The sequence below is a fragment of the Triturus cristatus genome, chromosome 3_1 (assembly GCF_964204655.1).
Source record: "Triturus cristatus chromosome 3_1, aTriCri1.1, whole genome shotgun sequence".
Classification (NCBI taxonomy): Eukaryota; Metazoa; Chordata; class Amphibia; order Caudata; family Salamandridae; genus Triturus; species Triturus cristatus.
This window is the reverse complement of record NC_140583.1, coordinates 785,684,768-785,962,389: the sequence shown is the minus strand read 5'-3', so window position 1 is coordinate 785,962,389 and position 277,622 is coordinate 785,684,768. Positions and strand designations below refer to the sequence as shown.

The 277,622-nt window shown below is 45.7% G+C and overlaps 1 protein-coding gene across 2 annotated transcripts; it reads right to left on the bottom strand.

Annotated features, from left to right (window-relative positions):
* Positions 1-44,387: 44,387 nt before the first annotated feature.
* LOC146861032 (putative methyltransferase DDB_G0268948) lies at positions 44,388-190,181 on the bottom strand. Of its 2 annotated transcripts, none has more exons than XM_085645037.1 (7): positions 190,145-190,181; positions 55,346-55,474; positions 52,553-52,713; positions 51,932-52,145; positions 50,668-50,768; positions 49,954-50,091; positions 44,388-44,885 (listed from the first exon to the last, which is right to left on the bottom strand). In XM_085645037.1, the coding sequence occupies exons 2-7, from the start codon at positions 55,370-55,372 to the stop codon at positions 44,795-44,797; spliced, it is 732 nt and encodes a 243-aa protein (XP_085501163.1). In that variant the 5' UTR covers positions 55,373-55,474; positions 190,145-190,181; the 3' UTR covers positions 44,388-44,794. The 2 variants fall into 2 exon arrangements, with proteins under 2 accessions (XP_085501163.1, XP_085501162.1); XM_085645036.1 differs by lacking the exon at positions 190,145-190,181 and adding an exon at positions 56,280-56,405.
* Between the last annotated feature and the right edge of the window lie 87,441 nt (positions 190,182-277,622).

The following is a 277,622-nucleotide window of genomic DNA, read 5'->3' as shown; positions in this document are numbered from 1 at the left end:
TATTTGGTCGGTGGACTTGAAAATAGAAGAAAAACTTCACTATTTACCCAGCCTCTTTCTAAATTATATAGATTCTGCACTGTTTGGCTGGTGGTCGTGCAAGTAGCAAAAAAACTTCACTGTTTACCCACTGTTAGCTAAATAGTTGAGATCCTGTACAATTTGGCTGATAGTTGTGCAAATAGCAGAAAGGTTTCACTATTTACCCTACCGTTTAACCAGCCACTGACTAAATATTAGTGATTCTGTACTGTTTGTCCAGCAGCTGTGCAAACAACAAGGAGACTTCACTATTTTCATGGCAACTGGCTAAATAGCAGGGGTTTTCTACTATTTGGCCAGCAGTCAAGCAAACAAAAAATCTTCACTCATTGCCCAGTTGCTGGCAAAACACCAGGCATGTACAATTAGGCCAGCAGTCATGCAAATAGCAAATAATCGTAATTATGTATGTGGCTGCTTGTTATATAGCAGAAATGATATATTATTTGACCAGTAGCCTGGCAAGTACCAAAGAAATTTCAATATTTACCCGGCAGCTGGCTAAATAGCAGAAATTATGTATTGTATTGCCATTGGTCTTGCTAATAACTTGAAAAGATACTTAATTATTCACCAGGTGGCTGATTAAATAGTAGACAGTAGGCACAACTTGGCCTGTAGTCAGGCAAATAGCAAAGCTACTTCACTATTTACCCTGCTGCAGTCTAAACAGCATACATTTCATTTTATTATGCAAATGCAGATTTCAACAGGCCCTTACACCAGGTAAAACTGCAAACAAGGACTAAACCATCTCTTCATGAATGTGAGTGTCCTGATGTATTATTTTCTGCACAAAAAGTGGTTGCAAATTCAGCACATACTTTTTGCGAATTGACTAGTATTTTGCAAAGCGACCAATGTACTGTCCGGTCGGTTCACAAAATACTGAATCACAGGAGGTTGTAGAACAATGTGGCTAATTACTAGTCATTAGGCAAGTGTCAATTTGTGACCCTTTGTGATTGGCTGTAATCACGTGGATGGTGGCTTGCAAGGGACAGCACACCACCATCTCTATTACTGCATTAAACAAGCATTGGTAATGCATCGGTTTCACCTATGTAGTGAATAAAGAGCTGTTTTCATCAATCATCGTCTGGCAGAAGGAAAGAGTTCCCTGACAGAAAACACAAAAGTGGGGAGGATGTGGCGCAGAGGGCAAAGCTGCTGACTTGAGAGCTGGGAATTCTGGTTTGAGTCTCAGTCCTGCCACGCAACATCCTGTGATTCTATGCAAATCGTCTAATCTCTCCGGGCGATACATTGTTATATAAATATGCTACAAGAGTAAAAGGCAAAACTTTATGAAAATATAGTTCCATCAAAGCAGATGTTAACAGTATTTCGGCTGTGGAAAACTGATAAGAGAAGCATACGAGGAACAAGCATTGGTAAATGCAGGAAAATATGCTACAGCCAATAGAAATGGAGAAAAGGTAAGTGACACTCACAGGAACCAATGAGAAGCTAGCAAAGAGAGGAGGAGTGATGTAAATCCCTTTTAAGTTCATATTAAAAACAATAGATTTCTCAAGCACAGCACAGGCGTTGTGCGGGCGAAACCTAAAAATGGAAACCATTCATTTTTCCAAAGCAGCCAATTCCTAAAAAGGAATTGTTAAAAAAAATATATATTTTAAGATTTGGAAACCCCCCTCCCCCCGAGGCAGCCAACATGATTTACACAGGGGCAGGTGTCCTAAAGGGACCTCTTCCACTTTGTAAATTAGTTACCACTCCAACTCAGGGGTCATTAGCTCTAAAATGGTTTGCAACATCGTGGTCGGTTTGAACTTTGAAGTTATCCCGGTCCAGCGTGACCTCTAGTAACCCCAAAGCGCTATTTACTACTACGCACTACTTTATCCTTTAAAAATGCATACCTCCGGTTCTACTTATTGGACATTTGTCATTTTGGCCTTGTTTTAGTCATACAAATATAATCTATTTTCTCACCCTGTATTTTTGTGGTGTTTTCATTGTGTTACTGTATGTGCGGGTTGCACAAATACTTTACACATTGCCTCTTTAAATAGGCCTGACCTCTCTGTGCCAAGCTACCAGACGGTGAGCACAAGTTATCTTTTAGTGTGTATCCAGCTCACCCTGACTAGATTGGTGATTTCTGCTTGGACAAGTTGCATACCTCTGGACCAAGACGCTACAGGAATGCCCAAACAACCGCACAGGGAACATCAATGTCGTTACCAAGTTCTTCAATAAATGGCTCACTGACTGTCCTGACTGCACCAACTGCAACGCTCCCACCAGAAACAAGACCCACAAAAACAACAAACGACCCAGCTGGATCACAAACTACCTCAAGTAGTCCAAACACCACTTGAGAGAAAATGGAGACTTGACAAAAACACCACTGCAATAACCCTATTCATAGCTGCCCTAAACCCCTAAACCTCTACCACCAACAACTATGAGATGCAAAGAAAAAGGCCCTAACTCTCAGATTCGAAGCTGGCTCCAACAACCACAAAAAACTGTTTGGCATTGTGAAGGATCTCCGAACACACAGCTGCCAACAACAACATCAACCCATCCCAAGCACTCTGCAACAACCTCACAAAATTCATCGAACAGAATCTAGAAATCTACAGTACATTTGACACATAGCATATTGATACCAACTCCCCCTACCAGCCGGACACCTCCTTAATTGCCAAACAGCAGCTAAGCAACTCGATGCCCCTCTTGAATGACGAAACCACTGCCTTATGAATACCATCAACTCAGGAGCCCCCTGAGACCCATGCCCTCACTTAATATACAACTTTGAAAGAGCCATCATCTCCTCAGCGCTCACGGCTACCCTCAACACCACCAATACCACCAACACCTTTCCATCTTGCTGGAAAAATGCAGAAACCAGCACCCTATTGAAGAAACCAATAGTGGACCCCAACACTCTCAGCAGCTACAGGCCCATCTCACTTCTGCCTTTTCCAGCTAAAGTCATGGAGAAAGCTATCAATATCAGCTCGCAGACCACCTAGAACTCAATCAACTCCTAGAAACCTTTCAATCAGGCTTTCACACCAACCACAGCACAGGGACAACCCTCATTGTGGCCACCTATGACATCAGAAGCATCCTCGACCGAAGAGAAACAGGTGCACTCATCCTCAACGACCTCTCAGTTTTCAATACGGTCTCCCACAAGTGACTCATCAGAAAGCTTCGGTACTTGGGTATCTGCAGTCAGCCCTTAAGTGGATATCCTCCTTCCTCAGGGACAGAACTCAATTAGTTGGAATTCCCCCTACACCTCAGAACCAAAGAAACTCATCTGCGGAGTCTCTCAGGGATCTTCGTACAGCCCGACACTCTTCAACATCTACATGTCACTCCTCACGAACATCATCAGAGCAGATGGCATTAAGATAGTTTTCTACATAGTTGGATCACAGGTGATCCTCTCCCTTAACAACTCAACAAGCAACACCAAAGCAAATTTCGCCAACTGCGTAAGCAACAACGCTGCTTTTATGAAAAACAGGTGCCTCCAACTCATCACAGATAAAACTGAAGTCCTAATCTTAGACAACAAGCACTCACCCTGTGACGCCTCTTGGTGGCCCTCCTAACTTGTCCCCCAACCACCTCTGCAGAGGGACAGTGCAATTAGGCATGATGGCCGGCCATTACACTTTAAAAAATGTTTTTGTATTTCCAAAACAAACTCCCAAAGTGGGAATTAATTTTTGCTCTTCAGAGTCTTCTTAAAATCCTGAGTTGCCCTTTGCTGCTTACCATAGCCCTTTGACCTCTTTGTTAGCCATTAACCATTTTTCCTGACGTTAGTCATTGGAGAGTCTCCAACCCCTTCTATCTTCCTTCACAGACCACACTCATTTTAACCCATCCACTCTTTTTTTTTTTTTTTTTTTTTTTTTTTGAAACCGTTTATTACAAAACTCAAAAAATATACAAAGATGGGCCTACAACCTTCCGGCCGGCCGCTAGTAGACAAAAGGAGCATATGATACACATTGTAGAGCGTGTGTTGCGGCTGAGGAAGAGGCACAGGAGTTAGCAGCGTTGATAGCCACACCATCCGGACCCCACTGTACGGTTTCATTTTAAACTGAAAGAACAACCAGAAAAACAAACCCACAAGGCAATCCACAATCAGAAATAGCAGCATGTGCTCCCCTGAGAGGGGGACCCTACCAGTCCATAGGAGTATCAAGAAGGGGAAGAGATCAGGACTAGGGCTGGATAAACTCAATGCCCGGAACAAGGAAGATGGGTCGGCTAAGGGGATGGGGCAGGCGACAACCCATCCACTCTTAAACTCCTCTGCCACGTTTCAGTCCCTATGCCCTCAGATCCACCCTCTGACTACTGTGCCAGAATCAAATAGCTTAAGTCATCTATCACTCCGAGGTCACACTTTGTATGTTCTGCTTTTCCAGCAGATAGTTATCACTTCTACACGTGGGCTGATGAGGTGGAGGTTTCAAGGGGTTGACAGCATAATAACCATGAATAAGAATCATTTATACAAGGGGTAATCCTAATACATGTGGCCTAGAATCACACAGGTGTCCTCCTGCTTCCGTTCTTCTTCCTTCTCTTCCAGGGACTTCTGTGCCTTTAGGTGTTGGTCCTCCTCCCAGTCCTGTTCCAAGTCCTCCTTTTCTGGGTTGGTTTGGTCCTACTGCTCCTTATCCTGACCCTGTTTCAACTAGTTCTGGTCACCCTGGTACTGGTTTCCTGAATCTGGAGCTCCTGGTTGTAGTCCTTCCTGACCCTGGTCTGGTTTCCTGAATCTGGTGCTCCTGGTTGTAGTCCTTCCTGACCCTGGCCTTCTTGGCCGTGCTCCTGGCTCATCCTTGTTTTAGCCCTGACCTCCTGATCCTGGTACTATTGATTTTCACCCTGCTCTTGCTGGTCTGCTGGGTTCTTATCCACCTATCCCCTCTGTCCTGATTCTCCTCGGGTGGGCACTCCTAGTCTTCCTGGTTTGGGTCCTTCTGATTATCCTTGCCATGGTCCTTGTGGTCCACCTGGTTTTTTTGTGCCCACTGGTCCTCCTTTTTAGTTCCTCTTGGGCTGGGCCTGTTCATTTTGGTCCTGGTCCATTCCCATTGGTCCTCATGGCTCTGCTTGTCCTCGTTCCCCTGATCTTTACCAGCTTGATCCTAATACCCGAGTTCCTTGTCCTCCTGTACCACTAAAAACATCAGGTCGTGGACCCCTTGGTTCTGACCTCTCCCGTCCTCCTAGACCTGTTTTTGGTCCTGATGCTTCTAGTCCACCTAATCCTCCCCCTTCTGGTCCCTGGTCTAAATGACCCTAGCCCATCTGCTCCTGACCTGACTAGGTTTCTGCATCTTCCTTCAACTTATCATGATACTCTTGGCCCTGGTCCTCCTTCCTGTTGTAATCCTGGACTAACCTGTCCACTTTGTAATGATACTCCTTGTTCAGGTTATCCTATTCTGCATTTTTTTTTAAATACATACATGTAAGATATTAAAGAGTCCTATAGGTTTTAGTATATGCAAATTCAGGCCCCTGTAGAACTATAAATCTGGCCAGTTATTCAGGTGGGAAGAAAATACAAATAAAGGGGCTTTAACTCATACATGTACTGGACTAAGGTCCATTGTTAAATTCAAGGGGAGAGGCACCACAATATTATTAGCTCTGGTTTATTTACATAAGGTTGTAGCACACCTGATGGAGTAATCGAAGGAGACCCCAACTTATTATTTTTTTTTTTCCAGAGCACCCCACGGCATATCATCATTCAAGCCTTGGTTATATGCGTGGAGGCGAAATACCAAGTGCTGCTTATATTTTAGCAGTGCTTTGATCATATCTGTGTGCCTCTGTTCTAGCTTCTCAGTTACGTACCATTCAATGTCATCTACACTGTGTTGTTGATCGATGCAGTGTCTGGTCAGTTTTGTATTATCCTTTCTACATCTTATTGTGCTTCTTTGCTCTGTAATGCGGCCCCATATTTTCCTAGTGGTCATGCCAATATGCAGAAGCCCGCATGGGCACTTAAGCACGTATATCACATGACTAGAGATACAAATCGTCAGGTGTTTGAGAGGCCATGGGTCCGCCAGGCCCAAGACTACAGATTTGCACTTCTTCGTGAACTTACATACCCCGTTGCCACCACAGGGTTGATGACCCATCGGTGTGGGGGTGTGCCATAGTTTAATTTGGGTTGCTGTTTGTTCTTTCTTTGGGCATGTATGCACCAGAGTACCCTGTAGGTCTTGGCTCTGCCTGAACAAGAACATGGGGTATGTGATCCTCAAATTCCCTGAGCTTTGGAAACGGGAGTAAAGGTTGTAATCCAGATTGGTCTAGTATCCCCTGGTTTCTTATAAGTGCTCAACAGAGCTTCCCTGTTGTGGTTCATGGCTCTCTTTTTTTACCCTGATGATGGTTTTTTCAGGGTAATTCTTTTCCTGTAACTTATTGCTTTCTACATCTTATTGTGCTTCTTTGCTCTGTAATGCGGCCCCATATTTTCCTAGTGGTCATGCCAATATGCAGAAGCCCGCATGGGCACTTAAGCACGTATATCACATGACTAGAGATACAAATCGTCAGGTGTTTGAGAGGCCATGGGTCCGCCAGGCCCAAGTCTACAGATTTGCACTTCTTCGTGAACTTACATACCCCATTGCCACCACAGGGTTGATGACCCATCGGTGTGGGGGTGTGCCATAGTTTAATTTGGGTTGCTGTTTGTTCTTTCTTTGGGCATGTATGCACCAGAGTACCCTGTAGGCCTTGGCCCTGCCTGAACAAGAACATGGGGTATGTAATCCTCAAATTCCCTGAGCTTTGGAAACGGGAGTAAAGGTTGTAATCCAGATTGGTCTAGTATCCCCTGGTTTCTTATAAGTGCTCAACAGAGCTTCCCTGTTGTGGTTCATGGCTCTCTTTTTTTACCCTGATGATGGTAATTCTTTTCCTGTAACTTATTGCTGAGTATTGTCACATGTTCTCTATATTTCGCTACCTCTGTACAATTGTGTCCCAGTCTTAGTAATTATTCTGTGGGTAGACCTTCCATGAGTGCTTGGGGTGGTAGCTCTCAAACTGTAAAAAAAACCTGCCTTTGTCTGTGGGTTTATATAAACCTCTGTCTTTAGAACACCCTCTTTGTGGTTTATTTGTAAATCCAAAACTTCCTATTACATTTTTCAACATAGACCAATGTGCAAAACACTAATGTACAGAATATGCTTAGTATTTCCTGTTGTATGGAAGGTGTAAAAAAAAAACACATCTAGAAAAGACTAAACATTTGTTTTATTCTTTATAATAAGTTAAGTATGTTGAAATCCTATAAAAATATACCCTTGTTAAAAACAGGCACTAACCATGAGGAATAGTATTCAAAAACCTGTTGCATAGTTTCTGTATAACCTATACAGGATCTGCGCAATTTGATAACATAAACTGTGGGATTGGTGGCAGACTAATTCCGTGCACCCCCACCGGATATGTTGGCCTGTCTGTATCAGCTAGTTCACAGTGCCACTAGAATCTCCTCTTATCTGGAGAGAATAGTTCTTGGCAGCCTCAGAACATGACAACCCTGATCCCTCAGAATCGTGAGATCAATATACTACCTTACTCTCAGTCACTCGTGCTCACTTAGTTTGTCTCAGAGAGCTACACAGAATAAACAGGCTGGGCGTTTGCAATAAGAATTTATTGAACAGTTGTTATTCTAGTGTAGAATAGATGAGCTGCAACAACCATTGGACAGTAGCAGAGATATATGATTAGAAGTACTATGAAAGTAAAAGGATGGTACAGTTCTACCATCTTGCAGTAATCATGAATATATACAAGTACATAAAATACATGATAAAAAGTGCCTACTCCTACGATGCCTCCCTAACTAGATGTACCTAAATGTACCTAGCATCTGTGTAGGTGTTATGCCAAGAATCCCTCTAGGATCTAGTCAACCCCTTTACCTGAGAGTGGGAGAATATGGGACCCCTTTCTGATCTCAAGTGGGACACCCCGCGAGGGATGTTAGACCACTGCGAGCTGGAGTGTCTGCATGCAGGAACCTCAGCGTCTCTGGTCAGTGTATCAGCCGGGAAGTCTCGGTCTCCTCTATGCTTGTGAGCAAGCTGTGATGTATATATACCCATAAATCTCCCCAGGGGTCCTACCTTGCTGTGTTACTGTGTCCGCCTAAAGGATGACGTCAGGGCTGAACTTTATTCAGGGATATTATACGGGAGATGGTAGTCCTGCTGTGCTTCCAAGAAACCTCATGCATAATGCATGAGATTAGAACTAGGAAAAACCCGCGTTCTGAATGCAGTGTTGTATCTAGGTAAAAGGTCAGTCCCTAAGAACCGTTATGTATGTAATGTAGGGAAGAATATAGGTGAAAGGTTGCAATGTTACCTGCGCCTATATAGGGTACCTATATGGAATATAACAAACCTTATGCAGGGAAGTCAAGAAAATAATGTAAATGTACAGACATTAGCAACCACTGCCTGAAATTAACTTACTTTCTTCTTCATGGACCAATCCTGATGGGCAAGGAGTTTCCTTCTCTTCATTGCCTGAAAGATATAGCCTGTGACTGTTTGGCACACAACACATTTTTTGAGTTTACATTTAAAGTTATTGAATCTTTATAAAAAACAATTCTTAGTTAAAAAGAGAGGTCAAAAAATGCCTGGCTATGATCTTCATAAAGCCTGCACAAAATCATAAAATGGGCTGTGAACTGGGTAGCTTTCTAGTTGCAGGGGGATTTAGGTATATATCTCTTCCATGCCTCTATTTTTGGGAATGCTACTAAATGGTGTAAGGTGCTCATCCATAGTCTAATCAGGTAAAATCTTTCTTGTACATTTGTTACCCTTATTAAATATTTTTGTACACGTGGTTGAATTGGTCCGGCCATATATCCTGACACACTCATTTTTTTATTTTCTATTCTTTTTCTCTCATTCTCTCTTTTTTTCTAAGATTATCATTTTGTATTATTTTTTGCCATACTATAGAATACTAGCAGGGTTCTTAATGATATGTTTTCATCAAATTCTCTAAGTAAGTCACCCATATACACCAACCAAGGGATCTTGTCGTAATGGTCAGGAGCGAGACAATCCTCAATGATATCCCTGGTAAATGTAGTCCCCTTCTTACTCCAGATGTTATACCAAGAGGTTATTGCCCTTACATATATTATATCCTCAAGATAGGTTACGTTTGTTTCTCTATGTATAAAATATACAGGTACAGACCTAGAAACTGCCAAAAGTCTACAGAGAAAGAAGTTGTCATAAGATTGTAATGTGAAGACATCGGCCATACCCCACACAGTTGCCCTATTAGAGACTAACACAATGCATTTGCTTTTATACAGTTGTACAATGTCACATATGGGTTTATTTCCTATCTTCCAGGCAAATCTAAATATTGTCTACACGGATCTAATAAACTTAGGCTTTGCTATTTCAACATGGGGATCCCAGTTACCATTATGGGAGATAAGTAAATCTTTGAACTTCTTCTAACGTGAAGTCCCTCACATAATGGCTCTTTTTTTGTTTTTCCCCTCCCACAGACCATCACAAAGGTTTTAGTCAAATTAAGCTTTGGTTCCCTCTGCTCCATGTATGTGACAAAACATCAATCAGCTGTTGTAGGCCTTTTGGGGTTTTCGATATTAATACCGCATTCTCTGCATAGAGGAGCTGAGGAGTTGGGTGGGAACTAACATTGGGGACATCAGCATTTATCTGCTGCATTGCTTTATCTACCCCATTATATACAACGAGAAAAGAAAGGGAACAAGGACACAGCCTTGTCTGATACCTCTGGAGACCTCAAAACTTGAAGGCTCCCCTTTAATCTCATATCTTACTCGTGCAGTCACAGATGAATACAGTTGCGACAGGTGGGATATTTTGTCAGCAGCGGCACCCACTTTAATCATGGTTTTCCATAATTTGGCATGATTAACACAATTAAAGGAACTTCTTAAGTATACAAAGCAGAGATGAATGTGTTCCCTCTTAGCTAGTGTGTATTTACCAATAAGGAGATTAAGATCAATACACTGTACCACCGTCCCTATATCCCTCTTAAATCCATATTGGGAGTGTGTTGTCTGCTGTCCAGGTCTCCAATCTATCAAGTGATTATAAACTGTGGTTGGCCTTTCACGGTTGGGAGTCGTGGCGAGTGAAACAGGCCCACGTTGTAGGAGAGTATTCTTGCCAGATTGGGTGTTTTAAAGTTTTGCAAGAGTATAAACAGTGTGAATGAATATTCTGACATCAGACTTGTGGGAGTTTGAAATAAGGACATATAAATTAGTGCATTTGATTATTGTAATATGATTTAATGTGTGTACATTGAATCTGACGATCGCCGTCATCACTGGGACACGTGACCATCTGGCGCGTGATTCCCTGAAGAGTGGGTTGCAGGTACGAGGGATGACAGAAACCACTCGGTAATTATGCACATTCTAGAGCAGTTTTGAGATTACCCTTTAGTGCAGTTGGAAGTAAGGTTGTATTTACTCTTGGCACATTCTTCTTCTTTTTAATGTCATACAACCACAGGTCCGGTGTGAGTCTCAAGTGAGGTGAATACCGGGTTCCCTGGCAGCCTTGGTGAAGTTGCATAAATAGGTGGCAACGAAACATGTCGGCTTTCTGCTTTTGAAAATGGTTCAAAATAGACCATTTAATTCTTTTTTTTTAATTGAGGACGCTCATGGCACCAAATCCAGGAGGGATATAGGGCAGTAACATTTAGCGTCCCCCATCCCCTTTTTTAAAGATTGGGACATTATGCTATCTTTCCAAGTAGGTGAAACACATCATTGAACATCTGCATTGCAGACCTTTGTTAAAATTTGAACCCATTGTGCCATGTATGCTTTGTACGCGTCCACTGGAACCGTGTCGGGCCTGGGTCTTTGCCAAGTGTGGTTTTGTCAATTGCAAGTGTGACCTCCACCATACTAATCTAAAAAAACAACTACCTGAACAAGTCAAGTAAACAAGAACCTAACCAGGGTAAACAGGTGGTGTCAGAAGTCAATTTGATCCTGAAGAACACCGATTGGAAAGAAAGGGAAGGATTATCTCTTTCTTGAGTCCCCTCACTCACCAGGGTTTCCCCACGGTGACATGCTTCATCATAGGGGTCCTCCCAGTCCTCTACGGACTGAGGCGTGCTACAACTTGCGAAGTTACGTAGGAGCACTAAAAAATGAAGTATGTGTAGTGTAAGTGAAAATGTGGTGGAGTGGGAGAATTAAAATAATCAGCTAGTGGGCCAAGAATAAACTTTATTAGTGCTCTAAGCTGAAAAGATTAAAAACGGGGTAATATGCCAGAGAACCCTAACTATAATGGAAAGGTGTGCCTAGCATATGATCTGGTCAACTAGTTTCGAGCTTCCCCAGCTCTTCTTCAGGACTACACTGGGACCAGCCCAGTGTCGAGAAATTTGCCACTCCTAGTTAACCTGAATAAGGTGCAATAAGTGTGATGCCGCAACTATAAGGCAAGGTCCGTGAGGTTTGGTTCCAATTAGGTATCAAAGAATGTGGTGTTCCACGTACAAATGTACGAGATCACCGCACCCCCTCCGTTGACCATGAAGCACATTGTTGCTTTGTACTAAACTATTTGCTGACGTACATTATGTATGTATTTTAAAACGCATGCCTTATAGTTGCGGCATCACACTTATTGCACCTTATTCAGGTTAACTAGGAGTGGCAAATTTCTCGACACTGGGCTGGTCCCAGTGTAGTCCTGAAGAAGAGCTGGGGAAGCTCGAAACTAGTTGACCAGATCATATGCTAGGCACACCTTTCCATTATAGTTAGGGTTCTCTGGCATATTACCTCGTTTTTAATCTTTTCAGCTTAGAGCACTAATAAAGTTTATTCTTGGCCCACTAGCTGATTATTTTAATTATCCCACTCCACCACATTTTCACTTACACTACACATACTTCATTTTTTAGTGCTCCTACGTAACTTCGCAAGTTGTAGCACGCCTCAGTCCGTAGAGGACTGGGAGGACCCCTATGATGAAGCATGTCACCGTGGGGAAACCCTGGTGAGTGAGGGGACTCAAGAAAGAGATAATCCTTCCCTTTCTTTCCAATCGGTGTTCTTCAGGATCAAATTGACTTCTGACACCACCTGTTTACCCTGGTTAAGTTCTTGTTTACTTGACTTGTTCAGGTAGTTGTTTTTTGAGATATGTATTAGTGGAGGGTGAACCTAACCTATAACCTCTACTTCCCCCCGTTTTTTGGTAATCAAACTCCACCCTACTAACCCACTGTAGGGGGATGAGGGCATGATTTGCCTGTGATTAAATCTATGTTTTTACTTCTCGCATTAAAAATATTTTCAAAGTGAGTTATCCAATCCCTTGGAGCAACTAATGTCTCTACTCTTGACTCTGAATCGTGTTTCAGAAAAGGTATATTTATTAACCTCCAGATTAGAGTGGAATCCTTAGTACCCACTGCCTGATTTATGTTAGCCCATTCTTACTCTTTTTGTTTTTCTTTCTCTGGGTTAAGGTCTGTTTATATACAAGTCGGAACCATTTGGCCTCAGTTTTGTCCCTAGGGACCAACTGTTAGTCTTCTCTTAAGTTTTGGTTAGCCCGTGTACATTTGTAGTCAAACCATCCTATGCTCTGCTTCTTAGTCCCCTTATTTACCCTTTTTAGGTTAGACTCTATGGCCAACATGATCTTTCCAAACGATGCCACTACCATGTTGGGGGAGGATTCAACATTGGTACAGACAGTGAAGCTTGCCCTGTTATCTTTTACCACTCCTTCTAGCAGGGACTCTTCATCAAACCCAGTCCATTTAATATTTATTCCATTATTTCCGACTACAGCAATATCGAATACTAATGGGGTAACTTCACGTTTCCTTGTTTTATTGCTGACAGTTAAGAAGCGTGGTAATTAAAACTAGTACATTCTACAGAAAGTGACCTAAAAAGCTACATGCCATACAATGACATTATCATACAAGATACACTTCCATTCCCTTGAAAAGTGGACACTGGTATGCTTTCTTCATCTTTATTTGGCTCCAGTATTTCTAGGTTCTATTTACACAAAAGTTCATTGGTTGATTCCCCATATCTATCATGTGGGAAGTGGACCTGATATTTCCCTAAGGTGTTAGTAAAGTCACACACACTCAGCCCTGAGTAACGGCACTTGCAGGTGTTAAAATCCAAATATAAACACAATCAGAGTTGCATCCCTTTAAAAAATCAGCAAGCTCAGTGCCATGCTCCTCCACAACTGTATATCTTATAGTGTTAAAAATATTGTTATAAAAGTTTATCACTACAAACAATTGCTTATTCTCCATTTCCAAAAGGGCCAATTGGAAAAAAAGTGAATCAGTATAAGCCTTCTTTAGTGAAACTGGAGCTGTTGTGGATGTCAGAATTGCCAGGCCTCCTTTGGGCTAATGGTACTGCTGGTGTTTATATGGTGACAAAACCATCAATACAAAGTGGTTGTGAGTGCCAGGTTTCCTGTAGTCACAACAGTTGCGAAGATTCTATATAACCCTGCCAATCCTTATTATCAATTTTATATTGGATCCCCCCAATGTTCCAAATCTAATTTTTGATAAACTGCCCAGTACCGTTTCTTTCATATTCTGCCCATGGTTTTTACTCGCAATATTTATGTTCCTCATGACTAGAGGTACATCCTCTTCTCCGTTCCCCCCTCTGAAGTCATTCTTGGTCACTGAGACATGGAAGGGGGGGCAAAGCAATTTGAACAGGTTACTGGAAAGCGCCAACTAGGGTTATCCTGCTGGTAGTACCGCAGAATACCCTGTGGTCTTACATTAAATTTTAGTGGTTTATAGAAGAAATCTAGAGAGACAGCAATGATTTTTTTCATCAGGGCCAATCAGACGTTGTTGCCTGGCCTGAATATTGGTTAAAAGGGACTTTACCACATGCAGGTGCCAAAAGTTTATGGTAACACAAGTGGCCTAATTTCTGGGTGGGGCCTAATATTTGGGTGGGCCTCACCCATTTCACCCTTTTGACCATGATAATTTAATGGAAAAGAAGATTAATGTTTAGGGCAAAGTTGGACATCCAGTGGGGCACTTTGTTTCTTAATTCTGTGCAGAGTTTCTATAATGTGCAGTTCAAATTTACAGACTCCTTTCAGGGCAATAACATAGGGAGTAGCATCAGGGGGTAAATGCACTGTTGATGGTCTAGACGACCAGGATCCACCCCTGTTTGATCTATGATGATATCGCTTCCCTTCGCTGTGAGGATGCAAGCAATGGGCCCTCTACGATGCCAGTTTCACCATTACAAAGTCTTGGAGTTGCTGAGGGGCAAGGCGCTTCAGCCAATTTAGTCACTGTAGGATGTTCAACCCTAGTGGGGTCATCTGCTCTGTTCATGGCTTGTTCAACAGGGCGAGTGGCTGCATCCTTCTGTAATATTTTCACTGAATTCCTAGCTGTATTCTCAAGTGCTGCCACCCTCAATTTAATTTCTTTGAGTTCCACAAGGACCTTCCGCTCTACTTTGTCAAATTTCACGTGTACCTTTTTTATGAGTGGCTTCAAATTCCTGGTTATGATTAAATATTGTGATTTCGAGGCCCCCTTGGGGGTATCATTCTTTCCTGCAATACTAGGGGCCTCGGCCTTGGTTGTTTTATTAGAAATTGCAGTCGATGATCCGCGCTGTTGCTTACTATTCTTAGCTGGGGGTGAGTTTGATTCCTGGGTAGGCGGAATGCTTCATTAGGTCTATTGATTGATTAAGTACATATGGGGACTATTTATCTGTAAAATAACTTTACGAAGGTATTAGTACTTTGGATGGCTCTATAGGGATGGTATCCCCTGCAGGGTCCACGGCAGCTTTGCATAAAACCTAATTTACAGCTTGTTTCGATGCAGCAAGCCTTTCTTCCACGTTACATATGTCACTATCAATTAGGCCCTAAGCATCCGTTAGATAGTTGGTAATTTCATTAGTAGTTTTCTTCTGTCTTTTCCTTGTGGGGCCTTCAATTAACTTTTTAACCATTGTCAATTGTAACCCTCATGTTCAACAAGTTAGACATTGCTATATCCAACCTCGGGAATTAATCACTGGTGCAGGTGCTATTACTGAAATTTGGTGAACTTTTATAACTACACAGTTTTGCAAGAGCACATGTTAGGCAACAATTAGTCCTTCCGTCTCCATTCCCTGATGTTTCTAATTCACCACCTCATGGATAACACATTTTAAAATTTTGTGTGGAAACGCAAATATTGTCACAATCCCGCACACACTGCGTCAGCTGTTTGGTTTTCCCAGGGGCTTATACACACCAACTATAACTATACCAGTTATGTTTTCAAAATAATTCACATATGTCTTACCGAAAACTAATGCGGCGGGGGGTTGGGGGGGAGAAAGTAAGGCCCTGCCCTGGCAATGACGGGCCAGTACGGGCAGTCTTTGGACCAGGCTATGTCCATGCACTTCCTGTACGCGTCCCGCAGAGCAGGCTGGTTGACTACGCTTTATAGTGCTTAGAACGAGCAACAGATGCAGGCAATAAAGGGGCCGCCCCATTCTGTAGCCAACAAAGGTGATCGCCCCATCTCAGTGCATGCAGCTGTGGAAGACCATATGGATGAAGATGAAGAGGTAGATGTGTTCATCATCTCTTTCACAGGACGGAGGAATCAGAAATTCCGACCTACCCCCATGTGCTATATAGAAGTTGGTGGAGTCAAAATCAGGGCCCTCATTCACACAGGAGTGTCAGTAAATGTCATTGACGCACAACAATTCCAGAAGCTGAAACCCAAACCTGCCATCATGCCACAAGGGCCAAGATATACACATATGGCGGAACTTATCCCATTCCGCTCCAGGGTGTCGTTGAAGTGGAGGTGGCAAATGGAGACTCTACAACTAAGACTAAATTTCACGTGCCTTGAGACAGTTCCGGCATGCTACTAGGATGTCACACTGTGGAGGACTTAGGCCTGGTGTTCCTCGCCAAGCAGATACACCAGTACCACGCTGATGTTATACTAAACTACTTCCTGGAGCTGTTTGAAGGACTGGGGTGCTTAAAAGGTGTTCAGGTGAAACTCCACATAGATGATACAGTACGTCCCTTTGCCCTCCGCCACAGAAGGGGGCCATTTCATCTCCGGCCCCAAGTGGCATAGGGACTGGAGAAGATGGAACAAGCTGGAGTCATAGAGAAGGTGACTGGTCCTACACTGTGGGTGTTGCTGTTGGTTACTGCCCCTAAACCAAAGTAGCCAGGAAGGACACTCCTATGTGTCGATATGAGATTGCCCAGCAAGGCCATCCGCCGTGAGAGACATATAACCCCAACCATCAAAGAAATTGTCACCGACTTGAACGTGGCTAATTGGTTTTCAAAACTGGATTTAAACTCTGGATACTATCAACTAATGCTAGAGAAATTCAGTCAATACATCATGACTTTTTCTACCCATGTAGGTCTTCAACGTTTCTAGCGCCTGAGTTTTAGGGTGTCATTGGCAGTGGAGGTTTTTCAAGATGCAATAAGTGAGGTGCTATCTGGCCTGGTCGGAGTAAATAATGTAAGCAACAATATTCCCATTTTCTCCAGCACTCTGGAAGAACTCCATGCCAGACTAAGAGCAACAATGCAAAGATTAAGCGGGTCTGGTCTCACTCTTCATTGACAAAAATGCTTGTTCTATGTTGTTGCCAAAGAGTTTTTTGGATATCGGTTTTACCCCAAAACGGCTTGCAGGTGGACCCTAAAAAGGTCAAAGCTATCAAAACGGCAGCTGTCCTGAACAGTCCATCTGAGGTTCGCAGCTTCCTGAGAATGACCAATTACTGCAGTCGCTTCATTCCCAATTTGGACATGTTCTCAGACCCCTGCGGGCTTTGACCAAGAAGGATGACACCTGGAAGGGGAGTAGTATAGGGGCTCAGGAGTTCAAAGACATCAAGAAGGCCCTTTTACAGGATGTCACAATGGCCTACTTTGACTCTACACATGTCACAGAACTCATTGTTGATGCTAACTATGCGGGGTTGGGAGCAGTGCTCATGCAGAGGAAAGGTAGTGGTGAGTGGGTCCCGATTGCGTATACCAGCCAAGCTCTTACGGCACTGTGCACAGATTAAAAGAGAGACCCTGGCCATCTGATGGGCCTGCAAACACTTTTGTTGTAAATAACTTCCAGGAAACAGAAAGAGTAGAAGTGCCAGTTTATTCCTGTGGATCCTACGGCCTCTCACACGAGAATGCCAACATTCTAAGAGGAGCTCCGCTCCAACATTCTAAGGATGGGGCAGCCCATAAAGCGAGGAAGAGGAGGGGGGGGATAGGGGAAGAGGAATGCAGAACTAAATTACAACAACTTTCATCTTTACCTCTGTGGTAAAAGTTTCCAGGTAGTGACTGACCTTAAGCCTCTGGTACCCCTATTTGCCTACACAGCTTGCAAAGCTCCCCAGAGAATTGAGAGATGGGCAGTCCAACCTCAACAATATGCCTTCGATGTGGTTTACCGCCCTAGTATCAATAAACCAGCAGATTACTTATCCCGAAATCACATTGTGAATATGAGCCTAAAATGGAAGGATTCGTGAAAATGGTTACTGAGCTGGTGTGCCCCGGGCATTGTCCTTGCTGCTGATACGTGTCTCAAGGGGCTGATGAGCTCAAGGGTTGATGAGCTCAAGGGGCATCATTGGAAGGTGTAAGGGGTTTAACCACGGAAAAACAAGAAGCATGGACTCAGCTGTGGCAGTGCAGTGGTGAGCTGAGTGAGCAAACAGAAGGACTTCTTTTTTGCTGTCACCAGGTGGTAATACCCAGGAGTCTAGGGGCCCGCACCATAGAAGTGGCTCACCAAGGTCATTAGGGCATTGCCAAGACTAAAGCGCAGTTAAGGAGCAAAGTGTGGTTCCCAGGGATGGATCGGTTAGTTGAAGACTGCGTGAAAAACTGTATGTCATACATCATCACTGGCGGTGATCCACTGGTAGCGCCTGTCATCACTGAAGCCACTAGCCTGGTCATCTGTGAGCATCAACTTTGGGAGCTTTTCGGACAACTGACTCACGCTAGTCACAAAGGACAGCAATACCAAGTTTGCGGTTGTGGAAATAGTCTGATCCCCTGCTTTTGATTATGTGAGGCTAGAATTAGAGAAAGCATTCACCCAATTTGGCCTGCCTGAGGAGATAAAGACTGACAACGACCCTCCATTTCAAGGTAGAGAGCTCAAGGACTATCTGCGGCAGCTGAACATTTGGCACCTCTGCATAACACCTAAAAGACTGCAAGCCAATGGCAAAGTATAAAGATTTAGGGGGACACTTAACCGAGCACGAAGAATTGGGGTGGATAGAGGGGACGATCCAGAATGATGTTTGCACCAATTCTTGAGGTCATATGACAAACTCCTCACAGCACTACCGAGTGTGCCCCAAGCAACCTCCTAATGGGACAACTGTTCGACATCTGTTACCAGCGAAACCAAGCTTGCAACCGGCAGTATTGGAGGAAAATGAACAATGATAAAGCAAGCCGGGGGAGGTGGGCCGTTCAACCAACACTGCAGGAAGGCAACAATGTAGTCATCAAGTATCGCAATCTGGGGTGGAAGTATCACACTCCCTCTGCAAAGGACATATGGAAATTGAAAAAAGTAAAAGGCACCATGATAATGGCCAGAAGAGGAAATGTTGAGGTATCACGAAATGTGTCCTGGTTCTGGCAGATTCCAGGCCAAGACCCCGATTAGGTTCAGGAAGTTGACTTTCACTTGGGAATCCAAAGTCCCCATGAATTATTATGACATAGAGGAAAGGAGAGATAGCGCTGTTGGTGGCCATAGTCTGCTGATTCACAATCTATCGGAAGGTGTCTTCGGAAGAGGAAGCCCTGGTGGTTCCAAGAGTGGGCAACTGTGCCAGTGGCCACCTTCATCATCTGAGTCAACCAGTGCCCGAGTCAGAGGCTTAAGCCGTAACACAAATACACGTTAACGTGACTGTTGGTGACAAGAAAAATTGTGCTAGTCGGCCAAGCATCACACAGTTGCGTCAAGCATGAAAAAAACACAATAATTCAGCTAAGGAGGAAACAAAAAAAAACCTGAATGCAGACTGGAGCAGCCAGGAACCAGAACAACACAGGACAACAACCCCTCCAATCCCACCAACAACCAGGATAACCAGCCAGAGTCCAAGGGGAAGAGGAAGAGGAAATGCAGGTTCAGTGAGGAGGAGAATAAGATCCTGATTGCAGAAGTGACGGAGCATCAACACCAGCTCTATGTCAGCTCCAAAGTGTCATTGAGAACCAAAAAGGCTATATGACAGTCCATAGTGGGCAAGGTGAACTGCATCGCAGAAGTCAGGAGGACAGTGACGGACTGCAAGAAGCTCTGGCAATTTGACAAGTGCAAAACTAAAGAGAAACTGACAAGCAATCGACAGGCAGTTGATCCCTTGTAGGGGCAGGTGTCCTCTGTCATCTGTGTATAGTCGGTGGTTGGAGTAGCGGGACAGCAGAGTGCTGACTATGGCGAACTACATCAGCAACAGGGTAAGTACCAACAAGAGACATTGGGTGGAAATACGTAATGTTGTCCAGTCTTGGTACTATGTGTCAGCACTCTCCCACACTCTGTGCAGGTCAAACGGTAGCCACCTGGGTACTCTATGTGTAGAAATAACATCATTTGAAAACTCATGTGTGTTTTGCTCAAATGTTTGCAAGGGCAGTGTTGCATGTGTCACAGCTGGGCTATACTAACACACATTGTAAGATCAGCCATGTGCATTGTTGACAAGCTAAGGTGCTTTCCTGCAGTAACTGCATAGGCTGGGGCACATATAGCAGATGTACACCAATGCAGGAATACCAGCACCATAGGTCAATTGACACCTGTGTAAGTCCTACACAGCTGATTTTACACCAGCAGAAAGGAAAGCACAGGAATGCATTCTACTGTCCTACACACAGCGTAACCCTGCACTTCCCTATTCACACAGTTTGTGTCTGCATATTCCTTTCATGAGCTGTGCAGCACATTAACACATGTCTATGAATGATGCCCCTCCATCACACCTGGGCATTGCACATCAAGCAAGGCTGGGAATTCATAGCTTACAAATGGTATCTCACTGGATCAACTACACACCTGAGGAATGGGGGGATCTGTGGGCTATGGCCAGTACTTACACATGGGGATATGGACATTGTCACTTCCAAACTCACCTAGAGCTAACTACATGGCACACAACTGTCATGCCATGCATGCGCAGACTACACATGTGTCAGCTGCCATGTCTGCCACATGAACACCTCTCCTAAACACATAAATGACTAGGTGTGGTGATGCATGCAACCTACCTACACCCATGGAACATGGTCAATAGCCAAAAATGCATACATATTGGTTGTGCCAACATGCCTCCTTTCACAAAAGCATGGAAGGGACATAGACACTGGAGTATGTGTCCTCCCTGTACACACCCCAGCGCTGCTGCAAAAACTTCAGCTGTGCACCACTGCAGGCATCCCTGCACCATGGCTCAAGGTTGTCTGTGTTTGTGCTTGCCTGTCTTCATCATTGCCAGCACAGGGGAAAACACAAGGGTAGTGGATACTCCTTCTGTGTGTGGTGCAGTCCTGTGAATGTGCAATGATGCTGGGTTGCATAGTTAAAGTGCGTGATGTGTCATGTTGTGTCAAACTATTGTGAAAAGGTACATCTCAACATCCCTCAAAACACTACCATCTGGGGTTGCTGCATGAAACATGTCAACCTGTAACAGCTTGCCATGTCAACTTGTTCGTGATAGCCACATAGAATGTAGGTGGTGTAGGTACTGGATAATCCACATATCATCATGGTACCATCACTGTGTGGCAGTAATTAAGTTGGCTGCCAGGAACCTTTTTGAAACAACCAGAGGGGCCATTGGACACATACAAGTGTGTGGAACCAATCACTGAAATGCCTGACATCCTGCAGAATATCAACTCAGCATAAGACGAAATGTCATGAACATCAGTGATTCCATTTTGATTTCTAGGATAGGCCTCATTCACTCAGAGCCACTGATCATAAAGCAGAGCTCCTGACATGCAATAATTATAGACAGTGCTATCTGCCATACACAGGATAGTGTAACAGGTGTTCCGTGTATCACAGGAGAATGGAAAGAGTTATTTCATGCACTTTGTTTGTCAACTGCTTAAAAGCATGTCAATATGTAGCAGACAGTAACAATGGCATTTACCCTTTCCATTGCAGAGTATGAACCTTTACCTCCTAGCCAGCACCCAGTCACACATGTTACCGTTGATGGCGACGATGATGACAACCTACCAACCATCGACCACAACACCCTCCAAGAGCTCCAAGACTCCATTGGGACACCATCTTTGGACCCGGGGAGTGTCAGCAGCATCGTGGCATCTCCACATTCTCTGTCAAACACCCAGCAGGTACCACCTACCACCACACCTACACCGCTGGACTCCAAGGACCCACAGATCACCTTCCTACAACAGCGGCAGGAGTCCAGCAGGAGTTTGCAGATTAGGTGTGGGTGATGATGGACACCCTGGCAGCAACTCTAGAGGGTGTATGTGGGTGCCTCAGTCACAATAAGGGCAACTCTGCTGCCTTCAGAGGCACCCACTCTACACTCCATGGCGTCCAGCTGTCCCTGGCAGACATCACTGGTGTAATGAGGCAGAAGCATCAACAACTACCCTGCCAAAGAGGCACCAGCGATGGGGCTAAATGGCTGGGGGCTATCCGAAACATTTTGGAGACCATGGAGCGGAGGCAGGACACTCACATGGCTGCCATGGCTACCACCACAATGTTGTTGCTGTGTTGCAAAACTAGCAGATCCTCCTCGCTGCAGTAATGCCTCATGTTTTGGCACAGATGAATGCTACTGCATGCACAGCATCCACTTTTTCAGCCCATGATGTGTCTGTGATTCCCTCACCTGCCACAACTACAACACCTTCCTCCCAGGAGCCATCACAAACATCAGAGGAGGAAGATGTGAACGGTACATCTTTCCAAAGAAAATGTTTGCGGTCAGATTCATCTGTGTCTTATGTCAGTTTCTACTTAGCTCTGTGCTCATCAACATGCCAGGGAACATCTGCTATCACTCTCCTCATTTTGAATTCGCCCCGTTCACCGTGGATATTTGTGGACTAACAATGTTATGTTGTTATGTTATGTTACTAGGTATTTGTTAAGCGCGCGGCTACTCCCAGGAGTGTCCCGGCGCTGAGCACAAGACCCGTAACAAACCAAAAAAGCTGGCTAAGAAAAGAGCCCTAGAAGAAGTTTAAAACAGCAGTGTCTTGAGTTTGCGGCGAAAGCATAAGAGATCGTTTTCCTGGCGTAGAGTGACAGGGAGCTTGTTCCATAAAGACGATACCAAAACCTGAAAGGAACGGCCGCCCAGTCGTGCACGGTAAAACCTGGGCGTACGGAACAAGTGTGCAGAGGAAGACCGTAGTGAGCGTGTCGGCACGTAGTGAAGGCAGCGGGCTCTAAGATAGGGAGCACCAATGTTATGGGAGGCCTTAAAGGCAAGAACCAGAGCCTTAAAATGAATTCTTTTTCGGATCGGCAGCCAGTGAAGTGTTCTCAGAAGAATGTTACCTATTCTCCCCAATGACACTGCAGTCATCCTCCTAACTGATAAATTCCCAATCCTTAACATGTCCCATGACATGTTACCCACAAGGACTTTGTATGGACATCCACTTGCTTCTATTCACCTCTGGGGTCATCATCCTCTGACCAAAGTAAAATAGCACATGCAAATAAACGAACCATAAATCATTAGTTGTGTGTTTTCTGTCACTATGAGTCAGGACAAGGGTAACCATTTACTAAGCAGTGTGGCCACTACTTCAAATACTGTGAAAAGGGACATAATTGTGTCAGCAGATTCTGGGACAAAGCTAGGCAGTGATAGTTTGAACAAGCATTTACAATGCAATAGGTCTCGCATTTTCAAAACTTTGACCTATTGGTATTGTCAATGACAATATCTTTTATTATTGCAGGTTTTATAAACATAATTAAAAGGCATTGTCATTTACAATGGCAATAGCTAAAAATCTTGCAAATGCAAGACATATTGCATAGCAAATGCTTGTTCTCCTTTTGTCACGGATTTCTCCATTTTCTCTTCCTCCTCCTTTCGCTGCGTTACAGTGGTTCAAAGTTTGCTGATAAAAAAACATAAATCCTGGTGGCGAGAATATGGGTGCTGATGTCTGCCAACTTTAAATACCAGCATAAATGAAGCGCTACTTCCTGTATAAGAAACTGCACGGTTCTAAAATTTGTTTGTGGAGAAGTATGCGGCACAGTGCTGTTATATTCTTAGAGTGAAAGTTGCGTTCTAGTTTTTGATTTTTTATAAAGTTTTATAAAAAAATGTACAAATTATAAAAGTTTTGTCATTATATTATGAGCTGGCTGGTAAAAGAATACACACACCACCTGGTGTCATGCTTCATCATTGACCAGTCCTCGCCCTCTAAAACCTTCGTTTGATAGAGGGCGGGCATACACTTGACGACAAGTTTTTAACCTCACTCACAGTTTCACGGGCCCCCACTCAGCCAATTAGAAAGTGCATCCTTGTCGTCAAGTGTATGCCCGCCCTCTATCAAACGAAGGTTTTAGAGGGCGAGGACTGGTCAATGATGAAGCATGACACCAGGTGGTGTGTGAGACCAGTCCGTAATGTTTTGTGAGATGCCCACACTTACGACGTTCCTGTAACTCGTTTGGGTTATCACACTAGGAGCGGCTCTTTGTGGTAAACAGTTATAGTGGAGGCTGCCAGCTCCTAGTACCCCATGCCTCTCGTTCCCCCTCCACAGATTTAGTGGAGACTTTTTGTGTGTTAATTTTGGTAAAAGAATACACCCATTCAACATCACCTTCGGTAGCTCACTCGACTCCTGCAACGTGGCCTCAGGCCTGCAGCTGAGGGTAAGAACACCTGAGAGGGTGGCATGGGGGCCAACACCACTGGCTCTGGTGCTCTTTTGAATGGAAGTGTGCCAACCTGGGAAAGAGTCTAAAGTGGTTTTCACCCTGCAGGAATAGCAGGCTTTTGTATAGTGCATGCCCAGCACAAGCATCGTTTAATCACGAGTAGGCTGTACAAGATGCCATCCCAGCCCCCACTGCGGAGCATAAGAACATTTTGAATACAAAAGAATGCGTTGCTGCAGAGTACATATTGGGCAGGCCCTAAATACCTGCAGCTTACATGGTGCGCATAGTTTGCAAGTCCTACCTTAACTCATGTATTTCTGCATTAAGGTTACTGCAATGTAGGCCCCAAAGTAAACTTTCATTGTAACAAAGTGTCTCATCTGTGTTTATTCTAACAGTGAGCTCGACGTCATGCATTTCTGCACCAGTGTCAGAGCTGACACTTTATAGTGACCACTGTTTGGAGCCAGGCACCATTACCTCAAAATATTCAGAGCACTTGTCAGAAATGCATCACCGGCCTCCCCTGGCGCGCCTGCTCTGTAAGAGCGTGTGTAAATAAGAAACGCGTTCACTAAACACATGAATGTAAAACGCTTCAGTACATTAGGGCTGAGTTTGCGCTATATACAATTGCAAAAAAACAAAATGACACTTAGAACCGTGAACTGCTGCTGAGTTGAGATATTTTTTTTTCCCGAGGGCGAGGGCAAAAACGGAGACCCCGATCGGCACCCTTCGCAGCACCTGCTTGCACCCAGCCCACTTAAAGCCCTAAGTGCTCGTAATGTTTGAACATGGCGAAGGCATACGCAATAAATGAAGGGCGCTAAAAATCAGTGTTTAGTATAGTTTGCCGCCCAACTGGCATTTTGCTACTCCTTGCAGTGCATCCAGATATATAACACAAGTCAGATTACACCTACAAGAAGCCATGACTACTGGCTTTGTCAATGGTTGTTGCCTGCACAAAATAAGTAACAAACAACTATGGCTTCGTTGTACAAATATTAAAAATGGTTTAGTTTTTGGGGGCAAAGTTGTAGCATAAGGCAAAAGTTGCTGACTTTGGAGTTTGTGGGAGGCAGGTTCGAGTCACAGTGCTGGCTCACAAATCTGTGATTGTGGACAAGCTTGTGATTCCCGTGCCGTTGTCTTTGTGTAATGTAACTAGTGCCTATGTAAAACGCTTTGATACATTAGGGCTGAGTTTGCGCTATATACAATTGAAAAAAATAAAAAATAACACTTAAAACCGTGAACTGCTGCTAAGTTAAGATATGTTTTTTCACCGAGGGTGAGGGCAAAAACAGAGACCCCGATCAGCAACCATTGCACATAGGCATACGCTATAAATAAATTAGGAGAAAAGCAGGGCGAATAAGCCACAGAGGAGAGTCTCCAGTTACAGACGCAGGGTGTGATCTCCAAAATAAATAAACAAACTCGGCGTGAGAAACAGATGGCACACTGCACGCTATTAAAACAAGTGCGAGCGGAGCAGACGAAAACTGTAGTTAGGCACCGCTGCTTCGGGACTACACGGAAGTTACCATAGGCACACAGCCAACAGAAAACAAGACAAGAACAGCAATGCCACAGGTAAACCAATCGCAAGTGGAAAAACAAATTACACGGAGTTTCAGCCAACATACAGATTACTTTATGTCTCACTAAGACAGTGCGCGACCTAAAAATGTTTGACCCACCTATTGTGTGATTAGCATTGACTGCATACTCAAGTTGGCCACAATAATGTGCATCTGGTGTCATGCAGTCAATGTGAAGGGTAATAACATTCAACCCACAAGTGTCGTGTCTATCCACGGTTACTAGTGAAATATACCTCATTGGGTTGTCAAGTACATGTAGCAAGTGTAAGAGATTATGAGGCAGTAATCAGTGTATCAGTCCAAATACCTACTATATGTGCTGCAGTTATAGGTCACAACATCCCTCCAATACAATTAGCAATTTAAACACACATTTATCTTGTATTTGACTACATAATGAGCACCCTGTCATCATGCACTGAGAAAAGCCATATTCCGTGGTCAACATTGTTTGCATGTCAGATCATGTGAATGGGCAGTATTGCAGATCCCTGCCCATAGATTAGGAAACCACTCACACATGTTGACCAACACTGCAAGCTAAGATTAGTGTAAATATTCAGTTTCAGCTGAGCATAATAGATCACTGATACACAGTAAAACTTGCATATACCTTCATGTATCAAAGTAGTACATTTATTTAAAATATAAAGTAATTAAATCTATGCCTATATAACCTATGCTAAAAACCTATTCTAACCTATTCTATACTACCGCATTCTAGCTACACTTGACGCTACCTTGACTAAGCTTATTTTAGCCTACACAGTTAAAAGGACATTTTAAATATCAACCCCCCCACCCCACTTAAGGCACATCTTAAGACAAGACAAATCTAACTATACCTAAACATATACTACCTAAACATTTAACCTGAACAAATATATATTTTTGGGGTTGTTTAAATGTTTTTACATTTTTGGGGTATTTAACACATAAAACACAAATCACCCCCCCCCACCCCCAAACCCCTGAACCACCCAAAGCAATCCCATATAACAACAATAAAACCCACCCTCATGAAACCCCTATGTACACTATCTTAACACTAAACTAAACCTACACTAACCTAACCTATCCTACCCACTACATCAACAACATGGGTGCCTCTCAAACAGGCTGGAACAGGTAGATGGGACATGGTGTTCTAACATTTGCCCTGCCCCACTGCTTGCTTGATGTCTTGTAGTAGGGACAGGGCCTGGTCCACCTTGTTCTTCACCACTACCATCCGTAGTTTAATGTCTGAGACTTCCTTCCGCATGTCTTCCTCAAAATGTGCCTGCCCTCCTGTGGGCTGTTGTGTGGGTGCCATAGTGTGTGGTGGTCTACTCCGAAATGTGCTAGGAGTCGGTGCCTGTGATGGTCCTGCTGTTGATTGTGAATGGCTGGCCACACTTCCTGTGCTTGTTGTTGGTGGCCCCCTGGGTAACACAGACACCTGACCCTAGGCCTTTTCGATCTGGAACCGACGCTTCATGGCACTGTACGATTTTGCAACCCGTTTGATATGCAGGTAGCGCACGTTTCTCTTCTGGAAATTTTTACGGTCCTCTGGGGTCATGTTGTCTGTGGAAAAAGTTTACGTCAAATGTCAGTCATAGGCTGACTAGGTACACATAACATAAGGAAATCTCATATTTTTTATAACCGCTGTCAATTGCCCCAACAGCCAACATACACATTGCTGCTTTGATTGACCACACACACACCTACATTAAGATCTGATGTAGATGGGCCTATTTGCACCATGGGCAGACGTGATAATGACAATCCACCTAGAGGGTATGTTCGGAAACATACTTGTTTCTGTACCCATGGATTGGTACAGAATTTCACATTGACTGTGAATTAGTGTACCCTGGGCATCCTGCAATGGCCGTCATACCACAGGCATTTAACAATTTCAGATGTGTCATACCTTGACAGCACATTGCGTGCATCACAATGTTTTGGAATTGATGGGACAAGGAGCCATTTCAAGACAAATTTCTACCTATACAAATATCCTCATAAGCATGACCTGTTACAATGGATGCAGAAAATGTACACCACATCATACAGTGGCATACGAACAATTCCACATTTTGCATGATGCCACTCTATGGTGGACCATGCCAACACTGAATACATATACACATTTAATTGCCATGTGCAGATTACATGCATACTGGGTCAACATACATGTTTACATTCCACACTGAGATCTCACGGTCCCCTGTAGGATTTCAGTCCCCACACTTTTTCTCACTTCTGCGGGCATCCTCTCCCTTTATAAATTACTTGCTCCGCATTTTGACAAGAGTCTAGGTCAATCTTCCACTGTTGTACGGTTGAACACCATTAAATACTTAGCCTACATACATTTGTATTCATACGTACTGGTCCACAAAGTAACTTGTGTACTCTACCTGTCACTGCTGCTCAGTTTATGTCATCGTACAACATTATTTCCAGGCATCTCTAAGCCTAGTACAACAGATAATAAATAGGGATTAGCTAAACGGAGTAAGCCGTGGGAGACATCAAAGATGCTAGCCAAATCAGAGGTGGTATACCAAGGACACTCGAAGGCACATCACTATGGCACACCTTCATAAGACACAGGATACCTTGAGATGTTGTAAGATGGGAAATGACAGCTGTGCAAGGGCCATGCATGACACTCCCTTTATGTATGAAATAGGCACTGTAATGCATTATTAGAACTGAAAATGAAACATGCCTGCAGCAGAAATTGCTTCTTTGGAGCACACATGCAGTAACAGCCATGTAAACACATGAAGTTTCAGGACATGCATGGCGATGCACATCAACTTCATACTTCCCAGGGACGGAATTCTCTCACCTATGGTTTTAGTGACAATAGTGATGGTGAAACTGTATCGCAGAAACCACTGGTGCAAATAATGTTCATGCACCATAGTCATAGAATCAGTCCATTATGCAAGTGCGCAAGACAATTTAGCACTAAGCATCACAGTGACCCATACTTAATGGCCCCTACATTTTTTATTGATAACGTGAGACACATTACATTGAAGTAATAATATATGTACTTACATATTAGTCCATCAACTGCAATGCCTACATACTGCAGCAGGACGGACTTCCTGCCCACAATATCTGCCCAGCAATGTTTATGTTGTGGGGTCCCTCAGTCCACACCATGTACCCGCAGCATCTGCTGCCTTATGTTCTCCCATCTCACCTTGCGGGCCTTCACAGGGTATCCTGTATGACTCATTCACCAGCTTGCAGCATATTTTGCAGGTAGTGTGCCACCAGCCAGAGAAAAGCGCCAAACTCCTGGGAGTTCATGGGCTGACAACCCTTCTGGTCTGGCATTATCCCACCCACTTATTATTAAACTAACACCAACTAAACCCCAGAAAACACCCTAAAACCCTAAAAACAAAACTACCCCAAAAGACAAACCCCCAAGACTTAACAGTACACTTGACAATAAAATACACATAATACACATTCAAATGGACAAAAGACACACAACAGGGACAGCAGACACAATGCACCAACTCCACAAACTCCAAAATACACTATCCAGCTCCAAACACACTACCACTCACAAGTACAAACAGATAAGCTGTGAGTTATTGTGAAAGTAACTTTAAAGTTCCCGGATTCCAGCGTGCAAAGAGCCATTACATCACTTGCTTTGCTCCATTACATAATTTCCTGTGTGTATGTGGGATGTTTTCAGGCTATGCGTGGTATTTTTACACTAGTACACATTATCTCTATTTCACTAGAGGGCTTGCTATGGTTAATACAGTAGATATTGCGCGTCTGTGAAATAATGTAATTTTTTGGGTAGGGAACAATTTCCAGTTGATCCTTCTAGCATGTTTTTTTTAATCGCAAGAGAAAACGAATTTCTTTTTTCTTATGATCTGCATTTCATGCTCCAATTGACAGTGAATGTTGTGATGTTTGTTGTTGTACTGTTGCCACTATTAGTTCATGTGTGTAATGCGTGTAAATGAATAAAGCTATGTGTGGGATCATCCGTGTCATGTTTCTAAATATGAATCATGCACAAACACAGTGGTCACACTTTGGCGCACGTTCCCATGGGTGGTATGCGTGGCTCTTATGTTATGCCTACCAATTAAACTGTATGTGCTTCCACCAATGATGCAACAGTCAACCTTTGCAATGAGGTCACTGTAATACATGTACGACTACTCTGTGCAAGGGCAATTAGCCCCTTGTAGCACAGTGGGGGCCTCAGGTTGTAGTCCTGAGGTATAAGTGTCCAACTATTGCCTGCACACAAATGAAATGGGGTGTATGGATAGGGCTATGTGAGTGATTACATGAGCACCACATGCATCTAAAGGCCACACCTGAAACAACAGTGACAGTGTGAGCATCTGTGGCCACCAAGATCATTATTTATGGTGATTGTGGTATGGTTTATGCCCATGCATGCCTTGGTATGTTTACAAACTTTTTGATGACAGTATGTCTACTTTTATGAATTTATATCCACAGTATGCAAGAACACAGTGTAGCTGGTGCATTGCAGTGGGAGTACAGATGCAACACAGAGGCACAGGCAACGTTTGATAGTTAGTGTTCGTCTATGTTAATAGAGCTAACTTTCTGATTGTGACATGTCATTATGTTTTCATTAATGGCATATGTAGACTGTAGTTGTGGGTGTGTGTGATTCCATACAGAAGTATGATGCCTAACACATGGCTAGAATCAGGAGTGGCACAATTAGTGCCCACCATCAACGTGACAACATCAAGATCATAGTGGCTACCAATGATGGCTACCAATGGTGACCCATCTGCATCTGGTAGTTGGCATGCACAATATTTTTCTTGAACCAGATGATGTTCTAGTTTGTTGCATAGCCTCTGCCAGATGACTAGTCTGTGTGACAGACATCAGTGGAACAAATATTTTATGCCAGAAGTGTAGTGAGAATGTAGGATACAAATGCTTAGAAGGTGTAAGTGTTTATAACGTTTATTCATAGACAGTGACACATTTGTCACTATACCACATTTTTAAAGATGATTCATGTTAAATATTAATCAAGTGAAGTAATGGTTGATAATATTGTCCCTTCACCTTGCTGCTTCTGGTGTTGTTGCAGGTTGCATAGGCTCCTCATCTCCTTCCTGTCCATCATCTGGCATTTCCTTTTTCACATTGTCCGCTGGCAATGGAACATTGGTACTGACACATATGCTGTGCAGGATGCAGCATACCAATATGATCTTACAGACCACAGGTGGGGACTGTAGTAATCTACCCAAAGATGCATCAAGAGAGCGGAATCGTGACTTGAGGACTTAAAATGTCCACTCAATAATAGACCTGGTGCGGCCTAGAGCTTGGATGTATGTCATCTGTGCTTGGTTTTGCGCAACCTTCATCGGTGATATTCCACACAGCATCAGTGCATACACTTGGGCAGCTGAAAATTAAAGAACTAAGTGTTACATTAGTCAGTACTGATGATGAGGGTGAGTAAAACATTTGTCTCCATTGTGGCCTGTGGCCAGTTTTCTACATTCACCTTGCACACGGTCATGTATATGAAATTACAATGCGTCACTTATAAACAAGTTAGTATTGGTAATGGCAGACACAGAACAACAACATACAAGTGTGTTATTCTCTGTGATTTCTCCATTTATTTACATTCAGCTGAGTGGTAATGCCTTGTAGGTGTTGATTAGTCAACATTGACAATAGTTTCTTTGACATTGATTAAGCAATTGTCTGACAAGCTTTTATTGTGTAAATGTATGGGTACCATGCCAAATCCAAAACCATTATCTTTCTTATTGGATGACTTATGACAGTAGCTGTTGAACTATCTTCCTTTTGGCACGCATCTTTTATACTTTTTGATTGCATCTACATGTTTCTATGTGTCAGGCAATGTTAGAAATGGGGGTCTCCAGTTGGCTGGCTGTTAACCTGTCCAAATATGGACCCTTCTTCCGAGTCAGGATCAGGGAGTTACACTTATGAAATAACCTCTGCTCACCCCTTTGGTAGCTTGGCCTGAGCAGTCAGGCTTATCTCACAGGCACTGTGTAAAGCATTTGCACATAACAAACAGTAATACAGTGAAAACGGCACAAAAGGACACCACACTAGTTTTAGAAGAATAGCCAATATTTATCTGAGTATAGCAAGACCAAAACGATAAGAATCCAACATACAGTTATTCCAAATACTCATAAAGCAAAAATAGACCTTAATAACTGTTCCTTGGAGTTGATAGCTCCATCCCGAGTTATCACAAATTCAACCGTTCTGGCAGACTGTGACATCGCATATCAACTACGGTGTCGGGAAGACCCGCAAACAGTACCTTTCGAAATGCAGGGCATCAATGACCTTGCGGTGAGCTCCAAAGAGCCGTGTCGGCAGGCGTTGGTTCCAGAGGTCGGTGCAGGTGTCATTGCTCCCTTGAAGTCACACACGTTGCAGATCGAACTCTGTGTGGGTGAAGGCGGGAGCGCCAGCATCGGCAGGAGTCGGGGCTGCTGTGCGAAGTGCACCGGTGCGGTGTGCGGTGCCCTCAGGTCATGGTGCAGGCAGCGGCTCAGTGTTATCATCCAGTGGCGTCAGAGAAACCAGGGTTGTGGTGAAAAGTGGGGCGATGCTCGTTGCTGTGCTGGCAGGTCATGGTGGAGGTAGCGTCGTCGTCGTTGCAGAGCTGTCGACGGCTGATGAATTGGAGTTGATGGAGCTGGCATCGGTGGGCCAAGGCTGCGGTGTGGGGAAGGGTGGTGTGTTGCATAACTTACGAGCGGTGCCCCCAAACCATGGTGCAAGCAGCAGCGTTGATGTCAGCATGGAACCATGGAGGCGGTGTGAAGCGAGGTGGTGCGAAGTGAGGTGCCCACAGGTCATGTTGCAATCAGCAGCTTGGTGGCGGCATCAGTAGGCATCGTCGGTGAGACCAGGGTTGCTTTATGAGATGCAGCGGTGCCCTCTGCGGTGCCTTCAGGTCATGGAGCCAGCAGCGGTGTCGTTGACAGCTTCAAGTTGCTTTTTCTTTAGTTGCAGCACAAAACGCACAGTTCCAATTACTGGTAGCAGATGAATTTAAAGTCCTTGCTGTTGCTGAGACTTCTTGAATGGGGTGGCAAGCTCTACCTCAAGCCCGGGGAGAAACTTAGAAAAATAAGATGCAGAAAGTCCAGTCCTTTCTTTACCCAAGACAGAAGCTTCCACTGAAGGCCAACACAGCAAAGCACACAGCAAAGTGGTAGTCTCTCCTCACAGCTTCTCCAGCTCTTCTTCTCAGCAGATTTCTTGATCCAAAAGAGTTCTAAAATCCTGGGGTCTGAGCCCCAATATTTATACCACATTTCCCTTTTTAGTTCTGTGGGGTTGGCACAAACAATATTCTCCTGGCACACATAATCCAGTTCCATCATGCTCAGGCCAGGTTCACTACAGAAGGTGGAGAAAATATTGTGGAAGCCAGACACAGTCCATTCAGGTGCATGTAGCAGCACTTCTGACCACTCTAGATGCAGGACAGACCCATCAGCCAGGCTATGAGTCACCCAGGAAAGGCAGGACATACCACAGCCCCCTTTGTGTCCCCGTCTGGTGTGAATGCACAAACCAGCGCCTGCCAGTCTAAAACCCAGATAGCTAATACACAAACAGGCAGAGGCACATGGATGGTTAAACAAGAAATATCCACTTTCTAAAAGTGGTATTTCCAAACACACAATATCAAAATCATATTTACTAAAACACGCCTTTTTAAATCCTGAATTCAGGCATACCAAACTTCACTTTTCTATCAACCCCCCCTAACAAGCAACATTTGTAAAAGTGTTACAAAGCAGCTCCCATTCTAACCTATGGGAAATATAGCCTTTCAACAGTGAAAACAAAAAGCCCAGTATTTCACCATCAGGACATGTAACAAACACAAGTACATGTCCTACCTTTCCCTCACACTGCATCCTACCCACAAGGGTACCTTGGGCCTACCTTAGGGGTGTCTTATATGAGAGAAAAAGGAATGCTAGGGCCTGACACATGGGTGCACTTGCCAGGTCAACATGGCAGTAAAAACTGCACACAGACACTGCAGACATATAATGCACTGTACTAGGGACTTAGGAGTAAATCAGATAAGCCAATAATGGAAACACCAATCCATAAACACAATTTACAGTAGGAGCACTTGCACTTTAGTACTGATCAGCAGTATTAAAGTGCGCAGAAACACTAAACCAGTAAAAACAAGACCCAGAGTATCACAAAAACCAGGAGGTCAGAAGCAAAAAGACAGGTGATACACACTAAACGATGCCAGGTCGAACAGCCATGGAACTGAAAGTAGATGTATGTGAATATGTGACATGTTAATCTGAACATGGTAGTGTACAGAGTCCACTGTAGGGACAGTACATAGAAGTTAGTAGATGGATTGTGATGTTGAACAGAGCAGTTGAACAAGTAGATTGCGTACACTACAATGCAGCACATCTTGGGGATAGTGTAGGCCATAGCGTTGACATTAATCAGTATCCATTCATTGTGTGTCTGCTCAGGCAGAAGCAGTGCAGCTTTTCTCTATGACCGTATTGATATGTCCCTGGAAACGTAGTTGTTGGCTGTCGTTGGGGGTATACTTTGGTCATGAGGGGGCTGCTTGCTACACAGTCTGGAACCTTGGCTGACAGCTGAAGTGATTATTATGAAATACAATTTTAGAAGTTGTGCACATTGGATGTCCTGTGTGTCTACGATTAATGATGTGATGCTGCATTGTTGAGGGTAACCATTGCAGTGTTGATATATGGCCATGTTTCTCAGTCTCACAGAAGTGTGATTTATCTTCTCTGCTCTTGCCCATGGGATTGACTTGTACTACACAGACTTCACACAGGGAATGCCTTGCTATAGCAATGCGTATTTATGCCCAATCATAGTGATTTAAAGTTATGTGAGTGTCTGTGCAAAAATTGGCATGGTCACATAGGCCCTTGTGTTGTTTTTATGCCACTGTACATAGATGAGTGTGGAAAAGGATGAGCTATCCTGCATCCAAAGCAAAGTGATGGAATGTGCATTTGTTTTACATATAGCACATCCATTGTGTTCTACATTCAACTCATTACATAATGGTGTGTAATGGCAAAACCACCGCCCACCCTTGCACCATGGTACACATGTGTCAGCTTATCCTCCAGACATGACGATATTCTTTATGTAACAGTTTCCAAAACCATCATCATAGTATCTGTGCTATTCCCTCTTACATATGTATGACAGATTGCGGGACAAAATCATATTGGAAATGGAATGAGCCCTGTGCTTATGTATCCTCTTTTCTGGCCCCTGGGGGTGACACACCACTTGTCCACTGTCACACGCAGTGTTGGGGAAGTAGAGGTACCGTGCCATGAGGCTTATAATGGCATCCAGGATGGTGGGGAGGAAACTTGAGAAAGATGCCCAGGATACTCCTGCCAGTCTGGCTGTGGTGGGTTGAAAAGTTACTAACGTCAGTGCTCGAGCGCGGAAACCTGGGTAACGGGAATCAGGACAAAACCCCGTACCTAATATCCTCCCTTCGTCACAGACCAAATATCACATTAACACATTCACTCATACAATCATTGGTGGGGCCCATAACACCAACATTCACACTTCTCTTTTCTGTGGCCTGCACTTACAGGAGAGATAAATGTTCCAAGCGCTGACATGAAAGGAATACCTAATAACCTATAGAGAGAAAATTATTTACACTTCTATGCACTAATACCCTTATCACTACACATCATAAACTTGAACATTAAGATACTCCTCCCACGTGATCAATGGATCAATTAGTTGATTTGGTATTGATGATTTAGTCCAGCTAAAGCATACTCAGAGATCATGATCTACCTCCTTTTCAATAAACAACCAAACACATTTTCTTATTAATCAATATTTTTGTTTATCTAAATAATGCTAGAATTTTTGTTCCATCTAGTAAATTTATTAATCATTACGCAAATCACAGAACACCATATTTACCTATTCTGGCTATCAGTCGTCCTCTAAGTCATCAAATTTAGTCGTCAGCACGCTACAGTCCCAAAGATTGGGTCAAGGACCAGAGACGTGCAAGTATCGATCAGTGCCCATAGATTTTGGAACTCCTTAGTTCATCAAGAAATTGGGAAGCAATTTAGTCTGTCAAAGATTCAGGAGCACAGCCGTCATGTAGCGTCACCGTCGTCTCCATCAGCAAAGGAAACACGCAATCCAACAACAGCCTTATTTCCCTCTCTATTCTACCGTCTTTTATAATAAAAGTAAGGTCTAAAAGATACATTTTTAAAGATTTGGGCATCATCCATTGATCCGTTAAGATCGTCCGGTGAAGTTTCACACAGTTCATGAGGTCATATCGTCAGGCATGATCCATCCGGTCCCTTGCATTAAGTCCTTTGTTTGAATATTTGGCAAGCATCCCATCGTGACCTTGCTAAGGCACATCGAGTCTAGGGTCATGTCGAGGCCACTGGTACATGTGGTTGGCGCAGGCGCACTTTGTCTGAAACCTCGTGGAATGGTGGCCGTCGAGTATGTCAGGCGGCCATCTTGATTTTAGGCCCAAATGACAATTTAAGCGAAACAAACACAAAAAGTAATTAAAACATAGAAATATCCAATAAAATGTTGAACCCTCACTAATTCCCCTATGTGCTTGTAATTATGTAGCATATGGCGACATTTAAAGCGTTCAAATTCACCCATTGATATCATCTGGTGCAACATACGATAACGTCACAAAAGCAACATATATCATGAGTTATTCTATTTTCCTAGTATTAGTCCCTTTGTGTCTCTAATACTGATTTCATTGTCATTGTATGTCGTTCTGCAACATTTGGACCTATAAATGGGTTACTCTAAACATTTGGTTTGATCATACTCATTGTCTGTCTCCATGGATTTTCATTTTGGCTCTGCTTTGTCTTCTCAATCTGTTTATTACTATTATAAGGGACGGTTAAACAATGTTCACTATCTTTCTGTTAATCAAAAATAGGCATCACAGGGCCTATAGTCACTGGAACAGTTACAACTTCTACATTTTTAGTCAATTCTCTTATCTTTTCAGCTAATTCTAAAGTTGATTTTGCTAATTCTGCCGAATTTTCACCACTCATTTTATCATCTGATTTTCTTTCTATCTCTCTGATGGCATTATTTTTCCCTAATTCTTGGGGAACTGGTTCAGTTTTAATGATTCGCAAAGTTTCTCTCATTGCGGCACTTGGTGTCAATATTTCAGATTCTGGTTGATACGGAGGTGGATTTTTATAAAACATGTCGTCAAGAACATCATCCTCTGATTCATTCACTCCATACCCTCTTGATTCTATATTATGTCTTTTTTCCGTACATTTTCTACCTCCAACTTCTTCAGCAGTTCTCACAGGAAACAGACCGTCAGTCAATCTTGCATTCCGCCACCTTCTCATTCTCTCATCATGAGTGTCATGCCCATATCTACCAAACATGTACTTATACCTTCCGCCACTCCTCTGTCTCTCTCTGTCATGCATTTCATCTTCCCATTCGGTCAATGCTTCAAACTGTGTTGGTCTAGGTCTCGGTTCTAGGTTCATCATTCTTCCTCTCAAATTTCTCAAAACCGCTAAATTAAATGAACCATGCTCTGGAAATGCCAAAACTTCGTCATTCTTAGCATATTGTACCCAATTGACCCAACTCAAACTAACACACCAATCCGGAGCGTCTACGTCACTTCTGCAATTTTCCAATCCCAGCGCGATTAACACTAACGCACCAATCCTGAGCGTCTACGTCTCCCTGTAATTCTCCACTCCCAGCGTCGCGTACACTAACGCAACAATCAGGAGCGTCTACGTCTCTAGCTGACTGGCCAATCCCAGCGCGTCTTTCTGACGTCAGCAGCCGCTGCCGCAGCTCCTGCTCCTGTTGACCCTCCTTTACAAAATTCTCTCTGTAAGCTTTTTACTTTCTTCCAATTCACAAATCTGTTAGTAACGACATAAAAACGCCACCATTGTCTGCTTCGCTAACCAAAGAACAGTCAATGACCTTTCTCACAAGAATTCCGTCTTTCCTGAGAGCAGCGCTTACCTGTGCCCTACTACGGAATCGTTACTTCCGTTGATAAAGTAGAACATCCCTCTACCTTACCCTTCTAACAAGCATCAGCTAATCGTTTCTCCAGAATTAAGACACCTAGTTGGAGACCCAATGCTCCTGAGAAATAAAACCAGAGTTTCACAATTAACCTGAATGCTATTTCATTCATGCACTTTCATACGGAAAATGTAGTACATTCACACAGAATTCTGTCTTTCCTGAGAACAGCGAACAGTCTATTCTACTACAGAATTATAACATACGTTAATAAAGTAGCACTTCCCTCTACTTTATCCTTCTAGCAAGCTTAGGGAACACCTATTACCTTTCCAGTGATAAGCGTTATCAGAGCTCCTTCTGGACTTCTGGTACCTAAGACCAAAATTTCACAGGTGACCTTCGCTACCATACACTTCTTTCATACAGGAGATATTTCTAGTGGCAACACACGACTATGTCACCGAACCGAACCAAGGCAATGTGTCGTGCAACTTCACTTGTTACACGTTTCCCCTGTGTACCTACAGGGCAACAACAATTCCGTCTTTCCAGAGAGCAGCGCTTACCTCTGCCCTACTACGGAACTGTTACAAACTTCCGACTTCCTACCTCCCAGAAGCCATGCAAACAACATAGAACTCAACACGACTCAACATAGAGTGTTAATACACAATTCAATACTTTTCAATGATCAATAAGCTATTTACAAGCAATAATCACCAAACCAAAACAATACAAAACCATCATCCTGCTACCAGAAAAACTGCTAGAGCGCGGAAACCTGGGTAATGGGAATCAGGACAAAACCCCGTACCTAATATCCTCCCTTCATCACAGACCAAATATCACATTAACACATTCACTCATACAATCATTGGTGGGGCCCATAACACCAACATTCACACTTCTCTTCTCACTGGCCTGCACTTACAGGAGAGATAAATGTTCCAAGCGCTGACATGAAAGGAATACCTTATAACCTATCGAGAGAAAATTATTTACAATTCTATGCACTAATACCCTAATACCCTTATCACTACACATCGTAAACTTGAACATTAAGATACTCCTCCCACATGATCAATGGATTAATTAGTTGATTTGGTATTGATGATTTAGTCCAGCTAAAGCATACTCAGAGATCCTGATCTACCCCCTTTTCAATAAACAACCAAACACATTTTCTTATTAATCAATATTTTTGTTTATCTAAATAATGCCAGAATTTTAGTTCCATCTAGCAAATTTATGAATCATTACGCAAATCACAGAACACCATATTTACCTATTCTGGCTATCAGTCATCCTCTAAGTCAAATTTAGTCGTCAGCACGCTAAAGTCCCAAAGATTGGGTCAAGGACCAGAGACGTGCAAGTATCGATCAGTGCCCATAGATTTTGGAAGTCCTTAGTTCATCAAGAAATTGGGCAGCAATTTAGTCTGTCAAAGATTCAGGAGCACAACCGTCACGTAGCGTCACCGTTGTCTCCGTCAGCAAAGGAAACACGCAATCCAACAACAGCCTTATTTCCCTCTCTATTCTACCGTCTTTTATAATAAAAGTAAGGTCTAAAAGATACATTTTTAAAGATTTGGGCATCATCCATTGGTCCGTTAAGATCGTCCGGTGAAGTTTCACACAGTTCATGAGGTCATATCGTCAGGCATGATTCATCCGGTTCCTTGCATAAGTCCTTTGTTTGAATATTTGGCAAGCATCCCATCGTGACCTTGCTAAGGCACATCGAGTCTAGGGTCATGTCGAGTCCACTGGTACATGGGGTTGGCGCAGGTGCACTTTGTCTGAAACCTCGTGGAATGGTGGCCATCGCGTCGAGTATGTCAGGCGGCCATCTTGATTTTAGGCCTAAAGGACAACTTAAGCGAAACAAACACAAAAAGTAATTAAAACATAGAAATAATGAATAAAATGTTAAACCCTCACTAATTCCCCTATGTGCTTGCAATTATCTAGCATATGGCGACATTTAAAGTGTTCATATTCACCCATTGATGTCATCTGGTGCAACATACGATAACGTCACAAAAGCAACATATATCATGCAATATTCTATTTTCCTACTATTAGCATGCGTATATATGTTAATTACAAATTATTTTAGCCATGCAAAATGCATATGCCACGTATATTTTGTACATTAGTAATGTTGGTTAAACTTCACACAAACACATTAATAATATTATAATTAATAGATTATTCTAATTAGTATAAACGTGCAGAATAGGGGGGGAATACAAAATGTTGTACTACCCGCTCCATCACCAGCATGGGCAGGACAGTGAGTAGCTTGGTCTGCAGAGGGATGTTGGTGCAGCGCTAAGATGTGGGCTGCAGCCTCGGCGCAATCTGGTGCAGGAGTCGGACCTGCTCTTGAGCCTGTAATGAGCTATGACCTCCTCTTCCCTGAGGTCAATGAGGATGATCCTCTGAGGGTATGTCCATCCCCTTCTCCTGCGTTGCCTCTATGGTGGTGGTGGTGGTGATAGTGGTCTCCTTGGTGCTATAGCAGTAGATCTATGGCGTAGTTGAGCTTCCCAAGGTGATTTGGATCTGTTCTACTTTTATACGAGTGTGTTAGCGTCATTTGTAAGACCAGCTATTTCCTAGAGGTAAAAAACTGCTGCTTAATGGGACCAAGCAGCAGTTTTTTCTTTTTAGCTGCGTTTCAGAAAATCCTTGTTCATATGGCGGGAGTGTGTTTTGCAGGTGTTTTTATGAGGGAAAGCCTACCTTGCACATCATTTTCTGTTAGTGCCGCTAGCCGAACTGGCGCTGTTGTAAATAGCTGCTAGCATTGAAAAAGTGACACTAGAGGAGTCTAGCGTCAGTTTGTAAATAAGGACATAAAAAACAATACAGCATCATAAAAATGACGCTATAACGGTGTGACATCCTTGTAAATATGCCCCTTTGTTTGTTGGACTGTGACACCAGAGTCTAGATAAACGAGAGCAGAACCATTGTGACCCACCGAATCATTGGGTGACCACCCTACTGCAACATGGGTCCTCCGACTTGGCAGTGTGGTCAATTTGGAACTTACATACTCGTTTCTTCGTCATTTGATTTGTTGTTTTTCTTTTTGTTCTGGTTTCTTTTCTTTCTCTTGAAACATTGGAAGGGATGTAGTGAGCCATGAGGCCACTATAATACATTGTTGTGGCACGCACCCCTTATGGCCGGGCACGGCCAGAGGAGATAAATGACGGTGCAAGAGCCACTTGAGGCTAGTGTGTGCCTACCCTCTATATGTGTGTGTGTGTGTCTGTGTCCCCCGCTCAGTGGTAGGCCCTCATGAAGTCAATCCACTGCAGGGATCTGACGCGACAGCTGCCATATTTGTCTCATCATATTTATCCTTGCACGTTCTGATAATGGTTAATTTTGTACTAGAACCAGTTTAGTATGCCTTATATCTCATTATTTTTTGGGGAGTGGTTTATCCATTTACTTTTTCATTTTTTAGTGGTCTTGTGATGGCTTTAAGCTTGAAAGAATTATCATGGCATGAGATTCTCATACCGCACCATTATGGCGCTTTTGAGAAGATGAGTGTGAGTTCAAGAATTAGCAACTTCACGAAAACTTCAACAAACCAACCATACCGCCTCTTAACAAAGTACCCAGTAACTTAAGCATGGTGCTGACGTGGAATGCCATTACAGTTTGGTAAATATATAGCTTAATTACACGTTTTTCACATAATCTGGTGCTGACGTGGAACACCTTGTTAGTTTGATAGTGACGAACTTGAACTTATATGTTTTGTATATAGTGGTGGAGTCGAGTGAGGCTTTGTTGTAACACTGACAGGACACCCTCTACAATGCTATTATTCTTTCTTATGAGATGCTTAAAACTGCTACAATGTGGTGCAGTCATAGATCGCTTTTGGATAAACGCTATAGTACTCTTTCCAGTCAGGTGTTTAAAACCGCATCAACATGGCGCCGCCCTAGAACGCCAATATGGTCTTCGCAGATTCTTTGAGTCCTTCAGGGTCTTGTAGGTATTTCCATGTTGTTGCCGAAGGAATTGTTTACTCCTACTTACATATTTCTGTATATGATTTATAATTTTTGTAATGTTTATAGACTGCTGGTGTCTCTCAATGTAATTACGCTTCAGGTATATTTTCCTTTATAACATACTGACCGCTATAACACTATGGATGTAGAATATTATTATTGATAATTTGCTTTCACGAAGTGTCTTGGTTATTGATTTCTGAGAAAATATTTATATAAATGTAAGTTACTATGTACGGTTAGCTGTATCTGTCCTCAGTTCTCTCAGTTGACACACACACCTATGGAATGTGCAACCGCTAGAGAGTTGGCATTACTTGCTTTTAGGAAATTTGGGCATGTGTTTTGTTAATATTTTATGTTGTCATATGAATAAACTTATAGTTGAGATGGACTATCATCAATAAACATGATCATTACTTTATTTCGTTTGATCATTGAGAATATGGGGGGTCATTAGTATGGCGGATGGACTTCATCCTAGCGGTAACGGGGCCGCCCGCCTGCATCGCCGCCATGGAAAGGCACCTGCAACACCCACATCCTAATATGTCAGACGGTGCCTGGTAGGCCACCATATTAGTGGCCCAGCTCTGCCCGGCAGGCAATCGTGACGATTGCCACCAGTGGAAAAGCGGCGGACGGACTTTCCGTCTGCCGCGATACCCACCGCCATCATAATGTGGCAGGGTAAATCTCAAGACGATGGCGGAACATTCGCCACAGCCGGCCCGGCGGTGGCGATCGTTCCGCCATCGTAATGAGCCCCATGATTTGGGAAACTGTTTCTATCTTCAGGTGAGCTCTGAGTTGAGAAATTACTATTCACTCCTGATGGTTAGTTTCAGGATTTGTTTTATTTTTATATTCACTTTATTCTTCCAGGATTCGTTTGGTTGGTGCCACTTGTTGATGGTGTGTCACCTTGCATAATTGTTTTATCACAATTCATTTGTGGGTTTATTTCATCAATGATTGCAATTGGGTCAAGCTAGTCTCATAGTTGGAATGTTTATTTACTCATATATCTTCATCGGAATGTCCAGTTCTTACTTTGTTTTGTACAAATTGTACTTTATTACGTGCTATTGTCTCAGTAACAGGGACAATGGTGGAGGAATTATATGTATTATCTTGCAGTAAGATAGAATTGCATATTAACTGTTCAACCCAAATGAAGTCTAATGGAATACCAATGTCCAGGGACGAAACACGTGTTGGCTAGTATGTGGTAGAAACTACAAAGACACTTTGAGTGTTGCCTTACACATAAAGAGCATAAGAAGATTAAACGTAGAGGAACTGATAATTGACTGGTGTTAGAGTGCTCGAGATTGGCCTACAACAACAGTCATAATTGCATAATTTTAAGCACTTTTGCATCGAAAGAGTAACATGAAATTCCCGAAATCACATCAATTACTGTGGCATAATTAAATTCTCCCTGGGGCTATTTGGAATCAAGGTCTGACCGTCGAGATCAAAGTTCGCATTCTGTAGACGTCAACCTTATTTCTGCCTTCAGCCTCTCCTTGACTCTCCGCCATCAGCTCTGTACTAATCACAACGGCGTTCATTAAAGAAGAGACCAGTCAGCACACCAATAACCCCAGTTTACGTGTGCACAAATAAAAACAGGAGGCCAAGCATTTGTCATCCGGGTGCCTGATGGTAGGATTACGCACAATGGCCACAAATAATATAGCTCCAAAAGAGGACAAATACCGCTATATCATTATCTGGGAACTCAGCGACACTACTAGGCTTATGCGAGACATACTGCCAGGTTGGGCTTCTGATGGCATCTTCAAGGGAGCGTGTAGCTAGAGGGCAATGGGCCCTCATGCAAGCAAGGGAAATGTATTTCCCAGCAACAGTTACCTAGAAAAATAAAGACAACATTTGAAGGCCAGTGGCCTCTCACACATCTGGACCCCGGGGCCACCGCACCCGCTGCACTAGTGATTGCTATGCCCCTGCTTAGAGCACTGGTTCTTAACCTGTGGTCCGAGGACCCCTTGGGTCAGAGACGCCTACTTAGGAGGTCCACAACTGTTTTACAAAATTACATTATATCAAGGTTAATAAATTTGGCACATAGAAACAAAGAAGCAACATTGACAATTTTAAAACCTGTTCTATATTTGATTATGCATTAAACAAAATATTTCAATAATTATGCTTTTGCTTTGGGTATACTTGTTTTTGTATTTTTCTGTACTATTTTGCGGTTCACAGAAATTGTGGTCCCCCAGCTTACAATAATGACTAAGTGGGGTTCCCCGGGTTCTGGTGGTGATTCACTGGGGATCCACAGAAGTCAAAGAACCGCTGGCTAAGATGGCTTTTGTTTTATTTTGCCAGCAGAGGAAAAGTATAAATAGACACGAGGGTTTATGGTACAAAAATATCCACAGGTATTTTATTCTATAAACAACTGTACAAAACTAATAAACATTAAGAGAAAAAAACAGCAACTGGAGTCACCGGAGGGATTGAAAGTGGGAGGAGCTATACAATTGAGCTTTTCAGTTGCTTTTGCAAGAGTCACAGCGTGGTAGAGTTTTCTGGAGACTAATGGGATCGGATGCTGGGAATCCCAGTATTGGCCCTTCCTGCTGGTGAGTATTCACTCGGTGATTGCAGTTCATCAACGGCACAGACCGCTAAATCAACCTACAGCCATCTGGAGAGCAGCAGCTTATCAAGGCCCTAGTGGGGGCCCAGAGAGGATCCACTTCCGGGTTGCTGAGAAGAGATGGGTTATCACAGTCCAGGCAAAGGGGGGTGATGCGGGGCCTCATGCAGGTTTTCGAGCCAGCACACAGTAGTACTCGGCAACAAAGTCCACCTTCGTGTCCATGGAAGTGACGCCCAAGGTCTCCAGAATCCTGTGAGGAGAAAAGGACACAATTGGCATCAAGATGTGTCTGTTGGGTCAATGGCATTGAGATCAGGCATCAGATCAGACAGACAAAGCTCTTCTGGAGGTAAAATTCAAACAGAATAAGGGGCCCTGCACTGAGAGTTCTTCTTAAGAAAACTCACAATAGAACAGTGGACCCTGCTCCGACAAGTCACGTTAACAGAGCTCATACCTACTAGACTGAGAACCCCTGGAGAACTCTGGCATTGATAGTAGGGGAAATGAACATACATCATAATTAAGGCTCCCAGTTTCCCATTTTTCCAGATTAATACAGACAGACAACCACCTGTTCTTTGTCTGTATTTATTTCTAAATGTGGAAACAGTAAGGGTCTTATATAGAGTTTGGTGGACGGAATACTCTGTCACAAATGAGGTGGATAGTCCATCTGCTGAACAACAAGTGCATTATAGTGACTCTATTACCTAAGCTGGACAAATATAAATCTCAAGTCTAAATGAGGCCATAACTCTTCCTTTGCATTATTCTGATCTGTCAGTTATGATTTCCAGGCCAAGGGCTCTGCAGACTGAGAGGGGAGTATAACAGGTTTTCGAATGCACCTTTAAACAGCCTCAGATAAGCATTTGTACTGCTACGTGTATGTTTTTCTAGGATAATATTGCATATGAGTGATGCAATATATATGTCTTCTTTTATCACTAAAACCCTTCGGGCATTGAAGTGCTACTGTTCCCTCATCAGTTAAATAAAAATAGAAATATACCTACCAGGTGTAACTTCATTTTTTCAAAAATAAAAAATAAATATGAATAAATAAAAGTAAAATTAAATGTAGATAAATACAGACATAAAAGTTTAAAAAATAAATCAATAAAACCGGGAGCCCCAATCATAATAGTAGAGAGACAAAATAATTGAGAGTTTCACAAACGTAGAGAGAGCGCTGGCTGTATCACGCTGGATTGTTCAACTTGCAATCACTAATACAAACCAGCAGCCAATAAAGGTCTCTTTTCTGTTGCTCTAGAACTAGGGGTGTTAGAGGTGCTGCAGCACCCCTATAAAACTTGAAGGAGTTTAGATGGCGAATGAACAATAAAGGGCCCCTTCAAAGATTTTTCTATGGGCAAAATTTTTTTATTATAAAATATGCCACGTATCCCCTGGACCTTTAGTGAGGTGACTTTATTGAACAGTACTTTCACTCTAAATACTTTTCTAGCACCATGCGTCATTTAAAGCATATTTGTGAACATATTTTTTATTCTTTTATTTGAGGTAGTTTGTATAGTGCCATCACGTCGCTTTTCTACCACTTCCCAGCCCTAATAGACCATGGGGAGAGTCAGTGGGCGATGGATGCTTGGTAAGGAGTGGTGCATTTGCACCCAAGCGATGAGAGTGTATGTGCACTTCGGGTTGCTTACTTTGCTTGATGACAAAACTTTATACAGAGCCCAAAGGGCCAATAGGACTACTAAGTTTTCGTGCAGTTGTCTAATATTAACTTTAAATTTAATCTTCAACCTTATTTACCAAAAATGAGTGTCATATGAGACAGCTAATCCCAATCCTCAGATAAAGCATTTGGAAGGCTTTTTAAAAGACTCCTCCGGTATCCCAAAGGCAGAGTGCGCTTAACCTAAATTAGAAAAGAAATGTACTCAGTTTCTCTCAGAGTTAGGAGTTGTCTGCTTAAATGGGCATTTTAAGGGGGTTTCACCGGCAGCCGAAACATATCTGCATGGAAACCAGTATTGCCCAATAGACTATATGATTATACAAGCATGGTTTTTTGACCTCTGTAAAGGTTTTGAGGTGTTAAGATTCCGAGGTAGTGATGATTGGGTTTTGAAAATGATTATTGACCCAGACTTATTAGTAAAGGAGCAGATAATATTGTTGGAAGTTGCCTTCACAAAACGCCTAACACCAAGAATAGACGAAAGGTACATGACCCAACTGTTGCAGTATCAAATCCTTTGAAAGCTGGATCTTGGGAGGGATACAAGGTTTACAGTCTTGGAATGGTATACTGCAACCATTACCAAGGTAGTTAAGCATTTGACCTCAATAGTAAGGCTACGTAATCAGTAAGCAAGAGAGGAAAAGTCTAGGTGGCTCCCAAGACAGCCGTGGTTTGATAAGGAGTGCCTGCAGGTTAGGAAGGAGTTAAGGAAAGCAGGAAGGGCAAGGCGCTCTAAGGACCCCATGATTACTCTTGAGAGCATTAATCATAAAAAGGAGCATATGAGTCACTGGTTAGGGAGAAGAAGCAGGCTTATTACCAGTCAAATTGGGACCTCATGATGAGCACCCTCCAGGGTAAGGACATGAGGACATTTTGGACGTTAGTCAAGAAGGGATGTGGAAATGTGACATCTCCTGTAAGATGCATGGTTCCAGAAACGGTTTGGGTAACCTTCTTAAGTGATATTTACAAGCCCAGGGAGGAAATTGTGAGGGATAACTGGCCGGAATTGGAGGAGGAGGCATTGGAAACCTTCTCCGTCCATTCTATGGTCAAGTTAATAACCTCTCTAAATCTGACTAAAGCAGCCGGGCCAGATAATCTCCATGCAATTGTGATTAAGACTAACTTCTGTGGTGGGCAAGTTTCTTTTAAAAGGTTTTTTAGCCATAACTAAGTCGGGTATATTCCCTCCTAGTTGGAAAGGTGCAGTAATCAGACTGATCCATAAAGAAGGGGAGATGGATGTACCTGGTAACTATCGTTTGATAAGCTTACTAGATGTGGGTGCAAAATTGTATTCAAAGGTCATCCATATCTCTTTAATGAATTGGCCTGATTGCGATTAAAATAATATCAATGGAACAAGGGGGTTTTAAATGCTGGCACTCAACGATAGATAATTGTATTCGTTTGCAGACCCTGGGTCAGAAGGCAATGGAGTCTACAGGGAGCCTCTACAGTTGTTTTGTTGATTTTAGTTTGGCTTTTGATTTGGTAGATCAAAGTTTGCTTTTGTCTAAATTACAACAACAGGGTATCCCGCTATGTTTATTGGCAATCTTGCAGGAACTTCAGAAAGGATGCCTCTAGGTAACGAGCTACGGCAGGGTTGTATTTTTGCCCCCACGCTGTTTTCCTTGTTTCTTGCAGACCTTCCGGGGATGCTGGTCGCTACACAGTAATTCTCACAGAAAATGGGGGGGTACACATGTGCCTTGCCTGCTTTATGCAGATGCTCGGGCGATTCTTGACCTGGCCCAAATTGGCCTACAGAGGAAACAGAATATATTTTACAGCTACTGTAAGGCAAATAAGTTACAGGTGACTATGAGTAAAAGAAATGTAAGCCCTTCTGGGGAAAAAACCTTTAAAGTGGGCTCTGGGAAATAAGATAGTGGAGGTGGTGACTTCATATAAATACTTAGGTATGATGTTTACAAAAAAGCTGAGCTGGACCCTACATAAAGAATTGGTTGAGATCCGGGCAGCTGCAACTGTACGTGGCCTAGTCTACTTTAGGAATACTTTTGCTAGTCTATCCTGGTCTCCCCTCGTAACAGCATATAGTGCAACGGTTCCCATCCAATGTCTTTATGGGGCCGAGTTATTGTCCTTCAGTATGGCAGGAAGTTGGGGGGGATTCGAGAATAAGTGCTTGAAAAAACAGTTTGGTCTACGATGGCCTCGGCAATAAGACTTGAAGGGGATTTGCAGGCCCGGAATTTCTTGGCTCACAAATCAACCCTGAGATTATGGGATAAACTCTAGTCCTCAGAGGTTCAGAAGATAACAGTTCTCTGTGCTACTGAATTAGGAAGAAGTGAGCTAAGATGGGCAGTGCAAGTCAGGAAGAGATTAGGCATCAATGCTGGGGGCTTATAAATTGAAAGATTTAAGGTGACTGATGCTTCACTCCTCTCGAAGGCTGAGGTACACATGGCCAGCATAAGGGAGTCTAAATTGGCTGACATGATGTATGTTGGGAAGAAATCCTCTGCAAGTTATATGTTAAATTCATTGGAAAATAGAAGAGTGTTTCCCTACATAGCTGCTTTACTTGATGCCAATTTACGTTCACTTGTCTTAAAATTTCAGGTGGTATTGAATGTACGGTATCTGAAGGAGGAGATTTTTTTGTATATGGAGAATATTTGTACATGTGCACTGAAATTTCACAATTCTAATGTGCATTTTTTTAATTGATTGTTGTCATTTTTAAAATGCATTTTATAAAGTATTGTATAAAATATCGTAATAATTCACTTGCACTTTTGCTGAATATGGAATTTTTAGATGTCGCTTTTGCCTTGGCAAGATTTGTTTTAAAAATGGTTAGGCTAGAAATGTAGGCACCCTGCAGGAAGAAGTATTTTATTGATGTTTACTTAAATATTGTGACCCAGGCCTAGGGTAGGACATAAAGACTGAATCTGTATTAGAAAATAGCAAATTTTAATGTTGATGTAAATTTAAATTATGTATTTATATTTTAAAGACTTGAGGCTAAACATTAATAAAAATAACTAACTAGCAATATACTTAAATAATGACTAATACCTGCCGCCAAAGCCATTCGTATAGATTTGGGGCATAGAATAGTGTGAATTGTCACTGGCAGCACTGGCTGGGGCAGTGGGTGGTACAAGCTGACAAAACCCTCTGTACATATGTTTTTACAAATCAAGCACAGCATACAGTAGAGCTGAAATCCAGATTCTTACTTTTTTCAAATGTTCAGTGTTTCAAAATATAGTTTTTTAGCCATCCTCAGCAGACTTATGGGTAATTAATTGTATAGTTTGCCTTTACCAGGCAAACTACACCACCATCTAATTTGCAAGTCCATGTCTCTCCATGAAAATTGACCACAAGCAAAAACATAAAACCTTTGTTGCTGAAAGTTATGTGGCACCCAAAGCAGCTTTTTTTCTATAACTTTGAACTCTTTAAGTGATAAATTCGGATTTATTTGTGTAAACAAATATACATGGTGACTACAAAGGTAATCTACTTTATTATTGCTATTTTAAAATTGTTGCATTACTCCAACTCACTACCTAAAAACACAGTTTTTGAATGCTCAATTTCTTACCTTTTTTGTGTTTTTGGCAAGAACTCCTTTGCTCCCTCTGGGTCGAGAGCCTTGTAGGTCTGGTACATGTAAAGAGACTCAAGGAAACCCATCAACTCAGTCACTGTCATAGGAAATGTCTCAGAAATGTCATCAACTCTGCAAGAAAGAAATTCATTAAAGGCTATTGGCTGAGTCAACAAAAGCAGTGTAACAACAATACGTTTGGGCGACACTGAAGAGAAATGGAATGCACAAACTTTCAGTGATATAAATCAGGGTTTGGAAAAGGCAATTATTATTATTTAGAATGTTTTTTCCATACTATATAATTAAACAATTGAAGAAAAATTATATATTCATAGTCATGTATTATGTGATTTAAACAAAAAGGTACTCTTCCTCTTTATTCTTGGTTGAAACAAACAGGACAGGCACAGAATTACAAAATGACTGCTGGGACTGAGTACCATTTCAAAACGGCCTCCATAGTATTGAAGATGGTATCTAAATTTGAGGGCCATTCAAAGATAGCTCATACAGCTGCATTTTTACACTGCTCAATTATTTTGTGACTATCACTGTTCTAAGAATTGACATGCATGCTCCTCGGCAGATGTGCCTAGAATGAACTGGAGAGCACAGTGGTTGCCCGCGGAGAAACGCAAACAGACGCGCACAGACCTAGGCACACTCAGACACACATACATGGGCACACAACGTAAATTCTCTAACCTCTTTTTGTCTGTATATGGTACGGCTTCAAATATCAGCTGGTATTTGTTCCGGATGTGAATGAAGCATTCATGGGCATACTTAAAGAGGAACTCCATGGCCTGTAGAGAAAAAGCAAGGCAGTCAGTGCGCTGCAGCCTTATGGCATTGCATTTCCTCAGCTTTCTCTTTACTTGTAGGTCTACATGTCTAAGTTTACATGTTGTTTCATTTACTATTATAATAAAGTTCAGTGCACATTGTGTGGGAGAACACAGCGTATATTTAATACATTTAGATTTGAAAATGCATTCCATAAATAAAAATAGAAGTAACAGGACAGGTGGAAGCCTCTTAAACAGTTGTAAAGACGGTCACCTGCCATTGACACGGTGATCCAATTTGAAGTTTCTTTTGACATGCATTTTGGAGTAGATTAATATTTTTGTGGGGAAAAGAAGGTCCTTTTTGACTTAAAAAAAGAGTTGAACTGTTGAACTGTATAAAGCAGGATCATCTATGACCCATCTATCTGAAGCTTGGGCCATAATTTGGGTCATGATAGAGTGTATGAGCACAGCATTGTCTGATCTGTCACAATGCCTGGTTTAGTCTAGAAATTAGCTTCATCTGATGACAAATCTTCAAGACCAGATAGTTAAAATCCAAGCAAAGTGGACTGAGACTTTCTTCCAAAACAGTTAACAAATGGTCACTTATTTTTCAAGTCTTCATTAGTAAAGAACTTCATATAACTTTAGTGCTGTCAGCATGAGGGACATGATATTATGCTGTATCATCATTTGTTATTAACCTTTGATTGTACACTTCAGATTCATAAGGCGCTGGGATTTTCATTGGACAGGTGAGTTTGGTTGTATGTAATTTAAATTGAGTAGTGAAGTTTGGGTGAGTCAATATATTATGCAGTAATAGTTCATATATATTGGTATTCAAAATAAAATGTGTCCAAGCCTGTCAGAGAGCTTTGTAGTGTACTAGGTGTATGGATCGATATGCCTAAAGAATTGGCAGTTTATTTTGTGCCATGGTAGGTGAACAGTTGCCTATTGCTCTGCTTGAGAAGAAGGTTCTCCAGACTGGCATTTCAACGCAATACCACAGCCTTAATTCATTGTTGTTCACTTAAGGATGTGACATTGGTAAGCTAACTTGTTTCGAATTATTATACGATGGCAATGGTTGCTCAGAATCCTTCACTACAGACCCTGCCCTACATGTTTGTGAACTATATAGGCAGAATGAGTTATGTTCTAGCCCTCACCTCCTTGAAGACAGCAGATATACGCTCTGATCGGTCCTTATAGTGCAGAGGAATGTACCCTGACAGGGTGTGCAGAGCTAGACATCCATTGGGTTTGAGTACACGGTCCGCCTCCTTCATGAACTTCTCGAATTTGAACCAGTGGACCGCTGTCGTAGACGTGACTACATCCACAGACTCATCTTCAAACGGCAGCTGGTCTGCTATGGAGATGCTGTAAGAAGAGGCAAGAAGCTCAGTATGTGAATACAAGAGCGTTTACACCCATCATTATTTAAAATGTAACAAGACAAACAGAATTCTTGTTTTCACATTTTGGATGGTCTCCAGGGATGGTGAGGTAGAAGTTAGAACTTCCAAGTCTCAGTCTGCATATAAAAAGGTACATGTAGTACAATGAGAGAACTTGGGGTCATATTTAGTGTTTTGTGGAGCAGGACATTCTCCAAAAAGTGGCATGTGTCCTGTCTGTGGTATTTAGAATGCCATGGACAACAATTAACTTGTAAGACAGGAGATCTGCAACTTCTTGGGGGACGTTCTGCATCTGCCCAACTCTAAATAAGCCCCTCACTGTCTTGTTACAGTGCTTTGAGGATTCCATCATAAGACTGAACTTACCAGTAAGAAATGTTGGACTCCAGGGTGTTTTGTTTTGCTTCCGAGATCTGAGCTTTGCTTAAATCAACTCCAACCACTTTCTGAAAGTATGGTGCCAGGCCTCTTGTGCTCTGTCCGGAGCCGCAGCCGACATCAGCAACGAGAGCAAAGGGGGGCTGTCTCTGTGTATGGAAAAAGAACACTCCATTAAGTTTCTTTCCCCTTTGAATGCACTTCAACCTTCATTACACTGCTGGGACAGTTATACACACACTAAATTCTTTTAAACAATTCACAAACTGCATTTTTTAGTTCAACAAGTAGTATTACAGTAGTACTTCTCATGTGCTTTCAAGATGCAAATCACAACCCTATGGCCTGAGAACTGCGCTTCCGCCTATGCTCTCTATTCTGGGTGGAGATTTCCATCACAGTACTTGAGATCTCTGTATGCATAGGTATGTAGGTTGTAATATTATATTAGTTAGGAGACACCAGTGGTAAGGGTGTGAAAATGTAGAATTAGTATTACTAAATGGAAGGGGTTCAGAAGGTTAAGGAGGAGTTTGTGGATAGGGAAGTTTAAGGAGGTGGTTGGGAGGGACATGCTAAGACTAAACCCATATTCAACAAACCGTAAGATAACTGTAGTTCTCAAAAATAACTTCTATAGTTGCTATTGCCCTACCTTGAAGTAAGTCAAGATCAACATATTGTCAATCACTGGTACTTCAGCATCACTCCCATAGAAATCAATGGAAGTGACAAATTAAAATAACATCCCATATATAAGAATGTTAAATACATTAAATTAGATCAGCATTTGAAATAAATATAATTATTCTATATATATTTTTTAATGTAATAATAAAACTAATTTTAAAATGGGTAAATAAAACTTTTTAAGTTTAAAAAAGAAATGTAAAACGTTTTTAAATTAAATATATAACTTTTAACCAAGTCTACTAAATATTAAATGAAAATGTTTATTCATGAGTTAAATGTATTTAGGCAACCGGGGGGAGACGCATTTCGGGGACAATGCCTTTGTCAAATCAGGAATGCAGTGATTCAGCACATAATGAGTAAGTCTATAAAGATTTTGTCCCAGTGGCACGGAATAATCAGGAAACTCTAAATACATTTGGGAATACTGTTGGAAAATTTAAAACAATACACCCCTTTGTTTGAGTTGTGTAATGTGTATGTGAAAATGATCAGCAGAGGCAGAACTTTCGGTATTTTATGGCAATTTCTACGGTGAATTGCAAACATTCCCAAAAGTTATAATCTTCCTGTTGTTCATGAGTCACTGACACCAATGGCCCATTTCCAGCCAAATACCTGCTAGGGATTGTAGTGGTAGTATACTTCAATTACTTCAATTGAACTTTACATCTTATAAAAGGAACGCACAGGCCAGGAGAGAGAGTTCCCTGGTGCCATGGCCCTGCGCATGTAAAGTAACACTTATTCCACAAGGGAGGAAACGTCTGATCCTCTGACTGTGAACTTATCCTTACTGCAGCCACCTCAAAATAGACTGAGCGCTGAAGGAGGTAGCCAATTTTTGTTTGTGTTGGGCATTTCTTTGGGGTTACCAGTGCCTCCGTGTGACTAAGGATGCTATGCTGTAGTTCTGTTTTTTTTAGTACAAATAGGAGTGTTAATTCGATTGAAATTAACCAGGACTACATCTTCCAGACTCCATCAGGCTCTTAAATGAAACCTAAAATGAAGCATTGTGTCCTTCGTGACCAGGAGTCATCTCCTAACATTAACTGCCTGATCATGACACAGACGCGGAAGCAGGACTGCCTGACTAGAAGGTGGCAGTTCTGCTGCCCGCTTTACGATGCGACTACCTTCATGGCAGTCGGAATGTGTATACTTTGCATTGCGACGTGTGCTGTGGGATGCAGCACACACCGCAGTACAAAATATATACATTTTAAACATCCCTGCACTATGTGGCAGACACCGTGCGGTGCCTGCCACATGGTGCAGAGATGTTTTGGGGTGCACCATTGGTGCCCCCCCGGGCCCATAGTGGAGGGCCAGGGGTAAGGGGGCCCAGCTACGGGCCCCCAAAGTCACTGTCTACTTGCCTTTTTATGGCGGGCTAACTGCCATGAAACAGCCGGTGAAAAGGGACATCCTAAACCCTACGGCGGTGCCTGAGCAGGCACTGCCACACTGTAGGTAATAGGAATCCGAGTGCCGCACTGATGAGATCCTTGATCCTGTCGGACATGGCGGTCTTGCCCCCCGTCAGTCGAGATCCAACTGCCTGCATCCTAATGTGGCAGTAGGATCCAATGGGCTGGATGGCGGTGGGACTGCCACCGATGGCCTGACGGTGGCAGTCCCACTGCCATCGTAATCAGGCCCTAAGTTCACTCTTCTCCCCTCTCCATTTGCTGTAAGTACATTAAAGCTTTGGTTAATGTGATAAGCTCATAAGTCAATGACCTGTGCTATTTTGATTGTTTGGAGCCCCATGGGGCACAACACATGTTTTGCAAATCTCTGTGATGTACAGGCACCAAGAGGGCTCATTGGATGAGTTTGAAAGCTTCCACCTGTTGTCACATCATACAGCTGTAGTACCTGTAGAGTGTTTTTTGGGAAGAAAAGGTTCTATAGTTTGCAGTTTGATAGTTCAGTGTTGCCCTCCAATCATTTTAATGGCTGTTGAAAATGAATTGCTTTGGTCTGCTCTACAGGGAAATGTAAAGATTTCCCTCTATGCTTTTTGTCTCAGCCACCTCTTGATTTTCCCCATCTGCCCTTTCGAACTCGTCCTTAGCTCACCTTTTCCTTGAGGTAATTGCAGACCATTTCAGGGATCTCCGGCGAGGAGGCGAACCTGTACTTGCGGTAGAGTTGCGCATGTTCTTCACTCTTGTGTGAGTGGATGCTCGGGTTGGAAATTGCCTGCGCCTGGAAGGGTTCAAATAAATAGTCTTATTTGTGTTTCATGCTTTAATAGTTATAACAAATACTTCATTTATTTTCTGCATTTATCATTTTCTCCCAAAAAATTGAAACAAATTTACAAATATTGTTCTCGACAAAGGAGTATTTAATCTCATTGGTTCCTGCATTGTACGGATGCACAAAGGTATTCACACTAGAACCTGACATTACCCATGGTTATAGTAGCTTTTTAAACTATATAAAGCAGTGCACTTTAGAAGAAGTATCTTACCAAGATGGTTTCTCCACCCTCTGGCAAGATGCATGAGTTCTCGCAAAGGCTTGACATTGATTAATCTTTACTTTTACGTCAGAACTATAACTTCTCAGTGATACACAATTCTTATTATTGGACAATTTAGTCAGTAATGAATGCATTGATCTCCTTCATAGCCTACTAATTCTTGTCAAAATACCAGAGTTGGGAAAACTGTTGAATTGAGTAGACCTGGTTTTGGGTCTTCTTTTGGCTAGTGTAGCTTCGTAACGTATATTTAAATGAAGTACACCCAGTGGAAAATGGATTGATAAAAATATGAGATGACATAATATGACAGACTTTCATCCTTCCAAAGTCAACAAAATTAATAGCATTGCAGTGAGTGACAGTATTATCTACAGTTGAAGCACCTGCTGTGGGAGAGAATAGTTTGGGGTTGCGTGCTGTACAAAACAAGGAGCTATGACACAGCAATAGTTTTGCTCTGTGTGTGATATAAATTATTAGTATTACCTTATTATTTCTTCCAGCATGCGAAGCACAGCTTACCTTTGGTACATAGCTTTCAGGTTGTGGGAAGAAGCGACCTGGGTGTGCTCGGATCTCAGCGCCCAAATTCTGCATTCTGAGGAGAGATAGTGCTTCAAGTGGTGTCTGCCAGGCACTAGAAGGTGAGACTGTGCCATCCTTCCGTTCCTGCAGGTATATATGGGTACGAGAAGGTAGGGCGGGCCCCAGAATGAGTGGGGTTGCTTGGGTGTGGGCCCAGTGGCTCTGGCAAGATCAGCATCAGGCACCCAGCCAGGAAAACAAGCCCTCAAACTGGGTCTTTCCCAACACTCTAACAGGGCTCCTGACAAGAAAGGACAGCTCACATGCTGCGTGTATTCACTTCCGCTGACATGCTTTGCATAAATTTGTGCTAAGGCATTCTATGTCTTTTTTAAAGACACTTTTCCTATGTATTCAATATAGTTATTGTAAATGTACTGAGATGACAGAGTGCAAAAGAAGAGAAAGTCATCAGTGCAGAAGATCATTTTATTTCATGACAATACATTTATGATACCATCAAATTTAACATGCATTTTAATGATGGTAGGGGAAACAATCGGTCCTGGTCCTAAAACGCTGTGATTAGGCTTGTTCTAGGAGAAGACATAACTGAAAGTATTGCATCCTCTTTCACCTCTTTGGGTACTAAGTGCGTTAGAAACATGCTGGAGACATTAGCTAACAGTTACAGAACTCTAGAGAATCTCCTGTTAGTTACTGGCGGTGATGGCAGCCTGGGGGTGAGATACTATTCCTGAGTGACAGAAGGTATTGAATATAGTGCTGTGTATAGGAGCAGCTCTTTTCAAATAAATCTTTCATCACACTGCTGAGGAGTGTCAGTCACACGGCAGCAGGACTACCAAGAGATTGAGAAAGTATAACTGCTTTACCACAAACTCCAAAAACGACACTGACGTCCCCTGCAAACATGAACACCTCAAAGAACTGCTGCACATCCCAAACTCCATGCTTCTAGCAGCTAAATCTTTGATGGTGAAGGACACACAACAAGGCGGACATTGCCAGGCTTGAAGCAAAGAAAGCAATGACCAGAAGGCAGCTCCCCATGCTGCGCTCCAGGACTCTGGAGTTTCATCACAGCATAGACCCGGCATACAGCTTCCCTCCACTTCTGGAAGAGAGTGAAGACCCCTATTCACAGACGCCTCATCCATAAGCAGATCCACTGAGTACCCATCACGGGAAGAGATGATAGCCAGTCTTACCCCACCTCTCCTTCCTTTGTAGGGTGCTCGGTTGCTGTATAGATACTTTCTGACTATATGAACACCCATAAACTCATACAAACTTGTATAGTGAAAACAATAATGTAGTAAAAGGGGTTTCAAAGTCTCAGATGCCAGTTATGTCTGATCACTAGTAGAGGATGCAGAGAGATCCACTGCAGAGAATTGTTATAGCTCATTCGTGAAGGAATTTCAACATGTAAGAAGATGTCATGTATGTTAGAAGGCTCCCATATTTCAAATTGGATTTGACATTTTAAAATGTTAGCAGCCATTTTCAATACATTGGGATACTGTGATATAATGCGGACATGGAACTTTGAAAGTGGATTTTTGACTTCTAGATTGGAGGTGGTAGGAGTGCTGCATCAAAGCATAGGATTGGATAGACACTCAGTAGGTTAAGCCCACACAGTGAAGTGGTTTTCCAGGTCACCCATGCCCTAGGCCATTCTGAGGCCTTCCTTCTTTGTTTCCTGGGACAGTCCCTGGTTTATGAGTAGTATTTGTGATTGGCACTGTCAATTGTCACCAGTGTAGCAGCACAAAAAGATGGTGGACGGAATACTAAACATTGTCAAACATTCACCTCCATTCACGAATCTGGGTTGAACCCATTGTTTTTTTGCGCACCGTTCCACTCCCGTTTGGACCCAGCCACACGCAAATCAGTCTTGACCCTGCTCCCCATGGGAACAGTCCAGACAGAACTGCAAAGTCAAGTCCTCCCTGCAACATCAACCAGAGTTTAAATCTGTTGACACTGTCAAATGCGGTCGACAAGTCCATGGAAAGTCAAATGCTCAAAGAGCGTATTTTGATTTACCAATTGTTGAGCACCAATACCTGCTTGAAGTATGTGACACAGAAGAAGCAATTTATGTGGCAGGATTGAATAAATTATGCAGCACCAAAAATTAAATGGTGTGGTGTAAGGCGGCACGTGTAATAAGTTAGCTTTATTTATTTTTTATATTTACACGTTAACACTGTCTGGGCAAAGGCTTCACTTTCTCAGTACCACTTTAACACCCAAAAACAGTAATAAGCAACTGAAATATAAACAGTCAACCTTTGCGAAGGACCTTCCTCGGCCTGACAGCTCGTGTTGGCCCATTTTGAGTAACTTTTGATCTGTTTTACATAGAAGCTATTTTTTTGTTTTGTTAAAATCTGCAAATTATGCAGCAGATGGTGGAGTATGTGGCAAATGTAGCAAATTCATAACTATGCCTAAAACACCACAGCGACAGAATCACATAATTCGATTTGCCTACATGTGTGCATAATTTTACAGCGGTGGTGCACGCTGAAATAAAACAACTTAAAAAATATCAAACACAAGTGGACGGGGAGATACCAGTCCCCTGCGCAGTGTACAAGGCACTTGGAGACTGACGTACAAAGGCTAACTTCAAAGGCGCCGAGCGAGACTTGCTGTTTGGGAACATGCTCATTGAGGATATGGTAAGCACGAGCCCGGTTACAATATTTCCACCGATGCTACCCCAGATTAATTCTAGAAGGGTCCGGAGACAAGTGGTATTGATGTAGGTGTACAAGGGATGGACTTCATCAGGACAGGTGGTCTGCTGGAGAATAGGGGCATGCTCAGTTGATAAGGTGGGTGGGAATGTCCAAGGGGAGGAATGTGTAACCTGAGGTATTTGCTAATGAAATTGAGTGCAGGGCCGATTGAGTAGTAATGAATGCCTGGGCAAATAACTTGCTTTCCCTGTGCCTAAAAACTTGAATCTGCCCTTGTATAATATAACTGCTGTTCATGTAGAGCTCTCCAATACCCTTCGGCCACGTTTATTTATAATCTATGTTGATAATTGCAACTTGCTAAAAACCTGAACATTGCCTGAACCACATGATAAAACAAGCCACTGAATGTACCTTATTTAAGTAAGCTAAAAACCTGAATATTGCCTAAACCACATGATGAAACAAGCCACTGGATGGTTTTCATGCATGCACAGTCACTTGTATGTACCTTATTTAAGTAAGCTAAAAACCTGAACATTGCCTGAACCACGTGATGAAACAAGCCACTGAATGGTTCTCATGCATGCACAGTCACATGTATGTACCTTATTTAAGTAAGCAATTTAATGTACATCTCTGCAAACGTTTCCTATAAAGCTCAAAGCTTACATGACCTATCCTTGTTGGACTGCCTTCCAACTCAGAGTCCATGACTTCTGAAAGTGTTCATGTCCTTTCCAACCTGCAGTAGCAAGTGCTAAGGGGTAGCATTGGGTTTCCGGAGGTGTAAATGTTTGCTGCGCACTACACTATAATATTTTCTTCTATTCAGTGTTACCATGTCCAGAGGGAGCTCATCTTAGACAGACAAGCTACGATGAAGCTTATCTTTAGGAACAACAACACATTTTAATATCCAGATTATCCTATGACCAAATGAAGTCATTGCTGGGTAAGAGGAGCCCTGCCTGGAACATTTAGCCAAGATATGTCGAACCTACAAGCTCGAATCTCAATTAGAATGACTCGCCATGTGATATGTTGAGGTTGATAAATTGTGCACCATATATGTGAGTAATGATAAAGCATGTTGATTGCAGGATTTTGAAACAACACAAATATGGTGTAAACACTGTGCAAAAAGTGTTCTTTATTTCTTTTAGTTTTATTATTATTATTGGTAGTGGCTAAACCTTGAGCCATTGGGACCAAAAGTGGGGAATTTGGGTTTGTGATGTTATTAAAGTGTGTCTCCTAAAGGTCACACAGAACATCCTCATCCCTTCGAAGAAAAAAATGCAGGAGGTTGAAATCATCTGTTCCCTTCTTGTTTAGAGTCACTCCATCCTCTTTTGGTGTAATTAAGCTACTTTTCATTAAAAAAGCCTATATCCAGCGAGGCGTGATGGCAAGTTAGTTAGTTCTGCTCTCCTGCCTACTTTTACTACACCACACTGGCCTTTATCATGAACAGGGAGCATTAGACAGCTTGTGTAGTGAGAACGACTGGGTCTCTTTAACCTTGCTGGATTCACAATTGCAACCAGATACTTAATCTTAGCTCAACCTGGATGCGCACAGGGTTTGCTTTGGGCATGAACACTCCCAAATCTGATCAGGTGTGGCTGAATTTTCCATGTGCAACTGGCATTTATGACAAGAGATATTCCATAAGTTGGGTAGAACTTGAGTATGCAGTTGCAGTCTGAGTTAAGTAAGTGTTCCAGTTGTGTCCATCTGTAGAAATTGAATTTGATCATCACTAGATGTTTTCTAGGAGTTTCTTACTCTGGAAGTTCAAATAAATGCACTACTCTCAAGGGCAGGGGAGAACGCTTCCAGAGTGCATATGTAGGTTGGGGGAAATGGTTTTCCACGGAGACAAAGGGAGAAGTTCTTTTACAATGGAAAAATATTTTTCTCATGAAGACAGAAATAAAGTTAGGTTACCTAATCTACCCCACATTTGTGTAACATTTCTGCATGAGAATTCTGCGCCTGGTTAAATATACAATTTTATATGCAGAAATGTATTCCAGGAAATTTGGCACTACTGTAGTTTTTAGGGCTCCGTTGATAGTTCAGGCAGTCAGAAACTGTATTGAAACGTTGGAGATACCCCACAGAAGCAATTGTGTGCTTTCCACAGGAGCCTCTTTGTGAATTGGACCATTATTAGTATGTGGTGGCATTCATATGTTATTTAACGTGTTTGGGTAAACACTTTCTATGGGCTCAGGAACTGAGTCTCCTTATGCAAAATAGAGAAAAAACGATTAAAGCCAATGATGTTCACTAACATTTAAGACCCAATCAAAGAATGGATAATGACACTGTTGTGACTGATGAATGGATTGAAGCCAGGCGAGCTTGACCACCTTAAAGAACCCTTTGCATCTATTTATCATTTTATTGATACATCTTGTAGAGACTAGGGAGCAGATTTTGCTGTGGTGAGGATGGATCTGCATGCAGAACATAGCCCTTTAGGATTAATAACGTTATCTATGTTTTTTTTTTTTTCTGGTAAGTCACACTATCTGGAGAGTTCTTATGAGTGCCATGGTGCTGAGGATTTCAATTCAGCTGACCAATTTTCCAATGGAGCATTGAGTTAGCTCTACATTCTTTTTCAGAGCTGAAGAATGTGTTGACATTTGATGGGGTTGAAAGGAGTAGGATTTTGGACAGTGTCGTTTGGGATGTAGAGGTGGAGGAGGGAGAACAGGGTGTAAAAGTGACACACCCAGTTTCTTTTGTGTTTCTGCGCTAAATGTTGGATGTTATAGCCTCCAGGAAGTTAGAGGTGTATTAGAACCATGCCACCATGATGAAAATTGTATATAGGTTGTACTGTGTATGTTTAGAACATCGATGATTGTGGATTGTGCATTAATGAGCAAGAGTTGCAGTGCTTTTACTACAGGTAATATGCATGTGTTGGTGAACGGTATACAGACTAGGGTATTGGTGTTATGTGTGCAGAAGGGTGTTGATTCTTATATTGTCTGTGTGTGAAGATGGGTTTGTTGAGTAATGCAATATATGTGCAGCAAATGGTGCTGATGGATTTCTTCAAAGGATGCCCATTTTGATCTTAGGCCCTTCCTGGCCTAAACAGCCCCAAACTGATATCAACTGTGGCCTTGTTCGCCCTTAGGGAAGAGCAGCAAAGTTTTCTCTAAGTTGCTTTCTCTTCTGTGAGGGGAAATCTGAACCGTCCTGTTTTTGTAGATGCTTTTTGGGCTGGACGCCATCTACCAAGCCTTCAAGTACCCCAGGAAACAGAATTCCACTCAATCTGAGGGTAGAATCATAAACCAAGGATTAAAATTTGAACAATTGACCTTAATTCCGTCCTTTAAAGGTGTGTTGAAATCATGACCTGTCTTTTCTTTTTTTTCTCCAGTATCGAGCTCATCTGAAAAACACCCTTCCTCAGTCCATTCATATTGTGCATTTCTCCACACTTGGTCCCAAAGTGGCTGCTGCTATTTCGAGAGCGGGACACCTAATCTCAAAATCATTCCCAACTGACATCCTGCCCTCCCCAAACAACCGCCATTGTGTCACTCATCATTAGCATCTGTGTTTCTCTGGATCAGTCATTCCAGACTGCAGCATCTCCATTACAGACTGCTCAGTGTGGTATCTGCCTGGTGGCAGTGTGATGCAGGAAGGCTCAGAGAGCCGCAGGCTGATGGAAGCTGGGGAATTGGGAATTTGGGCACACTGGCCACTTCACTGCAGTTTCAGCATTGTCAGCTCTTTGCCTCAGCTGCATCCTGCTACTCTCATGGCTACATCTCCTGGTGGGCCCGTCATATGTGCGTGGCAGTCCACAAGTATACAGATTATCTTGCTCCACAGTATTAACTTACCCATTGATCCAACACTCTATAATATAAAGTATACCATAAATTCATACATCCCACAGTAACTCTAAAGAAGACAAACATGAACAAGGAACTCATTTAGATTTATTTTTCCGGACAATACAGAATTGCGACACATACTTTCTTCTTAATATGAAGCTATCACCTCAGATGCTTTGAGCACTGCCTGGTTCTCTTACACTATTGCACACAAAAATTAGAATTGTAAAACACACATAAGTGGAGGTTTAGGTGATGCACGTCCTTGAGGTTGCTGCAGATGCGGGCGTTGCCTCTTAACTACATGATTTATTTAGAGAGATAATAAATAGTTTTGAAGAAGCAGGTTCGAAATTTCTCTGTTGCTCAATTGGTGCTGGAAATAGAACACGTTTTAAATGTTTCCGGAACATCGGAGATAGAACATCTGTCTAATATCCAACTCTTTCCACAAACATGCCCTTCAAATCGTTTATTATCGAATCTCTGCTTCTAAACCCATGGCAGAAGTAAATATGGAATAGGAAACCTCTCTAAGAGAAGCTCTGCATGGGTCTCGACCAAAATGTGGAGTTGATCTGTGATTGGACTTGAAAGATATTCGCCCAGCAATCCAGCACTCAGGGAGATGGCGCCCTGGTTCACTCATCACATCCACGAGTGCCTGCTACAGTCACATACATTGCTGCTGCAATCAAATTACCCAATAGTTTATCAGCAGATCAGGAAGCAGATGGGCTTCACAAGCACCTTCTATCATGGCATTTTGGCATTTGTCTATTGGACTGTTGATAAAAATGGCCATGTATTCGTATAGTAAATAATCATAATCAATTGTGTAGTATATTTCTGTGATTACCATCAGTGTTCAACACATTAAAGATGGGGTTTGGTATAGTGTATTAAAAAACGAAACAACAGTTTTCACTCACTCAATACTAACATTCGGATTGCATGCAGTCCCAGGAACCCAGCATAAGATGCCATATTTTTGATGCAACATATTGCTGTCCACCAAATCACTGTACTGTAACACATAGACATAGCTTTCATTGGTGAAGAAGGTGCAGTGACACCGGTGTTGTTAACATTTGGAGTTTCTTAATACACTTTTAAGCTGCAATTCCGGATTAGAAAGAAGTTTCATAACTTTGGAAAGGTAATAACAAATCCTCTTTACTGGAAAAGTTGGATTTAACATTACTATTTTAGAAATGCCACTTTTAGAAAGTGGACATTTCTCTGCCCTTATAGCTCTGTGTACCTACAGCTTGTCTTCAACACACATCTGGGTTGGGTGATAGCTACACTTTGTGAATTTCCTCTAGACAGCCACAAACACAGAAGGTTGGGTGTGTCTGAGTACTCATCTGCATTCTGATGGCTCTTCCTGGGCAGGAAGGGAGGGAGGGGCTGACATTTACACCTGAATAGGCAGTACCCTGTCCCTACACAAAGGGCTGATTACCCCCTACTCATCTGGATCCAGGGAAGGGAAGGAAGTACCTTTGTGCACCTCAAAGACCCTTCTTTGAAGTCACCGCCACTTCAAAGTCACAACTGTGTTTAAGTACTCGGTCTCTGACCTCCACCAAATCAGACACTACTGGACCTCTGCCAGGACGAAGGAATAATGTGCTGCCACAGGGAATGCCAGTCTGCTGGACTGCTTCTCTGGAAGAACTGTTTTGCTGCTCTTCAGTGTGCCCTCCTACAACCCTGCAACAGCACCTGGACTCTGCCATTTGTAAGGTCCTGCCCTGCTAAGTGGTGCCAATCCAGATCTGAGCCCCTGGAAGTGAGATTTTCTGTGCTGCAACTCTCAATGCTGGAACATCGCTGCCGTTGCACCGATTGGAACCAGCGCATTTCACCTGATGATGCATTGCCTGCCCTCAGCACTGCTTGACGCCGAAGCTTCCCCGAGTGTGCAGCTTGATGACAATGCTTCACCCATCTTCAGCACTGCTGGATGCAGAAGCTTTCCAAGAGTGCGTCGCTCGACAATGCTTCCGTGTCACTTGACCCCAAAGTTTTTCCCAAGTGACCGGCTCGACGACGACACATCACCTGCAAATCCCTCGAATCAATGATTTGACGTAGCCCCATGCAAAGGTACAGTTTTCAGCAGACCAAGCCTGGTTCCTGCATTTGACCCATGCTTCATCGCGATCGACCTGAACTTTTGCCTTTACCCTGGCCAATCACTGCCAGATATCCTCGGACAGCACTTTAAGACTCTAAGCATGCATTCTCAAATATTCTTTGAAAATGCATAACTCTGGTTCTACTTATTGGATGTTTGTTGCTTTGGTCTTGATTTATTCATAAAATTATTGTCTATCGTTCTAACCTGTTGTGGAGTCCTTATTGTGGTGTTTTCATTGTGTTACTGTGTGTGTGTGTGTGTGTGTGTGTGTGTGTTGCACAAATACTTTACACATTGCCTCTTTAGATAAGTCTGAGTGCTCTGTGCCAAGCTACTAGAGGGTGACCACAGCTCATCTTTTAGTGTGTATCTAGCTTACACTGTCAGCTAGAGAGACCATTTCTAACAGGTGCCTACAGTCCTGGCAGACCCACTGAACCCTGATTAGTGCTGAATTTTATAAATGAAACAGGAGCCAGTGCTTCTATTTCATTCCTTGCACTAAAGTCCATGACACATTGTTGATGCTATTGCTGTGACAATGAAGTTGTTATGATTAGGCTGTTCGGTTTTAGGTTTAAACCTATAATAACTGATAAGACCCCACTGAAAGAGAAATAGCCCACACCAGTGAAAACATATAAACACTGAAAAAACACAGGCAAAACCACAAACTAAATGCCATTCAAAGAAAGGAAAAAGAGAGTGACAGAGTCATTTTTATTCTTCTTGAAGGGGCCAATACAATGTAACTTTGTTATACAAGCTAGCAGGAAGAAAGACTGGGCTAACATTATCCTGCTTGAATTTTGCTGTTTAGGGATGCCACTAAAATATTGCTTCTTCGTCCTTTTGCTTTATTCAGTTTTGTGGTCTTTGGTCTAAAGATGCAGAGTTTAGAAGCATGTTTTAGGTTTTGTTTAATTATTTTATAAACTGATAGGTAAAATGGCTGGTTTCATAAGAATCTTCCCTAATATGTGTCATCACATTTACCCACAGAGAAGGGGTAAAAACCCTTATACATCAGCCCGTAGTTTCTAGTGCTTCAGTATTGATAGTAGGTGAATTGCCAAGACCTTAGGCTTTACACATTCAATGCAAGGTATAGTGACAAGTATATGTGAAAAGAGCACTATCACCAAACATCTGGGATAGGGGTAAAAACATGACACCAGACATTTGGAAAACATGGAACGCAGTGTCACTCGGTGTGCTCTGCAAAAAAGGTTCTTTCCAAGTTCAACAAAGATTGGAGTGATATTGTTTGCATTTGCAGTGATTCAACTACATATATGAAAAAGTTGTGTGATGAGCTGTCAAAATTGATCCCTGAGCTGAAGTGCTTCCTTGTAGTAGATCCTTGCCACTTGCTAGATTAAATGCTGAAAGCATCTTTACAATCTTCAGAGTTAATGAGGAATGCTGGTGACTTTTTAGTCCATTCTGGTGCACTGTTTTCTCATGCACAGGAACTAAAACGCAAATATTTCTCATTTCGTGCTTTGTGTGGCATCAAAGAAAGAGTCATCCCAACTGTGTCCCTTAGCTGATGGTTCTCAGTCCAAGGGGCTATGAATGCTATATTATCCATGTGGCAACCATTTACAGAATTTTTGCTGAGTGATGATGCCAAAGGCAATAAATGTGAGAATCTTTGGTCGCATATTGATAGTGATGTGAAAAAAAGTACACTATATTGCAGTCTTAGATTTTTACAGGAAAACATAACTGCTGTAGTGGATATAATAAAAAAACTAGAGTCTGAAAACACCCTTGCCTGCCAGGTGTAGGCTGGGCGACACCTTTTGTGACTTTGGTACAGCAACATGTTCCATGTTAGAGCGCTTGCCATTTGGTAAGCAAAGTAATTTTGAAGAGCAATTCAGGAACTTTAATTTTACAAGTATGAGAAATGGTTTGCAATGCTAGAAATGTCTCTTCACCAACCATGGCATTTGAAGTCAATGAAACCTCACAGTGGTACTCTGTACAAGTTCTAGATCCCTTCCATAGAGGGGAATTTCCTCTGTAGTTTCAAAAGTGCTGCATCATTTTTTACCATTTCTATAACTCTGAGGGCATAAGCGCCCAGCACAATGCAAATGTTGCAGAACCTGCCATGAGAATCGCAATCTTCAAGTACACCAGTTATGGCATGGAAAGCTATGTCAGTGGCCAGAGTTACCAAATTGTGTACTGGCTGTTTTGGCGTTGCCCATCTCAAGTGCCAATTTTGAGAGGGCCTTTTAATAGAAGTTTTACATGGGAAGGAAAGAGCTAGCGCACATGACCAAAGACTTACTGAAGAAGTATTGTATAGTGTACTACAATAAATTTAATTTTCAAAAATCTATGTGGACCTCATATACACTATACTTACACTATCTATATACCATGCGCTATCAGTGCAGAAAGCAAGCAATAATAGAAGCAAAACATTCCATAAACACTGGAAAAACACTGTTTCTGTTGTTTTTAATGGCGCGAAAATGTGTAACCACTGATAACCACTGTTTTTTTAAGATATTAAAATCACTTGAAAACACACAAAAAACACACCAGAATTTACCAAAAATAGAAACTGATAACAGGAAAGCCTAGTTATGATCCTCCCCGTGTCTTTTATGCATCTCTGTCACTCTCTTTTGGGGGTGCTGTGGTAAGGCCCACAGTGGCGACTTTGAATGAGAGAAGTGTAGCAGGATGAACATGTTAGGAATTCACTTGGTTAGCTCATTTGTGGCTGAACTGATGGTAAAGTTTGTCTTTTGTTTCTTGGAAAGAGATTTGGCACACCTGAAAGACTCTGGCATCACGGAACTTATGTGGTGAGCATTTTGATAATCGTAACTATGAGAAATCCCAATGCCTGAGTGTGCTGCTATCCAGCGCCTTTCCAGCACGGATGCAAGTCTGTAGTCTTGTGAAGACCCTTAGATCTAGGTTGCATGTTGAGTTTCAAACCGTCCATGAAAGCACAAGGATTGTATTTGAATGATTAACAGATGATCATATAGACTTTGGGTGTGAGTCGTAAAAAGGTATAGTGTGAAAAAAAAGCAAAGGTAGATTTCAAACACACAGAAACCTTGGCAATATAATTTTTTACTACTACTTCAGCATGCACCACCATCATGCTTATGCCGTGATGTCTTTCCATGATGTTGAGTGAGGACCAAAGAGGGGCTCTGTAGTCATGTCACCAGATTGACAGTGGTGACGGCTCTATTATTGTAGCAGGGCAGCTTTTTTTACCTTTCATCAGCTATGGAGAGCGGCCTACCAGATTCTTTCATCTTTTTTAAATTGTTCTTCCTGTCCACTGCATGCCTTTCTGGGGCAAGGAAGTCATGAGTGTGTACATCACTTGCATTTGTAGAGAATTGATATGGCTAGCACACAACACATGACTGTGGCCAAATTGGTTTCTTTTTTGTATTGGCTAAACTTTATATGTTGGAGTTTTGGATCGAGCACCTATCGAGCACCTCAGACAGCAGACATGGATTGCATGGCTCCTCTCAGTACATTCCTGGTTATTGTGGGTCATACTGAGGAATTTTAAGGAAGTAGACAGAGATCCCCTTTAACATTAGGGAGGTTTCCCCTACGCTTCCTTGGCCGATTGTACTCTGGAGGAGGCTATCCCCACAAATTAACAGGTAGCTAAATGTGACTGGCTAAGTTTTGGATGTGACTTTTGGATCTGGTTTGCTGTTACCTCCACAGTCATTTGACATTGCCCAAATCCTTATTTTATTTTTAATACCAATAACTATAAATTACGTAATAACAAAAGTGGAGAAAGGGATGGTGTGGATTTCAGTGTGTAGCAGATGCATTTTCTACTATTTATTTAATGATAGGTGAAAAATGGTGCCCAGAAGCAGCCATAACATATCTCTGTTACTAAATTAATATAAGATAAATACCATCATGATTTCAACATATGCATGGACTGGTTTTCGTGCAGTTAAAGTACTCCAGGTATGGTTAGCCATTAGCTTTTTCATCTTCAACACTAAGGGGCCGATTCCGATGGCCGGTCGGACAGCTGTCCGTAGCCTTACCCTGCGACCGAAATTTACCCGGAGCGGTCCGTCCTGTATAGGAAGTAAGATGCGCATAACTGCCAAAAACACGACCGACACGTAGGCCGTGAATCAAGACCCATTCTCCGTCCAAGCCGTAACTCCCAACGAGGAACCGTGTCGCCCGGAAGCAGTATCCATAGCAGTTTCCGGCATGAGAAGTACGATGCGTACTTCCTACACGCCGGACGGGTCGTCACGTACGGCACGTCACAGCATCCGGAAAACAAGCATATCAGCTACGATTCGCCCACAAATCAATGCACGGCTACGAGACGGAACAGCTTGCAACGGGTACGAGACGGAGCAACAAGCAGCGTGTACGACACGAACACATCATGAATCCCATTGCGCAGGTCATACCAGTACTCTACATCTATGACCGGATCAGGGACCGACGCCGAGGGCGCAGACGGTAAGTCAGACACCTACCACATAAACAAACGACACGTACCCGCAAAATGGCACACACACACACATATCCTGGCCACTAACCATAGGGGTTGCATGGCCAGCACCACTAACACCCCCACCCATGGGGGGCCTGTTGCGATTCACCCCTGCCACCCCCACTCACAGGGGACCTGTTGGCCATTACCCCTGCCACCCCCAGCCATAGGATGGGTGATGCGCAACACATCCAGCATACGCAAACATCAGGTATGTCCGCAAAATACATCCCCCACAACATCATGACAACAGTGTGTAGTCTGTGACAAATGCCCACAACAGTGAATATGGCTACGAGCATACAATGTAAGTAACAGCACATGTGTGACCAACACATCAGTGTGACATACACAAGGCAGGCATCACCATAGCACTGTGGCAATATAAAAGAACACCTCCTCACTGTGTAGAACAGAAGTCAAGTGGGGGCTCACAAAATGCAGCAGATGTGGAGCATTGTGGTGATGGGGACCAAACCCCCCTCAACACAGTGACCAAAAGGTAAGTGTCATCATGGTCAAAGCTGCAAATAACAAACAGCATGTATGATCCCTGCTCACAACACATCAAACACTTCTGGGGGGAAATAGTGGTTGTGTCCCATACACACAGAGATGTGTTGAGGCAAACAGTGCTGTGAAAACATAACACTCTCGGCCATGTGCAGACAAGCACCACACATGGGGGCTGACAATGCACACTGCGTACAATGACACAACAGCAGAAGTGACCATCACCAAGCATGCACACATCTCGAAAATAGACACACCAACCAAAACAACATGTGTAGACTGTAGGTGTCAGCTCACTAACTCACATTCCATGCCAGCAATGGCACCCAACAACCAGGATGAATGTGCACAATGATGTGAAATGACTCAAAGGGACAGCATGCAAAATCACAGAAACAGCATCCAGACAAAGGCCCACAACAGCAATACCAATGCACTGGTGCAGAAGCACAAACACAAACAGGCAAACTCACACTGCACATCGGACACAACATGTGTGTGTGTGTGTGTCACAGTATCCACAGGCAACTACACAACACATGAGAGGGGCTGAACCACAGTGACACAGATGTGGACACAGTGCCATACAAAAGTAAACCATCATTGGGACACCCTCAGTGGGCAATCAGGCGTTGGGAGATGAGAGGGAGCACAACAGACACATGTGACACTAGGTGGAATGAACACCAACTAACACAGCAAGAGACTGATACACAACAGCACAATCCCCAGGGACAAGACATTGGTGTGACACAAGCATGCATGACACCTCCACTGTGATGACAAAGGCAGATGTCGTACAAACTGGGAAACCCGGACATGTGTCCTGTGCCACAAACGTACATCACACATACACAAACACAAATCACTCAGCATGGCCCCTCATCCATGGACAACGGGAGCTAAGGGACCATCCATGCAAACATTCACATCAGTCCACCATCAACACCACACACCTAAACTGCAACAATGTGTATCTGTGAAGCCTACATGGACAGGTTACATTGCACATGCCCACATGACAAACACAGGAATGTTGGCAGGAACTAAGGTGCACACACACATCACACAAGGACGGTGTACAACCCTAGGGAATGACAGACACACTGCACAGTATGCGGTACATGAACATGACCTCAAAGCTCATGTGACCTTCACAATGCCAAGGAGGAACACAAGGCACCCATGCTGACACCTGCCAGCATCGCTGCTGTGAACCCGACAAGTGGGAGCAGTCACACACACATACAAATGTCTCAATCACTGAAAACTACCACCTAGGGACAACTACATGATATTGCGAACAAACAAGTGCCTTGAGGAACCCTCACTGTGTCTCATCTGTGTCTGACAACATCATCAACACTCAGAACTGACAAATCACAGTGATGATACACCAATTAACAGTAGTGAGTCATGCACCCACACATCTCGTAGCCCATTGGAAAACTAGTGGGATTAGCCCAGTACCACTCAGCAAGCATCAACAACACGAACATATCAAGGGAACACTGTCTGTGTATGAACAGGGATGTGGACACACACACATGCACATACAACACACACCATGGGCCCAGGCCATGTCACTGGACAACACACTAACATGAAGGAACACAACTCCTGTGGGAGCCCAGCTGTGCCAAACATATTCACCGCAAGTCCCACTCATGTCTGGAGAACACTTGGTCAGTCAGCCATCAGTTACCGCACAATGATGGCTCTGGTAACAAGAGCCTGGGTACATGAGTCTCCCTTAAGTCATCTGCACATACTCAATACATATGTACAGAAAGTTGCAAAGAGGACCCAGTTGCTCCTATACCAATGATGCCCGCACCTGTAGGTTACTAACCAACACTGGGTCCTAGCTCAAAAAAAACTAGCTAAAAAAATACTCAGTAGGACTGAGCCCAATTAACTGAAAAAACAGAACATATTGTCCAAACTGAGAATGACTGCACATTTCACTTTGTGACTCCTATCATGAAAAATAAAACATGAGAGGAGGGCTTTATGAATTTCCTTATTACTCAGGAGAATATTTATTATTTATTTCACATTTCTCTCCTATTGTGCGCTTTAACAATAATTCATTGCGCGTTTATCTTTTATACAAAACAACACAATACAATACATTTCACAACAAAACATAATGATCTTAATCCCCTGAATGAAAAATACATACCACATTCACTCTTCAAGCATTCATGGCCAATATACTCTTCCATACAATACACATGCACTGAACAAAAGAGGTCCTAATGACACCTTTCCTTTTTTTTGGTAGATTGACTCCCGAAAAACTTATAAGTCAAAGTACTTTATCTCTTTTTGGTACAATAAAGGTACAGTAGAACGTTGTTAATAGGAAAATCACATATAGGTGCAATAAAGGACCAAACTGGTCGACGCGTTTCGAACCCCTATCTTTTTAGGTTCTCTTCAGGACCAACCAATTTCTGTAACAAAAAGACAACAAATCCGTTTTAGGTATTTTAACACAACTCAGAATTTTTAAAGAACCGCCAGCAACTAAGCACACCCACCTTCAAAAAGTGCCTCAAAAAATGGAGTCTTAACTGTCTGTAATCGATCCAACTTGCCCCAGGGCCAGTAGTGATGAGCACGAAGTATGTGGAAGTGACAATTTGGACAATGGGAGGCACATCATATGTGCAGGGGTGCAAGCCACAGATGTGACCATGGCAATTAAATGCTCACAGAGAGATGTACACAAATGGTTGATCCAGAAACACCCAGGTAGCTGCAAAGGATGACATGGATACCCACCAGAATAGGATACATATTTCATGGACCATAGGGAGTACCTCACATCAACACATCAGTATGCAACATTGTAAACCAAGCAATACAGGTGCAAGGGCATCTAAAACAACCTCAACATGATGTACAGCTAAATCAAGTTCACAGGGACAAAGTAAAAAGCTTTATTCAGCATATGAAAAGTGAAACGTCTGTTCCAACAAAAAGCCAATGGCCAGTCCATGTCCAAAGGGCAAGGAGTGAACTAGAGTCACAAATTCAGTATATGAAATTCGAAACGTCTGTGCAACCAAAAGGCCAATGGCCAGTCCATGTCAAATTGCCAAGGAGTGAACTAGAGTGACAACTGTCGCACCTTGCTTGCCTGCACTGCTACGGACCGGGGTCATCCCCTCGGAGGGGCATACATGGGGGCAGGCCAGGCACCGCAGGGACATGATCAGGGCTCAGCAGAAGGAGACAGTGAAGAGGTGGGGGATGCAGGCGAGACACTTGCAACTGCAGTGGAGTTGACTGAAGTGGTGGATGCTGTCACAACTGTGGGGCACAAGTCAGATGGGGTGGGTGCCGGCACAACTCCAGTGGGCAGGTCAGATGGAGTGGATTGGCTCACCACTGCAGTGCCCAAGTCAGACGGGGTGGCCGTGGACTCCAAAGCAGTGCCTACATCCATGGGAGCGGAATGGGGGACAGGTGAGGTCTGCAGGGCAGGGGGTGGTGACACGGTCCCCACATCAGTGGCAGCAATTGTCTGACCAGGTGTGGAGGAGCAAGTGCTAGGGAGGGATGGCCTTAGCATTTTGGGGATGGTGTATCTGTGTGTGGGGGAACCCGGGGCAGGGAGTGGCGGGGGAACCTCTGGAGTGGTAGCCTGGGGGATGGAGGATGGAGACTTTGCCTTGGAGCTGCGTGCTGGCGGGGGGTCTTGCTCTTCTTGTGCCGGGGGGACTTGTGGGTGGGCATCTCGGTCTGAGTGCGCCTGGGGGAGGGTGTCTGGGTGTGAGGGGCACTTCCTTCTGTGTGTGGGGACTTCCTCTTCCCCTTGTAATCAGGATCTGCTGGGTCGGTGGGGAAGATGCCAAGGTCACAGAGGAAGAGCTTCTGGGGGGATGGGGTTGCAGGTGAGGCAAGGGAAGGGGGCTGGGAGGGAGAGGTCTCGGAGGACTGTGGAGTGGTTGTGGATGACTGTGTGTGTGTCAGCAAACCAGCCCCTGTGAGTGTGGAATCAGTACCCTGCGCTTGCTTGTGTGCACGTCTAGCCCTTGGTTTGGGGGTTTCTGTGCTTTGGACAGGTAGTGTGCTAGGAATTTGGGTGCTGCAGGGGTAGGAGGGGTGTGGGACTGTTGGAGGAGGGACACTGCTGCCGTCAGGGAGGAGGCCACGGACTGGTTGGTCCTCTGTAGGGCAGACATGCCCGAGGAAATGCCCTCCATGAATGACACCAGTTGTGTCACCAGACCTGTGTGTGCATGGAGGACCTTCAGCATCGACGTCTGCCCCACATGCATCTGTCTAAGTAAGTCCACAGACTCCTCACTCAGGGCAGCAGGGGACACAGGGGCAGGGGGTGCGGTGCCTGGCACAAAGGAGACATGCTCACGAACACAGGAGCCCACAGGGACCTCTGGGATGGGAGCCGATGGGAGGGGGGTTGTGGTGGTGGTGGTGGTGGTGGTGGTGGGGGCTGTGGCAGAGACAGCCTCACTAGCTGGGGTTTGGTGGCTACTGACACCCACCTCCACAGGGGAGTCATCCTCAGAGCTGCTGTGGCCTTCAGCTGGGGGGGACGGTGCTGACAACTCCTCTGTGTGGCTGAAATCGCCCTCCGTGCCACTGGGTCCACCTGACTCCTCTCCTTCTGTCCCTGTAAGGCTCTGTGGCTCCTCCTGTTACGTGGAGCTGTCCCCTACTGTGGCCGTGGATATATCTGGATAAGAATAGGAAGTAACAGAACAACATCAGTCACCTGCACCGACTGCACACACCACAGTGAGTACATCACATCACAGGGCAAGCCCTGGCATCATCAGCTGAACACAGCTCAAAGTGCCAACACTGTTTAGAATAAGACAATTGTCATTTCCAACATCAACCATGGCACACATATCCCTCCTTGACTTGCACACATATGTCTGTTGCATGTTGGATGCTAATACCCCAATGTACCAACATGCACCACCCACACATTAGTTGTACATGCAAGTGAACATGTAGGAGTATGTCACTAGACCCACAGCACATCTCTTGCAACTGACTCAGCACAGGTGTCCGGATGAAGGGATGGGCAGAGACTCATTTCACATGCTTGGGATGCATGCCAGCAACACACACTATGATGTACTCATGTCCTGATGGGCAAGGCCACAATGGGGTGCATGGTGCACACTTGAACACAAAGTAGGCTCACTCATAGCAAGTTCAATGCCATGGCACTGGGATGCCCTGTAAGTCAGTCAACACTGTCTCATGTCACAGGGGCAGGGCATCCAGACAACAACAATATGCACTGACTCCCAATCCTAGCTCAGGGGCAAATCTGACTCTGCAGATGACCGGCGTACTTGCCCATCCCATGCAAAGAACATATCCAGGACCCAGAAGACCCCACATCATGAAAATCAGACATATGAGTCTCAGCAAACACGAATCCATGTACATTAACACATCACAGTCTGCCATACGTATAACCCAGCTGCATGAGGGACAGAGTTGCATACACCATTGTGCGCTGTCAGATGCTCACACACCTATATGTCACACAGGTCTTGTCTCCCACAGTCACATTGCAGATGTCATGCTGACCCTCGGAATCATGGACACCCCAGTTGTACGTAGCAACACGCCACACCCTAATGACACAGAGGCACACACCTGAGGGCACATGTCACGAAGCACAGCCTGCAAATTCACACACAGGAGTGGGATTACAGAGTGTTTCTGAAAGCCCTTGAGGGGACAGGACTGAGCAGGACTAAGTGAAACAGTGTTTTGCCCCGGACAGTAGTCAGGTGGCTACGCAATTGTGGCATACTTGCCATACCTACTCCTGATGCCCAAAAATTGGAGTACCCTGCTGCCTGGTTTTGTATTGAATACCCCAGAAACATGTTGCGAGTCACATCTAAAGGGCACACACAGTTCACATGTCAGATCTCAGGCATTGTGTAAACAATTAACCCACCCATGACACACACAACAGAGTCACGGGAACTGATGCTGACTGGTACCTGATACATAGCTGACTGCAGGGACACAGTGCCCTAGTGACGCAATCCAAAGACTGTAGGTGCCACACCTGTGGAACAGATGAGGAGGGTGCATCACACAGATGAGGGACCTGATTTTGGGAGTACAAGACCTACGTAATGTGGAAGTGTGACCCGGACAAAAGACTGCTATTTGCATGTCAGACATAGTACACAGATCAGGCATGGACTTACCCCCTTCCTGCTGCTGTCTCGCCTTCAGCTGCCTATCCAGGTCCGGGAAGACCACTGCCAGTATCCGGAGCATGTAGGGAGTCAGGGTCCAGTGTCCGCCCCTCCTGCGTGGAGGTGACAGCTTCAGCTGGACTCTAGCTATCCTTCGGGTCCAGCCCCGAAGGTCCTGCCACCTCTTCTGGAAGTTGCGGATGCGGCGCTTGTAGACCGCCACAGAACGAACAGCCCGGGCGATGGTCAGCCAGATCTCCTGCTTCTGGTGGCATCAACCTGTGAGGAGGACAAAGTGAAAAGTACATTAACACACATGCCCCAGATTTGTGCAGCACACAATTAGATATTCATGTCATCATCGCAAAGGGAAATGAATTACACAGGTAGTGCAACCCTGGGGAATGAAAATGTACATGCATGTCTGACATGTTAACAATGCATGGATAGTTTAAGCTAGCAAAACTGCACTTTAGCAGCAGGAAAAATATTCAGTACATGTCCTTACACACTTTGGGGGATGAAAGTAGTCAGTGATAATGCTTGCCACTGCTGTACACACTGCTAGTACTGCTAGTCCGACAACATGCTTAATTAGGAAGGCAGTGGACAGCACACTCACCTGCTCCCCTGGTGTCCCATAGAGCTTTCTGTACTCTGGAAGGAGCCCGTCCAGCAGGGCCTGGTTCTCCTCCTCAGTGAAGGCTGGGGCCCTCTCCAGTGTACGTGCCATAGCAGGAGCCAGAGGATGCAGAGACAGCAGCAGGTGTAGCGGGGATGTGGTCCAGTAGCATGTAGTGCAGGCAAGTGAGCTCCCTGGGGTCCAGCCAGCCTTATATCTGTGCTGCAGAGGCAGACTCTGTGCCATGTATCCAAAGTGATAGGTCCAACACGGTTGCATTCTATGAATCTGGCCAATCCATTTAAAAGTACGACTTGTACACGCCTTCCGCATCATTCAAATCTTCACCTTCATGGAACACTTGAAATTGCAACATTGTTGTAGGCATCCAACAGAATTTCCCGTGCACAACTCGTACAAGTTTTGAATCCGCATCCGTCTCCATGACAGTCCTGAGCCAATGGGTGCGCCCGGCTCGTTTAACTGATTGTACAACGTTTATTTTGAATGTACACATGCACCCGTCTCCATACGATTAAATGGCCAAGGCGTACGCACGGCTCGGACATGACCAGTGCAATGCGTACGCATTGTCACCCGCGTCGGCCCTCATTGCATTCAATGACAAGGCGTACGCACTGCTCAGACATGACCCGTGCAATACGTGCGCATTGTCACCCGCGTCTGTCCTCATTGCATTCAATGACAAGGCGTACGCACGGCTCGGAGATGACCCGTGCAATGCGTACGCATTGTCACCCGCGTCGGACATCATTGCATTCAATGACAAGGCGTACACACAGCTTGGACATGACCCATGCAATGCGTACGCATTGTCACCCGTGTCGGACCGCATTAGTGCTACTATTAGACGGATGCAACACACATATACTGGCCACGGACACCTGCACACACCTGCCACACTATAGCATTGGCCACACAGTGTCCCATGGCATGTGAGGCTGCATTCCCTGGGTGTTTGAGGGGGCCACAGCAGTTTTTTTGTCTGGCACTTTGTGCAGCCACTCCCAGGCTGTTATCTTGTACATGGGGGAGAGTCCTTTGTGTGTTGTGCACATTAGCACTGTGATGTGCAATTGGACAGTAATTGGCATGAGTGAAGGCCACAGTGTCAGGTTGGATATGTTTGGGGCATGTCACATACACCCTGAGTCCTGGGGGTGATGGCATGTACGTCACAGTGAGACCTGTAGCCCCAATACTGATGTGCACCCACAGTCTGTGTGCATGTTGTGTCTCAGATGTGTCTGATCACATGTTACCAATGGGTGACAGTCTCCACATCCATGTGGTATATGCATCAACCTTGATGGGGTGTGTGTCTAAGAGACGTATATGTAGGGCCGGCATGGACAACAGTGGCCACTACCTGTGGGACTTACGCTTGCCTTGTGGTGTGTACATGCTACGCCATGTCCATTGCTGTGTTGATGTGGCAATACAGGGAGCCTGGGTTTCTGCATGGCAAAGATCTGTGATGCCTGGGAGACATGAGTCCTCATTAGTCACTGGGGTGGGTTTTTTGAACCTTGCAGGAGCACATAGGTTGGGTGACACAGCCAGATGATTAGGCCATTGCAATACATGGGACTCATATGGACATGTGGAATTGAGATGTGAGGTGGTGGTCTTGTAGGTGACACATGTGTCCATGACAAACAGCACACACCTCAGTACATTGTGTAATGTCATGAACTAGCATGTGAGAGTGATCGTGGTCATGGCCACATGGGGGGATGTACTGACAATCTTCCTTTGTGCATCTCTGTACTGCAGGGCACCAGCTGTGCATCGGCCGTTCCCAGACCTTGCAAACATTCAGGAACGCGACAGCATCAGACGTTACCGCTTCACCAGGCCACTGATTGAGGAGTTGGTGGAGCAGTTAGCGCCACATCTGCTACCTGGCCAGACATACCCTACAGCACTGACCCCAGAGGTGAAGGTGATGGCAGCCCTGCACTTCTTTGCTACTGGTACCTTCCAGTACTGTTAGACCCGGCCCTCGTAACGTAGTCAGACCTGACCCCTGCACCTCACACCAGCCCCGAGCCCACGGCCTAGCCGACCCGTCCCACCAGAACACACACACCCGACCCGGACTTCCCCCGTCCGCGGCCTTCCTCCTTCGGCCACCCCGGGCCCGCGTGCCCACTTCATGCACCAAGATGGCCGCCCGGCCCCAGCGCGACCCTGGACTAGAGGCGCCACTCCGGCTGGAGGACATCGCGCTCCCCGTGGGATGAGAAAGGGAGGAGCAGTTTCCATCACACCTCTGCGCTTCCCTGGGAAGGTGGGTTTCGATCGACCCGCCGGCCTCCCCGAGGGCTGGCTCCACGCCTGCTGGGTGTCTGGGGCTCCTCCCGACCCGGCCCTGAGAGGATCAAAGGACAATGGCAGGAAACCCCCAACAAGCGACCCCCAGGTGACAAGACCCCTGCCTGCACAGACTCCGGACATCAAAGCGGAGTCGCCCTATAACAAGGGGTGCTCTGGGACTGTCCGGCAGATTCGCCTTGGAACACCTGAGCCCTGCTGAGTGACTCGCGGCTCCTTGAAGATCGTAAGACCTCTGAACTTGTGCTTGAGCCCTGCTGAGTGACTCGCGGCTCCCTGAAGATCGTAAGACCTCCGAACTTGTGCTTGAGCCCTGCTGAGTAACTCGCGGCTCCCTGAAGATCGTAAGACCTCCGAAGTTGTGCTTGAGCCCTGCTGAGTGACTCGCGGCTCCCTGAAGATCGTAAGCCCCCTGAACTTATACTCGAGCCTGCTGAGTGACTCGCGGCTCCCACAGACTCTCTTGGTTCCGCCGGACCCCACGACGACAAGCGTATCCCCCGGCTCGAGGATTGTGAGCTGTGCGCTGGGTACGCTCCTGCATTTGATTCTTATCCCCAAAGACTCTCCCGCTACCTCCAAACCCCCCCTCCGAGATTTTGTGAGCCCGCGCTCTACTTGTATATATTTGCCTTGCTGATCATAAAGATCCTACAACTCCGATCTGATAAAGATTGCTCTTAAGAACTTCTCGTGTACTGTCTCTCTGTCGTGTGGTGCCGAGTGTACGATCCTAGATACGAGGTTCCTCCCCTGAGGAGTCTCCCGCCAGTGCCCGGCTACGATACCTCGAGGGTGGGTCTCAGGGCAGTCAGGGCCCCTTCCGGGCCCCTCTGAGGTCGCCTTCTAACAAGTACACTGTGGCTACTGCTGGTGGGATGTCGCAAACGATGTTTAGTCGGGTGCTACGCGATGTCTTGGAGGGGATGTTGCAATTCCTCGACCTGTATGTCAAGTTCCCGAGCCAAGATTAACTCCCTGAAATTAAGGATGCCTTTTATACACTGGGGAGGATGCCAAACGTTATTGGATCCATTGACGGGACACATGTTGCCCTGATACCACCACAGGCATATGAGCAGGCATACCGTAACAGGAAGCACTACCATTCGATCAATGCTCTGGTGGTCTGTCTTGCTGACATGTTGATCACACATGTGTGTGCACGGTTCCCTGGTTCGGCGCACGATGCCTACATAATGAGGAGTAGTCACATTGCAACGCTGATGTCACAGATGCCAGCTCAGTGTGCCTGGCTTGTCGGTGTGTACTGACTGTTTCTCATTGTGTGTGTTTGTCATTGTTGTATTCCACACTCCTACCAAACTCATCTACTTGTTCATTTTTGTGTGTGTAGGTGACTCCGGATACCCCAACATGCCGTGGTTGCTGACACCCCTCAGGAACCCTGTGACACCAGCCGAGCTGCGCTACAATGAGGCACATGGTCGGAGCAGGAGGGTGATTGAGCGGACATTCGGCCTCCTAAAAAGCCGCTTTCGCTGCCTGAACAAGACCAGAGGGGCCCTCCCATATGAGCCTGCAAAGGTGTGCAAAATAGTACTGGTCTGCTGCATGCTACAAAACATGGCGGTGCGGAAGGAGGTGCCTCTCATCCTGGATGAGGATGACGACGACCAACGTCCGGCACCTGTGGAGGATCCCGGCCTGGTCCAGGATGGCAGTGATGATGAAGATGATGGTGACGTCCGCTCCCAGCTCATCAACAACTTCTTCACCTGAAAGTGAGTTTCCAGGGTTGTTATGTGAATGTATGGAGGTAGCCAGGAATGTGTTGAGCCAGCTCTGTTGCTGTCTGAGTGTGTCTGTGTGCCACTTGACTGGATGCGTGCTGTGATGTTTCCATTCAGGTGGTGTGTACTCTACAATAGGGTAGTACTGCTAACTAGTGTTTGTGTAGGTGTTTTGCAACATGTTTTGTGCATGTGTATTGCATTTCTCTCCTGTTCGTCTGTGCTTTTGACTGTATCTTGTCTGTCCTTCCCAGGGTCCTTTGCCTGTTGTGTGGTCAACACTGACCCCCAACACCCAGAAGCCAACACCAGTGTGGAAGTTGAGAATTCCCATCAACTGATGTACCACACATCCCTGGACTTCCATTCTCCAAAACATTGTGAGCGTGTGTCCACTGTTAAGTAGAATTACCGTGCAACTATTGTGGAATAAACGTGTTGCTGGTGTGTAATGAACCTGTGCTACGCTTTGTTATGTGCGTTGTCTGTCCTCCCACATCTGAGTGATATCTGCTTACCTCACCTGTGGACTTGTTATCACTGACTGTGCTTGGTGTTGTGTCTGTGCATGCCAATGTGTTTCAGGTCAACATCATTGTGTGTGATGAGTCACATGGCCATGGTGAGTATGTTTTGTGTTGCCACAGTGGTATGTCTCCCTCACATGTGTCACATCCCCATGACTGACCTTACGTTGGTCACATTGTTGCAGTATTTGGCATGCACTGTGTTGTGTAGCAGATCGACTTCGCCCTGAACATGACAAGTTTGAATCACAACAGAGGCAAGTATGGTGTACTGGTGAGTTTATTTACAAACATGTGTGAGTGAGGTGCACAGGATGTTGGGTGCTGTACAGTGGTTTGGGAATCCAAGGTTCACATTTGAGTTGGACGTGCTGGTAGATGAAATGACCAGAGTAAAGTCCACAGTCATCTGATACATTGGCCCAACATGAACCCTCCATGTCATGTGGGCGAGTTGTGTGCGATTGGACATGGTGAATGGGTTGCGCACAAAGAACATTGTTCAGAACAGGTTTAGAGGCCCTGGGGGATGTGCTGGGACATCTGCCTCTCACATGTCCTTCTTTGGACGACTCCTCTTCTTCCGGGGGTGGGGATCCTCATGTGCAGGCTTCAGCGGTGCAGGGGACTCTCCGCCAGAGTCCTCCTCCCTCCCTGTGGCGCTGGCAGATGGTGTTGCGACAGATGTTGTGGGCACACAGGGGCGTGGGGACAGGTTGGTGTTGATCTGGCAGAGGCATTGTAGTATGTCCCAATGCACCGCAGTGAGGGCATCCCACTTTGTTTCCATGCGGGCATGGTGGGCGACCTGCTCCTGTTTTATGTCCTTGAGGATCCCCACTACCTGGCTAAATCCTCCGGTGCTATCCTGGTATGCATCTATGATGCGTGCCAGTTGGGGGTCATCATGCAGTCCAGACCCCTCTGCAAGGCGTGCCCTGTGCCTCCCACCCCTCCCAGCACCCCTCTCCACATGGACAGGACCAGCGGCGGTACGCTCAGGTGACCCTGGGACCCATTGGGTGGTGTTGCTGGTGGTGTTGGCTGTAGCTTCCGGGGGGTCCTGTGTCCCTGTGCTGTGGGTGTTGATTGTCCTTGGTCTGTCCCTGTTGGCAGGGGTGCCCTGTCGGAGTCCAGATGGTGGAGGCGTGGGTACAGGGGGGGCAGATGTTGCTGCTGCTGCATGTTGGCTCACACCCAAGGGGCCAGGTTGGTCGTCGTCATCCGAAGAGGACAGTGAGAGAGTCAGACCAGAGAGCACAGTGTCCACCAGAGTCTGGGACTGGGTATCCTTGTCATTTGGCGCTGGGTGCCCAGCACGACCTGTGTTTGGAAGAGACACACAATGTGATTTATGTTTCTACATGCATCATTGGATCACAAACATGACATTTTCTACTTTTCAAACAGATGCCTGCCGGTGCACTGCTTTTTCCTAGCTTGTCACAGAGTTTGATGGCCATTTGCCAGCATGGCCTTGTGCTCCCCACAACAGAGCCCAGTGTCAGAAATCTTGTCAGTCCCTTCCCACTCCCTGTGGGGCGAGTATGGTTCAGGTTGATCTTGCAGGGCCATGTGGGTGGGTGTAGGTTGTCTGTGACTGCGAGTCCCATCATACTCTTGGCTACACCCCCCTTTCCAGCATGCCCATGCTTCCTCCCTCTTGACTCTGCTTCCCTGTGAGGGGGGTGTGACATCAATGGCAAGATGGCTGACTGTGAAATCCTGGTGTTTGTTTGGCTACAAGTCCCAAGTGAGCCCCTGTGCTTCACACAGCAGCACCCAGTACGGGGTATCTTTCGCTGATATTTCAATGAGGTGTGTGTCAATGCATTGTACCCGGTGAGTTGTGTGGAGTTTGTGTTGGGGGGGTGTCTCCCCATGCTGAGTAGTATGGTCAGAGTTGTCAGTCCTCCTTCCCATCATGAAACGTGCTTCCATTGTAGGGCGTGCAAGTTGTCTTTCAGGATGTCAGTCAGTGGTGTCCTGCTTCTGATTTGCACACAAGCCCTAGCAGGGCCTTGTGCTCCCCACAGCAGCAGCCAGTGTCAGCCATCTTGTGAGTCATTTTCCACTCCCTGTAATGTGGGCATGTTTCAGAGGGGTCTTGATGGGCCAATCAAGAGGGGGGGCATTATCTGTGACTACAGGCCCCATCATGCTTTTGTCTACACTCACTACACCTGCATCCCCACTATTCCTTCCTGACAGTCAGCTGCACTGTGAGGTGGTGTGTTTGTGGTGGCAAACTGTCTGGCTGGGTGTATTTGGCTTAGTGCCACTGGCTTGCTCTATTTGTTTGTAGGTTGGTGCATGTCATGACACAGTCCCCAGTCACTATGAGATGGCAGGTATTGTGTTTGTGTGACTGGCATACACATCTTGGGTTGATTATCTATTGGTTAGTGTAGCTTTGCTTGCGGTGCATGGTTTCACTGTCCCCTTGCCACACAATCTTGGTTATGTTGTTTGTGTACTCATCAGGCTCTAGGATGTCTGTTAGGCCATGGACGCTCTCTGGTGGTAGGATGTCCCGCACCTTCTCCTCCCAGGTCCTGAAGTAGACTGGTTTGGCAGGAGGGCCACCGCCGGTGCACTGACTCAGGGCGTGCTCTTTCTCGATGAGTTTCTTGACCCTCCTGCGCACGTCATACCACCTGGATGTCGTCCTTTGTGCGCAACGTTGGTGCTTGTGCGTTCACCTTGTCCACAATCCTCGCCCACATCTTGGTTTTTCTGTGAGATGGGGGTCCTTTGAACCAATGTACCAAACAAATGTGGCTCTCCTCTGATGATCTCGTCTACCAGCACTTCTAACTCACTATCTGTGAACTTTGGATTCTTCTGTGGAGTCATGGTGATGGGTGGTGGTGGTGGGGGATGTGTGTGTGAGGGTGCAAGTGATGTTGGTTTGGTGTTGGTTTTGCTGTGTGTATGTGTGTGTGCTTTGTATGAGGTGCTGATGGTGTGTGAGTTGTGTTATCGGTGAGTTGTGAGTGTGTCTGTGGTTGTTGTGTACTGGTGTTTGGTGCTGGCTGTGTCTCCTGTTTACAAGGGATGATGGTAGTGATTGTAGTCCTTTATATAGTTGGAGTTGTGGGTGTGTCTTTGTCCAATTAATTTGTGTTGGGTATTTATTGGCTTAGTCATTGCTTGTTTGGTCCTTTTTTTGTGTTTTTTCCTTTGTGTTTTGTAGGCATGTAGGAGACGTTCATGTGACGGAAACGGACGCTGCTGTTGTCTCCTGCGGGCTTCTCCGCCTCGTTCACGCTGCCTGTCTTCTGTGTTTGGTAGGCATCGTTCGCGGCGGTCTCTATTGCTTGTGTGCCGGGTTGTCTGTGCGTGTCGGTCGTGCGGCTTGGTCTCCGTGCGAGTCGGTCTGGTTTTACACGCATTGCATCATACTGCGCTAATCGTACATCGCGGGTACAGGTCGGTCGGGTTGATTCCGGGTTCGTGTCGGTCGGTGAAAATCGCGTCGGTTTTCCAGCCAGATCACTATTTTCCCTCCGGCTCGGTCGTACGGCTTGTATTCCGTACGTGTCGGTTGTAATTCACTCGTGTTGCATCGTATTGCACGGGTCGTACGGCGCTGGTCTGTGTCGGTCGGTATTCGGTCCGGGTCCGTGTCGGTCGGTTCGTTTTGCGCCCGGAATCGGCCCCTAACTGTTGTGGTATAAGTTGGTGGCAAGAACCCAAGCTGAGTTTCTGTAGATTAGCAGGAGGATTTATTTAGCTTCTAGCAGGCAGGTGCAAGTAAAAGCAGAAGCTGACAGACAGACCCCACCAGAGCAGAAGTTAACCAGTAGCTCAGCCCAATTCTAACTGGAATCTCTATCACCCCAGCTCTTTCGTGACATCATCCCCCAGCCTGGGTGACAGGACACCACACTAACCTCATGTATAAGTTGTTTTCTCACTGCTGAACGTCCTACTAAAAGTAATGTAGCTGCCATATTTTCTTTTGATGTGACTAGGCTTCCAGCCTCCTACAGTGAAAGTTTGCTCAGGGCTTAATGAGTTGGCTTTGCAATAAGATGAACTCACTCCTAGTTCTCTACAGAAACCTACATCTGATCCTGGTCAGCACCCTTGATCATCCTAGAGATTCTTGAATGGACAACTGTAACTGCCTAGAATAAGAGACAACCTCACATCACACCGCCTTTGGATTTTAGCTTTTGCATTCATACTTTACATGACTTGGCACTGTCCCTGAGGGTCCATTTAAATATATATATATATTTGTATTAAAATTAACTTGTTCAGGTAAGTACAGCATTTTACTAGTATCTTACAATTCACAGTGAGACTCACAAGCTACATGTTACCACATTAATGGCGGTTACCTCCCATATCAGCCACCTCAGAGGTGCCTAAGCTCCCTTCGCTATTTTGCCTCCTCGAGGCCCCTTTCCATACATCAGAGGTGCATATCCCCCCCCCCTGTGTGTTTTCCATTTGCCCCATATCTGATCCCATTTCCTCGGGTAACCTCTCATTGAACATAGAGTTCTTTCTGTTACTATGCAGGAGTCCATATCCCTATCCCAGTCCCGGAGTGTTGGTATGCTCTGCGCTCCCCGTGTCGTGCTATATTTTGTTTTGCGATCATAATCTCTAGAGTAGGCAATATTTGCTCTTTCCGGTTTAGATCTGTCTCCTTCCAAATGTTAAGGAGACCCACCTTTGGTTGTAGCACTACACTTCCCTCACTGACTCTGGCCACTTCCCCCATCACTTCCCTCCAGTACTGCTGGATCAATGGGCAGTCCCACACTAAATGGTAGAAGGAACCCTCTAGTCCACAATTTCACTGGCACTACGTGGTCGTCCCCCTCCCCATTTTGACTAGTGTGGTTCTGGATAGGTAAACTCTATGTAAGATCTAAAGCTAGATTAATCTAAATCTTGCTGCAATAGCAACCTCCCTAGGGGACCGAGGGCCGCCTGACAAATTTCATCTTCAAGTTCAACCACATCTCCCTCCCATTTGGCCCGGAGTTTCTGGGGGGGGGACCGGGGAGTTGTGCAGCAACTTTTGGTAGGTCAAGGATATGGCTTTACTTTCCATGTAGTCTGTAAGAAGCCTATCTTCTAATGGAGAAGCTTCCGGGGGATAAGTTACCGGCAGAATGGCTGCCCTTTAAGGCGTGTTTAACCTGTAGGTATCTGTAGGCTTCAGTTGGGGCCACTTCGTATTTAGACTGCAGATCCTCAAAGGGTATAACTCCCCCCTGTTTCCACAAATCTTCTATCGTCGAGATACCTATGAGGTCCCATCTGTCGAAACCTCGAGAAGTGTGGAGCTATCCCATAATGGGGTGCTTTGTGTCAGGATGTTGGACCACCCTAATCGTTTGTTTTACTTTGTGCCATAGTGTGATCGTGTGTGTGGTTGGACTGGTCAGAGCTTTTCCTTTTGGTTTTGTGTATATAGCTCTTGTATATCCCCGCTTTCTCATAAATAACCTGTCCATTCTATATGCCGGTTCATCTTGTGGTCAGTGGACCCACTGATTTATTACCACCAACTGGGCTGCCCAATAATATGTTTCGAGATGGGGTAGTGTGACGCCCCCATCGTACCACCCCTGTGTCAGTTTCGACGCCACTATCCGCGGGTTTTTTTCGTCCCATAATAGATCTTGTACTTCCCCTTTGACTGCTTGGAAAAATGTTTTGGAAAGTAGGAACGGTGTGTTTTGTAGCGTGTATAGGAATCGGGGTAATGCCATCATTTTATAAAGTGCTGTTCGGCCCAGCAACGACAGCGGTAACTATCTCCATAGTTGGACATTGCTTCTGAAGCGAGTCAGCAGTGCTTGCATATTCTGGGAGTAGAATGATTCAGGTTCTGATGTCACAAATATGCCAAGGTACCGAAATCCCTCTCTCATCACAGTCACTTTGCAGCCCTCTGGTAGAGTTGGGGTTGGACCATTTAGTATACATATAGGATGGATTTAGACCAATCAATAGAGTATCCTGATTGCTTGCCTAAATTCTTAATAATCAACATGATTCTAGCTATGGAGTGTCGTAGGGCGGCAACGTATAATAGGACATCGTTGGTGTACAATGAAGTAATGATCTTCCCATCCCTCCACCCAGTGCAGATCCCATATCAGATTGTCTCCCCTGATCCACACCGCCAGTGGCTCGAGGACTAGTGTAAATAGAAGGGTTGACAAGAGGTAACCCTATCGAGTCCTCCTCCACAGCATAAACACAGCAGAGGTACTCCCATTTACCACCACCTGAGCCAAGGGTCCGGAGTACATAAGTTTGATCTATGCCTGATATTTGGGACTAAACCCAATCTTTTCCAGCACTGCAAATAAGTATGTCCACTCCACAGTGTCGAGTGCCATACCTGCGTCGAGGGACATTATCACTGCCTCCTCTCTGATTGTATCTTTCATACTAAGTACCCCAAAGAGGCGGCGCAAGTTGAGAGATGTATTTATTCCCAACATAAAGCCCGATTGGTCCAGGAGAATCAGGTGAGTAACTTGTTGTATAAGTCTAGAAGCCAGGATTTTGTCAAATATGTTGATTTCAGCATTTAGGAGTGAGATGGGGGGTATGAGGAACAATGATCCCTTGGCTTGCCGGGTTTGTGCATGGCCATTATCGTGGCCAGTTGCTGCTCCGGAGGCAGCTCACCGCTTGACACACTTTCTGTAAACATTTGTAGTAAGTAGGGCGCCACTTGGGATGCCACTACTTTGTATAGTTCAATTGGGATACCATTGGGGCCTATAGCCTTTCCAGTCTGAATACCTCGGACAGCAGAGGATATTTCCTCGATCTTGATGTCATTATCAAAGTCTGTTTTGGCATCTGGGGTGAGGATCGGAAGTGGCAGGTCCACCAGCACGGCTTCAGCATCTTCCACTGTGGCCGTTGAAATATCTGTATAGATCGTGGTGTAATATTGTGAAAAAGCATCTGCAATTTCTTGCGGATCCCTGAAAATCTCTCCCTATTCAGTGGTGATCGTGTGTAGCCATGTACTCGCCCTTTCCCTTCTATTGAGCCAGGCCAGGTGTTTCCCAGCTTTGTCCCCTTGCTCATATATCCTATCTCTTGTTGCTGTTAGTTATGGCTCTAGTAATTTCCGTTGCTAGTTCTCGGTATTCCATCCTTTTTAATTGCAAGGTACGTGTCACCTCATTGGAGGGGCTGTTGATCAGTTGGTATCCTAATTGTAGTATGTTCCTCTCTAACTCCTCCATGGCTGCTCTTTTCTCCTTTTTATGCCCTACCATGAGAGAGACTCCTTTCCCCTTTATAACCGTTTTATAGGCTTCCCACAGAACCCGTGCCGAAGGTACCGAGCCCTCATTCTCCTCAAAGTATTTTTGGGTGGCTTGAGTTAGCCCTTTTCGGATTTTGGGCACTTTTAAACTTCATGGGTGCAAGGATATTTTACATCGCGTGTTGCGAGTTTCTGTAGAGTAGCAGGACCAGAGAGGGGAGTGATCAGATATACCTCTTGCCAACTGATGTGTGTCTCCCCCACCCACATGCAATATAATAAAGTCTATGCGGGAATGGCTATTATGTGCTCCTGAGTAGTATGTGAATTGCTTCTCTTGCGGATTTTGTGTCACCCATACATCCGCCAGGCCCATTGCACCCACAAAGTCCGACAGTGGCATGGGGTGCCTAGACTGCGCTCTGGGAGGGAGTCTGCCCTGAAGATTGTCTAGAGTCACGTTAAAGTCACCACCCAAGAGGAGTGCACCCTCAGGCAGTCTGAGGAAAAATGCACTTAAATCTTAAATCTGGGAGAGCGATATTATGTAGTGCAGGTGGTATGTATACTGAAACTATATCAATCGGCCTCCCCTCCCAACTGCCCGTTAGGGCAGCAAATCTACCCTGATCATATGTCATTGTCTTTCCCACAATGAAGGGGAACTGCCTCCTTATGAGCACATCCACCCCTCTGGACTCAGTTGTGAATCCGGCATGTATAGCTTAAGTATATCCCCCACTGTCGAGTGCCCTGCACTTGTTTCCAACTTGGCTCCAACCGTCGGTCGGAGCCCTCCTGCCCACATCTGAATGTGCAGTTCGGATTCCTTTTCGACCGAGCCATTCTCATTAATGCAGATATTTTTCCCTGTACTTTTATAAATATGTGCAGCAGTGCCAATGCTGGAGGTATTTTGGAAAATTCATCAACCACAGCAAATCTACAGTCTTATCTCAAACTTAATCTAACAGTTAATTAATTACTTTCCCATGATAAAAAATTATCATTTTTTTTTACCACAATAGCATTCTATTTTCTTATGATCTACACATAGGCATTATTTTCCCTGAAAAAAAATGAGTGATTCCTGCGGATAAGGTAAATTCTTTTGTAACCTTCCAAGTATTCAAAGTTTAAAAAAGTATTTATTTGGATTTTGTACAGTGTGTTTTAAGTCCTCAAAGAAGGGTAATAGAGCACCAAACACGAGGAGCAGTTTGAGTTGTTGTTTCTTCAAATGTATTCAATGTATTTATTGATTTTGAAAGAGTAACTTTTCGTGGTTTCAAAGTTTTTTTAAAATAACTATTTTGGGCTTGTACAATGTGTTTTAGATCCCAAATGTATGGTGCAAGTGCACCCTGAAGAACAGTTTCAGTTATTTACAAAATAAAATGTATTTATTGATTTTCAAAGAGTTGAATTGTTAAGGCAATCCAGTGCAACAGCACTTGTAAGGTATTTTGAAAATGACACAACTAGACACAAATCCAACTTTGATGAATGATCCAAGCAATCAAGTGCGAAGCAGTTTAAACCCGAGGTGTAAGCAAAGACATGCAGCTTTAGGTTAGTCTTTGGTTTTAGAAGAGATATATAGACAATGCTTTGGGGGTGATGTATCGTGAAGATAAAGAGCTAGGCAGCTGAGCTTGTTTGTACACACCACGCCAAACCAGCTGGCATTGCACCCCAGATCACCAGGTTTAATGGCTGAGGTGGAGGACCAATTCAAGGTGTTAAAAGTGGAGGCACACATGATGTGGGTGGATAAAGCCATTATAAATGTTTAAAGAATTTACAGAGAGGGAATATTTAATGTAGACATTTTAAAAAAAAGAATAGGTACCTCAAAACATAAGAGGGATTAACTTCTCCTGTCTCAACTATGCCTATAGATTGTGCTTTTGTGTGTAGTAATTGAGGTGGAAGTATGAAGTGATATAACGGTAATACTTTATGTTAACGCATAAACATACCTTGTTGGTATGGGTCTACCAACCAATATCCCACTGAGCAACCCTATATGTGCTCTGGCATACTAACTTGTGTACTAGTTTAGAGCTAAAAAAACCTTGCTGCTCTTTGTATTCTACCAGAATCTAGACTCCAGTTGCCCTAACCTTTGCCCCTTTTCCAGTTTCAGTTCTTCAGCTGCAGAAGAGACTTAAAGAAGCAATTTAATATATTGAAGCACAGTGTGACATCTTCGCTAATGTAATTAAGAGCCACACACTATAATAATGTTAATATTACTATATTATATCATGAGCAGGATGGTTTAGTAAAGGGAACGTTGGTGTTTATGTGTGGTTTGAGATCAAAGTGATTTTTGTAATTTATTTGACAAACTGTTTTTGAGTAACCTGTACTAATAAACATAAGATTTACTAGATTAACATAATAAGCAAGAACACAAATAACATACATTTTAATTTTCTTATAGACTTTCTAAAGTATGGGCTAATGAGCTTCTTATTACTCTACACTGATCCCCCATGTTTGGAACTCTTTCTTCCATCAGAATATGTTGCCCAGTTACAAAGCAAATATCAACAAGTTGCCTGCATCATCATTAATCAATTTAGAATGCAAGATCAATAAACATAACATATATAATACACAATGGCACACTTAAGAAGCAATGAAAGCTAACTGAACTATTGTCATTACTGTTAGACCTGTCATCCTTATGGTGGTCTTACCCATACATTTTGCCTTCACTCCTGTTTTACTGGAATTCGTTTTTGTTGGCCTTAAGACTCTGGGCACTTTACCACTTCTAACTAGTGCTAAAGTGCACTTCCCTAAACGTGGTAAGATTGGCTTACAAACAATTGTCACATTTAATTTACAGTTAAGTCCCTAGTAAATAGATACCACATGTACACAGGGCCTGCAAATTAAATGATACTAGTGGGCCTGCAACACTTATTGTACCACCCACTCAAGTAGCCCTTTAAAACATGTCTCAAACCTTCCATTGCAGCCTGTGTGAAGTCTTAAACTGCCAATTCGACTTGGCAAAATAACCCTGTTGCCAGGCCTAAACCTTTCTTTTTAATACATATAAGTCACCCTAAGGTAGACCCTAAACAGCCCTCAGGGAAAGGTGCAGTGTTTTTAAAAATGTGGTCATGTCATTTATGTTTTACATGTCCTGGTAGTGGAAACCTCTTTCATTGGATAACATTGGATTCCCTTATTGAATTTAATAAGTGATAACATTTGTTTTGGAATAGCTCGAAATGTCAAATTTGGCCTGTAAAGAACTGCAATTTAAAATCCTCTTCCCTGGTAAAGTCGGATTTTATGTCACAACACTGTAAATGTCACTTTTAGAAAGTTGAAATGTTCTTGTCCTAACTATTTGGTGCTTGCAGCCTGTGTCCTGGGTCACAGGACTGGGTGTAGTTGGCAATTGGCCTTTGTGTATTCCTCCCAGACAGTGTAACAAAGGGTAACTGGATGTTGGCAGAATGGGCTAGTATGGCAGATTGGGGCTGTGCAGAGACCCCACTAACACTTCAAAGGAGCTGTCTTGCCAAAAATCACACCTCACACTAGCCTTTTGTGACTCCAGACATCCTGGGACCAGGGGTGGAGGCCGGAAATTCCAGAACCATCTGTGGGGGGGATCCTCCAGAAGTTTCTTACACGTACACCAGGTATACAAATACGACTCTCAGATCCACTCTTCAGTTCACTTTTGACCTAAGTAGGACTCTCAGAGGGCTCCCGGATGCCTGAAGCATCCTGTGTATTTCATAGAATTGCCCTGCTGCTCTACGCCAGCCCTGTGCCTTAGAGGACTGCCCTGCTGCTTGAAATCTGCGTTTGAACCCTGGACTATTAGATTGACTCCAGGGGCTAGTTGGCTGTCCCCCTGTTCAGAGCCACAGGGACAGAAAAAGCTCCAACTATAATGAACCTGCACCTGGACGCAGCCAGAGTGAGTCCTGACCCTACAAGTGGTGTACATTGAGCCCTGTACCCTTGGAAGTGGTGCTAAAGGTGCTCAAAAAGACAAAAAGCAAAACTGAGTCCAAAAGTACTCTGAGAACCAACAGGACACCACCTGCTCTCCAATCCACCCAAGGTGTATCTCTGTTTGACTTCTGCTATGTTCTCCACAGCTGGGGTATTCAACCTCGCGAAAATTAGCTACAGTCTGCTGCCTTGCACCACAGGAGATCTTCGACTTCCAAATCAGAACGAAGAAATCTTCTCTGCAAACTCATCCATCAGCTCCCCAACAATGGCTCCTCCTCGGACACCGCTGGATGTCTTTCCCCGTTTAACTTCTCAGACATTTTTCTTCAAAAGTTCCCATAAGTCCGAAGGTAAGCAGAGACCAGGCTATAACCACTTCATGTAGTCGATCCACGCTTCCTTGCTGTCGGACTTAACTTTTGACTTTGCCCTGGTCTCACCTGAACAGATATCCGCAGTTGGCGCTATGTTCATTTTGGCACTATTTTTCACTTTAAGCTTTAAAAATTGAGAACTCTTGTTCTACTGATTTGATTTTGGATTTGGATTGGATTTTTGTTGTTTTGGGGTAGTTAGATTTTTTACATTTTAGTCTTTTTTTCTAAATTGGTGCAGATTTTTCTTGTGTTGTGCTTTTACTTTATTACTATTTGCGTGCTGCATAAATACTTTGCACGTTGTCCCTTAAGTTAAGGCTGACTGCTTTCGTGTCAAGCTATCAGAGGGCAATGCACAGGTTATTTGAGTGACTATTGTGATTAACCCTGAAAAGATTTGTGGGTGATCGTTGAAAAGGGCTCACACCCCTCAACCAACAACCCAATTTCTCACATTACATTTTAAAATTTGCTCTCACAAAAGATTAAATGTAATATTCAAAATGTTCTTGAAGCTACAGTCAGTTGTGGCCGGTGCATGTAAGCGCGGCGGGGCGGTACAGCGGGGAGGGGGAAAAGTCAACAGATGACGGAATAGGTGCTATTCCGTATGTAGACTGATGGAATAGGTTTTACCTATTTATTTAATTATACCTCTTCCGTAGTCTGTAGACTTCCCACCCACCCCGCCCCACCGCCCCACCTAGCTTACTTGTGCCCGCTGCAGCTGGCTACAGTAGACATTATAGCAGTGTGGGAAGTCTCAGTGAAGGGTTCTAGCAACTATTCCCAACATCATGCTGCTAACTTCATAAGTCTTGCTCTTACCTCAGGCTGCTCCCAAGAATTGTAAAACCTTAATCATCACACTTTGGTTGGTTGCTGACTGACAAAAGCACACAGCATTACCAACATCTCTGACCCTATCATTTCAAAGCACTGGGTTTAACCAATATGACCTGTGACTTGTATGTAAAGGTCAGAGAAGCTGATATAACAATACTTTATTTACAGGAAATGCGGGCAGGGCATCTATCTACAAGGGATCTTTTGACGGGTTTCAGTGGAATTTCACTGTGGCAATAGACAGGGCCATTGTTCGAAATTTAATATTAAAAGTCTTGTAATTCAGTGGCCAGATAACATTAAGGTACTCCTCTTGACCATTTTTTTATTTTAATTCCTTATAATGCATTTCCACACCACAGCCTAAAATTCCAAAACTTCACCCCAGTGTGCCTCCTTTACCTTAGCATCTCTTTGGTGCTGCCCCGTGTTCAACCAATATACAGTAAGACGAAGCTTAAACAACATGTTTTTTGTAGACACAAGTGATGGGAGAATGCTGAAATCACCTATTCTCATATTGTCTCATAGCTTTTTAATAGAGCTCCGGGTATACACCTGTTCAAATACAAACCCAGGTGACTAGTAGCTTTAGATAAACATATACATTAATGTGAAGGAACCCCAATTCTAGAAAAACTAGACCATATGATTTAAGTGGGAATAGGTAACATTCCCGAGATCAAGTTATTTACAGACTTTGGGCGGGCTTGACACTTTTGAATTCCCCATCTATCAACACCATAACCAGCTGATGAGCGTTCCTGTGCTGTTTAAACTCCTACTGTAGTGGAAACAGCATCTCCCCTTATTAATATTGAGACTTGCGTCATATTTCCATCTGTAAATCATTCCTGACTGGGTGAAATGGGGGTCCTGCTGGTCTTATATGAAATGCATATGACCAAAGAATCCAACATTATCTTTATCTAATACAGTGAACTCATGTTCTGTGAGATTCCATGCAATGCGGTGCCTTGGAAGAGTGCGTGAGTAGTTTGAATTGTGCTCGTTTGCACATGGGAAGTCAGTGGAGCTACCTCAGGTTTGGTGTGATGTGAGTGCAGAGTGGGAGGTTGAGGGTGATTCTGGCTGCTGCATTCTGAATGGTCTGCAACCTTCTTCTGAGTTTTTGGTTGGTCCCGACATAGTGCCCAATTACAACTTTGGTAGTGGGGCACCGGGTCTGCACTGCCGGGGCACCGCCAAAGCGGTGGTCATACCGCTTGCCAGATTAGAAGTTTCCTCCTGTCTGGCAGTCTGGCTTTTGGCAATCCCACTGCTGTGCCTCAGAAAATGGGCCCCGCAATGGGAACGACCAAAACACTTCCTGCACAGCAGGGACTGAAAAGTCCATGCCGTGCAGGATCTGGGGCGTATACACACAGGCACATGTTGTGCCTCCCTGCGTGCATCCTCATGTGGAGGAGGCACATGGGCCTGTTTCCTCTTCACCACGGTGTTCATGGCAGAGGAACATCTATGACACCACAAGCAGAGAGGACGCTCGTAATATGGTTAGGGGGCCGCAGCGATCCTGCCAGGCATATTATGACTTTGGCTGTGCAGCGCTGGGTCTGCCCTGCCGCTGCACTGCTAAAGTTGTGGTCAGACAGCCTGCCAGACTAGGAGTCTCCTCCTGCTTATGGGCTGCCTGTTGGCATTCCCACAGCTGTGCCTCAGAAAATTAGCACAACAATGGGAACTCCAAAAACAGTTCCTGCATGGCACGGACTGAAAAGTCAATGCCATTCAGGAAGTGGGGTGCATGCACACAGGGAGGCACATGTTGTTCCCCTCTGTGTGCATCTGCATGCGGAGGAGGCCCAGGGCCCCCTTTGTTTCCTCTCTGTCACAGTGTTCATGGAGGAGGAACCTCCACGACAACGCCGGCGGACAAAAAACTCGTAATATGCTGTCCTGCAAAGTAAATTGCCCCCTGACTGCCGTAACACTGCCAGGAAACGGAGATTCCCTGGCGGTTTGCCGTGGCTGTGTCAGTCAAGAGACTGCCACGCCCCATGAGCCTGGCTGTTCGTGGACCGCCAGACTCAGAATTCGGGCACACTGCGGCCTCCTGACCACTGCAACACTACCAGGGAGTGGTGGTTCGCTGGTGGCTGCAGTGGGACTATGGCGGTCTGACCACCTGGCTCATAATAGGGCGTTTGTGAGACCGCCGCCCCCCGCGGGTCTGGCAGTCTGTTGACCACCAGACTTGTAATCGGGCCCATAGAGGGTGTTCGCGTGGTCCAGCTTGCTTGTGACAAGGATGTATTTGATGTTTTTCTGGATGTTGATTGGGAGCCATTTGAAAATCTTCCTCAGCATCTTCAGGGTATGGATGCATGCGGTGATGAATGCGTTGACTTGGATGGTTATGTCGAGTTTGCTGTCAATGACGATCCCAAGCATCTTGGTGTGGGGGGGGGTGGTGGTCGATCCTAGCTCTGTTGGCCACGAGAGAGACTCCCCCAGTGAAGTGCTCATCCAAAAGATCTCGATTTCTGTCCCACCGTTGTTCAGCTTCAGACAGTTAGTCTTCATGAAGTGGGCGATTTCAGTCATGCAGGCATTGATCTTGATTTGGTTACTGCTTGTCTTGTCAGTGAGGAAGGGAATAAGTTGTGTGTCAGTTAAGGAGAGGCCATTTATGTCAGGGAAACACATAATGCTGGCTACAAGGATCATGTGTGTGTTGAAGAGGGTCAGGATCAGGGAGGATTCTTGCAGAACTCCACAGATGAGTTCATAGGTGTCAGAGGTACATGATGCCAGGCTGACTAACTGGGTCCTTCTAGTCATGACGGCGCAGATTCATTGGAGTGGGTGTCCTTTGATTCCAATGCCGTGTAGGCATTTAATGAGGATTGGGTAGGAGGGCATGTGAAATGCTGCAGAGTGGTCTAGAAAGATGAGTTCTACCATGTCTCCTCCTTCTAGAGTTATGTGGATTTCATTAAGAGTGGGCGGGCAAACTCCACTCCGCCGGTTGAGTTTTCTGAGTTTTTGCTACTCCACGATCTGCTTCCAGATTGGAGTTTGGCAGAAAACTCTGTTTTTTAGCTTTACTGCCACACTGGCACACCACTCACCTACCTGTTCTGACATGAGGATTCCCAGTTTAAAGTAAGGACAACATTTATGGAGAAACAGATAAAAAGGTTGTAAAATATTGACGGGCGGAAAATAATAACACAACTCGTCTATAATAATTTAAAAAAAAATTCAAGTCAAAAGTCAAAGGGATTGAGCGGCCTGCCACTGGGAGTATTATTGATCCGGCACAGTGGTGGATAAGATTGCTACTGGGACCGGGCAGCAGGCGATTCTTATAATGCTGTGCTCATTATTTCCCATTACAAAGGGGCCTGCAATGTGGGGAGGGTTGGTTCAGGTAGATAAGGACCTGATGCCAAGAAATATCAGAGTGATGAATGTCTGCCCTGAAAGCGACGGCGAGCCGACTCCGCCCCACCTCATTAATGCAGTCCCCGGGAAGTTTGAGTCGCATGCAGGACTCACCTCGTGAACCTGATCATACTCCAAGTTCTCCTGCTGTGGAATGCACTTCCTCCTTCTGCCCGCGCCTGCTACCCCTGCTAACCATTCTAACACCTCACCACAGTGCAGAAAAGGACTAAGCCTGGGCGAAGCACTACGCTACGCTTGCGTAGTTTGCGAAGTTCGCGCTACTTCGCACTACGCGAACTGCACGTAGCACAGTGCGAACACGCGTAGCGTAGTGTTGCGTAGTGCTGCGGTCATTTTTTGCTTGCTCGCGGTCCTCAACGTCAAGTTGGCGACCGCGAGCAAGCAAAATGACATCCCGGCGAGACTTTTTCCTTGTTCGCGATCAGCAACTTCAAGTTGGCGATCGCGAGCATGGAAAATAAACTTCCCGGCGAGATTCCCATCGTGAGGAGGTCAGGTTTCTCATTGCGAGTGGTCGCGTATGCTCGCGACCGCTCGCGATGTGAAACTACCAGTTCGCGTTGAGAAAGCTGAAGCTCGAGTAAAAATCTACTCGAGCAGCAGAAAACTACAGCTCGCACTGTGCAAGATGCCATTTTCAATGATTGCACAGTGCTGGTTGCTTGTCCGCACTGTGCAATCATTGAAAACGACATCTGGCACAGTGCGAACAAGGTACTACGCAGTTCGCGAAGTGCTACGCGTAGCTCGCGTAGTGCGAACTTCACTTTGCGTAGCTTCGCGAAGTGCTACTTCGCGAACTGCGCCCAGGCCTAGGAAAGACACGGGGAGAGAAGAAACCTTTGAAGAAGCGCTGACGGATGCAGGGTACTGTCACTCGAGCTGACTCGAGACCCTTGCTGTGCGGGATTAGAGCGGGTGGCACGGTAAGGGTCCTCCTGGGGAATGGCTGAGGGTTTGAGGGCTTCTCACTCACAAGGTTTGACATCTGTTTTCCTTTTAATATAAGGGTTGTCTGAAAGCAGATACAATCTGTGCTCTACACTCCAGTGCGCTGAGGGGCTGTGAGGGTGGGGCTCCCAGGCACAGCGGCGCTCAACTTGATTCTACTTGGCATTTGGCATGCACATTCGCCACCACCCTTTTTGCCCATTAATATGACCACCTGTCCGCTACTACATGAACTAGCAGTCCTTTAACCCCGTTGGTGCAAGGTCTCCCCTCTTGCTAAGTGCTGTGGTCCTATTAGTGGTGGGCTTCAGCGAGAGAAGCAACTCTGGCCACTTGCTAAACTCCATGGAATTCCACTGAGTTTTTATGCAACTCTGCGGAATTATGCTTAGTGCAACTCTGCGAGCTCCGCCCACCCCTAGATGTCATCCATGGCAGCAATGAGAACAGTTTTGCTGCAGTTTTTGTGTCTGAAACCAAGCTGGGTGGTATTTTAAGGAGATGGTGGTCATTGAAGTATTTGGCGAGGAGTCTGTTGATGATTGTCTCTAATACCTTAGCCAGATTTTGTAGCCCGAAATGCGTTAGGCCGCTGCTGAAATGATTTAATGCCTCCTGCTGGCCTCGCCACAGTCTTCATTAAAGGAGTAATAACCTACCTGGAGTACGTCTCCTTTCGATGGCAATCTTTTTTGTACATAATTAACGGGCGGTCAAGCCGTGGAGATGCACTGCTGCAGAAGGAAGCAGATCTGTGATGACATCAACCGGCAGTCATTATCGGAACGGCAGGTTTTAACGAAAGACGATGTATGTGCCGCGATCTCAGGAGTGGGACATTCAAATCAACCCACTGGGGGTGAAAATGATTTTTAGGTCTCGCTGAGCCCAGCGCATGTGCTGGCTCGAAGAGACATTTTGTATGTGGGATTTTCAAAGTGCTGCTGGCTGGCCTAACGCTTGCGTTCACGCGGTCGTGCACGCACGCATCCGGCCGCCAGCAGCACTTTGAAAACTCGTGTGCGTCATCGCGATCACTTTCGTTTTCAGAGCGATCGCGATGACGCACGCGCACACACAATTCCCGCTTCCGCGGGAGTGCTTTTTTGTGGCTGAGATAGAGTAGGAAAGGTGAAATCTAGGTATGGCTTTCCTTGTAATGTCTGCATGCCATTAAAAACCAGCTGGCTTCAGTGTCAGAAACGTTGCCTGAAATGTATTGTGCATGCGGTATTTGTATATTATGCAGCTATACGTAAGGAAGAGTAGAGTGCTTTGCACAGCTAAGGTCATTAAATGCCATCACACACAGGCTACTGAGGCAGAAAGGGACATTTACTAGTGATTCAGTGCTATATAAACCGGAAGTCATCTGCACCACTTAGAAATTAAGTTAATGTTACGGTACTTGAAACAAACCCCACATAGACAGTAGGCCTTAGGTTAGCTTACAAGACCCTGTGCAGGAAGGCGCCACCCCAGTGTACTGGGCAGTGCCAGGTGGACACGCTCTGCGACAAGCACTGGCACTCTCTTCCACAGACCACAGACCCACAAGAGTCAGACGTCTTCTCTGCGCCACGCTGACTCTGACATAAACACTGCTCAGAGGTATCCCCATGAGATAACCTCCACCCTCGTGTGCTGGATCTCATGTAATCTATGAACTATCGTTCATCAAGGCACTTGAATCCCACTTGTTTAACTACTCCATCCTCTGCTACCAAGTGCCTAGATTTGGAAGCAGCGCTTCAAACCACTTTGCAACCATCCACACAGGCACCTCAAATACGTTTCACCAAAGTAACTTACTGCTTAGTTGATAAATGTTGCTTTCGTCATAAAGATGTTTAATCTAGCTCCCCGCCTTTTTACGCAGAGTACAGCACCTGGCTCCAATTGGCTGGTTTGAAATGCTGTCACGCCGTGTACCCCCGACACCGGTCCTTCAGGTGCATGTCAGCCCCTGGATCCGGACAGTGGCGGGGCCCCGGCTCGGCCTGTTCCCTCCTTTCCCGGCTGCAGGGTTACAGGCGGTGCCGCGGCGCCTTACCTTGGGAGTGAGGGAGACCGCTCCAGTGCAGGCGCACGGTGTCTGAGAGCAGGCTGATGCTTGTCTCGGAAATCATGCACCTTGACGTCCGCACCTCCAGGCAACTACAGCCCTCTCTCCTGGCTGCTTCTTCACAACTCCTCCCTCCCCTCGCTCGCTGCTCATCAGCACACACAAGACGCGACCTGACCCTCTTCCGCACACCGCGCACTCATTCAATGCCCACCCTCCCTCCATCGCTCCCTGCTGACTGGCCACGAGCGCCAGTCGCTGCTGTTTCCTGGAATCTGCAAAGATTGTTACCCAGCTGCGGCGTGTGTACTGTTCAGTGCTCAGTTTATGATGATTAAATGCATGCAGTTTGTATAGGGAGCCAGTTAAGCCAGAGTTATATAACACCAAGGCTGCCTTAGCGGCGATTCCACCAGGAGCCTCTTTTTTTCCCATCACTAAATTTCTAATCTCACTTTTGAAGGTTCCTTTTCACCCCTACTTTCCCATTATGCCATCCTCTGTTTCTCCTTTGTTGGCTCTTTCGTTCTCTAGTACTCCGAAGATAAAAAATAAGCCTCTGTCCTCAAAAATAAGTCCAGGCAGTGATCGGAGTAAGATGAACGAGCATTTGCAATGCAATAGGAGTTTAAGCTATTGACATTGTAAATGACAATGCCTTTTATTTATGTTTTTGTTTTTAAAACATACATAAAAGGCATTGTCATTTACAATGCTAATAGCTTAAACTCTCTGAAATACGAGACCTATTGCATTGCAAATGCTTGTTAACTTTGGGATCAGTGGCAAACCCACTGGGGTGACATGATTGCAGAACTACTATCACCATAATTCTTTGCACTTACAGGAAGGCCCACTGTGGGCAGAACTGTTATTTAAATCAAATTAGGCGACTGCAATGTATTGCTGTTGCCTCCGGTTTGGCCTGTGAACAAGGGCGTTGTTGCCCGAAAAGTGTTCGGCTGCTGCTGAAATGATTTAATGACTCCTGCTGGCCACGCTACAGTCTTCATTAAAGGAATAATAACCTACCTGGAGTGCTTCTCCTTTTGAGGGCAACCTTTTTTGTGTAAATAAATATATATGTATATTGGGTTCTCTTACATGTGCATAGAATTGTGAAAGATAATCATGAATGAATGAGGATTCATCAATGAAATTTTGCACTTGCACTTTATAGAAACGCGATTTTGCACACAGTGAAAGGTCATATATTTCAACTGGTAATTGTTTCTATGGTTTTACAATTAAACCCTGTGTATAAAATGAATTATTCTGCCTTTAAATATTGAGCACTCTAATTTTGAAAAACGAAGTGACTGTAACTAATGAGTTGTGCCGACAAGAAAGTCTGTTTTCATGTTTTATGAAAAAGCACTGATCATGTGATCGGGGCACTCTGCTGGCTTTTACCTTAAAATGCACGTTAAACAGGAAGAGATCACTGTGTGATCCAATCAGTGAATGCCGAAACGCGTCGCAGCGTAATTATGGAATAAACGCTTGATCTCCTGAAATCTCCCCGTGTCGGTGTCCAGTTCTTGATGCGGAGAAACGGCTGTGGAGTTCATACATGTATATATATATATATATATATATATATATATACATACATCTCCCCCAGCTATGCCTGCTTACATATGGGAGTGTGGGAGGAGCAGGTCCTCATGAGTGACCACTTAGCCATGATTAAGCAACATGTGGTGTTATACTTGAGGTATATTGATGACTTGTTTTTTGTTTGGAGGGGTACGGAGCAAGGTGCAAAGGATTTTGTGGATTTGTTAAATGTCAATTGTTTCAATCTTGAATTCACATCTTCAATTAGCAAAAAAACAGTCAGTTTTTTAGATGTGGAAATATTCGTTGATAACAACTCACTATCCACTAGACTCTATAGGAAATTGACTGCGGGTAACACCATCCTGCATGCCTCGAGCCCTCATCCTCAACACCTCATTCGGAGCATCCCCTATGGGGAGATGCTCCGCATCAGGCGCATCTGTAGCTCCGACACAGAATGTGATATTGCCCAAGAAGCTAGCAAGCAAAGGTTTCTTGTTAGGGGTTATTCCCTCAAATCAATAGAAGATGCGATACAAAAAACACAATGCTTGTCTAGAACTAATGCACTGTTACCTAAGGTCAAAACTGATAAATTATTGGAAAAGACCCCTAATTTTCAATCAAGAGTGATCCTCACTTTTAGTAGGCAACATCAGGAACTGAGAAAGATTTTTAGCCGCAACTGGAACTTAATACAGGGCGACCCAATTATTGGAGGTACCATTAGCTGTAAACCAGCCATAACATTTAGGAAAGCATTTTCATTGAGGGATGGCTTGGTAAAAAATAGCCCTGAATCAGTTCCGGCAGTCACTTAGATGAAAGGCTTCAGGAAATGCTCAAGCTGTAAAGCATGCAAATTCGGTTGCAGTAAAACACACTATTCAAGTCCTTTTAAGACTATACCTATTGAAATTAACAAAAGACTCACGTGCAAAACCGAATTTGCAATCTATGTTTTGGAATGCCCATGTGGGCTCAGGTATGTCGGCAGCACTAAGCTGCCGGCACATAAGAGGATCTTGCAACATATTAGAGCAATTTCCAATAAGGATCAGGCCTACCATGTAGCCAGACACTTTGAGGACAAACATAATGGCAACCCCAGTTTCTTACAATTCTATGTTATTGACTCAATATTACCAATGAAACGGGGTGGCATTCGTGAAGCCAAACTTCGGCTACTTGAAACCAGATATATTTTAGAACTGGACACGAAGAATCCGACTGGCCTTAACTCAAGTGAGGATTTCTACACATGTCTATAGCTCTTTACTTATTGTTTTCTATATGCTACTTTTTGGGAAGAGACTCAATATGGGCTCACATTGTTCTTCCCGTAAGGAACATGAAGTCTCTCTTTTTTAGGAGTTCTTTTTTCTTTCGCTATTCTCTTTAAGTGATGAGAATTAGCAGGCATGAAAGTGTTCAGCTTGCGCGTGGGTTACATACTGAGAAGAGATTTAGCATAAACTCAAGTATACATAACCATTTTAGAGTGTAACCCATAAATAAATGGTTTATGAACAAATTAGAAAACATTCAAACAGAAAGAAAATATAAATAAAAAATAAAAAATAAAAATAAAAAATGGAAAATAATTATAGGAACTCCAATCTCGATCTTAATTTATATTTTAAATTTTTAGAAATAATTTTAGACTCCATTTTTGGTGGGGGAGTGATAATGAGACATGTTAGATATTGCTTGCCTCTATTTATTAATGGGTAGTTTTATACATATAATTAAATATTATTTACTAACACCCTATTAATTTTAGCGGGACAATGTGGAACTACAATGGACAAGGATTTTATGATCACAAATAACTTTTCAATGCGTATTGGCCCACTAGGGCATTATTTTAGGAAAGGAAGGACAGTATGTACTTGAACTCTCAGTATTATACGTGGGTCAAAATCATCACCCTGCACAATGAATAATTTATTGATTATCTTTAGATAGATGTGTTGGTTCAATTTGTACAGGTTTGATATTTAATGGTTATCCCTGTGTATATAAGATACTTTTATGAATTTTATAATCTGCAAATATTTATTTTTGATATAAAAATATATTTATGTACATTTTTGTATTATATTTATATAGTTATTTATATATAGATAATTGTATGAACTTTATTACATCTATATGGTGCAGGATATTTCAAGTATTTACACTGTGATGTTGAGAAAAATTGGGTTGATTGATTCTTTGTAACTCTTCACTGTCCATTATGTGGTCATATCCGGATGTAATTCCCCTTTAAAAACCGCTATTTCCCCTTGCAACGCGTCATGTGATCAAGGCCCGAGTGGGGGCTGAAACGCGTCATGTCAGACTGGCTTAGGAACATTTAAAATAAAATTACCGTGATTGGCACTGATTTTGGGTCCGTTCTTCGTCTTCCTGACTAAGGCAGCGCAACAGACGAATTTACATTCATATATATATTCACTGAAAAAACCATAGGTTTCACACATGTTATAGTTAGCTGGACATTTCACTCGTAAAAAACCAATGAAATTCCCCCGTTATAGTTAGTGCAGGCAACTATAACTCACGCGACCGCAATCCTCTGCTGATGATGTCAAATATTACATCACTGATGACATATGTGTCTTTATGAAAAAATATTTGTAATATATGTATAGCTAAAGATACAGTATTAGCATCAACAGAGGATTGCGGTCGCGTGAGTTATAGTTGCCTGCACTAACTATAATGGGGGAATTTCATTGGTTTTTTACGAGTGAAATGTCCAGCTAACTATAACATGTGTGAAACCTATGGTTTTTTCAGTGAATTTGCAAGGTTTTTAAATGCTAATTCCTAACTATAACGTGTGTGAAACCTATGGTTTTTTCAGTGAATTTGTACGGTTTTTTAAATGCAAATTTTTTTGTGAGATTTTTGGTAAACCTATGTATAAAATAATATATGTACTATATCCTGCATTATGGAATGGTTATTTTTTTTTTTTTATGCATTTTTTTCCGTGCGCGTACGGTAAGCTGACGCTACGCGCTTCGTACGTCATAAGTACGGTGCGCTTACGTGATACGATGCGCGTACGGTAAGCTGACGCTACGCGCTCCGTACGTCATAAGTACAGTGCGCTTACACGATACGTACGTGACGTACGCGTACACGCATGCGCGTCGCGTGGAAGCAACGTCGCGGTTACGCAGGGGCGTGTAATGCGCATGCGCGAGTGCGTCTTACGTACGCACTCCGTAAGCGCTCTGTAAGCGTCACGTTTGCGCATGCGTACTTGTTTACGAGCGCGTACCGTAAGCTTACGGAGCGCGCACGGTAGGTCATGTGATCCACAAAGAACACTTTTCATTGTTTGAAACTACTTTCAGTTCCAGAAACTTCCCACACCACACCCATTCCCCTCATTACTGCTTGTTATCCCCTAGGAGAAGGAGCTGAATTGACATTGAGATACAATGGCAGAGCAGCAGACCTCTTCTGAGAGTGAGCCTAGCAGCACCATCATCAGACAGAGAAGGAGGAAACAAAAGGATTCTTTTGTGTGGGAGTATTTTACTTTTCCAGAGGGGCAGAAAAAGGTCAATGCTCCATTGGTCACTTGCACACTTTGTGACCGTGTTTTATCTAGAGGAGATCCAAGGAAGAAGTATTCCTTTGGAAATCACTCTATGATGAGACACCTTAGGGATAAACATCCCAGGACCTTTGCTCGACATACTGAAGAAAACTCTTCAGTAAGTCACCGGAGCCCAACCTCAGAAGCTCAGCCGAGTACATCATCGGCAGCTCAGCTGAGCCCTTCCTCTGAGGTGGGAGCATCACCTTCTTCTGCTCCTCTGGACATTAACCCTCGATTTCGGAGGGTTTCAATGAGGTGTACAACGTGTTGTGGTCTTATTGTTTTCGGGGAGACCAGTGTTTCCCTTATTAACAATAAGATAGACCAGCACGTTTGTAGACGCTCATAATATTCCCATTCTTTCTTTCCTCCATTCCTGTATTAACCCAACGGCTCTTTTAAGAGCCAACCGTACCTCACAATTTTTTTTATTTTTTTTTAAGCTTTCCTTTTTGAAATTTTTTTTTTGCCGTGCGCGTACGGTACGCGCAATAGTTACGCGAAGTTCGCGGAATTTTTCCTCGCGGAATTTCTCCGTTTACGCCGTGCGCGTACGCTACGCGCATTCGGCGATTTTTCAAAAAAGAATTAAAATACATTTTTGCCCTTGGGGGTCCTTCTGGGACCCCCTGACCAAGGCTAGGGGGTCAGGAACTGTCCAGCCTGCCCCCTTTTCACATTATCCACCTTTGTTTTTCACCCCCTCAGACTGCGAGAGACAAAATGGCGGCCGACACTTCCTGGTTTCGACCGATTCGAATGTTTACTGAGATCTAACAACCAATCAGAATCGCGCTCGTGCACGGCGGCGTGCGCGTACGGTAAGCTTACGGTACGCGCTCGGAGCGCGCCTATAGATATATATATTGATTTAAATGCTATTTTCTCAGGAAATACTGAACAGATTTACACGAGACCTTCAAAAGGCACATCCCTGACCTGACGGCTACCTCTCTGCCAAATTTCAAGTAATTCTGTTCAGCCGTTCGGGCTGTAGCTCGGACTAAAGGTCCTATGGAAAAATGCATGGGGAAAACGCGTTTTGGGACCCCCCTTTTTCTCAGCCCCCGCTTGACGAATCCCCCCGAGACTTTCAGGGTAGGAGCGGAGCGGAGCGCCCCACCTATTTTGAGAATTTTGCGAGGATTCGTCAATCGGCGCCAAAGTTATTCCAAATAGAATGTTGCGGATTTCCTATGGAAACACGGTCCTAACTATAACTATCTACTGGCGACCGCCAGTAGATAATATATATATATATATATTTTTTTTTTTAATATATATCTTTCTCCTTTCAAGGGCAACCTTTTTTGTATATATATATATATGTATTCCTTGTCAAAGCGGGTCCTTCCGGGATTGAGCCCGATGTCAGGTGGTGCGTTAGCCGGTATGCCCTCACCGGTATTATTCCTCGTATTCCAATCTCCAATAAAACGCACACTCGAAGAAATATGCTTATGAAGAAGCTAATTTATTGCTCGTTACGCGTTTCGACAACTTAATGTCTTGATCACAGACATTAAGTTGTCGAAACGCGTAACGAGCAATAAATTAGCTTCTTCATAAGCATATTTCTTCGAGTGTGCGTTTTATTGGAGATTGGAATACAATATATATATGTATATATTAGAATTAAATATTAATATTTGCTGTTACTTAATGTAGTTTTTAAAATATTTTATTTGAAGTGAAATACTCTCTCTCTCTCTACTGCTGCACAGAGTGGAGTGGGAATAGTAAATTGTACCCCTCCGTCATCCAACGCTTTCTCTACTGTTGCACAGACTTGAGTGGGAATAGTACATTTTACCCCTCCTAATATCCAACCCTTTTCCGACTGTTGCACTGACTGGAGTGGGAATAGTACATTTTACCCCTCTGCAATCCAACAATTTCCCTACTGTTGCAGTGACTGGAGTGGGATTAGAAATCCGTACCCTTCGTGAGTCCAACGCTTTCCCTACTGTTGCACAGACTGGAGTGAGAATAGTATGTGTATTATTCCTAAAATTTTATAGTTTTGTTTATATTGTTTAGGTATATATTATTATGATGTTTGTGTATTTATCATTATTTAATTTGTTTATTAATATTTGTAATGTGTAATATATTTGTAATAAAATTTAAGATTATAATTTTGTTTCGAGGGAAACCTTTTTTGTGTAAATAAATATATATGTATATTGGGTTCTCTTACATGTGGATAGAACTGTACCTCTGTCAGTTGAGCCCTCCTTAGGGAAGTCCACTCTGGAAAAAAATCCTAAAATGGCCCTCGCCACCCCAGGAACTGTAGTGGTCCTAGGGGGAATAGCTTCTGGGTACCTAGTGGCATGGTCCACCACCACAAGGATATAACTGTGCCCAGATGCAGTTGGAGGGTTCATGGGACCTATGATATCAATCCCAACCTTCTCAAAGGGAACCCCAAACACTTGAAGTGGAGTTAATGGGGCTTTTGTGGAGCCACCTGATTTGTCACTTTTTTGGCAGGTGGCAGGTGGCACATGAGCAACACAACTCCTTTGTGCCCTCAGACATGTGGGGCCAGTGAAAGTGAGGGACAAGCCTGCCCCAAGTCTTACTTTGCCCAAAGTGTCCTGCCAGGGGAATATCATGTGCAAGGGTAAGCAGGAAGCCTCTAAACTTCTGGGGTATAACCAACCTCCTGGTGGCAACAGGCTTGGGGTCTCTACCCTCTGAGTACAGACGTCCTTCATCCCAGTAGATCCTGTGTGACCCACTGACATTCCCAGCAGCCTCAGCAGCAGCTTGCTGTCTAAGGAGTTAAAGAAAGTGGCAGTTCTGCTGCTCCAAACTCAAATCTGCCCTGGAAGTTCTCCCTGCCCCCAAGAACTCAACCTGATCAGGTTCCATTTCATCTGGGGCAGTTCCTTCACAGAGGTTCAGATCATTTTCCTCAAGAGACTGATCCTCACTTTGAGTCTTGGGGGGGAATCACAGCCTTACCCTTCCTGCTCCTCTTCTTGGAAGGCACCTGGTCCATTGTTCCAGGTTCTATGGCCTGTTCGGTGGAAAGTTGCTGTGCTTGTGACCTGGTCACAGCAAACACACTTGCAGAGATGCCCAACATTTCTGCATGAGTCCTTAGCTCTACTTCAGCCCAGGCTGAAGTTTTCAAATCATTGCCCAACAAACAATCTACAGGGAAGTCTGAAGATACCACAACCTTTTTAGGTCCAGTTACCCCTCCCCAGATGAAATTAACAACTGCCAAGGAATGGCCAGTCCTGACATTATCAGCATTGGTTACTTGGTACATTTCTCCAAGTATGATCTGGTCAGGAGACACAAGATTCTCTGTCACCATAGTGACACCTGCACCTGTGTCCCTGTAGGCCATGGCCTCTTTTCCATTTATCAAAGGCTGCTGCCTGTACTTGCCCAGGTTACTGGGACTGACAAGTAAGGTTGCAAGATCTATGCCACTATCATAGACCAACACAGCCTGAGCTAGAGTTCTGACTAAGTCAGAACCCATCTCAGAACCCAAGCTTAACCCTACTGATCCCTTGTTTCCTGTACAACCACTTTTACCTGTGCTAGGGGGCGCAGTTGCCTATGGGGCAGTGGAAGTAGGAGTAGCCTCCTTGGCTTTTGGAAAATCAGCATCCTTTGTCCAATGGGTTTTCACCTTACAAAAGGTACTCCAAGGTTTCGTCTTGCATTTCCTGTTGGATTGTGACTCCCCCACAGATGCAGGTTGTTGGGGCCCTTGAGAAGACCCTTTCTTGTCTTTGCCCTTGTCCCCACCCTAATCTTGAGTTTTAGAAGAATCTTGCTTCTTTTGGTCGCCACTATTGTTCTGTTTTTTCTGCTTCACCATGTTTCTGACCCACGTATCTGCGTTCTTTCCCAATTCTTGGGGAGAAGTCAGAGATCTGAGCCCACTAGGTACTGATGCAAAAGCTGGTTCTGACAATTATTAGGGATCTGCTCCCTCATAATCAAACTATACAATCCATGGAAGTCATGCACTTTGCTGCCAAGCAACCAACCTTCCAGAGCCTTAATAGCACTATTCATAAGGTCTCCCCCGTCTGGGTCTGTGCTTTCTGGGTGTCTCTGAACTTAATCCTGTATTGTTCAGTGGTTAAGCCAAACCCATTGTGAGACCGGCCTCGTGGCGTGGGCCCTCCCGACCAGCAAGTTACCCTGCAACCACGCTGAACCTCGTTGATACAGCCTTCCGGCTCCCGCGGGCCAACATCCCGAGGGCCGACCAGATCCCCAACACGCATGCCCGGCCGAGGGAGAGCGAAACCCCCCCCAAACCAGACCGAGAGGCGCCGATCCTGTCACACCTCTGGTCTCTCCCCCGAGGGAGGTTTCGATCGACCACCAGGCTCCCGGGGAGCAGGCGCCTCGCCCGCTGGGTGTCTGGAGTCCCTCCCGGACCCACCTGAACAGATCAAAGGGCCGAGCGACAGGAAACCCCGACACACCGCCCCCCAGGCACCAGACCCCTCTCCGCGAGGACCCCGGACTTCAAAGAGGAGGGGGAGTATAACAAGGGGTGCTGAAGGGACAAAAAGCAGAGAAGACCTGGACTGACGAGAGCCTGCTGACCTGGTCGCGGCTCGATCGCTCCCCGAACCGAAGAACGCTACCCGAACTCTGAACCATCTGAGCCCTGCTGACGCTGTCGCGGCTCCCCGAACTCGGAACCATCTGAGCCCTGCTGACGCTGTCGCGGCTCCTCGAACTCTGAACCATCTGAGCCCTGCTGACGCTGTCGCGGCTCCCCGAACTCTGAACCATCTGAGCCCTGCTGACGCTGTTGCGGCTCCTCGAACTCTGAACCATCTGAGCCCTGCTGACGCTGTCGCGGCTCCCCGAACTCTGAACCATCTGAGCCCTGCTGACGCCGTCGCGGCTCCCCGAACTACGAAGCTCCGGTGCCTGCTGAGTGACTCGCGGCCCGCTCCTCCAAGAGAAACGGCAGAGATTGCCGAGAGAAGCAACATACCCTCAGCTCGAGGATTGAGAGCTGTGCGCCGGATACCTCGCAGAGACACTGATTCAAAGACTGTCCCGCTACCCCTTTTCCCTCATCACGAGATCGCTGCCGCTTGTGGCATCAATTCTGCACCTGCCTTCCAGATCATACAGATCCCTGACAACTACCGATAAAAGTCTATTGTCTTACAACGAATTACTGTGTGGTGTCCCTCTATCCAAAGGGAGAGTAAGCGCGGCGTGTGCGATCCTAGGTACGAGACCCTTCCAGGAAGGGCCTCCCCACTCTTGCTCGGCATAACTCTGGGAAAGGTGGGCCTCCGGGTGGTCAGGAACGCATTCCGAAGCCTCCCCGGGGAACGCCTTCCAACATTTGGTGGCAGGCGACGGGATCCGAGCCAACACCTAGAGATCGTGCAGTAGACGGCTTACGCACTACCAAGAAGAAATGGAAGGAGAAACTTCCCTAGGTGCCGCAGGCACCAACCCGAGCACGACATTCCAAAAGGACCTGTTAGAATCTTATACGCACCGAGAACTGAAACAATTTTGCAAAGACCTTGGAATCGCTACCACCGGACTAAGCACGAAAGAGGACTTCCAGGGGGCATTAAAAACCTGGGTCGAGGCGGGAACTCCCCGGACACAAACAGAAGGAGAGCCTCCCAACGAACCACGAAGCACCCCGGGGAGGAACGGCGCCCCCGAGGGGGGCCTATCCCCAGAGGAACTAGCAGACCGAGAAAGAGGTCGCAACCACGAACTAGAACTAGCAAAATAAAAAATCGAAGGAGAGCTAAAACTGGCGGAAAAAAAGCTGGCGGTGGAACAGTTACGCCTACAAGGAGAACTCGAGGAAAAGAAACGACAAAGAGAACACGAAGAAAGAAAACTCCAACTGGAGCACGAACGTAGCCTGAAAGAGATCGAGCTCAAAGCGAAGAATGCGGAGGCCAGACCCTCGGAAACCCAACCCCTCTCCTCCACCGTGGAACCAAAGGTCCACATCCCCAAAGACGTGGTGAAAGAATACTATAAGAACGATGACATCCAGCAATGGTTCAAAGCCTACGAAGTCGCCATGACCTCCCACCGAGTCCCGCAGAAAGACTGGGGGGCTGGGCTGTGGGGCCGGTTCCTGAGCGAGGGGAGAGATACCCTGCTGGACCTGCCCTCCACGGTGATGAACTCCTACAGTCACATGAAAGAGGCCCTAGTAGCCAGATATGGGCTCACCCCTGAAATGTACCGGCAATGGTTTAGAGACTGCAAGAAGATACCCGGTACGGGTGGATCAAGGGCAGCAAGGTCTCCACCTTTGAGGAGCTGTTCGACCTAATCGCATGGGAACACTTGTCCGCTAATTGCTTTGTAGAGCTGCGCCAGCACCTCCTGGACAGCAAACTCACAGACCCTCGGAAACTGGCCGTCGAGGCTGACCGGTGGGTAAACACCCGGGCCTCCCGGGGCCCCGTGGGAGACTACAGTCGCCACAGTCAGGGACCCCCCCGCCAGAGGGGCGGAGGGAATCAAGGCCGGCCAAGGGAACTCCCGGGAGGATCCCCGCTCAGCCCCCCCAGAGGACAACCTCGCCCTTTCCAGCTCCACCTCCGGCCAGCACCGGGCCACCGGGGAGGCTGGGGCCCCGAGTGAGGATCACCTGTTTCCGCTGCCAACAGACCGGACACTATGCCAGCGACCCTCAATGTCCCATGTACCAGCGAACCGCCACAACAACCCCGCCGGCTCGACAAATGGCCTCCGTAGCCCTGGGGGAAGAGATGGAAGACTCCGAAGAATGGGAACCAGCCGCCATGGCCTTGGTCTCCCTAGGGGACCGGGAGATGGTCCCCGGAACGTCCCTGCCCGCCAACACGAAGAAGTACCGACAGCAGGTAACGGTCAACGGTCACCGCGTCGAGGGCCTCCGGGACACGGGGGCGAGTGTCACGGCGGTTCATTGTCACCTGGTCTCCGAAGATCAGATCCTACCCGGCGCCTTTTGTCCCGTCATATCGTCAGACAATTCCGAGAGCCTCTGCCGGATGGCCCTAGTCCCCTTCGAATGGGGGGGAGTCACCGGCAAGTTAAAGGTGGCGGTCCGAACCTCCCAGCCCGTGGACTACCTCCTGGGCAACGACCTTGAGAACTCCCCGTGGGGACAAGTGGAACGAAGAGCCCATCTCGAGATGATGGGCCTACCCGAATGGGTATGCGCCACCACGCGCTCAATGACTCTCAGAGTGCCTTCCTCCGAGGGGGGAGAAGCCATGCCGCTAAGCACCGCCACCATCTGAATACGCCACCGGGGGCCAACAACCCCCTTCTGGACGAAACGACCGCTCCTGACAAAGGGTCCGTGCCTTCTGACCCCGAATCCCTGACCGAACTCGGGGACCTGTCAGAACTGGCGCAGTGGCACTGCGAAGGAGGCCCCTCCCGTGAAGAATTCTGCCAAGAACAATCCACCTGCCCGTCCCTCATTGGACCCCGACAACAGGCCGAGGCACAAGCAGCAGGCGACCGGACCGGCACCCACTGGGTATACTGGGAAAACGGCCTCCTGTACAGCGAACAGAAGTCGGCCGAGTTGGGATCGGCCCGAGTACTAGTGGTACCCCTGCGCTTCCGAAGTCTCCTCCTGGGCCTGGCCCATGATGTACCCCTGGCCGGACACTTAGGCCAAGATAAGACCTACCAACGACTCGTCACCCACTTCTATTGGCCCAAGATGCGAGCAAATGTGGAGGCCCACTGCAAGTCCTGCCACACGTGCCAGGCCAGCGGAAAGAGTGGGGGCAAGCGCAAGGCTCCGCTACAACCCTTCCCAGTCGTCAGTACCCCTTTTGAGCGGGTAGGAATCGACATCGTGGGACCACTGGACCCCAAGACCGCCCAGGGCCACCGGTTCATCCTCGTCCTGGTGGATCATGCAACCCGTTACCCCGAAGCCATCCCTCTCCGCACCGTGACGGCCCCCGTGGTAGGCCGGGCCTTGATGGGGATCTTCTCCCGCGTGGGGTTCCCCCGCGAAGTCGTGAGTGACCGGGGTACGAACTTTATCTCCCGATATATGAGGTCCGTCTGGCAGCAGTGCGGAGTATCGTACAAGTTCACCACCCCGTACCACCCCCAAGGAAACGGCCTAGTCGAGCGCTTTAACAAAACACTGAAAGGAATGATCATGGGCCTCGAGGAACCCCTACGCCAGAGGTGGGACGTCCTCCTCCCATGCCTCCCGTTCGCCTACCGGGAGGTTCCACAAAAATCCCTGGGGTTCAGCCCATTTGAACTACTATATGGACACCCCGTCCGGGGACCCCTGAGCCTGGTCAAGGAGGGTTGGGAAACGACTCCCCGGGGGACCCCTCCGGATGTGTTCCGATACATCCAGGCGCTCCGCAACCAGACCCGGAAATTCCGAGAACTCGCAGAGGCGAACCTCGAAGCTAGCCAGGAAGAGATGAAGCGCTGGTATGACCAGAATGCTACGCTGGTCGAGTTTCAGCCGGGCCAACAAGTCTGGGTCATGGCCCCGGTGAAACCCTGCGCCCTCCAAGATAAATGGACTGGACCCTTCAAGGTGGTCGAGCGGAAGAGCCAAGTCACCTATCTCGTCGATGTGCAGTCCCCGCGGAATCCCCTCAGGGTTCTCCACGTGAACCGCCTCAAACCCCACTTTGTACGGACAGAATTGAGTTTGCTCCTGGCCACCGACGATGGGGCCGAAGAAGACACCGAGCCCCTTCCAGACCCCCTGGGGGCGAAAGAGACCGATGGTTCCGTGGAGGGGGTGAGACTATCAACCACCCTCACAGCCCAACAGTCCGACGACTGCCGCCAGCTACTAAGGCAGTTCGCGGACCTCTTCTCCCTAACCCCTGGGGTCACCAACTGGTGTGTCCACGACGTGAACACCGGCGACAGCCCGCCAGTGAGACACCGGGCCTATCGGGTCCCTGATCGGGTCCGAACCTGCATCCAGACCGAGGTGGCGAAGATGCTGGACCTCGGGGTGATTGAACCCTCAGACAGCCCCTGGGCCAGCCCGGTAGTCCTGGTTCCGAAAGCGGCTACCCCGGGTGTCGCCCCCGAGCTGAGGTTCTGCGTGGACTACCGAGGGCTCAATGCGGTCACCCGAGCGGACGCTCACCCTATCCCCCGTGCCGACGAGCTCATTGACCGCCTCGGGCCGCTCGCTACCTCAGCACCTTCGACCTGACTAGTGGATACTGGCAGATTGCCCTCACCGAGGGAGCCAAGGAGCGCTCCGCCTTCTCCACCCCGGATGGGCACTACCGCTTTAGGGTGATGCCGTTTGGAATGAAGAATGCCCCGGCCACCTTCCAGCGGCTGGTGAACAGGGTCCTGTCCGGACTAGAGGGGTTCAGCGCAGCATACCTCGACGATATAGCGGTATTCAGCTCCCAATGGACCGAGCACCTCCAGCACCTCCGACAAGTCCTGCTGGCTCTGCGCCAGGCCAGCCTCACCATCAAAGCCAGCAAATGTCAAATTGGGCACGGCTCCGTAACCTATCTGGGGCACCAGGTGGGAAGTGGGCAGGTCGCCCCCCTCCAACCGAAGATCGACGCCATCTTGTCCTGGGAACCCCCCACGACCCAAACGGAATTCCGGGCCTTCCTGGGCCTCACCGGTTACTACCGGAGGTTTATTAAGAACTATGGCAGCATCACAGGCCCCCTCACAGAACTAACCTCCAAAAAACACCCCAAGAAAGTACACTGGACTCCCTCCTGCCAGAAGGCGTTCGACACCCTAAAGGCCGCCATGTGCGAGGCGCCGATGCTCAAAGCACCCGACTACGCCCAGGAGTTTGTGGTCCAGACGGACGCCTCGGAACACGACATCGGGGCAGTCCTCTCCCAGTTCGACGACAAGGGCATAGATCGGCCCATAGCCTTCATCAGCCGAAGGTTGCTGCCCCGAGAACAGCGGTGGAGCACCATTGAGAGAGAGACCTTCGCAGTAGTCTGGGCCCTCAAAAAGCTACGGCCCTACCTGTTCGGAACACACTTCCAAGTACAAACGGATCACCGACCCTTGCGGTGGTTGATGCAGATGCGAGGGGAAAACCCCAAGTTGCTACGCTGGTCCATCTCCCTCCAGGGGATGGATTTCACGGTGGAACATCGCCCCGGGACGGACCACGCCAACGCGGACGGCCTGTCCCGATTCTTCCGCTTCAGCGAGGAGAACCCCCAAGTGGATGGGTAGTTCTCCCCGCCTTTCAGCTGGGGGGGGCACGTGTGAGACCGGCCTCGTGGCGTGGGCCCTCCCGACCAGCAAGTTACCCTGCAACCACACCGAACCTCGTTGATACAGCCTTCCGGCTCCCGCGGGCCAACATCCCGAGGGCCGACCAGATCCCAAACACGCATGCCCGGCCGAGGGAGAGCGAAACCCCCCCCAAACCAGACCGAGAGGCACCGATCCTGTCACACCTCTGGTCTCTCCCCCGAGGGAGGTTTCGATCGACCACCAGGCTCCCGGGGAGCAGGCGCCTCGCCCGCTGGGTGTCTGGAGTCCCTCCCGGACCCACCTGAACAGATCAAAGGGCCGAGCGACAGGAAACCCCGACACACCGCCCCCCAGGCACCAGACCCCTCTCCGCGAGGACCCCGGACTTCAAAGAGGAGGGGGAGTATAACAAGGGGTGCTGAAGGGACGAAAAGCAGAGAAGACCTGGACTGACGAGAGCCTGCTGACCTGGTCGCGGCTCGATCGCTCCCCGAACCGAAGAACGCTACCCGAACTCTGAACCATCTGAGCCCTGCTGATGCTGTCGCGGCTCCCCGAACTCGGAACCATCTGAGCCCTGCTGACACTGTCACAGCTCCCCGAACTCTGAACCATCTGTGCCCTGCTGACGATGTCGCGGCTCCTCGAACTCTGAATCATCTGAGCCCTGCTGACGCTGTCGCGGCTCCCCGAACTCTGAACCATCTGAGCCCTGCTGACGCCGTCGCGGCTCCCCGAACTACGAACCTCCGGTGCCTGCTGAGTGACTCGCGGCCCGCTCCTCCAAGAGAAACGGCAGAGATTGCCGAGAGAAGCAACATCCCCTCAGCTCGAGGATTGAGAGCTGTGCGCCGGATACCTCGCAGAGACACTGATTCAAAGACTGTCCCGCTACCCCTTTTCCCTCATCACGAGATTGCTGCCGCTTGTGGCATCAATTCTGCACCTGCCTTCCGGATCATAAAGATCCCTGACAACTACCGATAAAAGTCTATTGTCTTACAACGAATTACTGTGTGGTGTCCCTCTATCCGAAGGGAGAGTAAGCGCGGCGTGTGCGATCCTAGGTACGAGACCCTTCCAGGAAGGGCCTCCCCACTCTTGCTCGGCATAACTCTGGGAAAGGTGGGCCTCCAGGTGGTCAGGAACGCATTCCGAAGCCTCCCCGGGGAACGCCTTCCAACACCCATCAATGAGAGCACTTTTCAAACTGAGTCATTATAAGCATCCTTTTCTTTAACAGTGAGGAGCTTATCTCTACCTTTGTCTGCAAAGAAGAGCCACAAGATAGCTGCTCACTGCTCTTGAGGGACCTTCTGCGCTTCACAGGTCCTTTCTAAAGCAGTTATCCAATTGTGGATGTCATCCACAACATGGTAGGGAGGGACAATCTGGTTCAGGTTCCTATGTTCAAAGGAATGATTTTTAACGCTAGGGACACTGTTGCTGCCACAATGGAACTCTAGTCCCAATTTCTTCCTAGCCCTCTGGACTTCTAGGGACTCTCTGTCAAGGGCCAACTGCTCTTGCCTGAGCATAAGACTAGCTTTCTCAAGCTCAAGGAGCTGGTACTTCCTATTCAAAGAGTTCCCCCTTCTATTAGAAATGGAGGTTCCTGCTGGCTGTCATGATGCATTGGAATCTGCAGAGGAGGATTTAGTCCTCCTTGGTCTACTCTGCACCTTTTCAGGAGGATCAAAGGCAGCATCCTCTAAGCCACCTGTGTTCTCCTCTGGGAGGTCTGAATTGTCCAGGTAAGAGTCATCAGGCTCCACCTGGTCAGGGTTAGATTCTATATCGAAGAGGGCCTCCCTTCCTGGCCTATCCTCGCGCCCTGCCCCACCCACTCCTTCTGTTCATTTGACCCTGTGGTTTCCCTGAGGTCATCTAACAGCAACACCTTGAGGAGGCGTTGAGTGTTGGCTCCTTTCCCTGTCTTCAACTTACTAGAGGCACACAGTGCTTTCAGTTCTTGGAACGAAAGTTCACTGTATCTAGTATTCAAAGAGCCACTTGCATCTCCTTTGTAAGGCATACTAAGTGTGGTGTGGTGTTGCACCTTCCTAACCTAGTGGGAACTAAACTCTCTGAGGTTGGAGAAAGGGTGTGCTAGACCCTTGACTTACCCAATCCTAAGTTCAGTAGAACTTACTATTCTAAGCTTATATTATATGTGCCTTGTATTAGTGATGTTTTTTCAATTAATCAACACAAGATTTATATGATAAATCAATGCAGGCTTGAATCTCACTGCTGCACACCAATGTGAGAAGCTGGCTTGGTATATAATGTACACTTATGCAAGTGGACACCTTGCACCAGTCCAGACAACCCTCATGTTGATTGGTTTTAAGAGGTCTCAGACAAACCTAGAAAGCTCTCTAAGTGGTAGCTGTGGAGAGCAGCCTTCTGGCTTAGTCCAGAAGGAGTGTAAAACAGCTTGTTTTACCAGAATGTGAATGTAGATTAAGTGAAAAAGAACCACACCAACTATTTATAAAAATATGTATTTATTATATTGCACTCTCTAACACATAGAAATATCTCCTACACTGAGATATGCAACATACACACAATAATTTAGCAAAGAAACACAGTAAATAGCACAAAATACCATATACTAAGAAAGTGGTATAAAAACTATGGCTCGGGTCAAGACCAGGCCAAGAGGATGTAGAAGTGCTGGCACCCCAAAGAACCACCCAAGGTGAGTAGACAGGGACCCCACGGAGAGTGTTTGCAGTGTGGGAACACAACCGCGTGCTCCGTGCAACTTTACATGTAAGTCGCGGTTGGATTTTTAAAGATTAAGGACCCTACCAGTGGACCCTGAAGGAACCCTGTGGAAGACAGAAGGTTGGAGAGCCACCTCACCCGTGGATACCCTGGTACCCACGTTACCTACATCAGGCAAGTTGGGTGCATACGTGTGAAGTGGTGTTGGAAACTGCTGTCGAACACAATGGAGGACTTCAGGATAGTGCCGCCGTTGCAGAAGGTGAAAGTGTCCAGTGGAATCCAAAGGTGGATTCTAGATGAGAGGTACCAGCAAGCAGAGGGGACAGAGTCTATGTCACTCAGGAGTTACCAGGAGACTTGGAAGACATATGCCCTCCGATGTTGGGTGTTGCAGGATGGATGATTTGACCTTGACTCTGCAGCTGCAAGGCCCAGTCGATGCTGAGGAGGACTAGGAGCTGTGCACGAGCTGTCCCACGAAGGATGTTGAGTGCTGAGGGGTCGGTGTCTGGCGGGAGCACCAACAAGCCTATGAAACCAATGCACAAATCGAAGAAGGAGCAACGTCGAGACCAGCAAGGTCCAGGGGACTCATCAAGAGCAGGGGAGTCACGGCAGGCCCCGCGCAATCAGGGGAGCCTAAAAGAAACTACGTTGAGCCTCAAGTGGACCCACAGGCCGGAGGCACTGAAGTCGTGAGAGGACCTCAAGCAGCTCACCAAAAGATGCAGGCCAGGATGCACACGATGCAGTGTGGCTGAAGATTCTGGTAACTGGAGGTGTTCGAGGTTGGGGCTACTTGGAGCCCAAAGAGCTTCTTGGAAAGATGTCAACAAGCCTTTGCAGGTGCAAGTTGAGGCGGTGCACAGGGTTTCGGTTATTGCAAACCCCACGAGGGATACTGGCCTCAAACTTGGTGAGAGGGCAGGGCAGGTCTTGGGAGCTGTGGAAAACCATGACCTGTGTTGCGGAGCCTTTGGAGTCCAGAGAAGCTCAGGATCAGCACATGGTCGACTTAGGCCCAAACGAAGTCCAGCGAAGTCCAGAGTGCCCTGACAGAAGAAGAGCAGTGGTGTCTAATCTGAATCTTATCCCACGACAAATCTAGGTAAGCCCTTAAGTAGCCTAAGGAATGGGTTGGGACGATTCAGGGGATCCTCCCAGGGGAGGGTCTGGACAGGGGGAGGTTTCTCCCATGTCCTTTGTCCAGTTTCGCGCCAGAGTGGGAGCCAATGGCTCCCAGGACTGGTTTGTACTGGACTATGCACAGGGACACCAAATGTGCCCCTCATGCAGACTAAGTGGTGCTGGCCAGCGCACCCACCCCATCCCAATATTCTAAATCCTGTCTGAGAGGTGGTCACACCTCCCTGTGACAGGATGCCTATTGTTCTGCCTTCCCCTGCTCGAGCTTGGCTCAGCAGCAGGAGGGCAGAATCGTGTCTCTGGTTGGCAGAACGATTTTGTGCTGCCCGGGTCAAGAAGGCTGTTACCGGGAACCCTGTGAGCTTAACAGAGGGTTCTTCCTGTGCTTGTAATCATACTTCCCACACCATTTATTGTGTGAGGGTTTGATTCTAAAATATGTTAGATACCAAACATGATAGGATTCGTTGCAGCCGTTTCCAAGATGATCATCGTGTAATTAGGCAGTGACCCTCTATATAGTTTATGGCTGTTTCACTGACAACCCGGGAGAATGTACTCCGTAGGCTGTAGGGGTATCCTGCTCATGCAGGGGCACTGTCTCACTTAGAACTAAGCACCCTGCCTTCAGGATTGCAAAGGCCTGCTAGAGGGGTGACATAGGTTTTAAGTGCAGGGACACTAGATATAGGAAACCTATTTCTTTAGTAAGTGGTGCTAGCACCAACTTACACATGCTGCAATGGCAGGCCTGTAGATCCATTTTGAATGTTCTCTTATGGGTGGCATAATACATGCTGCAGTCCATGGAAGACCTCTAGGGTACCTATGCCCTGGGTACCTTAGTTCCGTATACTAGGGACTTATAAGGGTACCCAAGTATCCACTATGGGATGTACCTAAGTACTGAAAAACACAATTTAGGGAGAAAGTAGATAGATTGAGGTCCTGATTAGCAGGATCCCATTCAGGCTAGTCAAATACAGCTTAGCATCAGGCAAAAAGTGGGGGTAACCATAGAAGCAGATCCTACTTGCCTCCTTCGTACGCCACTGCTTTTGGTCTGACAGTGGCTGAATACTCATGGGTGCAGTATCAAGATTTTGGGCTCTGGCAAATGATGGAGACACGCATTGCTGAGGTTCCATCGCTTTCGCCCCAGATCTTCATGGACCACTTTTGAAAGATCTTTTATCTTTGGAGTGGAAAACCCCTACCATGAGAAGGTATCCCTATGAAGGCGGTATAACGATGATATACTTTTGATTTGGACTGGGGACCCAGTTGAACTGGATTCATTCCATTCCTGGCTCAATGAGAGAAGCCCTGATAACCAATTCACCATTCATTCTGATCCGAAAGAAATAGATTTCTTGGATATTACCATCAAATCTGAAGATAACCACCTCTACACTACCTTATATCGCAAACCTGCAGAGAGAAATTCTTTGCTTAGATACAATAGTCATCACCCTAGAGGACTCCGAGATAACCTCCCTTTTGGGCAGTTTCTACGGATCCGCAGAAACTGTTCGAAGAAGACTGACTATTTGGCCCAATCAGACGATTTATTGAACCGACTCATGGAACGTCGATACCCCAAAAGACTCACCAAGAGGGCACAGAAAGGGCTTGGTATAGCCCTCGCGAAGATCTGCTCAAACCTAAAGAGAGGGATGGTGGACCCATGAAAAGAATGATATGTGTAACAACATTTTCAACTCAAAGCCATGCCATTAAGAAGACCATTAATAAGCACTGGGGCCTAATTTCAGACGACATTGGGCAAGACAATCCCCCTATGCACTCTTTTAAAAAAGCCAAAAGCATCAGAGAACACGTGGTACGCTCCTTCTTAGAGACTCCTGAAACGCCTACTATTAGATCTATGTGGAACCTACCACCCATACTGGGACACTTTAGATGTGGACAGTGTAAGGCTTGCCCTACAACAATCCAAATGAAAGAACTTACCTATAAAGATCAGGTGATCCCTTTCAATTTCTTCTCCAACTGCAACACAAACAACGTAATCTATGCCATCCTGTGTCCTTGTGATCTCATCTACGTAGGACAAACCCAACAAAAGATCAAAGCCTGGATTCTCCAGCACTGCAGCCGTATAAGATGTGGTGTGCAAGGTGCACCGCTGGTGGAACACTTTTCAAGTATAAACCATTGTCCGGGCGAACTACGATGGGTAGTATTAGAAAAAGCCTCCCTCGGTCCGAGGGGGGGAAACATTGGCACAATTCTGAATTTGAGGGAATGTAAATGGATGTCCCTTCTGGACTCCATTAGGAATGGCCTTAATGAATCAGAATTTAGCCATGCCCAATTCGCCTGTCTGTCTGTGGAATAATGCATACCTGTTTTTTCAGAAACTTTAATGGTTACAGAGTCAATTTAATCACCGACCCTATTGTGTTGGATTTTATGTAAATGTGGGAGTACTGTGGCAACTTCCAGGCAATGTCCCATGTAGTTTGCCAATCTCCTGACCTATGCACTTAATGGATGTATACAGTACAATGTATCTTTCTTTATAAATCATTATACTGTTTATGGGAGCGCATTGTAGCCCCGCAAATATCAATTTGGGCAGCGCACTGTTTTATTTATTTATTTTTATATGGAAGGTTTTATATAGCGATGGCTAGACCCAGAGGTATCGGAGCGCTTTACATTGAGTATCAGACCATAGTTGCAGGTTACATCGTTACAAAGGTTACACAGTTATTAGAGCATAGCTACATAGTTACATGTTAGGTCGAGACAAACAATAAGGACATATGCGTAAGGGAAAAAGCAGGCAAGGGGAGAGATTCAGGGGAGAGGGCGTAGGAGCAGGGGAAGTAGACAGCGAATGGAGGAGGGAAAAAGAAGGGGGAGGGTGAGAGACACAGCATGAACAAAGAGGGGGAGGGTGACGGGGGTACAAACCGGTAGACGAGTAATAGCTGCGTCCAAAGTCCAGTAAGCTGTGATGCCAGGGGAAGTGGTATCATTCCCCCAACTCCGTGGCGAGAGGCTCCCTTTACGCAGTGGACTCTCTCAGAGGGGTCTCTGAGACCTCAAGGCCTACCTACTGGATCATTCCCCAAAAAGGGGAGAGGGAGTGCTTTGGCTAGGGGCGCCATACCATACCTCAACTGTGAGTGGCTCCCTTGGCACTGTGGACTCTCTCAGAGGGATCACTGAGACTCCAGAGTATAAGTAATTGGATCTTTCCCCAACAAGGGGAGAAGGAGTGCTTAGTTAAAGGGCACAAGGGACAGGGGAGGAGGCGGCGTAGCAGGCAAGGTGAGAGATAAGGGGAGAGGGGATAGGAGCAGAGAAAGTGGACAAAGAATGAAAGAGGGAAAGCGGGATGGGAGGGTGAGAGAGAGCATGAAAGAGGGGGGGTGAGGGTGGAGGGGGCACAAACCGGTAAACTGGTAAAAACCTCGTTCAAGGTCCGGTAAGCTGTGATCCCAGGGGAAGTGGTATCATTCCCACATCTCCGCTGCGTGAGGCTCCCTTTACGCAGTTGACTCTCTCAGAGGGGTCTCTGAGACTCCAAGGCCTACCTACTGGATCCCCAACAAGGGGAGAGGGAGTGCTTTGGATAAGGGCGCAGTAACCACTGTAACCCCCTGGAATGTTTTTCCATTCATGTACAAACCATCATACACAATGGCTAGTGTTTCGTTACCATGCCACATGACACCATCATTAGTATGCAAATGCAGGCTTTGCAATGTTACATTGGCAATTGTTTCTTTACTATTCCGCATGACACCATCATTAATATGCAAATACAGATTTTGTTCATTTAATATCGCAAACATCAACACGCCAACAAATCTACCCAATATGTCTCACATTCCTGTTGTGATCCCATTTACACATGCCCTTCCTTTAGAGATACCATCTCTCAATCTTTAATTAAACCGAATAGCTTCCTAACAATAGTATTTTCACCTGCCCAGAGTCTGTCTTCAGTGCCCTCTCCTATCCTGTCATACCCCATGAGCATATAGCTCCTGCACGCTTTGCCCTGCCATGCGTGATTAATGCCTCTATTTAACTTAGCTGACACCAGCCCTTTGTGTCGTTCCGCTCACACGGAGGTATCCCTACAGAGCAGCGGTGAGTTATGAGCCAACGCGTGTCTTTTACACATTTTTACTTTGGTGAGGACTCTTGCTACTGATGGAGCAGGTAGTGCAACATTTTGTATACCTCCTCTATTCTGCATGAAAGTATTAACTGAATAACCTACTTATTATAATTTACTAATCGTGTGCGGTGATAAATTAAGATTAAATAACTTGCATACATGAATTACACGTGGGAACTTGCTATTTGCATGGCAAAATAACTTTAATATCTAAAATACGTACGCATATTAACAGTAGTATATGTAATAATTAGGTATTGCATGCTTTATGTTGCTTTTGTAACGTTTGCACCTTTGTGAAGAACCGTAAAGGTGAATATACTGCTTTAAATGTTGCTATAAGCTAGGAAAATACTAATACAAAAAGGGATTAGTGAGGGTTTAACATTAGAAGCATCATTTCTTTGTATTAATTACTCTTTTGTGTTTCTTTCGCTTAAGTTGACATCTTGGCCTAATAAAAAATGGCGGCAGAGTACAGATTCAGAAGTGACCACCGTCTCGTGATGCGAGAAGCCTAGTGCGCAAACTCGGATGGTACCGTGAATTACCTAACGACCTCTGTACACGCTGTTCCTGTCAAGGATAGGTTACTGGGGCGCTGCCAAAGACCCCAGAAGACAAGAACTGTTATAAATGAATAATGAATGAATATAAAAATTGCAACATTCGGAAATGTGCTCATAGCCGGAGAATTCATCAGCAAAAACCCAGTGAAATTAGACAATTTAAAATCGGACGATTTCTCTTTTCTCCGCCCAAAAATGTTTCATGTTATCCCGAAATTTATTATAAAAGAGTAGTAGAATAGGGAGGAGTTAGATGATGAGAGGGTCGTGTTCGCTTCGCTATTCAAGACCTTTCGATGACGGATGCTGGCACGATTTCTGGTCCTTTGATGATCTTTGGGACTGTAACGTGCTGAGCAAAGGACTTTCGGACTCTGAGATCTGGCCTGATCCTTAAACAATTTAATGACAAAATTCGGTTATGCTGAGCCAATGAATTAGAGAAAACCCATATAGCCAGAATAGGTCAATATGGTGTTCTGTGATTTAATTAAATTGATCTAGAAATTCTAAAAAAATTTGAAGAGACAAATGCTAATTTAATGAAAATTTAGATAAACAATTATTGATTAACATAAAATATGAGTTTGTGGTTCTTTAAAAGAGAATAGAGGATTAAATGTGTTTTAGCTGGGTCTAAAATCACCATCAACCAATCCAACTATATGGTCCGATCAACCAAGTGGGCGGAGTGCCTTGATGTTTAGGATTAGGAATCTATAGGTGGCGAAGGTTAATGTATATGATGTATGATAACTTTTCTTTCCCTATAGGTTATAAGGTACTCCCACCCACATGTCCGGCGCATCATTTTCCCTCCTGTATGCAGATCTGTGAAAGAGAGAAACGTGCGAGTGTTGGTGGTATGGGCCCCACCAATGAATACTTGTGTGAATGAGTTAGTGTGACGACGGGTCTGCGACGCAAGGAGGACAGTTGGGTTCACACCTTTTTCCAGAGTTGTTGTTTGCGATGGATCAGTTTTTCCTGGTAGCAGAGTTATGGTTTTATTGCATTGGTTTGGTGATTAGTGCTTGTAAATTGCTTAATGATTAATGATTATTGACTGTGGATAAGTATTGGTTTATGTATTAACACTCTATGTTGAGTCGCGTTGCGTTCCATGTTGTTTGATGACTTCTGGAATGTAGGAAGTCGGAAGTTTGTAACGATTCCGTAGTAGAGCAGAGGTAAGCGCTGTTCTTGGGAAAGACGGGATTGTTGTTGTCCTGTAGGTACACTGGGAAAACGTGTGACAATTGAAGTTGCACGACGCATTGTCTGGGTTCGATTCGGTAACATCGTTGTGTGTTGCCATTAGAGACATTTCCTGTATGAGAGAAATGTATGGTAGCGAAGGTCATCTGTGAAATTTTGGTCTTAAGTACCAGGAGTCCAAAAGGAGCTCTGAATACGCTTATCACTGGAAAGGTAATAGGTGTTCCGTAAGCTTGTTAGAAGGATAAAGTAGAGGGAAGTGCTACTTTATTAACAAATGAAATAATTCTGTAGTAGGGCAGAGGTAAGCGCTGCTCTCGGGAAAGACAGGATTCTGTGTGAATGAACTACATTTTCCGTATGAATGTGTGTAAATGAGATAGCATTCAGGTTAATTGTGAAACTCTGGTTTTAATTCTCAGGAGCAGTGGGTCTCCAACAGGTGTTTTATTTCTGGAGAAACGGTTAGCTAATGCTTGATAGAAGGATGAAGTAGAGGGAAGTGCTACTTTATCAACGGAAGTAACGATTCCGTAGTAGGGCAGAGGTAAGCGCTGCTCTCGGGAAAGAAGGAATTCTTGTGAAAAAGGTCAAGACTATCCTTTGTTAGCGAAAGAGCTAATGGTGGCGTTTTTATGTCGTTACTAACAGAGTTTAGTGAGAAAGTGAATGTAAAAAGTTTGCCGATAAATTTTGTAAAGGAGCGGTCAGCAGGAGCAGGAGCAGCGGCGGCAAGAAAAGTTGACGTCAAAAAGACCGCGCTGAGATTGGTCAGTCAGTAAGAGACGTAGACGCTCCAGATTGGTGCGTTAGTGTGAGTCGCGCTACGAGTGGAGAATTGTAAGAATGACATAGACGCCCAGGATTGGTGCGTTAGTGTGAGTCGCGCTACGATTGGATAGAACAAACAAAACAGTAGTAGGAGAAATCTGGCGAGACAGAAAAGAGAAAATGATGTATTACGATCCACCAGAGAAGGAAAAAAAGTCCTGGTTCGGTAAAATCAAGAACATATTTAAAAAGGACAAACCGATTGTAACTAGTGAGGGACAGTTGATCCCTCCAGCAAAATCACCTGCATTTTTAAGATTACGAAATACGGTTATCATACATATATTTGGTTAGACCACGGGTACTCATAGTACGGCCCGCGGGCCGCCAGCGGCCCGGCAAGCCTTCCTTGGCGGCCCGCGGACCTTGCAGACATAGTGTCTGTGCTTGTCAGCGAACACCGCCGGTTGCAGCAGCGCGGAGCTGTGAGGCCGGGCGATTCTTTTAAAGGCCATTTACTTGTCAATGAGGCTTTGTTGTATTTCACCTCTTCTTAGCGCCCCTGCATCTCCCCTCTGATTGAGTGGAGATGCAGGGGCGCTAAGAAGAGGTGAAATACAACAAAGCCCCATTAACATGTGAATGGTCTTTAAAAGACCTGTGAAGTACTTGGGTGCGGCGACTGTGTGCGTTCCCTGGAAGCTGTCTCAGTCCATGTGAATCAAAGCAAGTGCAAACACCAGCAGAAAACAATTGGACCGCCAACTGAAAAGCCATGTAATTTAGTGCAATAGTGCCACACATGAAAAAAAAAACTCACGTATCCTAGTGAGTGGTCGCTTACATGAAATAAGTGATGTATGATCCTTAATAAACAATATGCAGCCGGTAGTGCGGTCTGGCAACAAGATGAATAAGATTATCAATTCAAACACTGCTGACATGGTGCAGGTACCATGAATTCTGTCTGCTGAGAACCCTACCTCTCAGAGCGTACAAAGACGCGACAATAGTAACTGAATCCTTCGGAGGAATGGTCAGCTTCCAGCTGCATGAAATGGCTAAAATGTGAAACCTACTGTGAAACCTAACGAAAAGAACATGTAAACTAAGCGGACAAAGATTTAACCCGCTTAACACTATAGGAATAGCCAATCAATTACCTGCAACATGTATATGGAGCCGTAGTGGAAACGAATCGGGCTTTCGACCTGGATAACGATAACTGCTTAGCAACGGAAACCACCAATTTAGCGAGATACTGCAACAAAACATGGAGTGCAGCATGAGCAGCATGTCAAAATACCTGAACTGTGAGTAAAGGATTGAGCGTGAACCAGCTACTCACCACTGTCTGAAGAACCCGTGAAGTAAATCCAGTAACACAAACCCAAAGATTCAGCAACTGGCATGAAGCCCAGCGGTCTCGTTAAATGTGTAACAGTCATCAACATAAACAAAGGACTTAACGCGACTGTTGAGAGAAAGAGCCGTACTGGAACGGGCAGCTGAAGCGGACAGACCCTAAGGATGAAACAGGGTGATAGTGCAAACACAAAGCGTGCGAATATTGATCGCCCTCAATGAACTCGACTAGTGCCTAACACAGGTATAAAAACAGGATGTTGGTGAGAGGATTCCCATGAACTCTCTAAAGGAGGGGGACAGAAAGAAAGGGAGACAAACAGTGAGACAGAGGGGTGAGAGAGGGAGGGAGACGGAGAGGAAGGGAGGGAGACAGAGGGAGACGGAGACAGAGGGAGGGAGACGGAGACAATGGGAGGGAGACGGAGACGGAGGGAGGGAGAGAGAGGGAGAGAGAGAGGCAGGGAGACAGAGGGAGGCAGGGAGAGATAGAGGGAGGGAGGACAGAGCGAGGGAGGGAGACAGAGGGAGGGAGGGAGACAGAGGGAGACGGAGACAGAGGGAGGGAGACAGAGGGAGGGAGACGGAGGGAGGGAGAGAGAGGGAGACAGAGTGAGAGGGAGACGGAGAGGGAGGGAGACAGAGTGAGTGAGACAGAGAGGGAGGGAGACAGAGAGAAAGGGAGACAAACAGTGAGTGAGACAAAGGGAGCGAGAGGGAGACACAGAATGAGTGAGACAGAGAGGGAGGGAGACAGAGAGAAAGGGAGACAAACAGTGATGGAGGGAGAGAGAGAGATAGAGAGAGGGAGGGAGACAGAGAGAAAGAGGAAGGGGGACAGAGCGAAAGGGAAACAAACAGTGAGTGATACAGAGGGAGCGAGAGGGAGACACAGAGTGAGTGAGACAGAGAGAGTGAGACAGAGAGGGAGGGAGACAAACAGAGTGATGAAGGGAGAGGGAGGGAGGAAGACAGAGCGAGAGAGAGGGAGAGTAATAGAGAGAGGGAGGGAAACAGAGAGAGGGCGGGATGGAGACAGAGCGAGAGATAGATAGATAGATAGATAGATAGATAGATAGATAGATAGATAGATAGATAGATAGATAGATAGAGATGTGTGCATACCGGGTCTGGTGGCTCAGTGGATGAAGGCGTCCACTGCAGGGGCCTGTGTTCAACCTCATGGTCATAGGTTTTTTTGCTCTAGCCCCGCCCCCTCCCCCACTGGCCCCGCCCCCACCGGTGCGGCCCTCAGCCAGAAACCACACTGTAAATTTGGCCCCCGAGAGGAAGTTTGTGAGTACCCATGGGTTAGACAATTGGGCAAAATATACAAAAGATGATGGAGTTCTGGCATTTCCGGAACATGGTTCATTTAATTTTGCGGTTTTGAGAAATTTGAGAGAAAGAATGATGAAATAGAACCGAGACCTAGACCTACACAGTTTGAAGCATTGACAGAATGGGAAGATGTGATGTATGACAGAGAACGACAACGGAGTGGCGGAAGGTATAGATATATGTTTGGTAGATCATATGGACAAGAAAATAATAATGATAGAATGAAGAGATGGCGAAGTGCAAATATGACTGATGGGTTGTTTCCTATGAGAAATGTGGAGGAAACCACTAGTAGAAAATGTACGGAAAAGAGAAATAATACAAGATCAGAAGTCTATAAGTATGGTGTGCATGAGTCGGAGGATGATGTGCTTGAGGATATGTTTTATAAAAATCCACCAGCATATCAACCAAATTCCACATTGACACCGAGTACTCCAGTAAAAGAATCGCCACAGAATATAAAATTTGAAACAATACCACATGAGGCAGGAAGAAATAATCCTTTTAGAGAAACAGAAAATACCCATGTTAGTAAAATGGCTAATGAAAATTCAGCTGAATTGGCTAGAACTACTTTAGAATTGACTGAGAAGATTAGAGAATTAACTAAAAATATGGAAGCAGTAACGGTTCCGGTAACAATAGGTCCTGTAATGCCGATTTTTGATAAACAGAAGGATAGTGAGCATTGTCTGACGAATCGTTATAATGGAAACAGAGAAAATGAAATACAAAGACGAGATACAAAAGAAAATATGTACTCCTAAAAATTTGACAGTAAATCAGAGTTTAGTAAATAGAACAATAATGACGACAGAGTCAGTACCAGGATCACCAAAAGGATTAGAACAGACACAAAATGAAATGATTTCTGTAGGTCCTACTTCTGATGAATTAAGTGAATGGCTAAGAAGTTTACAACAAAAAGATGCTGAGCCTAAACCTTTAGATGTGTCAAAATTAAAAATAGTATTAGAAGAATTAACAGTAGGGACTATTCCTACAGAAAAATTAAAAAGTTATCAGGATGAAGAATTAATGTTCCTATGTAAAAGCATAACATGGAGAGCTAAGAATTTGCATGAAAGATTAGAAGAAGTGGCAAATGAAATGGGTATTGATTTTTAAAAGGTAAAGTCATTACAAAAACATATAGAGTAGATTTTTCTGAAAAATACATTGAAAACCTAAACACAACAGGACGAATGATCCAGATTAAAGATCTAATCATATTATTGAGAAAATGGGGCGATGTAGACAAATGGAAGAGTAGATGGTATCGAAAACGAGATGATGCAACGGATAAAATGTTTGCAGCCTACCCAGTAAGAGAGAAAGAAAAGGTAGTAACTGAATGTCCTATGAGAGAGATTCCAGGTGGAGGATATGTGCATGTCCCCTGGACTAGACAAGATATTTTGTCATTTACCAATGACTTTCCTCGACTGCGCGATAAGCCAGTTGACTGGTACAGGCAGGTAGACAGGTTTGTGAAATGATCAAAAGTCCTATGGATTGATTTGAATAGTCTTTTCGACATAATAGTACCTGCAGATTTATGGACAGAGTGCAAAGTAATGATCAGCTGGCCTACACAAGAATAACCTAGAGATCCAAAAACAGGTGCCCCAGATCCCGAAGTAATGAGAAAATATGAACAAGTAATTACCTTTTTGAAAAATAAAGTACCTCCTAAAGAAACTGATTGGGTAAAAATTGATAGAACTCATCAAGAAGCGAAAGAATCGGTACATGCTTACTATGAAAGGCTGATACTTGCCTTTAAACAGTAAAGTGGTGACGGAAAACTTAAGTGAAAAGGATTTGAGTCATTTTGTATATAGATTTGTGTACGGATTGCGAACTGAAGTAAGCGAAATGATTAAACAGCATACAGTTGATTGGCAGAACAAAAAGATAGACGAAGTACTGAGGCATGCAAAATATTTTAGTGATGAGATTGAAGCAAAGCAGCGTAAGTTAAAAGAGAAAGCCATGTGGGCTCAGGTAAAGGTAGCAGAAAGACAGGAAGCTCAATTGATTGAACAAGCAACTGGTACAGGTATGAAATCAAAATGTAATAATGGAAGAGGGAAAGGACAATTTAATATAGATGAAGCCAAAAAGAAATGGCCATGTCATAATTGCGGAAGAATGGGACATTGGAAATCCGAGTGTAAATTTCCCCCGAATACTAATGGTGATAATGCATAATTGAATCATCAGGTGCAGAAAGAGGTGAGTTATCAACCGCAGCAACAGCAGCAGGTTGTTCCCCAACAGAATCAGGTGCCAAAACCGCCTTTTCCACAGAGCGTAAATCATCAGAAATACAGTAATGAGACAGGATTCTACAACGAAGAACAGGTAACTAAGCTGCCGCGCACTAGTGCTGTTTCGCAGTATTGGCTACAATGCGAAGAGAGTGAGTCAGAAGAAGGTTATTGACGGTGCCGAGGGGAGGAAGAGGAGTGCGTACTTGGTGCAACTCTAGAAGTAGACCAGACAGGCCCATTTGTGGATGGAAAGGTAAATGACGAAAACATTACTTTCCTAGTAGATACTGGTGCTACTCGTTCAACTGTTAGATCAGCTGATGTTAAAAATCTTCCTCCCTTGGACAAAACAATCCAAATAGTTGGAGTATCCAACAGACAAAGAAAAACGTACCTCACTGAACCAATAAAAGTTAACATAGGGAAATTTTCTGAAATGCACCGCTTTGTCGAGTGCGATTCAAGCCCTGTAAATTTGTTAGGAAGAGATCTACTGTGCAAAATGAATTGCACTATATTTTGTACTCCCGATGGTATAGCATTCGAGACTCCAGATGAAGATGTACTGTATAAAATGACTATGGCTCATATGGAAACTGAGATTACTGAGGCATTTGCTGTATTTAACCCTGAAGAACTACCCCAAGAGCTGAAAAAGACAGTAAAAGCAGAAGTCTGGGATTTCACAGGAGAAGATGTGGGATTAATGAAAAATGTACATCCCATAAAAGTTGCTGTAAAAGAAGGAGTAAGTTACCCAAATATTCCTCAGTACAAATTGACGCCCGAGATGATTGAAGGAGTTACTCCTATAATAGACCGAATGATCAAACAAGGTATTTTGAGAGAAATAATGAGCAGTTCATGTAATTCACCAATTATGGGCCTGAAAAAGCCTAATGGAACATTTAGAATAGTACAGGATCTGAGAGAAATAAACAAAATTGTAGTATCATGTCCCATTGTACCAAATCCGTCCGTGATTTTATATCAGATTCCTCATGATGCAGAATGGTACACAGTGATTAACTTGTGTCATGCTTTCTTTTCTATACCATTGCATCATGATAGCCAACAGATTTTTGCGTTCCGATTTGGCAAATATATCTTGGCATGGTGCCCGAATTCCACAGGCGTACACGGAGAGTCCCTCAATATTCAATCAGATATTGAAAAAGTCTCTAGAAGATTTAAAAATGCCTGAAAGTTCAGTTCTGGTTCAATATATAGATGATCTGCTTGTGGCTTCAAGAACTAGAGAAGCGTGTGTTGTAGATACCATTGCACTGTTGAATCATTTGGCTGATGGAGGACTTAAAGTATCCCCATCGAAATTGCAATTCTGTCAGAAAGAAGTACAATATTTAGGCCACAACATCGAAAAAGGACTGAGAAAAGTAACTGCAGACAGAATTAAGATAATAAAAGGAATGAGAGCACCAATGACACAAAGAGAAGTAAGAATGTTTCTTGGAATGGTTGGATACTGTCATCAGTGGATAAGTAACTTTTCCCTGATTGCAAAACCTTTGGTACGCTTAACAAGAAGTGATGTAAAAGACCCCATTGAGTTAAACAAAGAGGAATTAACAGCTTTTAAACAACTGAGGGACAGTTTATGTGAAGCACCAGCACTTGGTATCCCTGATTATGAAAAAGAATTTGAACTTTATTGCAGCGAAAGAAAAGATGTGTGCTTTCTGTATTAATACAGAAACATGGAAAACTAAGGAGACCAATTGCATATTTCTCAGCTATATTAGATCCCATAGCTGTAGCATTGCCAGGTTGTCTGAAAGCTGTAGCAGCCACTTGCAAGAGTTTAGAACAAAGTGAAGGAATTGTGATGGGATATCCTGTGAGAGTGTTTGTACCTCATGATGTGGCAATCCTTTTAACAAGGAGCCGCACCCAGTTCATGACACACAGTCGTTTGACTAAATATGAGAAAGTTATCCTAGGTGGAACAAATGTGAGCCTGGTGAGATGTCTGAATGTGAATCCTTCAACGTTACTGGCTGATGCTGAGAATGTGGAAGTCAGAGATGACGTGGATCATGACTGTTTAGAAGTGCTTGATTTCTGTACCAAACCCCGACCTGACATAAAAGATGTACCTTTGACAGAAAGTGACTATGTGATGTTTGTGGACGGATCATGCTTGAGAACAGATGAGGGAATTCTGAGTGCAGCATATGCAGTATGCACAGTAGCAGCGGTTTTGGAAGCGTCATGTCTAAAAGGAGTAAAATCAGCTCAAGTTGCTGAACTATTTGCCTTAACAAGAGCATGTAAGTTGGAAAAGAATGTGAGAGTGACTGTGATAACCGATAGTAAATATGGCTTCGGTGTAGTGCATGATTTTGGCCAGATCTGGTCGCAGAGAGGATTTTTGACATCAAGTGGAACTCCTATAAAGAATGCTGAAGTGGTTGGAAAATTGCTTGAGACGATACAGCTGACTAGGCAATTGGCTGTTGTGAAGTGTGCAACGCACACAAAGTCTAATGACTATGTGTCAGCTGGTAACCAATTCGCAAACGAAATGGCTCAATATTGCGCACAAAATCAGAATTCGATCAATAGGGGAAGAGAGAGGGAAATGAATTCATGCCCTTTGTTGTTTACTAACACTGTAAATACATGGGAGGAAGTGAGACAGTTGCAAGAAGAAGCAGGCGATGAGGAGATGAGACAGTGGGTAAAAGCAGGATGTGCACCACGGGAAGCAGATCATGTGTGGGTTTATCGGGATGGAAGAGCAGTTATGCCTGATAGCATGGTGTCTGCCATGGCACAGATGTATCATGGACAAGCACATGTAGGAAGAGACGCAATGATCAGACTCTTTAAGCAGGCCTGGTATAACGCAAAATTAAGACTTGTAGCTGAAAGTCTTTGTCAAAGATGTCTTATATGTCAACAATTCAATCCTGGAAGGAAAACAGTGGTAAGTCTGGGAAAAATAGGTCGAGAGGGAGGGCCTTTCACCAGAATGCAGATTGACTTCATTGAAATGCCCCCCTGTAACAGGTTGAGGTATGTTTTGGTGATGGTTTGTCTATTTTCATGATGGGTGGAAGCATACCCAACGAGAGTGGTAGAATTACATTAGCCAAACTATTACTAAGAGAGTTCATTCCTAGATACGGTTTTCCAGTCACAATTGAGTCAGAGAGAGTAAAGCATTTTCATAATGAAATCATGGGGCCCGATTCACAGAACTAACTTAAGACAAAATCCTAAACTTACTACCATTTTGGTATTCACAGAAGGCACTTACTCATTTTGGTATTCACAGAAGGCACTTACTCATTTCGGTATTCACAGAAGTTAGGAGTCCTAACTTTAGGACTCCTAAATGCCTTCTGTGAATACCGAAAGTCTTAAAATTAGGATTTTTCTCAGTTTAGTAGTAGTATAGTTAGGACTCCTAACTTTAGGACTCCTAAATGCCTTCTGTGAATACCGAAAGTCTTAAAATTAGGATTTTTCTCAATTTAGTAGTCCTAAATTTAGATTTATGTCTACTAAATTGAGAAAAATCCTAATTTTAAGACTTTCGGTATTCACAGAAGGCATTTAGGAGTCCTAAAGTTAGGAGTCCTAACTATACTACTACTAAACAGAGAAAAATCCTAATTTTAAGACTTTCGGTATTCACAGAAGGCATTTAGGAGTCCTAAAGTTAGGACTCCTAACTTCTGTGAATACCGAAATGAGTAAGTGCCTTCTGTGAATACCAAAATGAGTAAGTGCCTTCTGTGAATACCAAAATGGTAGTAAGTTTAGGATTTTGTCTTAAGTTAGTTCTGTGAATCGGGCCCAGTAAGTTGATTTGTGAAGCATTGAATGTACAACAAAAACTACATTGTGCCTATCGCCCAGAGGCTTCTGGTGTGGTGGAACAAGTAAATGGCACCATTAAAAACAGGCTGGGAAAAATGTGTTTAGACACAGGTTTGAAATGGCCTGATGTCTTGCCTCTGGTACTCATGACTATTAGATCAATTCCAGATAGGAATACAGGTCTGAGTCCCCATGAAATTGTCATGGGAAGAGCAATGCAACATGTTTTCATACCAGTCAACAAGCTTTTGCCTATATCTGATGACTTGGTGTTGGATTATTGCAAGGGGTTGGCTGATTCCGTTCATTCTGTGTTCCAACAGGTTGGATCGGATGCCACCACTCTTGAAAAGAAGCCAGCTCATGATTTGAGCCCAGGTGACTGGATGAGAATAAAAGTGCACTGAAGACGGAACTATTTGGTCCCACGTTGGGGAAAACCACATCAGGTGATCTTGACTACAACAACAGCAGTAAAATGTGCAGGAGTGAAGAATTGGATTCATGCTAGTCACACCTTGCAAATTCCAAACCCAGTGGATAACAAGGAAGGAGAAGAATCAGATACAAGTTCTGAATCAGATACTGAAGAAATAAGAACAAGAGAATTTTCTGAAAGGGGGGAATCAGAACAAAGTCCAGTTATTGCACCAGAGAACCTTCCTTTAAGAAGAAAGTTACAGATTTCTGACACCAGCTCAGAAACAGAGACTGAACCTGTTCAAGCACATGAGAATGAGAGTAAAAGCAGTGAAGAAACTGTAAAGGAAATTCTTGATAAGATAGTCCCGAGTGAAATTTCAAGAGAAATTCCACCTGAAGTAATACAATTAGATGGTGAGGTACCAGATACAGAGAGTGAGGGAAAGATTTTTGCGGAAGACCCCCGAGGAGTTGTAGGGAACTCACACATCCAGTTAGAGGAAGGGACGGTTAGTCAGCAGGAAGATTGTGTGGAAGAACCACGAGGAGGAACAGAAGTAGGGAACAAAACCGAAGTGGTGGAAAGGAGAACAGTTGAAGGAAAAAGTCTAGTTGAAACTGAATCAGAGGCTAGTGATGAAGAAGTACCAAAAGGTCTAGTCTTGAGAAAAAGAGCATGGAGAACTGAGAAAAACGAGAAAGGAAGTAAGTTGAAAAGGCCAGCAAGAGATGAAATTTGGCCTAACAAGATAAAAAGATTAAGATACCGATTGACACGAGTGAATTCATCTAGAGCTGAACAAGTAAATGAAGTGTCTAGCCAAGAAAAATTGAAAGAAGTGAAACAAACAATGGTAGAAGAAAATAAAAGAGCAAGAAAACCTAACCAGAATGGTCATATGTGGCATTGCCTGAAATAAAAGAAGAGGCATATATCCAAGGGGAACCAGAGGTGACTGTACCAGGAGTGGTTGAGGAAGACAAAGAATCGGAAATCCTGAGAGTTATCTTGTCCGACATCGGAGAAGAGACGGATGTTCAGGAAATCCTACAACAAAACTATGAAAGAAAAGTGAAAGACGATCAAATGCCAAATTGAAAAGATAAAGGTGTTAAAAATGGAGAAACAATAAATTACCGGAAAATACATAAAACTTAAAGAACCAAGTAGGTGCTTAGAGCCTTGGGTTAGACAAAACTAGTTGTGAAGTAGAAGAGGCTAAGTCAAAAGACACTGATCATTTTTCGAAATGGCAAACACAGAAAATAGAAAATCTAAATGTGTATTTCTTAGAAGATGGTTAAAAATGTGTTGTTGTTGTACAGGATTACTAATGCTTCTGTGGAGTGCGTTAGCTCTAATGGTTTCATTTAAGGTTACACTAGAAACAATAGAAGGACATAGCGAGAATAAAACTAATATAGAAAAGACTCAAAAGAGGTATCCGACTAAAATAGATAGAAATTATTTACATAAAGGTAGGTCCATAAATGATTTTTCTAACAATGTATTTTCAAAATTACTATACGAATATGTGAAGACGATGGACGTGAGGGATTGCTACGTCTGTATGCAATTGCCAGCGTCTGTATCTGGGGGAGTGACTTACCATCACCTTCCAGTAACATATGGAATAACATGTAGTGTAAGAGCAAGTTTGTTTTACAAAATATGGAAATTAGAATATTATTTTTCAGATGTAGATAATGTATTCTCACAAGTACCTGTAATTAACAAGTTGAATAAAGTTAAACCTGCAAAAGTGTTAGGTGAATTTTTCTTAGAAACTAAAGAATTAACATTAGAATCAATATTTAGAAATAATCTAACTTGCAGTTTAAAGAAAGAGGAGAACGTTTTCTTGGATAAGGTTGAAGAAAGGAGATTGAAAATGCAAAGGAAAGTACCTGAGGGAAAAGAAGAAAAGACAGTCTGGGACGTTGAAAGGGAAAAACATTTGAAAGGAGAAGCTAGTCCAACAATGGCCTTAGATTGGCCTCAGAAAGGGAAGTTGTGTATTAGAAGAAATCAAACTGCCTATGATAATTATTTTGTAGGTACTAGTGATTGCCATGATACTTATAGAATCATGGGAGGATGGGGATTTAAAGGAGGAAATGATCCAGTTTTCCTGGATTATATTTTATCTGCGGGAACAAAGCATATTATCGATTACCAGACCATTGGTATGGCACATGTTATCTAGGCCTGGTTTTCCCAAAGGTATTTCATGTGGATAGAGGAAAAGATGGTGCACATGAGTTAGGTAAGTCAACTAACACGTAGGAAAAGAGAATCTCGGTCAGAAATTGTAGGAGATATTTTTGGAGCGTTGATACCAGCAGTGGGAATATCTCTAAATGCACATAAAATTAGAAAACTATCAACAGTAGTGGATCGCTTGTCAACAAGCACCGCAGGAGGATTTTTATTGGTAAATTCTGAAATGGTTGCCATGCGTGCCATGGTAATGCAAAATCGACTTGCCCTTGATATAATTTTGGCAAAAGAGGGTTGTTGGATGGCGTTCCCCGGGGAGGCTGCGGAATGCGTTCCCGACCACCCGGAGGCCCACCTTACCCAGAGTTAGGCCGAGCAAGAGCAGGGAGGCCCTTCCTGGAAGGGTCTCGTACCTAGGATCGCACACGCCGCGCTTACTCTCTTCTTTAGATAGAGGGACACCACACAGTAATTCGTTGCAAGATAATATACTTTTATCGGTGGTTGTCAGGGATCTTTATGATCCGGCAGGCAGGTGCAGAATTAATGCCACAAGCGGCAGCGATCTCGTGATGAGGGGAAAGGGGTAGCGGGACAGTCTTTGAATCAGTGTCTCTGCGAGGTATCTGGCGCACAGCTCTCAATCCTCGAGCTGAGGGGATGTTGCTTCTCTCGGCAATCTCTGCCGGTTCTCTTGGAGGAGCGGGCCGCGAGTCACTCAGCAGGCACCGGAGAGTCGTAGTTCAGGGAGCCGCGACGGCGTCAGCAGGGCTCAGATGGTTCAGAGTTCGGGGAGCCCCGACAGCGTCAGCAGGGCTCAGATGGTTCAGAGTCCGGGGAGACGCGACAGCGTCAGCAGGGCTCAGATGGTTCAGAGTTCGGGGAGCCGCGACAGCATCAGCAGGGCTCAGATGGTTCAGAGTTCGGGGAGCCGCGACAGCGTCAGCAGGGCTCAGATGGTTCAGAGTTCGGGTAGCGTTCTTCTGTTCGGGGAGCGATCGAGCCGCGACCAAGTCAGCAGGCTCTCGTAAGTCCAGGTCTTCTCTGCTCCCGTCCCGTCAGCACCCCTTGTTATACTCCCCCTCCTCTTTGAAGTCCGGAGTCCTCGCGGAGAGGGGTCTGGTGCCTGGGGGGCGGTGTGACGGGGTTTCCTGTCGCTCGGCCCTTTGATCTGTTCAGGTGGGTCCGGGAGGGACTCCAGACACCCAGCAGGCGAGGCGCCTGCTCACCGGGGGCCTGGTGGGCGATCGAAACCTCCCTCGGGGGAGAGGCCAGAGGTGTGACAGGGTCGGCGCCTCTCGGTCTGGTTTGGGGGGTTTCGCTCTCCCTCGGCCGGGCATGCGTGTTGGGGATCTGGTCGGCCCTCGGGATGTTGGCCCACGGGAGCCGGAAGGCCGTGTCCACGAGGTTCGGCGTGGTTGTAGGGTAACTTGCTGGTCGGGAGGGCCCACGCCACGAGGCCGGTCTCACACGTGCCCCCCCCCAGCTGAAAGGCGGGGAGAACTACCCATCCACTTGGGGGTTCTCCTCGCTGAAGCGGAAGAATCGGGACAGGCCGTCCGCGTTGGCGTGGTCCGTCCCCGGGCGATGTTCCACAGTGAAATCCATCCCTTGGAGGGAGATGGACCAGCGTAGCAGCTTGGGGTTTTCCCCTCGCATCTGCATCAACTACCGCAGTGGTCGATGATCTGTTTGTACTCGGAAGTGTGTTCCGAACAGGTAGGGCCGTAGCTTTTTGAGGGCCCAGACTACTGCGAAGGTCTCTCTTTCAATTGTGCTCCACCGCTGTTCCCGGGGCAGCAACCTTCGGCTGATTAAGGCTATGGGCCGATCTATGCCTTTGTCGTCGAACTGGGAGAGGACTGCCCCGATGCCGTGTTCCGAGGCGTCCGTCTGGACCACAAACTCCTGGGCGTAGTCGGGTGCTTTGAGCACTGGAGCCGCGCACATGGCGGCCTTTAGGGTGTCGAACGCCTTCTGGCAGGCGGGAGTCCAGTGTACTTTCTTGGGGTGTTTTTTGGAGGTTAGTTCTGTGAGGGGGCCTGCGATGCTGCCATAGTTCTTAATAAACCTTCGGTAGTAGCCGGTGAGGCCCAGGAAGGCCCGGACTTCCGTTTGGGTTGCGGGGGGTTCCCAGGACAAGATGGCGACGATCTTCGGCTGGAGGGGGGCGACCTGCCCACTTCCGACCTGGTGCCCCAGATAGGTTACGGAGCCGTGCCCAATTTGACATTTGCTGGCTTTGATGGTGAGGCCGGCCCGGCGCAGAGCCAGCAGGACTTGACGGAGGTGCTGGAGGTGCTCGGTCCATTGGGAGCTGAAGACCGCTATGTCGTCGAGGTATGCTGCGCTGAACCCCTCTAGTCTGGACAGGACCCTGTTCACCAGCCGCTGGAAGGTGGCCGGGGCATTCTTCATTCCAAACGGCATCACCCTAAAGCGGTAGTGCCCATCCGGGGTGGAGAAGGCGGAGCGCTCCTTGGCTCCCTCGGTGAGGGCAATCTGCCAGTATCCACTAGTCAGGTCGAAGGTGCTGAGGTAGTGAGCGGCCCCAAGGCGGTCAATGAGCTCGTCGGCACGGGGGATAGGGTGAGCGTCCGCTCGGGTGACCGCATTGAGTCCTCGGTAGTCCACGCAAAACCTCAGCTCGGGGGCAACACCCGGGGTAGTCGCTTTCGGAACCAGGACTACCGGGCTGGCCCAGGGGCTGTCGGAGGGTTCAATCACCCCGAGGTCTAGCATCTTCGCCACCTCGGTCTGGATGCAGGTTCGGACCCGATCAGGGACCCGGTAGGCCCGATGTCTCACTGGCGGGCTGTCGCCGGTGTTCACGTCGTGGACACACCAGTTGGTGACCCCAGGGGTCAGGGAGAAGAGGTCCGCGAACTGCCCTAGTAGCTGGCGTCAGTCGTCGGACTGTTGGGCTGTGAGGGCGGTTGACAGTTTCACTCCCTCCACGGACCCATCGGTCTCTTTCGCCCCCAGGGGGTCTGGAAGGGGCTCGGTGTCTTCTTCGGCCCCATCGTCGGTGGCCAGGAGTAAACTCAATTCGGTCCGTACAAAGTGAGGTTTGAGGCGGTTCACGTGGAGAACCCGGAGGGGGTTCCGTGGGGACTGCACATCGACGAGATAGGTGACTTGGCTCTTCCACTCGATCACCTTGAAGGGTCCAGTCCATTTATCTTGGAGAGCGCAGGGTCTCACCGGGGCCATGACCCAGACTTGTTGGCCCGGCTGAAACTCGACCAGCGTAGCATTCTGGTCATACCAGCGCTTCATTTCTTCCTGGCTAGCCTCGAGGTTCGCTTCTGCGAGTTCTCTGAATTTCCGGGTCTGGTTGCGGAGCGCCAAGATGTATCGGAACACATCCGGAGGGGTCCCCCGGGGGTTGTTTCCCACCCCTCCTTGACCAGGCTCAGGGGTCCTCGGACGGGGTGTCCATATAGTAGTTCGAATGGGCTGAATCCCAGGGATTTTTGGGGAACCTCCCGGTAGGCGAACAGGAGACATGGGAGGAGGACGTCCCACCTTCGGCGTAGGGTTTCCTCGAGGCCCATGATCATTCCTTTCAGTGTTTTGTTAAAGCGCTCGAGTAGGCCGTTTCCTTGGGGGTGGTACGGGGTGGTGAATTTGTACGATACTCCGCACTGCTGCCAGAGGGACTTCATATATCGGGAGATAAAGTTCGTACCCCGGTCACTCACGACTTCGCGGGGGAACCCCATGCGGGAGAAGATCCCCATCAAGGCCCGGCCTACCACGGGGGCCGTCACGGTTCGGAGGGGGGTGGCTTCGGGGTAACGGGTGGCATGATCCACCAGGACGAGGATGAACCGGTGGCCCTGGGCGGTCTTGGGGTCCAGCGGTCCCACAATGTCGATTCCTACCCGCTCAAAAGGGGTACTGACGACGGGGAAGGGCTGTAGCGGAGCCTTGCGCTTGCCCCCACTCTTTCCGCTGGCCTGGCACGTGGGGCAAGACTTGCAATGGGCCTCCACATTTGCTCGCATCTTGGGCCAATAGAAGTGGGTGACGAGTCGTTGGTAGGTCTTATCTTGGCCTAAGTGTCCGGCCAGGGGTACATCATGGGCCAGGCCCAGGAGGAGACTTCGGAAGTGTAGGGGTACCACTAGTACCCGGGCCGATCCCAACTCAGCCGACTTCTGTTCGCTGTACAGGAGGCCGTTCTCCCAGTATACCCAGTGGGTGCCAGTCCGGTCGCCTGCTGCTTGGGCCTCGGCCTGTTGTCGGGGTCCAATGAGGGACGGGCAGGTGGATTGTTCCTGGCAGAACTCTTCACGGGAGGGGCCCCCTTCGCAGGGCCACTGGGCCAGTTCTGGCAAGTCCCCGAGTTTGGTCAGGGTTTCGGGGTCGGAAGGCACTGACCCTTCGTCGGGAGCGGTCGGTTCGTCCAGAAGGGGGTCGTTGGCCGCTGGTGGTGGATTCTGGATCTCGGGGATGGTGGCGGTGTTTAGCGGCATGGCCTCTCCCCCCTCGGAGGAAGGCGCCCTGAGAGTCATTGAGCGCGTGGTGGCGCATACCCACTCGGGCAGGCCCATCATCTCGAGGTGGGCTCTTCGTTCCACTTGTCCCCACGGGGAGATCTCAAGGTCGTTGCCCAGGAGGCAGTCCACGGGCTGGGAGGTTCGGACCGCCACCTTTAACTTGCCGGTGACTCCCCCCCATTCGAAAGGGACTAGGGCCATCCGGCAGAGGCTCTCGGAATTGTCTGATGATATGACGGGGCAAAAGGCGCCGGGCAGGATTTGATCTTCGGAGACCAGGTGACAATGAACCGCCGTGACACTCGCCCCCGTGTCCCGGAGGCCCTCGACGCGGTGACCGCTGACCGTCACCTGCTGTCGGTACTTCTTCGTGTTGGCGGGTAGGGGCGTTCCGGGGACCATCTCCCGGTCCCCCAGGGAGACCAAGGCCATGGCGGCTGGTTCCCATTCTTCGGAGTCTTCCATCTCTTCCCCCAGGGCTACGGAGGCCATTTGTCGAGCCGGCGGGGTGGTTGTTGTGGTTCGCTGGTACATGGGACATTGAGGGTCGCTGGCATAGTGTCCGGTCTGTTGGCAGCGGAAACAGGTGATTCTCACTCGGGGCCCCGGCCTCCCTGGTAGCCCGGTGCTGGCCGGAGGTGGAGCTGGAAAAGGCGGAGATTGTCCTCTGGGAGGGCTGAGCGGGGATCCCCCCGGGAGCTCCCTTTGCCGGCCTTGATTCCCTCCACCCCTCTGGCGGGGGGGTCCCTGACTGTGGCGACCGTAGTCTCCCACGGGGCCCCAGGAGGCTCGGGTGTTCACCCACCCGTCAGCCTCGACGGCCAGTTTTCGAGGGTCTGTGAGTTTGCTGTCCAGGAGGTGCTGGCGCAGCTCTACGAAGCAATTAGCGGACAAGTGTTCTCATGCGATTAGGTCGAACAGCTCCTCAAAGGTGGAGACCTTGCTGCCCTTGATCCATCCGTCCAAGGCCCGGCTGTAAAAGTTCACGTATTCCACCCAGGTGGTACCGGGTATCTTTTTGCAGTCTCTAAACCGTTGCCGGTACATTTCAGGGGTGAGCCCATATCTGGCTAACAGGGCCTCTTTCATGTGACTGTAGGAGTTCATCACCGTGGAGGGCAGGTCCAGCAGGGTATCTCTCCCCTCGCTCAGGAACCGGCCCCACAGCCCAGCCCCCCAGTCTTTCTGCGGGACTCGGTGGGAGGTCATGGCGACTTCGTAGGCCTTGAACCATTGCTGAATATCGTCGTTCTTATAGTATTCTTTCACCACATCTTTGGGGATGTGGACCTTTGGTTCCACGGTGGAGGAGATGGGTTGGGTTTCCGAGGGTCGGGCCTCCGCCTTCTTAGCCTGGAGCTCGATTTCTTTTAGGCTACGTTCGTGCTCTAGTTGGAGTTTTCTCTCTTCGTGTTCTCTCTGTCGTTTCTTTTCCTCTAGTTCTCCTTGCAGGCGTAACTGTTCCACTGCCAGTTTCTTTTCAGCCAGTTTTAGCTCTCCTTCGATTTTTAATTTTGCTAGTTCTAGTTCGTGGTTGCGACCTCTTTCTCGGTCCGCTAGTTCCTCTGGGGATAGGCCCCCCTCGGGGGCGCCGTTCCTCCCCGGGGTGCTTCGTAGTTCGTTGGGCGGCTCTCCTTCTGTTTGCGTCCGGGGAGTTCCCGCCTCGACCCAGGTTTTTAATGCCCCCTGGAAGTCTTCTTTCGTGCTTAGTCCGGTGGTAGCGATTCCAAAGTCTTTGCAAAATTGTTTCAGTTCTCGGTGCGTATAAGATTCTAACTGGTCCTTTTGGAATACCGTGCTCGGGTTGGTGCCTGCGGCACCTAGGGAAGTTTCTCCTTCCATTTCTTCCTGGTAGTGCGTAAGCCGTCTACTGCACGATCTCTAGGTGTTGGCTCGGATCCCGTTGCCTGCCACCAAATGTTGGAAGGCGTTCCCCGGGGAGGCTGCGGAATGCGTTCCCGACCACCCGGAGGCCCACCTTACCCAGAGTTAGGCCGAGCAAGAGCAGGGAGGCCCTTCCTGGAAGGGTCTCGTACCTAGGATCGCACACCCCGCGCTTACTCTCTTCTTTAGATAGAGGGACACCACACAGTAATTCGTTGCAAGATAATATACTTTTATCGGTGATTGTCAGGGATCTTTATGATCCGGCAGGCAGGTGCAGAATTAATGCCACAAGCGGCAGCGATCTCGTGATGAGGGGAAAGGGGTAGCGGGACAGTCTTTGAATCAGTGTTTCTGCGAGGTATCCGGCGCACAGCTCTCAATCCTCGAGCTGAGGGGATGTTGCTTCTCTCGGCAATCTCTGCCGGTTCTCTTGGAGGAGCGGGCCGCGAGTCACTCAGCAGGCACCGGAGGGTCGTAGTTCAGGGAGCCGCGACGGCGTCAGCAGGGCTCAGATGGTTCAGAGTTCGGGGAGCCGCGACAGCGTCAGCAGGGCTCAGATGGTTCAGAGTTCGGGGAGCCGCGACAGCGTCAGCAGGGCTCAGATGGTTCAGAGTTCGGGGAGCCGCGACAGCGTCAGCAGGGCTCAGATGGTTCAGAGTTCGGGGAGCCGCGACGGCGTCAGCAGGGCTCAGATGGTTCAGAGTTCAGGGAGCCGCGACAGCGTCAGCAGGGCTCAGATGGTTCAGAGTTCGGGGAGCCGCGACAGCGTCAGCAGGGCTCAGATGGTTCAGAGTTCGGGGAGCCGCGACAGCGTCAGCAGGGCTCAGATGGTTCAGAGTTCGGGTAGCGTTCTTCTGTTCGGGGAGCGATCGAGCCGTGACCAAGTCAGCAGGCTCTCGTCAGTCCAGGTCTTCTCTGCTCCCGTCCCGTCAGCACCCCTTGTTATACTCCCCCTCCTCTTTGAAGTCCGGAGTCCTCGCGGAGAGGGGTCTGGTGCCTGGGGGGCGGTGTGACGGGGTTTCCTGTCGCTCGGCCCTTTGATCTGTTCAGGTGGGTCCGGGAGGGACTCCAGACACCCAGCATGCGAGGCGCCCGCTCACCGGGGGCCTGGTGGGCGATCGAAACCTCCCTCGGGGGAGAGGCCAGAGGTGTGACAGGGTCGGCGCCTCTCGGTCTGGTTTGGGGGGTTTCGCTCTCCCTCAGCCGGGCATGCATGTTGGGGATCTGGTTGGCCCTCGAGATGTTGGCCCACGGGAGCCGGAAGGCCGTGTCCACGAGGTTCGGCGTGGTTGTAGGGTAACTTGCTGGTCGGGAGGGCCCACGCCACGAGGCCGGTCTCACAAGGGTGGAGTCTGTGGAATACTGAAAGTTCAACATTGTTGTACTTACATTCTTGACGAAAGTCAACATTTAAAGACTTACATTAAAAATATAACTGATTTGCATGAGGAAATTGTTCCACTGGAGGTTGAAGGTATTTGGGAAAAGATTGGGAAAAAGTTTTCTACTATTAAGAACTTCTTACTTAAGCTAGGTAGTACCTTTATTGGTAAAATATTAATTCCAGTAACATGTGTGATTATTTTAATATTAATTCTAAGACTAGGATGTTTATGTCGCAAGAAAAAGAAATTACAAAAACACATAAAAAGAGAAACTGTAAGAAATAAAGAAAAAGAAAGAAAAAGAGAATTTGAAGAAGTAGAATTAGAAGAGTGGAAAGACAATATGTATAGAAAAACGAGAGAAGAAAAGACAGGGGAAACAGTAATGTAAGCTCACAAGAGTATTTAATTCATTTCTTTTACTAAATTTTTTCCAAAAATGTAAAGGTAGTGTGGTGATGTTTTAAAAAATCACCAAAGGGGGGATTGATGGAGCAGGTAGTGCAAAATGTTGTATACCTCCTCTATTCTGCATGAAAGTATTAACTGAATAACCTACTTATTATAATTTACTAATCATGTGCGGTGATATATTAAGATTAACTAACTTTCATTCATGAATTACACGTGGGAACTTGCTATTTGCATGACAAAATAACTTTAATATCTAAAATACGTACGCATATTAACAGTAGTATATTTAATAATTAGGTATTGCATGCTTTATGTTGCTTTTGTAACGTTTGCACCTTCGTGGAGGACCGTAAAGGTGAATATACTGCTTTAAATGTCGCTATAAGCTAGGAAAATACTAATACAAAAAGGGATTAGTGAGAGTTTAACATTAGAAGCATCATTTCCTTGTATTAATTACTCTTTTGTGTTTGTTTCGCTTAAGTTGACATCTTGGCCTAATAAAAGATGGCGGCAGAGTACGAATTCAGAAGTGGCCAGCCTCTCGTGATGCGCGAAGCCTAGTGCGCAAACTCGGATGGTACTGTGAATTCCCTAACGACCTCTGTACACGCTGTTCCTGTCAAGGATAGGTTACTGGGGCGCTGCCAATGACCCCAGAAGACAAGAACTGTTAGAAATGAACAATGAATAAATATAAAAATTGCAACATTCGGAAATATGCTCATAGCCGGAGAACTCATCAGCAAAAACCCTGTGAAAATAGACAATATAAAATCGGACAATTTCTCTTGGCCAATCATCTCTCTTCTCCGCCCAAAAATGTTTCATGTTATCCCGAAATGTATTATAAAAGTCACTACTCATATACGCAGCCAGTTTTTTAATTGCTTATACTCCGTTTGGTTTGTAGGAAAGAAGGAAACTTAAAAGTTCCAGCCAGCTCTCCTTTAACGCAGGTAATTTGAATATCTACCGCGTTTGACGTTTTTTAGGTCTCGCCTGACCCAGCGCATGCGCTGGACTGGCGAGACTTTTTGTGAGGGCTCAAAAAATGCTACCATGGCCAGCCTAGAGCTACAGTGCATGTGCGCAGGCGCACGCTTAGGAGCAGAGGCTGGCAAACCTCGTCATGCTCATTAAGCGCCCACGATCACTTTCACTTTCACCTGCAATCACTTTTGCGGCGCCCCTTTGATGTTCTCGTTCAAAGAACATCAAACATCAAAGAACATGTTGTTGTGTTAATGCTTTGCTGCGCCCGTTTGACTTACAATGTGCTTTCTCTTCCCACAAACTCTATGTTTGTGTTCCTTTATTTTGAGATGCTTTTAGTTTTACTGTTTTGTGACTTAAAGAACATTAAGGAAATGTTACTGTGAAACTGGACAACGTTCACAGAGTTTATTTCTGATCGCAGCGGCTGCTTCATGTCCGTTGTACAATTCAGGGAGTCCTTTCGTTGGCGCTTTCATGAGGACATGATGAGGAAGTTGGAAACTTTTGGCACATTCTCTTTAAAAGCACAGCATGTTGGCGACTGGTTAATCGATTAGACCTATGTAGCGCTTCAGATCTCAAAGTGCTATGGTGAGTGCAGCAGTTACAACATATGGGGTGCAACTCACAAGGAGGGGGCAGATCTGTGTGCACATTGGCTGCAATCGAACTCTTAAGATGATGGGCTGTGTGTATCCATTATCAGCACTCAGTCTTTGCTAAGCGATCTTGTTTGTTTTGTTGTTGTGTTAATGCTTTGCTGCGCCTGTTTGACTTACAACGTGCTTTCTCTTGCCACAAACTCGATGTTTGTGTTCCTTTATTTTGAGATGCTTTTAGTATTACTGTCACATACACAACCACAACCACACACACACCCACACACACACAACCACCAACAACCACACATACAACCACACATACAACCACACACATACATACCACACACACACACACACACAACCACACACACAACCACAACCACAAAACCACACACACAACCACACACACACACAACCACACACACAACCCCACACACACAACCACGCACACAACCATACACACAACCCCACACACAACCACACACACAACCACACACTCACAACCAAAACCACACACGCACACACAACCACACACACAACCCCACACACAACCCCACACACAACCCCACACACAACTACACACACAACCCCACACTTAACCCCACAAACAACCCCACATACAACCACACACATAACCACACACACAACCACACACACACAACCACACACACAATCCCACCCCCATACCCCCACACACAACCCCACAACCCCACACACAACCACACACACAACCCCACACACACAACCACACACACAACCACACACACACAACCCCACACACAACCCCACACACAACCCCACACACACAACCACACACACACACAACCACACCCACAACCATGCACACAACCACACACACAACCCCACACACAACCAAACAAGCCCACACACAACCCCACACACACACAACCCCACACATACAACCACACACACAAAACCACACACACAACCACACACACAACCACACACACAACCACACACAACCACACACACACAACCACACACACGACCCCACACACAACCACACAACCCCACACACAACCATACAGACACAACCACATACACACACAACCACACACACAACCACACACACCCACAACCACACACACACACACACAACCAAACACACACACACAACCACACACACACAACCACACACACAAAGAACCGTAACCACACACGCAACCACACACACAACCAAACACACCCAACCACACATACACAACCACACACACACACACAACCACATACACACAACCACACACACACAATCACAACCACACACACAACCACACACACAACCACACAACCACACACACAACCACAAACACACAACCACACATACAACCACACACACACATAACCACACACACAAACACACACAACCACACACAAACACAACCCCACACGCAACCCCACACACACAACCCCACACACACAACCACACACACAACCACACACACACAACCACACACACAACCACACACACAAAACCACACACACACAACCACACACACAACCACACACACAACCACACACAACCCCACACACACCCACACAACCCCACACACAACCACACACACAACCACATACACACACAACCACATACACACAACCACATACACACACAACCACATACACACAACCACATACACACAACCACACACACACAATCCCAACCACACACACAACCACACACACAACACACACAACCACATGCATACAACCACAACCACACACACACAACCTCAGATACAACCACTCACACACATAACCATACACAACCACACAAAACACAACCACACACACAACCACATACAGACACACAACCACATACACACAACCACACACACAACCACACACAGACACACAACCACACACACACCCACACACACACAACCACACACAACCAGACACGCACAACCACACACACACAATCACCACACATACACACAAATACACACACATGCACACACACACAACCACACACACACACACAACCAAACACACACACACACAACCACACAACCACACACACACAACCACACACACAACCACAACCACACAACCACAACCACACAACCACACACACACAACCACACACAACCACACAAACAACCCCCCACACACAACCACACACAACCATAACCACACACACATCCACACACACACAACCACACACACACACAACCACACACACAACCACAGACACACAACCACTAACACACACACAATCACCACCCACACACAACCACACACACACACACAACCAAACACACACAACCACAACCACACATACACAACCACACACATACAACCACACACGCACAACCACACACACACACAACCACACACACAACCACACACAAACAACCACACACACAACCACACACACACAACCACACACACACAACCACAACCACACAACCACAACCACACACACAACCACACACACACATAACCACACACACACACACTCACACACAACCACATACAACCACACACACACAACCACACACAACCACAACCACACACACAACCACACACACACAACCACACACAACCACTCCCATCCACACACACCCACAACCACAACCACACACACAACCACACACATAACCACACACAACCACACACACAACCACATACCCACACACACACACAACCACACACACAACCACACACAACTATAACCACACACGCAACCACACACAGACACACAACCATACACACACACAACCACACACACAACCACACACACAACCACACACACACAACCACACACACATACACAATCACCACACACACACAACCACACACACACAACCAAACACACACAACCAAGCACACACAACCACAACCACACACACACAACCACACACATACAACCACACACACACACAACCACACACACACAACCACACACACAACCACACACACAACCACAACCACACACACAACCACACACACACAACCACACAGCCATACACACAACCACAACCACACAATCACAACCACACAATCACAACCACACACACACAACCACACACAAAACCACACACGCACAACCACACACACAACCACACACACACAACCACACACACACACAACCACACACACACACACAACCACACACAACCACTCCCAACCACACATACCCACAACCACACGCAACCACAACCACACACACAACCACACACATAACCACACACAACCACACACACAACCACACACACAACCACAACCACACACACAACCACACACACACACACACACACACACACACAACCACACACACAACCACACACACAACCACACACACACAGCCACACACAACCACACATGCACACACATCCACACACACAACCACACACACCCAACCACACACACACAACCACACCCACAACCACACACACTACCACAACCACACACACAACCACACACAACCATATACACAACCACACACAACCACAACCATACACACAACCACACACACAACCACCCGCACACACACAACCACACACACAACACACACAACCACAACCGCACACAACCACACACACACAACCACACACATAACCACACACACAACCATACACACAACCACCCACACACACAACCACCTGCACACACATAACCATACACACAACCACACACACAACACACACAACCACACACACAACCACACCCAACCACACATCCACTCACACACACACCCACAACTGCACCCGCACCCACAACTGCACCCACACCCACAACCACACACAACGACAACCACACACACAACCACACATACAACACACACAACCACATACATACAACCACAACCACAACCACACACACACAACCACACAACCACACACACACCACTACACATACAACCACACACATAACCACACACACAACCACACACACAACCACACACAAACACAACCACACACAATCACACACAGACACACAACCACACACACCCACACACACAACCATACACACACACATAACCACACACACAACCACACACACAATCACCACACACACATAACCACACACACACACACAACCACACACACACACAACCACACACACAACCACAATCACACACACACACACACACACAACCATACACACACACATAACCACACACACAACCACACATGCACAACCACACACACAATCACCACACACACATAACCACACACACACACACAACCACACACACAACCACACACACAACCACAATCACACACACACACACAACCAAACACACACACAACCAAACACACACACAACCACACACACAACCACACACACAACCACACACACACAAAACCACACACAGAACCACACACACAACCAAACACACACACACAACCACACACACACAACCACACACACACACAACCCCACACACACACACAACCCCACACACACACACCACACACAACCACAACCACACACACAACCACACAAACACACACAACCACACACAGACACACACAACCAGCAACACACAACCACACACACAACCACATACACACACAACCACACACACACAACTACACACACAACCACACACACACTCACAACCACACACACAACCACACAAAACCACAACCACACAGACAACCACACACAACCACACACACAGCCACACACACACAACCACAACCACACACACAACCACACGCACACACAACCACACACACACACAACCACACACAAACACAACCACAGACACAACCACACACACAACCACACACAGACACTCAACCACACAGACAACCACACACAACCACACACACAGCCACACACACACAACCACAACCACACACACAACCACACGCACACACAACCACACACACATATAACCACAGACACACAACCACACACAAACACAACCACAGACACACACACAACCACACACAGACACTCAACCACACATACACCCACACCCACAACCACACACACAACCACACACACAATCACCACACACACACAACCACACACATACAACCACACACACACACAACCACACCCACACACATCCACACACACAACCAAAATCACACACAACCACACACACACAACCACACACACAACCATACAGCCAACCACACAACCACACAACCACAACCACACACACACAACCACACACACATCTACACACACAACCACACACACAACCACACACACTCACACACAACCACACACAACCACACACACACAACCCCACACAACCACAACCACACACACAACCACACACACACAACCACACACACAACCACACACACACAGCCACACACAACCACACACACACACAACCACACACACATAACCACACACTCACACACACAACCACACACACAACCACTCCCAACCACACACACCCACAACCACATGCAACCACAACCACACACACAACCACACACACAACCACACACATAACCACATACACAACCACACACATAACCACACACACAACCACACACACAACCACACACACACAACCATCTGCACACACACAACCATTTACACAACCACACACAACACACACAACCACAACCACACACACAACCACACCCAACCACACATGCACTCACACCCACAACTGCACCCGTACCCACAACCGCACCCACAACCACACCCATACACATGACACACAGCCACACACACACAGCCACACACACAAGCACACACACAACCACATACAGAACCACACACACAACCATACACACACACACACACAACACACACACACACACACACAACCACACACACAACACACACAACACTCACAACCACAACCAAACACAACCACACACACAACCACACACAACCACACATCCACACACACACACCCACAACCGCACCCACAACCACACACACACAACCACACACACAACCACACACAACCACACACACAAAACCACAACCACACACACTACCACAACCACACACACAGCCACACACACAACCACACACACAACCACACACACAACCACACATGACCACAACCATACACACAACCACACACACAACCACCTGCACACACACAACCACACATACAACACACACAACCACACACACAACCACACACATAACCACACACACAACCACCTGCACACACACAACCATACACACAACCACACACACAACACACACAACCACACACACAACCACACATCCACTCACACCCACACCCACAACTGCACCCACAACCACACCCACACCCACAACCACACCCACAACCACACCCATACACATGTCACACAGCCACACACACACATCCACACACACAAGCACACACACAAGCACACACACAACTACACACAGAACCACACACACAATCACACACACACACAACCATACACACAACACACACACACAACCACACACACAACACACACAACCCCACACAACACACACAACCACAACCAAACACAACCACACACAACCACACCCAACCACACATCCTCACACACACCCACAACTGCACCCACAACCTCAACCACACACACACAACCACACACACAACCACACAACCACACACACACAACCACACACAACCACACATGCACACACAACCACACACACAACCACACACACACAACCACAAACACCCAACCACACCCACAACCACACACACTACCACAACCACACACACAACCACACACACAACCACACACAACCACACACACAACCACACACAACCACAACCATACACACAACCACACACGCACACACACACACAACCACCCGCACACACACAACCACACACACAACCACAACCACACACAACCACAACCATACACACAACCACAACCATACACACAACCACCCGCACACACACAACCACACACATAACCACACACAACCACACATCCACACCCACACACCCACAACCGCACCTGCACCCACAACTGCACCCACAACCGCACCCACACCCATACAACCACACCCACACAACCACACACACAACCACACACACACACACAACCACACACACAACCCCACACACACAACCACACACAGAACCACACACACAACCACACACACACAACCACACACACACACAACCACATACACAACCACACCAAGCATTGGCATAGCCAATAGGTCTCGCCTTTGGGACCTTATAAGTGTTTAGCCCCGCAACAGTTGATGCGGTTGCGCCAAGGATATTGTGCTGCATAGCTAAATTCTTAGAAGGTCCCAAAAGCAAGACCTATTGGCTATGCCAATGCTTGTGCTAACGTGGTACAGGGTTGCAGTCCTAGATGCATTCCTTTTGGTTTGATTCCCTTTAACGAACTTGGACACGTGTTTTCCAGCGTGTTATCCCTATGTGATTATCTTTGAGATTCTGACCCAGTTTGGTTTGACTCCATTTAATGAACTCGGGCACCAGTTCTTCAGCGCATGTTTCCTATGTGATTAACTTTTAGATTCTGACTCGGTTTTGCTTTCAGACTTATATGATACCCTTAAACATTGTGATTCCACAGCGCCCCATCTGGTTTCTCTAACACATATGTAATGGCTGACGAGTGCTTTGCTTTGTTGCTTTTTTACTTGATGAAGCTCTGAGGGGCAATCTTAATCTTAATGCAAGCCATAGTGATGACGCTTAACCATCACACCAACATAATGGACATTCAAGTAGATCTTCTCAATAGTCTGGCAGTCTTTGTGTCAGGTACTAATGAAAAGCTTGAGAAATTAAATGCCCTGATAATGTGAGTTCAATCAAAGAACGACACCAACTTCACTATGTGCTTGTCCAAGGATGCAATTGATAAACTGGTGCAACTACCTTCTGTGTTAGAAGAAATCTTGGGATCTAAAAACAAACGCTCCTAACCCAAACAATGGGCAGATTACCTGGATATATAATGCAAAATAACGCCCCGGTTAACACAGCTTTACCTGTCTGCGCAGAAGAGGCAATTTTAATATGCACAGATGAGTTGAAGGGGGTTCCTCTGCAGGAGATGCCCAGTCAAGCAGGCTATCTCGGGATCAGGAGCTTAACACCGACCTCAATGCTGAAACGTCAAACCCAGGCTATGTGCTGGTATACCTCAGCTTGACGAAGCAGAAAGAAAGTGTGCCATAAAGGGCAAAAACGAGGTCCACCCTGCGAGATCCACTTACCCTCAAGTTTATGACAAGATCCATGATGGGAGTACAGGCACCGTACCAGACACTGAAATAGTTGAAGCAGATCGGCATGAGCACACCACGGTGTTACAGCCACACAAAGAGAAAGATGGTCAGTGAAAGGCTCCTGATGATGCATCAGAGCCCCCTGCAATTGACCTAGACAAATGATACCAAAAGCCCCATTGTGCATCTGCTCATAGTGGTCTCCCTACCAATATTAGCTCAATAAATTCTTCTGGAGGCCAAAACCAGTACTGCAGCCTGACAGAGACTACTGTAGTCCACTAGTTGATGCATTGGTGCCCTGAACCAGAAGCCATTCTAGAGGGAAGGAGGCCAGTGCCTAGCTCTCAAAGAGTGGTGTGTGTGTGTTGCCCTCATGTCAGTGCAGAAACCACCCTGAGAAAGAAAATGGCTCAAACATCACTGCTACTTGGCACTCAAAGGGAAGATAGTGCTGAAACACAACAAATGATAACAGGCAAGCACCCTGATTCTATTGAACAGTATGGTCATAACCCAAGCTTACTGTGGATGCCAGAATTTAAATCCAAGGGACCACAAGATACCCTAAATTGGGGCAAACATCCTAAAATTAATCAAGGGCCCACCGGGTTTGGCAACGGTGGACTCTCGGGAATCTATTCCATCAAATTCTTACCCATCCAAGTTAAGCAAATATTGGAACAACCTTGGTTACAGTTGATTCCCTGCCCCTTCAAGCAAAAATTCTATCAAACAAGGACTGCTGCAAAGTTGGGGCATAAAGATAGTAACATTCCAGAAGGATCACTACCCTCCCCTTCTTCTATCGTTGGACCAATCTGCAAAGGGTAAAGGAACACTAACCTCAACATACGCAATACTGAAAGGCGCAGTGGGCTGGTCTCGCCCCCCAAGACTCACCAAGTTGACAATCCAAGCATCAGTGGACCAAATGGTCGCAGCCTACAGAAGGCTTGTGACAAAGCAAAGCTAAATGGATATCTGGAGTTAACTTCCATCAGCCCTATCAGCAGAACACCGCAAGGATTGAAAGGAGATGCATTCTATGACACGTGCAACAGAGCAGGGTAATCTACCCATATGCTCCTGGAATCTGGAAACAACTTTCATACAAAATTGGGGATTACCCCCTGCTGGAATATCTGAAAAAGAATTGACATAATTGCGGTACAAGAGACCTGGGCACAATCCAGAATACCATTAATTGGGTTAATTGAATATAGCAGGTTCACATGCAAAATCAGTACCTTTTGGAGAGCAGAAGGAGGTCTAGCCATTTATGAGCGTTTCAATTTAACCACAAAGGTCACAGTGATGGACTTACAGTAGCCATGGCTACAGGCCCTACGTTTGGATGGCTTGTCTTGGCAGTCCGTAAAGTCCCTGCTTTTTGTTAACATTCACATATACATTAATCCAAGAGAAATATATACAGCAGTGGATACAATGATTAATCTCCTATTGGAGCTGAAAAGGGACTATATGGTAGTCAACCTGCTAATCACCGGTGATTTTAATCTAGATATTTTCTAGCCCCCAGATGAGAATCATAATGACAAGCTTGGTGTCATATCTGCTCAAAGCTATCCACTCCACAGGAGACAAGATAAGATCAGGAAAAGACTCCTGAGAGCTTGTGAACCTGCTGGATTAATAGTCCTGAATGGCTGCTTCCTGGGGTATATTCTACCAAAATGGACCAGGTACTTGGATAAAACAGTTCCATACCTTGATTATTAAATGGCAAGCTCTAGTTTATACAGCCAAGTCATTAACTTAAAAAGTGATGATCAACTGCAAAAGCAAGTACAACCACAGATACGACTTGGTTGCACTAGAATCTTGGAATAAGATGCTCACACCAAAACCTAAAAAGTCTGAAATGTACTCCTGATAATGTCCATGCTTTGGCAGCTGTCATTATATAGATTTCGGAAGTAGCTATAACCAGTGAGTCAAATCCAGTAAAGGCCTGGGAATGTCTCTTTGAGTGTTTAGTGGCAAAATGTCCAGCCACCAGGTCTCACAAAGGTGCAAGCACCAATTTTGAAAGGGTCATCAGGGCACCAGGCCAATTCGCCTTATAAGAGCCAGGATTAGTTGACCTCTCCGGCAATTGCGGCGTTTCCCACAAAACCCCCCACCCTCCTGAAAACCCAACATGAAGACTGAAGGAGGCTCAAACAACAGTTCTGGTCTTTTAAGTAAAGCAGGCATGAAGCTTTATGGGCTAATCTTTTACATTCTTCAAAGCAAAATGACCTGAAGAAATTTTGGAGGCTAATTAATGCGATTGAAAATAGCCGAAGGGCATAAGTGGGGAAGACTGAGAGAAGTACCTGAAGTCAGTCTTTGCAAAATGTACAGACAACCCATTCCCCCAGTGTTAACCTCAGGGGAATCCCACATGGCCCACAACACCCTAGATGATTATGATCCACTGGAATACTCCACTTCGAAAACATTCCAGCGTCGGTGAACTTCTTAGCCCTGATATTCAACACCATACTGGCCTCTGACAGTATGCATAAACCTGGTGAGGTTCAGTTATTCATCCCACCTTTAAAGGTGGGATAGCCTCTTCCACAAGCAGCTATGGCTTGATAGCATTGTTAGATGTGGACCTAAAATATTTATCTAACCTGTTGTTGCAAGATCTATCTGAGTGGGCTTCGCTGGCTGGGATATTGCCCATGATTCAGACGGGGTTCACAAAAAACAAGGGGCACTATCTAATTTGATACCCTTGGGTCTGATCATGAAGAGAGCAAGTGATACGTGAATGCTGCTGTTCATGTGCTTCGTGGATTTCAAAGTGGCTCTTGATCGCGTCCCATGCGACAAACTGTGGGAAAAGTTACAGCACTGGGGGGCTCTCACAAAAGCTTCTGAAGGCAATAAATCTACTTTATACAAAGACATGGATTAGGATTAAGGTCGGGGATGGGAGAAGTGGTTACATCACTACGTCTGAAGCAGGGGCGTGTTTGCTAGCACTGCTCCTGTTTAACCTGTTAATTTTGGACCTTTCACGTTCCTTTGATGACCTGGCATCTCATGCTCTGAGCCTTGGAGGCTTGCCCTTGTCTAACATCCCTTATGTAGATGATTTGCTAGTACTAAGTAACACATGAGCAGGGTTACAAGGGCTGATCAACTGGCTTGCAGAGTATTCGGACAACAATCAACTGGAGATTAACCTCAAAAAGACAAAAGCAATCTCCCTAAGCAGGTGAATTACTAAGCATAGAAAATGGGTACCTAAAGGGTCCCCAATGGAAGAAACAGCCACATATACATACCTAGGGTTTAAACTGTACTCCAGTGCCTCCCATGCTGCACAAAAAGAAGCTATTAGAGGGAAACTTTACCTTTTCTACTTTATCAAAAACGCATCTGGGATTATTATATTAAAGCACTCATTACGGTGATAAAGTCAAAATTGATTCCGACCTTACCATATGGAGGTGAGATAATGCTCGGTGAAGATGATGACCTTTAGGGGAAGCTTATAATACAAGCAGCATCTTCCCAGCATTTGTACCTGACAATGACTATGCCACACACAGAGTTTAGTAATAAACGTCTTTATTCTTCTGCATGTATCTGCAAACTCAACATACAAAAGCAACCTCCACTACCATGCAGCCCAGCCATTACGTCATAGCTCTATGTAGTTTGTTAAGAACCAAAAGGATTCCATCATTGTTAACTCACAAGACACTACATCTCTCCCTCTGTTAAACAAAAACATACATTTTACAAAATTTATACACATGAATACATTTAAATCTCTTCAATTAATCTCTTTGGTGTTGTAATTGCTCGACCTGAACGTGTTGTGAAAAGTGAGACCTGCCACCATCATGATCCAAGATCTGCTGTGATGGTGAAGCAGTAGTCACTGGTGCTTCAGAATCAGTCCCTGCGTCACCATGGAGATCTGGTGAATAATAAATCAAATGCCAAAAGTGAGAAGAGTCTCTGGTAATAAACTGAGCGCTGGGCAATCACCATGTGTCCTTTGGTCGACACCAATTGAAAAAGTTTGCATTAAAGGGAGCATTTGATTTTCTTTTCCGCATCTGACATGCAAGCACTCTGTCTCCTCTTTGAAAGATGATGTTTTTTGCATGTCATCTTCAGTCAGCATTGATCTTCATGTTTTGTTGCTGAACCAAGTGCCATATACGAATTGTATTCTCATCTCTCTCCCTTTGATTGGTCCTCTGTGGTATTTTAGTTGTAACTGCTCTCACAAACATCAATGTTGCTGGACTTACACTGGTGGTCAACTGAGGGGTTGAACGGTAAGCTCTCAATGTAGTGTGTAGCACAGTTTGTAAATTGAGCTTCTCCAGGGTATCGCGCTGCACAGCTTTCTGAAGCGTACTCAGAAATATTTTAACCAGTCCACTGGCCTGTGGCCACAGAGAAGTGCTCTTTTGATGCATTAAATTCAGATGCTCTAAGAAGTCTTTGAACTCCAGAATATTAAAAATCGGCCCATTGTCAGGCTTTAGTATGGCTGGAACACCCCATGTCACCAAAATGCCATCCAGTTTCCCAAAGACTTGATCATGAGCGGGGTATGAGAGATCCTCAATTAATGGAAACCATGAGAATTCATCCACAATCACCATCAGATGATGTCCATTGTCAAGTGGATCGAAAAAGTTAATGACTATTTTCTCCCAAGCATGTTTTGGGAGTTCTGACATGTTCAGGGTGTGTTGAGTAACATTTGTAGACATGGAGGTGCGTAAATGACAGGCCTTTAATTCCATCTCAACTCATTTGTCAAAATATGAAAACCAGACTTGGTTTGGAGAGCTTGTTTTGTTGCAACTATTCCTCTATGCCCTTCATCTGCCTCTTCAATAATTTTCTGCCGCAGACTCTCCGGAATCAAGATTCTCAACCATCGCAATATAACTCCCTCTTGAGTTATAGACAGTTCATCTTTGACATTTCTGTATTTTCGATATTGAGTTTCACTGATGAGAGGTGAAGTGTGCTGGTTCCAGAACTGATAAGTGATTATATCTTTCAACTTTAACATGTTACTGTTGGACAGGCCACATGAAGGGCTTGCTCCCTCCCCGCACGACAGGGCCCAAACCCCGGACTCCCAGGTGTTACCCCCAAGGGCAACCCGCACCCCGTCTCCCAACGGAACTCCTGCCCCCGGACATCCATGTATCATGGGGCCGAACCACTACCGGCTCCCCCGGCCGGATCAGCCGCCATCTTGGACACTGCGCCACGAGGCCGCGCGGCCTCAGCCCGACCCTAACCCTGGGCCTGGCCGGCCCCGACATCCCGGCACCACCATCCACCCAGGAGGTGAACGGACCACTTGGCAGGTCAATGGGAGAAAGAAGCGTCGAGGGCTCTCCCCCGCCAGGTGCCGATCACCCTCCAGCTCCCCCAGGCGCTGGCTCCACCCCCTGCTGGGTGTCTGGACTCCCTCATCCCGGACCCCCCGACCTTCAAGTGCGAGGGTCCGGACATCAAAGGGCGCCAGACCTATAACTAGGGCAGCTCCAGAGCAGGAAGGCAGTTGTATCCTGGAGTCGAGAGACACCGAGAGAACTCATCCTTGACTGGCGCTGCCGTAGCCCTGCCTTGTGAACCATCGTCCTGCCTGCTGGCGCTGCCGCGGCCTTCTGCAACATCCATCCTCGTCGGGACCTGCTGGCGCTGCCGCGGACCGTTGTAACGACCACCTTCATCGGGACCTGCTGGCGCTGCCGCGGACCGTGTAACGACCATCTTCACCGGGACCTGCTGGCGCTGCCGCGGACCGTTGTAACGACCACCTTCATCGGGACCTGCTGGCGCTGCCGCGGACCGTGTAACGACCATCTTCACCGGGACCTGCTGGCGCTGCCGCGGCCCGTCCAAGCTAGAACACCGAGCTCGAGGATTGTGAGCTATCCACCATACCATCTCAGCTACCAGACTGGTAACCAGACTGTCCCGCTACCCCCTTTCCCCAAACCAAGAGACTCGAATCGAGGGGACCCCTGAGTCCAGACCTCCTTGTACCATTTCATCGTACCTTAAGAAATCGCCTATAAAGAACGCTAAATCTTATCCTTGTGTGGTGTATATCTGTGGGGGGGGAAGTTATTCATCTGTACGATCGCTGGAGACGGCTCTCCCCGGAGACCTCTCCCCTTGTCCTCGGCCGACCCTCCCGGTCCGTCTAACATTGGTGGCCAGCGGCGCGATCCGAATCAACGCGTAATCGTACAGAGAGTAGCTCACCCCACGACAAAACCACGATGTCAACCAAAGAGAGCGGTTCCACCGAGAAATTCCAGATGGATAAATTGGAAGAGTATAGCCATCGCGAACTTAAACAATTCTGCATGGAACTAGGCATTGCTACCACCGGCCTGAGTACCAAAGACGATTTGAAGCACGCCCTTGAGTCGTGGGCGGAAACCGGGGTCGCCGGATCCCCCGACCAAAACGGTGTAGCACCAGAGGGGAACGCCACAGCTCCCGAGGAGCGAGGAACGGGCCTCTCGCAGGGAGAGATCCAAGAAAGAGAAAGAACCAGATTACATGAGTTGGAAATGGCACGACTCAAGATGGACGGTGAACTAAAGTTAGCCGAGCAAAAACTAAATCTAGAACATCTGCGGCTCCGAGAAGAACGGGAAGAAAAACAGAGGCAGAGAGAGCTCGAAGAAAAAAGACTAACATTCGAACACGAGCGCAAACTGGCGGAAATAGAACTTCGGAAACAGAATAAAGAACCGGGGGTGCCTGAGCGACCGCACACCCCGGGAGCAACCGAGAAGAAAGTCCACATCCCCAAGGATGTTGTCCGAGAGTATGTCCGAGAGGACGACATACAACAGTGGTTCAAAGCCTACGAGATCGCCATGACCTCCCACCGGATCGATCTGAGTGACTGGGGAGCCGGCCTATGGGGGAGGTTCGTCAACGAAGGCCGCGATGCCCTACTACAGCTCCCAGATCATCAGATGTCATCCTATGACCACATGAAGGCTGCCCTCCTCACCCGATATGGGCTCACACCCGAAATGTACCGCCAGAGGTTCCGAGACTGCACCCGGATCCCGGGTACAACTTGGGTGGAATACGTCAACTATTTCAGCCGAGCCTTAGAGGGTTGGATCAAGGGAAGCCACGTAACGACCTACGAGCAGCTCTTTAATCTTATGGTGTGGGAGCACCTGTCTAACAACTGCTTCGTCGAGCTCAGGCAGCACCTCCTCGACAGTAAATTGACTGACCCACGGCAACTCGCCGCCGAAGCTGACCGGTGGGAAAGCACCCGAGTGGGCCGGAGAGGGCCACACGAGCAAAACCGAAACCACCAAGGTCAGCACCGTCCCCGAGGAGGAGGAGGAGGCCAGGGGCGAGGGAGAGACACCATCCCGGCCACTCCCGCGGCCAGCACCCCGCCCCCGGCCGGCCGGGGCAACCCCCCGATGCGCCCGGGGTTCCGAGCCAACGTCACGTGTCACCGATGCCAGCGAGTCGGCCACTACGCCAATGACCCGAGCTGCCCGCAGAACCAAACGCCAAAGCCCCGCCAGGTAGCTGCCGCCGCCCTGGGGGGAGAACAAATCTCCGAGGAACAGGAAGAATATGAGCAGGCGCAACAAGAGTGGGAACCGGCCGCCATGGTTCTAGCGTGCCTAGGGGGAAAAGACATGGTCCCGCGGGCTCCCCTACCCGCCAACAACCGGAAATATGGCCAGTGGGTGAACATTAATGGGCGCCGGGCCGAAGCCCTACGTGACACAGGGGCCAGTGTGACGGCCGTCCGCTGTCACCTGGTGAAACCAGAGCAGATCCTGCCGAACATTCTCTGCCCCGTCCGCTCAGCCGACAATTCCGAAAGTCTGTGCCGGATGGCCTGCGTCCCCTTCGAATGGGGAGGGGTCTCCGGCATGTTGAAGGTGACGGTCCGGGATGATGCCCCCGTGGACTGTCTCCTGGGGAATGACCTTGAGAGTTCCCCGTGGGCTGCCGTCGAAAGAAGAGAGCACCTGGGGATGCTGGGCCTCCCGGACTGGGCCTGCGTAACCACCCGGTCCATGGCCGCCCGTGCCGTCCCCCGACCAGAAGGGCCAGCACCTCCTCCCCCGGTCGCTCCAGTAGAGGACAACGGCTATACCGACCCCCCAGAGCCAACGCCCGAAGGGGTCGCCCAGCCCCAGGACCTTCCCGGCCTGGCTCAGTGGCGTCAAGAAGGGGGGCCCACCCAGGAACAGTTTCGCCAGGAACAGAAGACCTGCCCCTCCCTCGAGGGACTCCGCCAGCGCCCAGAGCGCAGGGGACTCCACCGGAACCCATTGGGTCTATTGGGATAACGACCTGCTATACAGTGAACAAAGAATCGCGGAGTTAGGGGCCAGTCGAGTGCTGGTGGTGCCCCTCCGTTTCAGAGACTTCCTACTAACTTTGGCCCACGATGATCCCCTGGCTGGACACCTGGGCCAGGACAAAACCTACAGTCGCCTGGTGACCCACTTTTTCTGGCCGAAGATGCGGAACGACGTCCTCAACCACTGCCGGTCCTGCCCCACGTGCCAGGCCAGCGGGAAGAGCGGCCGTATGCTCAAAGCCCCTCTGCAACCCTTCCCAGTGGTCACCACCCCGTTCGAGAGGGTAGGAATAGACATTGTGGGGCCCCTGGACCCCCGCACAGCACAAGGACATCGGTTCATCCTGGTACTGGTGGACCACGCCACCCGCTACCCCGAGGCTGTGCCCCTGCGAACTGTAACAGCTCCGGTGGTCGGCCGGGCCCTAATGGGGATCTTCTCCCGGGTGGGCTTCCCCCGAGAAGTCGTCAGCGACCGAGGCACAAACTTTATCTCGAAATATATGAAGTCCCTCTGGCAACAGTGCGGGGTCACCTACCGATTCACGACCCCCTATCACCCTCAAGGGAACGGACTAGTTGAGCGATTCAACCGCACACTCAAGGGAATGATTGGGGGATTGGAAGAGCCCCTCCATCGCCAGTGGGATGTACTACTCCCGTGCCTCCTCTTCGCCTATCGAGAAGTTCCCCAGAAGTCCCTCGGCTTTAGCCCTTTCGAACTCCTGTACGGGCACCCTGTGCGAGGGTCCCTCAGCCTAGTCAAAGAAGGTTGGGAGATGGCCCCCCTAAAGACCCCCCCAGACGTCTTCAAGTACCTCCTGGCACTACGCAATCAGACCCGGCGCTTCAGGGAAATGGCAAAAGCGAACCTCGAGGCCAGTCAGGAGGACATGAAAAAATGGTACGATCAGAATGCCTCCTCCGTCGAATTCGAACCTGGTCAACAAGTCTGGGTGATGTCCCCCACCGAACCATGTGCCTTGCAAGATAAGTGGACGGGGCCCTTTAAAGTGGTCGAACGCAAGAGCCCCGTCACCTACCTCATCGACATGGAGTCCCCCCGGAACCCCCTCCGGGTCCTCCACACCAACAGACTCAAACCCCACTTTGTGCGATCGGAACTCAGCCTCCTGATGGCTACAGACAGTGGGGCGGAAGAAGACTCCGAGCCCCTCCCTGATCTCCTGAAGACCCAGGAGAACGACGGTTCCGTGGACGGGGTCCGGCTCTCCGATGCCCTCACCCCAGAGCAACGCCAGGGCTGCCGGGACCTCCTGCTGCAGTTTGCTACACTGTTTTCCCTCACCCCAGGGATCACACCTTGGTGCTTGCACGACGTGGACACCGGGGACAGTCCCCCTATCCGGCACCGGGCCTACCGCGTACCAGATCGGGTGCGGGCCTGCATCCAAGAGGAAGTATCCAAGATGCTCACGCTCGGGGTCATCGAACCCTCGGACAGCCCCTGGGCCAGCCCGGTCGTGCTGGTCCCCAAAGCCGCTGCCCCCGGCACCACTCCTGAACTCCGATTCTGCGTCGACTATCGGGGCTTGAACGCTGTCACCCGGACCGACGCTCATCCTATCCCCCGAGCGGATGAATTGATCGACCGCCTGGGGGCCGCCCGCTACCTCAGCATCTTCGACCTGACAGCGGGCTACTGGCAGATCGGTCTCACACCCCGGGCCCAGGAACGGTCCGCCTTTTCTACCCCCGATGGCCACTACCACTTCAAGGTCATGCCCTTCGGCATGAAGAATGCCCCAGCTACTTTTCAACGTCTAGTGAACCAGGTCTTGGCGGGGCTCGAAGAGTTCAGCGCCGCCTACCTGGACGATATCGCTGTGTACAGCCGCCACTGGTCCGACCACCTCCACCACCTCCAAGAGGTCCTGCAGGCCCTCCAGCGGGCCGGCCTCACGATTAAGGCCGGCAAGTGCCAAATTGGTCAAGGGTCCGTGACCTACCTCGGACACCAGGTGGGGAGCGGTCTGGTGGCCCCTCTGCAACTCAAAATTGCTGCCATCCAGTCCTGGCAACCCCCCGTCACGCAGACCGAGGTCCGAGCCTTCTTGGGACTCACCGGCTACTACCGGCGGTTCGTGAGGGACTATGGCAGCATTGTGGGGCCCCTCACGGGTCTCACGTCCAAAAACCACCCGAAGAAGATTAACTGGACCCCCGACTGTCAAGCGGCCTTCGAGAAGCTGAAGGCCGCCCTGTGCACCGCCCCTGTGCTCCAGGCCCCCGATTACAGTCGGGAATTCATTGTACAAACGGACGCCTCCGACCACGGCATCGGGGCGGTTCTTTCCCAGCTGAACCCCGAGGGTCTTGACCAGCCGGTGACCTTCATCAGCAGACGCCTCCTGGCCCGAGAACAGCGCTGGAGCACAATCGAGAGGGAGGCCTTCGCAGTGGTGTGGGCCCTCAAAAAGCTCCGGCCCTATCTCTTCGGTACCCACTTCCGGGCGCAAACCGATCATCGACCCCTGCAGTGGCTAATGCAGATGCGGGGGGAAAACCCAAAACTATTGTGCTGGTCCATCTCCCTGCAGGGAATGGACTTCACTGTGGAACATCGACCGGGCCAAGACCACGCCAACGCAGATGGCCTGTCACGCTTTTTCCGCCTCGACGAGGAGAGTCCCCAAGAGGATGGGTGACTCTCCCCGCCTTCAGCTGGGGGGGACGCATGTTGGACAGGCCACATGAAGGGCTTGCTCCCTCCCCGCACGACAGGGCCCAAACCCCGGACTCCCAGGTGTTACCCCCAAGGGCAACCCGCACCCCGTCTCCCAACGGAACTCCTGCCCCCGGACATCCATGTATCATGGGGCCGAACCACTACCGGCTCCCCCGGCCGGATCAGCCGCCATCTTGGACACTGCGCCACGAGGCCGGGCGGCCTCAGCCCGACCCTAACCCTGGGCCTGGCCGGCCCCGACATCCCGGCACCACCATCCACCCAGGAGGTGAACGGACCACTTGGCAGGTCAATGGGAGAAAGAAGCGTCGAGGGCTCTCCCCCGCCAGGTGCCGATCACCCTCCAGCTCCCCCAGGCGCTGGCTCCACCCCCTGCTGGGTGTCTGGACTCCCTCATCCCGGACCCCCCGACCTTCAAGTGCGAGGGTCCGGACATCAAAGGGCGCCAGACCTATAACTAGGGCAGCTCCAGAGCAGGAAGGCAGTTGTATCCTGGAGTCGAGAGACACCGAGAGAACTCATCCTTGACGGACTACTGGCGCTGCCGTAGCCCTGCCTTGTGAACCATCGTCCTGCCTGCTGGCGCTGCCGCGGCCTTCTGCAACATCCATCCTCGTCGGGACCTGCTGGCGCTGCCGCGGACCGTTGTAACGACCACCTTCATCGGGACCTGCTGGCGCTGCCGCGGACCGTGTAACGACCATCTTCACCGGGACCTGCTGGCGCTGCCGCGGACCGTTGTAACGACCACCTTCATCGGGACCTGCTGGCGCTGCCGCGGACCGTGTAACGACCATCTTCACCGGGACCTGCTGGCGCTGCCGCGGCCCGTCCAAGCTAGAACACCGAGCTCGAGGATTGTGAGCTATCCACCATACCATCTCAGCTACCAGACTGGTAACCAGACTGTCCCGCTACCCCCTTTCCCCAAACCAAGAGACTCGAATCGAGGGGACCCCTGAGTCCAGACCTCCTTGTACCATTTCATCGTACCTTAAGAAATCACCTATAAAGAACGCTAAATCTTATCCTTGTGTGGTGTATATCTGTGGGGGGGAAGTTATTCATCTGTACGATCGCTGGAGACGGCTCTCCCCGGAGACCTCTCCCCTTGTCCTCGGCCGACCCTCCCGGTCCGTCTAACAGTTACTGTTGTGGCTCATGGCAGTGATTGTTAGAAGGCGATCCCAGGGGAGACAGGGAGGGTACCTGAACACCCTGAGACCTACCCTCGGGGTAATATAGCCGGGCACTGGCGGGAGACTCCTCAGGGAAAGAGTCTCGTATCTAGGATCGCACACACGGCACCACACGACAAAGTGACACCACACAGTAGGTTCTTGGGAACAGATCCTTCATCTACTCAGCTACGTCGGATCTTTATGATCACCAAGGTGGATATGTACAAATAGAGCACGGGCTCAGAGAGTCTCGGTAGGGAAAAGGGGGTAGCGGGACAGTCTTTGGGGATCCGGATCAAATGCAGGGGCGTACCCAGCGCACAGCTCACAATCCTCGAGCCAGGGGATACGCTGCGGTCCAGCCGGACCGAGGGAGTCTTTAGGAGCCGCGAGTCACTCAGCAGGGCTCAAGCACAAGGTCGGAGGTCTTACGATCTTCAGGGGAGCCGCGAGTCACTCAGCAGGGCTCAAGCACAAGTTCGGAGGTCTTACGATCTTCCGGGGAGCCGCGAGTCACTCAGCAGGGCTCAAGCACAAGTTCGGAGGTCTTACGATCTTCAGGGGAGCCGCGAGTCACTCAGCAGGGCTCAGGTGTTCCAAGGTTGCAAGGGAGCCGTGACCATGTCAGCAGGGCTCTCGTCGTTCCTGAGTCTAATCTGCCAGATACTCCCAGAGCACCCCTTGTTATAGGTCAACTCCTCTTTGATGTCCGGGGTCCGTGTAGGCAGGGGTCTTAGCGCCTGGGGGCTGCTCGCTGGAGTATCCTGCCATGTTGTCCTTTGATCCTTTTCAGGGCCGGGTCGGGAGGAGTCCCAGACACCCAGCAGGCGTGGAGCCAGCCCTCAGGGAGGCCGGAGGTCCGATCGAAACCAATCTCCCGAGGGGAGGCCAGAGGTGCGATGGAAACTGCTCCTCCCTCTCTCACTCCATGGGAGCGCGATGTTCCCCAGCCGGGGCGGCGCCTCTAGGTCTGGGTTGTGCTGGGGCCGGGCGGCCATCGTAGGGGCATGAAGTGGGCACGCGGGACCTGTGGTGCTGGGAAGATGGAGGGCACGGACAGGGAAGTCCGGGTCGGGTGTGTGTGGGTCCTGGCGGGCAGGACCGGCTAGGCCGTGTATGGCGGGACTGAATGAGGTGTACGGGTCAGGGGGTGTGGCTCGGGGTCAGGGATGGCCATGCCACAAGGCCGGGTCTAACAGTGATAACCTGGGCTAACAAAATGGCAGCTGGTGTGTTTAATTTTATGATGAAGTTGATATAAGCTTCAGCTGACTTGGGTGGAGTGCCATGAACTTGAATGGGCACTCTGAAACAGTAGTCAGCAGGGTTCTGATAGTTTCCTGGATGATGCACAATGTTATAATTGAACAGTTGTACTCATAGTTCCCAACATTCAATGGGAGGAGGCATCTTGGCCTATGGATTGCCAAATATTGTTAGTAAGGCTTGATGATCAATTACCAGTGTAAAAGGCTTTCCATACGGGAATACATGGAAGTATTGACTTGCCCATACCACTGCTAAACTTTCTTCTTCAGGTTGTGAGTAGGCACGTTCTGGTTGGGACAAACTCCTACATGCATATGCAACAATATGCCTTCTGGCATTCAAGTGTCCGCTGTGCTGTGTAAGGATTGCGCCAAACCCAACTGGGCTCGCGTCAACAACAACCTCTGTTGAAGTTTTGGATTGAAATAAGGCGTTTCAGTAGCATTCTCAATGGATTGTTTGATTTTCTTAACTTATTTTTAAATTCATGTGACATTCTTTTTTGTCCACTCTCTCAATGGGGCACTTATAGTGGCAAAGTCTTGTATTTGTCTAGAAAAGTAGCTGAAAAAGGTCTAGGAATGGATGTGTTTCCTACAATGGTGGGAAGCACATTGTGTTCTTTAAATACCCCTCACACACCAAAAGGGCCCTTGGTGTCATGCTTTATCATATGGGTCTTCGCACCCCTCTACGGAACGCGGCGTGCTACTAACCATCGAATACGCGGGAGCACTGATGTATTCACTATGTGTAGTGTGAGAGGGTTGTGAGCGGTAGGGTCAGGAGTGAATGGTGAGTGAGTTATTAAAAAACACCTGGCAAATGAGGAGTAAAAATAATTTTTATATTTTTGACACACGCAGGAGGTTGTGTACATGAATACATCAAACCTCCACCTCACTGTTTTTAACAATACCAGCACGGAGGTATATTAAAATTCTTGTGCTTCCCACCAATGTAGAAAACACATCCATTCCTAGACCTTTTTCAGTTTTTTGGCTATCTTGTGTGGGTGGATTCTACATGGTTAAAAATTGTAGTTGGGGGAGATTGAATCCACTCCCTGTGTCCGCATGGATGCGTTCCCTCTCCACTCCCTCTTTTGTTATTTATGGTAGAAAAGTAGCTGGCCATGGCAAGAAATGAACGCACCATTCAAACATCTTGTGGGGGAATCACCATTTCACACCACTTGTACTTTAGCAGGATCAGGTGTCATATCCCCATTAGAAAAGATATGGCCAAAGAATTTTGACTTTGTCTTATGGAACTCACATTTATCTGCATTCAAAGTCAAACCTGCATCAGCCAGTAAACAACATTCTTGTCTGACAGACTTATCATGTTCCTTTTGGGTAGCTCCGAATACCAATATGTCATCAATACAATGGAATGCATTCTTGACAGTCTGTATGAAACGTCAAAAAATGTCTTCGAAGAGTTCTGCAGCTTATGACACATCAAAGCTTAGAAACAGACCAACATGTGTAGAAAGGGTTGTAAGATACCTGCAGTTTTACTCGAGTTTCAACTGATGATAATATTTATTCCTATTAAGGCAAGAGAAAACCTTTGCATCATTTAATTGCATTAATAGATTCTTGACGCCGGAGGTTCTACAGCGATTATCCTCCTGGACCTCAGCGCAGCCTTTGACATGGTCAACCACCAAATTCTGATCCATCGACTCAGAAGTTTGGGGGCGACCGGGGTAGCCCTCACATGGCTGCAATCATTTTTGGAAGAGAGATCCTTCCAGGTGTTCGAGGGTGAGGTCACCTCAAATCCTCTGCCTCTCCATTGCGGACTCCCTCAGGGGTCGTCCCTTAGTCCGTCCCTTTTTAAAGTTTATATTACTCCGCTTGCAGAGATCGTGCTCCCATTTGGGGTTCATATAGTGACTTAGGCTGATGACACCCAACTGGTCGTAGCTCTTAACCACTCTGATAATGCCTCCATTGGCCTCTGTCCCTGTCTAGATGAGGTAGTCAAATGGATGAATCAATCATACTTAAAACTAAACGGTGACAAGACCGAGTTGATGCTCCTTAGTAATCCATCCCTCTTCAAGGCAGATGTTATATGGCCAGCTTGCATGGGCCCTGTCCCGGTCCCTAAGACCCAGATCAAGAGTCTGGGTATCTGGTTGGATCAAGACCTCAGCTTTATGGTCCAGGCACGGAAGGTTGCAGCTTCCTGTTATGGCATCTTCAGGATGCTCCGCAAAGTGCTTCCACTCCTCCCCTTCCAGGCAAGAAAGCTCATGGTACAGGCACATATTCTTTCCCGTCTGGACTACGGGAATGCCCTTTACGTCAGAGCTCTGGCCCCGACTTTCAAAAAACTCCAAACAGTGAAAAATTGCGCTGCGAGTATTCTTGTGGGGATCTCGAACCGGCAATCTGCAAAGCCCGCCTTGAAGTCCCTTCACTGGCTCCCTGTTTGGGAGAGAGTCAACTTTAAGGCCATGTGCATCACCCACAAGATGTTAACAGAGAATGGTCCTGCGATCAACCACACCATGGTCCAGCCTTATTCAGCGAATAGATGCCTGCGCTCAGACGATCTATGCCTGGCCGTTGTTCCCAGGATTAAAAGGGCCAGAAGTGGCGGTCGCCTATTCTCTTACAATGCCGCTAAGCTGGGGAATACCCTGCGCCTACAAAGGGAACCCAGCCATCTAGCCTTTTGGAAATTACTGAAGACTTGGCTTTTCACTTAAGTGTGCTGCAATGTCCTTCTCTGTTATTGCCATAGCGCTGGGATGCCCATGGGTAGCTACGCGCTTAACAAATGCTGTTTCATTTCATTTCATTGTATCAGCAATGTGTGGACCTGGATGTCGTTCTCATTCAACCTCTCTGTTTGCCTGATGCACGTCAACGCATATGCATACCTCTCCTTCACTATCGTTTTTGGGCACTACCACAATTGGAGAAACCCATGGCGTTGGACTAGTAGAACGCTCAATGATATCATGCTTAAGCAAGATTCAAGTTCTTTTTCAACAGCATCTTGTAAATGAAAAGCAGTTCATCTGTCATTGAGCAACAGGATGGACATCCCCATTAATATGCAACAACTTTGATTGATTGATTGATTGAGGTACTTATAGAGCGCAGCTATCACCCTACGGGCATCTTGGCGCTTGCATTGGGAACCCGTCCTGGTTTTTCCCTGTAAGATAACCCGTACTGGGCATCCCCAAGTTGAAAGCCAGGCATCCCGCCGCGGGGGGCCGTTGTGGAGATTAAGCAGGCTTGTTGCCCAGAGCTGCATAGTCTGAACTCGTGCTTAGAGTGGGCACCGAAGCGAGAATTATCGAGTCCGTGGACAATTGGGTTCTGGACCCTGCCGCGTCGGGAATCGAACCCAGGTCCCGGGTCTGATCTCTGCTTCAGGGTATGCCTCCTCTAACCAGTGAGCTACACTTCTCCACTTTCCTTTCATAGTCTTAAGCTTTCCCAAACCAAGAAACAATGAAGGGAACTGACTTACTAATTTCAATTTCAATTTATTTTATTATGTTTTGGCACTCCAAAGAGGTCCACATAAAACAAGATACACAAATACAAATACACATTTTCAAAGTAAAATTGACAGCTACAGCATTTTCCACTGAACAAGATAATCAGTGACACATACCTCCATATTTCATCAATAAATATCTAAAAAACCTTTTAAAAAGTTACAAATATTGAAGCAAAACATTTCATTTGGAGGAATATATAAGGCCTGCAAAAAAGAATTCACATTGAGGATACCCAATTGCAAGCATATTGGTCTTAACCACTTCAAACGAAGTGGACGCAATGCAGGACATATAAACAGTACATGAGAACGATCCTGAGCAGACATATTACAAAAGTTACATGTGGGAGAAGACCCATGCCATTTTGCCAAAAGAGTATTTAGGGGCAGCAAGTCCTGCCTTAGAAGGAACCAAAATCTCCGAACAACATGTGGTAGGTTCCAGGTGACATAGGGTTGAGCAAGCTTCATTGAGAATGTGTTAGCAAGGAGATCACCACCCCTCTTTCCTAGCATGGGCTTCTTGTCCAACGAGAAGCAAAGAGCCCAAGAAGCCTGTTTCAAAAGTGATTTTAGCTGGGAAGGAGAAATAGTAAAAAGGGTACTCTCTTCCAATTCAAGAAGTGCCACAGCCTTTCTAAAATTCTTAACAATTTGGGAGTACTCTCTTAAACTACCCAGCAATTCCCCCTTGAGAAGGGATCTCAAAGTCCCCGTTTCTCCTCTAGCCAGGCTGGCAACCCATCGTACTAGAGCGGACAGGCCCTGCGCCCAACTGCTACGGAGACCGAATTCAAGTCTACAGGCAGCCACAGAACAGGCGGGGTTGAGAGAAGTTATAGACCTTAATAATTTTCCTTCTACCGTCTGTAGAAAACCCCAGTGCTTTAAGTCAACCAGTTCCATTCCATACAGGAGGGTTGATGGAATTTTTGCCCTAAAGACCTCCAGTAAACAAGCAAAATGTCTTCTCCCTGTGGCGGAATAAAGGGCGCTCAGACTTTTGCCTTGGGACAGGGCTTTACGGGAATTATGATCAATATGAGGCTTCTCACTCAGGTTGGCCGAAATTATTTTTCCTAAGAAGGTATATGTCTTAACCACCTCCAATTTCTGACCACCAACTGACCAACCAAAATTCTCTGATTTAGATTTTTTCTTCCCTGTAATGCACATAATTTTGCTTTTTGTGGCATTTATCCTCATGTAGTGGGTCTCTGCAAAAAGATGTAAAGCCTGCAGACGATTAGCTAATCCCTTAGGTGTTAAATCTAGGATAAGGATATCGTCTGCATATAGAAGGCAAGAAATAGAAGATCCCCCCACTACCGGGGCTATGCCAACACAAGATGAAAGCGAAGCAGGAAGGTCAGCAATGTACAGGGAGAACAGTAATGGGGCCAGTAGACAACCCTGCTTTAATCCATTAATGGAGGGAATAACCCGCGATAAACCCCTTTCTCCACCTTGTAACACTCTGCACCAAGTGTCCGTGTGTAAAGACCGCACCAGATCTAATAGAAGAGGGGGCATGCCCAAGTCAGATAGCTTTCTCCACAGCAAGGGACGATCAACTTTGTCGAATGCTGTGTAGAAATCAATGAAAGCCGCATACACTCCTCCTCCCCGAACTCTTATATATTTGTCCGAAATAACCTGAAGGGCTGTAAGGTTATCCAATGTACCATGCCCCTTACGGAAGCCGGTTTGTTCAAGGGGTAATATCTGATTCACATCAACCCAATCAGTAATTAGCAATAGGAGACATTTGGAAAAAACTTTTCCAATGTCATCAAGAAGGGCTATCTGGCGATAATTCATTGGCTTATCCCTATCGCCCTTCTTGAATAATGGAACCAATATGCTCCCTTTCCAAGAAGAGGGCACGGTTTTACTAATGAAGCAAGATCTAAATAAAGGAAAAAGAATCTTGCTCCATATGACAGGATCCTGCTTCAATACCGATATGGGAAGTTCATCAGGCCCCATTGCTCCAGAGGAACGCATATCCTTAATGGCCATTTCAATGGTTTTCTCCGAAGGGGCGTCAATAGAAAACTCATCTTCTTTAGTAGTCCCCTTACATTCCACCCTTACGCCGTTCCCAGCATACAGGTTGGAGATGAAAGTGACCCATGACAATTCAGCAATGGGAATAGGGAGGTGAACATTCATGTAGTAGTTCATGGAAATCAGTCCCATATCAGCAGCTGTGCAGAAGCTGAGTAGATAGGCACTTGACGCTGTCCCTTGAAGCTCAAGGATGGCTGCTTGCCTTCATTTTCTTGTGTTTCATTGTTGCTACAAATGAATCTTGACTTTTTATGGGTGTCAACGCAGCCAAAGCATACACTTTGATTTTTAATGGCATAAGTCGTGGTAAAGAATGCCATCCATTACATTTCTCCTCAGGCATAATGTTTATCCATGCACCATTGTCGACGATGAAAGGTCTCAAACAACCATTTACTTACAATGTAATTTTCGGACAATGTTTGAATGACTTTGGTACTTTGGCATGTCGACTTTCTTTTGTTGGACAGTTTTCTTCACATGTGGCCAGACCACCAGGCACACACTTTTCTGAGGTAAACATCAACATAGCCCAACTATCTTCTTCACTTTCACTTGAAACTGATGTAAAAGAACTGTTTGACAATGATTTACATGAGGATTGACTTCGTTCAGTGTTGATTTGTCATACTTTATGTCTCTGTTGGGCCTTGTGTGTATACGTCCAAAGTTGCTTCTGGAACGTTCCGGTGGCCATTTTGTCTTCGTGCCATGACACACTTGTTTTTCCCTTTGCTTTGCACACTGTCACAAAATGATTCTCCTTCCCACAGCCATCACATATCGGTCTAATTGTGGGGCATTTGTCTTTGTGTGGAAACGGAAACCCACATCTAAAACATAACTTCTTCTAATGAGTAGACAGCACCTTGTGTCCTTCAGTCTTTTGTTTTGACTTACTTTTCACAATCATGACTGATTTATTCTGGGCACCTCTAGCCTCCATGTCAGCAGCTTGTTGATCGGCATGCTCTTCAGCTCTAGCAGCTATTAATACTTGTTCCAGACTCAGCATTTGGCTTCTGAATGAATTGAACAAGCATCCATCAATGACTCTGAGACTTATAGCTTCTTCATCGTTAAATTAATTGAACTTATAGTGTTTGATGAACGTGTCAAGTCTTTCTACAAATTAATCGATCGTCCCTCCAACTTTATGTCATTCTTGACTGAAAATATATCTTTTGTAGTCAACGTTGGGGCAAGGGGGGCACTAGAGAGCCCAGCCGCAAATGGCCACCACTCTGTGAGGCTCTTTTGACCAGAGGTCATACATACATAATTATCCACCTCAGGGACTGACATCGGCACCTGCAGAACGTTGAACATGTGAGAGAGACCCTGCTACCTTCTGGAAGTTCCCGGTTTGATGAGAAACAGTGCCTTATCTGCTGACGACTGCCATGTCCTCTTGTGAGGACTAGTGAGGGACCGGAGGTGTGGTGCCTGGAGGTGTGGCTGTGGCCGCAGGCTTAAAATTGTGGATTGCTGAGTGCGACCTGCTGTATGAGGAGGCCATAGGACCTCACATGTGAGGGAGGGACCGAGGAAGACCAAGTGCAGCGCGAGTCCCGGTGTGCAGTCTGTCTACCCAGGAGGGTGGCGGCAGCTGAGTGGTGAGGGGGCGTGCCTCACATGAGGGATGCTGCATCACTTGAGGATACTGGGCTCTGGATGCTGCCTGCCTGGTGAAGCGGGCATCTGCAGAGGACATGCCCTTGGATGGCCCCCGCACTGACTCGAGTAGACGGTCTGACATGGTTGACTCACCCCCCCTTCAGGTAAGATTGGGACTTGCTTTGGGCCCGGGGATGGAGGGCAGCTCAGGCCTAAGTTACGTGGGGACGGATAGCACACCTCATTGAGTTTACTGTAGGGCCTGCTCCCACGTTCTCTGGGCTTCCCTGTTGCCCCGCTTCTCATCTGGGCTGCTGCTCATTGCACAGCCTTAGGCCTCTGAGCTGCCCTGTTGCTCTAAATGACTGTGGAAGTGTGGCATTACACAGTTATTGAGCCCCTATCAGGAGTCTACACTGCGATACCTCATTAACCTGACACTCAGACCAATTGCAGTGCTATTGTTAGCCCTTGAGCCTTGCTGTTTCTGTGCACCTCATGAATGCCGCATAGCGCTGCTTCACTCCCTCAGGTGCCTATAGCACCAGCAGGAAGACATACCATCAGCATCTATGGGACTGGCTGCTGGCCTGCTCGTGCCCTTCTCCCAGGGCTAAAGGGGAGTGGCAGGACCCTATTCAAACTACCCTAGGGAACAGGCCCCTGTGGGGTGAACATAATGGCACCCTCTCCTGGTGCATTAAGTGCAATTTCACTGCGCGAACTCTGTCGGAACTGCATGGTCTGCTTGTGGCTCTCTGAAATGTCCTTTTGGGGGTGTGGTGGATCCGGTGGTACTACACAATGCTGAATGCTCATCAGTCCACTACTGACAGCCCGTCAACATAGCTCCCCAGTTGCCCCCCATTACCTCTATGATGTGGAAAACTGATAAGAAACAATCAAAACTATCCTTCGACCAGCACCTGCTGACGCAAATGACGGAACAGTTAAAGGAGGATTGTCACTCCTGCCCAGGAAGGAGAGAGGACGCCCCTCTGGAGCCAAACATTCAAGCAATGGTTCTAGACTTGAGGCACAGCCTGACAGCCATCAATACCTAAATAGATATCCTGATAGACAGATTCGACCGCCTCAAAGAAAGAGTTGATGACCATGGAGAGTGCATTACTCAACTTGAAATTCGCACATCAACGATCAAAGACGATAAAGTGATGAGCGAGAAGATGCTGCAGATGGAAAAAGTATTAGAGGTCACCCGCTATAAAAATGAAGACTTCGAAGTGCGCTCATGGGGGAGCAATCTGAAGCTCATAGGTATATCTGAATCCACTGCAATGGGACATTTGGAAGTCTATGCTGCTCTCTGCCATGCTGACGGTTGAGAGAGCGCACAGATTGTTAGGTCCACGTCCCCTGCCGGGTACTCCTGCACGACCCATAATTGCTCTCCTACTAAATTATAGCAACAGAAACACAGTGCTGTGACTTGCTAGAGATCAACAAGCCCTCAACGACCAAGGGTCAAATGTCTACATTTACCCGGATATCAAAGTTGCTGTGCAGACAGCCAGGACAGACTTCATACCTGTCAACCGCTTTCTCATAAAAACAGATGCAAAGTATTCCCTGCTTTACCCCACTAAATTTTGTTTTTTTCATGCAGGGAAGACCACATAATTTACTGATCCTAAGGCGGCCACCAAGTTTTTAAAGACATCCCTCTGACGACAACCAGATCACAGGTTGAATCTAACAATGCCGAGAATGATTAAGACTTATGTTTTATTAAACACTATTTAGCACTTGACTGCATGCCATGGTTGGCTCAGATTGGCTCGATGACAATACTTAAAATGTTTATGACATTAATAGCCCCGGGCCAGTTGGATCCGTAGATTGATCTGACATAGTTAAATTGCTAGCTGGTGGGCGTTGAGTGTCAACCTTCTCATCCAGAGTGTGCTGGGACTCTGGCTTGTCCCCCGGGGATGATTCCCCGATTGTATTCTCTTTTTGGCATTTGGGACCTTGTTTGGGATGGGGTGGATGTATTTGGTCCGGTTGGGGGCTGAAGTGTGGGGTGAGCGGCACAAACGATGGGTTGTTGTTCTTGATTGTTTTGCACCTTTCTCTTCCCCTTTTTCTACTCACTTCCCCCCACTCAGAGCACACACATCACTCCAATGGCGCTGTACTAACACCCATAGGGGTCCAATAATTAATCTAGCAATGCACATATACAGACTGTCATGGCACCATTTACATGGAATGTCTGTGGATTGGATGACAGACGTAAAGCTTGCCTTGTCCTAGGATACCTGCAGCGGCATGGGCCGGGTATTTGCTTTCTACGAGAAATACAACTGACAGAAACCACACTGGGTCGCCTGAAGGAGGGCTGGATTGGGGAAAAATACATAGCTCACTGCACTAGGGATTGCAGTGCTCCTCCGTAAGGGCAACTCTTTCTGTGGCAGCTGATATGTGATAACCAAAACAACAGTCAAGAGAGACCCAACCTGCCTGGGAATGATATCAGGGTGCTCGTAAAGTCACTAATACATTAGAACATTGCTTAACTAACAGGACAATCCCCCAACTAGATAGGAGAAACTTTTAGGAGAAATTATATGTATTTTTTATTATTTATAATATTTTGTCAAGGTTTGCAAAAATAACTTATAACATAATTTCATTGGTGCAAACAAAACTTATAAACGGGTTCCCACATTCACACATTCAGAACATACTCACAAACACAAATACACACATACTTATACACTCTAACCACTCAGGAGCAATTCATCATTAGTAATGTGGACAAAGATCCAGCTTGATTCAAGTTCATGTACAAAAAATCAACATCGTAAGTAGACTTCTGTGCGTCCTCTAGTTGTAGGAGATGGAAATATGCGGAGGCATGAGATTCTCCAGCACCAACACGCCTTTCGGGGGTCTAACCCAATGTGGGTCACACCTTCATCAGGGCGACCAGGTCAAATGTAGGACGCAAGGAAAGATGCGCCTCGTTGGCGCTGGAGAACGTCTGGCCTCCGCATATTTCCATCTCCCACAACTAGAGGACGCACAGAAGTCTACTTACGATGTTGATTTTTTGTACATGAACTTGAATCAAGCTGGATCTTTGACCACATTACGAATGATGAATTGCTCCTGAGTGGTTAGAGTGTATGAGTGGATGTATGACGTTACAACGCACACTTTTACAACGCATGCACTTACAACGCATTTTTTACAACGCATAATCCATTACAACGCACTACACTTACAACGCATGACACTACAACGCATTTTTAAAAACTACCATTACAACGCATACCATTACAACGCATAATATTTAATTGCATTTAAGGTAAGTATTAGATAGTATAGGGGTAAAAATTACTTTTCTAACTCCAGGGGGTGCAACAGTAGGGTAAGTGTTGGATAGTATAGGGGTAAAAATTACTATTCTAACTCCAGGAGGTGCAACAGTAGGGTAAGTGTTGGATAGTATAGGGGTAAAAATTACTATTCTAACTCCAGGGGGTGCAACAGTAGGGTAAGTGTTGGATAGTATAGGGGTAAAAATTGCTATTCTAACTCCAGGGGGTGCAACAGTAGGGTAAGTGTTGGATAGTATAGGGGTAAAAATTGCTATTCTAACTCCAGGGGGTGCAACAGTAGGGTAAGTGTTGGATAGTATAGGGGTAAAAATTACTATTCTAACTCCAGGGGGTGCAACAGTAGGGTAAGTGTTGGATAGTATAGGGGTAAAAATTACTATTCTAACTCCAGGGGGTGCAACAGTAGGGTAAGTGTTGGATAGTATAGGGGTAAAAATTACTCTTCTAACTCCAGGGGGTGCAACAGTAGGGTAAGTGTTGGATAGTATAGGGGTAAAAATTACTATTCTAACTCCAGGGGGTGCAACAGTAGGGTAAGTGTTGGATAGTATAGGGGTAAAAATTACTATTCTAACTCCAGGGGGTGCAACATTAGGGTAAGTGTTGGATAGTATAGGGGTAAAAATTACTATTCTAACTCCAGGGGGTGCAACAGTAGGGTACGTGTTGGATAGTATATGGGTAAAAATTACTATTCTAACTCCAGGGGGTGCAACAGTAGGGTAAGTGTTGGATAGTATAGGGGTAAAAATTACTATTCTAACTCCAGGGGGTGCAACAGTAGGGTAAGTGTTGGATAGTGTAGTGTAATATTATGCGTTGTAATGGTAGGCGTTGTAATGGTATGCGTTGTAAAGGTATTTTTTAAAAATGCGTTGTAGTGTCATGCGTTGTAAGTGTAGTGCGTTGTAATGGATTATGCGTTGTAAGTGTAGTGCGTTGTAACAGTTGCGTTGTAAAGGTTGTTCCCCGTATGAGAATGTGTGTATTTGTGGTTGTGAGTATGTTCTGAATGTGTGAATGTGAGACTCGATTTATATGTTTTGTTTGCACCAATGAAATTATGTTATATGTTATTTTTGCAAACCTTGACAAAATACTGTAAATAATGAAAAAATACATATATTTTCTCATTAAATGTTCTATCTATTTGGGGGACTTGTCTTGTTAGTTAAGCGATGTTCTAATGTATTAGTGACATTACGAGCACCCTGATATCATTCCCAGGCAGGTTGGGTCTCTCTTGACTGTTGTTTTGGTTCTCGCTTCCATGTCCGACCTGCCTGCTATCCGCCCTCAGGGGCCCCCTTTGTTGTAGTGGTTAGCTGATATGTGATAGTTTAAGGAACGCTGCAAGGGCACCAGTTTAAACGTATTTCTATCTACAGCTCCAATGTGAACGATCCTGTTTTTTTTTTGCTGAGGTTTGGTGGTTGGCAGCCTGGGGCTACATTATGGGGTAGGGACATCAATGTTGTTCTTGACCCACAGGTGGACAGAACTAGTGCATCTAGGTGGCCTCACTTTAATGCTGCTTCCATACTGCACTCCCTTATGACTGAAAAGGACCTTATTGACCCAGTGAAAAGGGTATGTGTATAACACCTGCTCAGCTTACTTGGTCATGCATTGACTACTGGCTAGTTTCACAAGATATTGTTGCTTGGACCAGTGATGTCCTTCACATGCCATGCACTCTTTCTGATCATGCCCCGGTGGTACTTAAGTTCTCCCCTTCTGATTTTAAATCCAGCGCCTTGCTTTTGTGACTTTTTTGGGATCAGGTATTCCTTGAGGGTGTCGGGCGGCAATTGTGGAGTACTTCACACTAAACGCTGGTTCAGTGGACTTCAGTTCTGTATTTTGAGAGGCATTCAGGACTGTCACTCATGAGTTGTGCATTGTTAAGCGGGCCGGGGTGTTGCGGGCATTGCGTGGGGACCTGTTGTGCCTTGAATGGGAGATCTGCACTCTGGAGATCTGATTCTTTGCCGGCCAAAGCGGATCCACACTCGCTTTTTATTTGCAGCAAACGTAACAATTTTGAGGAAGCCGCTCAGAGGAGGACGCATTACCTGGGCAGAGAGACCCATGCCTGGTGATACTGTGAAGGTGACAGGACAGGCAGGATACTCACGAATATGTTACGTAAGCCCTGGGCTAATGACCATATCATGGAGCTGAGAACCGAGGGAGACTGGGTGGCTGCGGAATGGAGGCAGTGCAGCTAGAAATTACTAACTTTTATTCCCCACTATATCAGATGACTCAGGAGACAGCTCCTCCACATCTGGCCTCCTTATTTGATTCATTACAGCTGCTGTGGCTGAGCAACAGACACCACAGGTTCCTAGATGAGCCTTTTCACGGTTGTGGAAGTTGTGCAGGTGATAGGTGCGATACGGAGTCAAAGCCCCGAACCTGGTCAGGCTCACCGCCCGCTACATTCTATAAAAAGTTCACTGGTCTTCTAGCTCTGCCCTGTTTGCTGTCTACGAGGAGTCCCTAGAGAGGGGCACCTGCCCCCCTTCTTATTCGAGGTGCTCGTTGTTACCATCTTAAAACCTGGGAGGGATCTACAGAAATGTGAATCCTACAGAACGCTGTCCATGGTTAACCTAGATAATAAAATCCTCGCCAAGGTGATCACATCAAGACTTCTCCCATTGCTTCTGCGTATGGCTAGACCTGATCAGTCTTGCTTTGTTCCTTGGCGTTCCATTTCCCACATCCTTCGAACATTTATTGCACTTCTGCACACCATCGAGCCCAGCCTCAGTGCAGATGTGATTTTCTTGGATACCATAAAAGCATTGTATTCACTTGAATAGCCGTACCTCTTCACTCTGCTGTCTTGGCTTGGCATCAGCCCTAAGTTTATCAAACTCGTTCGGCTCCTCTATGCACAACCTGTGGTCCGCCTCTGAGTTAATGGCCTGATTACTGCTGCCTTTTCGGTCTCCTGAGGCACACGTCAGGGATGTCCCTCATTGCCCATTCCTATTGCCATGGCGCTGGAACCACTAACGGCTCGCCTTCAACGGCACCTCTCCCACTGTGGCTGGGCCTTCACGCCCAAGTGTTACTGGTCTCTACGTACGCAGATGATGTTGCCTTGTATGCCAAACACCCCCATGACAATTTGGAACACTTGATTCTGGAACTCACCAGATTTGGCGGACTAACTAGTTCCCATCAATTGGGCTAAATTAGTGGTCTTCCCCCTTTCAGCTGCAACCCAGGAGCTGACCTCAGAGTTCCCCCTATGGTGGGCAACAGAAACAATCAAGTATCTCGGGGTCTAGCTTAGCTGCAATTTAGAAACTCTGTGGTGCTCTGAATATGACCACCTGATGGACTGGCTGGAGTAGCGGGTGGATTATTAATCTGCCATTTTAGTTGCCACTACGCTTCAGGCACCATCTCCGTTCACTCTTGGGGCACCAGTGTGGGCCGGTAAACCCCCCCATTTTTGTTTGGGAGGTCCTCATGCTTTCATTTGAGCAGGGTGGGCTGGCAGCAGCAGATATGGACCTCTACTACTTCAGTGCGCAGGCGCACTTCATGCACTATTGGCTGTACCCGGTTCAGATTCATGACCCCCTTTCGCCCGAACATGATCATGCACCCCATGTCCAATTTGAATGCTTTCGAGGTGCCCCAGGGCCTGGCTAGACACGGTGGGATGCACGGTGAGGGCGTGGGATGAGCTGCGAAAGAGAGCCCATATAGCTTCCATTCCCTTGATAGGCCACCCTGCATTACCCATTCACGCATGATTCTGGCAAAGGCACTAAATTGCGCAAACTACACCTCACAACCATGGGCAACGTTTACACAGAGTTCTTTCATCACCCCTCAGCCGGCCCTACAGGGACACAATGCTTCTGTGTTGGGACACATTCACATACTCCCAGCTGTGATCTGCGATTTGTGGGCTGCATGACTCGTTTCCTGCTGGACCCCCCCACACACACTTTTCAAGCCTGTGAGGCCTTCCTTACAAATCTGTTTCCGTTCAGGCTCATCACTAGAATATATGCAGATATACAAGCCACAGCCCCAGGGCGTACACGCTGCGCTCAACAGACGTGGTCTGATCAGTGGCGGCTGGTGACATTTGAAAGTGGCAAGGGGTAAAACAATAGCCAGAGCACCCAAACCCCCGGGAGGTTCTCACCCCGAGAAAATTCCGAAAAAAGAGTAGGCAAATGGTGCATTTTGAACAGCATTGCACCTTTAAACCAGGGATATTTGGGCCATCTCTGCCAGTGAAATATCGTGTAAAGCCAGTTTTATTAAAAAAAACATGAACTGCGTAATTCGTAAATATGGACCATGTCTCAAATGATTTTAGATTTATAAAAATTAATGCGCAGAGCAAAGCTTGTCATGCCGTTTGTTTTGGTGACTTTACTTGAGGAAGCGTATTAATTTTCACTACTTGCAGTGAGGCTCAAGACACCCTTGCTACGCCACTGATTTTGAACATCACTTCCCAGGTTTTGCACAATATTCAATACGGATATTAACTACACAGGCGTTTTTTAGGCCATATTAAACACTAGTGCCTTTCAAACAGAAAACGAGTCGGCAGTGCGACCATTTAATACAACACACAGTTGTCAGTGCCAGTGGCTGTGTCAATCAGATTAGTTCATCTCTGTCTCTGGCTATTTTTCCCGTTTTCCCTAGTGACGCTTCTCCGCTCCAATTTAAACTTTCGGCATGTGAATTTAATGAAACACATAACCCATTGTTTGCTTTCTTGTGCTTAGCAGTATCTTGCAACCTGGCTGCCCAGTAGCATCTTTTCTATAAAACAAATAATACGTCGAGTGTACGGTGTGGCACATCGTTATTGTATATGGAGAGCTGCCACAAAACATTATCACAAAGGCAAGACTGAAAGTGCAAGTGGTTGCACACAGTGATTCCTCAGGTTAACACATAACCAGCAATTTAGTGGCACATTGTAGGCATTCGTTATTTTCATAAGGCTTAAGCATCTCATACAGGCGCGGCCGGCATGACTGGAGAGGGTATGGGGGGGTTAATTTAATTAATAAAAGAACTTAGCAGGCATCTTCTCCGGTCCCGCGTCGCATCACGTCTGCTCTGCAACGTGGTGGAAGTAACTTCTCCCCGCTCTTTTCTTTTGCCAATTAGGAGACTGGGGGGCCGGGCGGCTGAACCTGGTTTACTCTGTCCTGGTATTTGATAGGGCATGGGGCGACTTTGCGCAAAACGCATCACTGCCCGAGCAGGAGCCTATCTTCAAACTCCTGCTCTACACAGGGCATGCGCAACAAACCTTATGGTTTGTGAATGTGAGTGAGGGGCTTTGCTCCTCTCTCACATGCGCAGACCATCTTTTGAACTCCTGCTCGTCTCTGCCTGCGTGCGCTGTGCGTGACATGCGCACAGCGCACTTTCACCAATGAAGCGCACAGGCGGGCCCGAAAATGTAAACAGACGAATTGTAAGCTGTCAATTCGTCTGTTTACATTCCTGTTCACCTGTTGCCCGATTCTTTTGTGGGGTGCTGCCTCAACGCCCCTAATGGGCCAGCCGCCACTGGGTCTGATGCCCTTGACAATCCCATCTTAGAGGAGCAGTGGCGCTTCTGCTGCGCCCAAGCGCGTGGGCTACTGCCCGACGATCACTGCTCTTAGTCCACTTAAAATATTTACACGTTATATTGCACCCCACAAAGCCTACACAAGATGGCTCTCCTAGATGATGCACACTGCATTTGATACTCAGCAACATGCACTGATTTTCTACACTCATCCTGGGTCTGCCCAGCAGGGGGGAGGTTTTGGCAAGCAGTATTCGACATTATTGACGAGATGACTGACCTGGGACTAGAACAGAAGCCTGAGTTGCACCGCTGCAATATGTTAAGGAGATTTCATTGGAGCAGTGGAAGCTGAATGCGCTCCTGCTATTATTAGCCAAGAGGAGAGTAGGAATGCATTGGGGACGTCACCCGGTCCTGCAGAAGGATTCCTGGCTTAAAGATGCAGCGCACTGTCAAGACAATCTCATTGCTTAAGCCTTATTGGAAGGAGATGTCGGTGTACGTGTCCTAAGGACATTTGTTCCCTCCTGGGGATATACTTGGGCACGTGGGCTGGGAGGGATGGGGAAGGCACTGCCCCTGCTGTTCAAGCAATAGAATAAAAGAAGAGGTGCCCAATGTCTGCACACCCTTGGGATGTAGCCGCTCAGGGTCACCACACTTGGTGCATTATTCGAGCGCTTCTGATGGCGCTGCTGGTATCACACTTGCAAGCTCTTAGCCTGCTCTGCATGCTGAGTGGTCCTGTACCCCCTCCCTCGCCTAACTTTCCCTGATAGGTTTTCTTTGCTTTTGTTGGGAAGAAATTAGGCGTGGTACGGCAATTGGTTACAAGATCGACTGTCCTATATGAGCCCTGTTGAAGATTATACTTGCTTCGTAATACATTGCCTATGCTTATCGCTTTGTAACTGTCTTTAAAAATGCTATAAAAAGAATATAATATAAAAAAAAGATTGGGCATTCGATTGAACTTGAGATTCAAGTTTCTTCAATCTGATGGTATGTGATTTCTTCGTCAGTTCATGGCATTTTCTTTATGACTTCCTTTTCACCATTGCCAGCAAGAATTTTGTGGTATATGTTATCAGTCCCTTCAAGTGCATCAATGAAATCTTCAGATGTTTCTATCCACGTAGCCCATCGGTTGCCAATATTTAGCTTTTTTTGCAGTATTGAATGATGTTGGTGGTTCCAGGAATGCGGCAGCATTGTAGACCAGTGTGGAACTTTTCTGAGGCGGGACGTGGCAGTCTTTCTGCCACTGTTTTACCTCGTTGTCTCTGAGTCCTTGTGAAGTACTGGCCTCTTGATCATCACTAGAAATGTGATTTTCTTCTTGGTTGCCATCAGAACAACAATCTGCCACTATTCCGCCCTCCTCACTGACTTTCACTCTTCAAAGACCTGGGGAGTTGTTCTGAGCCCCACTCAGTGGCTCTGGTGGCTACCCTCTTCACGAATGAACGTCTCCATAGGCACCACGCTGGGCACTTCACCTTGGTCTGCTCTGCCCAGTGCTGAGTATGAAGACTCTTTGTAATTACTTTTGGTAAGCAGACTACTATTTCTTGCCTTTACGTCACTTTGCTTTTGGCGTCTCTGTGCACTTGCTTGCACCTGGTGGATCTCTTCCTCGCAGCACTTATAATCTCAGCGTTATCTTGCGCTTGGCTGTTGATTTGTACTTTTTAACACTGGGTTAATCTTTGCTTGGCAGCACTTGTAATCGCAGCATTATCACTCCGTACTAGGTATGGGTCTATGTTGCCTAGTAGTGCAGTATCTTTATGTCTACCCTGACCAACAAGTTCTCGACCAACAGTGTGTAGATTGTCTATAGATACTTTCATTTTCAACTGCTTCCCAATGGCTGGAACTGCACTTTGACTGCACATGCATTCAGTGTTGATTCTGTACTTCGATGACGGCACACATGGCATGCACGAGCAGTTGGCCGGGACCACGGCAAACTCTCTGAGAGAGCACCATCAATCTTTGGTTTACTTATCCCCTATCTCGTCGCTATTTGTAGCATCTTCCCAGCTAGGTTACCTGCCAATAACTATACTACACATGGAGCTTAGTAATACACATCTATGGGGCATATCATCAAGGGCTGAAGATATAATTATCGCCGCTTTAGCGTCTGTTTTTGGGCAAAAAGCGGCGATAATTATATCGCATTATTTGCAAGGACACGCCAGCGCGTGTTTGCTTGATTCAGCTCCCGTTTTGTTCATGCCTCGCTTTGCATCTCTAATGAGATGCAAAGGAGGCATGCCTGGCAAAACACCATGGGAAAATATCGCTACCCCAGCTTCGTGATATCATCAACGAGGGGTAGCGATATTTCAAATCCGTTAACTATGCCTTAACGCAGGAATTTAACGCCTGTTAAATTCCTGACTAAGGCATAGCTAGCATGGGAGGTGGATTATGGTGATACGACCACAGGGTCGTGTCACCAAGGCTATCTCCGTTTTGGGTGCAACATCGCTGGTTTTCCAGCGATGTTGGCCCATTTCCTTGGAATATTATTGCCCTGGAGTAACGCATTGTTAATAACGCGTTACCAGGGCGATAAATTCCAGTGATAGACGGCGATAAATAAACAAGCGCTAAGCGCGCTTTGCGTTTAATTATCGCCATCCTAGTATATATGCCCCCATATTCTTCTGCGTGTAACTGCTAACTCAAGAATCTGAAGCAGCCTTCACTGCAATACACCCTACCTAGCCTTACGTCATATTTCAATGGACTTCATTATGAACCAAAGGGGTTCCATTATTGTTAACTCGCAAGATACTACAATACAGACCTATATACAAGTCTTTCAATTGCAAAGGTCTGCCTCGTATGCGCAAGTCAGACTTTAATTTTCTCTTCTAAAGCAGTCTTTAGACAGACAAGGGGCCTTCTTAAGATTCTGTCACAAAATGAGGAATGCTCCTATTGACTCGATGTCGCATCATATCTGGACTGAAATTAACCTACAAAGAGTAAAAGGATACTTCACCAAGTATTTGTAGGACAGCATTGAGAACCTCAGCCTAACCAAACTATGGCAACTGGATTCAAGTTGAACAAGTATTAAGAAAGCAGTGAATAAATGTATCCGGCTGAAAAGTCGGTTGGAGGATAAAATGACACTAGCCAGGTTAGCACAAGGGTGGCTGGTGTTAAACTCCTGTGATGTACAACAGGAACAACCCTATTTCGAATCCTTTATGTAACCATTAAGAAAAAATTTATGATAATGAGATTTGCAATGCTCCCTTCCCTGGACTTTACTTTACAATGGGATGAGTCTGCCCTAAACATAGGATTCAGAACTCAAGACAAGACTAATTAATTATGGGTAATCATGGGTACAAAAGAAGAATGGGATAGGCGTCGACGTTTCGGTCTCTGTTCTATCATATCAATGAGAACATCTTCAGGACGAATGTTAATCTTGAGTAATTTCTTGACCCCTCTAGAATAACAACAACATTGAATATAGCTTACTGAATTGTACTATAATGATGTAATGTTAGACCACCCAGGTCAGTGTAATAAATCAAATTTTATAAATTGTGAAGGAGTATCCAGCAAAGTCCCAGTTGTTAAATAAATAAAAATAAGAATGAAAATAAATGAGTGTGTTTGTAGCTCAACCAAGAAGGAAACATCACACAGTCTCACTGTGAAAGAATTTATAGAGAACTCACTGGTTAAAGGATCGAGTGAGAAATTATAGTCACACAGTGGATTTCTGCAGACGGCAGATTAGGGTCTGTGTCAAATGAATTTGAATTAATTCAAATGAATAAAATATCCGGAGAATAAATCTAAGGTTTTTCATTCAACAGATAGGTAACACTTACAAATGTTTGTCATAAATTGGCTTCATTCGTAGCAAAGGAAATGAATTCCTTGGGAGAGATATATGAAACAATGCATTACCCTTTGTCTCTAAAGATATCGTATAGTACTCATCTGAGTCAAATTAAAATGTAAGTGTAAATCTATTCAGCAGATTTTTATAAACATGTGGCACAATTATTTTGCACATTAAAATTACTCTAGCAATTGAGAGCTCCTCATGGAGGTCTGTCTGTGTCCATCAATCTATCCTTCGTTTACGGAATGGATGCACCAAAGTAAATACTGGTGTCTTAGTAGACAGATGAAATATGTATGCAAATTGGTCCACCTCTACTCATATATGCATACACATTGTATGAAACTCACAACAAATCCGAGTTTACTTATAGAGTTCTTTAATAAAGAAGCGGAAAGAAATATTGCAATCGATCATCAATGAAAAGAACAACCAGATCTAGGTCAGAATGGATGTTTAAATAGTAACAAAAACTGCATATCTTGTAGCCGTAATAGATGTTATTGATTCAGATAGCAGACAAAAACCATAACGGTAGGATTAATAAAGACTTACTTCTTCTACATCGCCATGGCGTCTGTCTCACAAACATAGAGCGGGATCCAAACATGGTTGAAACCTGTTTGTGGTGCAGATATACACCAGATTTAAATAACCCAGAAAGAAAGGACCCGCCATCTTAGAATTGGCGATTTGTATTAGTTAAGGACTTCTTATGTATGTAATATACAAAATTCATCAGTTTCTATAGTTTCTATTGAAAAAATTTAATTTGTGAATTATACCTATTATAGTTTTTGAACAGTAATACAGTTACTATGTCGGACATAGTTCATAACAATATGAACCAGATTTTCAAAAAAATGTCGGCTGCCATCTTTGAAGGTCCCGCAAATAGACAAAGTGTCAGAATGAACCAGTTTTTCAAAAAAATGGCATCCGCCATCTTTGAAGGTCCAGCAGATAAACAAAGCGTCATGTTATTGTTAGAGTGCCCGCCAATTTAACCAAAAATTTGTATTATAACTATAACCATTTCTAGCACATAGAATAAATTGTATGTCAAGATACATTGTCGATATCAGAGCAATAAAAAAAACTTACTGATTATGTTAGAGATCATTTTGGATACAAGGTTATAAATAAATAATAATGGAAAATGTTTAAATAATAATTTCCAAAATAAGTTAGAACGGGTGTAAATAATATAGAAGATAGATATAAACTAATCCCCAAATAGAAAAAAGTAAATGGTCGATTATTTTTTTATTTTGTGTAATGGTTCAAAATAGACGAAGGTATCTAAGCACCATATTCTATATATAATAACATATGTATTCTGATCATACAAAAGACATCTTGGATCTAGTAATAACATAGGTTAAACTGGTTCAACATTAGAGAATTGTACATCATAACTCTCAAATTGTAGTTGTTAGAAAGACCGACCGTAAACAGGTGAAGAAGTGTTCGATCATTCAAATATTTAACACATATATACCAGTGTTTGCCATTCAATGGCCACATTAAGCCCCTTCTGTGCACTGTTGGTGTTACATATCCAACGGTTCTCTTTAATGGTGATGTGAGAGGGAAGGGCGGAAAAAGAATCGAGGAGGTCTTATGCGTGGATCTATGATGGCGTATTTTATTAAAGACACAGATGAAACAGTTGAAGGCTAAACATAGGAAGGCCTCATGAAGGGTGAGGAGTGAAGGATGCCGAAGAATTGTCTGCTGACGGGTCTTCTCCTGGTGACTGGCGATGACGTTTTCCGGGTATCATAGAAGAGAAAAGACAACAGGCGGTAAGTATTTCCGTCTAGGGGTTTTGTACTTGCTACCGTCACCAAGGAGAAAAAAGGGGCGGATACACCCAGTGCTCGGGCTGAGGGGGTGAGGAAGTATAGGTCTGTGAGAAGGAAAAGAAGTAGTTTGGAAAAAACAGAGGTAGTTGCTACAACCTTGTCCCTTACTTCAGGCGACAAGTACATGCATTGCTTTATGGTTGGTTATCCCGGTTTCTATGCCTGTAAGGGTAGAGGGTATAGTGCTCTAGTCTCGAGGTAAATGCCTTTCGGTGCTCCCCTTGTCCCCCCTCCCCTCCCTTACTCAATACATCACTGCAATGGCCGTACCTCCCTCCCGCTTACGACCCTCTGCCCTGTACCACGTACCGCAGAAGCCGTAACTCTCCTGAGTTACGGCGGCATGCACGTATCCTCCGGGGGCGTCCACCACTCTTCTGACCAGGACTCCGATTCCGGTACAGCGTCGTCTTCCTCGACCAGGCTGGGATCGTCGTCGTCGTCCTCTCCAGGTCTCGGTTCCTCCGTCTTCGCACGCCGATCCTCCCAGTAGTCGGTCTCGTTCTTCGATTCTCCGTCTTCCTTCTTTCCGGCGTCTTCCGCAACCGCCCCCTGGACCGTCGAATCCGCCCTTCTATGGTCCCAGGTGGCATCCCATTGGTTTGCTCCAGTCAGGGGGCGTTCCTGTAGGGGAGAGGAGTTCGGGTGGGTTAACCCCTGCTGGACTGGCGCGCCCTTCTCGTTGGAAGACAGACGGTCTTGTGGGACTGTCACGGGCCCGAAGGGGGGCTCCTCCTCACATCCCCCTTCCCTAACTTTCTTGCTAGCAAGAAAAGGATCTAGCGGGTATCGAGAGAGATAATCAGCATTTGTTTGCTCCTTCCCTTTACGGTGTCTGGTCTGAAAGCGATATGGTTGTAGGGCAAGGAACCATCTCAATATCCTGTCATTATGGCCTCTGTTTCTGGCCAACCATTCTAAAGGAGCGTGGTCCGTAAAAAGGGTGAACTCCCTCCCTTCCAAGTAATACCTAAGGGAGTCCACAGCCCATTTGATGGCGAGGGCCTCTTTTTCGATCACAGCATACCTCTTTTCCTGTGGAAACAGTTTTCTACTTATATATAGGACAGGCCTTTCATGTCCTTGGGGGTCCAATTGGGACAATACGGCGCCTAACCCCGTGTCAGAGGCGTCCGTTTGCAAGATAAATGGCTGGGAATAGTCCGGGCTCAGTAGGACAGGCCGAGATGTGAGGGCGTTCTTCAACTGCATAAAAGCTGTGGTAAGGGTGGGGGAGGGCTGTCTCAGTTCTTGTTCGGTTTTCGTCTCTTTTTTTAGTAGGTCGGTCAGGGGTGAGGCCATTTGGGAGAAATTGGGTATGAAGCGTCTATAATACCCGAGCACTCCAAGGAATGCCCTCAACTCTTTCTTAGTGCGTGGAAAAGGAATGTTTGTGATGGCGGCTATCTTTTCTTCCTGTGGCTTTATGTATCCTTCTCCCAAGAGGTACCCCAAATATTTCACTGAACGTGCTGCTAATCTACTTTTAGCTGGATTTATGGTTAGACCATGTTTGCTTAAGGCTTGGATGACCTCGCTAAGGTGGGAGAGGTGTTCTTCCCAGGTTGTACTATGTATGACAATATCGTCAATGTATGCGGCCGCAAAAGCGGCGAATGGACTTAAAATCTGATTCATTAGCCTCTGAAATGTGGCTGGGGCCCCATGGAGGCCAAATGGCAATACCGTGAATTGGTATAACCCACTTGGGGTAGAGAAAGCAGTCTTATGTCGGTCCTGTGGTTTCAGGGGCACCTGCCAATACCCCTTACACATATCCAGGGTACTGATAAAGCGGGCTGTACCCAGTCGTTCTACCATTTCATCGACCCTCGGGAGGGGGTAGGCATAAAATTGGGAAATCTTATTGACCTCCCGAAAGTCGATGCAGAATCTGATGGACCCATCAGGCTTGGGTACTAGTACCACCGGGGAGTTCCATTCACTAGTAGAGGGCTCGATAATACCCATTCTCAACATAGATTGTACTTCTTGTTCTATGGTTTGTCGTCGTGACTCAGGAATACGGTACGGTCTGAGTTTGACCTTTCTATTGGGTTCAGTGGTAATGGCATGTTCTATCAACGTCGTTCTCCCAGGTTCTAAGGAGAATCCTGCACTCAAGGGTTGTAAGGTGGCCTCTAGGTCGTGTTTCTGTCTTTCTGGCAAATCCTGATCGATGCTTTGGTGGAACAAAGGGGCAGAGCCCGTAGGTGTCCCTATTAAGACAGGAATAGGCCCTTCCCACTTTTTAAGCAGATTAATGTGGTATATTTGAGTGTGGGTCTTCTTTTTAGGATCCAATTCCAGTCGGTACGTGACTGGAGTAACTCTTTCTACGATCCTGTATGGCCCCTGCCATTGTCCTAACAACTTGTGATCGGACGAGGGGATCATTAGCAAGGCAAAATCGTTTATTTCCAGGCTGCGGTTTTTGGCTTTTTTATCGTACTGGGCCGTTTGTGCTGCCTGAGCTTGTTCCATATGGGCAGTGACTATACTACGAATTTGACCTAAATGGGTTTTTAGGTTGAGGACGTAGTCTGGTAAGGGTTTTACTCCCTCGGGCTCTTCTTCCCATTCCTCTTTCAGCATGTCCAACAGGGTGCGAGGCTGACGCCCATACAATAATTCGAAAGGGGAGTATCCCGTACTCTTCTTGGACTTACACCGTATGGCAAAGAGGGCTAACGGAAGTATGTCTTCCCACCTACGGGTTTCAAGGTCCAAAAGTTTTTTTAAGGTGGTTTTTAACGTAGCGTTGTAACGTTCTACGAGCCCATCTGTTTGGGGGTGATAGGCCGCTGTTCTGATTTGTTTGATATTCAATAACAAACACACCTGTTTCATTAGCCTTGAGATAAAGGGAGTCCCTTGATCAGTGATGATCTCTCTCGGGAACCCCACCCTGGAAAATATGTTAATCATGGCCTTGGCTATTTGAACCGCATTGGGGTGGCGTAAAGCCACGGCCTCAGGGAAACGGGTGGCATAATCGACTAACACTAGGACAAATCTACAACCACTACGGGAGGGGAGTAAGGGACCTATGATGTCCATCCCTACTCTTGAGAAGGGTTCTTGGATGAGCGGTAAGGGGTGTAAAGGGACTTTCGTGGGTAAGGTTCTACTATTCTTTTGACATATGGGACATTCTTTACAATACCGCCTCACCTCTTGGTAAATACCTGGCCAATAAAAAATTTCTAAAATGGATTTTTCTGTTTTTTCCTCACCGAAATGTCCACCCAACAAATGACTATGGGCCATGAACAACACCTTTTCTCTATATTGGCGAGGAACCAGTAGTTGATGTGGGGTATTTCTTCCCCCTACCCTGTACAACAATCCCTTTTTGAAAATGAATTGGGGACCTACTTGGTTTGGGTCTTCTTCATCTAGGGCTTTGTTCCAGGCTTCACGTAGGGTGGGATCTTCTCTCCGGGCAGAAAAAAACCCACTATCATATTGCCAAATAGGTGTTTCAGTTTTATGGGCGAGTGCTACCCTGGTCCAGTCTTTCTTTTCTCTTTTTTTCAGTTTTCCGCTTTTCTTTGTTTTCCCTTCCGTGAAACACTGGTCTGGTACGTGTGAAAAGGGGGCTGTATTCCTCCATTCCTCCCCTTCTGTCCAAGACTCTTTTACCAATGTTGGCAAATGTGGATAATCATTACCTAAACTAAGGTTTCAGGTAGTTGGGGTACCAGACCCACCCGTAGGGAATGGGCTTTTATGGACCGTTCATGTTGTATTTGCACTTCAGTGGCGGGATACCGTCGTGTATCCCCATGTACACATTGGATATTGACATGGCCTGAGAGTTGGGCAACCCCTCCGGGTACGGCTTGAGGTCGTATGACGCTTTGTAGACACCCAGTATCAACTAAAGCCTGTCTTTTTTCACCATTAACAAGTACCTCTTTATGAAAGGGAGGGCTGGAGTTCGATGGACTACAATAGTAGGTACGGGAGAAACCAACCTCCATGGGTTCCTCTTTCTGGGGGCAAACCCTAGCTATGTGGCCGAAGGCCCCGCAATTATAACACTGAGGTCCCTGTGGTGGAGTGGCTTTAACGGTTGTTGGTATGGGACTAGGCAAGAGGGTGACTGTTTCGGATTTCACAGCGGCCTGTCTAGATGGTCGGACAGGGTTATGTCCTGTCCGTTTCCATGGATGTTCCTCTCGCCCTTTCTGTTGTTCTTGTGCCCTGTTAAAGGCACTGGCTATGTCGATAGCCCTTTCCAGAGTCAATCCTGTATGCTGGCGTACCCATTTCTGCACATGGGGGTATAACGAAGCCAAGTACTGCTCCAGATATATTTTTTCCATGATCTCGTCCTTTGTTGCCGTTTGTGGTTTTAACCATCGGTCCGCCATATCCCTAATACGATAGGCCAGAGCCCTGGGGGTTTCTTGCGGCCCTTCCTTGATTTGTCGTAACCGTAGACGGTAAGTATCGTCCTCTATCCCCAATCGTTCCAGAATATTGCTCTTCACCTCCTCATACGGGGTGAGTCCTTGAGGGTTAACCGCTTGATACGCGGCTTGTAATTCCCCTGACAGGAGAGGACCCAGATATTGGCCCCATTTTTCCAAGGGCCATGCAGCTGCTCGGGCCATGCGCTCAAAATTAGAAAAGAAAAAATCTGGATCTTCTCCCTCAACATATTTCTGCAGGACAACCGATGGCAGTCCTGTATGTCCTCGGGGTTGGCTAAGGGTTTCAGCCAACTTCCCTATCACGCTTTCTTGGGCTTGGCTTTGTGTTGATAGCGTTAGGTGCAGTTTCTCCCTATCCTCTTCTGCTACCGCCAGGAATTTTTCCATTATCCGTTCTAACTTCTCTTGTCCCTCTGCCATCTTCTGGAAGGCTGCCTCCATTTTTCCGGATCCCACTTCTGACACCAAATGTGAGAGGGAAGGGCGGAAAAAGAATCGAGGAGGTCTTATGCGTGGATCTATGATGGCGTATTTTATTAAAGACACAGATGAAACAGTTGAAGGCTAAACATAGGAAGGCCTCATGAAGGGTGAGGAGTGAAGGATGCCGAAGAATCGTCTGCTGACGGGTCTTCTCCTGGTGACTGGCGATGACGTTCCCCGGGTATCATAGTAGAGAAAAGACAACAGGCGGTAAGTATTTCCGTCTAGGGGTTTTGTACTTGCTACCGTCACCAAGGAGAAAAAAGGGGCGGATACACCCAGTGCTCGGGCTGAGGGGGTGAGGAAGTATAGGTCTGTGAGAAGGAAAAGAAGTAGTTTGGAAAAAACAGAGGTAGTTGCTACAACCTTGTCCCTTACTTCAGGCGACAAGTACATGAATTGCTTTATGGTTGGTTATCCCGGTTTCTATGCCTGTAAGGGTAGAGGGTATAGTGCTCTAGTCTCGAGGTAAATGCCTTTCGGTGCTCCCCTTGTCCCCCCTCCCCTCCCCTTACTCAATACATCACTGCAATGGCCGTACCTCCCTCCCGCTTACGACCCTCTGCCCTGTACCACGTACCGCAGAAGCCGTAACTCTCCTGAGTTACGGCGGCATGCACGTATCCTCCGGGGGCGTCCACCACTCTTCTGACCAGGACTCCGATTCCGGTACAGCGCCGTCTTCCTCGACCAGGCTGGGATCGTCGTCGTCGTCCTCTCCAGGTCTCGGTTCCTCCGTCTTCGCACGCCGATCCTCCCAGTAGTCGGTCTCGTTCTTCGATTCTCCGTCTTCCTTCTTTCCGGCGTCTTCCGCAACCGCCCCCTGGACCGTCGAATCCGCCCTTCTATGGTCCCAGGTGGCATCCCATTGGTTTGCTCCAGTCAGGGGGCGTTCCTGTAGGGGAGAGGAGTTCGGGTGGGTTAACCCCTGCTGGACTGGCGCATGTTAGATGATCTAATTGATGGCTTCACCACATCTATAACCCACCATAGTATTTCTTTCTCAAAATGTGACTTTTGTATGTAGTGTTCAACCAATGGATCATGTTCTGTTTTACAACGAATTCTTCTTGATGGTGTAATATTCATTTGCATATAGGTTGGGCTGTCTTACCAATGTAGAGTAGTCCACATGGCCACTTGATGCAGTAAATAACATTGGTTGTATTGCAGTTAGAGAATGTTTTGGTCTGGAACTGTATGCTGTTGATTTCCGAACTTTATATTGTTCTAGTGGTGGTGCCTGCAACACAATTATTGCATTTATAATGCCCCAACTTCGGGGTAATTTGAAACGTGTTGGATGTTTGATAATTTTATGTTTCTCATATGCTCAAACCTACCTGGTTTTAAGTTCTTTTAAAAGCAAACAGTGATCTTTCTTTGAATTCTGTGATGTTACGTAAAAGACTCCAATGTTTGCTAACAGTTTTCTTGATTTTGTTGGCAAGAGTACCAAATGTCTTGGGACAAACTAGACGTGATTCAGTGGGTTTTTCGCTGATCTCAGGTAAGGCTGCTCTATCATTGTTCCAGGCCCTTTTAAGAGACCTTGTGAGCAACCTCGAGAGATAACCACAGGATTTAAGTTTTTCTTTCAATTTGTTAGGCTCAAGGAAGTAGTCATCTTTCTTAAAACAGTTACGATGTAAGCATAAAAATTGTCCAAATAGAAAATTGGCTTTGATCTACTGGGGCTGGTGACTTTCATATGTTAACAGTGTATTCCTGGCAGTGGGTCTAGTAAATAGAGTCGCGCATAGCTTATTGTGTTCTGTTTTGATGATTATGTTGAGAAAAGTCATACTTGCATTGTCATATTGAATGGTAAATTGTAAATTGGAATTGCATGTATTTATCCATCTAAGGCAATCAAGGCAACAGACGATATTACCTTGCCAAATAAGAAAAATGTTGTCAATATATTACATCCATTTTTTAATGCAAGATTGGTATGGATTAACATTATGTTTCAAAATCAGAAACATAGATATTTGCTATGTCCGGGGCATAAACTGTCCCCATTGCTACTTCTTTAATTTGCTCATAGAATTGTTGTTCAAAGTGATTTTTTTTTTTTTACAAATTGCCAGTTCTGTGCATGCCAAGATAAATGACATAGGGACATTTTGTAGATGAGATCAAGTATCTAGAATATTTTCAAGGAGTTCTTCGGTGAAATTAAATGGAAAATTCTCAATAGCATTCATCACTGCAGTGGTGTCTCTAATATAAGTTGGATTCTCTATTACAAAGGGTTTTATGAAAAAATAAGCATTTTGTGCTAAAGGTTTTATAAATCGAGTTACAGCCTGAAATGATAAGGCATCCAGGTGGATCCGTCAGATTCTTACGTACCTCAGGCACAATGTATATTGCTAGTACAGTCGGAGCCTCGTTAAGGAGAAAGGCTGATTCCTTTTCACTAAGCCATTCCTCTTCTAAACCTGATTTGCTGAAGGTGTAGATCTTTCTCCTCAATTCCAATGTTGCTTTTTAGCAAGTAGTTTGTAATGGTCAGTGACATTTAGTTATTGAATTAGTTCTTCTCTATATTTTGTTTTGCCCATTAGGAAAACACCACAGACTTTATCAGATAGTTTTATTATCACACCAGAAGCGATTGAAGGTCTCTGAGGGCTTTCTGTTGATCATTAGCCAGTTTGTGTTTTGCATTGGACAACAAAAAAGATAGTCGATTTCTGCAAAGATGGCATTTTCGAAGGTGACTAGTTTTTTAGGTATCATAGAATCTGTAGAAAAGAAAGTAGACGTTTTATATAAACCCATAGTATCTTATCTATGATTAGAATCTTGCATTGAAAAGAAATTCTTTAGTCAAACCAATTGAAAGAATTGATATAATTCCAGTTTAGTCTGAAAATTGCCGTTTCTGTAAGCCGGTACAAAGGAAAGTCCTTTTGCTAGGACCTCAGATTCACTGTCTTTGATCGGAAGCGAGGAAAGGTTGAAAATAGGGACAGTCAGGTTGTCATTAAGTATTGGAATAGTCATATCGTCATTTACCATTCGTAGTATTGGTTTCAGGTTTGTCATTGAGCTGGGATGTATTGGTTCCGAAACCAACCTGATCCTCTGTGGGGCAATCATAAAAAAGATTGGTCTGAAGTAGATTGTTGGTTTTCGTATTCTGATGGATAGAACCTATTTAGGGGCTGGTCATTATCTGTGTCAGGCCGTGTATCTGTGAATGTAATTCTTTTGGTGAAATTAGAATTCGGGCCAGATGCTTTGTGGAAGTCTTTTCTCACATTAGGATATCTGCGTTCTTTATTATATCTTTTTATATCCTTCTGTAATTTATCTGTCTTTTTATTTATATTGAATTGTTCAAATTATTTTATGGTTTATATAACTTTGCCTAGTAATGTCTTAGAATTAGGATTTGAAGAGTCAGAGCTAATTTTCTTTTCAAGTTCTTCCATTTCTTTCAATAGTGTCTTAATGTCTCAGGTGGCTCAGATCCCACCGTGGATTCAACTGAGACAGACATTTTGTTTATACAACTGCCATATGCGTCAGTGTGATTTGTCATTACTGGTGCATCATGTATACATGCTTTGTTTGAAGTTTGTTTTATTCTTCAAAAACAAAATAAAAATATTTATAAAAATAAAACAAAATGTGTCTTAATGTGTTTCAGTGCTGTTTCAATGATCAGGCCCATCCAAGTCCTTGAGCACTTATTTGTTGAAAAACTGAAATACACTTTAAAGTCTTCTTCTCCGTAAAAAGTATTGGGATATTTCTAATTTGGAGGCCTGTTTGGATGATATTTGCAGTCAGAAACCAGTTAGAAATTTGGCATGCAATTATGTTCTAACTAGTTTCTTTTTAAATCTCTCAAGGTGTGACATATCTGTCTCATATGGTTGTTGGAGCTATAGTCCTTTGTTTCCCAGGTTATGTAACCTGGCAAAGGAGACTTTCTTGCAAATCCTTTGCCTCTGCCCTAGTTTACTGGGGCACCGGAGGGCCCTGCTACGTAAATCATTTTTAGCCCTAGGAATAAGAACCTGCAGGTCAGCGGCTGTAGAGTCCTTAAAGCACCAAAACATCAAGTTGAACATTCAGCTGCTGGAGTTACTTGACATTTTCAAAGACCTGACCAGGGTAAAGGTCCTTTCCAAACAGGGCCCCAGTATGCTTTAATCCAGGAAGGGCACCAATAGCCTGGTGCAGCAGGGGCATAGAGGGCTCCGGAATGAACGCGCTGCTAGGAGGCTAGTGAGTGAGAGGAACTCTGTCCCCTTTTCTGTCTGCTGGGGTGCAAAGACCCACAGGCGCTCTTATACCCTTTATGCTGGTCATCTTTTATCTCTAGTCACTTGTCAATTTATAACTTAATTATCATGCGGCCATGCTATGATGGAAGATTGAGATACCTTTGATGTTTTAACTTGACAAGGCCTAAGCCCTATGTACATTAACTGCTGCTAAGATTGGTCAGATGTGCCCTAGCCCATGTTCTTTTATCATGTTTATGTCTTTGTAATTCCGTAATTTATTTTGGTCGAACACTGTTATAGGCCACCAGACAGATACAAGAATATCAGGGCCAGCAGGTGAATTGGTTGCACCTAGCACTATGCACTTTATAATATGATATCTATGTGGGTATGCTCTAGGTCTCTAAATCTACCGCTGCCCTGGGAGGGTAGGTATTCATATGAGATTTGTTAAAAATCTAAGGGGCATATTTACAAGGGCTTTATCTTCGCTTTTTTGGATAAAACCATCACCCTATTTACAAGAGGGTGCTAACATGCCTAATCGCATGTTAGCACCCCTTTTCCCAACGCCTCCCTTTGCATCTCTAATGAGATGCAAAGTGGGCGTCACAGGGCGTACCCCGGATGGACTACCTTGCAAATATCGCTGATGTTCACATCGCGATATTTACAAGACAGCCCACAGGATTTTAGCACATGTTAGTTTTTGGAGATAATCGCTGTTTTCTCCATAAACTAACGTCTTCTAAAATGCAGACTTACCTATCCCTGACAATGGGGTGGAATATGCTGATACGTCCCTATGGGGCGTATCAGCAAGGTTATCGCCGTTTTACAGGGAACATCGCTGGAAAACCAGCGAAGTTCCCTGTAAATCGGCCATTTCCCTGCTATCGCTGGAATTTTTATCGCCCTGGAATAACGCGTTGTTCATAACGCGTTACCAGGGAGAGAAATTCCAGAGACAGACGGCGATAAATAACAAAGCGCTAAGCGCGCTTTGCGTTTATTAATCGCCGTCCTTGTAGATATGCCCCTAAGTGCTGTGTTATGTCACCATGAAAGCCCTGAACTTGGTGAGGCCTGAGCTCTGTGTTTCCCATTTGCTGCTATCGCTAATCTGATTCTATTTTTGTCTTAAATCTGCACTTGTATCATATTTTCATACTCTCAGCACTACGCACTTTATAGTATAATATCTATATGTTCCAGGTTTCCAAATGTGTTGCTATTCTGGGGCGAGGTATCTGTATGAGATCCCTCAAAACATAAGTGTAGTGTAATGTCACCTCACAATGACCTGGATTTGGTGAGGCCTACCCGCTGTGTTTTCATTTTGCTGCTATGGGCGATCTGTTCTTCTATCTGTTTTAAGTATGTGCTTGTATCGTGTTCTTATACTTTTATAGATATGGTTATGATAATCCGGTTGATTGTATGTTTCATGTTTATGCATTTTCTTAACTAATAAACTAATTTACACACAATTCACACACATCATTGCGGCAATATGCATCATTAATATTACTACTTCGCATAAATAATTTGTCACCCAAAATTGCACATCAGAAAAGTCTTTGACAACCTGCCCCTCTGATTATTATTTAATAATGACTAAAACCCATTATTAAACTTCATTACTCATCCATTAGTTTATCCCTAATACTTTCATCATCCTGGAAAATCATACACTTTCCTCCAACTGCTTCAATTGTTGACACTTCCAGTCTATGTAACTATCTAATTCAACATCCGTTGATCTTTTCCTTTCTTTCAGATTATTGTAGCGTATAGTTTTATTAATGTGCCTACTAAATATGTATTCTAAAAACTTTAGTAAGAGCAATAGAGCAATTGCAAAAATCATCACAATTATTTTAGGGGTTAGAGAACACCACCATAAATATTTCCTGACCATTCACCTGCTTTACTAAAGTTTCTTCCTAACTCCCTTACCGAGGATGTTACACTCTCCCAAAATTCTGGCTCTGTCGATGATATCATCTCAGGAGTTAGCTTAGGTATGTTAGTAATGAAAGAATCAATTGTTTCTCTATAATCAGGAATATATGTACATCTCTTTGCCTTAATTAATTTACAAACTTTACCTTCTTTTGCCAAGAGAAGACAGTTCTGCTTGACCATTGGTCTAATTGCAACCATTTCTTAAATTTCCTAATTTAAAAGACCCCACTGTATCTACAGCAAGTCTATCTACCACGGTAGACAAAAGTCTAATTTTCATATCATTAGTGGCTACACCCATTGGAGGGATCCTTTTTCCTACAATATCAAAAATCACTTGCCCAAAACTTTGCGGTCATATTCTTTATCTAACTCATATACATGATAAATTCCAGGAAAACCTAAAGCCAAATAACATGAACCTACCCAATTTCTTGGCAGGGTAAAATAAGCAGTGTTACCACACACAATAGATTTCCCTCATAGTAGGTTCCCCTTCGAACAAAATATCTCTACTGACTACATAAGATTTGTCACACACACTCTCACCCACAAATTCTACTTTCTTCCTCTCCATAGAACTATGCCTTGCAATGCACATCTCACCTCTTCGTTCCGTGCCACATTTAACCTGGGGTGTAAACCTGAAAATCTAATTTATTTCTTCTTATATATCATCCAAATCAATCTTCTGTTTCTCTAAACTTCTCACTACTTTTACTCAGCTCTCATTATATTCTCTAACAAACCCACACTCTTCATTACTCAATAACATACATATTCTCTATTCAGCTTTGAATAATATTTTATGCAATCACTCTCATATACTTACTATATTTAAATTCTTTATCATTTTCATTAATGACCAACATTTCCAAGGGCACATTGAAATCAGTTAGATATGAGAAAGACCTGCCCCGTGATTAAAAATAGCTACTAAACTATTACAAGGAATTCAACATTTATAAATGTACATATGTAGAACCTTCCCCCGCTGATGTGGAAAGACAGGTGCAAATATAACATCTGCTAATGTTACTGTATTCCCTAATCATTTTAGCATGCATATTATCTGTAAAGCCACTAGCTAAATTCTCTTCATGAATTGGTATTATTGGGTCAAATTCTTAAAAATTAGTTTTTACTTCATATTTTTTTAAAAACACATTTGATTGGGGTTTCAATGCTTAGATATAATTACATACATTTACCATATATGGACGCATGAGAAACATGAAAGATACATTAATAGTTCTGAGGCATATCATTACATAGCAGACACTGGGGGTGGGGGCCCGCAGACACGCTGCAATGTAGTGTGATTCGTCGCTTGGCTAGAAGAAGGGCCAGGGCTGCGAATCGTGACTGAACCTTGTGATGCTTCCTACGTCTGAATATGCCAAGTGAACAGGATTCCCAGACGGAGATGTCTGGGAGCCACATGACCTATTGCAGTGTAGCATGAATAGTACATCAATGATGCTGAGGGGTTGGCGATGGAGCTGGGCCGGCATCAGGCAGGCCTGGTGCAAAATGAAGAATTGTATATTTTTGAAACAGGAGTTCCGGGAAACCTTTTTTAGGAATTCTAGAGCTTGCTCCCAATCTTTATCATAGAGTGGTCCCCCATATTCCTCCTCCCATTTTTGGCATAGCGGGGCAAGTGGGACATGTGCCAATTCTAGGATGGCCTGATATATCTAGGTGATTAGGTGACGGCCGGGGCTCATAGTTAACACAGCGAGAAGCACTGGGTGAGTCGCAGGCTCGCCTCCACATAGGTCCCAGAAGTGCTGGCAGTCATGTGTGAGCTGCTGATAATGAAGGAATAGCCTCAGGTGGAGTCCGCTCTCCTCGGCCAGGTGATCGAAGGGGAGAAGTTGGCCCTCGAAAAAAAAGGCCTCCACCTCAAGGAGCGAGAGGTCGGTCCAGGCTTGTAGATCCCGGTCAGTGTAGTAACCTGTACCTCGGGGCAGGCCAACCAGTGACAGCAATGGGGTATAAAGAGGGGTCCCTCGGAATTTGAAGCATACAGGCCTTCGCTACAGTCACCTGCATTGAAAGGGTTGAGGCAGGCCGGGTTCCTGGTAAAAGAAGGCGGCGAATTGCCGGCAACGATAAAGGTCCAGGCTCTGGGCAAGCTTTCCCCAGGTAATGCCCCGCTGTCCAGTGAGACAGCCACTGGAGCTGTGCCACCCAAAAATACGCCTCAAATGACAGGCCCCAAGGCCTCCCCGATCCACCAGCAGCTGCAGTTTAGCTAGGGCGACTTGCGTCCCATTCACTGAAGGAGTGGGGAGAGATAACCAGAAGGTTAGCAAAATAGTATAGAAGGTGGGGCAAGAGAATCATCTTCTAGGGGGAAGAGTCCTCCAGAAACTGATTAGGGAGAGTATACCCGCCAGTGCTCTGTGGTGATTGCCCTCGTATAATTCACAGGGGGTATGATACAGACAGATGCCCAGGTAACAAGGTGTCTGTGCATGTCAGTCGAGTCAAGAGTCACCAATACACACCTCCTGCTGGGAAAGGCTGGACCGATGGTAAACAGCAGACTTCGTCCAGTTGAGCTTCAGTTCGGCTGTGGTGTCACAGTCTGACAGCGTAGCCCAAAGAGGTTCAAAATCGGCTGAAGCGTCCTGTATGTAGAGGAGCAAATCATCTGCATAGAGGGAAAACACTGTGGCCTTCACCGGCTAGAGAATACCTTAGTCCCTCCCCTCCCCCCGGAGGTGCACAGCCAAGGGCTCCATGGCAAAGGCAAACAGTAGAGGGGAGAGCGGACATCACTGACGCGTTCCTCTAGTCACTGGGAAGGGAGCTGAGATGTAGCGACCCAAGCTAATCCAGGAGGTGGGATTTGAGTAGACCTGGGCAGTGAACTCCGCTCTGTTCACAAAGTTTGCACAGTTTTCTGCACTCCGCGCTCCATGGAGCTCGCGGAGTGCAGAAAACTCCGCAACGTGTAGTGCATCAGAGATTTTCCCCCAAGGTCTCGCCATTGGTAAGTTGGCGAGCGCAAGCTGTCCCTCTGGTAGAATTTCACCTCGAGTGGCAGGAAGATCAGCACTGCACTCCGCCACTTGCCGAACCCCCAGAGTTTTTTTTGTCACTTTGCGGAGTTCTGTGAACTCCTCCCGGGCCTGGATTAGAGTATAATAGCTTTGTGTAGGCCAGGAGTTTGCGCCCCACTCACATGCGGCGGCGCAAGGCAAATAGATAGGGCCAGGACAGGGTGTTGAACACCTTCTCTAGGTCTAGGACAAGGCAAGCAGCACAGGAAAAAGGCCCCTCACCCGATCTTGGACATGAAAAAGACAGCAGATGATTTGGGAGGTGCTTCTGCCGGGGATGCAGACATTCTGATCAGGGGGCCCGAGGGCTGGGATGACTTGGGCATAGCGGTCAGCTACTATTTTGCTTAGGATTTTGTAATTCGCCCCCAATATAGCAATTGGCCTATAGGAAGTTAACAGGGTTGCGTACCAATCTGGTTTCGGGATCAAGACCAAAAGGGACTCGGGAAGGGAGTGGGGAACCTCACCCTCCCTCAGTGCTGCCACGTACATTTCTACCAGTCGAGGTGCCAAGAGATCTGAAAAGGTACCATAGTATTCTAGGGGCAGGCTGTCCAGACCCAGGATTTTATTACAAGCCAGAATCGCCAGTTTTACATCAGCCTGAATGATCTCCGCATCTAGGTAAGTCCTCTTATGGGGAGGGATCTGAGGGTGGGTGAGGACAGTCAGGAACTGGTCTATTGATGCAGATGTATCATTCAGCTGAGCCTTGTACACGTCAGCGTAAAGTCGTAGAAGGCCTGCAAGATGTCAGTCTGGGTACGGAACATATCGCCAGAAGGGGTGACCACCTGAGTGATGGGATGGGATTCTGAATCCTGATGAATAAGCCATGCCAGGAGTGGGACCAGTCTATCACCTACTCAGTGCACCCTGGCCACGTGAGCCTTAAAGTTGTAACATCTGAGGTCTTCAAGACGAGCTGAGTAAGTGGTCTTTGCCTCCGCCAGCCGGGTCGCGGACACCGCAATGGTGTCCACAGCCTTGCACTTTACACCTCCTTTAATTCCTTTTCAAGTGTTCTATGAACTTCCACTATCTGTCGGATGCAGGCCTCCCTAGTGACTACATTGAAGGTGTCCCATTCCAGCACTCTGGTGGACTTTGTGTTAGATTTTTCACAAAAATAGCAAAGTATGCTGGTTTCCTGTTCATGGCGAAACACCGGATTCTTAAGACAGTCAAGTGAGGGGAGCTAGGGGGCCGCCACTTAAGGGTTATAAGGTTTGTGTGGTGATCAGACAGAACCCAGCATAGAGAATCCTGGACCAAAGGGACATCTGCGGGCGAGCATAGGAAACGGTCAAGGTGCATGTAGAGGTTATGCGGGATAAAATTTAATGTATACAGTTTAGTCATGGGATACCAAGACCTTCAAACATCAGTAAGTGACCAATGGTGCACCCAGGCATGAAAGCCCTCCATCTGTGCATAGAGCGGGGAACAAGAAAGGGGAGGGTGGGACCTGTCCAGAGAGAGGTTGAGTACACAGTTGTAGTCCACCCTAGTATCTATGGTGTCGCTGTAAAATGGACTAACGTCCTGGAAAGGGAATCCCACATTTTCCCCTGTTCAGTGTTGGGAGCATAAATACTACCTAGCAGTATGGGTTGACTGGCTAGGTGCTCCTCGAGAAGGGTGTACCGACCCTCCATGTCAACCACCCTATGAGTCTCCGGAAAGGGGATGCCAGCCCGAAGACATACCATTGCCCCAGCACAAATGCTGAGTAAGTAGTAAGAAGTGGCACAAAATGTACCCCGCCATTGCTTGTGCAGACAGTCTAGCTCTCCAGCAGTAAGGTGCATCTCTTGCAAGGAAACCATCTGTGCCTGCTTGATGTAAGAGTATACCTCATAGTGCTTGCGGGCAGAGTGCATGCCTCATGTGTTCAGAGTGAGAAGATAGGTGTCAGCAGTGGGAGTCATGGTGAGGTAATAGGCGTGCGAGAAAGGTATGACAGAGGACCCGCCCCCAGTGAGGAGATGCCAGCTCCCAGAGCTTAGTATCACTCGCCCATCGCAATGTTGGAGATGAAGGGGGGGACTAGAAGGTTGGGTAATAACTGGGGAGGGACATATTCCCAATACCAGGGGCCTATCGCAACTGATAGTATGCCCAAAAAAACCATGGTGCGAGCGTTCTAAAGTATCACGGGAGGCAAGCAAAGTATGTGCCCAGGGCAGACAAAGTGTGCTGCCCGTGAATAATTGGGGGAGGAAGAGGGGTCGAGAGCATCAGAGGGATGCGATGTCAAAGTTGCAATGTTGCTTTAGCTGCGGCACAGGTGGAAGAGCACAGATCATTTAAATGAGAGAGTCAGCTGTCTAAGGAGTCATGACAGGAGGCATTGGGGATTCGGCCCAGGAGGTGCTTGTGCCAATGGGGTCCTCCTCAGAGGTGAAACAATGGTCCATTGCCACGGAAGTAGGTCCCAGAACTGGACAGGGAGCCCCACGGCATGGACCTTGTGCGAGACTAAGCCCCCTACTTGCGCAGTCACTTGTTCCGGGGTCCGCGGACAGTCTAAGTTCTTTTGGGTGCTGATCAAGCCAGTCCGATGCTTTGGCAGGGACAGTGAAGAAGAAGGTGGCACAGTCAAAGATTATGTTGAGGCGCCCTGGAAACAACAATAAATATTGTATTCCCTGCTTGCGGAGGTGACGTTTTACCTTCAGGAAGGACGATCGCTAGCGCTGCACAATGCGAGTGTAGTCAGATAACAGCATAACATTCTTGTTCTCCACTTGTAGAGGTCTGCTCTGTCTGGCAGCGCACAGCACTGTGTCTCAATCTTTTAAATGAAAAAGTTTCGCCTGCGGTGTTTGAGGAGGAGAGCCAGGAGGTGAGTGACATGCCGGGATGCAATGCTCCCTCTTGAGGGAGAAAAAGGGTGTGAGGTCTGAGACTGGGGTGTACGACCTGAAACAGGTCTCCAGATAAGTGATGGGGTCCAGCCCTTCAATCCTCTCGGAAAGTTACAGAATTTGGATGTTGCTTAACCGGGATCGGCCCGCAAAGTTGTCCACCCTGCATTACAGCTGTGTAACACGGCTCTGGAGATTGAGTATGGCCACCTGGTGGTCCTTTGTGAGTGGTTGAAAAGCATAGAGGGCTTTCTCCCCATCTGTAACCTTGTCTGCAAGCTTATCATGTCCGTCTCTGAGAAAGTTATGGTCAGTGGTCAGTGCTCTAACCTGTTCTCCATTGTGACCCTGTAGTGCTCTATGGCAGCCAGCACTTTATCCAGCGTTTTAGACGTGGTAAGGGTCATTGTGGCATCTACTTTCTTCCCCCTGCGGGATGCTGGGTGCCACAGAGGGTCGCCACGCAGGCCTGGGGCCTGGTGTTCGAGTGTAATCGCCCCATGGCTTGGGGGCTGACCTGCAAAAGCACCCGCAGCATGACAGTCAGGGTCACGCTCCTGCCCCAGAGTGCACAAAGGAGCCAGTTAAGATAGGAAGTCCTGTGCAATCAGGATAAAATGCTGTCCCGCTCTCAGCCAAGCTGCGGGGTGCAACCCCAGCCACCCCCCTCCTCAGGCCTAGCACCTGTTCCCGTCAGAGACCCCCACATGGACTCCCCCCAGGGTCCAGCATGGGCTGCCACTACGTGGGAGTCGGTCAAAGCAGTCCAGTTTAGGAAGGGAGGAGGTGGGGATGCCGGACCACAACACAACTTCGAGGCCCCCACGCCTCAATTACGGCGCTGTCTCAGGGGTCAGCCCCCAGCATAGGCACCCCAGCGCCTCGACAATGGTGCTGGTTTAGGAGCCAAGTGACAATACTGACCACCTCCCGAGGAGAACCAGCAGTAAGCCCGTCCCCACCACTGTGAGTGAGGGCAGGCAAGGAGAAGGCAGACAGGCGTTGGCATGTACCAAAGCCAGGCCCTCCAGTAGAGGGGCTCGGCCTGTGCCTCGATTGTGGTGCTGATGCGGGGCCTAGAGGGCAGTCCAGACTATTAGCTTCTCTCCCAGGAGCGCCACCACAGCCTCCACCGGAAAAGCGTTGTGTCCCAGATTCTTGCCCACTTGCCTCGGTTATGGATCCGAGCAGGGGGCCTGAGTGAAGGCTGTATCTGGCAATCTCCCGCCTGAGCATGGTGCTGCGCTTCGTGCCCATCAAGAGGCAGAGTCAATTGCCCCACAGGAACTCACCCAAGGAATCAGCCTTGCAGCAGCCCACATAACCACCGACCACATCACCCATTCCAGGACAGGCAGGGGGGATGGCCCAGCTTCCAGAGCACTATAGGGGTTCTGATACAGCGCCGCTGACTCAACTCTTCAGGTTTACGCCCATCTATCGGCCTCCCAGGCCAGGGAAATCCAGGAGAATAGGGTGCGGGGGAGGCCAGGAGCAGAAGCACTCACCCTCAGCATTCACTGGCTCAGCTATTTCCTCGCTGCGCCTCGATCACATTGCTGTATAGGCTGATGGCTCAGCACCACCAGCGTGTGCACCTCTCCCGCACAAGGTCTAGTCAGTGTGCAATGATGCGGTGCCCCTCAGGCCTGAGAGATCCAGCATGCAGCGGAAGTCCCCCGCTGTCCTGGGTGTGACACACAGGAGGCAGCGGGCGGAGGTCCCTCTCACCGCTGTGTCCCCACTGCCGAGAGGGTAGACTCCACCGCCACGAAGACTAACGGAGGCCAGGTGCCACCATTTTGTGATCAGCCTGGAGGGTCTAGGCCAACAATCTCTTCTGCTGCGCCGCACCTGACATACAGGCACCGACAAGGAAAGGACGCGGCATGGCGGCCTCCGCACAGGTCCGCAGATCCCCTGTGACGCTCCACCTGCCCCCATTAATGCAGATGGTTGGGTCCACTCACTGAGCTCTAGGACGGCACGTCCGCCACCGTGACTGGCTTGGCCACGTCCCCCCCAAAGATTAGTTTCAACTTCATTGTTACTTTTCATAAACATTTCCCACAGGGATCATTAAGCAAACTAAATGCTGATATAGTTAAAATGAGTAGCATGATTCCTACTTTTTACAGCATCTGCTGTTTCCCATCTTCTCCACTGAGACCAGAAAAAAACAAATATTTTGTGGTAACAATCAAAAATTAATTCAACATTTCTTTAAAACAATTATGTTTTTCTTCTTATTTTTTTTAAAAACAATAATAGAGAAAAGAAAACAATAATCATCTTTGCAGTTTTTACAAAGTTTGTATTTAAAAATAAATAAAAATCAAGCAGTCTGTCGAACTTTTTCTAGACCAGTTTCTTAGTCAGATATCACTTTATTTCTTTATGGTACATTTTCTTCAATGCTGGATAATTATAGTCTCAATTTCACCTTTCAGGGCGGTCCTTATTTACTTTCAGTCTCTGCATTTGAAACACCCCCAAAACTATATTGATTTTTGCTCATTCGTAAGTAATCCTGCTCTTTGATCAAAATCTGTCTTCACCTGCTTTTTCTACTGTGAATCCTTTACTTCTGAAAAGGGTATTTCCCCTTTATTTTCAACTGCAACTTTTCACTCCTTTGATCAAAGACTACTTCTATTTGCTGCTACTCATGCTTTGCTTTTTTGAATGACAGTAACTCTTCACTCTGATTACTCTGTAACTGGATTTCGGAAATGCTGGGTTCTTCATCTGAACTTTGCAGCTCGCAGTGCAAACTTCGATGTGGCTTTTTGTTGAGAAGACTATTACTTTGATCATTCACCTCAACAACTGATTCAGCTACTCTCACTTTCTTTGTGTGAGCAGTGTGAATTCACTGAGGCACACCTGTGTACTTGACAGCGCCATTGGTTGTCTCTTCTTCAGGGCTAAAACATGAACCATTATTGCATAACAATGGAGTTTCAAGGTTTTGACACTTCATATTTTTCTTATTGATAATGAATTACCACAATATGTCTTAGTCACAATAAATAATCGCCATTAAAATTGTCGGATGAATGGTGTAGCGATATTGCTATTTCTCTCAGTCTTCGTATCCTTGTAGTCTTCAGTTGACACGTTTACCAGATCAGAGACAGATTCCACCATATCAGCCAGACCTTTGCAATAATCCAAAACAATATCATCAATTGTTGAAACTCATGCTGCTGAAAGCACAAATGAAAGTCTCATTTGCTTGCCCATCAGAATTCATGAGGAGTTAAGCCGCTCTCCCTGTCTGGGGTACTTCTCATATTCATCATTTCAAGAAGAAGAGCATCAGGCCACCTCAGTCCAGTTGAGGCACCAACTTTCACCAGTTAATTTTTGAGTGTGCCACTGGTACGTCTCACCAAATCTGAGGATTGTGATTGCTAACTACAATGAAATCTCTGCTTGATCTCAAAGACTGTGCAGATTATTTGCAACACTTCATTCTTGGATTGCCATGGTCAGTCTCAATAGTAGTTGAGAGTTTGAATCTCATATTCAACTCCCTCAACCACAATTTGGCAACTGTAAGGCTATCTAGTCTTCTCATGAGAAATGCTGCAACTGATTTCAAACAACCTGGAAGGCATACAGCTACTGGATCCAACACAGCTCAAAGATACATCAGTCCTCCATGTTTCTGAGTGAGAATTGAAAGTGCACATCCATTTCTTTCTTGACAAAATCAGAAAAAAACATTGTATTGTAATTAGATGATACCAGATCATCTTATGCATCATTACATTTCAACTTTACTAAAAGTTTTGGAATCAAGGAAAAGTTTGGTTGATGACAGTAGCCAACAATCCCAAGAAACATCCAATCCCCTCTTTGGGTAGTTGGTAGGGTCAACTTCAGAATTGCAGAAGCATGTTCTTAAGAGACTTTCTTCACACACTCTTGTGTATGGGGTATGAGATAAATGACTTTTTTCTCACAATATTGCATATTCGTTAGGGAGACTTTATGCCCATTTTCAGCTAAACAAGGCAATGGTTTCAAATTTACAGTCCTCCTATGTTTTAGATGCTATTAACAAATTATGCGTGAATTGCACTAGAACTGAATTACATGACAGTTTTAGATTTTCTAAATCTTTCTTTAATCTTTGGGAAGAAATTGAAGGACTCTCAGCACACCCTTATGGGGTTCTACACCACACGAGAATTGAAAGGCAAAGAGGAACTGTGAAACCTCATGTAACGGATTTGAGAAGAAAGCTTGGCATAAGTCAATTACTGTATAACTTTCCGCTCCTGGTGGCATCTGGAACAAGATTACTGCTGAATTTGGTACCACTGGACAACAAGGTTCAACAATTGTATTTCTTTTTTGGAGGTCTTGTACGATCCTCCATTTTCCGCTCAACTTTTTAATTCCCATCACTGGTGAATTGCAAGGACTACAAACACTTCTATAAGAATTCTCTGCTCAATATTGTTTTCAATTACTGGTTTAATTCCTTCCTTGGCCTCTCTTGTAAAGTTGTACCGCCTAGTCCTCGGATGTATTGCATCTGGTTTCATCTTTATTTTGTTCGTCTCTGGTTTTTTAATCAGTCTAATTTCTTTGCCAGTGAAATCCCATACCTCTTCTTTGACAGTATGTATTACATTCAAAGGCAGATAATCTTTTGTCAGAACTGGGTACAATTCAATACTTGTGTCTTTTGAAAAGAATTAAATCCTCATCTTGTGTTTCAATTGCTACACCACCTGCTGTACAGTATATTACGCAATTCATTTGGCAAAGAAGATCCCTTCCAAGCAAATTCACTAGACTTTAATTGCATTATATAAACTGATGTTTATCATTTAAATGTCCTAATTTGACTGGAACATCTGCTGTAACTGATTAACCATTTGTTTGTTACTGATCCCTACAACGTCAATTTCTCCTTCCCAGAGGGGTAGGTTTGAAACTTCAACAGAACAAACCGGTAAAATGGGTAGTCCCCATACTGATCAAAAAGGAAACTGGGTGGCCTCTCCGTCAATATATGGGCCACTCTGGTCTACCTCCAAGACTGCACCGAGCATGCAATACTCCTCCCCCTTTGGACACTGTGATTGTGAACTGCTCCCTGCCATCTCATCATTTAGAATCATGTGGGCATAAATACAAGGAGCTAGTGCTGCCACAGTGTCAATGTTTTGATGCTGCAGTGGCTTTTATTGGCACCATATTTACAAAGTGGTGCTAGAGGCCTTTAGTGTCACTTTTTCAACTCCTGTGCCTATTTTTCTTAGCACCAGATCCTGTTATACGCAAAACTCGCACAGCGGTATTTGCAACAATTTCGGAAAATGGCAGTACTTTGGCAAAAGAGGCACAGAGTCCCAACAGTGGCAGAATTTTAGCACTGCAGAAAAGCTGGAGTATAAATGACGCATGTCTACTGATATAAAAGCAGAACATACCCAAATCACTCTGGCAAGCTCAAGGGCATCATGTACCTACTCCTACTGCAGCTTGGAACATCAAGAAGCCCACCACCACCATCACCACAAAGGCAGAGGCAGGAGAAGGGAATGAATATACAGCCAGATTATTACCCTCATTGACCTCAGGGAGGAGGTCACTGCTCATTACAGGCTCAGGAGGGAGTCCATTGTCTGCCTCCTGCACCAGATTGCACTAAGGCTGCAGCCAACATCGCAGCAGTGCAGCAACAGCCCTCTCTTGGCCAAGCTACTGCCTGTCCTACACATGTTGGCATCAGGAACTTTCCAAACCACCACAGCCAGAGTGGCAGGAGTATCCCGGACATCCTTCTCTAAATTCATCCCCATAGTCCTTGATGCTATCATGAACTTCAAACCCCAGTGCCTCTTCTTTCCCAACACAATGCAGAACCAACAGGAAAACAAGCTAGGCTTGTTTTGCCATTGCAGGATTTCCACTCCTTGGGGGCAATGGACTGCATACATGTACAACTTGTTCCTGTACCGCAATAGGAAGCACACGCATTCCATGAATTTGCAGGCAATCGTAGACCATCTGGGCCCCTTCATCGATGTCCTCACAAAGTAGCCGGGCAGTGTCAATGATTCCTTCATCTTCCGTCATTCCACCATCAATGGGTGCTTCCAGAATGGGACACATGGCATATATGTCTTGGGCTGAATGAGACAGTGCATACATAGTTGGTGTGATCCTACATACTTGCATATGTGCAACACAATCGTATAAGTCACACATGTTGAGACCACCTAGGCCACTGTCAGCCACATGTACAATTGAACTGCTCTGCTGGAGCATCACTAGTCATGATGCTGTGCTGGAGCAGGTCTCCAACTCATATCAATGAGGCAATGCAAAGTATGTCTGCTTACCCTTGCATGGCCTCATAGATATGCAGTAAGGCACACCAGAGCAAAGTGCAGAATTGATGCACCTTATGTTAAGTATGTGCTCCATGGGCCTTGCAGTGGATTTTCCAATGCAACACCAATGAAGATCTCACACATTTTCACATGTCAAAGGATCAGGGACTTTGTAAATAGTGTGCCTCCCAAGGGGGAGTGAAATGAGGATACATAATAACATATGTTTGTCATGTGCAATTACTATGTATCCTGATTGGACTCAGAATGAGGAAATTGCATAGATTACTTGCTTTTGGAACAGAAATGTGTCCTGAAACCATTGAGTCATTTGAGGATACAACACTGATACACGTGCAGTGCTAGTCACTAATACATGATAGCGTGTATTCGTACAAACCATATATGTGTTGTTTGTTAGAAATATGGCGCATTCCAGCTCTTCACTTTGGATGCAGGTCAGCGTAGTCCGATGACATCCAGTTCTACCCTGTGACAACAACTGCTACATGAGGCCCTGTGTGTGGATTCATTTGTATTAAAGAGGCTCACTAATGCAACACTACATGAAATGCTGTGCCAAAACACCATGTTGAAGTAAAGGATTCCCTTTCTTTAGTCTGTGTGTACACAGGTAAATCCTATGGTCATGAGACATGTGATATATCACAGACCTGTAAAACTGAGAAATGTAGTCATATTTAAACATCGTAAGATCATGTCTACCACACTGAATAACATTACATATCATAAACACACATCCCGTCCAAATGCAGTAATACTTTTATTAGATCTATCAGCTGCATTTGATACCACCTCCCACGATATTCTAGTGCATCGTCTGAAGACTTGGGGTATTTTCCACCTAGCCATGACCTGGCTAAAGTCTTTCCTTACCAACCATAGGCAAGTAGTTACTCTTGGACACACAAGTCAACTGAAAAAACACTGAATTCTGGCGTTCCGCAGGGATCCACCCTGAGCCCAGTTCTGTTCAATATATATATGGCCCCCTTATAGCTTTGATATCATCTTTCAACATTAAAACCTCCTCTTATGCTGGTGATACTCAGTTGATGCTAGTGTTAGACAAGGACTCCACCAATGCAGAAGAGCAGTTTCAATCATGTCTTACAGAAGTCGTCCGTTGGATACAACTCAATCATCTTAAATGCAATACTCAAAAAAACGAGTTCATGTTATTAGGAAAGCCTAACCCATTCACTCCTAACTTATGTGGGCCTAAAGACACCCCCTTCCACCTGACACGGTAGCTGTGGTAAAGAATCTAGGAGTAAAATTTGACTCAGCACTATCCTTTCATCTACTAGCTCGAGCAGTGTCTGGGAAGAGTTTCCAGCTGATGAAAACCCTAAAAAGTTCTTTGAACTGACACCGTGCACTGTAAGAAAGACATTGGCCATGGCCCTTATCACCTCCAGATTGAACTACTGTAATAGCCTGTATGCAGCGACCAATAAGACAATTTTGAAAAAACTACAGGCAGTGCACCATGCAGCAGCACGTCTGGTGCTGAAACTACCTTGCTGTTCTTCTGCTTAAGCAGCCCTTAAGTCTCTTCATTGGTTGCCCATTCACAAAAGAGTATTATTCAGGGTATTGCTAACCACCTTTAGAGCTACTAGAGCATCAGGACCTAAATATCTAGCGACCAGGTTCACGCCCTATGTCACTGCACACTTGCTTATGTCTTTATCTGCTAAGCTCTGAAAACCTCCGCCTTTCAGGCGTAAAACAAAAGGTGGAAAATCTGTGGCTGTCCTCGGGGCTAAAACCTGGAACTTGCTTCCCTGCCATTTTAGATTCATGCACTCAAAATCCGCCTTCAGGAAATTGCTGAAAACTTAGATCTTTGCAACCTTGGATTCCCTGTGCCACTTGCTAATATGATCCCCCACATTGGACTGCAGCAACTCTGAGCGTCATCTAAATCTCAGCCTAGCGCCAAGATGGTCCTTTGGAACGAAAGCCGCGCTATACAAATAATATATACATAATACATACATCCTATGTGCACACCGTTTTGCGATGCACAAATCACTCTATCAATTCTCCAAGACTCCAGACTGTTCAGAATGGTACAGCCTCATGCACAAACTACATCTTCCATGACAGCCAACAACACAGTCATCCTGGGAATACTGTGTCTGACTTGAAGCTATGCTGCACAGACATTTCCTGCCAGAGCAGGCACCAAACCCTGGACACTGAATCATGAGGAAAATATGTCCTACACTATCCCCAAGCAGTGCGAAGGACAGACCATCTGTATGTGTAGTACAGTGTCAGTCATTCCCAATTCCTGCTTGCGTATTCCCACACAATGTTATAGCACGTCTCTTAAAGTAGGCAAAATGTATGAGTCATTCAGGACACATAACAGAACGTATATGAATTGGAGCCATTCCTTGTCATGACTCTTAACTAATTGTACCACTACTGTTTTTGCAGCTGACCAAGGATATGCCCTGCAGCTGTGGGTGATGAGTCCAGTAAAACAAAAACAGACAGGACCCCAGCGGAGATACAATCATGCCCTAGGCAGGACCCGATCCATAGTAGAGTGGATATTTGGCGTACTCAAATCCTGCTTCAGGAGTATGGATATGTCTGGGGGCCAATTGCTCTTCTACCTCTAATGGTATACAAAATTACACTTGTTGGCTGCATATTGCACAATATTTGTGTGCGGACAAATGTACTCTGGGCTGATGCCAATGAGAAGCAGGAACTACCAGACGATGTGGATGAGGAAGATGAGAAACCACATCAAACAGTACCATCAGTAAGAGCAACATGCAGCAACACGGCGACGGACCATATCATTCACAATGTTTTCACTGATGTAGGAGTGATTTATATCATGTCACAAAACGATGTCTACATGAAACTGTGTACACATATATGTAAGTAAACATATGAGCACTACCAGTCAGTATGTATTTTGATTTCATAGTCACAGTAAACATAATAACATTCACATCACACATGATACTGATTGCCACTATTGTGGCTAGACAAGCTGGCCTTGTGATCCACAAATCATAGGCTAGTTTGGTGGGTAAGACTGTGCAATTGTTATGTGCGTGGCTCACTCATATACTTCCAGACACAAGGTCACACAGCCATTGTTTGTGTAGCACAATATGATATGGTGGGTTCTCTCAACACTTCCCTGCACATAAACCATTAATTAACATAGTTCTACATCGCCAATATGAGCAACAGCATGCAGGACACATGGAAACAGATTAACCATGGTTACATTAATTGATACATCCTTGTTTAGGCTCTACTGGGGATGTCTGTCAAGTTTTGGACTGTGCCAAGTCCATGTGAGTCTCATCACCTGTCTCCTTGTCAAACTACATGAGTGTTGCATTTGAACACCCACTGTTCCGCACAAGCAACTCCACCTTGATGCAGAGTGTAGTTATGGTGTGATTTATGGAGCCTTACTGTCAGCAATATGTAGAAGGTGACGCCAAAGCATATATGTTGATCTATCATACTACCATCAGCGTGAGTGAGAATCATGTGGCCCACAAATGATGACTCTGTTACTTTCCTATGGGGTATAACCCTTGAATATGAATGGCCTAAACTCAACCAATCATATGGCGCCACCTTCCCTTCCAGGTGGTTGCAGCCAATCGCAGAACTCGCCTGCAGTGGAAAATGTAATCCTCCCAAGTATCCCCACAGCCTGCTGCCTGCATTGTGGTATACAGCACAGATTGACAGTAGGCTGCACTGTCCTAGATGTGGGTGCACTGACCCCATGGCAGTGCTAGTTTGTGGCATCCCTGGGGGAAGTTTAATGTCATTGGGTGTTAATACCAATTTGGCACATGAGCCACCTCTTGTAAGGTGTGCCCTTGCACTGCCAGAGGGATTGGGACCTATGCGTAGAATGATCCTCAAAAAGCATTAATTCACACATGTACACTGTCATCACGCATATTAAACATATGCAATTACAGTAAGCCAGGCAACTCCACTATCCACACTCAACACAGCAATCTCTGTAAAGGATTACATGCATTCCACATCCCACTTGTCATAAAGCACATATTTTCCCTATTGCGTCAAAACAAATTGGCACGTGAGTCTAGAGCGTGGCTTTTGCTGCCACCATGGCAGCCGAAATTGACACTTCCCAGCCGTTGCATCTGGATGACCCCATGGTGCCTTGTCAGGCCTTGTGTGAAATCAATGCATTGGCTGGTAGCGTAAAAAAATCAATGCATTGGCTGAAAACGTGACGCATCCACCCAGGAAGTGATGTTATAAACAAAGGGAAGTGATGTCATGGATCCTGCATGGGGCACACCACCAGGAAGTTTGTAGTTTCTTTCATTTTCACTCTGAGTCACAGTTTTACTGTCTGAGGTTGTGGGTGGCTGTGTCTTGGCTGTGCTGGAGAGGGTTTTGATGTGTTTTGAGCTGGTTAGTTGTGTCTGCTGTCCCTATTGTATGCCTCATGTCCTTTTTGAGCTGTTTTGTTGTCTATTGTTGTGTATTGTCCTGTGTTCAGTCGGGTTTTTGTCCTCTGGGGTATTGTTGTTATAGGGCTAGTTGTGGATTTTTGGCAGGTTCTCTTTTGTGTGGGCATTTGTTTTCATTGGGTGGGATCATGACTGAGAAGAGTGGGGCTCGGCTCATGAGTGAAGAGGAGTTTGGGAGCTTCCTGTGGCTGGTGACCCATTGCCTGCTCAATATAGCAGCCAATGCGGGATGTGTACTTTTGGGCTACTCCGTGAAGGTGCAGACGCAACATTGGGAGAATTTGTAGCAACAGATGCTGAGGCTGTTTGGAGTTGACTGGATGGTCTATCAGCTCAAACATCACTAAGCGGATGTGGTTGGCCGGGAGTCTGACCTCCTTGACTATGTTGGCATCTGTAATAAATGTGGCTGCTCACCATCAAGCTACACCCAAAACCCCAACGACCCCTTCAGACTGAAGCAAGACCCAGCACTCACCCAAGGCGGGGTACTTTTTACCACTGCACCTTTAAAAATACACTTTGCACAGCATTTCCTAAGGCGGGCAAACTCTAAACACCCCAAAGGCAAGGCAAGAAAACAAATTCTGGTGCATTTAAAATAACACACTAGTTTATTAATGCAACATTTTAAAAAGGCAGGCCGAATGTATATTAATCATGGCAGACTCTCAAATATCAAAAGCACAATTGAAATAAACAATCAAAATAGAATGCAATATGTACAAGGAGCTAAGAGTAAAGAATATATACAAATAGGACAAGGAGCAAAAAGCACAGAATAAAGTAGAAAGGGTTAGTAGGAACGCCTCACCGACTGCTTCCACATTTCGCCCATCCAAGCCGAGGGAAGTCCGGGTACTCAGCCAACCGAGAGTTCAGTCAGGACACAAAGTTCCCAACAGTCCACAGCAACACGTCTGCTCTGCGGTGAACTTCGCTTGAGCTGCCAAAGCCTGTAGCTTTACTACTATTCAATGTGAGGCAAAGCTTCTAGCAAACCTTGCCCCCTTTTCTCATGAGAGAGGAAGAACCGGACTGGCCTGTACCAGTCTGCGTCAAGGCCACAGCATCGGCTGGCCAGGCCTCTGTATTATGGCTCGAGGCAGAGCTTGCACATTCCATAGATAACATCCAGTTCTCTCTAGTCGGTGAAGAGTGAAAATTAAGTGAGGAGCGAGAAACATGCCCTTCCCTCTCTGCCACTAAGTGCAAGCACAGAATATAGCTTCATTCATGAAAATGGAGTTAGTTATGCCTTGCACACAGAAAGGCTTAAAGCAAGATGGAATTGAAAAGCAAGAAGACATGATACCATGTCAAAGCCAATAGTAAGCACTGCCGTGAAGCAAGGTACAGTCAGAGAACGAAATTACATGAGGCCATGTCAAAGCCAATAGTCAAAATCAGGAAATAAACTGACATAAATCCATGTCAAAGCCAATAGTCAAAGTCAGAATTCTCATCAATGCACAACACAATACACATTCCTGCACAACTGCTTATAGCATCACGTACTTTATCTCTCAATGTACAACACCGAGCACATGTGTGCGCCACTGCCCACAACACTGCACTTCAAGACCAAAAAGTACATTCCACACCTCTCTCTCCCTCTCATGCCTTCAAACGCACATCCCACACGCTCTGCTCTTGGCAAGACTGTTCCACTCTGTGACAGCTCCCACAGAAAGAGAGCAAGATTACAAGACAGAAGAGAAGCAGGCAAATGTAGGACCATCCTACAATAAGGCTAGGGTAAAATAACACACTAAAGTCAGTTAAAATGGTGGTAGTTGGAGGTCATCATAGGGTGCCAAACCACAAGAGTGGCTCTTTCATTACAGCATCCAAGTTAGTGGAGAAGTTGGTAAGCCCACATGATCTGTGTTTTTTCCTATGTGTCTCATTTACCCATTGATTTAATAGTGGTAATATCACGTATGGCTCACATGACTTTTTGCGCAAAATTGCTAACCCCGAATGCAAATTAATGAAATGCCACGCAATAGCGCTGGCACGATCTGTGCCTAGTGCTATCTGTGACACTGAGTGGGCCACACAAGTGTTAGTCTCTCTTTAGGTGATACAAATGAGTCCAATAGAAGCATTGAGCTGATATACATGCCCATAGCCCATAAACCAGGTAGTGCAGATCAGCTCTAGAGGTGCTTCTTTCACCACAAGCATTTGTCAGGTACAGTTGTGATGGTCCATTACAGAACATTTGTTACACATAAAGGGGCTTATTTACAAGCACCTTGCGCTGACGGGACACTTTTCCCTTACCAAAAGTGATCCACCAGCGCGCAAGGGCCTTGTATAAAGGCCCCAAAGTTGTCTGCAAAACTTTGTGGGAGTTTAATTTACAAGTCATGGGGCTGCGCAGCTCAACAAGGATTTGCCCAGGGCTGGCCTTCAAGATAGGGAAAATGCAGATTTTATCAGAAGTCATTGATGAAGAGGCAGCCTGTTGAGTTATTGTGGACCACCTTACCAACAACGGTGTTTATTTAGAAGCCTCTAATGGCACCAGTGCATCACTTATCATATGTAAAAAAAAGTGAGGCCTGAGTGGAGTAATGGGTTTGCAAATTAGTCCTTGACCTATGGTGCACATGTGTGCATTGTTGACATGATTGGCATTGTACTGGAAGGGGCAGCTCTCAGCAGAAAGAAATGCTAAGGCAGAGTATGACACTTTTTGTATGTGTGCATTCGAAAGCAGCACGCATAGAATACTGAATGACACATAGTGATGTGTCGAGAATACTCCTTGGCATACCTCCCCTGGGTAGTCATGCATTAATGAGGCCTGCTATGGCTTACACAGCTTAGCTAACCTGTGAATGTGGCAAATGACATATCACTGGTCTTGGGCAGCATTTTCTATGTAAAAGGTATGGCTCCTTAACGTCTACTATGACTAGTCTGTACTTTGCACTGGCTTGCCTGACTTCATTCCTCTGAATGCATAGCAAATTCCACATGCTGCCTTTGCATGGCCTCATGAAGGTGCTTTTGAGGCCGGAGCCACTATAGCTGTCCTTACATATGAGACTCCCATTGCACCTGCCTCTTATAGAAGAGGTCCAATGTATGTCAGAGGGGAGCCCACTCACATGGTCCTGTATCCAAGGGTACACCAGTCTGAATCTGAAATTTCGCAACTTATCCCATAAATGTTTTTGTTAAATTTTCCAATAAAATACTTAGGGATGCATGGAACATGTCTGAACAATATCTGGTACTCTGCAGCACTGACAGGTACAGAACTCGCTTTACTTAAGGAACAAGTTCATATAATGTGTGATGTATGCAGCGTATTCATTTCCTGGTGTCTAAATTAAGAGGGCTTGGGTATTGTTGTACCTTGCTGAGTATGGTATGTGAGTTATGCTGGTGCAGAGAATAATCAAAGTCAGCTACCATAGTGAAATATAGTAGTGATGAGGTTGAAAAACTGGTTCTGCAAATTGGCCAACAGGTGCATGTTTTCGCTCATCATATGAATGTACACTACAGCCTGCCTTACTGATGTGAATCATTCAGGCATGTCAACTGGGCCTTAAGTATTACACAGCCAATAGCTATGCATATGTACTGTGTGTCTGTTGCATATATGTGCTCTAATTTAGATGATGTGTTTAACATGTTATGTATTGCAGGTGGACCACCATCATACACACTTGGTGAGGTGGATGGTTTCAAGGACGCCAACATCGCCAGTGAGTGCCTTTGTCAATGATGATTGTGTAGTACAAGGATTGAGTGTGATGTCAGATGCAGTGTGAATTGCCAGATCCAATGTGCATCCCTATCACAAATAAACATTTGTATAATGATTAATAGGTCAGGAAAAGTGGATCTTAATTGTTGAATGTATATAAGCCTCAAGGAGAATACATTGCCATTCTGGGAAGGACCACATGATAGAGGGTTGAAAGGGGAGCTATGATCACAGTGGCAGACTATGTGAAAATATGCGGTAGTGGATACACATTTGAACATGGCCGTGGATGTGAGCAATTCAGAATGAATGTCTGTTGCAAATGCTATGATATTGGCATCATGGAATGAGCGGTGGCCTAGTGAAGGAAGTAACCCGATAAGGGTCACTCACGACCACCTCTCAGCCTTCCATACAAATGAAGAGTCGGACAGACAGTAGAGAATACCAACAAATATATGTTTATTCAAATACACTCGAGCGGAGTCCATTCTGCCCAGTGTCTTAGGAATGCTGCAGAGGGACTGACATCAGCAAGCATAATGATACATTTTTTACATTTTAAAACCAATGAAAGCACGCCCACCATGGAATTTTCCAGAGAGATGCAGCTGGACAATAAATTGCAAAGGAGTAAGTTTCAATTATGAGGCCGGGCACACCTTATCTACTTGTCAAGGTCACTCTGCAACTAGATGGGTGGGAGAAGGCTTACATCTAAAGGAAAGGTTTGCGCTAATAAGAACAGTGCATTCATTAGTGTAGCAAAACTCAGCTCTGAAGAAACATAACTTAGAGAAGGCCGTTTCTCGGAAGTGGCAAAGGATTTGGTTTCCATCATAATACCAAATGGCGTCTGTACGCAAAATGGCGCAGTGAATGCTAACTTACGTAAAACAATGCGAAAGCATGATTTTTATTCCAACAGACCCTCCTTTTAGCATGAGCTAAGTCATTTTGTGTCATAGCAGAATAAGATTTAAAGTTCGACAAATCATCATGAATACATGTTTAGGAGCACTCCATATTTTCAGCTTCAGGAAGGGAAGTAGTAAGGAGGGAAGAAATCTCAAAGATACCCTCATCTATTTGCATGAGGTCGTTGACTTCCTTCTGAATCATAATTGTTGCATTAGTATCATGAATCGATATTCACTTAGGAGCAAGAAGAGTAGTGTATTAAGAGCAACATAAGGGGAGACACTGGACCAGGACACAGCAAGAAATCAGAATCACAATGAAATAAATCACCTTTTCAAGAATCCAGCCCCATCCACCAAAAAGTGGGAAACTCCAGTTCCCACTCTCCATTACTTTTAAATTTTCCAAGCTGTCTAAAATGTGCTGGGCAATGTTCTTTTCCGTATTAGTGATCCCGACTACACACCGGTCTCCGACTACAGCGCACACACCACCACTCTTAGCTAGAATTAAATCAATAGCATATCTAGTCTACTAGGAATATATCTTCTTACTTTCCAATTGTGTGGTGATATCGCGCAAAGCTGCTACTTTAGAGTTAGACAATATCTGTAGCTTACATCCAAAATATTCTCTGGCTCTTTCACTGCTGGCCATTGCAGTACCACCAAAGGTAATTTTGGAAAAAGAATATACCCAAAGGTGATACTATTGCTATAATTATTGACTTCAAATCTGTTACTCCGTCGCAAAACTCCGCAGTCAATGTTCTTTTTACCCATCTTATACTAGGCTTACTGTTCTTACAGGGTACGCCCAGGGGGCGCACCATTCCTAAAGCAACATCATCTGTGCCATTATGAACATTTGAGTAAGTGCCATAGGACAAGAAATAAAATCCTGGGTGTGCATAAAGTGTGCCTTGATAATCTACGGGGGCATATCTAGTATTAATTCTAAAGGTACTGTCATGTAATTCTTATATATCCTATACAGGACCTGCACGTTCAGATAACATAAACTGTGGGTTTGGTGGTAGACTGGCTCCGAGCACCCCCACCAGATTTGTTAGCCTCTTTGCATTGGATAGCTCACAGTGCCACTGGAATCTCCTCTTATCGGTGAGAGAATAGTTTCTGGCAACCTTAGAAAATGACAACCCTGATCCCCCAGGATCGTGGAAACAATATACTACTTTTCGCTCAGTCACTCGTGCTCACTTAGTTTGTCTCAGAGATACACAGAATAAACAGTCTGGGCGTTTCAATAAGTATTTATTGAGCAGTTGTTATTCTCGTGTAAAATAGACAGACAGTAGCATAGATATATGGTTAGCAGTACTATTAAAGTATAGGGATGGAACAGTTCTACCATTTTGCAGTAATCATGAATATATACAAGTACATAAAATACATGATATGAAAAGTGCGTACTCCTACGATGCCTCCCTAACTAGATGTACCTAAATGTACCTAGCATTACTGTAGGTGTTATGCCAAGAATCCCTCTAAGATCTAGTCAACCACATTACCTGAGAAAGGAGAGAATATGGGACCCCGCAAGGGATGTTAGACCACTGCGAGCTGGAGTGTCTGCATGCAGGAACCTCAGCGTCTCTGGTCAGTGTGTCAGCCGGGAAGTCACAGTCTCCTATGTCTCTATAAGCAAGACATGATGTATATATACCCATAGGTCTCATCAGGGGTCCTACCTTGCTGTGATACTGTGTCAGCCTAAAGGATGACATTGGGCTTGAACTTTAACACAAATATTATGCAGGAGATGTTCATCCTGCTGTGAGTCCTGCCGTGCTTCCAAGAAGCCTCATGCATAATGTATGAGTATTGAAACAGGGAAAAACCCGTGTTCTGAATGAAGTGTCGTATCTAGATAAAAGGTCAGTGCCTAAGAACCGTTATGTATGTAATGTAGGGAAGAATATAGGTGAAAGGTTGTGATGTTTACCTACACCTATATAAGGTACCTATAAGGAATAGAACACCCACTCCTCTTCCGACTGGACGACATATGTAACCTATAGCGTACTACTATCCTAACTAGATATAGGTTTTCTCAAAGTTCATAAAACATTTGTTTTGCTCAAATGTTTAAAACTTCTAAAAACTTCAAAAAACCTTTAAAAAATACTTGTAAACTATTGCTCCCAAAGGGTCCGTAGTTATAGTCCGAACAACTATAAGCATTGGAAAGCCATTTATGCCCAAATAAATGAAAGTAATGTCAATGTCAATTTTGTCAATCTATCAGCTGCATTTGATACCACCTCCCACGATATTCTAGTGCATCGTCTGAAGACTTGGGGTATTTTCCACCTAGCCATGACCTGGCTAAAGTCTTTCCTTACCAACCATAGGCAAGTAGTTACTCTTGGACACACAAGTCAACTGAAAAAACACTGAATTCTGGCGTTCCGCAGGGATCCACCCTGAGCCCAGTTCTGTTCAATATATATATGGCCCCCTTATAGCTTTGATATCATCTTTCAACATTAAAACCTCCTCTTATGCTGGTGATACTCAGTTGATGCTAGTGTTAGACAAGGACTCCACCAATGCAGAAGAGCAGTTTCAATCATGTCTTACAGAAGTCATCCGTTAGATACAACTCAATCATCTTAAATGCAATACTCAAAAAAACGAGTTCATGTTATTAGGAAAGCCTAACCCATTCACTCCTAATTTATGTGGGCCTAAAGACACCTCCTTCCACCTGACACGGTAGCTGTGGTAAAGAATCTAGGAGTAAAATTTGACTCAGCACTATCCTTTCATCTACTAGCTCGAGCAGTGTCTGGGAAGAGTTTCCAGCTGATGAAAACCCTAAAAAGTTCTTTGAACTGATACCGTGCACTGTAAGAAAGACATTGGCCATGGCCCTTATCACCTCCAGATTGAACTACTGTAATAGCCTGTATGCAGCGACCAATAAGACAATTTTGAAAAAACTACAGGCAGTGCACCATGCAGCAGCACGTCTGGTGCTGAAACTACCTTGCTGTTCTTCTGCTTAAGCAGCCCTTAAGTCTCTTCATTGGTTGCCCATTCACAAAAGAGTATTATTCAGGGTATTGCTAATCACCTTTAGAGCTACTAGAGCATCAGGACCTAAATATCTAGCGACCAGGTTCACGCCCTATGTCACTGCACACTTGCTTATGTCTTTATCTGCTAAGCTCTGAAAACCTCCGCCTTTCAGGCGTAAAACAAAAGGTGGAAAATCTGTGGCTGTCCTCGGGGCTAAAACCTGGAACTTGCTTCCCTGCCATCTTAGATTCATGCACTCAAAATCCACCTTCAGGAAATTGCTGAAAACTTAGATCTTTGCAACCTTGGATTCCCTGTGCCACTTGCTTATATGATCCCCCACATTGGACTGCAGCAACTCTGAGCGTCATCTAAATCTCAGCCTAGCGCCAAGATGGTCCTTTGGAACGAAAGCCGCGCTATACAAATAATATGTACATAATACATACATCCTATGTGCACACCGTTTTGCGATGCACAAATCACTCTATCAATTCTCCAAGACTCCAGACTGTTCAGAATGGTACAGCCTCATGCACAAACTACATCTTCCATGACAGCCAACAACACAGTCATCCTGGGAATACTGTGTCTGACTTGAAGCTATGCTGCACAGACATTTCCTGCCAGAGCAGGCACCAAACCCTGGACACTGAATCATGAGGAAAATATGTCCTACACTATCCCCAAGCAGTGCGAAGGACAGACCATCTATATGTGTAGTACAGTGTCAGTCATTCCCAATTCCTACTTGCGTATTCCCACACAATGTTATAGCACGTCTCTTAAAGTAGGCAAAATGTATGAGTCATTCAGGACACATAACAGAACGTATATTAATTGGAGCCATTCCTTGTCATGACTCTTAACTAATTGTACCACTACTGTTTTTGCAGCTGACCTAGGATATGCCCTGCAGCTGTGGGTGATGAGTCCAGGAAAACAAAAACAGACAGGACCCCAGCGGAGATACAATCATGCCCTAGGCAGGACCCGATCCATAGTAGAGTGGATATTTGGCGTACTCAAATCCTGCTTCAGGAGTATGGATATGTCTGGGGGCCAATTGCTCTTCTACCTCTAATGGTATACAAAATTACACTTGTTGGCTGCATATTGCACAATATTTGTGTGCGGACAAATGTACCATGGGCTGATGCCAATGAGAAGCAGGAACTACCAGACGATGTGGATGAGGAAGATGAGAAACCACATCAAACAGTACCATCAGTAAGAGCAACATGCAGCAACACGGCGACGGACCATATCATTCACAATGTTTTCACTGATGTAGGAGTGATTTATATCATGTCACAAAACGATGTCTACATGAAACTGTGTACACATATATGTAAGTAAACATATGAGCACTACCAGTCAGTATGCATTTTGATTTCATAGTCACAGTAAACATAAAAACATTCACATCACACATGATACTGATTGCCACTATTGTGGCTAGACAAGCTGGCCTTGTGATCCACAAATCATAGGCTAGTTTGGTGGGTAAGACTGTGCAATTGTTATGTGCGTGGCTCACTCATATACTTCCAGACACAAGGTCACACAGCCATTGTTTGTGTAGCACAATATGATATGGTGGGTTCTCTCAACACTTCCCTGCACATAAACCATTAATTAACATAGTTCTACATCGCCAATATGAGCAACAGCATGCAGGACACATGGAAACAGATTAACCATGGTTACATTAATTGATACATCCTTGTTCAGGCTCTACTGGGGATGTCTGTCAAGTTTTGGACTGTGCCAAGTCCATGTGAGTCTCATCACCTGTCTCCTTGTCAAACTACATGAGTGTTGCATTTGAACACCCACTGTTCCGCACAAGCAACTCCACCTTGATGCAGAGTGTAGTTATGGTGTGATTTATGGAGCCTTACTGTCAGCAATATGTAGAAGGTGATGCCAAAGCATATATGTTGATCTATCATACTACCATCAGCGTGAGTGAGAATCATGTGGCCCACAAATGATGACTCTGTTACTTTCCTATGGGGTATAACCCTTGAATATGAATGGCCTAAACTCAACCAATCATATGGCGCCACCTTCCCTTCCAGGTGGTTGCAGCCAATCGCAGAACTCGCCTGCAGTGGAAAATGTAATCCTCCCAAGTATCCCCACAGCCTGCTGCCTGCATTGTGGTATACAGCACAGATTGACAGTAGGCTGCACTGTCCTAGATGTGGGTGCACTGACCCCATGGCAGTGCTAGTTTGTGGCATCCCTGGGGGAAGTTTAATGTCATTGGGTGTTAATACCAATTTGGCACATGAGCCACCTCTTGTAAGGTGTGCCCTTGCACTGCCAGAGGGATTGGGACCTATGCGTAGAATGATCCTCAAAAAGCATTAATTCACACATGTACACTGTCATCACGCATATTAAACATATGCAATTACAGTAAGCCAGGCAACTCCACTATCCACACTCAACACAGCAATCTCTGTAAAGGATTACATGCATTCCATATCCCACTTGTCATAAAGCACATATTTTCCCTATTGCGTCAAAACAAATTGGCACGTGAGTCCAGAGCGTGGCTTTTGCTGCCACCACGGCAGCCGAAATTGACACTTCCCAGCCGATGCATCTGGATGACCCCATGGTGCCTTGTCAGGCCTTGTGTGAAATCAATGCATTGGCTGGTAGCGTAAAAAAATCAATGCATTGGCTGAAAACGTGACGCATCCACTCAAGAAGTGATGTTATAAACAAAGGGAAGTGATGTCATGGATCCTGCATTGGGCACACCACCAGGAAGTTTGTAGTTTCTTTCATTTTCACTCTGAGTCACAGTTTTACTGTCTGAGGTTGTGGGGGGCTGTGTCTTGGCTGTGCTGGAGAGGGTTTTGATGTGTTTTGAGCTGGTTAGTTGTGTCTGCTGTCCCTATTGTGTGCCTCATGTCCTTTTTGTGCTGTTTTGTTGTCTATTGTTGTGTATTGTCTTGTGTTCAGTCGGGTTTTTGTCCTCTGGGGTATTGTTGTTATAGGGCTAGTTGTGGATTTTTGGCAGGTTCTGTTTTGTGTGGGCATTTGTTTTCATTGGGTGGGATCATGACTGAGAAGAGTGGGGCTCGGCTCATGAGTGAAGAGGCGTTTGGGAGCTTCCTGTGGCTGGTGACCCATTGCCTGCTCAATATAGCAGCCAATGCGGGATGTGTACTTCTGGGCTACTCCGTGAAGGTGCAGACGCAACATTGGGAGAATTTGTGGCAACAGATGCTGAGGCTGTTTGGAGTTGACTGGATGGTCTATCAGCTCAAACATCACTAAGCGGATGTGGTTGGCCGGGAGTCTGACCTCCTTGACTATGTTGGCATCTGTAATGAATGTGGCTGCTCACCATCAAGCCACACCCAAAACCCCAACAACCCCTTCAGACTGAAGCAAGACCCAGCACTCACCCAAGGCGGGGTACTTTTTACCACTGCACCTTTAAAAATACACTTTGCACAGCATTTCTTAAGGCGGGCAAACTCTAAACACCCCAAAGGCAAGGCAAGAAAACAAATTCTGGTGCATTTAAAATAACACACTAGTTTATTAATGCAACATTTTAAAAAGGCAGGCCAAATGTATATTAATCATGGCAGACTCTCAAATATCAAAAGGACAATTGAAATAAACAATCAAAATAGAATGCAATATGTACAAGGAGCTAAGAGTAAAGAATATATACAAATAGGACAAGGAGCAAAGAGCACAGAATAAAGTAGAAAGGGTTAGTAGGAACGCCTCACCGACTGCTTCCACATTTCGCCCATCCAAGCCGAGGGAAGTCCGGGTACTCAGCCAACCGAGAGTTCAGTCAGGACACAAAGTTCCCACCAGTCCACAGCAACACGTCTGCTCTGCGGTGAACTTCGCTTGAGCTGCCAAAGCCTGTAGCTTTACTACTATTCAATGTGAGGCAAAGCTTCTAGCAAACCTTGCCCCCTTTTCTCATGAGAGAGGAAGAACCGGACTGGCCTGTACCAGTCTGCGTCAAGGCCACAGCATCGGCTGGCCAGGCCTCTGTATTATGGCTCGAGGCAGAGCTTGCACATTCCATAGATAACATCCAGTTCTCTCTAGTCGGTGAAGAGTGAAAATTAAGTGAGGAGCGAGAAACATGCCCTTCCCTCTCTGCCACTAAGTGCAAGCACAGAATATAGCTTCATTCATGAAAATGGAGTTAGTTATGCCTTGCACACAGAAAGGCTTAAAGCAAGATGGAATTGAAAAGCAAGATGACATGATACCATGTCAAAGCCAATAGTAAGCACTGCCGTGAAGCAAGGTACAGTCAGAGAACGAAATTACATGAGGCCATGTCAAAGCCAATAGTCAAAATCAGGAAATAAACTGACATAAAGCCATGTCAAAGCCAATAGTCAAAGTCAGAATTCTCATCAATGCACAACACAATACACATTCCTGCACAACTGCTTATAGCATCACGTACTTTATCTCTCAATGTACAACACCGAGCACATGTGTGCGCCACTGCCCACAACACTGCACTTCAAGACCAAAAAGTACATTCCACACCTCTCTCTCCCTCTCATGCCTTCAAACGCACATCCCACACGCTCTGCTCTTGGCAAGACTGTTCCACTCTGTGACAGCTCCCACAGAAAGAGAGCAAGATTACAAGACAGAAGAGAAGCAGGAAAATGTAGGACCATCCTACAATAAGGCTAGGGTAAAATAACACACTAAAGTCAGTTAAAATGGTGGTAGTTGGAGGTCATCATAGGGTGCCAAACCACAAGAGTGGCTCTTTCATTACAGCATCCAAGTTAGTGGAGAAGTTGGTAAGCCCACATGATATGTGTTTTTTCCTATGCGTCTCATTTACCCATTGATTTAATAGTGGTAATATCACGTATGGCTCACATGACTTTTTGCACAAAATTGCTAACCCCGAATGCAAATTAATGAAATGCCACGCAATAGCGCTGGCACGATCTGTGCCCAGTGCTATCTGTGACACTGAGTGGGCCACACAAGTGTTAGTCTCTCTTTAGGTGATACAAATGAGTCCCATAGAAGCATTGAGCTGATATACATGCCCATAGCCCATAAACCAGGTAGTGCAGATCAGCTCCAGAGGTGCTTCTTTCACCACAAGCATTTGTCAGGTACAGTTGTGATGGTCCATTACAGAACATTTGTTACACATAAAGGGGTTTATTTACAAGCACCTTGCGCTGACGGGACACTTTTCCCTTACCAAAAGTGATCCACCAGCGCGCAAGGGCCTTGTATAAAGGCCCCAAAGTTGTCTGCAAAACTTTGTGGGAGTTTAATTTACAAGTCATGGGGCTGCGCAGCTCAACAAGGATTTGCCCAGGGCTGGCCTTCAAGATAGGGAAAATGCAGATTTTATCAGAAGTCATTGATGAAGAGGCAGCCTGTTGAGTTATTGTGGACCACCTTACCAACAACGGTGTTTATTTAGAAGCCTCTAATGGCACCAGTGCATCACTTATCATATGTAAAAAAAAGTGAGGCCTGAGTGGAGTAATGGGTTTGCAAATTAGTCCTTGACCTATGGTGCACATGTGTGCATTGTTGACATGATTGGCATTGTACTGGAAGGGGCAGCTCTCAGCAGAAAGAAATGCTAAGGCAGAGTATGACACTTTTTGAATGTCTGCATTAGAAAGCAGCACGCATAGAATACTGAATGACACATAGTGATGTGTCGAGAATACTCCTTGGCATACCTCCCCTGGGTAGTCATGCATTAATGAGGCCTGCTATGGCTTACACAGCTTAGCTAACCTGTGAATGTGGCAAATGACATATCACTGGTCTTGGGCAGCATTTTCTATGTAAAAGGTATGGCTCCTTAACGTCTACTATGGCTAGTCTGTACTTTGCATTGGCTTGCCTGACTTCATTCCTCTGAATGCATAGCAAATCCCACATGCTGCCTTTGCATGGCCTCATGAAGGTGCTTTTGAGGCCGGAGCCACTATAGCTGTCCTTACATATGAGACTCCCATTGTACCTGCCTCTTATAGAAGAGGTCCAATGTATGTCAGAGGGGAGCCCACTCACATGGTCCTGTATCCAAGGGTACACCAGTCTGAATCTGAAATTTCGCAACATATCCCATAAATGTTTTTGTTAAATTTTCCAATAAAATACTTAGGGATGCAAGGAACATGTCTGAACAATATCTGGTACTCTGCAGCACTGACAGGTACAGAACTCGCTTTACTTAAGGAACAAGTTCATATAATGTGTGATGTATGCAGCGTATTCATTTCCTGGTGTCTAAATTAAGAGGGCTTGGGTATTGTTGTACCTTGCTGAGTATGGTATGTGAGTTATGCTGGTGCAGAGAATAATCAAAGTCAGCTACCATAGTGCAATATAGTAGTGATGAGGTTGAAAAACTGGTTCTGCAAATTGGCCAACAGGTGCATGTTTTCGCTCATCATATGAATGTACACTACAGCCTGCCTTACTGATGTGAATCATTCAGGCATGTCAACTGGGCCTTAAGTATTACACAGCCAATAGCTATGCATATGTACTGTGTGTCTGTTGCATATATGTGCTCTAATTTAGATGATGTGTTTAACATGTTATGTATTGCAGGTGGACCACCATCATACACACTTGGTGAGGTGGATGGTTTCAAGGACGCCAACATCGCCAGTGAGTGCCTTTGTCAATGATGATTGTGTAGTACAAGGATTGAGTGTGATGCCAGATGCAGTGTGAATTGCCAGATCCAATGTGCATCCCTATCACAAATAAACATTTGTATAATGATTAATAGGTCAGGAAAAGTGGATCTTAATTGTTGAATGTATATAAGCCTCAAGGAGAATACATTGCCATTCTGGGAAGGACCACATGATAGAGGGTTGAAAGGGGAGCTATGATCACAGTGGCAGACTATGTGAAAATATGCGGTAGTGGATACACATTTGAACATGGCCGTGGATGTGAGCAATTCAGAATGAATGTCTGTTGCAAATGCTATGATATTGGCATCATGGAATGAGCGGTGGCATAGTGAAGGAAGTAACCCGATAAGGGTCACTCACGACCACCTCTCAGCCTTCCATACAAATGAAGAGTCGGACAGACAGTAGAGAATACCAACAAATATTTGTTTATTCAAATACACTCGAGCGGAGTCCATTCTGCCCAGTGTCTTAGGAATGCTGCAGAGGGACTGACATCAGCAAGCATAATGATACATTTTTTACATTTTAAAACCAATGAAAGCACGCCCACCATGGAATTTTCCAGAGAGATGCAGCTGGACAATAAATTGCAAAGGAGTAAGTTTCAATTATGAGGCCGGGCACACCTTACATACTTGTCAAGGTCACTCTGCAACTAGATGGGTGGGAGAAGGCTTACATCTAAAGGAAAGGTTTGCGCTAATAAGAACAGTGCATTCATTAGTGTAGCAAAACTCAGCTCCGAAGAAACATAACTTAGAGAAGGCCGTTTCTCGGAAGTGGCAAAGGATTTGGTTTCCATCATAATACCAAATGGCGTCTGTACGCAAAATGGCGCAGTGAATGCTAACTTACGTAAAACAATGCGAAAGCATGATTTTTATTAAAACAGACCCTCCTTTTAGCATGAGCTAAGTCATTTTGTGTCATAGCAGAATAAGATTTAAAGTTCGACAAATCATCATGAATACATGTTTAGGAGCACTCCATATTTTCAGCTTCAGGAAGGGAAGTAGTAAGGAGGGAAGAAATCTCAAAGATACCCTCATCTATTTGCATGAGGTCGTTGACTTCCTTCTGAATTATAATTGTTGCATTAGTACCATGAATCGATATTCACTTAGGAGCAAGAAGAGTAGTGTATTAAGAGCAACATAAGGGGAGACACTGGACCAGGACACAGCAAGAAATCAGAATAACAATGAAATAAATCACCTTTTCAAGAATCCAGCCCCATCCACCAAAAAGTGGGAAACTCCAGTTCCCACTCTCCATTACTTTTAAATTTTCCAAGCTGTCTAAAATGTGCTGGGCAATGTTCTTTTCCGTATTAGTGATCCCGACTACACACCGGTCTCCGACTACAGCGCACACACCACCACTCTTAGCTAGAATTAAATCAATAGGATATCTAGTCTACTAGAAATATATCTGCATACTTTCCAATTGTGTGGTGATATCGCGCAAAGCCGCTACTTTACAGTTAGACAATATCTGTAGCTTACATCCAAAATATTCTCTGGCTCTTTCACTGCTGGCCATTGCAGTACCACCAAAGGTAATTTTGGAAAAAGAATATACCCAAAGGTGATACTGTTGCTATAATTATTGACTTCAAATCTGTTACTCCGTCGCAAAACTCCGCAGTCAATGTTCTTTTTACCCATCTTATACTAGGCTTACTGTTCTTACAGGGTACGCCCAGGGGGCGCACCATTCCTAAAGCAACATCATCTGTGCCATTATGAACATTTGAGTAAGTGCCATAGGACAAGAAATAAAATCCTGGGTGTGCATAAAGTGTGCCTTGATAATCTACGGGGGCATATCTAGTATTAATTCTAAAGGTACTGTCATGTAATTCTTATATATCCTATACAGGACCTGCACGTTCAGGTAACATAAACTGTGGGTTTGGTGGTAGACTGGCTCCGAGCACCCCCACCAGATTTGTTAGCCTCTTTGCATTGGATAGCTCACAGTGCCACTGGAATCTCCTCTTATCGGTGAGAGAATAGTTTCTGGCAACCTTAGAAAATGACAACCCTGATCCCCCAGGATCGTGGAAACAATATACTACTTTTCGCTCAGTCACTCGTGCTCACTTAGTTTGTCTCAGAGATACACAGAATAAACAGTCTGGGCGTTTCAATAAGTATTTTTTGAGCAGTTGTTATTCTCGTGTAAAATAGACAGACAGTAGCATAGATATATGGTTAGCAGTACTATGAAAGTATAGGGATGGAACAGTTCTACCATTTTGCAGTAATCATGAATATATACAAGTACATAACATACATGATATGAAAAGTGCGTACTCCTACGATGCCTCCCTAACTAGATGTACCTAAATGTACCTAGCATTACTGTAGGTGTTATGCCAAGAATCCCTCTAAGATCTAGTCAACCACATTACCTGAGAAAGGAGAGAATATGGGACCCCGCAAGGGATGTTAGACCACTGCGAGCTGGAGTGTCTGCATGCAGGAACCTCAGCGTCTCTGGTCAGTGTGTCAGCCGGGAAGTCACAGTCTCCTATGTCTCTATAAGCAAGACATGATGTATATATACCCATAGGTCTCATCAGGGGTCCTACCTTGCTGTGATACTGTGTCAGCCTAAAGGATGACATTGGGCTTGAACTTTAACACAAATATTATGCAGGAGATGTTCATCCTGCTGTGAGTCCTGCCGTGCTTCCAAGAAGCCTCATGCATAATGTATGAGTATTGAAACAGGGGAAAACCCGTGTTCTGAATGAAGTGTCGTATCTAGATAAAAGGTCAGTGCCTAAGAACCGTTATGTATGTAATGTAGGGAAGAATATAGGTGAAAGGTTGTGATGTTTACCTACACCTATATAAGGTACCTATAAGGAATAGAACACCCACTCCTCTTCCGACTGGACGACATATGTAACCTATAGCGTACTACTATCCTAACTAGATATAGGTTTGCTCAAAGTTCATAAAACATTTGTTTTGCTCAAATGTTTAAAACTTCTAAAAACTTCAAAAAACCTTTAAAAAATACTTGTAAACTATTGCTCCCAAAGGGTCCGTAGTTATAGTCCGAACAACTATAAGCATTGGAAAGCCATTTATGCCCAAATAAATGAAAGTAATGTCAATGTCAATTTTGTCAATCTATCAGCTGCATTTGATACCACCTCCCACGATATTCTAGTGCATCGTCTGAAGACTTGGGGTATTTTCCACCTAGCCATGACCTGGCTAAAGTCTTTCCTTACCAACCATAGGCAAGAAGTTACTCTTGGACACACAAGTCAACTGAAAAAACACTGAATTCTGGCGTTCCGCAGTGATCCACCCTGAGCCCAGTTCTGTTCAATATATATATGGCCCCCTTATAGCTTTGATATCATCTTTCAACATTAAAACCTCCTCTTATGCTGGTGATACTCAGTTGATGCTAGTGTTAGACAAGGACTCCACCAATGCAGAAGAGCAGTTTCAATCATGTATTACAGAAGTCGTCCGTTAGATACAACTCAATCATCTTATATGCAATACTCAAAAAAACGAGTTCATGTTATTAGGAAAGCCTAACCCATTCACTCCTAACTTATGTGGGCCTAAAGACACCCCCTTCCACCTGACACGGTAGCTGTGGTAAAGAATCTAGGAGTAAAATTTGACTCAGCACTATCCTTTCATCTACTAGCTCGAGCAGTGTCTGGGAAGAGTTTCCAGCTGATGAAAACCCTAAAAAGTTCTTTGAACTGATACCGTGCACTGTAAGAAAGACATTGGCCATGGCCCTTATCACCTCCAGATTGAACTACTGTAATAGCCTGTATGCAGCGACCAATAAGACAATTTTGAAAAAACTACAGGCAGTGCACCATGCAGCAGCACGTCTGGTGCTGAAACTACCTTGCTGTTCTTCTGCTTAAGCAGCCCTTAAGTCTCTTCATTGGTTGCCCATTCACAAAAGAGTATTATTCAGGGTATTGCTAATCACCTTTAGAGCTACTAGAGCATCAGGACCTAAATATCTAGCGACCAGGTTCACGCCCTATGTCACTGCACACTTGCTTATGTCTTTATCTGCTAAGCTCTGAAAACCTCCGCCTTTCAGGCGTAAAACAAAAGGTGGAAAATCTGTGGCTGTCCTCGGGGCTAAAACCTGGAACTTGCTTCCCTGCCATCTTAGATTCATGCACTCAAAATCCACCTTCAGGAAATTGCTGAAAACTTAGATCTTTGCAACCTTGGATTCCCTGTGCCACTTGCTTATATGATCCCCCACATTGGACTGCAGCAACTCTGAGCGTCATCTAAATCTCAGCCTAGCGCCAAGATGGTCCTTTGGAACGAAAGCCGCGCTATACAAATAATATATACATAATACATACATCCTATGTGCACACCGTTTTGCGATGCACAAATCACTCTATCAATTCTCCAAGACTCCAGACTGTTCAGAATGGTACAGCCTCATGCACAAACTACATCTTCCATGACAGCTAACAACACAGTCATCCTGGAAATACTGTGTCTGACTTGAAGCTATGCTGCACAGACATTTCCTGCCAGAGCAGGCACCAAACCCTGGACACTGAATCATGAGGAAAATATGTCCTACACTATCCCCAAGCAGTGCGAAGGACAGACCATCTGTATGTGTAGTACAGTGTCAGTCATTCCCAATTCCTACTTGTGTATTCCCACACAATGTTATAGCACGTCTCTTATAGTAGGCAAAATGTATGAGTCATTCAGGACACATAACAGAACGTATATGAATTGGAGCCATTCCTTGTCATGACTCTTAACTAATTGTACCACTACTGTTTTTGCAGCTGACCAAGGATATGCCCTGCAGCTGTGGGTGATGAGTCCAGTAAAACAAAAACAGACAGGACCCCAGCGGAGATACAATCATGCCCTAGGCAGGACCCGATCCATAGTAGAGTGGATATTTGGCGTACTCAAATCCTGCTTCAGGAGTATGGATATGTCTGGGGGCCAATTGCTCTTCTACCTCTAATGGTATACAAAATTACACTTGTTGGCTGCATATTGCACAATATTTGTGTGCGGACAAATGTACCATGGGCTGTGATGCCAATGAGAAGCAGGAACTACCAGACGATGTGGATGAGGAAGATGAGAAACTACATCAAACAGTACCATCAGTAAGAGCAACATGCAGCAACACGGCGACGGACCATATCATTCACAATGTTTTCACTGATGTAGGAGTGATTTATATCATGTCACAAAACGATGTCTACATGAAACTGTGTACACATATATGTAAGTAAACATATGAGCACTACCAGTCAGTATGCATTTTGATTTCATAGTCACAGTAAACATAAAAACATTCACATCACACATGATACTGATTGCCACTATTGTGGCTAGACAAGCTGGCCTTGTGATCCACAAATCATAGGCTAGTTTGGTGGGTAAGACTGTGCAATTGTTATGTGCGTGGCTCACTCATATACTTCCAGACACAAGGTCACACAGCCATTGTTTGTGTAGCACAATATGATATGGTGGGTTCTCTCAACACTTCCCTGCACATAAACCATTAATTAACATAGTTCTACATCGCCAATATGAGCAACAGCATGCAGGACACATGGAAACAGATTAACCATGGTTACATTAATTGATACATCCTTGTTCAGGCTCTACTGGGGATGTCTGTCAAGTTTTGGACTGTGCCAAGTCCATGTGAGTCTCATCACCTGTCTCCTTGTCAAACTACATGAGTGTTGCATTTGAACACCCACTGTTCCGCACAAGCAACTCCACCTTGATGCAGAGTGTAGTTATGGTGTGATTTATGGAGCCTTACTGTCAGCAATATGTAGAAGGTGATGCCAAAGCATATATGTTGATCTATCATACTACCATCAGCGTGAGTGAGAATCATGTGGCCCACAAATGATGACTCTGTTACTTTCCTATGGGGTATAACCCTTGAATATGAATGGCCTAAACTCAACCAATCATATGGCGCCACCTTCCCTTCCAGGTGGTTGCAGCCAATCGCAGAACTCGCCTGCAGTGGAAAATGTAATCCTCCCAAGTATCCCCACAGCCTGCTGCCTGCATTGTGGTATACAGCACAGATTGACAGTAGGCTGCACTGTCCTAGATGTGGGTGCACTGACCCCATGGCAGTGCTAGTTTGTGGCATCCCTGGGGGAAGTTTAATGTCATTGGGTGTTAATACCAATTTGGCACATGAGCCACCTCTTGTAAGGTGTGCCCTTGCACTGCCAGAGGGATTGGGACCTATGCGTAGAATGATCCTCAAAAAGCATTAATTCACACATGTACACTGTCATCACGCATATTAAACATATGCAATTACAGTAAGCCAGGCAACTCCACTATCCACACTCAACACAGCAATCTCTGTAAAGGATTACATGCATTCCACATCCCACTTGTCATAAAGCACATATTTTCCCTATTGCGTCAAAACAAATTGGCACGTGAGTCTAGAGCGTGGCTTTTGCTGCCACCACGGCAGCCGAAATTGACACTTCCCAGCCGATGCATCTGGATGACCCCATGGTGCCTTGTCAGGCCTTGTGTGAAATGAATGCATTGGCTGGTAGCGTAAAAAAATCAATGCATTGGCTGAAAACGTGACGCATCCACCCAGGAAGTGATGTTATAAACAAAGGGAAGTGATGTCATGGATCCTGCATGGGGCACACCACCAGGAAGTTTGTAGTTTCTTTCATTTTCACTCTGAGTCACAGTTTTACTGTCTGAGGTTGTGGGTGGCTGTGTCTTGGCTGTGCTGGAGAGGGTTTTGATGTGTTTTGAGCTGGTTAGTTGTGTCTGCTGTCCCTATTGTGTGCCTCATGTCCTTTTTGTGCTGTTTTGTTGTCTATTGTTGTGTATTGTCCTGTGTTCAGTCGGGTTTTTGTCCTCTGGGGTATTGTTGTTATAGGGCTAGTTGTGGATTTTTGGCAGGTTCTGTTTTGTGTGGGCATTTGTTTTCATTGGGTGGGATCATGACTGAGAAGAGTGGGGCTCGGCTCATGAGTGAAGAGGAGTTTGGGAGCTTCCTGTGGCTGGTGACCCATTGCCTGCTCAATATAGCAGCCAATGCGGGATGTGTACTTCTGGGCTACTCCGTGAAGGTGCAGATGCAACATTGGGAGAATTTGTGGCAACAGATGCTGAGGCTGCTTGGAGTTGACTGGATGGTCTATCAGCTCAAACATCACTAAGCGGATGTGGTTGGCCGGGAGTCTGACCTCCTTGACTATGTTGGCATCTGTAATGAATGTGGCTGCTCACCATCAAGCCACACCCAAAACCCCAACAACCCCTTCAGACTGAAGCAAGACCCAGCACTCACCCAAGGCGGGGTACTTTTTACCACTGCACCTTTAAAAATACACTTTGCACAGCATTTCCTAAGGCGGGCAAACTCTAAACACCCCAAAGGCAAGGCAAGAAAACAAATTCTGGTGCATTTAAAATAACACACTAGTTTATTAATGCAACATTTTAAAAAGGCAGGCCGAATGTATATTAATCATGGCAGACTCTCAAATATCAAAAGGACAATTGAAATAAACAATCAAAATAGAATGCAATATGTACAAGGAGCTAAGAGTAAAGAATATATACAAATAGGACAAGGAGCAAAGAGCACAGAATAAAGTAGAAAGGGTTAGTAGGAACGCCTCACCGACTGCTTCCACATTTCGCCCATCCAAGCCGAGGGAAGTCCGGGTACTCAGCCAACCGAGAGTTCAGTCAGGACACAAAGTTCCCACCAGTCCACAGCAACACGTCTGCTCTGCGGTGAACTTCGCTTGAGCTGCCAAAGCCTGTAGCTTTACTACTATTCAATGTGAGGCAAAGCATCTAGCAAACCTTGCCCTCTTTTCTCATGAGAGAGGAAGAACCGGACTGGCCTGTACCAGTCTGCGTCAAGGCCACAGCATCGGCTGGCCAGGCCTCTGTATTATGGCTCGAGGCAGAGCTTGCACATTCCATAGATAACATCCAGTTCTCTCTAGTCGGTGAAGAGTGAAAATTAAGTGAGGAGCGAGAAACATGCCCTTCCCTCTCTGCCACTAAGTGCAAGCACAGAATATAGCTTCATTCATGAAAATGGAGTTAGTTATGCCTTGCACACAGAAAGGCTTAAAGCAAGATGGAATTGAAAAGCAAGATGACATGAGGCCATGTCAAAGCCAATAGTCAAAATCAGGAAATAAACTGACATAAAGCCATGTCAAAGCCAATAGTCAAAGTCAGAATTCTCATCAATGCACAACACAATACACATTCCTGCACAACTGCTTATAGCATCACGTACTTTATCTCTCAATGTACAACACCGAGCACATGTGTGCGCCACTGCCCACAACACTGCACTTCAAGACCAAAAAGTACATTCCACACCTCTCTCACCCTCTCATGCCTTCAAACGCACATCCCACACGCTCTGCTCTTGGCAAGACTGTTCCACTCTGTGACAGCTCCCACAGAAAGAGAGCAAGATTACAAGACAGAAGAGAAGCAGGCAAATGTAGGACCATCCTACAATAAGGCTAGGGTAAAATAACACACTAAAGTCAGTTAAAATGGTGGTAGTTGGAGGTCATCATAGGGTGCCAAACCACAAGAGTGGCTCTTTCATTACAGCATCCAAGTTAGTGGAGAAGTTGGTAAGCCCACATGATCTGTGTTTTTTCCTATGTGTCTCATTTACCCATTGATTTAATAGTGGTAATATCACGTATGGCTCACATGACTTTTTGCACAAAATTGCTAACCCCGAATGCAAATTAATGAAATGCCACGCAATAGCGCTGGCACGATCTGTGCCCAGTGCTATCTGTGACACTGAGTGGGCCACACAAGTGTTAGTCTCTCTTTAGGTGATACAAATGAGTCCCATAGAAGCATTGAGCTGATATACATGCCCATAGCCCATAAACCAGGTAGTGCAGATCAGCTCCAGAGGTGCTTCTTTCACCACAAGCATTTGTCAGGTACAGTTGTGATGGTCCATTACAGAACATTTGTTACACATAAAGGGGCTTATTTACAAGCACCTTGCGCTGACGGGACACTTTTCCCTTACCAAAAGTGATCCACCAGCGCGCAAGGGCCTTGTATAAAGGCCCCAAAGTTGTCTGCAAAACTTTGTGGGAGTTTAATTTACAAGTCATGGGGCTGCGCAGCTCAACAAGGATTTGCCCAGGGCTGGCCTTCAAGATAGGGAAAATGCAGATTTTATCAGAAGTCATTGATGAAGAGGCAGCCTGTTGAGTTATTGTGGACCACCTTACCAACAACGGTGTTTATTTAGAAGCCTCTACTGGCACCAGTGCATCACTTATCATATGTAAAAAAAAGTGAGGCCTGAGTGGAGTAATGGGTTTGCAAATTAGTCCTTGACCTATGGTGCACATGTGTGCATTGTTGACATGATTGGCATTGTACTGGAAGGGGCAGCTCTCAGCAGAAAGAAATGCTAAGGCAGAGTATGACACTTTTTGTATGTGTGCATTCGAAAGCAGCACGCATAGAATACTGAATGACACATAGTGATGTGTCGAGAATACTCCTTGGCATACCTCCCCTGGGTAGTCATGCATTAATGAGGCCTGCTATGGCTTACACAGCTTAGCTAACCTGTGAATGTTGCAAATCACATATCACTGGTCTTGGGCAGCATTTTCTATGTAAAAGGTATGGCTCCTTAACGTCTACTATGGCTAGTCTGTACTTTGCACTGGCTTGCCTGACTTCATTCCTCTGAATGCATAGCAAATCCCACATGCTGCCTTTGCATGGCCTCATGAAGGTGCTTTTGAGGCCGGAGCCTCCCATTGTACCTGCCTCTTATAGAAGAGGTCCAATGTCTGTCAGAGGGGAGCCCACTCACATGGTCCTGTATCCAAGGGTACACCAGTCTGAATCTTAAATTTCGCAACATATCCCATAAATGTTTTTGTTAAATTTTCCAATAAAATACTTAGGGATGCATGGAACATGTCTGAACAATATCTGGTACTCTGCAGCACTGACATGTAACGAACTCGCTTTACTTAAGGAACAAGTTCATATAATGTGTGATGTATGCAGCGTATTCATTTCCTGGTGTCTAAATTAAGAGGGCTTGGGTATTGTTGTACCTTGCTGAGTATGGTATGTGAGTTATGCTGGTGCAGAGAATAATCAAAGTCAGCTACCATAGTGAAATATAGTAGTGATGAGGTTGAAAAACTGGTTCTGCAAATTGGCCAACAGGTGCATGTTTTGGCTCATCATATGAATGTACACTACAGCCTGCCTTACTGGTGTGAATCATTCAGGCATGTCAACTGGGCCTTAAGTATTACACAGCCAATAGCTATGCATATGTACTGTGTGTCTGTTGCATATATGTGCTCTAATTTAGATGATGTGTTTAACATGTTATGTATTGCAGGTGGACCACCATCATACGCACTTGGTGAGGTGGATGGTTTCAAGGACGCCAACATCGCCAGTGAGTGCCTTTGTCAATGATGATTGTGTAGTACAAGGATTGAGTGTGATGTCAGATGCAGTGTGAATTGCCAGATCCAATGTGCATCCCTATCACAAATAAACATTTGTATAATGATTAATAGGTCAGGAAAAGTGGATCTTAATTGTTGAATGTATATAAGCCTCAAGGAGAATACATTGCCATTCTGGGAAGGACCACATGATAGAGGGTTGAAAGGGGAGCTATGATCACAGTGGCAGACTATGTGAAAATATGCGGTAGTGGATACACATTTGAACATGGCCGTGGATGTGAGCAATTCAGAATGAATGTCTGTTGCAAATGCTATGATATTGGCATCATGGAATGAGCGGTGGCATAGTGAAGGAAGTAACCCGATAAGGGTCACTCACGACCACCTCTCAGCCTTCCATACAAATGAAGAGTCGGACAGACAGTAGAGAATACCAACAAATATATGTTTATTCAAATACACTCGAGCGGAGTCCATTCAGCCCAGTGTCTTAGGAATGCTGCAGAGGGACTGACATCAGCAAGCATAATGATACATTTTTTACATTTTAAAACCAATGAAAGCACGCCCACCATGGAATTTTCCAGAGAGATGCAGCTGGACAATAAATTGCAAAGGAGTAAGTTTCAATTATGAGGCCGGGCACACCTTATCTACTTGTCAAGGTCACTCTGCAACTAGATGGGTGGGAGAAGGCTTACATCTAAAGGAAAGGTTTGCGCTAATAAGAACAGTGCATTCATTAGTGTAGCAAAACTCAGCTCTGAAGAAACATAACTTAGAGAAGACCGTTTCTCGGAAGTGGCAAAGGATTTGGTTTCCATCATAATACCAAATGGCGTCTGTACGCAAAATGGCGCAGTGAATGCTAACTTACGTAAAACAATGCGAAAGCATGATTTTTATTCCAACAGACCCTCCTTTTAGCATGAGCTAAGTCATTTTGTGTCATAGCAGAATAAGATTTAAAGTTCGACAAATCATCATGAATACATGTTTAGGAGCACTCCATATTTTCAGCTTCAGGAAGGGAAGTAGTAAGGAGGGAAGAAATCTCAAAGATACCCTCATCTATTTGCATGAGGTCGTTGACTTCCTTCTGAATCATAATTGTTGCATTAGTATCATAAATCGATATTCACTTAGGAGCAAGAAGAGTAGTGTATTAAGAGCAACATAAGGGGAGACACTGGACCAGGACACAGCAAGAAATCAGAATCACAATGAAATAAATCACCTTTTCAAGAATCCAGCCCCATCCACCAAAAAGTGGGAAACTCCAGTTCCCACTCTCCATTACTTTTAAATTTTCCAAGCTGTCTAAAATGTGCTGGGCAATGTTCTTTTCCGTATTAGTGATCCCGACTACACACCGGTCTCCGACTACAGCGCACCCACCACCACTCTTAGCTAGAATTAAATCAATAGCATATCCAGTCTACTAGGAATATATCTGCATACTTTCCAATTGTGTGGTGATATCGCGCAAAGCTGCTACTTTAGAGTTAGACAATATCTGTAGCTTACATCCAAAATATTCTCTGGCTCTTTCACTGCTGGCCATTGCAGTACTACCAAAGGTAATTTTGGAAAAAGAATATACCCAAAGGTGATACTATTGCTATAATTATTGACTTCAAATCTGTTACTCCGTCGCAAAACTCCGCAGTCAATGTTCTTTTTACCCATCTTATACTAGGCTTACTGTTCTTACAGGGTACGCCCAAAGGGCGCACCATTCCTAAAGCAACATCATCTGTGCCATTATGAACATTTGAGTAAGTGCCATAGGACAAGAAATAAAATCCTGGGTGTGCATAAAGTGTGCCTTGATAATCTACGGGGGCATATCTAGTATTAATTCTAAAGGTACTGTCGTGTAATTCTTATATATCCTATACAGGACCTGCACGTTCAGATAACATAAACTGTGGGTTTGGTGGTAGACTGGCTCCGAGCACCCCCACCAGATTTGTTAGCCTCTTTGCATTGGATAGCTCACAGTGCCACTGGAATCTCCTCTTATCGGTGAGAGAATAGTTTCTGGCAACCTTAGAAAATGACAACCCTGATCCCCCAGGATCGTGGAAACAATATACTACTTTTCGCTCAGTCACTCGTGTTCACTTAGTTTGTCTCAGAGATACACAGAATAAACAGTCTGGGCGTTTCAATAAGTATTTATTGAGCAGTTGTTATTCTCGTGTAAAATAGACAGACAGTAGCATAGATATATGGTTAGCAGTACTATGAAAGTATAGGGATGGAACAGTTCTACCATTTTGCAGTAATCATGAATATATACAAGTACATAAAATACATGATATGAAAAGTGCGTACTCCTACGATGCCTCCCTAACTAGATGTACCTAAATGTACCTAGCATTACTGTAGGTGTTATGCCAAGAATCCCTCTAAGATCTAGTCCACCACATTACCTGAGAAAGGAGAGAATATGGGACCCCGCAAGGGATGTTAGACCACTGCGAGCTGGAGTGTCTGCATGCAGGAACCTCAGCGTCTCTGGTCAGTGTGTCAGCCGGGAAGTCACAGTCTCCTATGTCTCTATAAGCAAGACATGATGTATATATACCCATAGGTCTCATCAGGGGTCCTACCTTGCTGTGATACTGTGTCAGCCTAAAGGATGATATTGGGCTTGAACTTTAACACAGATATTATGCAGGAGATGTTCATCCTGCTGTGAGTCCTGCCGTGCTTCCAAGAAGCCTCATGCATAATGTATGAGTATTGAAACAGGGAAAAACCCGTGTTCTGAATGAAGTGTCGTATCTAGATAAAAGGTCAGTGCCTGAGAACCGTTATGTATGTAATGTAGAGAAGAATATAGGTGAAAGGTTGTGATGTTTACCTACACCTATATAAGGTACCTATAAGGAATAGAACACCCACTCCTCTTCCGACTGGACGACATATGTAACCTATAGCATACTACTATCCTAACTAGATATAGGTTTGCTCAAAGTTCATAAAACATTTGTTTTGCTCAAATGTTTAAAACTTCTAAAAACTTCAAAAAACCTTTAAAAAATACTTGTAAACTATTGCTCCCAAAGGGTCCGTAGTTATAGTCCGAACAACTATAAGCATTGGAAAGCCATTTATGCCCAAATAAATGAAAGTAATGTCAATGTCAATTTTGTTTCTGAGTTCCAAAATGAGCTTGCTTTAAAAAAGGGCAAGTTTTTTTCCCCAGCACACGACGAGCCAAAATGAGTCAAATGTTTATGTGTCCTGGCTGGTAGACGCAACATTTTTGTTGCTTGATTCCGCAGTAGACGGCCCCTGTAGCACCTTGCATAGCACATCAATTGAGCACAGATGATGTTCCACGCTGTCCAAAGCCTGGGTGTCAGTGGAGGAGCCGATGTTCATACCAACAGGTGCAGTTACAACCTGTGGTGGCTCAAGGAATGCTGCCAACAACATTGGAATGCGCTGAGGACACGGCAGAACATGGGCCGTTATCGGGTCCAGTAGAGCATCCACGTCCGGTTGCACACATGACGGGAGTGTCTAACAAATGTCTAACGCACATTCTTCTCCACAAAACAGGCCTCCAGACTGGTCGAAATGACAGGAACCAAGATGCACTCAGTTCTCTCAGGCGAGGTGTGCCTAAGTATTGTACCATTCGGTCATGGTATTTCCGTTCCAGGGGTGCTCTTTTAATCTCTTTGGTGACTGGGACCTCCATTGCGTAGCAGATAAAAGACAATCAGGGTACCTGGTATTATAAACAGGATCAGGGGAACACATCCAAAGATGCTTCCGAATACGGAGTGTATAAAGTTTGGTATAACTCCAAGAACCATCTGAAAGGTGCTTAGAAGTCCAGAACCTATGGTATTAAATAGGTGGACAATGCCAGTCGTATCAGACATGTTATAGAAACAATTTACCATTTCTATGAAATGGAAAGGGCAGTTTGTATTGATAAGCGCCTGTATCTCAGCTGAAGACCTTGCTATCTCGAGTTCAAAAGTCTCTCGAGTGGAGGTTAAGGGCACAGACTTCTGTAAAAGCTTGCCTTTCATTGTGCCTAGAGTATAAAACGGTATTAAAGAAACATTCAGTGAAGGCCATAACGGCGCCTCCCTGACTGAATGTGTCGGTGGAAACAATACTTGCATACAACAAGTAACCCTGAAGATCACGGTTACCAGATATGCGATGCCCGGGAGCATTCCACAGCAGCCTTGACTGTTCAGCATGAAGTAATTCTCATTCGAAAGTATCCCATACGCTGGAGTAATCACAGCAGCTGGGGCACCTCTCAGATGACAGGACAGGTGCGCCACAGAACCATTACAAGCCCCGTGCAATAGAATGTCCTGACATATGAGCGATCCACTTAAAGCGCTCTCACAGTTTGTACCACTGAGAAACACTTCTCGATCCACACTCCGGCATCGAAATCTGTATGGTAATTCCCAAGATTCCTTAATGTACTCCTTACCCATTTTTTCATATTTGTCTGCCTGCTTTTGTTCAAGGCAATACTGAAACTGAAAAGTAGTGACCGGTAGAGTTATGTGGCCATGGATTAGCCATTCTGTGTGTGGTGATTCTTCACTGTGAATGGCAATCTATCCAATTTTTCGATACACAGCATGGTATATTTAGCTCCCCTATGTGCTATTTCTATCTATTTATCTGTTAGATTGTATTCAGAAAACAGAGACGTACTGTTTGTAAAACGCAGAGGCACATAACCTGCACGCAAAGATTGTAGCATCCAGCTCAATGACATAATAGACGTAACTGAGATCGCCCGTGTTGTAATATGGCCAAATCTTGTTCCGGTATGTCTATTACAGAAGATACAATGTTGCCTAAGGAATATATCCTGGAGGTCAATGTTGTTAACCCATTGTCTACCACTGCTAGAGATTTCACTAAGTTAATACGGTCTATTTCTCGTATTCTTTCTGCGGCCTCGTATTGTGATATTTTCCAAATTTCATTGTAGGCAGCGTAAATGCCAGCATATATGAAATGTTTTTGGCGTGGTTTCCTGGGACCTAGTAAAAAATCCCTAAGATCCATGTCCCGTGTGAGTAAGGATAAGTGTTGTTTCACTTCTGTGAGTATTGTGGTTTCTGGCCAATTAAGGCACAACTTCCCAACACTGTAGGATGTCACTACCTCTGGATGTTGTCTCTGTACATAACGTGGATCTGGCCTATGGATACTAAACCCTTCGGTTCTACCCATGAATCTTTCCTGCCAACCATTGATGTCTGTGTGCCAAATCAAACATTTCTTCCAATCAGGATCTGATCTCTTGTATTGTATAATGTCATCTAATGTAACCCCTTCTTGTGATCTTTCATTACCCTCGGATGATGATGGTGTTGGCAGCCGAGGTGTGTTCAAGCCTTTGCTTTTGGCTAATCCAAGGCAAGACGTCTGTTGCACTGTCTCATTCAAAAACATGATTTTTTGAGGGGTAAGGCATGCTATAAATAAAGCTTCAGTTCCCTGTAATTGCCATTCTCTAGTACCCCAGACCGATTTTAAGTCTATGGTGTCCTTCCATAAATCGTAACCTTGTTCAGAAAACTAGGCAATAAAGGATGCTGAATACATCTGTTTGGTGTTCGTTAACATATTTTTCTGTGCTGATGTTGGTACAACCTTATAAATATATGAGGCTGGGTCTGACATATTAAACCCTGAAAAATATGGAAACGCTTGTGGAAATGTTTTCGAACTGCCTTTTGGCGGTGCTGGACAATGTTCCCACTGGTGGTATGTGAACACATTCATAGGATTAGCAGATTTATGCACAAAATGATGACCATAATGATGATAACAATACATTGATTCATAATCTGCTGAGCTCTCCACTGTTTCACTATTAGAAAATGCCGCAGATTTTTCTAAATCAGACAACATATTATTTACAGTTTCAAAATCCCAATCATCGGAAAATGTACTTGAGGTAATGATATCATTCAATGATATTTGAAATAAATGTGGAATTTTTTTAAATTTCTGTCGGGCCAAATATATCGAAATCAACCTTGTCCCAAATTATACCATTCGTTACAGGAACTGCTGTAATGTTCATTGATGACAAGTCTCTTTGTTCTCGATGAGATGATTTATGTGGTTTTAATGTTATATTCACCTTTTGGGCTGCAGAGTTTTGCTGAATGTATTGTCCACTGATAAGCATGTTAAAACCAATTACTAAGCCTAGCCAGAAAAGAAAGAAAAGCATTCCAGTAATTATCCATAGTTCTACCCACGGTGATACAAGGTATGTTCTTTTGTGAAAGTTCAGAAAGTCTTTAACTTGCTGCTAGCCTGATTTTCAGGCTGGCGTTGTTTCAGGTTTGCTTGGATCCAAAGAAAATGTATCAAAGTTTACGAAGTAGCCAGAAGCAGTTCGACCAATTGTTGGAATGGCATCAGGATTTGTTGAAATTGTTGTTTGCTCTTGTCGAGGCATGTTGACGGAGATGTCTGTATTTGGTCGAATAGCAACTTGTGCATTATTTTGAGTTTGATTTTGAAGTTGGACTTCGGGTTCAAGGGAAACAAGTTCCATAGCATTGTTGCATAGTCCTTTATTCTGTACAGGAGACTCTTCGAACGTGAGAGGCGGTAGAAGTACAGTTCTTGTTCCTTCAATGGCTAGCACCGGTACAGGTTTTCTGTAGGAATGTCCAAATTCTTTCTTGTCTACTATTTTCTCTCTGACCAGATCCCCGACATTTGGGATCCAGACAGGTCTTGCTGTGACTGATTTGACTTCCCCAGTGGCGGTCTGCTTCAGGTGGACATTACTTTGTTTTGTCCTGGATTCATTTAGTTCCTGTAAAACAGCCAAACGTTCATGGATGTCAAAAGGCTTTTCATCAACCACTGCACCTTCACAATCAAGATCAGGTACCCACATTCTTGTCCCAAATAGGACCTCATATGGAGTGACCCCCCCCCGGAGAACTTCTTGGCATATTGTTAAGAGCCCGCTGGACTCCATAAAGATGTTTTACCCAACTTTCGCCCGTGTCTAATACTCTAGCTGTTAAAGATTGCTTTAAGTCTCGTTTTTTTCTCTCCACTACCGAATTTACCTCGGGATGGTACAGAGATGAGTACCAAAACACCCAAACTTCCCATTGCCTCCTTGTAAGCCCTAGAGCTAAACGCAGGGCCAAGGTCAGAATTTAATGTGCTAATTGCATATGTCACTATGAAGACTCGCAAATCTTCTATAAAGGTTCGAGCATCAGATGAGCGCTGGGGCTACACCCATAGGAACCTCGAGCAGGAATCCACTGCTACCACTAGTTTGTAAGGGGCCGCAGTGGTTCAGATAAATACACGCAAATTGACAGTCTGATGCTGCCTAACAATGGGATCTGCGCTGGACGTGCTACGGTGGACCCTCTTTTCTGTTGACAGATATCGCACTTTAAGATGAATTGTTTGGTCTGCTTTGTTAACCTTGGCCACCAATAGCGTTGTTTCAATAAAGAAACAGTCACCGAAACTCCGGCATGTGCAGAACCCATTCCCTCGTGTGCTGCCAGGATTAAACCTGACCTACGATCCATGTTTGGAATTATTCTATCCCCCACTCCAGGAATCTGAGCAAATGAAATGTTATTGGCAACTAACTTGTAGGAGTACTTGAGTGGAAATCTTTTCGGTACTGCACCGTTGTTTTTACGTGACGCAATAACAGCTACCATAATCTCACTATCTATTCTCGTTTTGGAACGAGTGATTGCAGCTACAGAAACGGTGCATACAGCCCCCTTTGTGGCTTTATCAGCTAATAAATTCCCTTCAACGTGAACGCCATCACGCTGATGGCTCAGTGTATATATCACGTGAGCCCTTGGCAGTTTGGATTTCAACTCCACTACCTGTTCCCATAGCATTATATGCTAAATTGTGCCACCTTTAGCGTCTTTGAACCTGTTTTGAACCTAGTATTGCAAGTATACTGCACACAGTAAAAGTAATCGCATGCAATTAGTGTGGGGAATTCTCAATCCGTGTTTACAAGTGCCAGTATCAGTGCTTTTAATTCTGCCAACTGTGCCATGCAATCTCCTAGAGATTGCGTTTTAGTGCAACTCGGACTGAACTTTCCATCCCGCATGCGACCTTTAACGATAGCACATGCTGCGCTATATTGCTGCTTACTCCCTATGGCCGGTTGAGCAGATCCATCAGTGTAAATAATATATTCATACTGATCCAGAGGCATAATTTCATTAGGTAGAGGATATTCTTGTTCGTATTGCAGGAATGCGTGTGTCTTTAAATTTGGGTCGTATCTGTATTCTACATCGGTTGCAGTGAGAGAATTAGCCCATTGTATCTATATTGGATGTAAGGATTTAGCGTTAGGAAAGCCTGCCTTTGTCTCAGCCTCTAAGGCTGGAACCGGAGTCACTACTATTATTAGTTTTCCCTGGGCCAGTGCTCTTTCTCTCACTACAGCAGTCTGTATCGCTGTCAAAATCTTTTCAGTAGATGCAAAGCGCATCTCAGTGTTTGTGTACAAATGTGATTTGTATGCTATTGGTATTGTTTCACCTTCATTGTATGTTAGATAGGTGTACCCAGATTGACACGCAATTATACGGATCACCAGGTTGCGTACGTTTACGCGTGTCTGAAAGTGTTTTGAAACTATTATGTCAGCTTGTAAGGAACGAAGTGCATCTGTGTGTTCCTGTGTCCAATTTCTTGCTGAGAAATCAGGTTTTATCAAATTGTAGAAAGGTTTTACTCTTTCTGCGTAATCCAAAATGTATGTTCGACCAACATTTAGGAATCTCAGTATTGATTGTAGATTTTTTAATGATTTTGGAGGTTGGAGCAGCGCACATTTTTCTAAAAAACTGTCTGCCAGGCTTTTTCCTTTACTTGAAAGCTCATATCCTAAAAACAGGACACTGAGGTGAGCAATTTTAGATTTCTTAAAGTTGCATTTGTAGCCCTCAGATGCAAATCCCCAAATTATGGTATTCACCCTGTTCAAGCGTTCCTCTAGGTCATCGTCCGTCAGATAAATATCATCCTCATTGGATAACGCCTCTTCATCCAAATTTTGTAGTAACTCTGTTACTCTGGCCGAAAAAAAAACCGGGCTGTTTTTATACCCTTGGGGGAGTCGCCGAAATTGCTCTGAGAGCCTCGCGCAGAGAATACTGTTTAATACCTGCTCTCAGGGGAGGAGGAGCCAAGATGGCGACCGGGACGGCAGCGTAGACTCCCGGCTCCGTGAACCTCCGCATCCCGCACGGATATCCTGCCTGAGATCCTCAACCTGTGCTGCGTGGTCGTGTCTCTGAAGGAGAGGGGCTCCCGACTGTGTGACTCCGAGGTTTCTAGCTGCGGTATCGCCGGAGAAAACTGCATCGGAACTTTGCGGCCTGTGCGGCCCTGGAGCCGGGACCTCGAGTGGACGTCGTGGCCGGGTGGCAGTGCAACAACAGCGGCCGGTTGTGACTGGGTGGAGTCGGCCCACCGGAGCGGTGCCAAACTCGGCCTACATTTCGGCGTGGTCACTTCTACTGCCAAGCGTAGCGGACCGAGTGCATGTCCGGGGGTGCAATTCTTAGATCCTCCGGTGACTGCCCCTGCCTTGATGGTGAGCTGCCCGGCCGCCGTCCGTATCCTGCCCTGATCATTGCGGGCCGCCCCCGGATCTACGGGAGCTGGTCCGTGGTGGGGACAACTGTTGCCCGTGACCACGCAACGGATAGTTTTTTTTTTGCCTGCCCCCGGAACCCGGTCACCCGCGACGTGGACATCGCGACGCTTGTCCCAGGGTCCCGGCCCCGGTGAGGGTCGGGCATACTTGGCGGCCATCTTGTTGCGATGAAGCCTACCATCCTGTCCGCTGGGTCGCAGCGGGCCTGTGAGGGTGCGACTTTTGGGAGTGTGGTGGCGCGATCGCAGAGAGCTGTGCTGGGGTACGGCGACCTCCTCGAGGCTCTTGGTGCTCTTCACTCCTCCTTGGTTCATGGTTTCGGGGTCTTGGGGAGTAAGCTCGACGGTGTTGCGTCAGAGTTGGGGCAGTGGCGGCCCGCCTGTCCGCACGCACACAGGGACTACTCACACTGCGCACAGGAGGACACGGTGGCGGCCACCCCTGAGGTTAGTGCACAGCTGTACGCTCCGGCCAGTATACTACAGTGTGTTCGTCCTGCTGAGGGCCTGATCTGTCCCGGAGGCGTTGGACCTGAGTGGGATGTGGTGGCCTCGTCCCGTACGTGCCCTCCTGCGACCCAGAGACAACTCCAGCAACTATTGTCTGCTTTGGCTGCTTCTGCCTTCCTGGACCTTGAGTGCAGTGCACATCCTAGGGCAGCACTGGGAAGCCTGTTTCTCCACTCGGCGGACTGTGTTGATGCTCAGAGACTTCCACCCCACCTGTGTGCGTCGCTTCTCGGTCGTTTTTGGACACTCCTCTACCGTGGAACATTGGATATGGTGCTGGGTCGAGGGGTTGACATGGGCAGAATTCCAAGGAGTGGTCAGGGATAAGGCTGATCCTTCAGGGGTGGTCATCTAGTGGACGGGCGGGCTCAGGGGTTGCGTGCTCTCCTGGCATGACTACTAGCATAATAGGTGCCTAATGCTCCCCATCTTGTTTTGAGACGATTGACTTTGTGCTGTTCATTGTTCATGCTGGGGGAAACTTACCGTGCGGGAGGGAGAAGCCGGGGGTATGTTTTTAAGGCCCTCCTCCAGTTTATTAATACTCTCTCTACCCCCCGTCCGGGGGGGTTCTTTTCCTACTTCTTTTTCCCTATTCTCCTATATTTCGGGTCTGGTTCCAGGGCGACAGGCACACTGCTGGGGGGGGGGCCATACTCATCTGCAGAGGTGCGGGGTGGGGGTTGGGGGAGGGGATTCTGTACTCTTTCATCTCTTTTTCCATGGCCTCCTTTTTCTTCTCTGATTCTTTTTGTTTTTCTTTTTCTGGGATCAGCGTGATACACCTCCTTTGCTATGACTTGTTGCCGTTTCCTGTGTTCCACAACTTCTGGGGTGTTCTCGGGGAGTTCGGCGGGGGACTGCGGGCGCAACTGTCTATGCTATTCTTCCCCATCCTGATGTTCTTGTGTTTGCGCCATTGACCTAATAGATTGCTGTAAATCGCTAACGTCTATTACTCTGCATACTTGTACTCGCTGTTTGAAAATTGTTTGTCACCTGATCCTTCTACCTTGTTTCATTATAAAATGAAAACCTTTTTCTCCTGGTGCCCTACTTATGCTGTCCACAGTATTAGCATTACGATTCTGCTCCCCGAAGTACTGCCTGTGTTTATACTTGCCCGTTTTTGATCTGATTGCTTAGCGGCCGGCCCCGGGGGGTTGTAGGCCCATACTTGTTCTTATTGAAATGTCAATAAAGGTTTTCAAAAAAAAAAAAAAAAAATACCTGCTCTCAGGCGCTATATTTTGGCAGAAAAATCCATTTGAGATATCAAGTGTTTTGTATTTTGTCCGCTCAATATTATTCATTAATGCAGCACTGTGAGCATTTTGGACTGCGAATGTCTTAGTGCAAGTGTTTAAATGTTTGTAATCTAAAACTAGACGATATGTATTGTCAGGTTTCATTACAGGAAACAAAGGATTATTCATTTGAGAGGTGCAAGTTTCAATCATCCCTTGTCAGTCAAGTTGATCTAAGATTGCCCTGACCTGTTTTTTAGCTTCTTGCTTTATTGGATACTGCCTCTGTGCAGTTGGAGTATTTTTTAAAGGAATTATGTGGTGGGTTGAATCCTCATCCCATCCAACATGGTTTTTGTATAATGCTAGAGCTTGGGCTACCGTCCACTCCCACGCATATATGTGTTTTAAGTGCTTGGGAATATGGTCTGAGAAGGCTGGTAGAATTACTGTTTCTCCTTTAGGGCAATCCATGACGAATGCTGGCGGCCAATCTTGTTCAGCTAACAAAATGTCATAGCCAAATGTAAGGTTCTCCCAAAAGAGACCTCTCACTTTCCTACACTTGTCCCCCTCTTGTCCCCCTCCATTTGGAGAATTATTTCATATACTTTATGTGGGACACTCACCCTAGTATCAGGTGTTTCCACCGTGATATAATCATTCAAGTCCGCTGTCACTAGAAATTCCATCAGGTTCTGGCGAGCTATTGTTACTTCTGCCACACTGTCTAGCATCGCCAGAGCCCATTCCTCGTTCAGTAGTTGAGTCCTCAGAATTCTGGGCATGTCTGATCTTTTGACCTGCAAACTTCTTCTTTTTGAACTGTGGCTTTTGCTTTGGCTTCTCTTCTTTTTTGGAAGTGTAATCTTGAGCATGCTGCTTGTCTCTGTACGCTCTTCTTGTCTTTCTGACCGTCCTTCCCTCTCAGAGTTTTTCGATGAACGTGTATCAGTATCCTGATACCTGTCAGGTTTCCTAATATAATCCCTGTTCCTAACGTTATACCTCTTTTCAGAGAGCTCCTGGGGAGGAGATCTACCTCGGGATTGAGATCTGTTCTCTTTAAAGTTTTTTTTATTTTTATCATCCCACTTCTTCATAGAAGAAGCAGGTGTCTGCTTTGAATTGTTCTTTTCGGGACTGCCCATCAGTAGTGGTTTAAAAGCTTTCCCACCCAAACTGTCTCTGCCAAATTCTGCATCTGCAGTTTCAATTATTTTGTGTAGTTTGTGTTGTTGATCTAACAGACTGAACTCCCTTAGGCGTTGGCGGATTGCCACTGAAGCTGCTTCCCCATTAATATTAGCTAGTATTATGGCTGATAACTGGTCATAGTTACCTAGTAACTTCATCCCTAAGTTCAGAGCAGGTTCTGCTCCGTACTCGTTTTGTATTTGTCTTAATACGTCTGGTACCACCGCTAATGAAGGAATACCACAAGTCCTGGTATAAATGGCAGCAAAGACTCGACCCCAAGTGGTACAACCCTCTAATTGTGGTGTTATCCCCATGGGCAGGCAGATTGTTAGCATTCTGTGTTTTTCATATGGGGTAGTATTCGGGAATACTGCCTCCAGCTGTGTTATTTTCCGAGCTATCCAGAATGGCATTTGTTCGTGTTTTGTTGGCATTTTGCCCATTACTGCGTGTAATGTTTGTGGTGTGATTTTAGTTGCTGTACCCTGAGATTGAGTTCCATTTGTTGCAACTGTTGCTGGTTGGACTGTGAAAGTCCTCATGACGAATTGCGTCATGTTTCTATAGATTTTAATTAAATCTTTGTTTTGTACGAGTAAGTCTCCTAGTGGCATTGTTTCAATATCAGGATGTGGTGTGTAGGCTGCTAATATCAGCCATGTTTCCCTTTCTCCTCTGAGCGGGCCTTATCTTCCTCTTCCTCTTATATGGGTCAGAACGCCTTTAAACCAGTATAAGTGTTCCTGGTACGTGAGTGGAATCTCTATGTCCTCAAGCAGACCATATTCCACTGGTGCATCTCTTTCTGTGTAAGAGTGAAAGGTCTGTTTTCTTGCATCTGCTGCTGGGAATGTAACCCACAAATAAAATACCTCAGTTTTGTTTGATTTGCGTGCCTCAATCACGAAAACTACTAAGCCGACCCTAGCTGATAAACCATTTTCTAACAGTTTCATGGTGACTGTATGTCTGAATTTCTCTGCAATTGGAATTGCATCCACATCTTCTTCTCCTGAGAAGTGTAGATTTACTCTTACGTCACCTCCTATCTCAGTCATTTTTGTTAAGAAGTTTGTTCAAGGGAAGTAAGATAAGGTTTTTAACGCTCAATTTAGGAACACTGTGTCCTTCAAGCTTGATTAACCAACAGCTAAGAAATGGGATTTTTCGCCTATTCAGCAGTGGCGGAGTTTGTGCCCGCTCACTCCTGACGTCTCTGGTATTTTGTGAGTAGGGGTCTCTGAGAAATAGCACTTCATCATTTTCCTCATCCGTTTTTGTCCAGGTTAGCCTGGCATCGCTGAAAGGGATAAATCGAGGTACCGTTTCACACTCGGAATCCCCTACTCCATCTTTCGCCCATTGGTCATAGGGCAAAGGGACCCTTTTACAATGGGTGGCATTTCGGCCAGTGACCTTGACAGCTGTGCATGTAGCCAGGAGGACCTGCTCCGGTCCCTTCCAGCGCGGTTTCAAACTCTTCTTCCACTGAAACATTTTGACGAGAACAAAGTCTCCAGGCTGAATGTCATGTCCGGGCCCCTCTGGTGTAGCTGGCAGGGTTTACCAGACATGTTGGTGAATAGAACGCACATTTTCAGTTAACTGAGCAAGATAGTCAATCAGCAACAGATATTCAATATCTGAGAACCGTTGGGGTTGCAGGACGCCCCTGACATTTGCTGGGCACCCAAACACAACCTCGTATGGCCACAATCCTGTCCTAGAGTGTGCTGTTATTCTTGTAGACAAAGGAGCTAACGGTAATGCATCTGGCCACTGCAACCCTGTTGTCTCCTGAATCTTGGCTAATTTCAGTTTGAGAGTACCATTGTACTTCTCAACCAAACCTGCTGACTGCGGGTGATTAGCGGCATGAAACTTCTGTGTTATGTGCAAACCATCACAAATTAACTGAATTACCTTGGCATTAAAGTGACTTCTGTTATCACTCCAAATCAAATGGGACAAGCCGAAAGGAGGAAAGAAGTCCTTCAGGGGCACCTTTGCAGTCGTAATGGCTGTATTATCTTTAGTGGGATAAGCCTCAATCCTTTAACTATAAGCACAGACTATTATTAAAACATACTTCAAATTATTGCACCGTTCTAATTCAATATAGTCCATCTGGAAAGCCTCAAAAGAGAAAGTGGGTGGTGCAAAATTACCGCGGGGTGGTGTAGGGGTACTCTTCCCAGGATTGTGCATCATTTATACCATGCAGTACTTCACTAAATGTGCAGCTGTCTTTGAAATGTTGTCATTCTACCGTACAGGGTCTAACAACTTGCAAATACCCTTAGCACTAATATGTGCTGGGTCATGGGCCATTGTGACTACTGAAGAACGTATGCATCTTGTAACATCCATCTTTGCTTCCCTGATTTATCAATCCAACATCCCTCATCATTCAATTGTGCTGTACTTTCTTGCCACTTTGCCAATTCCTCTATTGTGGCCTCAGTTTGATTTCTTTCACATTCTCAAGTGTATCCTCAAACATGGTAACTTCAGGCACCCACCTAGCAGGACCTACTACGAAACATTTTTCATTTTAGTCCAGGCTGTTTCCTTAGCTGTCTGATCGGCAAAAGCATTTCCTCTACCTTCATCATCAGTGACTTTCCGGTGGGCACTACACTTTACTATAGCCAATTTCTTAGGGAGTGTCAAAGCCGGCAAAAGCCTCAATATGAGGTGCCCATGCTGAATCTTGGTGCCATGCGAAGTAAGACACATTCTCTCAGCCCAGAGTCACCCAAAGTTATGTGCGACTCCGAAGGTGTATTGGCTGTGAGTATAAATATTGACAAATAATCCGTCACTCAATTCGTAAGCTCGTATTAAGGCAACAAGCTAAGCAGCATGGGCCGATTGATAGGGGACTTGTGATGTCTTAACCACTGTACGCAGCATGGTGATAGCAAATGCAGCAGTTGTAGAGCCATTGACATATAGTTCCCCTTGCAAATCAGATAAGGGAACATCAGTCAAGTCTACCCATCCTTTCGTCTCTTCTTCTGTCCAAAAGAAACAATCATGTTTATCAATCTCATCACTCTCAGAAGGGAGGGGCAGTAACGTGGCTGGATTCCGAGTGGCACATCTTTTAATCCTGATATGTTTGGCAAACAATTTTAATTCATAGCCAGTCAGATGTGCACTGGTGAGGTGCTGTGTCTTTGTCTTGTTCAAAAGTGTATCCATGGCATGGGGTACCATAACTGTGAGGTCAGTATCAAGTACGAGTCCAGCTGATTTTCTTGTTAAGACGGCCACAGCCGCTCTTAGACAGTTTGGGAGGGCTCGTGCGACAGGGTCAAGAACAGCAGAGAAATAAGCACACAGTTGTTGCTTATCTCCAAATTCTTGTGCCGAGAACTGGATCCGAACAATGTGCAGTTTTCAATTGCTCAAAACACTGCGGACATTCAGGCATCCAAGGCAAGGGTTCATGCACGTCTTTAGTGGTTAGCAGAAGCAAAGGTTTGATTAGTAAAGAGTTGTTAGGTATCCACTGCCGGCAGTAGAAAGTGATACCTATGAAAGCACTCACATCTTTCTGAGTCTGTGGGATGGGCATTTTAACAATGGTACTGATGTGCTCAGGAGTCAATCTCCTACCCTCCTTCAACAGTAGGTGACCTAAGTAGGTGACCTCCTGTCGACAATACTGAAATTTAGAAAGAGAAACTTTATGGCCATACTGAGCTAAGTGTAGCAATAACTGAACTGTACTGTCTTTACAACCTTGTTCGGTATCAGAAGCAATAAGGAGGTCATCGACATACTGCACCAATACATTACCTGTGGGAAGCAAAAGGGAATCCACTTGGCTCTTCAAAGCTTGACTATAGATATTTGGACTCTCAGTATAGCCCTGAGGAGCTCAACAGAATCTAATACTTCTGCCAGCTAGTTTAAACCCGAACAAAAACTTGCTTTCTGGATGAATAGGAATACTTAAGTATGCATTTTTCAAGTCAATGACAGAAAAGAATTGAGCAGTAGAAGGAATCATTGTCAAAAGAGTGGTAATGTCAGGGACCACTGGAAACTAAGGAACCACTATTTTATTAAATTTGCACAAGTCAATCACAAAATGATATACATCTTCATGTTCATAAAGGGAACCTGAGGGTGTCCGCTTAAGAATGGGAAGAATGGGCTATTACAAACATTGGGAGTCATCTCTTCAACCACTCCCATTTTAATTAAATGTGGAATAATTTGCAATAAGGATCATTCTCCTGCCTGTGGTATTTTATACTGAGGGATATGGGGCAAAATAGCACCATCCTTAATTTGTATCGAGACTGGAGGTATCTGCAGGAGTCCCACATCTGTGTCACATGTCGTCCACAAAGTGGGTGGCACATCATCAAATTCAACAGAAAGAAGTGCATCTTTGGACAAACACTGTTTAGTACTTACCACATCTGGCCCCATTGTCATATAAACACCTGCCGGAGAACAATAAATAGTAGGATGCAATTTCTTCAACAAATCCAAACCCATCAAATTTTCATCACAGTTAGTGGCAGCAAGAATGGTGAATCCACAGTGAAAGGACCAATGGTCAATGCAAGGTGTCTTGAAATGGGGCTTACAACCGGTACACCAGAAAATCCTACTGAAACGTTATTATGGCCAGACAGCCACCGAGGGACCATATTTCGAGAAACAGACCTTTTGTCGCACCTGTATCCACCAAAAATTCCTTAGTCGAACCTTGCAGTTCCGCTGTTACATATGAACACACTTGTCTACAGGTATCGGAACTGGTCCCCCACTCTGTCCCTGGCTGTCCTAGCTATAAGACATCCCTGTCACTTCCTCCATATCATCATCATCATGATAATACTGTCCATCCTGAGGGTCATCAAAATAATTATTATCAGTGCGACCTTGTGATTCTGCAGCGTTCTGAGGTCTATCAGACCCATCAGCTGCATGACCTCGTCCATGAGAACCTCGTCCTCTGTGGACCACTACCTTCTGCAAAAGCACAGGAGGTGCGCCAATGTCCCTCCTCCTTACAGTATGCCCTCTGATTCGGCCACAAAGGCGTAGTATTGGACTTCCTACTAGTGTGTGGAAGCTGTTGGGCAGGACCACCACGTCCTCTACCATTCCCCCTAAAAGCCTGCTGCAGCAACACCTTTATCTTCAAATCCTTATGCTTTTTCTCTGTCCTCTTCTTTCCCTCATTATCACTATGCTCATAATACTGTGACATATTCAAAATAACAGAAGGGGAAGAGGTGGACCAGGTGCCTTCGATGTCTGTAATCGAGTTGCAATCTCAGGAAGCAAGTTGGAAACAAATCTATTAAAATACAACCAAACACCTCCCTCAATAGACAAATCCTGCCCACTGTAATCCAGAAACGTGTCTTCAAACCGGGTGAAAAAATCAGACACACTCTCATCTTTCTTTTGTTGACAAGCTGATAATTTATCCCAATGGAATAAGAGAGTACATATAGGTAATAATACGACCTGGTAATGCTAAAACTTCAGCTCGAGGCTTATCACCTGGCTTCCTGTCTCAGTCCCATCCTTTAATCACATACCTCCCAACTCTGCAACATGATCTTGAGTATGCACCTGCCTCTAAATATAAACCAGAACCAGCTGACCAAAAAACATTTCAATATCAGCAAGTCATTACAGTGGAAGAGGCAGCTTCAGTCAATTCTTTATAATATGCAGTTGGATTTTTCCTAGGGTCAAGCAAATGAGTCTTAAGAGATAAAACTTCACTTCTTTTCCACGAAGAATAAACCCATTGTTCCTGAAAACGGGCCACCTCCCTTGCCATAGTAACATTGCCACAGCCATCTGTTAACTCTGGTATTGTTGGATGATATATAGGATTAAACTCTTTCATCAGAAACTGAGACACCGACCTGGGACCTTTCTCATGTAATCTTTCCCTATGAGCTATTATAGTCGCAACATTAGAAAAAACCTGCCCTGGCCCCAATTCACTAATATACACCCGATCTCTAATATCATATAAAATTTGAGGTGCTTCCGCTTCAAAACACTGCTGCCAAAGACCAAATTAAAGTTGTGCACATATGTTTAAGGGCATGCTGCTGTATGAAGGGTTCAAACTCTCTCATGGTCGCCCAGACATCCCCTACACTATAAATAGGATTATGAGCCCACTCTGCAGCCTGATTGGCTATTACCTCTTTCTCATCATGTCTCACATCAGATCGCAATAATGGTCCTATGCGCTCCTTACATTTCATCCAATCCCTATCCTCAAATCCACGTAACAGTGTCCCGTTACTTAGTAATGTTGGAGGATGAAAAACCATGGTGGGAGAAGCAACGGAAGTAAAAGGCACTATCGTTGCTACTTTTTGTATCGCAGGAAAAAGAGCTGGCAAGAGGGACGCTGAAACAATGGGTGTGGCAGGGGTACTAAAAGTCACAGTTTCCACAGACGACAAAGAAACAGAAGGGAGAGGGGGAGGAGCCGAAGCCAAAACCATCGAAATAACAGCAGTAGACACAGGGACAGAGACCGTGGAAGCAACTGTAACGGGCCGCTGTGAGGGTACTGGAAAAGTGGGATATATTCTTTGTGGAGCATATGTTGGCGGGGGTTGTGTATCTAACAATTCTTCCACAAAAGTGTCATCTTCTTCCTGGACCACATACAATGTCTCAATGTCGAAACCTCCTATCTTTACATTCAACACCCTTTTCCTGTTTTTCACTGTCATATGCTACAGCCTTCTGAGTCAATGTCTGCATCTTTCCTTTTCGGGTCTCTTTTTCTGCCTTCAATCACCTCTATATAGCTGCTTTCTACCATGTTCTGAGGGAATCAAACATAGACTGCCTACTTCGTCTCTTAGACAGCTTCTCTTTTGTTCATCAAAAGTGCCCGTCAACGGCCACTGCAACTCTGCATTGTCCCTCGTATATATGTGCCATAATGTACTAAACATAATAGGGCCAAGGCCATGCCTCACATACATATCAAAATTTGGAGTGCCTTCTGGAGGCGCAGGCTGAGCTTCTTCCAATCGAGCATTAGCAGAACAACAGAGACAACACAAGGAAAACAACTTACTGAATATAGGGATTTTTCAAAGGACAACAAGTGCACTACTTATGCCTAGCAAAACAATCACAAATGCTCTTATCCAAAAGACGGCCCTTAGACCGTACCAAATACAAACCAAAATGGCACCATATCCACAAAGAACCAAAACACATGATATATGCAGGTCAAACGAATGTATTCTCCACTGCCGACTCTTCAGACCAAACGGTCAAATCCAAGGGTTTCGCCATTCAGGACTCCAGTCGGGATGACCACTGGACGAGGCACCATCCAGCGGGACAGAAGGGGCAGCTGCGAGTATCAGGAACTCTTTCGTGCAGGGATCCCTGATCCGTCCATCCGACCCAACGATAGCCTCGACCTCCCCTCTCGTCCGCGGAAGGGGATGGGTCACTCACCCAAAGGAGTCCCTGTTCGGGCGTCAACTAAAGGAAGTAACCTGATTAGGGTCACCCGGGTCACTGACGACCACCTCTCAGCCTTCCATACAAATGAAGAATCGGACAGACAGTAGCAAATACAAACCAATATATGTTTATTCTGATACACTCGAGCGGAGCCCAGTCTGCCCAGTCTTTTAGGAATGCTGCAGAGGGACTGACATCAGCAAGCATAACGGTACATTATGTATATTTCGAAACCAATGAAAGCACACCCACCATGGAATTTTCCAGAGAGATGCAGCTGGACAGTAAATTACAAAGGAGTAAGTTTCGATTCTGAGGCCGCGTACACCATATCTACTTGTCAAGGTCACTCTCCCTGTGTCCGCCACTAGACGAATGGGAGAAGGCTTACATCTAAAGGAAAGGAGAACATCAGTCCCCTGCACACGCTAAAGGTGTATCAATTATATTAATGCAAAAACAACTGTTGCAGAACAATGTCATACATTCACATTCATGTGCAACATTCCGTCCATCATCTTGTGTGTTTTGCTGTTCGCCCTATGTAGGAAGGGTATGCCCAGACGTGGGTCCCGTGCTCACTACGCCACTGGAGTCAAGCTATCCTGGCGGAAGAGGGGTGAAGCCCCGAAACAGGTCCTAGGATGCTTGATTCCGGTCCAGGTCAGACATGGCTTGGCAGTTTGGGCTGGACTGTTCCCATGAGGCACAGGGTCAAGACTGATTTGCATATGGCCATGTCTGAACTGGGGGGGCGTGGTGAGCAAAATAACGATGGATTAAACCCAGATCTGTGACTGGGGGTGAATGTTTTGCCAATGTGCAACATTTCGTCCATCATCTTGTGTGTTTTGCTGTTCGCCTTATGTGGGAAGGGTATGCCCAGACGTGGGTCCCGTGCTCACTACGCCACTGGAGTCAAGCTATCCTGGCGGAAGAGGGGTGAAGCCCCGAAACAGGTCCTAGGATGCTTGATTCCGGTCCAGGTCAGACATGCTTGGCAGTTTGGGCTGGACTGTTCCCATGAGGCACAGGGTCAAGACTGATTTGCATATGGCCATGTCTGATCTGGGGTGGCGTAGTGAGCAAAATAACGATGGGTTAAACCCAGATCTGTGACTGGGGGTGAATGTTTTGCCAATGTGCAACATTTCGTCCATCATCTTGTGTGTTTTGCTGTTCGCCCTATGTGGGAAGGGTATGCCCACACGTGGGTTCCGTGCTCACTACGCCACTGGAGTTAAGCTATCCTGGCTGAAGAGGGGTGAAACCCTGAAACCGGTCCTAGGATGCTTGATTCCGGTCCAGGGAAGACATGGCTTGGCAGTTCGGGCTGGACTGTTCCCATGAGGCACAGGGTCAAGACTGATTTGCATATGGCCATGTCTGATCTGGGGTGGCGTGGTGAGCAAAATAACGATGGATTCAACTCAGATCTTTGACTGGGGGTGAATGTTTTGCCAATGTGCAACATTTCGTCCATCATCTTGTGTGTTTTGCTGTTCGCCCTATGTGGGAAGGGTATGCCCAGACGTGTGTCCCGTGCTCACTACGCCACTGGAGTCAAGCTATCCTGGCTGAAGAGGGGTGAAACCCCGAAACCGGTCCTAGGATGCTTGATTTCAGTCCAGGGAAGACATGGCTTGGCAGTTCGGGCTGGACTGTTCCCATGAGGTACAGGGTCAAGACTGATTTGCATATGGCCATGTCTGAACTGGGGTGGCGTGGTGAGCAAAATAACGATGGATTAAACCCAGATCTGTGACTGGGGGTGAATGTTTTGCCAATGTGCAACATTCCGTCCATCATCTTGTGTGTTTTGCTGTTCTCCCTATGTGGGAAGGGTATGCCCAGATGTGGGTCCCGTGCTCACTACGCCACTGGAGTCAAGCTATCCTGGCTGAAGAGGGGTGAAACGCCGAAACCGGTCCTAGGATGCTTGAATCCGGTCCAGGGAAGACATGGCTTGGCAGTTTGGGCTGGACTGTTCCCATGAGGCACAGGGTCAAGACTGATTTGCATATGGCCATGTCCGAACTGGGGTGGCGTGGTGAGCAAAATAACGATGGATTAAACCCAGATCTGTGACTGGGGGTGAATGGTTTGCCAATGTGCAACATTCCGTCCATCATCTTGTGTGTTCAATTATATTAATAACAGTGTGAAAAAAGCTTGAGTCTTTGCTGGAACATGCGCTTCAGTTCATTGACTGATTAGGTTCATATGTCACAACCGGACTCACAAGGAACAAGCATGCCTTAACTCCGGACAAGTTTATTTTATCTAAGAGTGTTATTGTAATTTTTCTTAAAATACACTAGTTTGTCACTAAACAACCGAGGTGACACATTTAAACCAGCATGGGTTTCCACAGGCTCAAGTAGGCAACACAAACCAGTCCTTCAAAGTTAGTCTGGCACAATGGGAAACTGACATTGGATGCTATTGTTCCATACCTTTTATTCCCAGTTCTGTACTATTGTTTGTTTCTTAGCTCTGAAGAAGTTGCTGAGCACAACCGTAAGCGCGACAAAGCACATATTGGCTAAGGCTGTTGTAAATAAACTGAAGAGCATGTTCCAGAAAAGACTCAAACTTTTGTCACACTGCTATTGATATAATTGATATACTGTTAGCTTGTGTAGGTGACTGTTCTGTTTTATCAGTGGATATCCACACATTGGGGAGGAGGGTGGCTCTCCCTACCCTTCTGCACCCCAATCCTCACTCAGTACTAGAGTATACTTACCTGCGTATTGCCAGGAGCGCCAATACCCTATAGAACCACCTACCAAGCAGTTTCATCTAGAGGAAAGGTATGTGCTAATAAGAACAGTGCATTCATTAGTGTGGCAAAACTCAGCCCCGAAGAAACATAATTTGGAGAAGGCATTTCTCGGACGTGGCAAAGGATTTGGTTTCGATCATAATACAAAATGGCCCCTGTACACAAAATGGCACCGCGAATGCTAACTTATGTAAAACAATGCGAAAGCATGATTTTGATTCCAACAATAGTCCACCATGGACTTACAGCAGTTCAGATAGGAGAGGTTTAAAATGTCTCTTTGTGATGCGAGGTACTTATCCAGCGTCCCTTGTTACATATAATTCCTGCCAAGTGTTCAGTATAGTTACCAATGTGTCCTGATATGGGTCCTTGCCATATCAGTTACACTACGTTATGAGACAATACATGTGCTTTGTAGGTGTTGCACATCTTACTGTGGCGAATGCCAATGGCATAAAGGCCATTACAAAATGCAGAAGGCCCACAAATGTTAAGGAAAGATGACGTGTACCATACCTTGGGTACAAAACAGCATTGTTCCTAAAAATACCATGTACTGAAATGGTCATACCTAGATGTGCCAAGGTGGTTCAAATGAATTATGCAACAAGTGCAATGCCTTTTTACTTAAAAAATCTTAGATGATAAATAATAGGCATGTTTATGCTCACTCTAAGTTGCAAGATGAATTTAGGCTGTAGGGGCTCCTACCGTTGATGTTAAAATAATATTGTTTCTTAATGTTTGGACCTGTTCCTAGTCATCCTTCGACAGACAGTTTTCCTTTTTGCTTAAACAGACAACATGAACTCAGAGCAGTTGAGGAAGCACATCCTCAGGAAAGACCGCTACCTCCACATTCGATGAGTCGCAGAAGCTTACAGGGCAATAAGGAAGTGACATGAGGAGGAGAAAGCTCTGGGAAAATAGAAATTCTTCACTCATTGACCACCGACCTTGGACACTAGAAGGATAGGAATAGATGGTTGAGCAGGCCAAGATAACTCCAAGGCAATGGTACCCAGCACCTCCATTAGCATGTTCTGACAACCACTTGTCCCTACATCTCAGCCCACAGGAGGGGCTAGCTCATTCAAGCAAGACGTAAAGAAAGACCTGATGGACCTAAAGTTGAGGGTAGCTTTGCTCGAGCACAAGATGGACCACACAATTACACTGCTCCAGGAAGTGAAGCAGGCACTGGCAAGATCCTAGCCACATGTTAGTCACTGGGAGTCTTTCTGCCTTTCCCCCTGTACATAGTTTTAATGTTGATCTTAATGGTTTTGTAGCTTAGTTTAGGTTAGTCAGTGAAGTTATAGTGTTGGGGTAGTGGTTTTAGTGGGTTGGGGTACTTTGTGTTTTTTTGGGGTGGGGTTTGATGTGTTATATATGTGCTATCAAAAACAAAGCCCCCAAAAATAAATAATTTCAAAAAATAGCAAATATATATATGATTGTTTAGGATTCTATGTGTAGTTAGTTGATGTTTAGGTGTAGTTTCTGTTGTACTTGAGTGAAGATGTGTCTTTAGTGGAGTGGGGGGTTGACGTTTATCATGTCGTGTAGAGTAAGCTAGGTTACGTTAAAGTAGTTTTAGATAGTATGTAGGATAACGTAGTGTAGGTTACGTTAGATTAGTTAGTCAGTGTAGGTTAGGTTGTTTTAGTAATTGTAATTTTTGTGTTGACATTGAATATCATAGTCTGCTACATAAAGATCTAAATCATGATTTACTGTGTGAGGGTTAGCATGCGTGCTCAGGTACTGCTGTGTACATGCATTTGTCTTTGCTAGCAGTGTTTGGCAATATGTGTGAGTAGGTGTTTTACCTATGGACAAGGATCCATCAGGTTGTCCATGGCTTTACAATATCTATCTACAGACATTGTAGTGCACGTGGAAATCATGATGGAAATGGTACATAGTGCGACACATGTATTCACATACAATTTCTCTGTGTGGGTACATCATGCAACATGTTTTGGAGCGATGTTTTGGTCAAAACAGTCCCCCAAATTGTAGGTTTTTGGACTCACACACTGATGGCTGCCCCGTACACACTCGCACTTGCAGCATTTACTTGTCAGCCCAATGTTGTCTGCTTGCTAGTATCCATGGGTAGACTCAGCACTTGTGGTGTGAATTCATTCACCATTGACATTGACTGCATGACACCTGTTGCACTTCATGCCTGTAACCTTTAGTAACCAGTTGCTAGTCAACACACACATAGGGTTAACCAAATATGTTTCACTTTCACTGTCTTGCATTGTTCCTAGCTCCAAACACATGTCCCTTAGGCAAGTAGATAGTGTCTTTGGCTCCCACAATGCACAATGGTCAACTTGATCCAGACTCCAACAGACAGACAACACACAGATAGTACTAAGTGCATTTATTTACATGTTCAACTAATAATGCAGCTCATAAGTACAGTTCATAGGACAACAACCCCAAAAAGATGTTTTGAGCCTGTGGATGTCCAGACAGAGTCCTTGGGGGTGACTTGTCATGATACATGAGGAGGAAAGGAGTACTTCAGTGAGGAGGATGACCACAATTAGGGAGGATAGGTCACATCCGCTGCGAAGATACACTAGGCACTCGCAAAGTCCTTACTGCTTTGACCACCGCGCAAAACGATACCACACTACCTCAGACCCCAACAGACGTCGTCCCTTAAGCGCACATGATTCACTGAAGAGTCAATGGGGAGGCAGAGGAGCAGATACGCCCACATACATGCCCAGCACCAGCCCAATAGCCATCATTAGAGTGTGGGCAATGAGCATCAGTGTTGGAAGAGCTACGCCCGGGGTCTCCAAGAGCCAGCTTCACAGTTCAGACCCCTTCCCTATTAAGTATTGTTTTGACACTGTTCCGTTATCACCCACCTCCACAGTTCAAACACATATCGTGTTAAATATGTGCAGAGCACAGATCCACAGAGCAAGCCCCAATAACTACAATTAAGTTGACGCCAATTATGTACACCTGAGGCAAGGTGACTCACGCTAAACAACATAAAATGATGTTATGTAATGTAGCTCAATTGCTGGAAAACTACAAACGAACTGAAGCACACTTAAAGTTATGGTTGATACGAGTGCCAGAAATGCATATGTCAACAAACATTGTACTATGTAATTACTTGAACAACTATATAATCTGTAGATGCCTGATAAATGGTAGAAAAAGAAAATTCTATAAAAACAGAGTTAAAAAAAGGGAGTATAGGCATCATTGACAGTCCACAAATGGTTAAGGTGAACAGGACGGAAGCAAAATGGGGACAGTGGCAGCTGATTTTCACTGCCATGTTTATAAGCGCAGGGCAAAGGAGAAACTGGGTGTGTGGCACCGACGAATGCTACCGGACACTTTTTCATTGAAAAAGAGGTGCCATCCACATCTTCCTCCTCTGATGTATGTGTGGTCTATTGTGAGGGGGGTGTTGTAGGTGCAGCAGCCAAGGGAGCACACACACATCAGGTGGGGAAGATGTGGATTCTGTGCCTGCAGCAGCATTCATCTGTGCCAACACCTGAGGCAGCACAGCAGTGAGGAGGATCTGCTGGTTTTGCAAAACATCAGCAACATCATGGTGGTAGGCAGTCTTGGCAGCAAAGTGGGAGTCCTGCTTCCACTCCATGGACTCTTATTGCCCCCAGCTGGTTGGCCACCTCGCTGGTGCCACTTTGACATGGCATTTGTTCATGCTCTGACTCACGACACCAACGATGTCAGTTAGGGACTGCTGGAGGCTACGGAACAGAGAGTAGGTGCCTCTAATGGCCACAGTGTTCTCCCTATTGGGACGGAGGCACCCACAGACTCCCTTTAGGGTGGCCACCACAGTCTTCATCCCCACCGCACCTGCTCTACCATCTCCCGCTGGACTCCTACTGCAGTAAATTAGGGAACTCATTTGTGGGGCCACAGAGTCCAGGGCTCTGGGTGGGATGGCAGGTGGTGCCTGTTGGTTGGTAGGCAGGGAATGTTGTTGACCCTCCCCATGTTCAGAGATGATGTCCCAATGGAGTTCTTAGAGGGTGTCCTGGTCCATGGTCTGCAGGTTGTCATCCCCATCATCGCTGAAGTCCAGAACAGTGTGCTGGCCAAAAGGTTAGGATTCATCTTCTGCAATGAGAGGGAGAAATGCTATTGCTGATCTCTCTTAGATGTTGACATGAGTAATCCAGTTGACAATCAAGTTTCAATATATTTCACTTTCAGTTCCTCATTGATGCATAGGACACCTGCTACGCAGAGGCATGGATTGCAAAGTACACTGTATTTCCCTTTCAGATGACTGGATCTTAACATTGTTCTCACTACCACTGTCTGTATGCCTACTTTGAGTGGATGGTCCTTGTCATACTAGTCAGATTACGATTACTGACATTCAACCCATTACATCATGGACAGAGTTGGTTATCTGCAGGGTGACACACATTGTGTGACTCCTCTTGCTGTTCCCAATTTGGTCCTGGCAGCTGACTAACTGCCACACAGTCATGGGACTCAGATCGTACATTGACTCTCATGTGACTACGACTCCTACATTATACATGAGGATATCCAATGGACTGACACGGCAGGCTGTTGCAGAGTGATATGGGTCAGGCAGAACCTCACATGGGAGTAGTGCTAGGAATGGTGACATGTACCTACCTAATTTTCTAAGACACCTAGGCCTATCAACTTCAGCCTCTGGCCTTCTCAGGCCTGTGTCCTTTGTGGTGACTAAGTAGTTCACCCTATCCCTTGACAGTTCTCTGTATGACATCCTCCAACCTGTACATGTGGCACAGTGAGACAGTTTTGGACAAGATTCCCTCTTGGCACATACTACATCTTCACCCAGGTCCACATGACATGTGGAATGTAGTACCATCATGGGCTGTTGTCTGTCATCCCTGAACAACTGCTACACAAGTGTGAACCAGTCAGACACAGCAGTGCATGTTTATCTGTGAGTGTACCTTGCAATACACATGTATCTTCTCACCTCTTTGCAATGCAAAGTCTGCCCAGTCAGATAGAGTGGCAGTTCAATGTTTACAGCAAGCACCTACTATGCAGTGCACTAGCAGGATTCCACCAGGGCCACACACCATTATTTGTTTTGAAACACATGGGGGCATATTAACAAGGGCATTGTGCCACCAGAGTGTCGCTTCTTACAAGGCTCCGTCCGCTCAGTGCCCTGCTCCTTATTTACAAGGATGTGCTGTTAGACCTGGCACCATTGGCATGGGTCTCCCTTCCATTTTTGCTGTTGCCTCATGTGTTTTTGCTGGTGTTAGGTGCTTTGGGCACTGTGCCACTGCTGTCCAGTGCCACAGTGCAAGTGCTCCCTACTGTAAATGAATGTTTCGATTAGTGATTCCATGATTGACTGATTTGGTTTACTTGTCAGACCCTAGTATAGTGCACTGAGTGTGCCCAGGGCTTGTAAATCAAAATGCTGCTGGTGGGCTTGCAGCACTGGTTGTGCCACCTACAGAAGCGGCCTTGTAAAAGGTGTCTAAGGTCTGCCATTGCAGAGCCTGCATGCAGTCTGGTACTGTCATGCTGACTGGGCAAGTGCACCCACTTGCCAGTCCCTAAACCTTCCGTTTTCTTCATATCAGACACCCCTATGGTAGGCCCAAGGGCAGGGTGCATTGTAAGTATAAGGTAGGACATGCTCTGGTGTGTGTGGCATGTCCTAATAGTGAATTACAGCCATTTTCGTTTTTCACTATTGCAAGGCTACCTGTTCTCCATAGGCCAGAATGGGCTGTTAGATTATTACATGTTTATAATCTTAACTGACCCAGAGAACATGGTGAAATTCGAATTTAGTATGCCTGAACTCAGAATGATAAAATACATCTTTTAGTGAAGTTGGTTTTAACATTCTGTGCTTGAAAATACCACTTTTAGAAAGTAGGTATTTTCTTGTCTAACCATTCAAACCTGCCTCTGCTAGGCTGTGGGTATTCCTTTGTCTGGAGTTTGAGTGACAGGGCTGGGGAATTCCAGGAGACAGGGTGAGGTGTCCCAGTGGTGAATAGAGAGATCTGCATCCAGTTGGGTGGGAGGAGTTGCACCTGGAACCTGAATAGGGCTGTGCCTGCCTTCCACAATGCTGGCTCCACCTCCTGGGGAGCGGCTGATGTCTCTGCCCTGCACAAGTGAATGAAGAGAAGGAATCCTGTCAACAAAGTGCTCCAGGGCTGTACTTGCCTTCCACAATGCTGGCTCCACCTCCTGTGGGGCGTCTGATGTTTCTGCCCTGCACTGTGAAAGGAAAGAAGGAGTCATGTAAACAGAGTGCTCCAGAACTGGTTTGGACTGGGCAAAGGCCCCTCTGCCCTCAGAGGACAAAGGATTTTGGGGTATAAATATTGGGTCCCTGATCCCAAGAAATTTGGTCACTTTTGGAACAAGAAGAAACCTTTACTGAGGAGCGGAACCTGAAGAAACTGAGGAGAGACTATCCCTAAGCTGAAGTGCTGCTTGGGGGATTGGCCTGCAGTGGTTTGCCTGACTGTCAAAGGAAGGAGAAGAGACTTTGTGTGCATATTTCAACTTGTAAGGATCTCCAAGGGCTTGGAACAGAGCTTGCCTCCTGCTGAAGTCTCAGGGACAACAGACTTCAACCCCCAGCTCCCCAGAGTTCTTTGGAAGTGCCTGCTGCTGTTTTGGGTCTTCTGAGGGACAGGAAGCGCGACTCAACGAAGCCGGAGCGTGTCGCCGTCGCTGCTGCTGCCATCGCACTTCTGAACAAGGGTCTCGCCGCTGGAACTGTCGCACTGCACCGCATAGGAGAAAGCGCCTGCATCCCCGAGAAGCGTGCCGCCGTCGGAGCTGCTGCTGTAGCATTTCTGAACAAGGATGTCACCGCTGTAGTTGTTGCATCGTGCGGAAGCTTCATGCATCGTGGGAGAAGAGTGTCGCAGTTGGATCTGTTGCTGTCGCACTTCTGAACAAGGGTGTCGCCGCTGCAGTCCACACATCGAACCTAGAACATCGAACCGAGAACTTCTCGCATCCCCGGAGAAGCGTGCCGCATCTGGAAGATCTTCACGTCTTTATTTCTTTGCACCAGAACTTTGCCACATTTCCATCGCTGTGACATTGCTTGTCGCGGAAGCGCAACGCATCGTAAGGTACATTGACTCAAAGTGTCGCATCTTAAGAACTGAACTGAACTAGGCTAAAAACTACCATCTTAAAGTAATAGTATTGTGTATTTTTGTCGTTTATGGTCTTGTGGTAAATCTATATAAAGTATACCTATTTTTGATATAAAACCTGTGGGGTGTCCATTTGTAGTGTTGTCACTGGATTACTGTATGTGGTCACAAATGCTTTACACACTGCCTCTGAGATAAGCCTGTCTGCTCGTGCCAAGCTACCAAGGGGGTGAGCAGGGGTTATTTTAGGAGTGTACCCCCTTACCCTGACTAGAGGCAAGGGTCCCTATTTGTCACAAGTACCTACCTGTGCCAACTAGAGACCCCCAAATCTAACATGCGCTAACTCACTTTCTATGGCTTGGACAGCTCTTTTACAGGCATTCAGATCCTCTTGACTACGTTCACCTTGTCCACAATGGTCTGCCATATGTTTTTTTCCTCCCCACAGACATTTTGGAGCAGACAAAGAGCTGGTGTTGGTGCTCTATCACCTCCGTGATCAAGATTTCATTCTCCACTTCACTAAACTTACACTTCCTCTTCCTCTGGGACTCTGGCTGGCCATCCTGGGGATGTTGTCCTGGGCTCTTTTCACTGCTGGCTACTCCATTGCTGCTTTCAGGTAAGTGTACCTTTTTTTTTCCAGGTAGCAGGATTTTAAAATTAATTTTCCAGGTAGGTGCACAATAGTGATGCTAGGACAGCTAGGGTCTATTTTTAGATGCTAATTGGCCGAACGTCACTTTTGCAGCATTGGCGTAAATTTTCATAACGACATGGCACACACAAAGCATCAAGTTTTCTTCCTAGCGCCAACGTGCACCATATTGGAATCCGGCATACTGCGGCTGTAATGTTTTTGGCGCACTGCTGCGGCAAAGCAGCAGTGCACCAGTTATTATAAATATACCCCACAGTATTTTGTTGGTACTCTGGATTATATGGCATTTTTATTTCTCCATTTTGTTGCATCACTTGAGCAGTTGGAATAGACATTAAAATTATTATTTCTGATTCTGCATAATCTGCCCTCTATTCTGCATATTTGACATCATGTCATCTCTTGGAATTTGCGGGAATTCCTCCAATTTCACCTGAATGCTAGTCAGATTCTGTCTTCATTTTGTGTCCAAACTTCCTACAATATTGACACACCGTGTTCTTTTTCAACATTTCAACATTTGAATTCATCCCAACACCTCTACCTTGCAATTGACCCCATTCATGCCATTCTGAACAAAATTCATATTTGAACATGTTTTATTCATTGATTCTCCTCAAATTGCTTTGTAAGAATAACCATCATATTCTCCTTCAGCTTCTTTTGCCTTGTCTCAAATAGTCACTACGTTTTTCACCAGCATCAAGATCCCATCAATGCTCTTTATTTGTAAACACAACTCACTGTGTTGAATGTAATCACTATTCTCTGATCTCAATCCATTTACGAAAGCAGAAATAAAAGCACGTGCTCTATCTCGCTCTATATTTTTAACTCTTCTATTTTCCTTGAAAGCATGATCAAAATCTCATAATAAGAATGCACTGATCTTTAGGTAACTGCGTTGTTCTCAAAATCGTCTCCCAATTTATAACATTTTCAGGACCTCCTTTTTCCAAATGGGTCCTCTCGCAATTTTGAAAAATTATTAGCAAAAGCATAAAAATCAGCTCTCACCCATGGAACATGCACCAAATTCTCTCTATGTACTTCTCTTAAAGGGAATTCTAACACTGAAGTGGTTTCTACTTCTGAATCACTTGCAAAATTCTTTGCCTTTCCCTCAGTACTTTTAATTTTTATTTTATTCGCTGTCCCTTTTTTCCATTTTTCTCGATATTTCTTTATATCGCTCCAATCTTTAGTTTTCTCAATTAGTTCTTTAACACAAGCTTCTAAAGTAATCAACCCCATCTCTTTAATCTCATCATGAGTTAAATCTATTTTATAATATCATTTTACATTTTGCTGATGCCAACTTCCTACTCTATAGCTAATTCTAACAGTTTATCATGAGCTTCATTAGCAGACCTAGCAGCTTCTTTTATTAGAACATTGATTTGATTTGATTTGATTTTGGATTTGTAAAGCGCGTAGCTACCCAAGGGCGTCCCAGCGCTGTTGTGTCAGCTTGAAATGCTCCTGGGGGGGAATTATTGGGGGAAGAGCCAGGTCTTCAGTAGCCTGCGGAATGGCAGCAGGTTGGTTTCTTTACGGATGCTGAGGGAGAGGCTATTCCAGAGCTTTGGGGCGTTGTATGCGTAGCGGCGCCCACCCTTACGCGCTCTTTTTATTCTAGGGATGCTGGCAAGGAAAAGGGAATCTGACCTAAGCTGTCTGGTGGATTTGTGGGGTTTGATGAGTGGTTTTACTATGGAGGGGCCTTTACCCTGGAGGATTTTGTGAGAGATGCACAGGATTTTAAAGGCGATGCGCTCCTGAATGGGGAGCCAGTGGAGAGCTTTGAGGGAGGGTTTAGCAGAGCATCTGGATTTCGTCCCCATGAGGAGTCTTGCTGCGGCATTCTGAACGTGCTGGAGTTTTTTGATGACAGCTACTGGGGCGCCCAGGTACAGGGCATTCCCGTAATCCAATCTAGAGATGATAAGGCCCTGGATAAGAATTTTTCTAGACTGGGGAGGGATAAGAGGGAAGATCTTCCGGGCAGTTCGCAAGAGACCAAAGCATGTGCCGGCTGTCTTTCTCGCTTGGGCTCTGAAGCTAAGGTCCTGGTCAAGCCAGATGCCTAGGCTCTTGATTTCATTTTTTGGTATTGGGGGGGAGCCCATGCTGGGTGGCCAGGCGAGAGACTTGGGGAGTTTGTGCGGGTCACCTAGGAGCATAATCTCCGACTTCTCGCCATTGAGTTTGAGGCGGGAGTCGCCCATCTATTTAGATATGCTCTGCAGGCAGGAGACCAGATTCTCCATGGACTGGTCGGACTGATTGATGGAGACGACTAGTTGGGTGTCGTCGGCGTACATGACCACCTTTATGCCGAATGGTGAGACTATGTCGTCTAAAGGGGCCATGTAAACGTTAAAAAGCGTGGGGCTCAGGGACGATCCCTGGGGAACCCCACACTGAAGGGG

Coding starts and splice junctions, on each gene's coding strand:
- LOC146861032 (XM_085645036.1), bottom strand. CDS start 56,354: ATGCAGAATTTGGGCGCTGAGATCCGAGCACACCCAGGTCGCTTCTTC. Junction 52,146..52,552: donor GAGTCCAACATTTCTTACTG/GTAAGTTCAGTC, acceptor CTCTTCTTACAG/CATCTCCATAGCAGACCAGC. Junction 44,886..49,953: donor TTGCCAAAAACACAAAAAAG/GTAAGAAATTGA, acceptor TTCTCCTCACAG/GATTCTGGAGACCTTGGGCG.